The sequence below is a fragment of the Ranitomeya variabilis genome, chromosome 8, assembly GCF_051348905.1.
Source record: "Ranitomeya variabilis isolate aRanVar5 chromosome 8, aRanVar5.hap1, whole genome shotgun sequence".
In the NCBI taxonomy this organism is placed as follows: Eukaryota; Metazoa; Chordata; class Amphibia; order Anura; family Dendrobatidae; genus Ranitomeya; species Ranitomeya variabilis.
The window spans coordinates 195,379,477-195,607,795 of record NC_135239.1 but is presented as its reverse complement, the minus strand read 5'-3'; the positions used below and the strand labels follow the sequence as shown (position 1 = coordinate 195,607,795).

At 43.9% G+C, this 228,319-nt stretch overlaps 5 protein-coding genes across 12 annotated transcripts; 3 read left to right on the top strand and 2 right to left on the bottom strand.

Moving 5' to 3' along the window:
* The first annotated feature begins 4,250 nt into the window (after positions 1–4,250).
* PSMD6 (proteasome 26S subunit, non-ATPase 6) lies at positions 4,251–12,901 on the top strand. Its single transcript, XM_077275900.1, has 8 exons — positions 4,251–4,504; positions 6,835–7,040; positions 8,428–8,573; positions 8,649–8,868; positions 9,953–10,061; positions 10,184–10,352; positions 11,674–11,751; positions 12,612–12,901. Exons 1-8 carry the CDS (start codon positions 4,360–4,362, stop codon positions 12,706–12,708), a joined length of 1,170 nt encoding a protein of 389 aa, XP_077132015.1. The 5' UTR covers positions 4,251–4,359; the 3' UTR covers positions 12,709–12,901.
* Positions 12,902–21,246: 8,345 nt separating this feature from the next.
* On the bottom strand, positions 21,247–127,904 carry ATXN7 (ataxin 7). 5 transcript variants are annotated; one of them, XM_077275895.1, is made up of 13 exons: positions 127,885–127,904; positions 116,465–116,567; positions 78,818–79,009; positions 78,678–78,743; positions 53,140–53,244; positions 36,848–37,109; positions 35,049–35,314; positions 34,567–34,649; positions 33,111–33,379; positions 32,302–32,500; positions 32,092–32,213; positions 28,158–29,076; positions 21,247–22,220 (listed from the first exon to the last, which is right to left on the bottom strand). In XM_077275895.1, exons 3-13 carry the CDS (start codon positions 78,999–79,001, stop codon positions 22,203–22,205), a joined length of 2,493 nt encoding a protein of 830 aa, XP_077132010.1. In that variant the 5' UTR covers positions 79,002–79,009; positions 116,465–116,567; positions 127,885–127,904; the 3' UTR covers positions 21,247–22,202. The 5 variants fall into 5 exon arrangements, with proteins under 5 accessions (XP_077132010.1, XP_077132007.1, XP_077132009.1 ...); XM_077275892.1 differs by lacking the exon at positions 127,885–127,904 and adding an exon at positions 127,363–127,391; XM_077275894.1 differs by lacking the exon at positions 127,885–127,904 and adding an exon at positions 127,205–127,218.
* Positions 90,682–141,469, top strand: THOC7 (THO complex subunit 7). 2 transcript variants are annotated; one of them, XM_077275899.1, is made up of 8 exons: positions 90,682–90,702; positions 131,431–131,548; positions 131,763–131,890; positions 136,779–136,865; positions 137,571–137,628; positions 138,065–138,131; positions 138,633–138,702; positions 140,393–141,469. In XM_077275899.1, exons 3-8 carry the CDS (start codon positions 131,782–131,784, stop codon positions 140,449–140,451), a joined length of 450 nt encoding a protein of 149 aa, XP_077132014.1. In that variant the 5' UTR covers positions 90,682–90,702; positions 131,431–131,548; positions 131,763–131,781; the 3' UTR covers positions 140,452–141,469. The 2 variants fall into 2 exon arrangements, with proteins under 2 accessions (XP_077132014.1, XP_077132013.1); XM_077275898.1 differs by lacking the exon at positions 90,682–90,702 and adding an exon at positions 127,382–127,524.
* A 3,006-nt stretch (positions 141,470–144,475) lies between these two features.
* C8H3orf49 (chromosome 8 C3orf49 homolog) lies at positions 144,476–167,486 on the bottom strand. Of its 3 annotated transcripts, none has more exons than XM_077275889.1 (5): positions 166,579–167,486; positions 164,650–164,975; positions 161,815–161,945; positions 157,616–157,726; positions 144,476–145,053 (listed from the first exon to the last, which is right to left on the bottom strand). In XM_077275889.1, the coding sequence occupies exons 1-5, from the start codon at positions 166,689–166,691 to the stop codon at positions 144,856–144,858; spliced, it is 879 nt and encodes a 292-aa protein (XP_077132004.1). In that variant the 5' UTR covers positions 166,692–167,486; the 3' UTR covers positions 144,476–144,855. The 3 variants fall into 3 exon arrangements, with proteins under 3 accessions (XP_077132004.1, XP_077132005.1, XP_077132006.1); XM_077275890.1 differs by having other exon boundaries at positions 161,815–161,915; XM_077275891.1 differs by lacking the exon at positions 144,476–145,053 and adding an exon at positions 151,630–151,711.
* On the top strand, positions 164,700–216,833 carry LOC143787297 (cadherin-related family member 3-like). Its single transcript, XM_077275888.1, has 20 exons — positions 164,700–164,816; positions 168,466–174,192; positions 174,907–175,103; positions 176,701–176,866; positions 179,172–179,260; positions 182,544–182,644; positions 185,598–185,702; positions 185,953–186,143; positions 186,553–186,730; positions 195,263–195,425; positions 196,308–196,398; positions 198,999–199,097; positions 199,996–200,225; positions 204,661–204,832; positions 206,333–206,577; positions 207,919–208,112; positions 208,191–208,210; positions 208,398–208,429; positions 211,827–211,875; positions 213,272–216,833. The coding sequence occupies exons 2-20, from the start codon at positions 174,150–174,152 to the stop codon at positions 213,418–213,420; spliced, it is 2,514 nt and encodes an 837-aa protein (XP_077132003.1). The 5' UTR covers positions 164,700–164,816; positions 168,466–174,149; the 3' UTR covers positions 213,421–216,833.
* The last annotated feature ends 11,486 nt before the right edge of the window (positions 216,834–228,319 follow it).

Below are 228,319 nucleotides of genomic sequence, written 5' to 3'. Positions count from 1 at the left end.
GACTCCGCCCCATCATGGCGGTGCCCATCGGGTATTTCTTCTGGGCGTCTGTACAGGTAAGACGCCTGGTTATCTAAAGCGGTGACGCTAGCATTCTTTCTGGTGTACCCCCTTGTTCCTTGGCTCCCTATCTCCGTTCCCTTTCCTGCCTCTCAGCCATACCTGCCCTGTGTTTCAGTCCTGTCAGCTCCGTGTCTCAGCCGTACCTGCTCGGCGCCTCAGCCGTACATGCCCTGTATCCGTCGTGTCTGCTCCGTGTCTCTCCCGTACCTGCCCTGTGTCTCATTCGTGTCAGTCCCGTGTCTCAGCCATACCTGCTCGGCGCCTCAGCCGTACCTGCCCTGTGTCTCAGTCGTGTCTGCTCCGTGTCTCTCCCGTACCTGCCCTGTGTCTCAGTCGTGTCAGCTCCGTGTCTCTGCCGTGCCTGCTCTGTGTCTGTCATACCTGCCCTGTGTCTACTCGTGCCTACCTGTTCCATCTATCCCTACTAGTTATTACCTTTTTTGTTCCTCTCTTGCAGCATCGTGCCGCCGCCCTGTCTCTGGTCCTCCTGGTCCCATCTACCTCCCTTATTCCTCAGTTCCCGTTTGTTCTCTGTTCTCATTTACTGCCTCCATACCCCGGTCTCTTCCCTTTCTTTACTTGCCATTAGTCGCCCCTTTGGCTCCAGCCGTTGTGGTTCCATCCCCCTTGGGCCTGCCCCTAATACTCCCTTTATAGGGGGTGGTTCCATCAGGTCCGTTCGCCCTTGGGGGCTCTAGAGCTATAACCCAGAGGCCCACTTTCGGGTTCTTCCTTCGTGCCCTGATACCACCGAGAAGATAATCTATTTGTCCTGGGACATGTCTAGCTCTGCTACCTTTATATGGCAGGTTGCATTGTTGCATGACGCAACAATACAGCTTGCCATCCAGCAGAGACAGTGAGCTTGGTCAGTGCCTCGCTGTGAACTCCATTCACCTCACTGACCTTTCAGAAAGGTCATTGGAGTTTAGAGCCAATGAACTCAGTTCAACCCAATGACATCAGCACGAGTGCCGATAGAAATTTTCCCATGGCACTTTCCAGGAGTTAATTGGCTATGAACGCCGCTGAGCTTTCTAACATCACTGCGAGCGTGAGAAGTTTCAAACGCTTGCGGTGACATCAGTGAGGTGAAAGGAGTTCACCGTGAGGCGTTGAACAGAGGTAGCATGCACAGCTCAGTGTCTCTGCTGGATGGCAGGCTGTATGGTCACATCATGCAACAATGCAGCCTGCCATCTAGATGAAGCAGAGCTAGACCCGTTGTGGGACAATTGGATTATTATCTTCTCGGTGGACAGGTGAGGAAAATGGTTGTTTATTATTTTGATTATTTTACAGGAGACATTGGCTTCTATGGATTGGGCATTGAGGTGAGTATGCATGTTTTTGGTAAATTTTGATTCATTAAAAGAGTCTGCGTCATTTTAAATAAAGGACTTTATTCTGGGTATGTGTGTTTTATACAATATTACTATGGGGTTAGTAATAGGGGCATTATTATTATTGAGGCCTCTCCATTACTAACTTCTGGGATTGATGTCACCTGACAATACAAATGTGACATCAACCCACAACTATCACCCCACTTTCCACCGCACCAGGGCAAGTGGGAAGAGCGAGGCTAAGTGCCAGAATTGGTGCATTGTATGGTTGTGCTATTTCTAGGGTGGTGGAGAGCTGATGTTTATAGTCTGGGAGGGGCCAATATCCTCGGCCCCTTCCTAGGCTATTAATATCAGCGTGCAGCTATCTGCCTAGGCTTTGCTAGTTATTAATTAAAGGGGTACTCTATGTCATTTTGTTTGTGGAGTCACCCATTTTAATAACCAGAAAGGTTAAGTATACAGCTGTGAGCTGATATTAATAGCCTGGGAAGCTCCATGGGTTTTACCCCCTTCCCAGGCTATAAACATCTTCCCCCAGCTGACCGCTTTCCCTCCGCTGGGTAATAAAATGTTGTAGGACTCCAAGCCATTTTTTCTGAAAATAATTTAGTATGTAAAAAAATACATGTACAGTAAGCTACAAAAGAACTGTACTAATTATATGTGACTGACATCTTTATATCTATGTATTCTATCTGTACATATCTATTCAATCTAACCTGGCACTCTGTGATTTTACTGTACACAGCAGATGAATTGCTGGCTTTTCAAAGGACATCGGTGTGTAAAAATCGGACAGCACTTGCATGGTCCGAGTGCTGTACGATTTTTTTTTTTTTATCACCCCCATTGACCTGCATTGGCGAGTCTCGTCCGAGATAGGAGGATTTTTTCTCATCCTGATCTGAGCTGAGAAAAAAATTGCAGATGAGCGGGGAATCATAGATTACATTGGTCCGAGTGTAATCCGATTTTTTGTTGGATTGCACTCGTCCATTTTTCTCTCAGATGAGTATGATGAGCCCTGATCCAAACCCAATCACTAGGCATAACCCTATCTCTAAATGCCAGCAGATCAGTGGGGGTCCGGGTCCTAAGATCCCCCCACGATCATTCAAATGATGGCTGGGAAGTGTGCAGCTTAGGAAAGCCTACGATTTTCTATTGCCTCTGTGCTGCGCTCTGCGCACTCCTGCCTCTCGAGCTGCACACTTCTTAGGCACACCACTCAGCCTTCTTTTCAGTGACCAGTGGAAATTTCTGGATCCATTACCCCGTCGACTTACAGGTATTTAAAGTGCCTAATATATATATATATATATATACATATACAGGACTGGATAGATGGCAACAGAGGTGACAAAGCTCATGTCATTATACTGAGAGCTTTGACAGATTCCTATGCAGAGGGCAGCAGCAGATCACGAACTGATCTCAACTGCTGCACTCTGCATAGGCAGCTCTTAATGTGCTGCGCCAAGAACAAGTGCCATTTACCGGCACTGCTCCTTTGACAGTAGGGTGGATCAATGCAAAATTTTGTTTCTCCACAGACGTTGGTGCTCATATGCCACCCCCCGCCCTACACTACGGCACTGAGTGACCGTCTGCCCAGGAGTTTTGCAGAGGCCATAATGGCTCGACTGATGTCCCATGCAAAGGATAAGTGGCAACTTGCTGATTGACGGGTGCAACCACTGGGACCCCCATAAAAGTTCAGAAATTATTGTGTCGGAATGGAGCGATGGCTGAGAACGTGCGTCTCTACTCTGTTCATACTCTATGGGACTGATGGAAAAAGGCGAGCGCTGGACTCAGCCATTAGTAATAAACCTTCAAGAAACGGCTTTGACCCCAGCGACGAAAACGAAGGGTGACGATGAGTTGCCACAGCTGCCATCTTGGTAATTCTGTCACAGGAGACCATGTTTTTCTCTATCTCCTGAAATAACGGAAGTATTACAGTAGATCAGGTCCCCTAGGGTGACTAAAAAATGGAGGAAAATAAAAAAAAAATGTTTTAAATAAATATAAAAAATATATAAAAATTCATTTTCGTCCCTTTTTTCATCCTAAAATAAAGAAATGAAAAAATAGAAAAATAAGCAGTTTTGGTATCGCCAAGTCGGCAAATGTCTAACCCCTGATTTTATTTATTAATTAACCTGTATAATAATAATAATAAATCAGTTAAAAGTTAGAATTCTTGTTTTTCGGTCACTGCACTTCACACAAAAAATGGAAGAAAAAGGGGATGAAAATGACGTCATGTACCTGAAAATGATTACGGCTTTCCATGCAAAAAACAACCCTCATCATCCGGCTCCAAAGAGAGAAAAATGAACGAGGTTACAGAAAATAACGTCACAAACCAATTTTTTTTTACAATTTTTTGCAAGCCCCTAAAAATAATAAAAAGAGTGACACAAGTTTGTTCCCGGGTCATTTTTACTCCAAAATGAAAGCCGCAAAAGAACCTAAAACATAAAACGAATGGTGTTATTCAAATTGATGACTTGTATTGCATAGAAAAATAGACCTATGTTGACGGAAATAAAAAATAAATAAATAAATGAAATTATGTCTATGGAAGAAGAGGAGAAAAAAAGAAGCGCAAAAGAATAAGAATAATTAAAACAAAAACCCAGATGCCAGAAGTGTTGTTTATAATAGCATTGCAATACGCCCTGCTTCCACTAGATGGCACCCGTTCTGCACTTTATGTTGCAATACTCGCTATAGCCAGCAGGTGCCGCTGCTTCATAACTCAGGTGTTCCGCAATTGCCGCCCTCCTCCAGCAGATGACGTCGTCGTGTTTGCAGGGTGCAGTTTCCGGCCGCCAACACTAGAGGCCGCTGTGATTCCTCGCCGGGCCTCATTGTAAACGGCAGCTTCCGGCGGAAGTGGTGACTGAGCAGTTCCCGGTGCCCCGAAGAAGACGGAGAGATGCCGCTGGAGAATCTGGAAGAAGAGGGGCTGCCCAAAAACCCGGACCTACGTATCGCACAGCTGAAGTTTCTCCTCAGCCTCCCGGAAACCCGCAGCGATGTCCGGCTCCGTGCTGAGCTCATGGACTCCATTACCCACAATAGTAAGTGTTGGTTATCGACCCCCTATGGAACTACAACTCCCAGCATTCCCATTGCTCTGAACAGCAGTCCTATGCATGTCGGGGGCTTCTGGGAGTTGTAGTTCCCCCATACATTGTTCATTAGCTAAGCTTGTCATCTGCATGCTCCATATAGAGGGGTCCTCTTATAAGAAGACCCCCTCACATTAAATACTAACACCCCCCGAGTCGTGATGGTTCTGCCCATAATGGCTGGGGGTCATGTGACGGACGTCCGCAGTGATGGAGGTGCTCTGTGCTCTGATTGGCTGATGTGATCACATGACATGGGCGGTATGGCTGAGACAGGCACGACCGCCGATTGGAGACGTCTCTGCCCCCCGCCAGTCATAATGCCGGGGTCTTATGTGGCAGAGGGGCGTGGGGGTCTCTGCGGGGTCAGGGCCTGGATGTGACTTGTTACCTGCTTGTTACTTTATCTGTCAGCCCAATAGAGAACAGTTGGGGCGGCGCTCGGCACGTGCTCCATTCTAATGACTAAGTGCCCTTTTCTGTGGATTGTCAGGGCCCCGCAGATCACTTGAAGAGCCCCTTTTAAGTAGAGAGATAAATTACAGACATTAAATAGATAATTTAGGGCGTTTGTGAAATTGTGCAGAGTTATAGCTCTGAGGGGGAGGGGGGTGCAAAAAATTCACATCCAGGCTCTAAATTCCATCAATGTTTTGTCTTTATTATGTTCTTTTGTGGTGAAAATTACCCTGAAACCGGATGCTACAGATACGAACTGTACGATTATAGCAAACTTGCATAGATTATGTCTTTTAAAGAGAACCTGACCGCTAATACACGCTACCCCATCCACGGCTGCTGGGTACAATGTGTGCCGGGTAGGAGCTGTGCGGGGTACGTGCCGCTCTGAAATGCTGCAGTGTGTCAGAGTAAAACATGAGCTTGTTGTTGGGGGCTTCTCCCCTCCCCCACTGCCAGTGATTGACAGCCCCTTTTATCTGGGAGGGGCAGAATCTACCGGGGAGCCGCCTGTCCCACTAGTCTCCCCCGCCCGCTGCTTATAATGGACAGGTGTCTCCCTATACATACACGCAGGGAGAGACCTGTCAGTCATCAGCAGCGGGTGGGATGAAGCTACCGGGGAGCCGCCTTGTCCCTCTAGTCCCTGTGCAGCTTGTTCCCCCGGTGGCTTGTAAAGTGTGTGTTTCTCTGAAATGCTGCAGCGTGTCGGAGAAAACCCCACATGGCTGAAGTCATGCAGGAAAGTCTTGTACGCGCCGCCCGTGGATGGGAGCATGTATCCGCTGTCAGGTTCCTTTTAAAAATCAAAATCGATGCATGGGCGCTATTGCTGCAATCATTCTGACCCAGAGGATCTGGTTTCCCCACAAAAAGAACCCTGTAAAAAAAAAACACAAAAACCTTTGGCGGAGAAAGAACATAGACACCTGCCTGATCCAGAGATCAGGGCAGCAAGTACAAGCTCTATAGGGAGAGGTGTAAGCGCTGCACCGGACCTTTACTAAGTGAATTGCAAAGTTTCTGGTTCTCACAAGCTCTGTTATAATTGTAACGTTTTCCTATAAGACTAACCCTTTAAGGTCTTATTCACACATCACTATTTGGTCCGTATTTTGCGGAACAAGTGTAACAAACATTGTCCCCTGTGGTGTACTGGAGACCCTCCTGGTTTTGCCATAGAAATACCCATATGTGAACTAGGCCTAATACTGTTTCCTGCGGCCCAGACAGCGCATGTCCTCTCCTGTCTGATACTGTGCTGTAATATATCAGTGCTGATACTATAGTTTGTCTATGCCGGATACTATTGTTGTGATCTCAGCTGTGAGAACCCTTAGAGGGAACCTGCCATGGGGGTTTTATACCTCCTACTCATGGTTGTGCTTGTACAGGTGCCTTCATGCGGATTAAACCCTGATTTTAGAAATAACGTTTCGCCGTTTCGGAGACATCTGGTGTTGAAATCATATGCAAGTGCTTCAGGGTGGGATTTGTACTTTTGCACTGTGTCTAACGGGTCACTCTTGTGTCAGTGACCTGTCATCCATGGCCTGACAGGCAAAGCTGTCAGCTGGGGAATAGGGTGGACGCACTTGCGGCTCATTTGGATACGATTTCAACACCAGATGTCTCAAACATATTTCTAAACTCAGGGTCAGGATTTAGTCAGCATGAAAGCTTATGAGGAGTAGGAGGTATAAAATCCCCATGATGGCTTCCCTGTGCGTGCTATGTATATAGGCGGGAAGGTTACTATTCTGTGACAGCAAGCGGTGCTGGGAATACTTCTGACCTGTAGCCGATTCTCCTGTTTTCAGACATGGCTCCCTACTACGAGGGTCTGTGTAAGCAGCTGGATTGGCAGGTGGATACGGACCTATTAAACAAGATGAAGAAAGCAAATGAGGAGGAGCTGAAGAGGCTGGACGCCGAGCTGGAGGACGCCGAGAAGAACCTGGGCGAGAGCGAGATCCGAGACGCCATGATGGCACGGGCAGAATACATGTGCAGGATCGGGGATAAGGTAAGCTGGCCAATAAAGGGGCATTACGATCTCCGGATCACCTTCTGATCTTCGAGAGGGAAGGGGTCACAGCGCTGATTGGTTTTGGCAGCCCCGATTGCAGGGTGACCCCATTTAGTTATGCAGTAGCGCTTCTGTGAGGGGGACGCAGGTCTGCACCCCCTTCATTCTCGAGATTAATGTAGATCACACAGGTTGGTCCCCCAGCAAACATTAAGTAATGACACATCCTAGCAATATGCCATCACTGGCTAAAATGGGAATTTCGTGTTGTAAGGTGTGAGCATGTCAGGCCCGCCAGTGCGGGAGCCCCTCTTAAGGTACCGTCACACTGACCAACTTTCCAACGAGAACGACAACAATCCGTGACGTTGCAGCGTCCTGGATAGCGATCTCGTTGTGTGTGACACGCAGCAGCGATCAGGATCCTGCTGTGATATCGCTGGTCGGAGCTAGAAGTCCAGAACTTTATTTGGTCGTCAGATCGCCGTGTATCGTTGTGTTTGGCAGCAAAAGCAACGATACCAGCGATGTTTTACAATGGTATCCAGGGTAAACATCGGGTTACTAAGCGCAGGGCCGCGCTTAGTAACCCGATATTTACCCTGGTTACCATTGTAAAAGTTAAAAAAAAAAAAACAGTACATACTCACATTCTGATGTCTGTCACGTCCCCGGCCGGTGTCCACAGGGTTAAACTGCTTTCGGCAGGAGCGCTTGCTAATGCTGCGCTGCTGCCGAGAGCCTCCCTGCACTGACTGTCAGTGCCGGCCGTAAAGCAGAGCACAGCGGTGACGTCACCGCTGTTACTGCCGGCGCTCAGGGCGCTGACACATTCAGTGCAGGGAAGCTCTCGGCAGCAGCGCAGCATTACCAGCGCTCCTGCTGAAAGCAGTTTTAACCCTGTGGACGCCGGCGGGGGACATGAGACATCAGAATGTGAGTATGTAGTGTTTTTTTTTACTTTTTCAATGGTAACCAGGGTAAATATCGGGTTACTAAGCGCTGCCCTGCGCTTAGTAACCCGATGTTTACCCTGGTTACCCGGGTGCTGCAGGGGGACTTCGGCATCGTTGAAGACAGTTTCAACGATGCCGAAGTCGTTCCCCTGATCGTTGGTAACTGGAGAGAGCTGTCTGTGTGACAGCTCCCCAGCGACCACACAACGACTTACCAACGATCACGGCCAGGTCGCATCGCTGGTCATGATCGTTGGTAAGTCGTTTAGTGTAACGGTACCCTTACATCTTTGCCGCATAGCGGGGGTCACAAATGAGGGACCCTGATAACGGGAAACAATAGATATTGATCAATTGAACCTATTTCTACACTTTGATTTCTCCCATCCTGCTGTTTTCTCTAACGCTTCCAGTTTTGTGTTTGGCAGGAAGGGGCTCTGACCGCTTTTCGGAAGACCTATGATAAGACGGTGGCGCTCGGACATCGCCTGGACATAGTATTTTACCTCCTGAGGATCGGCTTATTTTATATGGACAATGATCTCATTACAAGAAACACAGAGAAGGCCCGAAGGTTGGTAAGGGGTTAAATGACCCAGTGTAATGATTCTCGCTTTGCTCCTCCTAACTCCTTAATGTTTCCTTCCAGTCTCATCGAGGAAGGTGGTGACTGGGACCGGAGGAATCGTCTGAAGGTCTATCAGGGACTGTACTGTGTGGCCATCCGAGACTTCAAGCAGGCGGCCGAGCTCTTCCTGGACACCGTCTCCACCTTCACCTCGTACGAGCTGATGGATTACAAGACCTTTGTTACCTACACCGTGTATGTCAGTATGATCGCCCTGGACCGACCAGACCTGAGAGAGAAGGTAAGTCGGCCGTAGTCATCGATGGTCTCGGCCTCGCACAAGGAGCTATTAATAAGTTCTTAGCCAATTGAGGAGGCACCAGCTGGTGACAAAAGACTGCAAAACAGAAAATACACACATTATTCCAAAGGTGTAGTGATTTTTATATAAATGAAGTCTTGTGCAACCAATATGGCTGGAAGGTGCGAGGGTTTGTCCTTTATCAGATGCCACTCACTTCTGCATCAGGAGGCGAGCAGTGTCCATGACGTTGCATCTGTAGATACCTACCAGGACACGTGCGTGATCAGCAGGCGTTATGGACGCTCCCCAGATGCAACATCATCATAGACGCTCATCTTCCTACGTGGAAGTGATCGGTGCCGCACAAAACCCCTTTAAGGCATGTATAGTGGATACCTAGTTGAGATTAGAAAGCCCCTTTAAACAAGGATTTTTCTTTAATGGGGCTGTCTGGTGAAAACAAGTTGTGAATAGTGATGAGCAGAAGTGCTCGTTACTGGAGTTTGCCGAGGGGGCTCGGGTACGCACAGAGTATCGTGGGGGGCTCAAGTGACAGGGTCAAGTCCCAGCGGCCGCATGTTTCACGGCTGTTGGGCAATCCCAGTTTTTTGTGGCTGTCTGTCGCCAGTTGTCGAGTAATCCCCCCGCATGTTTTGTGCATGTCTAACAATCACAAAACACGAGGCCGTGGAACATGTCACTCGAGCCCCCATGATGCTCGGTGCATACCCTAGCCACTAGTTGTGAGCTATCTGCTGGATAGGTGATCAGGTTCTGATCGGTGAGGGTCCGGGCGCTGGGACATGCACCAATCGGCCAAATAGGAAACTTTTATCCCCATTATAAAATGAACCAACAGGTTGGACATCAGACATCTGCGCCAATCATGGAGCTGCCCGTAAAAGCAAAGTGCAGCGTCCGGCAGCCCCGCAGGGAATTGATAGATGCTGTGTAATACTGTGGGGAGGGAGATGTGATCCTTGAAGCCCCCGTTAGTAGCAGCCATGTACATACAAAGTGGATAATCTGTAGGATTGAGCACATATTTTTTTGGTAACATATTTTACCTTTTTAATTCCAGGTCATAAAAGGTGCGGAGATCCTCGAAGTGTTGCACAGTTTGCCCACAGTCCGCCAGTATCTCTTCTCGTTGTACGAGTGCCGTTATTCTGTGTTTTTCCAGTCGCTGGGTAAGATAATCCAGAAGACGCGGCCACAATTTACAGGACACATTCTATATAAAACGTTATAATGGAACTCCATCACTTTCTGTCACATTCTTCTATAATGGCGTTTCCGTTCTTGCTCGCAGCTGCCGTGGAGCAGGAGCTGAAGAAGGACTGGCTTTTTGCCCCCCATTACAGATACTACGTCCGTGAGATGAGGATCCAGGCCTACAGCCAACTGCTGGAGTCTTACCGCTCGCTGACGCTGGGCTACATGGCTGAAGCCTTTGGTGTCGGAGTAGAATTCATAGACCAGTATGTGTCTCTTCTCGCCATTACCTTGTACACTGGGGTCGGGGGGGAATTTCTTGCAGACAGAAAATTGGTTCCATTCATCTAAGCACCTGGTTATCTGCAAGCTCCAGTCAGATAAGTGGGGCTATGTCTGCAGAAAATCTGCACTTGGGGGGGGGCGGTAATCTGAATTTTCCTGCACCGGCAGGTCTATGGCGTTTGTCTAATCAAGAGGTGACGACTGACCGCAGCGGTATCTGCAGCAGCGTTTGCACAGTATTCTTAATACCGTTTTACAGCGTTACCTCCTACAACAATAACCAGATTGTGTGATGGATATATTAAAGGGGGTGTCCAGTGAAAACAAGTTATTACATATCCACAACCGCTGGGACCTGAACTGATCGTCAAAATGAGGAGTTTCTATCCGTGTTCCAAAAATGGGGCAGCAGTTTAGATGTCTGATGCCGCTCCATTCATTCTCTGAGGGGGGGACGAGCACTCCGCTCCCTATAGGGAATAAATTGAGCTGCGGCTGAGCTTGCACACGGCTGCTCCATCGTCCTGCCGATCGGTGGTGGGCCCAGTGATCAGACCTCCCACGATCAATAAGTTATCACCCATCCCATGCATAGGTGATCATTTGGTTTTCATCTGACAACCCCTTTAAATCATTCAGTCTCATGCACTGACTACACCTAGTAGAACCATAAGGTTAGAGGTGACACTGATGAACTCCGGTTTCAGTGCTGCTCTTCCATTACTAAGCATCGCACTTCTATATCGGTGTTAGAATTTCACAGGCTCTTAGGATACATCATCGGTATCCCATCAGTTCGGGGCTGGATGTGAATGGTACAAAAAGAAAAAAAAAATCAATTTAAAAATGGCGCCTGCGCAGTAGCCGCTATCGGTGTATAGAGATTCGATAGCTGCCGGTGACACCATCTTTCTGGAGAAGAAAAAAATGTTTTCCTCCAAGATGGCGCCACCTGCACAGTAGCAGTTCTCCGACATCGTTGAGAGCTGCTACTGTGCAGGTGCGGTTGGCGCCATTTTCAGTTTTGTACTTGTGATTACTACGACACTAAACCTGACACAGCTGGCGCCTGCAGATTTTTTTTTTTTTTTTTTTTTTAGCAGTATGTTCTCTTAATCTTGTCCCGCTCTCTCGGCATTGAATGGTTGAGATGGGAACTACAGTTACTGCGATGCAATTAAGTTGCATTCCCATTAATTTTAGAGGCACTGACAAATGGCAGACACACTTCGGTGCTGGAATAATAATAATAATGAAGTTGCACATTGCGTTTGTAACCCTCTCCTTGGTTCTTCCCTTTAGGGAGCTTTCCAGGTTCATCGCAGCCGGGAGACTACACTGCAAGATAGACAAAGTGAATGGCATTGTGGAAACCAACAGGTATTGTGCGGGGGGAGGCTAGTGGCTGATAGTACTGCTCAGTGTGGCCCCCGGTTATGTACCGAGTGTTATACTGGGACAAGGCGCCCACATATTGTATAAGGAACGTAAGACGCCATATTGGATATTGGTCCAGCGGGTGATTCGGTGTAATGGTATATACGTTGTATATTAGCAAAGCTCCAAAGATGTTTCCGTCTCACAGTCCGTCCCATCAGTTTCCAGTTTCGGATCGACTTGCGTTTTATCAGAACCGATGTTATAAAGGGGGCTAGCTTACCTATCGAAATGGTGTCCCAAGTTTTTTTTCCCTTTGAGTTTGCTGTATGGATTAATGTTTTCATAGATGAACGTTTTGCAGATGTGGCGGTACCAAATGTTCTTTTTGGTATTTTCCATGGTGGTGATTATACTTAAGCCTTAACCTGTTATGGATATACTGCAGCGTAAAGCCAATTTAATAATCTGACGCTCGTCCCTCATAGGAGTACAAAGATGGCAGCGATGGTTATCAGAAAGGCCTTACACCTCAGATCTATAACACCTAAGTGATGCTATCAAATGGACAGTGGCATTTTAGTGGTTAAACGGCGATCGGCACGCACTCCAGTCGCTGCCGTTAGAGGCAGGTGCCCCCGTGTACGGCTGCGGGCTCAGCTCCTGCCATGATGAAGTTATGTCTGCAGAATCCCTTTCAGTGTGAATTTTTGCCAACGTTAGACTAAATGCGATATTATAAGTTTACACTTCTGATAATGCAGTCTTAATAAAGGAGTAAAGTTACTTTACCAGAAGCCATAAAAACCTCTAAAAGTCCCCCCAGTTCCCTGCCGCGTGTAACACGGTGTTGTGTCTTCCAGGCCGGACAGTAAGAACTGGCAGTACCAAGAAACGATAAAGAAAGGAGACTTGTTACTGAACAGGGTACAGAAGCTCTCCCGGGTCATTAACATGTGAAGACGCCGCACTCTTTTAACCGGGGTGAATGGATCAAGAGCTGAAGACCATTATGTCGTGTATAAATATCTCGCTTGCTAGTGTTTCAGTGACTGATGTAAACTTAGGGTTTTTACACTTTTACGTTATGTTAACAAATTCAATGAGTACAAAGAAACGAAAAAAAAAAAATAAAAAGAGAAAATCAGAAGAATATTGTCTTTGCTTTTATTTAGTGGCTTCTCCCACAAATCAAGTAGTTAAAGAAGTTTATTCACTGACACTTCTTTGTACCCGTAAACCACTGCAGATGGGCACTAACACATGCCGAACTTGATTTCTGCCTACAATTACCAAGATCCCCTGTGCATGACTTTTCACTTTTCTCCTGCTTTGTATCTTCACCGGTCAGTCTCCTTCCCCCTCTGGCAACCTTTCATTACAGAATGTACTAGTTAATGTCTCCTAATTTTTATTTATGCTTGTGTACATAACGCCGTATTTTTCAGCGCTTCACAGACTTTATAATCACTGCCCCCCCCCCCCCCCCCCCCCCCCCGGGGCTCACAATATAGATTCCCTGTTTGTCTTTGGAGTGTGGGTGAAAGCCAGAGAACCAGGAGGAAACCCACATAACCTCCTTGCAGATGGTGTCCGTGACCTCAGTGCTGCATGGTTACAGTGCTAACCAATGAGCCACCTTTACTATATTATAACTGTAAAGTCTCCTTCCACCTCTGGCAGCGCAGAAATATAGTAAGTTCCTCTGCCGATCATTGTACTGTGTGTCAGGAACATTGGAGTGTCAGTCCTCAGAAGCCATCTTCTCGTACTGCCAGGGCGGGTAGAAGAACTTTTTTTTTTTTTTAGACCACTGCTCAGGGAATTGGAGGATCAGTATACCAATAGGCGTGTGATTCTGGCAGTGAGGAGAGTGACTAAGGCTGTTTCCAGCAGCGCTCAGCTCAGTAGGTGGACATGTCCTGATCACCAGGTAGTGCCATACTAGAATTTCACTAGACCATTTTTTTTTCTTTAAGACTCGAATGTGTTTTTTTTTTTTTTTTTTTTTTAAGATCTGTACAATAGATACATCTGTGTCTCTGGTACGTGTGGTGACAGTTTTCACACGTACTACTGACACACGTAGACCAATGGGTCTGTGAACATATCCGTGTATTTTCACAGACCGTATGTCCGTGTGCCCCACACGTAGACATGTCCGTTTTTTTAGTCAAAACGTCCCGCACACGGAGAACACTCATTGATGTCATCTGTGTGACACTCGACACCGGGGAAGAAATGCTATAGTTAGCGCTGTTCCCCGGCGGCTGGTGCTGAAGACGGCTCTCATCATTTTCCCCTGCTGTGCCAGCAATCTGCGCGAGCAGAAGAGAATGAGGAGTTATATTAAAGTCAGAACGATGACAGCAGGTGGGGGCTTTTGCCACTATTACTCCCATCAACCTACACTTGCTGCCGCAAAGAACAGTGACAGCAGGAGCGGAGGATGGGGGTATTCATCAGCTGCCGCCTGCGATATAATGAAATAAATGAATGAAAAACCCGGTGTGGGTTCCCCCCTATTTTCTTTAACCAATCAGTCAAAACTCACACCCGGGGGCTGTGACCCTGAGCTGTCAGCTTCAGCAAGGTTGGTTATCAAGAATAGAGGGTCCTCACGCCTTTTTTTAAATTATTTAAATAATTAAAACGGCGCCGGGTCCCCCCATTTATTTGACAACCAGCCTTGCTAAAGCACACAGCTGGGGACTGGCATTCTCAGGCTGGTAAGGGGCCATTGATATAGCCTCAGCCTAAAAACAGCAGCCCGCAGCTGCCCAGAAAATGCACATCTATTAGAAGCGCCATTTCTGGCGCTTTGCCCGGCTCTTCCCACTTGCCCTGTAGCAGTGGCAAGTGGGGTTGATGTTACCTCTGTAATGACAGGTGACATCAAGCCCATGGCTTAGTAATTGAGAGGTATCTATAAGACACCAATCCATTACTAATCCTATATTTGTATGGTAAACAAAGACAAAGCCAGAATAAAAGTCCTTTAATTGAAAGAATGACACAGACTTTTATTAATCTCAGTTAAACCATAATTACGACCTCGCCTAATTCCACCAAAACAATATACCATACACGGTGGTGCAGTGGTTAGCACAGCAGCCTTGCAGCGCTGGAGTCCTGGGTTCAAGCCCCCACTAAGGACAACATCTGCAAAGAGTTTGTATGTTCTCTCCGTGTTTGTGTGGGTTTCCTCCGGGTACTCCGGTTTCCTCCTACATTCCAAAGACATACTGATAGGGAATTTAGATTGTGAGCCCCAACGGGGACAGCGACAATAATGTGTGCAACCTGTAAAGCGCTGCGGAATATGTTAGCGCTATAAAAAAATAAAGATTATTATATACCTGTCGGTCGTTCTGTCCCATGCCGTAATCCATGTCTAGGGGATAATTAGTTTTGAACCTGGATGGTGCCAAGATGCAACGGTCCCGGCTGAAAACCACTGGTGAATGAGCTGCTGTAAGCGCAGCATCAATGACCAGCGGTGACATCTTTGAGGTTCCCAACCAGTCTGAACTGCGGTGACCTCATCACTGAGTTTTTTTTCTACGGTCCTGAGGTCACCACAGTTCAGCCCAGCTGGGAACCTCGCTGATGTCACCACTGGTCAATGATGCTGCGCTCGCAGCAGCTCATTCACCAGTGGTTCTCAGCCTGGACGGTTGCATCTTCACACCGTCCAGGTTGAAAACTAATTATCCCCCCAGACATGGATTACGGCATGGGACAGAACGACCGATAAGTATGGTATATTGTTGTTTGTTTTAGCTTTGTTACAGGAGATCGAGGGCTTCAGTGGAATTAGGCGAGGTCGTAAGTATGGTTTAATCGAGATTAATAAAGGAGTCTGTCTCATTTTTTCAATTAAAGGACTTTATTCTGGCCACTTACCACCGCAAGTGGGAGGAGCCAGGCAAAGAGACAGAATTGGTGCATCTAATAGATGTGCCTTTTCTGGGCATCTGCAGGCTGCTGTTTTTAGGCTGGTGGGCCAGCCTGTGAGCTTTAGCAAGGCTGGTTGTAAAAAATGGGGGGGGGGGGGGGGGGGGAGAGAATGCCGTGTTTTTAAGTATTTATTTAAATAATTAGAAAAACAGCCTGTGGACCCCTCTATTCTTGATAACCAAATGTTGCGAAAGCTGACAGCTGAGGGTTGCTGTGAGTTTTGCCTTGTTGGTTAAAGAAGATAGGGGGAACCCACGCCGGGTTTTTCATTCATTCATTTATTTCGTTATCGCAGGTGAGGAATACCCCGATCATCCGTTCCTGCTGTCACTGTTAGCGGCAGCAGGTGTCGGATCATGGGAGTAAGAGTCCCAAAAGCCCCCACCTGCTGTCATCCTTCTGACTTTAATATAACTCCTCATTCTCTTCTGCTTGCGCAGATCTCTGGCAGAGCAGGGGAGAATGATGAGAGCCGTCTTCAGCATCCGCCACCGGGGAACAGCGCTTACTGTAGCACTTCTTCCCCGAAAGCCTTCTGTGTGGTACTGATGCGGCACACTGGTGCCACACGTGTGCTGCAAGTATTACGCACACAGATATCTCTGGCACTGGAAATATCAGGACGTGTGAAAGAGGCCTTAGGGTGATTGCACTTAGAGTTTTATCAATACAATATGACTGTTCAAACCAAACAGGTGCTCAGTGCACACTTGCTGTAGCTGAGCAGTTTGATGCTTCCCACTTGTTTTACCATCTTCCATGTTTGATAGCTCTGGTTTTACAGATGCCACAGGTAAGATGGGGAAAACAAGTAGGTGGGTAGGTGCTCCAAATCTGTGTGCTCGGTTTGTATAGTCATTTTATGTTGACTGATGCCTTTAAAAAAAAAAACAGCAAATCTTTAGGGCCATCTTAACCAGGATGGGGATCTGTGCAGTCCGGACTGCCAGCGGCAGTAATCACATCACCTGTCACTGGGCGGCCGCCATTCACCCAAATGTTCTTTTGGCCTCAGTCAGGCGGTATACATTTGTGCTGTGATGTGGAATCGCAGTAGACCATGCACTACCCATTAACGGGTAACACTAAGAAGCTGCATTTCCAATGACTTCCCACTAGCGGGGGACCCAAAGCTCTGGCAGCATTTTCTGCCACTAGCCCCCACTTACCCCTTGAACCATACGGTTGTTCCTCCTGTGATAAAGCAAGGCACAATCTTTTTTTTCTTATAAATAGTATAAATTATTTTATTTACATAAACTTGTTACAAAACAAAGAACTATAGATTTTTCTCTTAAATATCCAAAGTAATTTCTATCCCATGACATTGGTTTGTTCATGAACTATACAGCAGCCCGAAAGTCCAGCTGATCCGATGCTCTTGATTATGTGTACAGATGATCAAACTATTCACACATTATACAGAAAAGAAACCGAGAGAAAAGAGAGCGAGCCAAGATGATTTTCAAGAACTACATTCACATTGACAACCTGTAGTGCTTGTGTTCTCCTGTAAAGCAAACCTTGACGTACGTAACATTTTTCCTAATAGTTATTTTTGGGGATTTAAATCCTTAAAGTGGAATTGTCGCCGCTCCTGACATGTCCATTTTAGTAAATACTTGTATTCCCCATGAGAGAACAATTCTGGATCCTCGTTTATTGGAGCTCTGCATCGCACTGCTCCTTCGTAATTCCTCCTGGAAATGTATGAGTAAAATAACTGGGAGCCGCCATTGCTAAGAGGTGTGTCCCTGCAGAGTCTGACCGTCCGCTCTGATTGGGCGGTAGGAGAATGTTCAGTGCCACGCCTCCCAACTGGCACCGCCCCATTCATTTAGTCATAAGTTTATAGGAGGGGTAACTCCGAAACGGTAAAACGCAGAGGACTAAGAAAAGATGCTCCAGAATCGTAGTTTTATGGAGAATGCGAATAACTAAAATAGACATTTCAGATGAGACCTAAAGTCATTTTAAAGGGGTTGTATGAAATATCAAAAACAGTGCCACTTTAGTCTATACCCCTTTTGGGGTGTAGCAACAATGTTCTTTCCACTTTTTCTTTTTTCCCAGTCATACAACCACTTTACCATGAACCTATCACCTGTGTATTGGAGGCAGCCTTTTTTTATTTACCAAAGGGAACAAGCGTATTGTAAATGTTAGCTGCATTCTTCTCGAGACCACAAATGTCCACCACTTTAGGCTAGAATACCAGCCTACAACCCATGCCTCTACATTTCTTAAAGGGAATCTGTCACCAGGTATTGCTTCCCCATCTGAGAACGGCATGATGTAAGGACCAGAGATCCTCATTCCAGCGATGGATCACTTACTTTACTGGGTGCTGCAATTTTCATGAAAAACTTATCTGCAGTAGATCTATCAGCTCTCTAAATGCTGAGCTCTGTATAACCCCGCCCACACCACTGATTATGTCCAAAAAGCTGCCAATCAGTGGTGAGGGCGGGGTTGGACTACATGGCAGCAGGCCAAGTAGTCCTCTACTGATAATCACTGTTTTATCAGAAGGAGATTATCAAAACTATACGAAGTGATACATCTCTGGAATCAGGATCTCTGCCTCTACCACCTGCTGCTGTTAGATTACATAGCAAAAACCCTGGTGAACGATTTCCTTTAAGAAGCTGCTACACTTACCGGCATAGAGAGGCACAAGTTGCAGACCAGCAATAGGTCATCTTTTAAAAAAAGAACCAAAGGAATCTTGGCAACGGGAACTCGGAGGAAGACATGGTTAGATCACAACCTTCCGTTAGGAATGGCGACAGACTCGGGTTCCACGAGGTATCTGGCTTATTTCATCTAATTTTTGCCCATACAGAAATATTTTAGACTTTTTTTTTAACTTTCTTCAATCAATAATCTATCATATATTTTTTGTTAAATTCTAGAACATTAGCTAAGTTGGTCGCCAACCCAAGACATTAAATGTTGCAGATAGGACAACAACTCCATGACATTATTATTATTTTTTCACCCAGCGCCGGCGAATCATCACCTTTTGAAAAGCTAGGGTGTTTTAGATGCTGCCGTGAATCATTCACAATAATTTCATCCCTGTTATTACAAAATTTCAGAAACCACAATATTATTAAAAAAAAAAAAAAAGAAAAAATAGAAAAAAAAAATAAGCTCAGAAAACACAACTGAACATTCAAGTGTTAAGGAAAAAAGCTAAAAAATACAGCTTGGAAACTAGAACCAGGCACTTTCATTTTCTCAGTAGGTCTAGAAATCACACACAAGCACACGTGTGCTTTTTGTTTCTGCACACACACAGATATAGAAAAAAAAATTGTTTTTTTTTTTTTCAAAGAAAAAAATAAATAAATAAAAATTACTCATTAGCCCCTTAGCTACAGCAAGTGTTTAAATTTTGTTTCTTTTTTTCTTTAGACTCAGGCAACTAATATAAAGCAATGGCGTACAACTCGGCATTATTAATCCACTCCGTAGCCACCAAAGTAAAAGGATCCGGCCCCTCGCAAAAAAAAGAAAAATATATAAAAAAAATAAAATAAAAAATTGGAAGGAGAATCCCCTAGAATCGCACATCGTTAGAATATCGGCTTGGCAGTGAATCACTTCAAATCATAAAAGGTATTTTTTTTTCTTTTATTAACAAATAAATATTAGATGATCTCAAATTGTACCAAAAACTGGATCGAAGGGAAAAAAAAAAAGACCTGTGCAAAAATACATCTCATTTATGTACAATCATTATTTTTTTTTAACAAAATACGCTTTCTGAAATAGGGATACTTCAATTTTTTTTTTTACGTCTCATTCATTATAGAAGAAATTCCAAAATTAAGGATATAAAAAAGTAGGGTTTGTCGTTTGTTTTTTGTTTTTGTTTAAACGTAATTTTAGGTTTCTTTTTTCAGGTTAAAGAAACAAGTAGGAGTTTTAAATAATACCGATACAATACAATCGTATGGCCACTGGTGTATGCCGCTCCCCGACACATCAGATTGCCCTCTAACCGGCCCGATGCCTACGGATCTCGCTTGGCAGTTTAGCCCAAAAATTCTTGATTTCAGCAAAGGTGAAATTTAAAAATAAAATAAATTTTAAAAAAAACCTAAACTAAAATGTGGGAAAAAACTTACTTAAAAAGAAAAAATATATATATAGAAAGCTAAAATTTTTCCCTAAACTGCATCTACATAATGTACTCGAGCCATTATTATTTTTGGGCAACAGTATATTAAAAAAAATAAATAAATAAAAAAAAAAAAAAAATATATATATGTACCGACCATCATTCATGTGACCGCTGCAGCCACCGTTTCCATGTACTATCCAGCTGCAGCAGTCACAAGAATAAAGGACGGGACGTCATCACTTCTGGTACCAAGGTGTAAGCAAATGTTTATTTTATAATATTTTAAAAAAATTCCTTTAAAGGTCAAGGGGGAGGGGAAAAAAATATTGTGTGGCCTTAACCAATCGGATTACTGCTTTTTAATCAAAGTCTTAGAGAATCGCTGCACGTTTAATACTATACTACATAAACGAGACTGGAAACCGTCAACAAGTTGCTGTTGACGGATCTTTTATTTAGAAGGTCCTAAAGAGTGTAAAAAGATGGCTGAAGACCAGCAATCCCCCCCGGTAGCCTGGTAAATATCCAGGCATTATGTCATTTGTAGTGTCACACAAACAATATACGGTAGATGGCTTTTGGGCAAACATGGCTGTAAGAAGAGGGGTCAGTCCCGGTAATCACAACCACATTGATGATGGTTATAGAAATACCATCTTTTTTATACTAACAGGATCCGTCAACAGCAGCTTGTTATTAGGTTCCATGAGAGACATTTCTTTGATGCTTTCATATCTGAAAATGGCAAAAAAAGGATGTAAGATATTAGAATTCGAGAGAAATGATGACGTCCAAGTCAATAGGTGTCCCTAAATACTTATCCCCCGATGATGGGAATGAACACAATTTTATGTGACGTCCATTAAAAAAAAAATAAATATGGCTGCTTAAAGGGGTTTAATTTAAGTACATTATCTCATTAACCCTGGATTTGCTGAAATATAGCTGCCTATGCACTATCAATACCCACAGTAATCAAGGGGGTTGTCCATGTTTAGGGACATTTTTTTTTTTTACCCCTACATTAATATTTTGGGTTTAAAAAAAAAATCTTTTTTTTTTTTTAAATTAGGCTTAATTAAAACATGTGCACCGTTAGGCTTTTACAGGCTCTTATTCTACCTACACAGGCGGTCTGTGGTCATAAATCAGCTGAGAAGAGCTCCAGAGATGCAAGCTCTCTTATGGAGCTCACTGATGGAATCTTAGTTCACTCATTCTGCACCCAGCAACAGATGGCGCAGCACAGCGGCTGTAGAAAAAAATTAAACCGCAAATTTTTTTGTAACCCCAATCAATATATATATACATATATAATTTGTTGTTTTTTATAAGTGCAAGTAATTGGGGTTAAAAAAAAATTAGCAGTATATATATATATATATATATATATATATATATATATATATATATATATATATATATATATATTGTCCCCAAAGTCAGTACTATCATTCTAGGAATATTAGTCCGAGACCTGAGACTTTATGGCAACTTTGCCGCTGCAGTGTCGTGCAAGGGGCAAAACAAAAAATGTCTGCTAGGCAGCTGATGGGTGGAAGTGTGAACAGGGGGCATAACCATTGCTTCTAGCCATTTGGTAATCATTGTGAACCCCTTCCCCAAATATTTTTGCACTTCCGTTTTTTTTTTCTCCTACCTGTACAATCACAGCAAGGATTTTTTTTCTGTCTAAAAAATAAAAAAAAAAATTCATATAATTTCGACAAAATATTAAAACTCCTCAAAGCTTCTTAGTATGTGTAACCTGGAAAAAGTCCGGCCAGCCCGTTACATAAGTCTATTATTAATTTTTTTATATATATATTTTTTTATAATTGTGCTATTTTGGTAGTTTTTTTTTCTTTCTTTTTTATTCCACTGGAGCATTGCTGTAAGAGAATAAAGCCATATTCCTCTTCTGGGGGCTGAAGTGTCCGCGCTGATGGGCATCAGAAGGCATCGTTCCTCTCGGAAAGTTACGCTGAAGTTTCGCTCTCTTTTTTTTTCGTGCCTGGGCCGGAGGATGTAAAGCGCACGATCGGCGCAAAACAAAAAAATATAAAAAAAATAAAATAAAACTCTCACAGGTTTGTAGCAAGCGGCTCAGTCCACTAACACTGATAGAAGCGGCGATGGGACTGACTGCTACAGCCATGGCTTCGGGATGAGGGGGGGAGAATTCCTTGTCCAGCTGACGAATTCAGAAACACTCCGCACAACCTGAGGACCGCGGACAAAAAAAAAATAAAAAAAAAAAAAATCGGGGGTTGAGAAAACTCAAAGGCATCTTGGAGCCCACAGAGCCAGCTGGAGGTTTGTGATTGTTACCGTACTTGTCCAGTTCGTGTAATAACAACTGTCAGGGACGCGCCTTTGGCTGCAAAACAAAAAAAAAAAAAAAAAAAAGGGAGAAGAGATGAAGCAAATGTAATGTGAAATCTCCTGCGATGACCCCGCTGCCGCGCACAACCAGAAGCGGCCTGCGGGGTCCGCGCTCCCTGCGGAGGCCGGCGCTTGCAACTGCAATGACCCAAAACTAAAGATGGACATTTTCATGTGGCAGAAAAAAAAAAACAACAAAAAAACATGGATTCAGTCGGCTTTTAACAGACTCTGTGCTCAGCGAGCGCTTGTCACCCTGCAGACATCACCAGTGACTTATACTGAGAGCAAGAACATTCGGCTCCTCAATGCCAAAGAATAACAGCGCAATTCTGTCTAAACCAGTAGTCAGTGGGGTCCGCAGAGCGCCGGCAGCATCCGCCGTACAATACATCTTCTCACATCCTGCCGTCAGCTCAGACAATAATCTATTGGGTATCAACAGCCCCCCAACACGTTTGGTGGGCTGCACATTGTGCCTGGCATCCAGCTGAAAACAACCTGTGCTATACTCTCAGCCAATCAGAATGTTTGTCGAGTGTTCTCAGCAGTGCTGATTGGCTAAGGACAGGAGACTCAAGAATCTCTTTCCAAAGTCCTCTTCAGCTGGATGCCAGGCCGGTATACAGCATGTAAAACTGGTACTTGGCACCTTCTAGTTCAGCCCTTACTGTGCTTTATACACACAAAAAAAGTTATTTTTGGGTCATTCCGTGTCAAGTGATCCAAATCTGAATTTATTTATTTTTTTTACCCAATGTCTTTGGATTATTTTTTCTTTTATTTTGTGCTACTTTAGTAAATTATATATTAAAAAAAAAAGTTTTATATACATTTTTTTTTTCTATCTTCATTCATTTTTTTTTTTATAGATTTCTAAAGATATTTTGTTTTTAAGGAGTCAAATTTAAATGCACGGTTTTGAAAAAACAAAACAAAACAAAAACAATAGGTTATAAAATAAAAAAAAGGCATATGTGTGACTTGAGTTTCTCGTTGCATTTGGACAAGGTTTTAAGTTGAGCTCCTTGGGATCATATTTTTAAGTGTGATTTTCTAGATACAGTCTCATCCTAATCATATGTTTCATACTAAAGCAAGAGAAGCAATATTAAATATTTATATATACGTGTAGCAATGTTTTTTTTTTTAATTATTACGACACTAGACGTGTCCTTTTTCAAGTTTTAAGACCGAGCATAGTAGTTAAATCATGGAGTTCTAAAATAAAATACAATGAACTAGTCTGAACAATGAATAGTCTTTACATCGAGCTTCATGGACTTAAGGGTCATTGCTAGTGATGAGCGAGTGTGCTCGTTACTTGAGTTTTCCGATCATGCTCGGGTGTTCTCCTAGTATTTTGGGCATGCTCGTAGATTATGTTTGTGCCTCCGCAGCTGCATGATTTGCCGCTGCTACAGCCTGAATACATGTGGGGATTCCCTAACCAACAGGCAATCCCTGCATGTATTCAGGCTGTCTGGCAGCCGCAAATCATGCAGCTGCGGGAACTCAAACATAATCTACGAGCATGCCCAAAATACTAGGAGAACACCCGAGCATGATCGTAAAACTCGAGTAACGAGCACACTCGCTCATCACTAGACATTGCTGAATGAAAAAAATACTTGATTTTACTTCTGTTTCACTCAGTGGAGTGACAGTGTGGCGTTGCCTTGTCCCTTTAATGGGTTCTGCTTCCTCTAATCGATGTTTTAACAAACTCTCCCTCTCTTCTTCCTAGTACTGGTTTGTACAGTACATGAACTGGATGTTAGCAATACTTTTGGTTCTTCTTTGCCGCTCTCACTTTTAAAATACTACTTCACTTTTTTCAGCATCAACCCCTTAATTTCCAGGTTCTGCGTCTTGTAACCGATGTTTTAACAATCTTTCCCTCTCTTCTTCTTAGTACTGGTTTGTACAGTACATGAACTGGATGTTAGGAATACTTTTGCCTCTCTCGCTTTTAAAATAATACTTCACTTCGCTTAGTATTAACCCCTTAACTTCCCCCTTCAGGTATTTATTAATTTGCTCCTTTTTTTATTATTGCTATATTCCGCACCCCTCCTGGGACGTGTGCTTGTGGTGCAACCGTTTCTAGAATCTAATCTGGTTGTCTCCCTTACTGGGCAGATTGGGAGATGTGATCGGACGATGAGCTTTATAAATACCCAAATTTTCCTGCTCAAACTGCTTTCCACCAATCCAGTCCGCTGTTCGTCGTGTGACGAATCAGCCGAGCATTCCTCCCACTCTCCCAATATCTAAAAAAAAAACAAAAAAAAAAAACCATGAGTTTTTTTTATTTGGGAAAACTACACTTTTGGACCACAGGCTGAACAGATCTGAATGCAAGATTTTGGAATTGACACTGTTTATATAGTTTTTTTTTCCAAGTGTGATCCCATTGAGAGCCCACCTTGAATGTTGGTACAGATGTGTTTTTTGCTAATTTAATATCATATTGATTTTTCGGAAACGTGTTTTGAATTTTTTCGTTTGATTCCGCATTGGGTAAAGCATTAACAAAGATACTCTTGTGACACATCTGCTGAAAGCCTGTACTGTTCTGAGTTGAATGGCGTTTTTGCCCATTTCTCTATCTTGTTTCCTGCCTGAGTTATAAGGAGTAATGTAAAAACAAAAACTTAAAAATATACAGAATTTTTTCTTCTTCAGATTTTGAATCCAATTCTCCAAATAATTAAATATATAGTGGTAATATTCATTGGTTCACTTGACATGGAATGATTCCCTTCTATGCATTTCATAGGGGATAATTTGCTGACGGCTGAGGGGTCCCCCAATCCGGAATCCGAGATGCGGAGGGGCCCTGGAACATGGGAACCGAAATCTGTAGAGCCGAATCCTGAATGGAGCGGAGGAGCGCATGCTTGATCTTTGCGCCATTCATTATCTACGGGACTGCTGGAAATAGCGAGTACAGAGCTCTGCTTTCTCCGCCGGCCCCTCAGACAATGAATGGTGTGAAGGAGGAACATGCGCAGCCTCTGCAGAATCATTCAGGGTTCCTACCGGTCTGCACGTTATCTCCCACCCTATGCATAGGTGATAACAGCCATATACTTGCCGGTTTTTGCATCTGCAGCATGTCTATGTATTGTGGAAATCATTGCATTTTTGAAACACAAGCTGCAATTTTCTGCATGCCATATACCCCAATAAGTTATGGTTTTTTTTGCAAACCCCTCCCCATCTGCAAAGTGTGCTGGTAATGGACGCGGACACACCGGATGTCGATGCTCTTCTTCTATGGCACATTCATGCCACATGACTTCCCCCCCCCCCCCCCCCCCTAATGTGTTGCCAGGTAACATTTTCCGAATGTGCCACTCGTCTGATTTATTGACCCCCCCGCCTCAGGAGTCCCGCGTGCCGTGTAAATCCTATTCTTTCTCCAGCCCTTGTGCTAATTTAATCAGTCTTTGCTGACTAAAGTGATCAAACCGCGAGCAGATAACGCTGGAGCGCGGCAGATTATGCTGACTGGTACAAAGCGACGGACGTCACTGGTCCTCCCACCCGACGGAGGGAAATAATTGTCCGGATGATGTTCCAGAAACAAAATGTCACATACACCTCGTGCGATGCGAGTCAGAGCAGCTCGTCAGACGAGGAGAGGATGAAGTCAGACGTCACCGCCGGAGTGAAGCTCGCCAGCTCTCCAGAACGAGGGGGGTTAAATAGCTGCTCGGCTCATTGGGAAATATCTGTTACCATAGTGATAGCTGCTCCGCGCCCAACACCTCCCTCCCTTCCCCTGTCAGTTTGATGACTGTCTGTGCCATCAGCCATTCCTGCTAAAAGGGGCAGCGGGAGCCGCGGTGCATTTGCTGCCCCCCCCATTGTCTGTGTCGGCAGCGTTCCATTACTGCGATGCTGAGCAGCGTGCGGGGAAAAGGTTTTATTTATGGCCCATTGTATCGAAAAGGTGCAATTACTAAGACTGATTTAGCACATCCCGACATTCATGGTCCCGAGCACGGACTGTAGGGTCCGAAACGGCAGATGGTTTCCTAACCCGAACTTAGTCTCATAAGTATGGGCTGCCGTGTTTGGGTCAGGACAGTGCAGCCGGTCCGTACATCGTGGACTGTACTTTGATTGTGAATGTCAAATGTGCAAATCTGGTCTAACAAGGATGATTGTTAAATAAGGAGGACGAATGCGGAGGTTGTTGCCAGCAACAAACAAACCCGAGCAGATGCCACGCTTACGAGAACCACGACAATCTGTGATTTGAACTTGGCATTGTGAAGCTTTTTGGTACCGCTATGGGGGTCGAATCTACCCTCTATTGGCACGGGAACCTGACCGGTGTAATTACAGGAGCCTTATTATGATGGTGGCTGATTAATGTTCTCCCAATTTCATTTCTGTGAATGAAAATGGAAAAAGGGAGACGCTGAACCTGAATGAATTTGAAAAATGAAAAGGGAGAAGAAACTGAGTATAGACTCAATCATGAATGTAGACGTATCAGATTCTTGCCTTGTAACCTACAGAGAGGTTTCGGAGCTGTCAACTCTTTCATTTAATCACTGCTCCAAATGTCTGGCCCAGGCACCTTGGATAAACCACATTAAAGGCTATGTGCACCTTCACACAGAATTCTTTTTTGTAGGGTTTATTGGCTTCCTTAATGGAAAAGTTAAAAAAAACCCACTTGAGTCTTTATTAAAAATTTGATATAAATTCTGGAGCTGCAGAGATTCCGCAAGTCTTTTATGTAATCTAATTGATCTGCAAAACTGATACAAAGCCATCAGAGCTCCGGCCGTCTGTCTCGGCTCTCACTTCTACCAGTGTCAGGGAGGGGAGGAAGAGGAGATGCACATAAAGCACCACATTGTGGAGAGTGGCGAAAGTATGCAGTGTCAGGGAGGGCAGAGAAAACAGACTATAGATAAGGAGGAAAGCACATGAAGAGGAAACAAGTGCAGAATAGAAGCTGTGCTAATATATGACTAATGAAGACAGTAGCACCCTGGACATATCCAGCTTATATTACTGGGAGACACTCCCACAACAGAAAAATCTGAAACTTGGATTAGACTAAAACAAAGGCACGTGAAGGGGTCTGAAAATGAACAAAGATTGCGACAGAAACTCAGGGCGATTTAGTTAACTAAAAGGTAACCACTAACACATGAAAATGTATTTTTTCCATATCAGAGGTGTCCATAGCCTTTAACGCTCAGTGCCATATATTAGGGTATATATTGACAAGGGGTGGATACACTGGATTTTCTTTCTTTTATTGATTACCAATAAAATGGATGAGATTTTACTGCATCTTAAGCACACGCTGAATGAAAAATACTAGTCTGGGGTGCAGATTTCACATGTCCATTAATGCAGTAGACTTTTACTGTGCATTTCTCCCTTTGCAAATCGCAAGGTGAAATCCACAGCAAAATTTGTATGTATGATGACCCCATTATTGTACCAACTTTTCTGTGCACATTTCCTACAAATGTTAAGTTCTTCAGTTCTTTTGTACCAAGGTCTCGTCAGCGGTATCATTGTTATATCTATTTCTGGAAATTCTGAAAAACAAGCATATGGCCGCTATCACCAACCTCTCACAGATCCACCTCAGTGGTGGTCCGAATGATTGCTGAAGAGGACGGAACCGGGACTTTTCTGAGGGCCATTAATAGGTTTCGGTTAGTGTAAATGAATGAGCAGGCCCCCGATCCCAGCAAATCGTATTTTCAGGCCTGGTTAGCGGCGCCAACCACTGGAGATGGCGGCTGGTGCAACGTCAGATAGGGTGGTCCGATTCCCTCATTAGCCACACCACTCCTTTTTGGTGTTACTTTTCCAGTGGATGTTTGCAAAGATTGGCATAAAAAGAAACAAGCAAAAAAATAGTAAAAAACCAGCAGAGATTTCTTACCTGATGACGAAGCGAGTTATTGGTCAGCGTCGGCGTTCCTGAAATCCCACTGTTGTGTTTTGCGTGAATGTTGTTGACTGGCGGCAGTTTGGCAACCTTACCGGATTTGCTGTTATTATTGGTGATGCTGCTGGGACCAGCTGAAGACTTTCGCTTTTTCCCTGCAAACTTGTCCAGAGAAGCGCGAGAATGGGAAAAGGTGTTGTGCGAGTTCACAGCTTGGTCACCAGGTTGGTGAACGAACGGCCCGAGCGAAAGCGTGGAGTCACTGCTGTTCATCACTACGCTCATGCGCTTTATCGATTCCGCAGGGTTTCCCGTCGGAGGACCCCTCCCTGATTGGTCGTGTTTAAGACTCACAGATCGATTGTTCACAAAATTGAGGCCGACACTGTGCGGACTGCCGTGGGATAACGTCGTGCCGGGAGAGTGGTATGTTCCAGAGTTCACCACACAGTTTTTCCTAAAAGACTCGGTGGAATGGGAAGGGGGGTGCGCTAGCAGCTGGGGAGGGGAGTTATTTTTCCGTTTCTTTCCTGAGCCGCTGCTGCTGCAGTTCGTGCTGCTGGCGGGGGGTTCCTTAGGTTTCACAGCCTTGTTGGATTTTAATTTTTGAGGTTTGCTGGAGACTGGGCTAGGCGATGAGGAAAGCACTGGCGGTGTGGATGCTGAAGAAGACACTTGTCTGGATTGCATACTACTGGTGGGGTCTGCTGCAGTGTGAGTGCTTAGTGTCGTCCCCTGGGAAAGGACTTTGTCCACAGACGTACAGGGAGAGGTCACAGGGGTTGGGGGAGAGGTAACTGTGCTGGGCGAGAGGAAACCAGTGTTGTTCATACTCTGTAACATGGGCGCTGAATTTGTGCTGGTCCGGTGTGGAGCATGTGTGGAGGAACTGCTGGATGCTGGAGGAATTTTCCTGGCGAACAAAGAAGAATATAAGTGTCAGTGAGGACGGCTGAAACCAATATATGATCCCGCTCTATGAACTGCCGCCCAGTCCCTAAACTTTTGAACCGTCAATGAGAGTTGGTGCAAATGTCCCATTCCATAAGCTACAACAGTAATCTCTAGCCGCTACACGGGAGTCTCTTACCCGCCAGCATCCGCTGCTCTTCTGACCGTCGTTGCGGTGTGACGGAAATCTGAGCCCCCCCAAAAAACCATTGTGCAGCGGCTATAGATTGTCAGGGTGACAACAGGCAATTCTCCTTCCAGCGTGCAGCGGCTATAGATTACCAGGGCAATGACAGATAAGGCTACTTTCACACTTCCGTCTTATGGCGTATGTCGCAATGCGTCCTTTTGGAGAAAAAACGCATCCTGCAAAGTTGCCCGCAGGATGCGGTTTTTTCTCCATAGACTTGCATTAGCGACGCATGGCCACACGTCGCATCCGTCGTGCGACGGATGTGTCGTGTTTTGGCAGCCGCGACACACAAAAAAGTTCAATGTAACGTTTTTTTGTCTGTCGGTTCCACTTTTTCCGACCGCGCATGCGCTGCCCACGTTGTGATAAATTTAGCACAACGTCCGTCGGTACGTCCGGCCGACGGTTTGCAACAGCCCCGTACCGACGGAAGTGTGAAAGTAGCCCAAGAGGCAATTCTACAACCATCGTGCAGCGGCTATAGATTACCAGGGTGATGACAGATAAGAGGCGATTCTACAACCATCGCCCAGCGGCTATAGATTACCAGGGTGACGACAGATAAGAGGCGGTTCTCCAACCATCATGCAGGGACTGTAGATTACCAAGGTGACGACAGATAAGAGGCGGCCATCGCCCAGCGGCTATAGATTACCAGGGTGACGACAGGTAAGAGGCGATTCTCCAACCATCATGCAGGGACTGTAGATTACCAAGGTGACGACAGATAAGAGGCGGCCATCGCCCAGCGGCTATAGATTACCAGGGTGACGACAGGTAAGAGGCGGTTCTCCAACCATCATGCAGGGACTGTAGATTACCAAGGTGACGACAGATAAGAGGCGGCCATCGCCCAGCGGCTATAGATTACCAGGGTGACGACAGGTAAGAGGCGATTCTCCAACCATCATGCAGTGCAGGGACTATAGATTACCAGGGTGACGACAGCCATCGTGCAGCGGCTATAGATTACCAGGATGCCGACAGGTAAGTGACGGTTCTCCTGCCATCTTGCAGCGGCCACAGAGTACCCTTGTGGCCAATAGAACAGGATGTCCAAATCAAGCAACACCAGCTCTACCTTTAACCCCAGGCGGTTTTGTTTGTTTTTTTTCTCCATAACCTTTTTCTTCTTTTTTTTTCTATATCCAAATCTATATAACAGCCTATTTATTGCGAGACGACTTGTGGTTTTGAATTAAAGCCTAAATTATACCATATAATGTACTGAAAATTTTAAAAAAAAAATCGAAATGCGCTGAAATAAAAAAAAATTTGGCCATTGCATTTTGTCTTTATGGTCATAGAAGAGAACATCAATATTTTCTCCATATAAAAGCAGATTTTTTTTTATTTCATATCCAGATTGTAGGATTCAGACGCATTTCAACCTCATTATCATTCGTCATATTCTGTCCTTAATACCTTTTAAAACCATGAACCTCTGCTGCTATGCCAATAAATTACAACCATTCATTCATTTAGCTGCATGAATGCGGACTTATTTAAAAGGTGTCATCCAGGACTTTATTATTGCTAATTGTAGGGAGCCGGCTGTCAGTCAGCATAACATCAGTAGGATTACCTGTCGACAGCGTGGAAGGGGAAAAAGCGGCTGCGGTGACTGGAGGTCAAGGGATCAGCGCGGGAAAAGATCAGCGCAGGGCAGAACAGGACAGGCAGGTAGTTTACAACTTTCCGATCATCTGACCACCGGAACCCCCCACAACCCTAAGGACAGGGCCCTGCAGTCCCATCCTGAAAATGGTGGCAGTGCGCATGCATTACCCCCGCACCGTTCACTGATGGAAATAGCGGAGTGCAGCGCTGGGCAGCCACACAGACAATGAATGAATGGAGCAGGATTTGAGCATGCGCACCTACACTCCATTGCAGAGCCCCAATCTCGGGATCCCAAGGGGCCCCTAGTGACTAGCAAGTTATCACCTATCCCATGAATACAGGATATATGCATTTTTGGAGGGAACAACAAGGAATATGAGAACTTTCCTCAGAGGAGCATCACACTCCCCAAAATGTGAACCCCCCCAAAAAAAGCAACGGATTGTAATTATGTTTGTAACTTCAATATTATACTAATTTTTTATTTCTTTAATCTAGGTTATATTTGCACATCGCCCATTGTACTGTAACCTGGTAACGTGATTCTCCAGGACAGTAGGATTCCAAACTTATATAGTTTTTTTTTATTTTTAAAAGTTTAGAAATTTGTAAAAGAAAAAAAAAAAATTGGGCTATGTCACCAAATTTGATCATTTTTCCATTGATAAACCTTTATTAGGGCTTAATATTATGTGGTGAGCTGTCGTTTTTTTTGTAGTACCATTTTAGAGTATACACAATGTTTTGATGTTTTTTTTTTTATTGCTTTACGGCATGGATTAAATAATTTTATAATTTGATAGTTCAAGCGTTTACTGACGCGGCACTACACAATATGTTTATATCTGAATTTTGATTTTTCATTTTTATTTATCTTAGAATACTTGAACCTGTAACCTAAGGAAACGGATTGATCACTGGTTTTATTTTTTGCAATATCACAGCATTGTGTGCCTTTATATAGGGAAACCGATGGTCTCCTATGAAGCCCAGCTTTAGAACCAACATGGCAGCCATGCGGGACTTTAGCAGGCCCCCAAATCTGCCCTGACAACCCATCAGCATCCAGCAACCATATGGCAGGGAACGGTTGGTGAGCAGCGGAGGTTTTGGGTATATGAAAATTAATCCAGGACACCCCCCCTTTAAGGAACGACCTACCTCCACATCTGGGAGTTAAGATGTTTGTCCACCATGAAGTTAAGTGCACATCGGATGTGGTCCCACCGCTTGTCAAAAACGTAATATCCTCTCCCAATCTGTCTGCTACCAAACGAGCAAAACTGGGGAGACACAAAAAGGGACACTGTACGTCATTTGCCGGCATGACCCGCTTTACCCGGCGCAGCACGGCATTTCTGTATTACTTACAGCTGCTGGTCGAGGGTGATGGTCTGAATAATGACAGTCCAGTTTTTCGGCGGATTCTTCTTTCTCGTCCCCTTCCCCCTCGTCGCTGGACAAGCGGGAGGATGGCTCAGCTGCAGGTACTACTGGTTGTGGAGACTCGTGCACTGATGGGGAGCCATTGGGAGCGTTACCACTGTGCTGCGCCGGGTAACCTGATGGCCTGGAGAGACCGCCAGAATAACAGACAGATGAGACCGTTCACAAGTAACGACAGTATATCGGCAAAATTAGACGTCGCTATATTATTTCACTACTCTACATGCTTTTTTCTGCAATTTAAGCTCTTCTTGTTAAAAGTAAAAACAATATATAAAAATCTCGTAAAAATGCAAAAATACCTAACATCACATGTAATTGTGCACAGGTTATCATTATAAAGCCTTCTTGAGAAATTATTGTCCTCGATAGGTGCCAATTCTCAGCTACCATATGGCATGGAGAGCTCTGGGACCCTCACCGACCAGAATGGAGGAAGACCAGTGATTCTAGTCTGGCCGCTGAAATCTCAGGGAGGGCCAATCATGGGTAACATGCTGTCGCCCCTTCACAGTGGTACCGCAATTTGCGGCCACGTGTGGGCCCCATTTAAAGAATTACATTTCCTGGGGGTATGGAAAAAAATACAGTACGCAGAGCTCAACTTGGAGGGTCCTAAAGGATGGAGCTCTAGCGAATTGTGTTCATATGAAATTCAGACTACTAAGAAGCCCCCCAAAAAGTGTCAAAAGTATATGATTCTGAAAGAGGAGACAATGGAGTTTAGGCCGCACCTTGGAAGACTGGGGTTGTGAGGCTTAGCCTTGCTGGGTACCGAAGGCTTCACTTCAGGGGCAGAGAGTCCATGAGAATTTTGGTGCGTTTCCTGGGAAGATTTTGAAGGTGAGGGATGCGGTTCCCTGAGCGCAGGCGTCTGTTGCTGCTGCTGTTCAGCTTGACGTAGCAGTTCTTTTTCCCTGGTTTTACTTTTGTGCTCGGCTAATAACACATCAAAACCTTTCTTGCGCCCTTGTACTGCTCTCCTGTAGCCTAAGGAATGTGTCTGGTGGGAGAAGGAAAAGAAAAGATTAATACACACGTAGACAACATACACACATAGAAAACATACACACATACAAAACATACACAACAAACACTCACAGACCATATGCACACGCGCAGATACAGATGAAGACAACTTACACACACGCAGACAAAATCCGCTCGTAGACAACACCCGCACGTAGACAACACCCGCACGTAGACAACACCCGCACGTAGACAACACCCGCACGTAGACAACACCCGCACGTAGACACCCGCACGCAGACAACATCCGCACGTAGACAACACCCGCACGTAGACAACACCCGCACGTAGACAACACCCGCACGTAGACAACACCCGCACGTATATAACACATGCGCGTAGACAACATCCGCACGTAGACAACATCCGCACGTAGACAACATCCGCACGTAGACAACATCCGCACGTAGACAACATACACACATATACACTGTGTGGAACAGACAAACATGGAGGATGTTGGAACAATACAAAGTGCTCAACCGAGTATAGAAAAAGTTCTTTGTTGCCCCCAGAAAAGCCTCTTCAGAGGACGTCTATAATATTAAAACCAAATTGTAATTGGGAAACCATATTTTCCATAATCTAATGATAAATTACGTGTCCCCTGCTGCTGTGTCTTCACCCTGAGAGTTGTTCCCCCATGATCTGATATCTTCAGGAGTGCGCTGCTCCCCTGCCTCCTGGAAGAGGTGCGCTCCTGCTTGACTCACAGTCTAGACCAGCGGTATCACTGTGCGTTTTCTGATGCGGCTATACAAGGCAGTGTTGCCTCTACACCATCAAAAGTGGCACCGAAGATGTCCAGACTGGGCATTATTGGTGCACGCCAGCGACCCACAGCTACCCTTACAAGCTCTAATTGGAAAGTGCTTGTAGCTACTGCACATTTGGGGGTCGGTAAACAAAAGTAAAAATCCCTCTGTTCTAGCGAACATGCAAATTGCAAAGTTGCTAATTTTTTAAAAGAAAAGAACTTTCCAATTTTAGCCACTTAAGGTAATGAGGATAATAAATCTTTAATAACATCCTGCGTGAGTGACCATATACAAGCGGAAATATTCCCGGCCCGACTGCAGGTCCCATACATTTAGTCAGAGTATAAGACTCGCGATCAGAGAAAGTACAGCCATGTGCACGGGCGATGTGGGGCGCACTCACCTTGCATGTCAGAGATCTAGTGCACGGCTTCTTTGTCTCAACATCGACAACTCCACAGTGTATATCAGGGTCAAACTCTCGATCTGGGCAGGAAAAGACACAGGGTCAATAAGAATATCAACTACGCGGTATAAACCCAATGTAATAAGACCTAAGCAAAAAAATGTCAGAAAAACGGTTTACGCCTTTTGGATCAAGACAATTTGGGGTTTAGAGACCTGGATGGTTTTTTTTGTTTGTTTTTTTTTAAATTATTTTTAATTCATTTTTTTATTGCACAGACAACTGAACAAAGCTTTGCCGTTTCCAGGTCATCTTGCACCTTCTACTTACCATTAGGGGGCATGCAAGCATTATCATATTATTTTTATTAATTTAAGAATATGGGACAAAACAAATGGAAAAAATAAGAATAAAAAGTTTCATAATACTTAAAAAACACAACACAGATCCCCTTTCTCAGCCACCATGTGTATCTATACCTGACAATCTCTTGTGTAAGTGTTTCCTACAGTTCGTGTCCTCTTGCTTCTTTTCCACATTTGGAGGAGTCGAGAGAATTCCTTTACCATTTGGTATCTGTCCAGGGGAAGGCAAAGGTGGCTTTGGTATTGATTGCCAATTAAGGCCAGTCTTTACTGAGGAGCTGACAGAAGAGGAGCAGGTAGAGCCAGCAGCGGATTTGGAGAAGGCGCCGTCCGTCTTTGGGATTGTATGCATCTTCTCCACCTTAACAGAGGGCGTCATTCTGGGGTACAGAAAGTGCGGAGACTCGTATCAATACACAGATAGAAGTCGTATGATGAAAAACACTGCACACCAAAACAATGCAGGCCTGGGATTAATAATGCACGGGCATTTATGTGCGAAGGACAATACAAGTTAAAGGGGTTCTCCGGATAATATCCACTTGTTAAGCCTCATTCACATGTACCTTTTTTTTCACGGATAGGACTTGTATCTATGACAGCCTATGGGGCTGTGATTTTTTTTTTTTTGTGAACCAAGTGATCCATGCAAAATGACAAAGAAATGTCCGATATTGATCAGAGTGTCGGATCGAACTTGGCAATGAAAGGCTTTGGGTCAGTGGGGGAGAAAAATAAAACAGGTTGCACTCGGATGGAGTCTAAGTTGTCACTTTTTTCTTTTTCCACTTTTCTCATCAGTGAATAAACTCTGACGGAACTCAACGGAACTCTTCCGTCAAGAGTACCGCCAAGAGCACCGTCAACGGGTTCGTCAAGAGTTCCGTCAAGGGCACTGTCAAGAGTTCCGTCAAGGGCAATGTCAAGGGTTCCGTCAAGGGCAATGTCAAGGGTTCCGTCAAGGGCAATGTCAAGGGTTCCGTCAAGGGCAATGTCAAGGGTTCCGTCAAGGGCAATGTCAAGGGTTCCGTCAAGAGTATTGTCAAGAGCACCGTCAAGGGAACTGTCAAGAGTACCGTTAAGACCACCGTCAAGGGTTCCGTCAAGGGTACTGTCAAGAGCACCGTCAAGGGCACGGTCAAGAGAGCACGTTCAAGGGTTCCGTCAAGAGCACAGTCAAGAGCACCGTCAAGAGCACGGTCAAAAGCACCGTCAGTTCTTGACGGAACTGACCGTTTTTTTTCTCGTACGTAAAAAAAAAAAAAAAACACCAGATGTGCGAATAAGGCCTTAACCCTGGCCAAAAAGCTGATCACCAATTTTTCCTTGACGATCAACGGTGATCTGTTGGTAAACCTAGCAGTAAGTACTCAATTTCCCTGCAGCACCACCAGAGGGGAAATTAAGTATTACACAGTGTTTGTTCAAGTCAATGGTTTGCCTGTGGGACTCCGGACAGAATGAGTCCTCCAGAGGGAGAGACGCTCTCTGCAACCTTCTGCACTTCATTAAGGTTTCTCATCTTTTGGCCATCTTTTTTTTTTTATAACTCATAATAGAGAATAAAAAAACAGGGGTTTTCTAAACTGGAGAATCATCAAGGTGATTTCCAGAATTTTACATTGATGGCTTCTCCTTGCACGATCGGTGGAACTGACCCAGATTATTGCTGCTCTGCAGTACCAGGCTTCGTATTATGCTCATTAATAGGGTCAACGTGAAACCAATATGTATGGAAATGACAGAGATAGCAGAGTGCCACGCGTGGCTACCTTTGACAGGTGCGGCCATGCCACTCCATTAAAGGGAATGGGGACCCCAATTCTTGTAATCAGACATTACCTGCCTATATCCCACTTTTATTATTTAGGTCCATTCTGATCTGTACTGCCATTTTTTACGGAGCCACTTACATTTTGTCTAGTGATATCTTGCTTTGCACAGAATGCATCCACCTGTTGCTTCCACCTATCTGTAGCTTTTCTTTGTTTTCTTTGGGAGATTTGATCAGCTTGGAGTTGGAGGAGGCACTACCGCTTGCACTGCTGGACGTACGGGTGCTGCTGCCGCCGCCGCCCGCTCGGCTTTTTGTCGAAGGCAGGGAGGAGTGGAGGGAGTACAGGGAGGATGATGGAGGTGTTAGAGGGGCTTTGCTGGAGGACCCATGTCTTCTTTCTGGAATAAAGAAAGAAAAATGAAAAAAAAAATAATAATTAACCCCCCTGGGGTTGTAGCTTTGCTCCTATAAAACATTTACACCTTTGATTGGAACAAAAGCAAGTGGCCAATTCATCACAGTCGGAGATCTCCCTAGGCATAGGCCGTCTGCGATACAAGTTGCGCGCTCCGGCATGACTCAGGCACTTTATTACAAGCTGCCTTTTAATAGCAATGACAAGAATCCCTCTCTGGCTATTTAAAGAGCAGGTTTCGCTTTATAAGATGGTAAAGAGATAGAGAAAGCGAGGAGTGCGACAATGGGCTGCAGATGTGACCGTAGGGACTATTCTGGCAACCTGCCAGACAAGGGATTTGCAGAATCAATCAGTCCCGGTGATCATGGACCGACCAATTCTGCTCCGTACGTAGTCACCGGCACGCAATAACTACTGGTGGCCACAGTTATTGAGTCTACAATACGTATCATAGTCAACGATGGCCGGGAGAGCACACAGAAGGACGATGACTCTGCAAGATACGGTCTGTAGGGACCAAGTGGGCGCCAAAGCCATCTGTATGGGGCCTTTATGGCGTCACCTGGAGCCCGAGTTTTCTGTCGCCTAAAAGAAATGAAAACCATTGCCTGCTGTAGGGTGTAAAAAAAAACAAACAATATTTTCTTTACTCGGTCCACCACCGAGACTCCAATATTGGCTGCAGTGCTCATTGTCAAGTTGACAGCACTGCAGCCAATCACCGAACTCAATGGCTATACCCATGTAGACAGCACGACCCACCGAGAGTCACTGAGCTCACCGAATGGCTGCAGCGCTGTGTTTGTGACTCGGCACTGCAGTCAATCGGACACCGGGAGCAGTGGCCAAGACTCCGAGCTGGACCTTGAAAGGGTGAGTAAAGCCCGAATTGTGGGTGTTTTAAAAAAAACAAACAAAAAAACAATTGTGCGTTACTCACCCTCCCAGGGTCCAGCTGAGTCTCGACCACTGATCCCGATGTCTGATATTGGATGTCCTGTCCACAACACTGCAGCCAGTCAGTGAGCGGAGCGGCTCTTGGCGGGATATGGGACACCAGGAGCAGCGGTGGAGACTCAGTGCCGGACCCGGGAATGGCAAGTAAACAACAGTTTTGTTTTTTAGTAATAATAAATTGCGATTTTGTGAAAGGGGACAAACCCTTTAAGTGCTTTTGCGGATGGAATCAGACCTTAATTATGGGATGTTTACATGAAGAAAAAAAATGGAAAAAGTTATGGCCCCTAAAGAAAAAAAAAAATCACTTATAACTAAAATTGCACGCATTGCAAAATGATGGCAAGTGCAAAAAACCCCCCCCCAAAAAAAACTGCAATGCCACCACTTGTATGTGTAACGTTCCGGTGACCCATTACTTCTAGGGTGAGTTTATATGTAGCAGTCAATTTGCAGCAAGACCGCAGCATCATAAAAAAAAAAAAAAAAAAAAAGGATTGCGTTGTCTGTCAGCGATTAGACATTTGGCACCAATTCTGCACATAAGTGATAGACGCCAATTGTGGAATAATCCCAGCGCCAAAGAAACCGGCAGCGTAAATCTGTAGACGTGAAGCGGGCCGATCAGTCATGGAATTTAGGGTTTATCGGGCTCCATGAATCTTATATGAGCGAGAGCGTCAGACATTTAATAAAAATAGAAAGTGCGGTCACAAGGAAACCTGCTCCGTGTAGATAGCCAGACGTGGATTTGCATAATACATTCATTTACATCCTTACTGCCCTGCGAAGATCTGGTTACAGGCGCTGGGATCAGACATGGCAAAATCTATGTATGTGTCACACAGAGGAAGGGCTCACGCTACAAAACACAGAGGAATCGGAAATAATGTGAGAAAAAATAATAAATACTCATCATCCCCCCATAATCATTACTGCACCACTAGGCCCGAATGAAATATCATCCCCCATAATCATTACTGTATCACCAGGTCAAAAAGAAATATCATCCCCCATAATCATTACTGTATCACTAGGTCAAAAAGAAATATCATCTCCCATAATCATTACTGTATCACCAGGTCAAAATGAAGTATCATCCTCCATAATCATTACTGTATCACCAGGTCAAAAAGAAATATCATCTCCCATAATCATCACTGTATCACCAGGTCAAAATGAAATATCATCCCCCATAATCATTACTGTATCACCAGGTGAAAATGAAGTATCATCCTCCATAATCATTACTGTATCACCAGGTCAAAATGAAGTATCATCCCCCATAATCATTACTGTACCACCAGGTCAAAAAGAAATATCATCCCCCATAATCATTACTGTACCACCAGGTCAAAAAGAAATATCATCCCCCATAATCATTACTGTATAACTAGGTCAAAATGAAATATCATCCCCCATAATCATTACTGTATCACCAGGTCAAAATGAAATATCATCCCCCATAATCATTACTGTATAACTAGGTCAAAATGAAATATCATCCTCCATAATCATTACTGTATCACCAGGTCAAAATGAAATATCATCCTCCATAATCATTATTGTATCACTAGGTCAAAATGAAATATCCTCCATAATCATTACTGTATCACCAGGTCAAAATGAAGTATCATCCTCTATAATCATTACTGTATCACCAGGTCAAAATGAAATATCATCCTCCATAATCATTACTGTATCACCAGGTCAAAATGAAGTATCATCCTCCATAATCATTATTGTATCACTAGGTCAAAATGAAATATCCTCCATAATCATTACTGTATCACCAGGTCAAAATGAAGTATCATCCTCTATAATCATTACTGTATCACCAGGTCAAAATGAAATATCATCCCCCATAATCATAACTGTATCACCAGGTCAAAATGAAATATCATCCTCCATAATCATAACTGTATCACCAGGTCAAAATGAAATATCATCCCCCATAATCATTACTGTATCACCAGGTCAAAAAGAAATATCATCCCCATAATCATTACTGTATCACCAGGTCAAAAAGAAATATCATCCCCATAATCATTACTGTATCACCAGGTCAAAATGAAGTATCATCCTCCATAATCATTACTGTATCACCAGGTCAAAATGAAATATCATCCCCCATAATCATTACTGTATCACCAGGTCAAAATGAAATATCATCCCCCATAATCATTACTGTATCACCAGGTCAAAATGAAATATCATCCCCCATAATCATTACTGTATCACCAGGTCAAAATGAAGTATCATCCCCCATAATCATTACTGTATCACCAGGTCAAAATGAAGTATCATCCCCCATAATCATTACTGTATCACCAGGTCAAAATGAAGTATCATCCCCCATAATCATTACTGTATCACCAGGTGAAAATGAAATATCATCCCCCATAATCATTACTGTATCACTAGGTCAAAATGAAATATCATCCCCATAATCATTACTGTATCACCAGGTCAAAATGAAGTATCATCCCCCATAATCATTACTGTATCACCAGGTCAAAAATAAATATCATCCCCCATAATCATTACTGTATCACCAGGTCAAAATGAAGTATCATCCCCCATAATCATTACTGTATCACTAGGTCTTTATGAAGTATCATCCCCCATAATCATTACTGTATCACCAGGTCAAAAATAAATATCATCCCCCATAATCATTACTGTATCACCAGGTCAAAATGAAGTATCATCCCCCATAATCATTACTGTATCACCAGGTCAAAATGAAATATCATCCCCCATAATCATTACTGTATCACCAGGTCAAAATGAAGTATCATCCTCCATAATCATTACTGTATCACCAGGTCAAAATGAAATATCATCCCCCATAATCATTACTGCATCACCAGGTCAAAATGAAATATCATCCCCCATAGTCATTACTGTATCACCAGGTCAAAATGAAATATCATCCCCCATAATCATTACTGTATCACCAGGTCAAAATGAAATATCATCCCCCATAATCATTACTGTATCACCAGGTCAAAAAGAAATATCATCCCCCATAATCATTACTGTATCACCAGGTCAAAAAGAAATATCATCCCCCATAATCATTACTGTATCACTAGGCCCAACACAGACGTAACATATCAGACCTACAGCTGGGAAATAAACAGGCCAAGTTCACACGTTGCAGATTTGTTGCAGATTCCGCAGCACATACAAGTAAGTGGCTTCTTCTAAATCGCAGTCGTACATCGCGGGAAGAAGAAAATGAAGATGGTGCGGAGGATTTTCAGATCTGTGGCACGATCATTGTTACGCAGATTTTCACCGCGCTTTTCGTCCTATTCAATGCTTATGAATCTGTAACCAATTTTTCTGCAACGTGTGAACACAGACTCACAACTATTTTCTTTCTGATCCATTCGAGTAGAAGAATGGAAATAAAACATTCAATCTCACACTTCGATAACAAATGGCAGATGGAACGGACACGTCTTCCACCCAACAGTAAATATCGGGAACGGATCATGATGAACGCTCCGCTGTTGTGTTTCCGTTTTTTTTTGTTAAAGCAGAGCACACATCCAGAACAGTAGAAGAGATAATAGAACTAAAAACAACTTTGTTTTTTACTTATTAATTGTTTCTTGTTACTTTACATTTTCAATATTTAACTGGGATTTGTTACAAGTGTAAATCCAAGACAGCGAATCCTCCTTACATATATTAGTCTGCTTAAGAAACGCTACATAAAAGTGTTACAAGTCACAAAATAAATAAAAAAAATTAAGAAAAAAAATCACAACAACTTACGACATAAAAATCAAAAATTCTACAGCTGAACAAAAAAACACAACCCAAAAACAGAGATGCATTAGATTACCGCTAAAAGAAAGAACACGTGTGATAACTGAAGCACCCAACAAATTGGCACGATTAGTAACCAGTAGCGCTATCCGTGAAAACCACGGCTGAAGTCTTATGTGTGAACGGGGCTCGACAAACATTGCATATTTTTATTTATTTTATTTTATTTTATCAGCTGATGAAAATCTGACCCAGCACAGTGGATAAAGTCGTTTTTGTTTCCCCCCCCCCCCCCCCATGTATGGGGAAAAAAAAAGCAACAAAAAAACAGAAACAATAAAAAAATCATAATAATTATAATGGACCTTTAAAATGAGACCTGAATCCTAATCCATAAAACCAACATTTGCTTCTGGTCTGAACATTGTGGAACGGGCGCACGTAATGCTAAGTCTACCGTCTCTCCAGTGGCTGAATGCGAGCTATTATTCTATGTTATCAACCAATTCAGGCGTTAGATAAAATAAGAATTTTTCCGAATTAGTTCTGAACCTGCAGACACAAATACACGACTGATATTTTCACACTTAGGGGATGAAGCGAACATTACGGTATACCGCGGCCTGGTCATAAGATGTAACCCCGGGGTGCGCTGCCGGCTCCATTACCGATGGCTTCGGTAAAGTCGGCTCCTTAAGGCCGGGGGGCCGCTCCTCAAGCATCAGCATCGCCGCAGTTAATAGCAAACGCAAGTCTGCATCTGCTTTTGAACTTTGGCCAAGCCACTCAAATGACATTTCAGAATAGCTTATGTGGCCCCGCTCGCGAGCGGTTAATCCCTCGTTTGCCAGATTATCCACTTTGATCGACTCCCGCTCTGGGCAGATGACTTTAACACTGTGCATGTCGGAAAGGGGGGAGAAAAAAAAAAAAGGAGGAGGAGAAAGGAGAAATGGAGAAACGCAGAACAATGAGGAAATGAGACGCGAGAATTCTAAAGATGGAATGTGACACAGCGAAGGAAGAGAGCTTGATGACGGGAAGCGGCGGGGGGCATGTATCTCTACGTTTTGTCGCCCGCAGTTCCGTGTTGTGTTTGCGCAGAGCCGTACCCACCTTCTGCAAACTCCATGCAGTGCTGGGCTCGCAGCCAATTCCAGGCTTGAGTTTAAAAGCGACAGCGCAGAAGGAAAAAAAAACAAAAAACAACAAATAAAAAAAAAAACAACAACACCACGTTTCCACCCTCCCCACAGCCCAGTGCGGGAGTGATAACAGCTTCCCAGCGGCTCCCATTCACATATTTTGTCAGCGCTCTGCCGCCCCTCTCGCCTCCTGACAAGTCAGACCTTGCTGTCACGCTTTGGGGGTCTGCCCACACACTCCTGCCTGGTGGACTCCATGCTTTTGGATTTTTTGGTTTTTCCCCTCCTCTCTTTGCTTATGTAACATTTGCCAGTATTGTAAAGTGAAAAAAAAAAAAAACAGTCGCAGGTCCTGGCAGATAAAGGAAGAGAGAGAAAAAAAAAAAAGGAGGAGGAGGGGTATAGGAGGAGATGAAAAAACGAAAACAAGAGGCGTGCCTTCATCTTTCAAATGTAAAATGCGGAGCGGCGCAGCGTGCCAGGCTTTGTAAGTTGGGAAGAATAATGACGGGAAGCTTTAACCATCGCAGGAAACGATCCGCTCCTGGGAGGCAGAAAGCCATTGTGTCATCAATTCGCTGCCTGTCACATTTCTACTATGGGAAGCAGGAAATCACAACGGGAAAGTTTAAGAAACTAATTTTTTTTACTACAATAAATGATTAAAAAAAATAATGCTAATAATTATAAAACTTGGTAAAGAATACATAATAAAAAAAATGAAATGAAAAAAATCCCAACACTCTTGAGCAAAACAGAAAACCATTCCTGTTGGCTGTAGCTCCACCGGGTAGCGCCAGCAACAATCCCGCCCATACTATGCCACTCCATCTGCCGTGCGTCAGTGATATGAGGGACTGTCACCAGCGCTGGCCAGTAATTAATGCTGTGTTTCAGGAATGGACCTTCATCAGGTTTTTCCTCACTACTTAACCTGATGAAGGGGTTAATCCAATGAAACAAATAGTATGGCTGCCCCCGATGAAAAGTCAGCGAGCCAGTACAACGCTCATGTAGGAGCAACACGCTTCGGCCTCCTGAGCAGCGCACTTCTGAACAGTCTTTTGAGCAATAAGTCGGGGTCTCCGGATCCAAACCCTCACCGACCTGCAGAGCATTTCAGCTCCTACCACATGTTACAAGGGTAGCTACAGATTTATAATAGAACATGTACACAGGAGGAGAGGGATACGTATCGGTAAAGCCCACTGAGCACAGAGCTTGCAGCTCCACAAGCAGGTCATTCAAAGAAGGCAAGTCTTAAAAGAAGCAATGCAAAAACCAGCCACATTAAAAATAAAACACAAAAAAATAGCTACATTTATTTGGCTGATTTTTGTATTGCTTCTTTTAAGATTTGCCTTCTTTGAATGACCTGCTTGTGAAGCTGCAAGCTCTTAGCTCAGTGGGCTTTACCTGTAACCATACTGTGTATTCCCTCTCCTCTGTGTTGTACCTCCCTTTGCCTTGGTCACCTGCTTGTGGTGCTGCAAGCTATGAGCTCAATGGGCTTTACCTGTAAACATACTGTGTATTCCCTCTCCTCTGTGTTGTACCTCCCTTTGCCTTGGTCACCTGCTTGTGGTGCTGCAAGCTTTGAGCTCAGTGGGCTTTACCTGTAAACATACTGTGTATTCCCTCTCTTCTGTGTTGTACCTCTGCCTTGGTCACCTGCTTGTGGTGCTGCAAGCTTTGAGCTCAGTGGGCTTTACCTGTAAACATACTGTGTATTCCCTCTCCTCTGTGTTGTACCTCCCTTTGCCTTGGTCACCTGCTTGTGGTGCTGCAAGCTCTGAGCTCAGTGGGCTTTACCTGTAAACCTACTGTGTATTCCCCCTCCTCTGTGTTGTACCTTCCTTTGCCTTGGTCACCTGCTTGTGGTGCTGCAAGCTCTGAGCTCAGTGGGCTTTACCTGTAAACATACTGTGTATTCCCTCTCCTCTGTGTTGTACCTTCCTTTGCCTTGGTCACCTGCTTGTGGTGCTGCAAGCTCTGAGCTCAGTGGGCTTTACCTGTAAACATACTGTGTATTCCCTCTCCTCTGTGTTGTACCTTCCTTTGCCTTGGTCACCTGCTTGTGGTGCTGCAAGCTCTGAGCTCAGTGGGCTTTACCTGTAAACATACTGTGTATTCCCTCTCCTCTGTGTTGTACCTTCCTTTGCCTTGGTCACCTGCTTGTGGTGCTGCAAGCTCTGAGCTCAGTGGGCTTTACCTGTAAACATACGGTGTATTCCCTCTCCTCTGTGTTGTACCTTCTTTTGCCTTGCTCACCTGCTTGTGGTGCTGCAAGCTCTGAGCTCAGTGGGCTTTACCTGTAAACATACGGTGTATTCCCTCTCCTCTGTGTTGTACCTTCCTTTGCCTTGCTCACCTGCTTGTGGTGCTGCAAGCTCTGAGCTCAGTGGGCTTTACCTGTAAACATACTGTGTATTCCCTCTCCTCTGTGTTGTACCTTCCTTTGCCTTGGTCACCTGCTTGTGGTGCTGCAAGCTCTGAGCTCAGTGGGCTTTACCTGTAAACATACTGTGTATTCCCTCTCCTCTGTGTTGTACCTTCCTTTGCCTTGGTCACCTGCTTGTGGTGCTGCAAGCTCTGAGCTCAGTGGGCTTTACCTGTAAACATACGGTGTATTCCCTCTCCTCTGTGTTGTACCTTCCTTTGCCTTGCTCACCTGCTTGTGGTGCTGCAAGCTCTGAGCTCAGTGGGCTTTACCTGTAAACATACTGTGTATTCCCTCTCCTCTGTTGTACCTCCCTTTGCCTTGGTCACTTCCCTTTCCATTGTAAATGTGCACCTACACTTTTACTTGTTATTTTAACATTTGGTAAGTGCTGATATTCCCTGCAGATTTGTAGGGGGTAAAAGACTGGATCCTAAGAAACTCCTCAATTGTACAGGTTTCCATGACAAAAGTGAACCTGCTCTATATGTAAAATGCAAAGGCATTGTGGGTCTTTCAGAGAAACAATTAGACTATTACAGTGAAAAGCCAAACCTCAAAAGGGAAACGGTCAGCAGGTTTGTGCTATGTAATCTGAAAACAGCATAATGTAAGGGCAGAAACCCTGATGTGTCACATAGTTTACTGGACGCAGCAGTTGTGATAGAATCACACAGTTTTCTCTGCTGCACGTCTAGCAGAGCTTAGAATGCTGGGCTGTGTATAACCCCGCCCGCACACACCACTGATTGGCCGCTGTGTATATTGACAGAAAGCTGCCAATGACTTCTGGGGGTGTGGTTGGACTAGAAGACATGTGACACCTAGTCCTATAGTGAAAATCTCCTGGTGATAAAACACTGTATTGAAACAGCAAAACACAGCCCAGTAAGTGACATCACTGGAATCAGGGTCTCTTTCCCTACATTATTCTGTTCTCAGATTACATAACAAAACCTGCTGACAGATTCTCTTTAAAAATCGAGGCTCCCTCCCATTAGGTTGGTATTTCCTACTAGGGGTCTGTAAACGCCCGACGCGCTTTTATAGGTACTTTATTACAGCCATCTACAAAACAAAGTCATAATACGGCTATGGGCATGAGGCCTAAAAAGATGCCCATAAGTCTAATGGAAGTTGTCTGAACTCACAACTCTGTATTGTGTGCAGGGTGTCCCGACACTCCCTTCATGGCAGATGTCAAGAAAAGAAAAGGTCAAGGATAGAGATAAGCAACCTGACTCACGCTGCCCTGGTTCGGCGTTCAGTCCGCCCCTCTGTGGCAGCCGGTCTTCACCTCTGCACCTGAAATCCTGGGCTCCTCTATTGTTTCCTACACCCCTCGATGTTTTACGAAGGCCTAATCACTAGGTCTCGCGTGGGGTCATTCCATACGTATGATGTCTGAGGTCTAGTACCAGAGGCCCGGCCAAGGATGGAGAGCGCAGAAGTGGAGACCGGCTACCCTAGAAGACCGGACGCCGGACCAGGGAGCCAAGACTTAAATGACCCACAAATCGATGAAAGATTAATTTTTCGGAAAATTGCAGAAAACTTCCTTTTCTTGGAAACGTAATTTAACCAATTTGCTAATAATTTATACAAAGTGGAAATTTTTACCAAATCAAGTGTTTGATCGTGCGGAATTCTTGAGTGGTTCAGAGAGCGCTGATAAAGATGTCAGCTATTGTCCTCTCCTTATTGAGAACACAATAGGGAGAGGACAATAACTGCACTGAGCATGCTTATGTACAAGGATGGGAGGAAACGCTATTGTATGTACACTGGCGGCTCATTTGAACCTGTACATATTGGGGTCTTCTGAAAATCGCTTTCCGGCATCTGGATCAAGAACTATGTTACTTCTACCTGGTTCCTATAGGTAAGGCCGGGGTCACACTTGTGTGTGTAATGCGAGAAACTCGCGCATGTCTCTTGCATCAATACCCGGCACTGCCGCCGGCACTCGGGATCACAGCATGTATTTCTATGCAGCCGCACACTCCAGTCCCGCGTGCCGGCGGCAGTGCCGGGTATTGATGCGCGAGTTTCTCGCATTACACACACAAGTGTGACCCCCGGCCTAAGAAATATGCTCACACCGTAGCGGCTATAAATGCACCCCCCAAGGGTGTAACAATAAAAAGGCAGCGGAGCAGCTGTCAGCGGAGCGTAAGATACATGAGCCGGGGCCTCGGCTGTACGCGGCTCGTCTACTGTGCCAATATCTGTGCCCGCGGACACGTTCCTGCTGTGCTGGGACCTTACACATCAACACTTAGCATCACTGAATGGCAAATACTTCACCGTGCAGGGCTTCTCTAAGATGTTATACCACGTCCTATATGGGTATAATATGGAATACTGCCACGACCTCTGACACCAGGAAAGGACCCACTGCAGTCCCCAGCGGCAGACGACGAGCGGCCGCTGCCATCAGGTATATAGTGGTCCCATCAGATATTAGGCGTATAGATAGGAGTAAATAGGCAACGGTCACCTAAAGGAGTCTGCACTCAAAAAGTACTACTACTAACAAAGTGCTCATACAAGGCTGGGAAGACAGAGGGGAACCGGGGACACCACAAGAAGGGTCCTGATGGACGCGATGATTCATCCTCTGCACGTCACCGGGTCACACACAGCAGGCAGACGCACAGCTTTTCTATTTTTTTTTTTAACCCAAAGTAAATGTTTATGCAGCGATTATAGTGAGCGGCGCTGGCTCCACCTGCTGGTCAGGTTTGTCAGCACTACATGACCAGGACGGGATGACCTTCATCTACTCGTGTGTTTGGGATAAAGTTTAAGAAACAAACTTTGTAGGGTTTTTGAATAATTGTGGAGACAGAATTAAGATGCCCATAAGCACGTAGAGAGATACCCGTCTCCCCCGACTTCCCCCATAATCACAAGTGTTCGTGTCTTCAAAGAGAGAGGACACCGACTCTTCTGCCGGTGGCTTATCTCCCCGGAATACAACAGGATCTGGCAGAGAAATTGCAACTACCCAGTTCTATTCTCCCCCGACATCAGTCGGGAAACATCCCAGAGGCAACATAAACATCGGATGGACCCGCAAAAATTGGTGTGGTCGACAGGCTTAGTCTTGGTGTGTAGTCTCCTATACACATTAGATAACAGAGGGGGACAATATTTATTTCCTTGGTTTTTGTTTCCATTTTATTTGTTGTTTCTTTCCTTTATGGGAAAAATATAGACAAATTATAGTTATGCTATCAAATAACTAAAAACTGGCATGTGAGTATGTATTCACTTCTTTTGCTATGAAGACCCTAAAAATTTCTGTTGAAAGCAATTACCTTTATAAGTTCCATGCTTAGTGACAGGACGTTCCCAGTGTGCGACCTAAGTGTCCCGTGTCTGTCAGTATATACACTTTAACAACATTAAGAAGATCAAGGAGATCTCCAAACAACACCATGAAGACCAAGGAGATCTACAAACAACACCATGAAAACCAAGGAGATCTCCAAACAACCCCATGAAGACCAAGGAGATCTCCAAACAACCCCATGAAGACCAAGGAGATCTCCAAACACCACCATGAAGACCAAGGAGATCTACAAACAACACCATGAAGACCAAGGAGATCTACAAACAACACCATGAAGACCAAGGAGATCTCCAAACAACCCCATGAAGAGGGCCGCCCACCAAAACTCTCAGCCAGGGCAAGGAGGGTATTAAATCTAAGAGACAGTACAGAGACCAAAGGTAACCCTGAAGGAGCTGGAGAGTTCTCAAGCAGAGACTGGAGTATCTGTCCATATGACCACAAGAAGTAGTACACTCCATAGAGGTGTCCTTTACAGAAGAGTGGCCAGAAAAAATCCTTCACTTACACACAAAAACTGTAAGGCTCATTTTGAGTTTGCCAAAAGACAATGTGGGAGACTCCCCAAAGGTACGAAGGAAGGTGATCATCTGTGATCAGAGGAGACCAAAATTTAACTTTTTGGCCACCAAGGTAAACACTATGTCTAGCCCAAAACCAACAAAGCTCATCTCCAAGAAACACCATCCCCACAGTGAAAGATGGTGGTGGCAGCATCATGCTGTGGGGATGTTTTCGGCATAAGGGACACGGAAAATGGTCAGAGTCGAGGGGAAGATGGATGGTGTGAAATATAGGGATATTCTTGAGGGATATCCTTTCAGCCTGTCGATGATTTGAGACTGGGACAGAGGTTCACCTTCCAACAGGACAATGTCCCAAAGCATTCTGCTAAAGCAACATGCGAGTGGTTTAAGGGGAAACGTGTAAATGTTTTGGAGAGGCCTAGTCAAAGCCCAGACCTTAATCCAATTGACAATCTGTGATCAGACATAGTAATTGCCGCAAAAGGAGGCTCTACAAAGTACTGACTTTAGGGGGGTAAATAGTAATGCACACTAAAATTTTCAGTTATTTTGTGGTTTGCTTCACAAAAAAAAAAAAGAAAATCAAATCAAATGTTCCGAGTTGTATGCATGTTCTTTAAATGAACTGATACAAATGATCAAAACAATTGTGAAATTTCAGGTTGTGAGGTAGCCAAAACACGAAAAATGCCAAGGGGTGAGGTGGGATGAACACTTTTTCAGGCCACACTACACACAACACCTTAAAAGTGGTTGTCCACCTTTGGAGACATTTTTTCCTTTTACTTAAGTGCATGCATTTCCATGTATTTTGGGCCTAAAAATCAATTCTGCAATTAAAGCTTCATTAGAAAATCTGCACTAGTCGGCTTTTATATCCCTGCATATTTAACTTTGATGTGGTCTGTGGTCATAAATCAGGCGAGGGAAGCTCGGAAAAAACACACACACAGATAAGAGAGTTACATCTTACCATTCAATCTGAAGGAGTTCACTGATGGATTTTCAGTTAACTCATTCTCCAGCCAGCAATGGACAATACAGGACGGAGGCTATAGAAGGTATATGTTGCAAAATATTTAATATTATAATAATATAATAATATTTATGAAACCCAGTTGCAAAAAATGATTTTTAGTTTCAAATGCTCTACATTTAAGAAAAAAATTAATATTGTTCACAAAGGGTAATGTGGACAATCTGAACAAAAATGGGAGATTGGACAGATAATCTGAGCGTGGATGCTTGCAACATTTTTTCTTGATGGCTGGATTTATGCTCTATTTATCAGATGGGTTCTCGGCCTTGGGTTGAAGCATGTAGGCACTTCTGGGTCCAATATACAATCTTTTATTACTAAACTACAGACTTGGTGGTAGATGTAAAATATATATGAAAATATATATAAAATTTTCATTCTGTCACTGCTCTCAACCCTAGAGGTACTGTACAGTACCATGAGGCGGTGTCTACAACTCACAGGAAGTTGGTCGGGTAGTACAGCTCATCCAGGATGGCACATCAATGCGAGCTGTGGCAAGAAGGTTTGCTGTGTCTGTCACCACAGAGAATGGAGCAGATACCAGGAGACAGGCCAGTACATCAGGAGACGTCGAGGGGGCCGTAGGACAACAACCCAACAGCAGGACCACTCCCTCCTCCTTTGTGCAAGGAGGAACAGGAGGACCAGTGCCAGAGCCCTGCAAAATGACCTCCAGTAGGTCACTAACATCCATGTGTTGGCTCAAACTGTCAGAAACAGACTCCATGAGGGTGGTATGAGCCCGGACGTTCACAAGTGGATGTTGGTCTGTAAGCCCAACACCGTGCAGGGCGACTGGCATTTGCAAGAGAACACCAGGATTGGCAGATCCGACACTGGCGCCCTCTGCCTTTCACGGATGAGAGCAGGTTCACACTGAGCACCCGTGACAGAGTCTGGAGATGCCAACAACATCCTTCAGCATGACCGGTTTGGCAGTGGGTCAGTAATGGTGTGGGTTAGCATTTCTTTAGAGGGCCGCACAGCCCTCCATGTGGCCAGAGGTAGCCTGAGTACCATTAGGTACCGGGATGAGATCCTCAGACCCCTTGTGAGACCATATGCTGGTGCGGTTGGCCCTGGGTTCCTTCTAATGCAGGACAATGCCAGACCTCATGTGGCTGGAGTGTGTCAGCAGTTGCTGCAAGATGAAGGCATTGAAGCTACGGACTGGCCTGCCCGTTCCCCAGACCTGAATCCAACTGAGCACATTTGGGACATCATGTTTTGTTCCATCCACCAATGTCACGTTGCACCACAGACTGTCCAGGAGTTGGTGGATGCTTTAATCCAGGTCTGGGTGAAGATCCCTCAGGATAACATCGGCCGCATCATCAGAAGCATGCCCAGAAATTGTAGAGAGGTCATTCAGGCACGTGGAGGCCACACACACTATTGAGCATCATTTCCTTGTCTTGAGGCATTTCCACTGAAGTTGGATCAGCCTGTAAATTTAATTTTCCAGTTTGATTTTGAGCATCATTCTAAATCCAAACCTCCGTGGTATATTAATTGTGATTTACATTGATCATTTTTATGTTTTATTGTTCAATATTTCATTCAGTGAAATATAGGTGGAATGTTCGTGTTCTCTTTATTTTGTTGAGAAGTGTATATATATACATATTTTTTTTTTTTTTTTAACAGGGAAAACACTGAGGTTATGGCACAAATGGTGTAATCCCACAGTTTACAAAGACTCTCAAGTTCTACCATTCATCATTATACATTGATGCACATTTGGGCAGGGTTTATGTCACATGTTTTGGTCTCCGTGTAGGATGCAAGCTGGGAAAAGCATCCAGTCCAGTGCACGATGGAAGGCAAAAAGTGACCTTTGTGCCGGGCTAAAGTGCCGCAAGAAGGCAAAGATATAGAACAGTGTAGTAGACCACTCTAAACATTACAATGGTGCCCAGAAAAAAAAAAAAAATCAACATTCTACATAAATATATATATTTTTTTCATTATTATATATTTTTTTTTAGTTTATGCAACTTGAAACCCTTAACATGCCTCTGACGGAACGAATCTGGCGATCTGCGTATACAAGTGGCGCTACCGATAATCCAGTTGTGAATTGTAACTATTACGCATTGCTGGTAATTAAATTTGAAAGTGAAGTCAAAATCGCCATCAAAACCCGATAATTGAGGTTTTTTTGTGCTATTTATTGCCAATTCTGCAAGTCTAGTTAAAAATAATAAAGAAAAGAAAACCATTATTCACATCGAACATAAAAAAAAAAAAAGGAAAAAGAAAAAGAAAACTGGTGCAAATTTCTATCTAGATTTGCTACAGCAACATTTCTACAGCAAATTGGTCACGTCTGAATGTGCACAAAAAAACTAGCCAAGAAAAAAAGGGTTAGCAAAATGTCTGTTAGGAAAAAGATAGGTAGCTATACATTTCGGGAAAAAAAAAAAAGTAATTAAAGGGTTGTCCCGTGCCAATCACTTCTGCACGGGGAGGTGCTGCTAAATTTGCATTAAGGATCTACCCCTTCTTCGATCGCGCTGCCAGGGGTTTGGGCAGCATGAATCTACTGACAGATTCCCTTTAAATATTTGACAAAAGCAAAAAAAAAATAATATACCAAAACCAAAATTTCAGCTTGTGTTAAAATCCTCAAAGTGTGTTTTTTTTTCCCCGGTGAAGCCGTCAACGATGAGCTTTATAAATCATTAACGGGATGAACAAAATGTGCCATCTATAATCCTGATTTAACAGCGTTATTAAGTCATAGTTAAGCACTTACCATAATGTGATTGAAATGCTTGCGGCTTTATGACCTGATTACATTGGCTACATACGACCAGATAGAACTCATCGTAGGCCGGGCACAGTCCAAATATTGGCATGTCTGAAAAACACAGAAGACACTGGTTACATTACGGGATCCAGCGTACATCACCGCCGGACGCCATAGATGACGGCACTGTCCACTGTCCCATATAACAGCGGCTCGCCCTAAGGTGGACTGATGAGGGACACTTCCAGGAACATGTACAATTACGACAATCAACGTTACTAATTTTACGACCAGTGAAGAACATTTTACACATATAAGAATAATAATAAAAAAAAAAAAAAAAAAAACTACATTCTGATTCAGCCTTTTTGTTGAAAAGTTCCAATAAACACACACTGTCAATGTTTCGCCGTGGTCAGTAATTCTGATTGTCTATCGTGAACCAAGATCCATCTGCGGGAGATGATGAACATATTCACCCCCATGGCTTTATATAAGTATAAATGACATTTATGGCATCAAATAACAAAAAAATTGCCATGTGCGTATGAATTCACCCTTTTCGCTATGAAGCCCCTAAAAATATTTGGTGCACGCAATTACCTTCAAAATTCACATGCTTAGTGACGTGACCCTTAAGATAACAGAGCGGGTCAGACACTGTCAGTCGGCTAAAAGACAGGGAGACTCTCCAAATGTATAGAGTGGAGGAATGTATGTGGTGGTCAGAGGAGACCAAAATTGAACTTTTTTGGGCACCAAGGTAAATGCTATGTCTGGCGCCAAACCAACACAGCCCATCTCCTCCAAAACACCATCCCCACAGTGAAACATGGTGGTGACAGCATCATGCTTTGGAGATATTTTTCTGCACCAGGAACAGGGAAAATGGTCCAAGTCGAGGGGAAGACTGATGGTGCAAAATAAGGGGTAATATTCTTGAGCAAGTCTGTCAGTGATTTGAGACTGAGGTTCACCTTCCAACAGGACAATGTCCCAAAGCATACTGCTAAAGCAACACTCGAGTGGTTTAAGGGGAAACGCATAAATGTTTTGGAGTGGCTTAGTCAAAGTCCAGACCTTAACCCAATTGAGAATCTGTGGTCAGACTTGAAGATCGCTGTTCACCAGAGGGAACCATCTAACGTGAAGGAGATGGAGCAGTTTTTCCTTGAGGAATGGGCAAAAATCTGTGGCAAGATGTAGAAAGCGCAGAGACCTTTCGAAAATGACTTGCAGCTGTAATTGTAGCAAAAGGAGACTCTACAAAGTACTGACTTTAGGGGGCGTGAGTAATTATGCACATTGACGTTTTCAGTCATTTTTCCCTATTTGTCGCTTGCTCCACAATAAAAAGTAAACCAAATGTTCACAGTTGTCGGTATAGTCTTTACATGAACTGATGCAAACCCCCCCCCCAAAAAAAAACGTGAAATTCCAGGTTGTGATGTAGCAAAACACAAAAATGTGCATAGATGTATGGACTGATGATGATGAGCTCGTTCACAGGCTTGGGAAGGTTTTGGGTGCACCAGGTGGTGCCATAAAAGAAATGCTTTATGAAGTACACTCTCCCATCATAAGTGCACCTTGAAAACATATGCCCACAATAAGGGCTCCCTTATGGTGCAGGTGGACATCGTCACCTGTTACCACCTAAGGCCAGAGGATCTGATGTAAGTCCACCCCCCCCCATAATTTTAGGACCTGCTAGGAACCTTAGGAAACCGCCATGGCACTTTGTATCCGATGTGGTCTCCTTAAAAGCACGACAGGCTGTGGACCATAACGGATTGACCACGCGGTCTCTGAAGAAACCAGAGCATCTGGCTTTAGGGAATTTCTCATGGCAATTTCGGAAGGTGGCACAAATTACGTTCTCGAGATTTGGAGTAACCAGAACGATCGGACCCCCCACCATAGAGACAATTGTGGCACAGGTTAGGATAGTCATTGGTGACCCAACGCTAAGAAAACCATCTGGTCTCATACTGCTGGCGTTTGAGGATAGGGCTGCACAGCAACATGTGCCGTGTGCCACGGGAGATCGCAGTGTTGCATTGTAACATCGATATCCTACGGGGTAGCATGGCATTCTACCGGAGTTGCAAATGTTTCCAGCGGTGTGCGGTTTTCTGCCGCTCACTTGCCATGGACTTTAATACAAGTCGCATGTCTCCGCCAATTGCAAAAGCACGCGTCTCTATTCTCTTAGCTTTTACAGTGAAATCGCACTTGTGCTGCAGGAAGTGGTAGACAAGACGCACAAGTGTTTTTGGACGCGCGAGAACTGCTGTCACATCTAGCCATGTGTGCCTAACTCTTTCATTATGTGGTCACGCAGCTTTCCCGGACTCCTGGCAACAAATCTCTTTACTACGTGATGTGTCATCCAGCTTTCTAAGGCTCCAGAATGGAGAGATCCTGGACATGTAGCATACGTGTGTGGTTACCGTCAGGTAAGATCAGCCACTTCACTAGCGAATACTGAGCCGTGTTTGCCGAGACGCCCACTTTGACCTACATGTGCAACAGCTGCAAGTTTCACACACACTGTGGGCTCCATGAATGGGGGGCTGGGAAATTGCCGGCATTCCCACAGTCAGGGCGAGCACCGGTCCTCTCTAGAAGGACTTCCTACAAAGGGCAATGCTTTGTCAACACAAACAATGGCATCAATCTGCAGACATCGGGCGGGGGGCGCTGCACAAGAGTTTTACTGGCACGACCCCCAAACATGTGCTTCCTCCAAATCACGTAATCTGGAAAAAGAAATGCGACAAATCAGATTCCAAAACGATTGGTTAGAATCGGTGGATACGATTGATGGTTGCATGTGAATTGGATTTTGGAAACTTCCAGTTACATACTGAAGAAGAAGCAGAGCCTGTCACTTCGAAACGCGTGGAATAAAAACCACATGTTTGAGAACTTCTTCTGAATTGACGTCTTCAATAATTGGCAGCGAGGGGGGAGGTATCCACCAAATATTTAGGTCTTCAATTACATACATTGTGGTACTTCTGGCTTAAAAAATCCCCCCAAAAAGAAGGGTCCCTGGTTGGCAAAAAGCAGTGCCATGTGCACAGAGAAATGTGGCGGTGGATCACAATGGAGATCCAAAATGGTGAGCGGACATCCCCTTTTCTTTCTTTTAGGAACTACGTGGGAACTGGGTGGTAGTGCCAGAGCGACCATGACGCTGCGTTCAATCCCTACCGCAGGTGGTCGTAGCGATCAGACATTTATCACTTATATTGTGAACCATATCATCTGCGCGGAGACAAATCAAATCAGGGGTCCTGATGGTCGGAACCCACCAATCTAGAAGTTATCATTTATCCCCAACAATTACACCCTGCATCTCGGAGACATCCACAGGGGTCCTGATGGTCGGAACCCACCAATCTAGAAGTTATCATTTATCCCCAACAATTACACCCTGCATCTCTGAGACATCCGCAGGGGTCTGACTGCTAGGACCCTCACCGATCACACCGGTCACTAGAATGAACGGGTCTCATTTTTATCTGGTCTCCTTTAGAACCGCGCTCTATACAATTTATATTGGTGACAGATGATGCAACAGTTGCAGAAGATCATCAAGGCTTCGTGAAATGTGAAACATGGCCGTGCAGTGAGTCACCCGGCTTTAGCACTTCTTTACAATACACAATATACCCGAGTGACAAATGATTCTCTAAGGTTTATGACAATGCAGTCACCAGCTACAAATCTCTAAATATACAGCAAGCGATGAGAAGCAGCCAAGATAACTCTAAGAGCTGAACTATCAATTCTTTCGGATTATCAGATGGTCTCAGAAAAATACTGTAAAGAATAGAAAACCTTTAGATGTGGATGGGGAGGAAGGAGGGAGCATGCTCCTCTGTTGTGGTCTAAGTTGTAACCTTTCTCCCTGTGGAGAGTGAAATGTTGGTGTAAGGAGACTTATAGACCATGCAATGATTCCCTGGGAAATTAAATTTCCCAAAGGAGCACTGCTTGGCCTACAAGACTCCTTACACAGGCATGTCACTCTCCTCAAGGAGAGGAGAGAAGTTCCCAAAGGAGCATTGCACGACCTTTAAGTCTCATTACACCAGCATGTCACGCTCCTCAACGAAAATAATTTTCCAGAGGAGCATTGCGTGGCCTTTAAGACTCCTTACACAGACACGTCACTCTCCTCAAGGAGAGAAGTAATTTTCCAGAGGAGCATTACATGGCCTATAAGTCTCCTTACAGATGCATGACACTCTCCTGAAGAAGATAAGTTCTCAAATGAGAGGCCGTTTTCCCATGATGAGCTTTTGGTGATTTTTTTTTACGCTGCATATATTTAAAAAAAATAAAAATAAAATGCAAGTTACCTATTTTACTTAATGGGTGCAGAAAATCTGCAACATCAAAAACTCACCAAAAGCTCATCATGGGAATTTAGCCCTTAGTCTCTTTACGCCGGCATGTCACTCTCCACAAAGAGAGAAGATACCCCTTAGGCCTCTTTCACACTTCCGTCTTTCTTTTTCCGTCACAATCCATCGCTTTGTGAAAAAAAACCGGATCCAGCAAATGTTTCTCCTGGATCCGTCTTTTTCTCATAGACTTATATTAGCGATGGATTGTGATGGATGGCCACACGTTTCATCCATCGTGCACTGGATCCGTCGTAAAATCGCTGTCCGTCGAGAGGAGACAACGCACCGAGGAACATTTTTTCTGCACGTCGGAAAAATCGCTCAGCGATGGATCCTGCGCTGCCCGTCGTTGGCTATAATGGAAGCCTATGGGCACAGGATCCACCGCTGACTGTGAAAAGCGGGAATCCAGCGACGGGTTCCGTCTTTTCAAACTGAGCATGCGTGGAAGAATTTCCCGTTAGGGAAATTCTCTCTCGCTCCCTCTCTTTTTACTATTGATGCTGCAGCATCAATAGTAAAAAGATATACGGTAATGTTAAAAATAATTTAAAAAAAAAATTAAAAAATCGTGATATTCTTACCTTTCAGCGTCCCCCCCCCCCCCCCCGATGCTCGCGATGCCGCTGGCAGCTCCGATTCCCAGTGATGCATAGCGGAATAACTAGATGACGTAGCGGTCTCGCGAGACCACTACGTCATCACAGGTCATTGTCTCGCTATGCATCACTGGGAACGGAGCATCGCCAGCAACGGGCTGCACGGGACGCAGGAAGGTAAGAATATCACAATTTTTTTTAAATTAATTTTTATCATGGGTTGTGTTGTGTATGCGTTTTCGCAGCGAAAAGCCGAGGCGAAGACGCATACACAACGTATGCACATAGCCTTCTAGGATGCACTGGATCCGTCAAAAAAAACGGCTCCACTGCATCCGTTTTTTACAATCAGCACAGGATCCGTCTTTTCAACATTTTGACGGATCCCGTGCAGATTGTAAAAACGGAAGTGTGAAAGAGGCCTTAAGAGTTTAGTAAGAGGCCTCTCAAACAGCCAAATCAGATCTCTTGTTTTGCACTGAGGAGGGGCAAAAACCACGAAACACATGTCTGCAAATAGACTTTACGGTTTGGCTTTTATCCTGAATCATGCGGCAAGGCTCGTTAAAGGGTCGATATTGACATTTAGGTGGCATTACAATTCAAGCTCCTCTTTCGCTCTGTTGTGAAAACACTGCCGATTTTAGCACTTCGATGTGGGGCAGGGGAACTGTACACAGCGCAACATATATGTATGACAGCTGCAGTTTTTACTCTGGAATCACCACGGATTTGCAGCAGATTTTAGGCCACAAATATTCTGCAGAGTCTGAACTTACTCTTAAGAATGGAGCAAAAAGTAAAACAGACCACAAAATCCACAAGTATAACCGACTCTGCTCAGCCTTTTGGCCTGGTCAATACACGTGAAATTGCAGTTCTGAGCTGGAAGTATTCCTTATCTCATAAAGGATTGCAGGAGTGAAATTGGTGGCTAGGTTTACACCAAAATCCACCACAAAATCAACACCTACTAGCTGCTTAGTCACAGAAGAAAATGTTAATGGGGGTGGGGTGGGGGGTAGGAGGATGATGAGGGTGATGTCCTGTGGTTATGCAGATGAACATTCCAGGACAACACCAAACATTTGTGCAGACTCTTCTGACAACTTTTTGTTTCAATGTTTCCTTAAAAAGAGAAGTAGAAGGGCACCAATATTAAAGCTCTACATAGATTTGTTTTCATAGTGGCATTACAACCTCAAAGAAAACTCAACTATTTAAGTAAAAAATAATGCAAAGAACAGGTTCAAATTCATGGCTGTATTAGTTTGAGAGGGAGGGGTTAAAGCTCACACCACCATAGAAGACTCAGGATAAAAGACCAGATGGTCTGCAAAGCAGAGATTTCACATACTGTGCTCTAGAAGAAACAAATGTGAATATCTCTGCAACGGAGCGACGTTACGCAAAATGGAAACCAGTGCTAGAATCAGCGGAGCTCAGGCGGTTTTATAAGGTCTCCTTTAAACCCTTGCTTCCATGATTAAAGAGGACATGATACTTGCAATAAACATGTCATTTCTTTTTACCCTGTATGAAAGAGTCTGTTCTCCTGAATCTGGTGGCGTTTTTCTTTTCTCCTGTGTCTTTATATATACACACACATAAATATGGTCTAATAAGCCTAGTGGGCATGGTATTTAACCCCTTAACGACCGCCGATACGCCCGTTAAAAGTAACTTATTCCTCAGCGCCGCTTTTTAACGGTGCTGAAAAAAATAAGGGTATAACCCCCCCCCCCCCCCCGAGTGTCAGAAAATCTCAAGGGTCTTGGCTACTGGGGGTAGCTGAGGCCCTAGAGAACATGATTTGGATCATTTTTTACCATCCCCGGTGTTGCAATTGCTGTTGTTCACTGAATAATGGCAACCGCAAACAAAACAAAAAAAAAATCAGATTTCCCATTTATTTCTCTCTCTTCTGATATGATCTAGCATACCAGAGAACCCCGGGTTGGGGCTAGGGCTGTGTTAGTGTTGGAGTTAGAATTGGGGGCACAACAATTAAAAGTTTGAAAGTTGCAAAATTTTCAAAATTTTTGCCAAATTTCTGGGGTTTTTTTTTCAATAAATAAACGCAAGTATTAGCGAAGAAATTTTACCACTATCACGAAGTACAATATGTCACCAAAAACCAATCTCAGAATCATTGGGATCCATTGAAGCGTTCCAGAGCTATAACCTCCTAAAGTGACAGTGGTCAGAATTGTAAAAATTGGCTTGGTCACAGATAACCACAGAAGAGTTGAAGACCACACCAAGGTATCTAACAAGATTAGAGCTATATAAAAGGAAGAAGGGGCTGTATCTCAGGAATGAAGAGGAGCAGAAACAAAAGAAAAACAACGCCGGATTCAGGAGAACGGCAGCATTTACGCCTGGTAAAAAAAATAATGCATAATTAATGTAAAAGCATAGGTCCTATGTAAATCCAGCCTGCTTGGCCATTTTTGGAACTCTTATAGAAGTTAATGGAGAAAGACAACCCATTCATACTCTTCATCCATAGTGGTACTAGACAGGACCCCTTTACTCAGGATAAGTACCGGTCTTAGAAGTGGGCCTCTCATCCATTAGACATTTACAGCACATCCTTATGGGAGGGGAATACCCTTTTAAGCCCTCCCAACCAGGGCTGTGGAGTCGGAGCCCATTTTGGTGGAGTCGGAGTCAAGGAAATTGAGGAGTCGAAGGTTTGGCTGTGGAGTAGGAAGGAATTGGTGCTTGTTTTAAGAATACAAAAGAACCTTTCTGGAAATAGTGGACCTTCTACAGTCGCCGTTCTAAAAAAAAAAAAAAAAAAAAAAAAGGATTACTATAAAAGAGGACTGTCCCTAATCAACGGAAAGGATCCACAGCCGCAAGGCCACTATTAGGAAGTGTGAATGGGTCTGTGCACCACAGAGGCACTCAAGATCTATACCACTGACGGAAACAGTGGTCGGACCCCACAATATTGCCCTTTATATATATTGCACCACGGCATTTGCATTTATCCATAAAAGACCCTTAATCTAATTTTTTTTCTTTTATAGACGTTTAGGGCACAACTAGGAAAAAAACAACAAAAAAAACAAAGTACATTCAGCAACAAACACAAAATGATCTGCAAGGTCCGATGAACAGGAAACTGAACGTATTTGTTATTTGCAATGGGACTCATTGTGGTTATGATATCCAATCCCCCCGATGATTGGAGAAATAAAACTGCAGCAGGGACCCCCGAGCTGAAGACTTGACTGTGGTAAATAGGTCACTTGCACATGCCAAGTGCTTGTGGTTTAGCAATACAGGAACTTTATGAAGTCCTTTGGGTCTACGAGCCATTTTCTACTTTTTGCCTGTGGTCACACTGGATATCTCATCAATTAAACCTACATCCACACGAGGAGAACGTAATGTGTAGGAGATTTATTTTACAAAGAAAAATGGAACATAAGACATACGTTACAAAGAATATATACATACACACACACAAACACTTTACAACCAAAATGGTCCAGGACAACGTTTAGGTGAAGGTGTCTGCACATTAAAGGGGTAGTCTGGTGATAACTTATGGATCGGTGGGTGTCCAACCGCTGGGACTCACACCGATCAGTAAGTTATTACCTATTCCGTGGCTAACTAAGAAATGTATCCATCAAGCATGCGCTTCTCAACGCCTTGTTCTTGTCAGTCTACATCGTCGGTTGTCAAAACGCGCGTCGGGGTGGATGTGACTCAGGAAAGGGAGTCTCTTTACAACTGTAAGCCCCTAAACTACTTTGTTAATGAAATGGTGAGCTCTACAAGCAGACATTCACCTATATTTGGATATTTATTATATTGGTTTAATTATCTTTGTTATGTCCTGTATTACATCTACTGTATGTATGAATCTCCATACCTTTATAGCACTACATATATTTGATAGGGTCATTTGTATATCTTAATTGTCTTGCACTAGACCCTGTATGTGGTAACATTACTGTGCAGCAGCACTTTATTAACTATTGAGTTACTCAATTGTGGGACTACGATTTTTGCAATAGCACCTTATGCATATCCCTTTGTCCATATTACCTATACATCATACTTATATGGGACGTGTATTGGGCAATTCTCAATAAGGTCTGTGTGTATGGAGCTATCACTTTTGACTTCAATTACATTCCTTTTTTCCTGTGGACAATGGTCAAGGGGTGAGCGCCCCTTGTTTTTAGATTGATTTGGGATCTTCTTGTTGTCACCTGATTTAAATTAAATTAAATAGGATTATGGTTCACCTACTTTCATATACTGGGACTTTATGGTTGGTTCCCTTTGTCTCTTGCAATCTACAAGTAGCAGAAGATGGGAGCAGAGGGGGTAACACGGATTAGTGATCGCCCACCATCTTGTCATTGGCCAGGATAGATACCTAGTCTACAGCATGGTTTTTCGACATGGTTGCAGAAGCTCAGGTCCCCAATTGTCACTGGGGAGAAGACAGAAGTGTTTCATAACCGCTTCTGCCATCTCTTTTCCATGCTCGATGTGGAAATGCTTTTTAATTACATTAAGAAATAGACTTAGAAATGTTGCAGATGCTTGTCCGATCCAAATACATGTGGAAACATTCTGAAGACAAAAAGAAGCTTCCGCTCATCCAAAAATGAGGCGAATAGCTCAACCCCCTACGACAAGAGTTTTTTTTGTAAGTATCTATAACAAAAGAACATCTATGTAATTTAATGCCATAATTAGGAGGGGTCATTAATATAATAATCTAGGAAAATTCCTTTAAATCATACGGATAGTGAAAGATTGTCACGTGTTGTAACTTTGTAAAGTCTTGCTATTGAAAGCTCAGCCATTTCAGCTGCAAAATGTTCCTTCAACCTATAAGGTGACCTTGAAATTTACCATGCCCGATCAATCTTTCCCCGTGACGTCTGCTGTCCGGGAAGGGTCAGGACACCAGCAAAATCATAAAGTTCATCTGATGTCTTTCCAACGTGTATGGGCTCCTTAATTCTCGGACAGGCAGTTGTTCTCCTTCGGTCAGGTTCCAGATGAAGATGGAGCCTGGTCCCGGCCACGATCTACAAGCCTAAAGTCTCGCATTACACTAGAGACTTAATCCTGCTGTAATCACAGGACTTTTTTTTAGCTAGTAATTGTGAAGCAGGGAGAAAGTAAAGGGACTGCAGTAATTTCAGTATCTTCTATTCTTCTCTATATTAAACTGAATGCAGCCTGCAAGTGGATAAAGCTAAGAAAAACAACATAACGCGCTAATAGTTTAAAATTCTAGGTTAAAAACCCACTAGTCTGGTCAGTAAATCGGACCAGAACAGCGCATGTTGCGATTTTTTCCACGCATTTTAGAAGTGGCTGTCCAGTAGTGGAAAACCGCCGTAAAAAAAAGGTGGCCCTCAAGATAACTATAAATGTTGCATACGGTGGGAAAAAAGTCAACTACATCCAAAGTGTGAAATAAATGGTACAAAAATAAGAATATAAAAAAACTCACTGATTGAAGAGCATTTCATATATTCCTACATCCAACATTTGGATAAATACACACACACACACACACACACACACACACACACTAGACACACAAAGTTGTGTGAAAAAGTGTTTGCCCCTTCCTGATTTCCTATTATTTGGCATGTTTGTCACACGTAAAGTGTTTCAGACAGAACCAATGTAAATATTAGACAAAGATAACACAAGTAAACGCAAAATGCAGTTTTTAAAATCGAAGGTCTTTATTACTAAAGGGAAAAGAAATCCAAACCTACAAGCCCTGTGTGAATAAGTGATTACCCCCCCCAAAAAAAAAAGAAATATATATATAACCAAATAAAAACATAAATTAACTGGTTTATGACATCTTTGGAAAGTGGAATTCAAACTCCCTAGCCACGCACAGGCCTGATTACTGCCACACCTGTTCTCAATCAAGAAATCACTTAAATAGGACCTGCCAGAAAAAGTGACCAAAAGTTCCTCAAGAGCTAGACATGATGACGCGATCCAAAGAAATTCTGGAACAAATGAGACACAAAGTAATTGAGATCTTTCAGTCTGGGAAAGGATTTAAAACCAATTCTAAAGCTTTGGGACACCAGCAAACCGCAGTGAGAGCCATTATCCACAAATGGTGAAAACATGGAACAGAAGTGAACCTTCCCAGGAGTGGCTGGCTGACCAAAATTACCCCGAGAGTGCAGCGACAACTCACGCAAGAGGTCACAAAAGACCACACAAAAACATCCAAAGAACTGTAGGCCTCACTTGCCTCAGTTAAAGTCAGTGTTCATGACTCCACGATAAGAGACTGTGCAAAAATGGCCTGCATGTTCCAAGATGAAAATCACTGCAGAGCAATAAAAACATAAAGGTTCATCTCAGTTATGCCAGAAAACATCTTGATGATCCCCAAGACTTTTGGAAGAATACTCTGTGGACTGACGAGACAAAAGTTGAACTTTTTGGAAGGTGTATGTCCCATTACATCTGGCGTAGAAGTAACACATCATTTCAGAAAAGGAACGTCATACCAACAGTAAAATATGGTGATGGCAGTGTGATGGTCTGGGGCTGTTTTGCTGCTTCAGGACCTGGAAGACCTGCACTCTACCAAAAAATCCTGAAGGAGAATGTCGGGCCATCTGTTCGTGACCTCAAGCCGAAGCGCACTTGGGTTATGCAGTAGCACAATGATCCAAGTAACTCTCTTCTGATTGGTCTCCCTCTTTCCAAACTTTCTCCTGTCCAATCCATCTTGAATGCGGTAGCCAGAGTCATATTTCTGTCCAGCCGCTTCACCAATGCCTCCATCTTGTGCCAGTCATTACACTGGCTACCCATTCGCTACAGGGTCCAGTATAAACTCCTCTCTCACCCACAAAGCTCTCCACAGTTCTGCACTGCCTTATAGCTCCTCTCTCATCTCTGTCTATCGCCCTACACGTGCCCTCCGTTCTACAAACGACCTAAGGCTAACATCCCCCGTAATCCGAACCTCGCACCTCCGTCTCCAAGACTTCTCTCGTGCTGCGCCAGCTCTCTGGAATGCACTTCCCCAGATGATCAGACTGATACCTAGCCCCGACCTATTCAAGAGCGCTTTAAAAACCCATCTCTTCAAACAAGCCTACCACATCAACTACTCAGTAAACTAACTTTGCCCTGTTCCCTCCTTCCAAATATTACTCTGAATCTGCACCCTACTATTCATCTGTCTCCACAACCTCCATGCACACGATAACTGCACTTGATACTTGACTATTGCACTTAAACACACGGGCTGATGACCGGATCATGCAGCTTTGTATAAAAATCCCTATTTATTATAATTGCCAGACCTGAAATAACGAGCACTTTTCACCTATTGTGTCCCCCCATTTCCTTGTAGATTGTAAGCTTGTGAGCAGGGACCTCACTCCTAAGGTCACTGTTTAAATTGTCTTAACTCGTACCGAATTTATTGTTTGTACAGGTCCCCGCTTAATTGTAAAGCGCTGCGGAATATGTTGGTGCTATATAAATAAAAATTATTATTATTATCCAAAACACTCCAGCAAGTCCACCTCTGAATGGCTCAGGAAAAACAAAATTAAGACTTTGGAGTGGCCTAATCAAAGTCCTGACCTTAATCCAATTGAGATGCTGTGGCATGACCTTAAAAAGGTGGTTCATGCTCGGAAACCCTCCAATGTGACTGAATTACAACAATTCTGCAAAGATGAGTGGGCCAAAATTCCTCCAGAGCGTTGTAAAACACTCATTGCCAGTTATCGCAAATGCTTAATTGCAGTTGTTGCTGCTAAGGGCGTCCCAACCAGTTATAAGGTTAGGGGGCAATCACTTAACACATGCCCTGTAGGTTTGGATTTCTTTTTCCTTTAATAACGACCTTCATTTAAAAACTGCATTTTTTGGTTACTTGTATTATCTTTGTCTGGTATTGTATTAAATTTGTTTGGTGACCTGAGACATTTAAGTGTGACAAGCATGCAAAAGAATAGGAAATCAGGAAGGGGCAAATACTTTTTCACACAACTGTATATATAAGTATGTGAACATACGTGTGTGTGTGTACACACACACACACACACACACACACACACACGTGAAAATCCCAAATGGTCTCCTCAAAAAGTATCCGACTCCACTCTTAAGCATGCATTCACATGGTCTCTTTGGTGTCAGTTTGTAATATATGGTGCGAAAGTTCTTGGTATACAAGACAAACATATCTAAAGTTGATTAGGTGAAGAGTGACCCCAATGAAATTCCCTTTTTCAATGCACCTGGAAGAAGCCGTCTGACACCAACCCAGTGCACCTGGAAGAAGCCGTCTGACACCAACCCAGTGCACCTGGAAAAAGAAGTCTGACACCAACCCAGTACACCTGGAAGAAGCCATCTGACACCAACCCAGTACACCTGGAAGGAACCATCTGACACCAACCCAGTGCACCTGGAAGAAGCCGTCTGACACCAAACCAGTGCACTTGGAAGAAGCCGTCTGACACTCCCCAGTGCACCTGGAAGAAGCCGTCTGACACTCCCCACTGCACCTGGAAGAAGCCGTCTGACACTCCCCACTGCACCTGGAAGAAGCCGCCTGACACTCCCCAGTGCACCTGGAAGAAGCCGCCTGACACTCCCCAGTGCACCTGGAAGAAGCCGCCTGACACTCCCCAGTGCACCTGGAAGAAGCCGCCTGATACTCCCCAGTGCACCTGGAAGAAGCCGCCTGACACTCCCCAGTGCACCTGGAAGAAGCCGCCTGACACTCCCCAGTGCACCTGGAAGAAGCCGCCTGACACTCCCCAGTGCACCTGGAAGAAGCCGCCTGACACTCCCCACTGCACCTGGAAGAAGCCGCCTGACACTCCCCACTGCACCTGGAAGAAGCCGCCTGACACTCCCCAGTGCACCTGGAAGAAGCCGCCTGACACTCCCCAGTGCACCTGGAAGAAGCCGCCTGACACTCCCCACTGCACCTGGAAGAAGCCGCCTGACACTCCCCACTGCACCTGGAAGAAGCCGCCTGACACTCCCCACTGCACCTGGAAGAAGCCGCCTGACACTCCCCACTGCACCTGGAAGAAGCCGCCTGACACTCCCCACTGCACCTGGAAGAAGCCGCCTGACACTCCCCAGTGCACCTGGAAGAAGCTGTCTGGCACCAACCAGTGCACCTGGAAGAAGCCGTCTGGTACCAACCCAGTGCACCTGGAAGAAGCAGTCTGACACCAACCAGTGCACCTAAAAGAAGCCGTCTGGCACCAACCAGTGCACCTAAAAGAAGCCGTCTGACACAAACCCAGTGCACCTGGAAGAAACCGTCTGACACCTTCCCCAGAGCACTTGCAGCCTGATTTGCATACGACACTTCCACATTAGACTTTATCATAACTTGCACGACTTATTTCCACAAAAAAAGGGTAATATTTTAATTGGAGGACAATCGTAGACACAGGAAACTTCCATACATAAAACTGTTCCCTTTAAATGCACCCTTAATAATGATACTAATCCAGCAAGCAGCAATCTGTTCTCGCTGAAGGCAGGTACAGATGTACGCATGCAAATTATAACCGCGTAACCCCGGCCTAAGCTATTGACGGCATACGCGTGTTACACAGCGTTCAACGCGGAGGAAGAAGTGACAGAAATGTTCTCTCTAATACCCCAGCCGCGGCTGCTTAACACCGAGCCAATAATGATGTGCTTTAATATTGACACTAAAAAGGCCGTCTCTCATGGCAAGTCCCAGGAAAGTCGCCTTTAGATCCAGCCATCAGGCTGCGGAGCGATAATTGCATGAGACAGTGTCACAGACCACAGTGGAGCAATCCGAACGGAGACGGAAGAAAGACTTTGACAATATGCTGGGGGCTACGAGAGCAGATTCTACGGCTTATTGAAAAGGACCGAACTACGCATTAGCTCGGCTTATAATAAAGAAGCAATTAGCTGAAGATCTGGCCGGAGTGTGGCCTGATTTCTTGGCTTTGTACTGGCAGCCACAAAAGCCGCACGTTACTTGGGCGCAAAATGAAGATGAAGAATCGAAGTCCTGCTTCTCCACTTTGCTTTCCCTTTTTAAGCAGGGGTGTCCTTGTCGCCTGTCAGCTGCCATCGTATAACATTCGGATTTGTATTCCAAACACGGCGGCTAGTGCAAGTCAATGTCTCACTGGCCTCCAGCCACAAGACAGCACGCATTAATGTGAAAGAGCTCGGAGGAGTCTACAAGGCTTAGGAGTAAGAAAAAAAATAATTAGTAAACAGAACTTGGGTCCTTCACTTGTTTAAAAAAAAAAAAAGACTTTCTCGGAGGACTGGGTGCCGGCCAATAGAGCAGCTTATATGGTCATTGCCCTTTTAACAAACTTTGCAAATAAAAAAAATATAAGAAACTTTGTAATATATCTTATCTGATAAATATGCTTCATTATCCACTAATGAGCCACGTCTCCCCCCCCGCCCACTTCCTGAACTCATCATCCACTCTGGAAGAAAAAAAAAAAACAACAGCAAACAGCTAAAGTCAGCCTTGCTCAAGACAGGACAGGATAGATGGCCAGGGTCACTGAGAGATCAGATTAAAGCTGCCTTCTAAAGTCTATAAAGAAGGGTGGAGAAAGAAGAGGTATCGCTGCAGCTTTCTAGTAGATGCTTATCTCACCCCAGTGCTGGATTCACAGCTACGCTGCTCAGTAGTTCTATATTATTATTATTATTGTACATGTTTATAGCGCCATTTATTCCATGGCGCTTTACATGATGTACTCCATGCTGTTGCTGCTTTTGAACATGGCTACAAAGAGACAGGAGAGTAGGAATCCCTGGTGCTTAATTCACAGCTACACTGCTCAGGTTTTGAACATGGCTACAAAGAGTCAGGAGCAGGAATCCCTGGTGCTTGATTCATGGCTACACTGCTCAGTAGTTCTATATGATGTACTCCATGCTGTTGCTGCTTTTGAACATGGCTACAAAAAGGCAGGAGAGTAGGGATCCCTGGTGCCTAATCCACAGCTACAATGATCAGCAGTTCTGTATGATGTCCTCCATGCTATTGCTGCTTTTGAACATGGTTATAAAGAGACAGGAGAGCAAGAATCATTGGTGCTAGGTTCACAGCTACACTGCTCAGTAGTTCTATATGCTGCACTCCATGCTGTTGATGCTTTTGAACATGGCTATAGAGACAGGAGAGCAAGAATCCTTGGTGCTAGATTCACAGCTACACTGCTCAGTAGTTCTATGATATCCTCCATGCTGTTGCTGCTTTTAAGCAGGACTACAAAGGGACAGGAGAGCAGGAATCCCTCATTATTGTGCTGAGCTAGAAGACACCCACTAGCTCAGAGACAACCAAAACTTACAAGATCCAAGTCATATAATGGCCAGATTAAAGTGTTATTCCTCATGTAGACACCTCACAGCTTATTCTGAAGAACCACCTAAAATCACAGGTAGTCTCGGGTGCAGACATCCAACTTTTCCAGACTTCACTGTGTAATAAAAAGTTATGCAATCTTCCAAAACACTTTCTGTATCAGTTCCTTGAACTTTTCAATATCTCCACTTGCTACTATTCAGTATAAATCACACGTAGGATCTGTACGTTCTTTTGTAAGAGAATCTGCTGCAAAAATCTGGGAAGCGCAATTATCTTTAGTGATTAATTGCAATTTAGGAGCCTGAATTATGGACGTATATATGCACTAGAAAAAATGTTTTCAAACCTGCACCACAAATCTTCATGTCCCTGGGGCAACGTCCAACACAAACCCTAGTTATAATGTCCAGACAAAGCCGATATGGCATGTGTAAGTGCTCACAAGCCAAACGTTAGCGTAATGATGGTAATAACGGCAACATGGAATTGCCCTTCGGTGTCCACCGCGTGAATATATCCATTGTGCTGTAAGCGGCTTCCATAAAATAATTCCAATCACACCGTCGTTACAACTATGGCAGCACACATAAAAACGGATACGCTGTGAGAGAACGCGCTTATCGCTTCCGTAGCTTTAACTGGGAAATACTGATGCAAAATTCTGACCTATGATTAAGGTCTAGGATATCCATTAAATAAGTATGGCAAGCACCGAAGATAAAATCCAAACTTTATTCTACAAGTAAACACACAGCCGTGCACGGGCAAAAGACGTCCTCCACCGTGAGCACGATGGCGGTTTTACACATAACGTGACGCTTCTTCAAAAAAAAATATTCAAAAATGAGATGTGAAACGGCTCTCGTGCAGACAGTGGACAACACCTTTTGCCCATGAGGTTTTTGACGTGGATATTTCCAGGTTGAAGAGTTTTGCCTTATTTTACATGCATGGAGCGTTTTTTGCATTTTTTTTTTATTTATTCAGTGGTGAAAATGTGGAGCCACGACCCATTCCTGCGGCCATGACGGAGAGGATGTCCGTGGCTCTTGTTCTGATTAGCCAGTCTGGTGGAACGTCACCTGTGCGTCACGATGCCACGATAACGTCGGCTAACCAACAGAAGAGCTGTAGTCACCGTTCGGTAAGAGTCGGTACTCCATCTCCCATTCCATCGAACATGACAGCGTAAATTTTCACCAACTTTACTTTAAACGAGACCCTGAGGTCAGAATACACCACTGAGTATTTCCCCTGTAACTGCGACAGATATAGAAGCCCGAGTTACAGGGAAAAACAGCTCTGAAGATGTGATATACCCAACGCTGGGTCTAGCGATCACACAATTCCTGGGACTAACTGAGGCAGCTAGGCATCAGCCATTTTCTCTGGACACCCACTTTTCTCAGATCACAAGTCAACTGACCCCACAATCTTCCATTTAGACCAGCAGCATTTTTTATGGAAGTCTGTTGCACAGCACAGCACCTTGCAGGGGACAAATCCATTAATACCTTTAGTGTCCAAATGCCAGAAATTGTTCTTTATTCAAATATGACAATGATGGCCATGTCCCCTATAAGGTGCTACGCTTGATTTAAACAGTCATGTTGTGCGGACTCCTTTTTTTCCCCTCATGATGGGTGTTTCAGGACCACACCGCTCCCCTGCCTCCTGCTTGCACTCTTGATAACTGACAGTTTCGACCGCACCTCCGGCCCGAACTGTGCCTTCTCGCATGCTACAAGCAGATACAGACTCTGCAGCATTGGAGAAAAGAAGGGGGTGCTCAAGCTGGTTTCAAAGCAGTGCTTGCAAGCTCATTAGCAAAGAGCTTGTGAGTGCTGCACTCCATACCCACACTGCAGAGATTGCCAGTAATCTAGGCAACGAGCAGAAAACAACATTAAAAATCTTTCCAATTTTGAGAACGGAGAGGATTTTTAATAAGTAAATTGCAAAGTTGCTCTGGTTTACAAGCACCTTGCCATTGTACTCATTAAAGTTGATGAGAATTACCCCTTAAAGTAATCTGTTAACGTAACCTGATAAGCACAATGAAAACTTGGGTGAAAGTGTCACACTCAAAAGTGATACCGTGACAGAGGGGGAGGAAGTCCGCTCCCAGGACTGAAGCGAATAAACAAAGTGGTGTGGTTTCAGAGTCACCACAATGGCAGAAAACAGTTTCCTTCTAGACATGGTCACACCTCACCAGCCTGTGTACATAGTGGTCTTATATTCTTAGGGGTATACCCACCTTATACAGGTATATCTGACAGGAAGGGGGCTGCATGGCTAACACCCTCACTATTAAGACCAAGAAAAGACACAGCAACACGTCTGCGTGTTGCCATACAATCCCATGTACACAGCAGATTAGATTTTCAGCCTGGCCTCTTGTACCACTGGAGGTGCGGCCTGTACGGCCCTCCCCGCGCAGCATGTGCGGCCCTCCCCGCGCAGCATGTGCGGCCCTCCCCGCGCAGCATGTGCGGCCCTCCCCGCGCAGCATGTGCGGCCCTCCCCGCGCAGCATGTGCGGCCCTCCCCGCGCAGCATGTGCGGCCCTCCCCGCGCAGCATGTGCGGCCCTCCCCGCGCAGCATGTACGGCCCTCCCCGCGCAGCATGTACGGCCCTCCCCGCGCAGCATGTACGGCCCTCCCCGCGCAGCATGTACGGCCCTCCCCGCGCAGCATGTACGGCCCTCCCGGCGAAACATGTACAGCGAGCAGTTGATTGCTTAGGAAGATCAGAAGTGTTCTATTCAGCTGCAGGACTTTGAAACATGCTGCAAATCAGTGCTAGTAACTCGTGGAATCTCAGGGCAAGATCCCAAGTAGCAAAAACATGGTAAATCCACTGGATTTTACAGTCCCCGCATTGTGCATAAGATTTTAATTAACCTGCTGCGCAGCATATCCACAGCAAAAACTTACCGAGAGCCGTGGGTTTGAGATTTGCAGCAGGTCTTTGTATTATGGGGCAAAAAAAAAAACAGCGACAGGATGAGCTGCAGAATGACCTATACACTGCTAACGGTGAAACTTTGCAGCATAAATAGACATGCTTTGGAGTTAAAATATGTGCCACAGGCCAATTATAGCAGAGATTCTTCATCGATTTTTTTTTTCTGGCTTTCTGGATGAGATTTCGTAAAATCTCACCAACTTTGTTGATGCTGCAGATTTTCCAACTCATGTCATATGTATATCGTCACCATATATTTGAGGATTGGTGATGTTAATCCTGAACTGTGAGATGCACGGTTGTAGTGTTCCCTGGTGGAAAGCAATTTGATAAAAAGAGGGTGCAAGTTATCCATCCAAAGGTCTGAAAGATGTAGCTCTAACTTCTGGGACCCTCACCGATCTCCAGAATGAACGGAAAGGTGGTTGCACGTGCTCCCTGCCATGGAAGTGATGATCATCGTCAAGAACACTTGCTCAGTTGTTTCCAAACTCTCCAAAAGGAATGGAGAAAACGGCACACATGTAGTCTCCTCTCTATTCATTGTCCTCCTAGATGTATTGACCAACTCACCAGATGAGCCGGGAGTCGGGGGGCTACTAACGGGAACAGAGCCATTACAATGGCCAATCCAGACCATTAAAACACCATCAACTGGCGAAACACAAGATCATGGAACATCGATTTAACGTTGCGACGTCCTGTCGATAATAATTATCAACAGGACGTGGCGTTGAAAATGCGATATTTTGTGGGCACAGAATGATTACATAATGATAATTATTAAGCCAGCTTGCAAATCATTGTATCCTGCATATTAGCATTTTGTTCAGTCTTTTAGTTCGGGGTGACGTGTTTGGAACGCTCGTTTCTGGATTATTGGCTCATCTAATTGGGCCATCAGGCTGGGACAGGTACAGGTTTTCCTCTAGCACGTACTTTAATCAGAAAAATGAACTGGAAACTGATTGCACTTCAATATATATATATATATATATATATATATATATATATATATATATATATATATATATATATATATATATATATATATATATATATATATATATATATACATACATACATACATACATACATATATATACATATACATACACACAACTCATTTGAGGATCGCACTCGTGTTCCGTCGATTCATGTGTCATCAGTCCTAAAGAAATCAATCCTGATGAGTAATTCTGCAAAAACCCCGGGTGTAGAGCTGACTGCACACTAATTATGCCCTTACGTGCCAGCCAGTCTGTAGACTACATGGGTGGAAGACCTGCCGACATTGCCCATAAGATCAGCGGAGATGTGTACATTCTGCCCCGACAGCGGCACTGCCCGATTTCTTGACTTGGGGACACAATCTGTTAACGTCGATTGTACGAGGGAATAAGCAAGGTCCTGATCCTAAAACAAGACAGCTGTCTACCCCCCGTTTATTCTTCAACAGCAGCATCGGACTAAGGCCATGTATTAAAACCTAACACAGGAATGGCAGAAAGATGGCACATGAGGATATAGAAAAGATGATGCAAACGTTGCACCTGAACAGCGAGAGGCGAAAATCACCAAGCAGGTGTCTAACCACAGAGCAAACAGCTAAAAAGAGATGAAGTTCAGGTCAGGTCACGGAGGCAGGAGACGTCATCACAGCGCACCATGACCGTGTCATCTCCCAGACATCAAGCCCCTCCGGTGACACTTTCCTACAAGTTTCCGTCACTTCTTAGGCTACGTTCACATTTGCGTTGTGCGCCGCATGCGTCCTTTTTTTGATTGATTTTGGACGCAAAAATGCAACTTGCTGCGTCCTCTGCGCCCGGACGTGTGCGCCGCAGTGACGCATGCGGCGAAAAACGCAAGTGCGACGCATGTCCATGCGCCCCCATGTTAAATATAGGGGCGCATGATGCATGCGGCGACGCTGCGGCGCCCGACGCTGCGGCGCAGACCGCAAATGTGAACGTAGACTTACAAGGTTGCATAGAGGTGAAATAGCAATCGCTCATCAATGCGGACATTGCTTATCCGTCACATGGCCGCTGCTCCTTAAATCGGATCGGTCACACACTTCACTATGCAATCTGCATTCATCAGACTGATCTCAAACCTGATGAGGCTGGTGTGCTTACTTAAAAAAAATCCATGTCAGAAAGTCTTTATTTTATTGAGTCGCTGTACTCCTAAAATATTCATGGTTATACAGCCATTCTGACAGATTTTTCAAAGTATGTACACCAGCCTCATCAGGACTAAGAGATCTGTTTAATAAAATGTCCATTTTGTCATCTACATCGGCTGCTGACGTGCTGTCACTGAGGCAGTGATGGAGACTCAGCACTGGACCAAGATGGGCGAGGACCGGCTGTTCCTATTATTATTAGCACAGGCTCTGACGGCGTGCAGAATGCTAGAGAGAGGAGACCCCTTTAATACTGAGAGACTATCACGACTTCAGGCAGCATGACCACACCAGAGAAATAAGCAATGGCAGGATCCCTTTAATCACGGGATTGGAGAAGAGAGGACAGATTACTGGCCACTTTTTCCCCTTTTGTTACAACACAACAATGTAGCAACAAGGAGTTCTGCGGAGTCACATGTCTGCGGAATGGGCCCTGATTGGGCGAAATATTTCCACTGCTCAGTAATAAGATGAGGGGGCGTCTCAGAGGGGTTATCGCATTGGGCTATACTGGGGGAACGCAGGTGTAGTTTTGATATAGTGGAGGGGGGAGGCAGTTTTGATAATATATGGTGTGGGTCAGGCAGGTATAGCTACATGGGGGTCTGATAATATATAGAGGGGAGCACAGGTGAAGTTACTTCAGGGGGCACATGGGGACAGTTCCAATATAGGGAAATGCACGGGCAGTTCTAATATGGGGGGAGACGGACAGACACAGGGAAGGTCCTGATATCAGGGGACACCACTGCTATTGGGGGAACACAAGGGCAACATGGGCAGTTCTGATATTGGGGCAGTCAGGGGCAATACTGATATCGGGGGACACCCCTGATAATGGGGGAACACAAGGGTAGCTCTGATATTGGGGGGCACACAGGGGCAGTTCTGATATCAGGGCAGTCAGGGGCAATACTGATGTCAGGGGGCACAGAATGGCAATATTGATATTGGGGGGGGGAGCGCTGCTCCGATAGCAGGGGGCACATAGGGCTGCTCTAATACCAGGGGGCACACAGGGACTGTTCTAATACAGATGGAATGCAGTGCAGTCCCGATACCGTGGGTCACACCGGGCTTCTCCGATACCAGGCAGGGAGACTTGGGCTCTCCAATACCGGGGCGGGAATATGGCTCCTCTGATACCGGGATCACACAGGGTTTTTCTGATACCAAGGTGGGGGATGGGGGACACAGGGCTTCTCCAATAACGGGGATGGGGGTCACACAAGGCTTTAATGATACGAACGTGGAGGGGGGCACCCATGGCTCTGGGAGGCGCACACAGGGTTATTCCGATACTGGGGGAGGGGGGCACGGAGGGCTGCTCTGATACCAGGGGGCATGCAGAGACTCTTCTGATACCAGGGTTCTTCTGATAACGGGGCATTCCTGAAATGGGGGCACACAGGTCAGTCCTGATACTGGGGTGGGGGGTGGGCACACGGAGACTGTTCTGATACCGAGGCGCACATAAGGCAGTAGTAAAATCGGAGGGGGGGCACACAGTTCAGTCCTAAGGCTATGTGCACACGCTGTGGATTACTCTGCAGATTTTTCTGGACTGATTTTGGTAAATCCACAGGTAATCAGCACTGTGGATTTCCTGTGGTTTTTTTTTGCGGATTTCACCTGCGGTTTTACACATGCGGATTCCTATTATGGAGCAGGTGTAAACCGTTGCGGAATCTGAACAAAGAATTGACATGCTGCGGAATAAATAAACAACTCTGCGTTTCCGCGCGTTTTTTTCCGCAGGATGTGCACTGCGGATTTTGTTTTCCATAGGTTTACATGGTACTGTAAACTCAGCGAAACTGCTGCGAATCTGCAGCAAAATCCGCAACGTGTGCACATACCCTTACACCAGGGGGCACACGGGGAGTGTTATGATAACGATGCGCACAGAGAGCAGTCCCAATATTGAGGGGGAAGGGTGGCATACAGGGCTGTCCTGATACCGGGAGGGGGGCACACGATTACTGTTCTGATACTGGGGGAAACGCAGGGTCATCATGATACCGGGGGGGAACGTAGGGCCGTCCCGACACCGGGGGGGGGGGGGTTTGGGCACGCACGGCCGCTCCGATAAATGGGGGGGGGGGGGGGGGGGGGTGCACGCACGGCCGTCCCGATACCGGGGGGAAGGGCACGCACAGCCATCCTTATGCCGGGAGTCACATAGGGCCGTCCTCACACCGGGGGCACACAGGGCAGCCCTGATACCGGGGGGGGGGGGGGGGATGGGGGGTCGTGGACGACACACAGGGCCGACCTCATAACAGGGGGCACACAGGGCCGTCCTGATACCGGGTGGCACACAGGGCCGTCCTGATACCGGGTGGCACACAGGGCCGTCCTGATACCGGGTGGCACACAGGGCCGTCCTGATACCGGGTGGCACACAGGGCCGTCCTGATACCGGGTGGCACACAGGGCCGTCCTGATACCGGGTGGCACACAGGGCCGTCCTGATACCGGGTGGCACACAGGGCCGTCCTGATACCGGGTGGCACACAGGGCCGTCCTGATACCGGGTGGCACACAGGGCCGTCCTGATACCGGGTGGCACACAGGGCCGTCCTGATACCGGGTGGCACACAGGGCCGTCCTGATACCGGGTGGCACACAGGGCCGTCCTGATACCGGGTGGCACACAGGGCCGTCCTGATACCGGGTGGCACACAGGGCCGTCCTGATACCGGGTGGCACACAGGGCCGTCCTGATACCGGGTGGCACACAGGGCCGTCCTGATACCGGGTGGCACACAGGGCCGTCCTGATACCGGGTGGCACACAGGGCCGTCCTGATACCGGGTGGCACACAGGGCCGTCCTGATACCGGGTGGCACACAGGGCCGTCCTGATACCGGGTGGCACACAGGGCCGTCCTGATACCGGGTGGCACACAGGGCCGTCCTGATACCGGGTGGCACACAGGGCCGTCCTGATACCGGGTGGCACACAGGGCCGTCCTGATACCGGGTGGCACACAGGGCCGTCCTGATACCGGGTGGCACACAGGGCCGTCCTGATACCGGGTGGCACACAGGGCCGTCCTGATACCGGGTGGCACACAGGGCCGTCCTGATACCGGGTGGCACACAGGGCCGTCCTGATACCGGGTGGCACACAGGGCCGTCCTGATACCGGGTGGCACACAGGGCAGCCCTGATACTGGGGGGCACACAGGGCAGCCATGATACCGGGGGCACACAGAGCAGCTCTGATACCGGGGGGCACACAGGGCAGCCCTGATACCGGGGGGCACACAGGGCCGTCCTGATACCGGGGGGCACACAGGGCCGTCCTGATACCGGGTGGCAAAAATGGCCGTCCTGATACCGGGGGGCACACAGGGCAGCCCTGATACTGGGGGGCACACAGGGCAGCCCTGATACTGGGGGGCACACAGGGCAGCCCTGATACTGGGGGGCACACAGGGCAGCCCTGATACTGGGGGGCACACAGGGCAGCCCTGATACTGGGGGGCACACAGGGCAGCCCTGATACCGGGGGCACACAGGGCAGCCCTGATACCGGGGGCACACAGGGCAGCCCTGATACCGGGGGGCACACAGGGCCATCCCCATACTGGGGGCACACAGGGCAGCCCTGATATTGGGGGGCACGCAAGGCCGTCCTCATACTGGGGGGCACACAGGGCCGTCCTCATACCAGGGGCACACAGGGCAGCCTTGATACCGAGGGGCACACCGGGCCGTCCTCATACTGGGGGGCACACCGGGCCGTCCTCATACTGGGGGGCACACCGGGCCGTCCTCATACTGGGGGGCACACAGGGCCGTCCTCATACTGGGGGGCACACAGGGCCGTCCTCATACCGGGGGCACACAGGGCAGCCTTGATACCGGGGGGCACACAGGGCCGTCCTCATACTGGGGGGCACACCGGGCCGTCCTCATACTGGGGGCACACAGGTGCAGGCACACACTCACCCTCCTTGCTGAGTCTCATGGCTTCCCGTTTCTTGTCGCTGCTCTCCTTGTAACTTTCGGCCGGCTCTGTGGGGATGCAGCAGAGGAGCCGGTCAGTGTCAGGTCCCGTCCTCCCGTCCCCCCCGGTGCCCAGCACTCACCGTCGTGCAGCCTGGCGGCGTCCAGCCAGTGTAGCCAGGGCTGCCCCAGCATGGCTCCGGGACTGGGCAGGGCCGCCGCCGCCGTCGCGCTGTCCCCGTGCTGCTGCTGCTGCCGCCGTTGCTGCGGCCGGGCCCCCGCTCTGCGCTGCTCCCCTCTGACGTCATCCTCGGGCCGCTCCGACATTCTTTTTGCTACAATGTAAGAAGAAAGTGGTGAGTGACGGCGGCAGGAGGCGGCCCCGGTACCGGCGCTGGGGTCAGCCCTCCCTCCGGCAACAAAGGGTTAAACACGTGCAGTGTACGGCGCCACAGCCGCCGGCGGAGACATTAGCGACCCCCCGCCTCGATTACCGCTCAGTGCCGGCTGTTAGGTGAGGGTCCCGGCCCCCTGGGGGCCACAGCGCGTCATTCCGACCCCCAATATCCCCCGTGTGACCTGCCGGGGATTCCGGAGGCCAGAGCGGAATTACAGGTCTTCCTTCACCCGGCTCGTCCCTCCCAGCCCCCGCCCTCCTGACAGGAACTTCCCGCACACTGCCCGGAACATGTATATATAATGTGCGGGGTGTGAGGAGACGTGTGTACATGTGTATATACTATATATACTGCACGGAACATGTATATATAATGTGCGGGGTGTGAGGAGACGTGTGTACATGTGTATATACTATATATACACTGCACGGAACATGTATATGTAATGTGCGGGGTGTGAGGAGACGTGTGTACATGTGTATATACTATATATACAGCACGGAACATGTATATGTAATGTGCGGGGTGTGAGGAGACGTGTGTACATGTGTATATACTATATATACACTGCACGGAACATGTATATGTAATGTGCGGGGTGTGAGGAGACGTGTGTACATGTGTATATACTATATATACTGCACGGAACATGTATATATAATGTGCGGGGTGTGAGGAGACGTGTGTACATGTGTATATACTATATATACTGCCCGGAACATGTATATGTAATGTGCGGGGTGTGAGGAGACGTGTGTACATGTGTATATACTATATATACTGCACGGAACATGTATATATAATGTGCGGGGTGTGAGGAGACGTGTGTACATGTGTATATACTATATATACTGCCCGGAACATGTATATATAATGTGCGGGGTGTGAGGAGACGTGTGTACATGTGTATATACTATATATACTGCCCGGAACATGTATAATGTGCGGGGTGTGAGGAGACGTGTGTACATGTGTATATACTATATATACTGCCCGGAACATGTATATATAATGTGCGGGGTGTGAGGAGACGTGTGTACATGTGTATATACTATATATACTGCCCGGAACATGTATATGTAATGTGCGGGGTGTGAGGAGACGTGTGTACATGTGTATATACTATATATACTGCACGGAACATGTATATATAATGTGCGGGGTGTGAGGAGACGTGTGTACATGTGTATATACTATATATACTGCCCGGAACATGTATAATGTGCGGGGTGTGAGGAGACGTGTGTACATGTGTATATACTATATATACTGCCCGGAACATGTATATATAATGTGCGGGGTGTGAGGAGACGTGTGTACATGTGTATATACTATATATACTGCCCGGAACATGTATATGTAATGTGCGAGGTGTGAGGAGACGTGTGTACATGTGTGTATACTATATATACTGCACGGAACATGTATATATAATGTGCGAGGTGTGAGGAGACGTGTGTACATGTGTGTATACTATATATACTGCACGGAACATGTATATATAATGTGCGAGGTGTGAGGAGACGTGTGTACATGTGTATATACTATATATACAGCCCAGAACATGTATATATAATGTGCGGGGTGTGAGGAGACGTGCGTACATGTGTATATACTATATATACTGCACGGAACATGTATATATAATGTGCGGGGTGTGAGGAGACGTGTGTACATGTGTATATACTATATATACTGCCCGGAACATGTATATATAATGTGCGGGGTGTGAGGAGACGTGTGTGCATGTGTATATACTATATATACTGCCCGGAACATGTATATATAATGTGCGGGGTGTGAGGAGACGTGTGTACATGTGTATATACTATATATACTGCACGGAACATGTATATATAATGTGCGGGGTGTGAGGAGACGTGTGTACATGTGTATATACTATATATACTGCCCGGAACATGTATATATAATGTGCGGGGTGTGAGGAGACGTGTGTACATGTGTATATACTATATATACTGCCCGGAACATGTATATATAATGTGCGGGGTGTGAGGAGACGTGTGTACATGTGTGTATACTATATATACTGCCCGGAACATGTATATATAATGTGCGGGGTGTGAGGAGACGTGTGTACATGTGTGTATACTATATATACTGCCCGGAACATGTATATATAATGTGCGGGGTGTGAGGAGACGTGTGTACATGTGTATATACTATATATACTGCCCGGAACATGTATATATAATGTGCGGGGTGTGAGGAGACGTGTGTACATGTGTATATACTATATATACTGCCCGGAACATGTATATATAATGTGCGGGGTGTGAGGAGACGTGTGTGCATGTGTATATACTATATATACTGCACGGAACATGTATATATAATGTGCGGGGTGTGAGGAGACGTGTGTACATGTGTATATACTATATATACTGCCCGGAACATGTATATATAATGTGCGGGGTGTGAGGAGACGTGTGTACATGTGTATATACTATATATACTGCCCGGAACATGTATATATAATGTGCGGGGTGTGAGGAGACGTGTGTACATGTGTGTATACTATATATACTGCCCGGAACATGTATATATAATGTGCGGGGTGTGAGGAGACGTGTGTACATGTGTATATACTATATATACTGCACGGAACATGTATATATAATGTGCGGGGTGTGAGGAGACGTGTGTACATGTGTGTATACTATATATACTGCACGGAACATGTATATATAATGTGCGGGGTGTGAGGAGACGTGTGTACATGTGTATATACTATATATACTGCCCGGAACATGTATATATAATGTGCGGGGTGTGAGGAGACGTGTGTACATGTGTATATACTATATATACTGCCCGGAACATGTATATATAATGTGCGGGGTGTGAGGAGACGTGTGTACATGTGTATATACTATATATACTGCCCGGAACATGTATATATAATGTGCGGGGTGTGAGGAGACGTGTGTACATGTGTATATACTATATATACTGCCCGGAACATGTATATATAATGTGCGGGGTGTGAGGAGACGTGTGTACATGTGTATATACTATATATACTGCCCGGAACATGTATATATAATGTGCGGGGTGTGAGGAGACGTGTGTACATGTGTGTATACTATATATACTGCCCGGAACATGTATATATAATGTGCGGGGTGTGAGGAGACGTGTGTACATGTGTGTATACTATATATACTGCACGGAACATGTATATATAATGTGCGGGGTGTGAGGAGACGTGTGTACATGTGTGTATACTATATATACTGCACGGAACATGTATATATAATGTGCGGGGTGTGAGGAGACGTGTGTACATGTGTGTATACTATATATACTGCACGGAACATGTATATATAATGTGCGGGGTGTGAGAAGACGTGTGTACATGTGTATATACTATATATACTGCACGGAACATGTATATATAATGTGCGGGGTGTGAGGAGACGTGTGTACATGTGTATATACTATATATACTGCCCGGAACATGTATATATAATGTGCGGGGTGTGAGGAGACGTGTGTACATGTGTATATACTATATATACTGCCCGGAACATGTATATATAATGTGCGGGGTGTGAGGAGACGTGTGTACATGTGTATATACTATATATACTGCCCGGAACATGTATATATAATGTGCGGGGGTGTGAGGAGACGTGTGTACATGTGTATATACTATATATACTGCCCGGAACATGTATATATAATGTGCGGGGTGTGAGGAGACGTGTGTACATGTGTATATACTATATATACTGCCCGGAACATGTATATATAATGTGCGGGGTGTGAGGAGACGTGTGTACATGTGTGTATACTATATATACTGCACGGAACATGTATATATAATGTGCGGGGTGTGAGAAGACGTGTGTACATGTGTATATACTATATATACTGCACGGAACATGTATATATAATGTGCGGGGTGTGAGGAGACGTGTGTGCATGTGTATATACTATATATACTGCACGGAACATGTATATGTAATGTGCGGGGTGTGAGGAGACGTGTGTACATGTGTATATACTATATATACTGCACGGAACATGTATATATAATGTGCGGGGTGTGAGGAGACGTGTGTACATGTATATATACTATATATACTGCACGGAACATGTATATATAATGTGCGAGGTGTGAGGAGACGTGTGTACATGTGTATATACTATATATACTGCACGGAACATGTATATGTAATGTGCGGGGTGTGAGGAGACGTGTGTACATGTGTATATACTATATATACAGCACGGAACATGTATATATAATGTGCGGGGTGTGAGGAGACGTGTGTACATGTGTATATACTATATATACTGCACGGAACATGTATATATAATGTGCGGGGTGTGAGGAGACGTGTGTACATGTGTACATACTATATATACTGCACGGAACATGTATATGTAATGTGCGGGGTGTGAGGAGACGTGTGTACATGTGTATATACTATATATACTGCACGAAACATGTATATATAATGTGCGGGGTGTGAGGAGACGTGTGTACATGTGTATATACTATATATACTGCCCGGAATATGTATATATAATGTGCGGGGTGTGAGGAGACGTGTGTACATGTGTATATACTATATATACAGCCCGGAACATGTATATATAATGTGCGGGGTGTGAGGAGACGTGTGTACATGTGTATATACTATATATACTGCACGGAACATGTATATATAATGTGCGGGGTGTGAGGAGACGTGAGTACATGTGTATATACTATATATACAGCACGGAACATGTATATATAATGTGCGGGGTGTGAGGAGACTGTACATGTGTATATACTATATATACTGCACGGAACATGTATATATAATGTGCGGGGTGTGAGGAGACGTGTGTACATGTGTATATACTATATATACTGCACGGAACATGTATATATAATGTGCGGGGTGTGAGGAGACGTGAGTACATGTGTATATACTATATATACAGCACGGAACATGTATATATAATGTGCGGGGTGTGAGGAGACGTGTGTACATGTGTATATACTATATATACTGCACGGAACATGTATATATAATGTGCGGGGTGTGAGGAGACGTGTGTACATGTGTATATACTATATATACTGCACGGAACATGTATATGTAATGTGCGGGGTGTGAGGAGACGTGTGTACATGTGTATATACTATATATACTGCACGGAACATGTATATATAATGTGCGGGGTGTGAGGAGACGTGTGTACATGTGTATATACTATATATACTGCACGGAACATGTATATATAATGTGCGGGGTGTGAGGAGACGTGTGTACATGTGTATATACTATATATACTGCACGGAACATGTATATATAATGTGCGGGGTGTGAGGAGACGTGTGTTCATGTGTATATACTATATATATACTGCACGGAACATGTATATATAATGTGCGGGGTGTGAGGAGACGTCTGTACATGTGTATATACTATATACACTGCACGGAACATGTATATATAATGTGCGAGGTGTGAGGAGACGTGTGTACATGTGTATATACTATATATACTGCCCGGAACATGTATATATAATGTGCGGGGTGTGAGGAGACGTCTGTACATGTGTATATACTATATATACTGCCCGGAACATGTATATATAATGTGCGAGGTGTGAGGAGACGTGTGTACATGTGTATATACTGCACGGAACATGTATATATAATGTGCGGGGTGTGAGGAGACGTGTGTACATGTGTATATACTGCACGGAACATGTATATATAATGTGCGGGGTGTGAGGAGACGTGTGTACATGTGTATATACTATATATACTGCACGGAACATGTATATGTAATGTGCGGGGTGTGAGGAGACGTGTGTACATGTGTATATACTATATATACAGCACGGAACATGTATATATAATGTGCGGGGTGTGAGGAGACGTGTGTACATGTGTATATACTATATATACTGCACGGAACATGTATATATAATGTGCGGGGTGTGAGGAGACGTGTGTACATGTGTACATACTATATATACTGCACGGAACATGTATATGTAATGTGCGGGGTGTGAGGAGACGTGTGTACATGTGTATATACTATATATACTGCCCGGAATATGTATATATAATGTGCGGGGTGTGAGGAGACGTGTGTACATGTGTATATACTATATATACAGCCCGGAACATGTATATATAATGTGCGGGGTGTGAGGAGACGTGTGTACATGTGTATATACTATATATACAGCCCGGAACATGTATATATAATGTGCGGGGTGTGAGGAGACGTGAGTACATGTGTATATACTATATATACAGCACGGAACATGTATATATAATGTGCGGGGTGTGAGGAGACTGTACATGTGTATATACTATATATACTGCACGGAACATGTATATATAATGTGCGGGGTGTGAGGAGACGTGTGTACATGTGTATATACTATATATACTGCACGGAACATGTATATATAATGTGCGGGGTGTGAGGAGACGTGAGTACATGTGTATATACTATATATACAGCACGGAACATGTATATATAATGTGCGGGGTGTGAGGAGACGTGTGTACATGTGTATATACTATATATACTGCACGGAACATGTATATGTAATGTGCGGGGTGTGAGGAGACGTGTGTACATGTGTATATACTATATATACTGCACGGAACATGTATATGTAATGTGCGGGGTGTGAGGAGACGTGTGTACATGTGTATATACTATATATACTGCACGGAACATGTATATATAATGTGCGGGGTGTGAGGAGACGTGTGTACATGTGTATATACTATATATACTGCACGGAACATGTATATATAATGTGCGGGGTGTGAGGAGACGTGTGTTCATGTGTATATACTATATATATACTGCACGGAACATGTATATATAATGTGCGGGGTGTGAGGAGACGTCTGTACATGTGTATATACTATATACACTGCACGGAACATGTATATATAATGTGCGAGGTGTGAGGAGACGTGTGTACATGTGTATATACTATATATACTGCCCGGAACATGTATATATAATGTGCGGGGTGTGAGGAGACGTCTGTACATGTGTATATACTATATATACTGCCCGGAACATGTATATATAATGTGCGAGGTGTGAGGAGACGTGTGTACATGTGTATATACTGCACGGAACATGTATATATAATGTGCGGGGTGTGAGGAGACGTCTGTACATGTGTATATACTATATATACTGCACGGAACATGTATATATAATGTGCGGGGTGTGAGGAGACGTGTGTACATGTGTATATACTATATATACTGCACGGAACATGTATATACAATGTGCGAGGTGTGAGGAGACGTGTGTACATGTGTATATACTATATATACTGCACGGAACATGTATATATAATGTGCGGGGTGTGAGGAGACGGGTGTACATGTGTATATACTATATATACTGCACGGAACATGTATATATAATGTGCGGGGTGTGAGGAGACGTGTGTACATGTGTATATACTATATATACAGCCCGGAACATGTATATATAATGTGCGGGGTGTGAGGAGACGTGTGTACATGTGTATATACTATATATACTGCACGGAACATGTATATATAATGTGCGGGGTGTGAGGAGACGTGTGTACATGTGTGTATACTATATATACAGCCCGGAACATGTATATATAATGTGCGGGGTGTGAGGAGACGTGTGTACGTGTATATACACTATATATACAGCCCGGAACATGTATATGTAATGTGCGAGGTGTGAGGAGACGTGTGTACATGTGTATATACTATATATACAGCCCGGAACATGTATATATAATGTGCGGGGTGTGAGGAGACGTGTGTACATGTGTGTATACTATATATACTGCACGAAACATGTATATATAATGTGCGAGGTGTGAGGAGACGTGTGTACATGTGTGTATACTATATATACTGCACGGAACATGTATATATAATGTGCGGGGTGTGAGGAGACGTGTGTACATGTGTATATACTATATATACTGCACGAAACATGTATATATAATGTGCGGGGTGTGAGGAGACGGGTGTACATGTGTGTATACTATATATACTGCACGGAACATGTATATATAATGTGCGGGGTGTGAGGGGACGTGTGTACATGTGTATATACTATATATACTGCCCGGAACATGTATATATAATGTGTGAGGTGTGAGGAGACGTGTGTACATGTGTATATACTATATATACTGCACGGAACATGTATATATAATGTGCGGGGTGTGAGGAGACGTGTATACATGTGTATATACTATATATACTGCACGGAACATGTATATATAATGTGCGAGGAGACGTGTGTACATGTATATATACTATATATACTGCACGGAACATAAATATATAATGTGCGAGGTGTGAGGAGACGTGTGTACATGTGTATATACTATATATATACTGCCCGGAACATGTATATACAATGTGCGAGGTGTGAGGAGACGTGTGTACATGTGTATATACTATATATATACTGCCCGGAACATGTATATACAATGTGCGAGGTGCGAGGAGACGTGTGTACATGTATATATACTATATATACTGCACGGAACATGTATATATAATGTGCGAGGTGTGAGGAGACGTGTGTACATGTGTATATACTATATATATACTGCCCGGAACATGTATATACAATGTGCGAGGTGTGAGGAGACGTGTGTACATGTGTATATACTATATATATACTGCCCGGAACATGTATATACAATGTGCGAGGTGTGAGGAGACGTGTGTACATGTGTATATACTATATATACTGCCCGGAACATGTATATATAATGTGCGAGGTGTGAGGAGACATGTGTACATGTGTATATACTATATATACAGCCCAGAACATGTATATATAATGTGCGAGGTGTGAGGAGACGTGTGTACATGTGTGTATACTATATATACTGCACGGAACATGTATATATAATGTGCGGGGTGTGAGGAGACGTGTGTACATGTGTATATACTATATATACTGCACGGAACATGTATATATAATGTGCGAGGTGTGAGGAGACGTGTGTACATGTGTATATACTATATATACAGCCCGGAACATGTATATATAATGTGCGAGGTGTGAGGAAACGTGTGTACGTGTGTATATACTATATATACTGCACGGAACATGTATATATAATGTGCGGGGTGTGAGGAGACGTGTGTATGTGTATATACTATATATACAGCCCGGAACATGTATATATAATGTGCGAGGTGTGAGGAGACGTGTGTACATGTGTATATACTATATATACTGCCCGGAACATGTATATATAATGTGCGAGGTGTGAGGAGACGTGTGTACGTGTATATACACTATATATACTGCACGGAACATGTATATATAATGTGCGGGGTGTGAGGAGATGTGTGTACATGTGTATATACTATATATACAGCCCGGAACATGTATATATAATGTGCGGGGTGTGAGGAGACGGGTGTACATGTGTATATACTATATATACTGCACGGAACATGTATATATAATGTGCGGGGTGTGAGGAGACGTGTGTACATGTGTATATACTATATATACTGCACGGAACATGTATATATAATGTGCGAGGAGACGTGTGTACATGTGTATATACTATATACAGTGGGGCAAAAGAGTATTTAGTCAGTCAGCAATAGTGCAAGTTCCACCACTTAAAAAAATGAGAGGCGTCTGTAATTTACATCATAGGTAGACCTCAACTATGGGAGACAAACTCAGAAAAAAAAAATCCAGAAAATCACATTTTCTGTTTTTTTATCATTTTATTTGCATATTATGGTGGAAAATAAGTATTTGGTCAGAAACAAAATTTCATCTCAATACTTTGTAATATATCTTTTGTTGGCAATGACAGAGGTCAAACGTTTTCTGTAAGTCTTCACAAGGTTGCCACACACTGTTGTTGGTATGTTGGCCCATTCCTCCATGCAGATCTCCTCTAGAGCAGTGATGTTTTTGGCTTTTCGCTTGGCAACACGGACTTTCAACTCCCTCCAAAGGTTTTCTATAGGGTTGAGATCTGGAGACTGGCTAGGCCACTCCTGGACCTTGAAATGCTTCTTACGAAGCCACTCCTTCGTTGCCCTGGCGGTGTGCTTTGGATCATTGTCATGTTGAAAGACCCAGCCACGTTTCATCTTCAATGCCCTTGCTGATGGAAGGAGGTTTGCACTCAAAATCTCACGATACATGGCCCCATTCATTCTTTCATGTACCCGGATCAGTCGTCCTGGCCCCTTTGCAGAGAAACAGCCCCAAAGCATGATGTTTCCACCACCATGCTTTACAGTAGGTATGGTGTTTGATGGATGCAACTCAGTATTCTTTTTCCTCCAAACACGACAAGTTGTGTTTCTACCAAACAGTTCCAGTTTGGTTTCATCAGACCATAGGACATTCTCCCAAAACTCCTCTGGATCATCCAAATGCTCTCTAGCAAACTTCAGACGGGCCCGGACATGTACTGGCTTAAGCAGTGGGACACGTCTGGCACTGCAGGATCTGAGTCCATGGTGGCGTAGTGTGTTACTTATGGTAGGCCTTGTTACATTGGTCCCAGCTCTCTGCAGTTCATTCACTAGGTCCCCCCTCGTGGTTCTGGGATTTTTGCTCACCGTTCTTGTGATCATTCTGACCCCACGGGGTGGGATTTTGCGTGGAGCCCCAGATCGAGGGAGATTATCAGTGGTCTTGTATGTCTTCCATTTTCTAATTATTGCTCCCACTGTTGATTTCTTCACTCCAAGCTGGTTGGCTATTGCAGATTCAGTCTTCCCAGCCTGGTGCAGGGCTACAATTTTGTTTCTGGTGTCCTTTGACAGCTCTTTGGTCTTCACCATAGTGGAGTTTGGAGTCAGACTGTTTGAGGGTGTGCACAGGTGTCTTTGTATACTGATAACAAGTTTAAACAGGTGCCATTACTACAGGTAATGAGTGGAGGAAAGAGGAGACTCTTAAAGAAGAAGTTACAGGTCTGTGAGAGCCAGAAATCTTGATTGTTTGTTTCTGACCAAATACTTATTTTCCACCATAATATGCAAATTAAATGTTAAAAAAACAGACAATGTGATTTTCTGGATTTTTTTTTCTCAGTTTGTCTCCCATAGTTGAGGTCTACCTATGATGTAAATTACAGACGCCTCTCATCTTTTTAAGTGGTGGAACTTGCACTATTGCTGACTGACTAAATACTTTTTTGCCCCACTGTATGTATGTATGTATGTATGTATGTATGTATGTATGTATGTATATATATATATATATATATATATATATATATATACACACACACATACATATATACACACACACATACATGCATGCATATACACAGCACACGGTACATGTTTTTATTTGTCAACAGCACGAGTGAAAAAGACTTGGGTATACTAATAGATCACAGACTGCACATGAGTCAACAGTGTGGTGCAGCAGCAAAAAAGGCAAACACAGTTCTGGGATGTATTAAGAGAAGCATAGAGTCTAGATCACGTGAAGTAATTATCCTCCTCTACTCCTCCTTCCTCAGGCCTCACCTGGAATACTGTGTCCAGTTCTGGGCGCCACATTTTAAAAAAAGACAAAAAACTGGAGCAAGTTCAGAGAAGAGTTACCAAGATGGTGAGCAGACTGCAAAGTATGTCCTATGACGAACGGTTAAAGGATCTGGGAATGTTTAGCTTGCAAAAAAGACGACTTAGGCTTCTTTCACACTTGCGTCGTCTGCTGTACAGTAAAATGACGTGTCGACGTACGTTACGAAAATTGTGATAAACGTGTGTGACGCATCTAGTGTAATGACGGATGCATCGGTTGTGCTGTTGCCACAGGGGAGGGAGTGAGTGAGTGTGTGTGTGTGTGTGAGTGAGAGAGAGAGAGCGAGAGAGTGACTTTTTCCCGGATTTGAAAATCCTTCCGGGCATGCTCAGAGGGGAAAAACGTGATACGTTGCTGGCTTCCTGTGTGTGTAGGTCAGCGTTGGATCCTGCGTCCATAGGCTTCCATTATAGCCGACGACGGGCAGCGCAGGATGCGTCCCTGACCGATTTTCTGACGTGCAGAAAAAACGTTCCTCTGAACGTTTTCTCCGCACGACGGACCGCTATTTTACAATGGATCCAGTGCACGACAGATGAAACGGATGGCCATCCAACACAATCCGTCGCTAATACAAGTCTATGGGAAAATGCAAGATCCTGTAGATTTTGCAAAAACGACGGATTGTGATGGAAGCTGAAAAACGCAAGTGTGAAAGAGGCCTTAGGCTTCTTTCACATTTGCGTCGTTTGGAATCCGTCGCAATGCGTCGTTTTGGAGAAAAAAACAGATCCTGCAAATGTGCCCGCAGGATGTGTTTTTTGCCCATAGACTTCTATTGCCGACGGATCGCGACGTATGACTATACGTCGCGTCCGTCGTGCACTGGATGCGTCGTGTTTTGGCGGCACGAAAAAACGTTCAAGGGAACCTTTTTTTCGTACGTCGCATCTGCCATTTCCTACCGCGCATGCGCGGCCGGAACTCCGCCCCCTCCTCCCCGGACTTTAGAATGGGCAGCAGATGCATTGAAAAACTGCATCCGCTGCCCACATCGTGCCAAATTTTCACAACGTGCGTCGGTACGTCGTGCTGACGCTTAGCGACGGACCCGTACCAACGCAAGTGTGAAAGAAGCCTTAGGAGACTTAATAGCTGTCTACAAATATCTGAAGGGCTGTCAGTGTAGAGGGATCATCATTATTTTAACAGGAGAAGCAGTGAAATGAAACTGAAAGGGAGAAGATACAGATTAGATATTAGTAAAAACTTTTCGACAGTGAGGGGGATCAATGAGCGGGTAATTTCACAATGCTTCCTGGGAATGGAAGATGGCGGCCGGCGCCAGCGGCTCGGCGGAGCTTCGGTGGATCCCAAGCGTCGGTAACCGCTTCCTGGATCCAGGTGCCAACGGAAGGTGAGTATATAACTATTTTTTATTTTAATTCTTTTTTTTTTTTTAAACAGGGATATCATGCCCACATTGCTATATACGTGGGCTGCACAATATACAACGTGGGCTGCGCAATATACAACGTGGGCTGCGCAATGTACTGCGGAAGGTGAGTATATAACTATTTTTTATTTTAATTCTTTTTTTTTTTTTTAAACAGGGATATCATGCCCACATTGCTATATACGTGGGCTGCACAATATACAACGTGGGCTGCGCAATATACAACGTGGGCTACGCAATGTACTGCGTGGGCTGCGCAATGTACTACGTGGGCTGCGCAATGTACTACGTGGGCTGCGCAGTGTACTACGTGGGCTGTGCTATACACTACGCATACATATTCTAGAATACCCTATGCGTTGGAATCGGGCCACCATCTAATATATATATATATCTATATCTATCTATCTATATCTATATATCTATATATCTATATATATATATACACACACACACACACACACCTCACAGAACGTGTGTGTGTGTGTGTGTGTGTGTGTGTGTGTGTGTGTGTGTGTGTGTGTGTGTGTGTGTGTGTGTGTGTGTGTGTGTGTGTGTGTGTGTGTATATATATATGTATATATTCGTACAGCATAATGAATGAGGCATACGGAAATATCACAAATATACGCACACATAGCACGGAACATGTATGCGGATATATTCATTATACACACGCACGCACACACACGCACACACACACACAGGCTGTGGAGTTGGTAATCCAAACCTCCAACGCCTCAGTTTCCTCCTTAACTCCTGACTGACTCCACAGCACTGGTCACTACTGAGCATGTGCATGAAGTGCAGCACAGATTCATCTCAACACCTGAGATCCTTAGATCAGGAACAGAACAGACATTTATAGGACATTTCATAGCTTTCCCATATTACTATGAAAACATTTACAGCACATCCTGCACTGAACTACTGTACTCAATGTATTATATATTTTAGAAATCGGAGTCGCTCCATTTCATACAGACTCCACAGCCCTGATATACACATACACACAGAACATCTAATATATAATTGCCTAGAATACTACTTCCTGCAATTTGTGCCAACTTCCGTGGCTTTGTCCGGAGCTAATGTCCGGAGATAATGTCCGGAGCTAATGTCCGGAGATAAGTGACGTCACCAGTGTCCTACACCCAGGCAGAGCACAGGGGCCCCAGGCAGCATATGGGGCCCCAGGCAGAGCACAGTGGCCCCAGGCAGAGCACAGGGGCCCCAGGCAGCATATGGGGCCCCAGGCAGAGCACAGTGGTCCCAGGCAGAGCACAGGGGCCCCAGGCAGCCTATGGGGCCCCAGGCAGCCTATGGGGCCCCAGGCAGAGCACAGTGGCCCCAGGCAGAGCACAGGGGCCCCAGGCAGCATATGGGGCCCCAGGCAGAGCACAGGGGCCCCAGGCAGCATATGGGGCCCCAGGCAGAGCACAGGGGCCCCAGGCAGAGCACAGGGGCCCCAGGCAGAACATGGGGCCCCAGGCAGAGCACAGGGGCCCCAGGCAGAGCATATGGGGCCCCAGGCAGCATATGGGGCCCCAGGCAGAGCACAGGGGCCCCAGGCAGAGCACAGGGGCCCCAGGCAGCATATGGGGCCCCAGGCAGAGCACAGGGGCCCCAGGCAGCATATGGGGCCCCAGGCAGAGCACAGGGGCCCCAGGCAGAGCACAGGGGCCCCAGGCAGAGCACAGGGGCCCCAGGCAGAGCACAGGGGCCCCAGGCAGAGCACAGGGGCCCCAGGCAGCATATGGGGCCCCAGGCAGAGCACAGGGGCTCCAGGCAGCATATGGGGCCCCAGGCAGAGCACAGTGGCCCCAGGCAGCATATGGGGCCCCAGGCAGAGCACAGTGGTCCCAGGCAGAGCACAGGGGCCCCAGGCAGCTTATGGGGCCCCAGGCAGAGCACAGTGGCCTCAGGCAGAACATGGGGCCCCAGGCAGAGCACAGGGGCCCCAGGCAGCATATGGGGCCGCAGGCAGAGCACAGGGGCCCCAGGCAGCATATGGGGCCCCAGGCAGAGCACAGTGGCCCCAGGCAGAGCACAGGGGCCCCAGGCAGCATATGGGGCCCCAGGCAGAGCACAGTGGTCCCAGGCAGAGCACAGGGGCCCCAGGCAGCCTATGGGGCCCCAGGCAGAGCACAGTGGCCCCAGGCAGAACATGGGGCCCCAGGCAGAGCACAGGGGCCCCAGGCAGAGCACAGGGGCCCCAGGCAGAGCACAGGGGCCCCAGGCAGCATATGGGGCCCCAGGCAGAGCACAGTGGTCCCAGGTAGAGCACAGGGGCCCCAGGCAGCCTATGGGGCCCCAGGCAGAGCACAGGGGCCCCAGGCAGCATATGGGGCCCCAGGCAGAGCACAGGGGCCCCAGGCAGCATATGGGGCCCCAGGCAGAGCACAGTGGCCCCAGGCAGAGCACAGGGGCCCCAGGCAGAACATGGGGCCCCAGGCAGAGCACAGGGGCCCCTGGCAGAGCACAGGGGCCCCTGGCAGCACACAGGGGCCCCAGGCAGCATATGGGGCCCCAGGCAGAGCACAGCGATATTTTGGACCACTGTGCGGTGTTTCAGACCCCCTGTGTGATGTCTGGGGCCCTGTTCTTAAGTATATTAAAGATTAAAGTAACGTATATTAAAGTATATTATAGATCAAATTTGACACGTTTATGAGCACCATTGAGTGATATACTCAAGAATGACATAATTTTTCAACATTTTATGGTTTCAAACTGTAAACACTCAGAGTTTTTTTTACTTCAACCAGAAAACCTTAACGGTTCATAAAAAACTTGACTGTTCAGGATATGATAAAAGTCATAGTATTCTGAATCTTTAACTTATAAAGATACCTTTACATGGGGTGATTATTGGTTCCAGAGAGGCTTTCGGCCGATAATCGTACACATGGCTGGTGACAGGACAATACAATATAAACGTTCAAAGGTAAACACTGATAACATTAAAATCTAATATATAATTGCCTAGAATACTACTTCCGGCAATTTGTGCCAACTTCCGTGGCTTTGTCCGGAGATAATGTCCGGAGATAAGTGACGTCACCAGCGTCCTACACCCGCTCAGGGTGGACAAAGATATATGCCTTCGTGGTGCGCGGCACTTTTCTGATTGGTTGCCGCCTGCCGCGAGCGACCAATCACAAATGTGCCGTACTGTCAAGAATTGTCAAGAGCTGGTGAGTGCAGCCATTTTTTGTTCTTTCTTACTATTATTTATTAATTGTATTATTCTTACATTTGAATAAATAAAGTATATATGGATTCTAGACTCCCGATTCTTTAGAATCGGGCTGCCATCTAGTGTACGGTATATATATTTAACTGTTCGCAATAACAGTCATTTTGACCAGGGGCGCCCAAACTTTTACATGCCACTGTGTATGCATCTATGTATATAAACATAGATACATACACAGTTGCTTGTAAAAATTTGGGCGCCCCTGGTCAAAATGACTGTTATTGTGAACAGTTAAGCAAGTTGAAGATTAAATAATCTTTAAAAGACCTAAAGTTAAAGATGACACAATTCCTTTGTATTTTAGGCCAATATATATATTTTTTACATTTTAAAGGGAATCTGTCACCTACTTTTTTGGCTATAAGCTGCGGCCACTGATGGTGGTTTCTGTAATGCTGTAGATAAGGCCCCCCCCCCCCCCCCGTAACCTGAAAGATAAGAAAAACAAGTTAGATTATACTCACCCAGGGGCAGTCCCTCTGCGATCCGGTCCAATGGGCATCGTGGTCCGGGTCCAGCGCCTCCCTTCTTCATGCAATGACGTCCTGTTCTTTGCTTCCTGTAGCAGCTCCTGCGCAGGCGTACTTTATCTGCCCTGTTGAGGGCAGAGCAAAGTACTGCAGTGCGCAGGCGCTGGGCTTCTCGGACCTTTCCTGGCGTCTGCGCACAGCAGTACTTTGCTCTACCCTCAACAGGGCAGATAAAGTACGCCTGCGGGGGAACCGAGACAGGAAGCAAAGAATTGGAAGTCATCGTATGAAGATGGGAGGCACCGGACCCGGCCCGCGACGCCCATTGGACCGGACCGCCCCTGGGTGAGTAAAATCTAACTTGTTTTTCTTATCTTTCAGGTTACTTTGGGGGTTTATCTACAGCATTTCAGAATGCTCTAGGTAAGCCCCTGATGGCGTTGGCCGCAGCTTATAGCTGAAAAATGAGGTAACAGATTCCCTTTAAGAATTACAAAAAGGACCATGGGCCAATGCTAAAGTTTGAGCACCCTGCATGGTTAGTAGAACCCCCTTTTGAAAGTATCACAGCTTGTAAATTCTTTTTTTTTTTAGCCGACTAAGAGTCTTTCAATTCTTGTTTGAGGGATTTTCATCCATTCTTCCTTGCAAAATTCTTCCAGTTCTGTGAGATTCCTGGGTCGTCTTGCATGCACTGCTTTTTGAGGTCTAGCCACAGATTTTCAATGATGTTCAGATCAGGGGACTGAGAGGGCCATTGTAAAACCTTCAGCTTTCACCTTTTGAGATAGTTTCTGTGGATTTTGAAGTGTGTTTAGGATCTGTCATGGTTCCACCCCTCAGTGTGTCTGGGATGCCGTTACTGACAAGTCAGCAGTCCAATCTGCTACAGAGGTATGCTGAAGCTGTCAGTACTTTGATTAACAGCTCAGTCTTCCATTCTGGCCATGGGGCGTGCTGAGCTGTTAGTGTGTTGATTGACAGCTCAGCCATCCAATCTGAGAATGGGAGGCGCTAGCTGTCTCCAGGTGTTCATTGTCCCAGGTGATTGCCAGACTACTTAACTCGCCTGTTTCTCCCAGATCTCTGCCAGATATACATTCAGCTACTGTATGGTTTGTCTCTGTGTCTTGCATTCTGTATGTAGATCTTATGTTGCCTGACCTAGGACCTCGTTTTGACCATCCATCTGTTTAACCTCTTCTGCTCTGATTCGCTATCCTCCTGGTATTCTGACCTTGGAACGTTACCTGACTACATCTTTGTTTCTTCCTTCTGTTTATGTTGTACCTTTCTGGCTTCTGACCTTGAACTCCTTGACTATCCTGACTCACGGCTTGGTCGTAAGAAGTGATTCAACGTCACAGGATCATTATCCATTTGTAGAAGCCATCCTCTTTTCAACTTCAGCTTTTTACAGATTGTGTTATGTTTGCCTCAATAATTTGTTAAAATTTCATTGAATCCATTCTTCGCTCTACCCATGAAATGTTCCCTGTGCTATTGGCTGCAACACAACCCCAAAGCAAGATTGATCCACCCCCATGCTTAATGGTTCGTGAGATGTTCTTTCCCTGAAATTCTGTGCCCTTTTTTCTCCACCCAAACCTTTGATCATTGTGGCCAAAGAATTCTATTTTAACCTCATCGGTCCACAGGACTGGTTTCCAAAATACATCAGGCTTGTTTAGATATTCTTTTGAATACCTCCAACGCTGAATTTAATGGTGTGGATGCAGGAGAGGTTTTCTTCTGATGACTCGTCCATGAAGGCCATATGTGAGCAGGTGTCTCTGAACAGTAGAACAATGTACCACAACTCCAGAGTCTGCTAAATCTTTCTGAAGGTCTTTTGCGGTCAAGCGGGAGTTCTGTTTTTCCTCTCTAGCAGTCCTACTAGTAGCTTTCTCAGAAATTTAGCTTTTTCTTTGAGACGTTATCTTGACCTCCACTGTTCCTGGTAACTGCCATTTCTTAATTACATTTCGAACTGAGGAAAGGGTAACTTAAAAACGCTTTGCTATCTTCTTATAGCCTTCAGCTTTGTGGGGCTCCACCATTTTCACAGTGCTAGGCAGCTGCTTAGAAGAACCCATGGCTGCTGTTTTATGGGGAGGCTGGGTTTTTATACAGCTGGGAAATTTGCATCACCTGGCCTTTCGCAATGATGATAGTGAACAAGCCATAACCCGAACACGCTATTTAAGCCTATTTTTTTTTAATCATTTTTAAAATGTAAAAGATGAAAATATATATTTTTCTTATATAAAATACAAAGGAAATAGGTCATCTTTAAAGGGAACCTGTCACCAGTTTTTGAGCCTATGAAAAAATGGCACTACCTTTAACTGCTCCTGTGCTGCATCCCACAAACATCTCTATCAGCTTCCAACTCCCACTGTGTACCTCAAAAAATACTATATAATATGCTCCAGTGCTGTATGTAAATAAGGGTGGTCCAGTCCGAGGGTAGTCCTCGTTGCGACATCAGTCCCTCATCTTTGCTCCTAATCGTGTCCTCCTGCTTGGATGTGGACACGTCATCCACCTTGTGAACCAAGATATCGCGCCTGCGCAGTAGTCTCACAGGACCGCACAGGCGCACTCTCCTCTGCCATACTGTGAGGAGAGCATAAAACAGCAATGCAGTAATTTTGACCAAGGGTGCCCAAACTTTTACATGCCACTGTATATATCTATATAGTATACGCTCGTTTGGACTAAACTCCCGCTTCCAAAAAGAGGTTCTGAAGATCATCTAATAATGTATGTCCCTACTGTAAAAGGTCAGAAGTCATCTAGGAGTGGGGCTCCTGCAGACTGGGGATTCATCCACTCATAGAGCTTCTTGGTGACGTCTTATGTAGAGCAGAACAAGTTCTGAGATCAGCAGCACTGCCCACAGCTCACATGCACCAGGACAGATCACGTCTGCCTGTCACCCACCAGCTGCTGTTACGAAGCACGCACTCAGGCCGTTGCTTAGTAAGCACCCGACGTAGAGACTCTCTATTGAAGTATTACGGTGCAGAGCTGGAGCACTGAGCGTTATAATAGGCACTTACTGGTCCAGTGATATCATCAGTCTCCCTATGATGACTGTGATGCTGCAGAAATAGCCTCTATGCACACAGCAGCCTTAAATCAGCAGTCGTGGCTCCCAAGACCAGATCTGTGCAGCTCGGCCTCATCGGGTATATATAATCATAATCCACACGATAAGATACTATATCTGTCCTTTGAGGGTCCGGTAATGTAAAACTACTGTCAGCATTTCAAACAAGGGACGCAAAAAGTCATCGTAGCCATGCATGCCTAATGACAGGTCCTCTGCTAAAGAATATACGCCCTGCACACAAGTGCATGCATCCTGGTGATGCCCGAAACAGAAGGAATTCCCACCACCTGCTTTCCTCTAATACAGAAATCACTCCAGCAGATCAAAAGGACATTAGGAAATTGCTTATATATTAGTTCCCTCATATACAAGCAAAGGGTTTACCATCATCGAGCCATAGATAAAAGAGGAATGGACTCACCTCACCCTACATTACATGGAAAGCCCATGGACACCTCACCCTACATTACATGGAAAGCCCATGGACACCTCACCCTACATTACATGGGAAGCCCATGGACACCTCACCCTACATTACATCGGAAGCCCATGGACACCTCACCCTACATTACATGGAAAGCCCATGGACACCTCACCCTACATTACATGGAAAGCCATGGACACCTCACCCTACATTACATGGGAAGCCCATGGACACCTCACCCTACATTACATGGGAAGCCCATGGACACCTCACCCTACATTACATGGGAAGCCCATGGACACCTCACCCTACATTACATCGGAAGCCCATGGACACCTCACCCTACATTACATGGAAAGCCCATGGACACCTCACCCTACATTACATGGAAAGCCATGGACACCTCACCCTACATTACATGGGAAGCCCATGGACACCTCACCCTACATTACATGGAAAGCCATGGACACCTCACCCTACATTACATGGGAAGCCCATGGACACCTCACCCTACATTACATGGAAAGCCATGGACACCTCACCCTACATTACATGGGAAGCCCATGGACACCTCACCCTACATTACATGGAAAGCCCATGGACACCTCACCCTACATTACATGGAAAGCCCATGGACACCTCACCCTACATTATATGGAAAGCCCATAGATTCCTAACCCTACATTACATGGAAAGCCATGGACACCTTACCCTTCATTACAAGGAGCATCCATGGACACCACCCTACATTACATGGAAAGCCCAAGGACACCTCACCCTACATTACATGGAAGGCCATGGACACCTCGCCCCCAATATTACATGGAAAGCTCATAGATTCCTGAACCTACATTACATGGAAAGCCATGGACACTATACCCTACATTACATGGAAAGCCATGGACACCTCACCCTACCTTACATGGAAGGCCATGGACACCTTACCCTACATTACATGGAATGCTTAAGGACACCTCACCCGACATTACATGGAATGCTTATGGACACCTCACCCTACATTACATGGAATGCTTATGGACACCTCACCCTACATTACATGGAAGGCTTATGGACACCTCACCCTACATTACATGGGATGCTTATGGACACCTCACCCTACATTACATGGAAGGCTTATGGACACCTCACCCTACATTACATGGATTGCCCATGGACACCTCACCCTACATTACATGGAAAGCCCATGGACACCTCACCACACATTACATGGAAAGCCCATGGACACCTCACCCTGCATTACATTGAAAGCCCATGGACACCTCACCCTACATTACATGGAAAGCCCATGGGCACCTAACCATGCATTACATTGAAAGCCCATGGGCACCTAACCATGCATTACATGGAAAGCCCATGGACACCCCACCCTGCATTACATGGAAAGCCCATGGACACCTCACCCTACATTACATGGAAAGCCTATGGACACCTCACCCTACATTACATGGAAAGCCCATGGACACCTCACCCTACATTACATGGAAAGCCCATGGACACCCCACCCTGCATTACATGGAAAGCCCATGGACACCTCACCCTACATTACATGGAAAGCCTATGGACACCTCACCCTGCATTACATGGAAAGCCCATGGACACCTCACCCTACATTACATGGAAAGCCTATGGACACCTCACCCTGCATTACATGGAAAGCCCATGGACACCTCACCATACATTACATGGAAAGCCATGGACACATCATTGCATTGCATGGTAAGACATGGACTAGTCACCCTACTGTAGATACACAGGGTTAGTGGGTGCGCTCGTCCTCTGGCCCGGCTGTCTTCAGAAAGAGTGTATGGACCAGGGCTCATACCACTGAACGTCCGGTCTCTCTCCCTGTAAGTATAACACTACTCACACAACACAGGGTGAGGGTAAAACAGTGTGGAAATAATTTACTGAACCACCAACATACAGAACCGTCCCAGGAAATACCCAAGATGGTGCAAAATACAGAGTCTCACCCTTCTGCTGACTCACCAGGATTAGAGCCGTTTCCAGGGCCAAGTACCCCCACCAGTGGCTCCCTGCTTTTGGAGGGCCCCCACAGTGAGGAGGTAACGACAAGCTTAGTAAGATGACAGTCCATTGATGTATGAGGCCAGGTGACTTGATTGTCCCAAACTGGATTCTCTAAAAGTCTTTAAGGGCTCAGTGATGATCAATGAAGCAGCTCTGTATTTCTTCAGTTGGAGCCATCATGCCATGGATACTGTAATGTAGAGTCTCTCTGAACACAGGCAGATCCTCCTTTTTATAGGTCACAACTTTTGATTTAGGTATTCCACCACAGGCTTGGGGGGGAAGGTGGTAGGAGGCCATCCCTCACTGCAGGAGTGTGCAAACAACATGCATAGATTGTCCTTCATGTTGCAGAGCACCAATGGGTCATCAACATATCAACAAACATTCAAACAATGTGACTTTGATTCCCAAAGATAGTAGAACAATACTAGTACAATACAAAGACAGACACAACAGCTAATCAGTCCACAAATGGCAGCCATTGAACATTAATTCATTGACAATAAAAGGTAAACAGTAGTGATGAGAGAGTATACTCTTTACTCCAGATTTCCCGAGCATGCTCGGGAGGTCTCATAGTATTTCGGCGTGCTTGGAGATTGAAAGTATGTGCACACGTTCAGGTTTTTTTGCGTTTTTTTCACGTTAAAATCTCTATAAAAACTCATTAAAAATGCATACATTATGCATCCTATCATTTAGAATGCATTCTGCATGTTTTGTGCACATGGTGCGTTTTTTTCTGCTAAAAAAACGCATTGCATTTGCAGATTTTCCGCAATTCTATGCATTTGGAAAAAAACGCACAAAAAAAGCGTTTAAAATGCGGAAAAAAAAGCGCATGTGGTTTTCCGGCAGAAATGTCCAGTTTTTGTCAGGAAAAATTCTGCAAGAAATCCTGACATGTGCACATACCCTTAGTTTATGTTGCCAAAGCTGCATGATTTGCGACTGCTAGACAGCTTGAATACATGTGGGGAATGCCTGTTTGTTAGGGAATCCCCACATGTATTCAAGCTGTCTAGCAGTCGCATATCATGCAGCTGCGTCTACATAAACTAAATCTCCGCGCACATCAAAATACTCGGAGACCACCTGAGCATGCTCAGGAAATCTCGAGTAACGAGTATACTTGCTCATCACTAGTAAACAGTGATTCCCACATGAACTCTAACTCATGTCCCTGGGCCCAATGAAATAATATGTCTGGATAATTCAGATTAAATGCGATGTCGCCACACCTACATTACATGGAAGGCCATGGACACCTCACCCTACATTACATGGAAAGCCCATAGATTCCTGAACCTACATTACATGGAAAGCCATGGACACCTTACCCTTCATTATAAGGAGCATCCATGGACACCTTACCCCACCTTACCCTACAATTGCACAATTTATTTATTTATTTTTTTTAGCAAAGTTTGGAATTTTTTTTCACCACTTAAGGCCCCGTCACACTTAGCGACGCTGCAGCGATACAGACAACGATGCTGATCGCTGCAGCGTCGCTGTTTAGTCGCTGTGTGGTCGCTGGGGAGCTGTCACACAGACCGCTCTCCAGCGACCAACGATGCCGAGGTCCCCGGGTAACCAGGGTAAACATCGGGTTGCTAAGCGCAGGGCCGCGCTTAGTAACCCAATGTTTACCCTGGTTACCAGTGTAAAATGTAAAAAAACAAACAGTACATACTCACCTTCGCGTCCCCCGGCGTCCGCTTCCTGCAATGACTGAGCTCCGGCCCTAACAGCAGAGCGGTGACGTCACCGCTGTGATCTGCTTTCACTTTACGGCCGGCAGTCAGTCAGTGCGGGAAGCAGACGGCAAGGGACCTGACGGACACCGGAATGTGAGTATGTACTGTTTTTTTTTTTTTTACATTTACGATGGTAACCAGGGTAAACATCGGGTTACTAAGCGCGGCCCTGCGCTTAGTAACCCGATGTTTACCCTGGTTACCAGTGAAGACATCGCTGGATCGGTGTCACACACACCGATTCAGCGATGTCAGCGGGACCTCAACGACCAAAAAAAGGTCCAGGCCATTCCGACACGACCAGCGATCTCACAGCAGGGGCCGGGTCGCTGGTACGTGTCACACATAGCGAGATCGCTACTGAGGTCGCTGTTGCGTCACAAAACTTGTGACTCAGCAGCGATCTCGCTAGCGACCTCGCTTAGTGTGACGGGGGCTTTAGATAAAAAATAAGCTAGACATGTTTGGTGTCTATGAACCTGTAATGACCTGGAGAATCACAATGGTAGGTCAGTTTTAGCATTTAGTGAACCTAGCAAAAAAGCCAAACAAAAAACAAGTGTCGGATTGCACATTTTTTGCAATTTCACCACACTTGGAATTTTTTCCCCGTTTCCTAGTACACGACATGGTAAAACCAATGGGGTCGTTCAAATGTACAAATTGTCCCGCAAAAAAACAAGCCCTCACATGACCATATTGACGAAAAAAATAAAAAAAGTTATTGCTCTGGGAAGGAGGGGAGCGAAAAATGAACACGGAAAACCAAAAAAAGCTCCGGGGGGTTAAGGGGAAACTCCAGAAAGTCATCATCCACTAAGGGATCGTCCAGTCTCTCAGCTGGACAATTTTTGGATCATGTTGTGTACTAAGTCCTCGTTACCATTTATGCGGTGGTCCGATGGTTTTTTTTTTATTTTCTCCCCGGCACAGCGCTATATTTGCAATCATAGCGATTTTTTTTAAAAACTTTTTGATACATGAAAAAAAAATGAATAGTGCGGCAACAACTCCACACCAACGGGGCATTCCAGAGCTCTGTTCTTGGGATCAATAGGTGGTCCCATCCCAAAATCACAAATCCACATCCTGAACGCCTAATGGCCATTTATTAAAGTAACAGCACAAAAGTAATGGGCACTCCAGATGGCTTTGCTACACATAAAGTTGTGCATTGCTCTGCGGATGCAAATTGATGTCCCCGAGTAATAATATTTAGCCTGATCAGCAGCGACTAACGAGCGCGCCATTTACATAGAGTCCACGTAATATTAGCTGGTGACAGATTTGCAGCAGCCGTCGCTTCCCGGTTCGCTTAGATAACAGGGTCTATCAGCGCGCGGTCTCCGGATATACAATGCTGCACATGATAGGACGGATTTTAAACTGAATTAATCTCGTTTTTATGCAAATCCCCGGTTGCCAGGCAACATCATTACAACACAATGATGTACTCTACCCCGATTATACATGACGGTTGTACGAGGTGGTCTCCTAAAGTCACATCACACGTGCCAAATAACACCTAGATATTGATACATTAATATTCCCGCTGTTCTAATATTGTACTGGATGACGAGGGGTATTCTGCTAAGAATTTAAGTGCCACAATCCCGATGTGGCATCGATCTGGGCGCCCACTGCCACCCCGATACGGTCAATATTGATGCCAGCTTTGTACTCTTGTGAAGCCCAAGCAATAGCAGGATGCAATTTTCTATATAAAAATCTACAGTTATATTATAAATATAAAAATATATGTTTATATTTTTATTATAATGATATAATAAAAAGTATATTATAATATATAATATTTACAATAATTTATGGATACATTTTTATTAATATGCTATATTAAAAAGTATACCGTAATATCAGTATATCATAAAAGTAGATTATATATATTTATAATATACCTTTTAATATATCCTTATAATAAAAATAATAGATTTTTAATATATATATATATACACACACACAGTGGGTACGGAAAGTATTCTGACCTCTTGAAATTTTTTACTCTGATTAATTGCAACCATTTGGTAAATTCAAAACAGTCCATTTTTTATGAGTAATGTACACTCTGCACCCCATCTTGACTGAATAAAAACAGAAATGTAGAATTTTTTGCAAATTTATTAAAAAAGAAAAACTGAAATCTCACATGGTCATAAGTCTTCAGACCCTTTGCTCAGTATTGAGGAGAAGCACCTTTTGAGCTCGTACAGCCATGAGTCTTCTTGGGAATGATGCAACAAGTTTTTCACCCCTGGATTTGGGGATCCTCGGCCATTCTTCGTTGCAGATCCTCTCCAGTTCCGTTGGATGGTGAACGTTGGTGGACGCCATTTTCAGGTCTCTCCAGAGATGCTCAATTGGGTTTAGGTCAAGGCTCTGGCTGGGCCGGTCAGGAATGGTCACAGAGTTGTTCTGAAGCCACTCCTTTGTTATTTTAGCTGGGTGCTTGGGGTCATTGTCTTGTTGGAAGGTGAACCTTCGGCCAAGTCTGAGGTCCAGAGCACTCTGGAAGAGGTTTTCATCCAGGATATCTCTGTACTTGGCCGCATTCATGTTTCCTTCAATGACCAGTCATCCTGTCCCTGCAGCTGAAAAACACACCCATAGCATGATGCTGCCACCACCATGTTTCACGGTTGGGATTGTATTGGGCAGGTGATGAGAAGTGCCTGGTTTTCTCCACACATACCACTTAGAATTATCACCAAGTAGGTCTGTTTTCATCTCATCAGACCAGAGAATCTTATTTCTCATAGTCCTGGAGTCCTCCATGTGTTTTTTTTAGCAAACTTTATGCGGGCTTTCACTTGTCTTGCACTGAGGAGAGGCTACCCTCTGGCCACTCTGCCATAAAGGCCCGACTGGTGGAGGGCTGCAGTGATAGTTGACTTTGTGGAACTTTCTCCCATCTCCCTACTGCATCTCTGGAGCTCAGCCACAGGGATCTTAGGGCTCTTCTCCCATGATAGCTCACTTTGGCTCAGGTCTAAGAAGACAAATTTCAAAAAACTGACCGTCACATCCAAACATAGACTAACTGTGAACAGGTGCTGAACCTAGAGTCACCAACTCGTATACAGTCAAATAAATAAGGCAGCACACTGCGGCGCTAAAACATGCAAACATGAAAATTGAACTGCATTACTGCACTAGAAATATGAAAAAATGAGAGCGTTTATTCTCAGCGAGGAAAGGAAAGTCTAGGTCCTGGTATACGAGAGATGTCTTAATGTGGCTACCAGGTACACATAAATTGGCCAACTTATGCGCTAAACGCTCTAATTTTTTCATATTTCTAGTGCAGTTCAATTTTCATGTTTGCATGTTTTAGCGCCGCAGTGTGCTGCCTTATTTATTTGACTGTATACGAGTTGGTGACTCTGGGTTCAGCACCTGTTCACACAGTCTATGTTTGGATGTGAGGGTCAGTTTTTTTAAATTTGTATTCATTAGCCTTCTGACTGAGCACTCCGCCTCTTAGCCGCAGGTGTTTTAATCGCAACAGGTCCATTACCCCTCCACAGAGAGAGAGAAATTTAGTCTAAGAAGAGGTTTCACAGGTACCCATTCAGATGGAGACGTTTATTCTCAGTGAGGAAAGGAAAGTCTAGGACCTGGTATACGAGAGATGCCGTAAAGTGGCTACCAGGTACACATAAATTGGCCAACTTATGCGCTAAACGCGCTCATTTTTTCATATTTCTAGTGCAGTAATGCAGTTCAATTTTCATGTTTCATGTTTGCATGTTTTAGCGCCGCAGTGTGCTGCCTTATTTATTTGAAGGTCTAGGAAGACGTCTGGTGGTCCCAAACTTATTCCATTTAAGGATTATGGAGGCCACTGTGCTCTTAGGAACCTTGAGTACTGCAGAAATTCTGTTGTACCCTTGGCCAGATCTGTGCCTTGCCACAATTCTGTCTCTGAGCTCCTTGGCCAGTTCCTATGGCCTCATGATTCTCATTTGGTCTGACATGCACTGTGAGCTGTGAGGTCCTATATAGACAGGTGTGCGCCTTTCCAAATCAAGTCCTATCAGTTTAATTAAACACAGCTGGACTCCAATGAAGAAGGAGTAGAACCTTCTCATGGAGGATCACAAGGAAATGGACAGCATGTGACCTAAATATGAGTGTCTGAGCAAAGGGTCTGAATACTTATGACCATGTGATATTTCAGTTTTTGTTTTTTATCAAATTAGCAAAAATTTCTACATTTCTGCTTTTTTTTCAGTCAAGATGGGGTGAAGAGCGTACATTAATGAGAAAAAATGAACTTTTTTGAATTTACCAAATGGCTGCAATGAAACAAAGAATGAAAAATGTAAAGGGGTCTGAATACTTTCTGTACCCACTGTATAAATACACACACACACATATATTATATGACGCATTTGAATCACCAACTTTTCCTCAAAATAAAAAATAAAGATCAATAAAAAAAAAAATTTAGTACCGCCACATACAGAACTACCGTACTCCCCCAAAGAAATATAATAAAGAAATCAATAAAACATAGTACACAAAAAAAATGTACCGCTTAGTATGCGAAAAAAATACAAAAAAAACCCCCCAAGACCTCACTTCATTCCTTCAACGCAAAAATAAAATGTTATGGGTCTCAGAAACAAAAAGTTCAACATTTTTAACTATTAAGCCCTTCATGACCTTGGGATTTTCCATTTTTCCGTGTTCGTTTTTCGCTCCTCTCCTTCCCAGAGACATAACTTTTTTATTTTTCCGTCAATTTGGCCATGTGAGGGCTTATTTTTTGCGGGACGAGTTGTACTTTTGAACTACACCATTGGTTTTACCATGTCGTGTACTAGAAAATGGGAAAAAAATTCCAAGTGCGGTGAAATTGCAAAAAAAGTGCAGTCCCACACTTGTTTTTTGTTTGGCTTTTTTGCTAGGTTCACTAAATGCTAAAACTGACCTGCGATTATGATTCTCCAGGTCAGTACGAGTTCATAGACACCTAACATGACTAGGTTATACTTTATCTAAGTGGTGAAAAAAAATTCCAAACTTTGCTTAAAAAAAAAAAAATATATATATTGCACCATTTTCCGATACTCGTAGAGTCTCCATTTTTCATGATCTGGGGTCAGTTGAGGGCTTATTTTTTGCGTGCCGAGCTGGCGTTTTTAATGATACCATTTTGGTGCAGATATGTTCTTTTGAGCGCCCGTTATTGCATTTGCGATTCTGAACGCAGCGATACCAAATATGTGTAGGTTTGATTTTTTTTTTATTGATTTATTTTGATTGGGGCGAAAGGGGGGTGATTTAAACTTTTATATTTTTTTATTTTTTTTTCACTTTTTTTTTTTTTTACTTTTGCCATGCTTCAATAGCCTCCATGGGAGGCTAGAAGCTGGCACAACTCGATCAGCTCTGCTACATAGCAGTGATCATAAGATCGATCTCTGAACTCTGGTAGAGTCAAAGAAAACACTAAGGGCCACCACCTGTACCCTTAAGGTACCGGGCCTAAGACCTGCTCTAAAGCCAGATTGTAAGGGTATGTGTCCACGTTCAGGATTGCTTCAGGATTTGGTCAGGATTTTATGCAGGTAAAATCCTGACCAAATCTGCACCTGAGGTCACTGGCAGGTCACCTGCGTTTTTTCTGCAATGTAAGGACATGCTGCGTTCTTAAAAGACGCGCTGCATGTGAGTTTTCTCGGGTGTGCCGCATTCGTCTTTTACTGCATAGTGGAGACAGGATTTCATGAAATCCCCTCCACTATGCTGTAACATCTGGACGCTGCGTTTTTTATGCATGCTGCTCAACGGTGCGTCAAAAACGCAGCGTTTCCTGAACGTGGAAACATACCCTAAGAAGTCAAGGATTTTCGGAATATCAGGGTGGTCAGTATTAACTGTCGCCTCTCCACAATAGCTACAGAATTTTTTCCAAATGTTATTATAAATTGAAGAAGTTACTGGCTTCCTACTAGCTTGTAGTGTAGAAATAACTTCATCCGACAGACCCTTTGATCTTAGGACCTGGTGTTCAGGATCCAGGCTGATAACCAGAGGGTTTCTGGGCTCTGGTGCAGAATAGGCCCTTGACGGAGGTCTCTTCTTCGGGGAAGAAAAAAAAAAGGGTTCTTCGTCTGACATCTTTAGTAAGGGGAACCAACTCCTCTTTGGCCAGAAAGGCACTACAAGAATGACCTTGGCTTTGTCCTCAGGCCGCTGCTCCATGACTGTGAAAGGGTATCGATCCCGGCTGGGCCCTCTAGAGCAGTGTTTCTCAACTCCAGTCCTCAAGACCCACCAACAGGCCATGTTTTCAGGATTTCCATAGGTGATGGAGTTAATGCTGGAGCAGATGATGAAATTATCACCTGTGCAATACTAAGAGATCCTGAAAACTTGACCTGTTGGTGGGTTTTGAGGACAGTAGTTGAGAAACAGTGCTCTAGAGGGTTCAGTGAGTAAAAGGTTCTGACCTTTGTATTCTGTCTCACTGCGGAAAGGTCTACATCTGGTCTTCCCCAAAGCTGGCATAAGTCTCTGAATACCTCGTTGTTTAATTCCCATTCTGTTGATATTACTCTTTTCCTGCTTAAGAATTCTGAAACTTGGCTTCTGGCCCCTCCCAGGTGTACCGCCGAGATTGAGAGTACTGTCTTCTCTGCCCATCTGAGGATTCGATCTGCCAGCTGTTGTAGAGCTAAGTGTCTCGGACCACCTTGATGACGAAGGAAGGCTACTGCTGTTGTGTGGTCTGACAGTACTCCATTGTCCCTGGTAATATGTTTCCTGGACATGTCCTCCCCAGCCTTGCTGACTTGCGTCTGTGGTGACTACGACTTCAGGAGAATGAATCCAAACAACCCCCTTTCGAAGATTCCTGGGAACTGTCCACCAATGCAAGGAAGTTTTGACCCAAGGGAATAAGCACATCTCTTTGTCCAATGAACACTGTCTTCTATCCCAGGATGCAAGGGTTGCCTGTTGAAGTTGCCGAGAATGAAACTGGCTCCAGTTCACACAAGGGATGCAGGCCGTCATCAGCCCCAAGATCTTCATGGCATACCTGATGGAGACCCGTTTTTTGTAAACTGACGGATTTTGTTCACTATGCCGGACAATTTTTCCTCTGGTAGAAAGGACATTCTTACACTCGAGTCTAGCATGACTCCTAGAAATTTTATTCTCTATTTGGGTACTAGGTCGGATTTTGACCAATTTATGATCCACCCCAAACTCTGCAGTGTGGAGATTAAACACTGACAGTCGATCCTGAGCTGATCTACGGAATCTGCTACTACTAGAAAGTCGTCCAGGTAAGGGACAACCGTGATGTCCTGATTTCTCACATAGGCTACCACCTCTACCATAAGTTTCGTGAAAATTCTGGGGGCTGAGGCTAGGCCAAAAGGTAGGCAGCGAAACTGATTGCAGTGGAAAAAGAAGGCAGAATTTTCCACTGCAAACTGGAGGTATTTCTGGTGGCCTGGGTAAATAGGGACGTGGTAATATGCACTCTTTAGGTGTAGAGTACACATTACCACCCCTTTCCCTAAGAGGGGAATCGTGGACCTTATAGATTCCATTTTGAACCTCTTGTATTTTACCCATGTGTTTAGATGTCTGAGGTTTATAATTGTTCTTGATTCTCCGGAGGGTTTTGCTATAGAAAACAGACTTGAATAGAAACCCTTTCCTAATTCGTGGAGAGGTACCGGAGTAATTGCAGCTACCTCTAGGAGGTCCTGAATGTCTACCCACATGGGAGAGGTCGAAACAAGATGGGAACTGGATATCAGGAATCTTTCTGGTGGTAATGAGGTTAATTCTATTTTGTACCCCTGGGAGATCAGCTGCAGGACCCAAGGGCTTGTGGTAATTTGTTGCCAACCCCCCAGGAACCTGGTTAGGCGCCCCCCTACTCTCGTGGCGTCATTTTCTGTGATACCCCGAACCTGAACCCGAGAAGGTGGTCTCTTTAACTCTGGCTCTAGTATCCCCCCCTTGGGATAGCTCCATCTTCCCTGTTTCCCTTTCCCCCTGTCTGTAGTCTATTCTTTGACTATAACGGGGTCTACGAAATGGCTGAAATTGTTTGCGTTTCTCTTACAGAAACCCTTTCTTTTCATCAGAGCCCTACTCTAAAATATAATCAAGAACCGGCCCAAACACCCTTCCCCCTGAGAAAGGGATAGCACAAAGTTTATTTGTGGAATGCATATCCCCAGACCAGTTTTATTACTAGCCGTGAATCTCACCAATTCCACCGATGCGTCTGCTAGGAAATCGGTTGCCAGTTTTAGAAGGGTAGGGATTTTAGTATAGTTTCTCTAGGGGTTTTGGCTGATAATTGATCCGCTAGATCATCTACTCATAAATGAATAGACCTCCCCACTGATGTTGCTGCTAAATTTGCGCGTATAACAGCTGCCGAACTTTCCCAGGCTCTTTTTAAAGGGAACCTGTCACCTGAATTTGGCGGGACCGGTTTTGGGTCATATGGGCGGGGTTTTTGGGTGTTTGATTCACCCTTTCCTTACCCGCTGGCTGCATGCTGGCCGCAATATTGGACTGAAGTTCATTCTCTGTCCTCCGGAGTACACGCCTGCGCAAGGCGCAATATTGCCTTGCGCAGGCATGTACTCCGGAGGACAGAGAATGAACTTCAATCCAATATTGCGGCCAGCATGCAGCCAGCAGGTAAGGAAAGAGTGAATCAAACACCCAAAAACCCCGCCCATATGACCCAAAACCGGTCCCGCAAAATTCAGGTGACAGGTTCCCTTTAAGAGCCCATCCACCTTCTGATCCATAGGCTCCTTTAGATTAGAGGAGTCTTCAAAGGGAATGGCGATTCTTTTGGATACTCTAGCCAAAGGAATGTCTATTTTGGGAATGTCCTCCCAGTCCTTGACCTCCTCCGGGTCAAACGGTAGACGAAGCCTAAAGTCTTTGGGGATAGTCAGTCTCTTTTCTGCCTCTATCCATTCCTCCAAAATCATTGAACGAATATGGGGGTTCACAGGAAAGACTTTTGAGGTCTGAGTATGTAGCCCACCAAACATCTCATCCTGAACTGAGCAAGTTGTTGGGGGTTCCTCAATCTGCATGGTGCGTCTTACTGCCCCCAGTAGCTAGTCTGTGTCCACAGAAGAGAATAAGTATCTCTTCCCTCTTTCTGGAGGATTTCTATACTCATCATCCTCCAGATCGGACTCGGACAAAGCCCCTTCAGAAGAGGAGACCGAATCCCTCACTCTTTTCCTGGATTGGCCTTCAGACTGCATGGGTTGAGGACAAACAAGACCAGAAACGGACGCTTGCACCTCGTCTCTGATACTAGCCCTCATATTTGTCATAAGAGAAGCTTATTCTTCTCCCACAATTCGGCTGGTGCATGCTTCACATAGGGGTTTTTGCCACGAGTCATTTAGCCTTATGGTGCAAATAGGACACTTCCTATACTTTCCCGACTTCTTAACTTCCTTTTTGTCAGCAGAAGTAGGGGTCCCCTATAAAACAGAGGTGTCACTATTTTAAGTATCTGTACTTTAATGGAGATTAGGTAAAACCCCATTTCCTGGGTACTCACATGCCCCTAGCTTTCTGACTCAAGACTAGCGGTGTCCTCCATTTTGACAGGTCTGACACAAGGCGCTGTGCCCTAACCCCCCATTACCTTATATGCTGTCTTCTGCGTTGGAGCGATCTTGCCGCGCTCACCGACCTACCCGGGAAACACTCCTCCTCTATCCAGCACTGAGGAGTAGACGCTGCCCGGCCCGCCGCAGACCGCAACTCGAAGTGTAATTGCCGGATCGCAGCACTCGGTATTGTAGCGATGCCCCATGCTAATCTTCACTCCGACACCGCGTGATGAAGACATTATGCCTCACAGAGACGGCGCCGGTTCAGGGAACACCCAAGGCAACGTCATCGGTCGAGAGCCCCCTCCAGGAGGAAGTGACCTGTATCCCAGGAGCAGAGCTACACTGGGTAAGCTGAGGGACCCTCTGTCGAGTTTCAGCCTACGGAGGTCCAGAGGTGGGAAGGGAAAAAAGGGCCGAGTCCCCGATCCATACCCTCTGTGCGGAGCCTGTCGGAGACATCTCTCGCCGTTCCTATCCACAGTGGGATGGGAAAATACTGACAGGTGGTAGGGGGAGGGTCCTTTTAAATGCTCGTCTCGTGGCTTCCTGTCCCACTATGGATAAGAAGGACGTCCTCCATGGTGCTGTCAGGTGGTGACCTGGAAATAATGGTGTGATTGCATTTCCCCCCCCCCCCCTATTTTAACCCACTTAATTTTTTTCCTTTGTACGGCGGTGGAATGATAAAAAATGTTTTTTTTAAAATGATGTCTTCTGAAAAAAGTTAAGAAAAAGAAAAAGGGGAAATCCAAAGTGGTTAACGACTTTCTACATTTTGACAAAGTTTGTTACTGAAGTTGTTTTATGTTTTACTTTTTCTCCAACTAGTTTTACAGGATCCTTTATTGCTCCTTAAAAATAAACATAGAATAAAAAAAAAGGAAAAAACAATCAATTATTGAAATGTTTGGATTCTTTAATGGTGCAGTTTCCAATTACAAGGCAGGAGGGAATTGTTCCCGAAGAAAAACTTCTAGTAAATTTTTAACAAATTTGAAATAACTTTTGCCGAAATCATTGAGCAGCGAAAAAAATAGAAGTATTTTGTGATATATTATTACTATAATAATGCATTTCATATTTGCTAAAGGAAAATAACTGTTAGCATCCAAATCTAGCCTTAATTGTATTCCTACGGCTTAATGGGCCAATTGCTGCCCTGTCCATGCTGAGATGCACTTGTCGTGGGGGAACATATAGTGCAAATTATTAATCAGAGCCGGACGAAGACTCAAAAAAGCCATTTTATGGAACAACCTCAATGAGAAAAAGGCCTGCAACGCAATTTAAGAATTCTGACACGGTCACGATTCCTTTGATTGCCTCTACCTCCTTCTTAAATTGTGTGGTGTGGTCAACTGGACCTAGCCTTTCATTATAACCTTTCTGATCACTCCGGTTTAAAGTGGTCTCCAAGACCAGGACGAAGGGTCTGCAGAACTCTAATAAGGCTAACGAGGGCTGTAACTAATAGTCTTTCCTATAATGTGGTCTCTACTTTTGTTACCCACCCCAGGAATGGTGATAATTGCACGATCCTTTGATAGTCTGACCATCGGTATTCCCGGGAAAGAGGGTCGCACAATACTCCGGTGGTACATGTCAGGTTCAACAGCACAACTCTATGCATTTTCGGTGGCCAGGGGCGGGTTGATCAGTAGGGAAGCCAGGTGTTGGACTCCCCCCTATGTGCTGGATAATCCCATCCCGCCCCATGATGTACTATTACTATACAGATGTATATGACCTATATACGGAGCCAGTCAGCGGCCACAGCAGTCCGATCACCGGTGGTTGGTGACGTCTGTTTCTGACTCTGGCGGAAAGTGTCAGCGCTGAAGCAGAGTCCCGCCAGGTCTCACCTCTGGCAAATTTAATGATTTTACCGAGAACCATTGACAATCTATGAAAGTGGCAAGTAAGAGGTTCGGTGCAGCCGGGGTGTCCGTTTGGGCACCAAAACGCAATCGCGAGGAGTCTATGGCAGCCACAGTCCTGCTGACGACCCCTAGTCGCCACCATCTTGGTGCTCCTGTGAGCTTTAAAATTTTCTTATGTACTATAAAATACTGAAGTTACGGATCTTGGAAAATAGCGACACAAACACCAGAGTGTTTATTTTATTTATAAAGTTCATAATTTTTAAGTCACTAATATATAAAAAAAAAACAAAAAAAACCAAAACCTATACACGACGTAAAAACAAAAACGACAAATAAAAAAAAACAAACAAAAAAAAAGAAGAAAAGAATGAATTTGGACGTACTAAAAATTTGGTTCAGTTAAAAAAAAAAAAAAAAGAAGTTATCCATGACTTGCAGTGTGTGAACAGGAATCTAAGGGGTAATACTTCTCCTTGTGGAGCGTGACAAGCCAGGCCTGGCATATGGGTGTAAGGAGACTTATACACCACGCATGCTCCTGTAGGAAAAGACATGTGAATAGGAATGTGGCACATCTGGCTGGGTGCAAAGTGATCTTTCTGGTATCCGCCCTGAAGCTGTGCTCCTCCTTTCTGGATGTGAATTTTTTACCTGTATAACTGGAGACAGTCTGCGCTCTCAGGTTGGCAGGTTAGACTGCTCTGCTGGAGAACGGCCTGGGCATTACAAAGGTGTTTTGTTCTGTATCTCTCTGAAAAGTTGCGGGTGTCATCCGGACAACAGCAGCACAATGGCTGTACAGTTACACACACAAAACGACAATGAAAGAAAGAAATGCATCACTGCTGTCATGTGTGGCACATCGTGATGCTCGATACCCGACTATGATATATCACCAAGGAAATAAAATGGGCCGTCCAGTACAGCTCCACCCGCCGGGTACTGGCCGTTCTAGGTACTGCAGCTCAGGGCCTATTAAAGTGAACGTGATGTGGACTGCAGCACCCAGGAATGGCCACTACACAACGTACAGAGTTGTGCTGCTCCGCCGAGGTACACCGCCGAGTTACTGGGTCTCGGACCCTTAGCAATCCGATACCAATGACCTATCATTATCCAAGTCCTCAAAACCCCTTTAAGACGATAAATCCCTTTTTGTTCACCTTTTGGGGACAAATATATATTTTACTTAAATGAACGTGTCATGTCCAAATGCTCTATTTTCCTGCCGAGTCAGGGTTTATCCTGCAGGTAAATAGTATTACCTGTAAGGCTGCCTATGGGTAGGTGCAGACGATGTCTTTTTCAGGCAGATTGCACCTGGAAAGCGTTAAAAAAATAAATAAAATATCACAGTATAGCGAGCATTTACTGTATCCGATCCCTGCACCGCCCCAATGACTAGAAGCCAGCGGCTGCAGGGAGGATAACATTTCATTTTCTCCCTGCAGCTGCTGATCCAGTAAGGCAGCCTAAAATGATTCTAACTTTACGTACCTGCATATTATCCCCATATCTGCATGAAAGTAACTTTTTCGGGATGTGCCAGGTTCCCTTTAAGTCATGCCAGGGGGGCACTCGGCGATCAGGTCATTCCCGTGTACAATGTTGTTACCACGATTCACTACATAGTGCTATGCAAACTGCAATATGGGTGGGACACTGACTATGGTGCAAGTGTGAAGCCCACCACCACGCGACAGGTGAAGGCCTAGAGTTAGCATTTCACAAAAAAAGGGCATATTTGGGCCAAAATCTCGCTTTTACCTACCATTCAAGGATGCATTCCTATGGCAAGTTGGTGCGGTCAGTGATCGATTATAAATTTTGGATAATTTTTCTAATTCTCCAGTTCTGGTCTCTGAAGTCTGACCCTGCAGAGCGGAAAAGAAAGAGAATGACACTCTGATAAGAGACAGAAAACCCAAGTATTACAGTAATCATACAGAACATGGCTGCGTTAGTCTCAAGTACAACGACACGCCCATAATGCACTTACAGGCTAATCTACATATGACTTAAAAGCTTGATTTTAGGTCAGGAGACTGAGCTGGCCACTCCAGAACCTTCACTTCGTTCTGCTGTAGCCAATGACAGGCTGACTTGGCCTTGTGTTTTGGATCGTTATCATGTTGGAACGTGCAAGTACGTCCCATGCGCAGCCTCCGGGCTGATGAGTGCAAATTTGCCTCCAGTATTTGCTGATAACGTGCTGCATTCATCTTTCCTTCAACTTTGACCAAGTTTCCTGTGCCTTTGTAGTTCACGCATCCTCAAAACATCAGCGATCCACCTCCGTGCTTTACAGTAGGAATGGTGTTCCTTTCATCATAGGCCTTGTTGACCTCTCTCCAAATGTAACGTTTATGGTTGTGGCCAAAAAGTTCAATTTTGGTCTCATCATTCCAAATTACCTTGTTCCAGAAGTTTTGAGGCTTGTCTCTGTGCTGTATTGCGTATTGTAGGTGAGATACTTTGTGGCATTTGAGCAGTAATGGCTTTCTACTGGCAACTCAACCATGCAGCCCATTTTTCTTCAAGTGCCTCGTTATTGTGCTTAAACAGCCACACCGCTAGTTTTCAGAGAGTCCAGTATTTCAGGTGATATTGTGGGTTTTTCTTTGGATCCAGAACTATTTTCCTGGCAGTTGTGGACGACATTTTTGTTGCTCTACCTGACCGTGGTTTTGATGTTACAGAGCCCCTGATTTTCCATTTGTTAATCACAGTTTGAACCCTGCTGACTGGCATTATCAATTCGTTGGATATCTTTTAGCATCCCTTTCCTGTTTTATACAGTTCAACTAACTTTTCCCGTAGATCCGGTGATTATTCTTTTGCTTTCCCCATGACTCACAATCCAGAAACGTCAGTGGCTGGATGAAAGATGCAAGAGTCTGTCTGGGTCCCAGAAACTTAGGCCACGTTCACACATTGAGTATTTGGTCAGTATTTCACATCAGTATTTATAAGCCAAAACCGGGAGTGGGTGATAAATACAGAGGTGGTGACGTGCTTCTATTATACTTTTCCTCTGATTGTTCCACTCCTGGTCTTCGCTTACAAATACGGAGGTAAAATACTGACCAAATACTGCTAGTGTGAATGGGGCCTCACTCAGCTTTTATGTACACACACTGATTACAAGCTAACAGGTCACAGGTGAAGATGTTACCTTTAGGCCATGTGCACACGTTCAGGATTTTTCGCTATAAAAACGTGGTAAAAACGTGAACAAAACGCGAAAAAAACGCTAACAAATGCCTCCTATTATTTACAGGGTATTCCGCATTTTTTTGTGCAAATGTTGCATTTTTTTCCGTGAAAAAAATCGCATCGCGGAAAAAAAAGCAACATGTTCATTAAATTTGTGGAATTGCGGGGTTCCGCACACCTAGGAATGCATTGATCTGCTTATTTCCCGCACGGGGCTGTGCACACCATGCGGGAAGTAAGCAGATCATGTGTGGTTGGTACCCAGGGTGGAGGAGAGGAGACTCTCCTCCACGGACTGGGCACCATATAATTGTTAAAAAAAAAAAAAAAAGAATTAAAATAAAAAATAGTGATATACTCACCTTCGATGGCCCCGGAGGCATGCTGCCGCTTCCGTTCCTTTAGATGGTCTGTGTGAAGGACCTGCGATGACGTCGCGGTCTTGTGATTGGTCGCGTGACCGCTCACGCGACCAATCACAAGCCGCAACGCAATGGAAGGTCCTGCACACACACAGCATCTATAGGAATGGACGCCGCTGAGATCGGCTGTCTGCAGGTGAGTATAACCTTTTTTTTTATTTTTTTTATTATTTTTACACATTCTATCTTTTACTGTTGATGCTGCATAAGCAGCATCTATAGTAAAAAGTTGGTCACACTTGTCAAACAGTATGTTTGACAAGTGTGACCAACCTGTCAGTCAGTTTTCCAAGCGATGCTACAGATCGCTTGGAAAACTTTAGCATTCTGCAAGCTAATTACGCTTGCAAAATGCTAAAAAAAAAACGGGGAAAAAAACGCAAAAAAAAAAAAAAAAATGCGGATTTCTTGCAGAAAATTTCCGGTTTTCTTCAGGAAATTTCTGCAAGAAATCCTGACGTGTGCACATACCCTTAGTAGCCATTCACACCCATTTGTGTCAACTTCTGTGCAGGTTATCAGGCCAAAATCACCAGGGTATGTGAACTTTTGATCAGGGTCATTTGGATGTTTTGGGTTGTCATAATAATTTATAAAGAGAAAACACAGTAGTGTGACAGTAAATGGCTTCACCCAACCACTAACCATGAGTGGAGAAAAAGGTTGGTGTTATCATTCACATTCTCTGAAAAAAGGACAAGAAAGCAAAAATTCTGCAGGGGTATGTAAACTTTTGTGCACAACTGTAGATACACACTATATACCGTACATAGAAATACACACACACTATATACATACATACATACACTATATACAACGATACACACTGTATATAGACCCTCTACACACACTGTATACCATAGAGATACACAATATATACACACACACACACACACCTTGTACACTGTATATACACATGGATACACACTGTACTATACACATAGATATACAGACACACTATATACATAGAGATCTACTGGCTAACACGGTACAAAGATATATATATATTTCCTGTACATAGAGATACACCCTGTACAGTATATACTCACCCTGTACACACACTATATACATAGATACACACACTGTAATATATATTATATACACACACACACACACACCTTGTACACACACACACACTGTATAGATATAAACACTATATACATAGCTATACACACACACACACACACACACACACACACTATATACATACACACACTATATACATAGATACACACACTGTATACATAGATACACACACTGTATACATAGATACACACACTGTAATATATATTATATACACACACACACACACCTTGTACACACACACACACTGTATAGATATAAACACTATATACATAGCTATACACACACACACACACTATATACATACACACACTATATACATAGATACACACACTGTATACATAGAAACACACATTGTATACACACACACACACACACAACTATATACACACACTATATACATAGATACACACTATATACATAGAAACACACTGTATATACACACTATATACATAGAAACACACACTATATACACACACTTTATACATAGAAACACACACTGTATACACACACTATTTACAGAGATACACACTATATACATAGATACACAAAATATAGATACACACACTATATACATAGATACACAAAATATATAGATACACACACTATATACATAGATACACACAATATACAGAGAGACACACACTATATACAGAGATATACACACTGTATACACAGACTATATACATAGATAGAAACACACACTATATACAGATACACACACTATATACATAGATACACACTATATACACACTGTATACACAGATACACACACTGTATACACACACTATATACATAGATACACACTATATACATAGATACACACACTGTATACACAGACTATATACATAGATACACACACTGTATACACAGACTATATACATAGATACACACACTGTATACACACACTATATACATAGATACACACACTGTATACACACACTATATACATAGATACACACACTGTATACACACACTATATACATAGATACACACACTGTATACACACACTATATACATAGATACACACACTGTATACACACACTATATACATAGATACACACACTGTATACACACACTATATACATAGATACACACAATATACAGAGAGACACACACTATATACAGAGATATACACACTGTATACACAGACTATATACATAGATAGAAACACACACTATATACAGATACACACAAGATAGAAACACACACTATATACAGATACACACACTATATACATAGATACACACTATATACACACTGTATACACAGATACACACACTGTATACACACACTATATACATAGATACACACTATATACATAGATACACACACTGTATACACAGACTATATACATAGATACACACACTGTATACACAGACTATATACATAGATACACACACTGTATACACAGACTATATACATAGATACACACACTGTATACACACACTATATACATAGATACACACTATATACACACTGTATACACAGATACACACACTGTATACACACACTATATACATAGATACACACTATATACATAGATACACACACTGTATACACAGACTATATACATAGATACACACACTGTATACACAGACTATATACATAGATACACACACTGTATACACAGACTATATACATAGATACACACACTGTATACACACACTATATACATAGATACACACACTGTATACACACACTATATACATAGATACACACACTGTATACACACACTATATACATAGATACACACACTGTATACACACACTATATACATAGATACACACACTGTATACACACACTATATACATAGATACACACACTGTATACACACACTATATACATAGATACACACACTGTATACACACACTATATACATAGATACACACACTGTATACACACACTATATACATAGATACACACACTGTATACACACACTATATACATAGATACACACACTGTATACACACACTATATACATAGATACACACACTGTATACACACACTATATACATAGATACACACACTGGATACACACACTATATACATAGATACACACACTGTATACACACACTATATACATAGATACACACACTGTATACACACACTATATACATAGATACACACACTGGATACACACACTATATACATAGATACACACACTGGATACACACACTATATACATAGATACACACACTGGATACACACACTATATACATAGATACACACACTGGATACACACACTATATACATAGATACACACACTGGATACACACACTATATACATAGATACACACACTGGATACACACACTATATACATAGATACACACACTGGATACACACACTATATACATAGATACACACACTGGATACACACACTATATACATAGATACACACACTGGATACACACACTATATACATAGATACACACACTGGATACACACACTATATACATAGATACACACACTGGATACACACACTATATACATAGATACACACACTGGATACACACACTATATACATAGATACACACACTGGATACACACACTATATACATAGATACACACACTGGATACACACACTATATACATAGATACACACACTGGATACACACACTATATACATAGATACACACACTGGATACACACACTATATACATAGATACACACACTGGATACACACACTATATACATAGATACACACACTGGATACACACACTATATACATAGATACACACACTGGATACACACACTATATACATAGATACACACACTGGATACACACACTATATACATAGATACACACACTGGATACACACACTATATACATAGATACACACACTGGATACACACACTATATACATAGATACACACACTGGATACACACACTATATACATAGATACACACACTGGATACACACACTATATACATAGATACACACACTGGATACACACACTATATACATAGATACACACACTGGATACACACACTATATACATAGATACACACACTGGATACACACACTATATACATAGATACACACACTGGATACACACACTATATACATAGATACACACACTGGATACACACACTATATACATAGATACACACACTGGATACACACACTATATACATAGATACACACACTGGATACACACACTATATACATAGATACACACACTGGATACACACACTATATACATAGATACACACACTGGATACACACACTATATACATAGATACACACACTGGATACACACACTATATACATAGATACACACACTGGATACACACACTATATACATAGATACACACACTGGATACACACACTATATACATAGATACACACACTGGATACACACACTATATACATAGATACACACACTGGATACACACACTATATACATAGATACACACACTGGATACACACACTATATACATAGATACACACACTGGATACACACACTATATACATAGATACACACACTGGATACACACACTATATACATAGATACACACACTGGATACACACACTATATACATAGATACACACACTGGATACACACACTATATACATAGATACACACACTGGATACACACACTATATACATAGATACACACACTGGATACACACACTATATACATAGATACACACACTGGATACACACACTATATACATAGATACACACACTGGATACACACACTATATACATAGATACACACACTGGATACACACACTATATACATAGATACACACACTGGATACACACACTATATACATAGATACACACACTGGATACACACACTATATACATAGATACACACACTGGATACACACACTATATACATAGATACACACACTGGATACACACACTATATACATAGATACACACACTGGATACACACACTATATACATAGATACACACACTGGATACACACACTATATACATAGATACACACACTGGATACACACACTATATACATAGATACACACACTGGATACACACACTATATACATAGATACACACACTGGATACACACACTATATACATAGATACACACACTGGATACACACACTATATACATAGATACACACACTGGATACACACACTATATACATAGATACACACACTGGATACACACACTATATACATAGATACACACACTGGATACACACACTATATACATAGATACACACACTGGATACACACACTATATACATAGATACACACACTGGATACACACACTATATACATAGATACACACACTGGATACACACACTATATACATAGATACACACACTGGATACACACACTATATACATAGATACACACACTGGATACACACACTATATACATAGATACACACACTGGATACACACACTATATACATAGATACACACACTGGATACACACACTATATACATAGATACACACACTGGATACACACACTATATACATAGATACACACACTGGATACACACACTATATACATAGATACACACACTGGATACACACACTATATACATAGATACACACACTGGATACACACACTATATACATAGATACACACACTGGATACACACACTATATACATAGATACACACACTGGATACACACACTATATACATAGATACACACACTGGATACACACACTATATACATAGATACACACACTGGATACACACACTATATACATAGATACACACACTGGATACACACACTATATACATAGATACACACACTGGATACACACACTATATACATAGATACACACACTGGATACACACACTATATACATAGATACACACACTGGATACACACACTATATACATAGATACACACACTGGATACACACACTATATACATAGATACACACACTGGATACACACACTATATACATAGATACACACACTGGATACACACACTATATACATAGATACACACACTGGATACACACACTATATACATAGATACACACACTGGATACACACACTATATACATAGATACACACACTGGATACACACACTATATACATAGATACACACACTGGATACACACACTATATACATAGATACACACACTGGATACACACACTATATACATAGATACACACACTGGATACACACACTATATACATAGATACACACACTGGATACACACACTATATACATAGATACACACACTGGATACACACACTATATACATAGATACACACACTGGATACACACACTATATACATAGATACACACACTGGATACACACACTATATACATAGATACACACACTGTATACACACACTATATACATAGATACACACACTGTATACACACACTATATACATAGATACACACACTGTATACACACACTATATACATAGATACACACACTGTATACACACACTATATACATAGATACACACACTGTATACACACACTATATACATAGATACACACACTGTATACACACACTATATACATAGATACACACACTGTATACACACACTATATACATAGATACACACACTGTATACACACACTATATACATAGATACACACACTGTATACACACACTATATACATAGATACACACACTGTATACACACACTATATACATAGATACACACACTGTATACACACACTATATACATAGATACACACACTGTATACACACACTATATACATAGATACACACACTGTATACACACACTATATACATAGATACACACACTGTATACACACACTATATACATAGATACACACACTGTATACACACACTATATACATAGATACACACACTGTATACACACACTATATACATAGATACACACACTGTATACACACACTATATACATAGATACACACACTGTATACACACACTATATACATAGATACACACACTGTATACACACACTATATACATAGATACACACACTGTATACACACACTATATACATAGATACACACACTGTATACACACACTATATACATAGATACACACACTGTATACACACACTATATACATAGATACACACACTGTATACACACACTATATACATAGATACACACACTGTATACACACACTATATACATAGATACACACACTGTATACACACACTATATACATAGATACACACACTGTATACACACACTATATACATAGATACACACACTGTATACACACACTATATACATAGATACACACACTGTATACACACACTATATACATAGATACACACACTGTATACACACACTATATACATAGATACACACACTGTATACACACACTATATACATAGATACACACACTGTATACACACACTATATACATAGATACACACACTGTATACACACACTATATACATAGATACACACACTGTATACACACACTATATACATAGATACACACACTGTATACACACACTATATACATAGATACACACACTGTATACACACACTATATACATAGATACACACACTGTATACACACACTATATACATAGATACACACACTGTATACACACACTATATACATAGATACACACACTGTATACACACACTATATACATAGATACACACACTGTATACACACACTATATACATAGATACACACACTGTATACACACACTATATACATAGATACACACACTGTATACACACACTATATACATAGATACACACACTGTATACACACACTATATACATAGATACACACACTGTATACACACACTATATACATAGATACACACACTGTATACACACACTATATACATAGATACACACACTGTATACACACACTATATACATAGATACACACACTGTATACACACACTATATACATAGATACACACACTGTATACACACACTATATACATAGATACACACACTGTATACACACACTATATACATAGATACACACACTGTATACACACACTATATACATAGATACACACACTGTATACACACACTATATACATAGATACACACACTGTATACACACACTATATACATAGATACACACACTGTATACACACACTATATACATAGATACACACACTGTATACACACACTATATACATAGATACACACACACTGTATACACACACTATATACATAGATACACACACTGTATACACACACTATATACATAGATACACACACTGTATACACACACTATATACATAGATACACACACTGTATACACACACTATATACATAGATACACACACTGTATACACACACAGTATAAACAGATACACACTATATACATACACACACTGTATACACACAGTATAAACATAGATACACAGTATAAACATAGATACACACTGTATACACACACTATATACATAGAAACACACTATACACACACTATAAACATAGATACACAGTATATACAGAGATACACACTATATACATAGATACACACTGTATACATAGATACACACTTTGTATACACAGTATATACAGAGATACACACACAATATACATAGATACACACTATATACATAGATACACACTGTATACATAGATACACAGTATATACACAGATACACACACTGTATACACAGTATATACACACACTGTATACACACTATATACACAGATACACACACTGTATACACACTATATACACAGATACACACACACTATATACACACACACTGTATACACAGTATATACACAGATACACACACTGTATACATAGATACACACACTATATACACAGATACACACACTGTATACACAGTATATACACAGATACACACACTGTATATTCCTTACACAGACGCTGCCGCCTCTGCCCCTGTACACACAGGTCACACTATGGCTGCCGCCGTCCTGCTCTCGGTGTATGGAGGACACAGACACGACACTAGCAGGGTGCGGACCTGTGTGGCCCCGGGGCCCCCGCTCTGGACTCCCGGTTGTCCGGCACTCACCTGGGGGTCGGGGCCGCCTGTGCTCCAGAGGTTGGGGGCGGGGGAGCCTATAGGGCGCTGCGGGGCGGCGGGGCGGTGAACGCGGCCTCCATGCTGTTCCCCGGCTGCTGCATTGTGGGAGTCTGACCTCACTACTCGCCGACATGGGAGCCGTCACTGACGGTAAGTAGCGGCCCGCTCCTCCCTGCCCCCTCCCCCGGCACCGGGCCCTGCCGCCGCGGGTAGTAGCTGTATACCGGCAGCCTCAGGCTAGGCCGGAGAAGCAGCGGGCTCGCGTGGTGGAGTGGCCGGGATTCTAACGCTGCAGCCGGCAGGCCCAGGCCGCGGCCTGTACTAGGTGTGGATGGAGCGGGACTGCCGTGCTCTCTGCACTGTATCTGCTCTCCGCCCGCCACATATTGTGCGTCCTGTATGTGACTATAGACGCCATTCATCACATTGTGCGGTTTAGGCCTCAATGTTACAGGTTATAGCTCTGCTTTCTGCAGTGAATGGAAACTCGTTCATGGCGGATTTTTTCACCTGGTTTTAGATGTAAAAGACCTTGAAATGTCGCATAAATGGGAGTTTTGGTGCATTCAATCCTGTCCCCATGTCCCAGGAAGGAACGGGGTGTAATTTCATCTGTTCGCGGAGACTTGGAAGACGCCCTCCCTTACACGTTGGGAGACCTCCCTCCCCTCCCGTACATGTTGGGAGACCCCCGTACATGTCCGGAGACCCCCCCCCGTACATGTCGGGAGACACCCCCCCCTTTACATGTCAGGAGACACCCCCCCGTCCCCTCCCGTACATGTCGGGAGACCCCCCCGTCCCCTCCTGTACGTGTCGGTAGACCCCCCCGTCCCCTCCTGTACGTGTTGGGAGACCCCCCCCCCCCCGTCCCTTCCCGTACATGTCGGGAGGCCCCCCCCCGTCCCTTCCCGTACATGTCGGGAGACCCCCCATACATGTTAAGAGTCCCTCCCCCGAGTACATGTCGGCACCCCCCCGTCCCTTCCCGTACATGTCGGGACACCCCACATCTCCTCCCGTACATGTCGGGAGACCCCCCCCTCCCGTCCCGTACATGTCGGGAGACCCCCCCCCCCCCCCCGTCCCCTCCTGTACACGTCGGGAGACCCCCCCTCACCTCCCGTACACGTCAGGAGACCCCCCGTCCCCTCCCGTACACGTCGGGAGACCCCCCGTCCCCTCCCGTACACGTCGGGAGACCCCCCGTCCCCTCCCATACACGTCGGGAGACCCCCGTCACCTCCCGTACACGTCAGGAGACCTCCCGTACACGTCAGGAGACCCACCCGTCCCCTCCTGTACATGTCGGGAGACCCCCCTCACCTCCCGTACACGTCGAGACCCCCACCCAGGCAGACCGCACTGCAGGTGCACTGATCGGTGAGTATTGGATCGCCCGGTGCTCGTAGCCTGCTATTACTCTCAGCAGCATCAGACTTATTTTAATTCACTTATATGGCGTCATTAATTCCGCAGCACTTTACAGACTGTTTTACAGAGGACGATGTGCTGCCGAGGACGGTCATATTTTACGCAGCACAAAAGATAATAATGCCCTCACAGTGGCCCTCGTACATTATAATGCCCTCACAGTGCTCCTCGTACACGATAATGCCCTCACAGTGCTCCTCGTACATTAGAATGCCCTCACAGTGCTCCTCATAGATAATGCCCTCACAGTGGCCCTCGTACATTATAATGCCCTCACAGTGCTCCTCCTGCATGAAAATGCTCTCACAGTGCTCCTCGTACATTATAATGCCCTCACAGTGCTCCTCATACATGATAATGCCCTCACAGTGCTCCTCGTACATTATAATGCCCTCACAGTGCTCCTCATACATGATAATGCCCTCACAGTGCTCCTCGTACATGGTAATGCCCTCACAGTGCTCCTCATACATTATAATGCCCTCACAGTGCTCCTCGTACATTATAATGCCCTCACAGTGACCCTCGTACATTGTAATGCCCTCGTACATGATAATGCCCTCACAGTGCTCCTCGTACATTATAATGCCCTTGTACATGATAATGCCCTCACAGTGCTCCTCGTACATTATAATGCCCTCACAGTGGCCCTCGTACATTATAATGCCCTCACAGTGGCCCTCGTACATTATAATGCCCTCACAGTGGCCCTCGTACATGATAATGCCCTCACAGTGCCACTCGTACATTATAATGCCCTCAATGTCCTTGGTACATTGTAATCCCTTCACAGTGCTCCTCGTATATTATAATGCCCTCACAGTGCTCCTCGTACATGATAATGCCCTCACAGTGCTCCTCGTACATGATAATGCCCTCACAGTGCTCCTCGTACATGATAATGCCCTCACAGTGCTCCTCGTACATGATAATGCCCTCACAGTGCCCCATCTACGTTATAATGCCCTCGTACATGATAATGCCCTCACAGTGCTCCTCGTACATGATAATGCCCTCACAGTGCTCCTCGTACATTATAATGCCCTCGTACATGATAATGCCCTCATAGTGATTCTCGTACATTATAATGCCCTCACAATGGCCCTCGTACATTATAATGCCCTCACAGTGGCCCTCGTACATTATAATGCCCTCACAGTGCTCCTCATACATGATAATGCCCTCACAGTGCTCCTCGTACATGATAATGCCCTCATAGTGATTCTCGTACATTATAATACCCTCACAATGGCCCTCGTACATTATAATGCCCTCACAATGGCCCTCGTACATTATAATGCCCTCACAATGGCCCTCGTACATTATAATGCCCTCACAGTGGCCCTCGTACATTATAATGCCCTCACAGTGCTCCTCGCACGTTACGCTGCCCCCACTGTGCCCCTCGTACGTTACGCTCTCCCCACTGTGCCCCTCGCACATTACGCTCTCCCCACAGTGCCCCTCGCACGCTACGTTGCCCCGACAGTGCCCCTCGCACATTATTCTGCCCCCCACAGTGCCCCTTCTACGTTACGGTGCCCCTCGCACTTTACGCTGCCCCCCACTGTGCCCCTCGCACGTTATGCTGCCCCCCAGGGCATCTCGCACATGCTGCCCCCACAGTGCCCCTCACACGTTACGCTGCCCCCCACTGTGCCCCTCGTACATTACGCTGCCCCCACTGTGCCCCTCGTACATTACGCTGCCCCCACAGTTCTCAGCCATTGGGCTGGAAAATAAAAATACTCGCCTTGCACAGTTTCCTTCATGAACAGACCTGTGCTGTTTGCTGTGTGCTGTCTGAGGCTCAGCCCAGCCGGTGCCTTTTCGTGACACCATCGCACCCCTGCGCTGAGCCTGAGACTCCGCAGAGGGCACACAGGACAGATGATGGAGCAGAAGTCGGATTGTTTTCACCTGTACCTGTGTCCTAAGGATGCAGATACAGTTGAAGCCAGGACCTACTGCCAACCTTTAGGGTATGTGCACACGTAGAATGATCCTCTGCGGATTTTTCCGCAGCGGATTTGATAAATCTGCAGGGCAAAAGCGCTGCGTTTTTGCTGCAGATTTATTGCGGCTTTACTGCGGTTTTTGTGCAGATTCCACTGCGGTTTTACACCTGCGGTTTTCTATTGGAGCAGGTGTAAAACCGCTGCGGAATCCGCAGAAAGAAGTGACATGCTGCGGAATATAAACCGCTGCGTTTCCGCTCGTTTTTTTCCGCAGCATGGGCACAGCGTTTTCTGTTTCCCATAGGTTTACTTTGTACTGTAAACTCATGGGAAACTGCTGCGGATCCACAGCAAAATCCGCATCGTGTGCACATACCCTAAGGAACAGTGTGACAGCTTCCGAAGTCTGAGAATGTCCCTCCACATTCAGGACGGTAACGCATACCAGTGCGGGGTCCAGGGTGTGGGACACTCGGTCCCCGGACGCACATACACAGGCGCAGAGCACATGATGCCAGTCCTGGAGAAACCTATATGTAATGGATGGATGCACTAATTTCTAGTCCCTGGCAGTCAGGACTGTGAGGCGGTGTCCATATACATCATGTACACAAGGAGGGACTTGTAAGGATTTCTTTATTCATGGTGTGATTGTCTCTGGCAGATGAAGTTATCCGCAAGCGGCTTTTAATCGACGGTGACGGTGCTGGGGACGACCGAAGAATCAACCTACTGGTGAAAAGTTTTATAAAGTGGTGCAACTCTGGATCGCAGGAAGATGGGTGAGAAGTTTAGAAACTACTTGTTATGTTATCTCTGAAAATGAAAACATTTTGTATTTTATTGGAGGCATACACGGGGGCTGAGGGTTCCCATGGTATGATTGTGTACGGCGCTCCTGCAGGTTGGGATTCTGGAGTCCTGTATGTGCGGGTCTAGATCGGAGGACATTACGGCAATGGGGTCATACTCCTGTTATTCCGTCTCATCCCTCAGATACTCCCAGTACCAGCGCATGCTCAGCAGCCTGTCCCAGTGCTCCTTCTCCATGGGGAAAACTCTCCTGGTGCATGACATGAACCTCCGAGAAATGGAGAACTACGAGAAGATATACAGCGATATAGGTAAGAGGTAGCAGTTAACTAATGGCAGGCGGACTCTCTGCAGCCGTCACGTGGCATGCACCATTCTACGTTACTGGCCTACGGCTGATGCCTGTGGCATGGGGGGGTCACATGAATGAAGTAAGCAGTCAATATATTCCACCCTTTCCCAGCTTTTTACAAACCATCCTTTTAAACCTTCTACAACCCTATGCTGTGCGAAAAGGGTGTATGGAAAAGCCCTTCATACATTATGATGGCCCCACAGTGTCCCTCGTACATTATGATGGCCCCCACAGTCCCATTTGTTCATTACTATGACCCCATAGTCCTCCCTGCATTATGATGGCCCCCACAGTCCCACTTGTTCATTACAATGACCCCATAGTCCTCCTCCTACATTACTATGGCCCCCACAGTCCTCCTTGTACATTACAATGCCCCCACAGTGTCCCTCCTACATTATGATGGCCCCTACAGTCCCCCTTGTACATTACAAATAACCCACAGTGTCCCTCACACATGATGGCCCCCACAGTCCTCCTCCTACATTATGATGGCACCCACAGTCCTCCTTGTTCATTACAATGCCCCCATAGTCCTCCTCCTACATTATGGCCCCCACAGTACTCCTTGTTCATTACAATGCCCCCATAGTCCTCCTCCTACATTATGATGGCTCCCACAGTCCCCCTTGTACATTTCAATGCCCCCACAGTGTCCCTTGCACATTATGATGGCCCCCACAGTCCCCCTTGTACATTTCAATGCCCCCACAGTGTCCCTTGCACATTATGATTGCCCCCACAGTCCCCCTTGTACTTTACAGTGCTTCAGGCACAGAATACCGATGAGGATGGGTAGCAATTTCAGCTGAGGATCTATCAAAGACCCCCTTCACCATCATCATTGTACTTCCATGAAACCACCGACTTGGCTTCATAGGAGATGGTCATTTCTACAATATACTGCGATGCCGAATCATTTCAATATAGAGTTCTGGTAACCAAACAATTGCAGTTTTTTTAATATTATTATTTAACCCTTTTAGTAACTTAATTTTTTTTTTATTGCACTTTTGTTTTTCTTTTTGTTTCAAGAGACATAACTTTTTTTTTTTTTAATTTTCATCCATTTTGCCGGATTCATTTATTGCGGGTCGATTTTTAGTTTTACCATACTATGAAGTGAAAGACGAGGTTAAAAAATCCAAGTGAGGTGAAATGGTGAAAGAACACACACTGCAATTCCCCTTATTTTTTTTTTGGGGGGGGGGTTCTTTTTATGGCAGTCCTTGTGTTCTGAAAAAATGACCTGGCCTCCTGATTCTCCAGGTCATTGCCATACTTCTGTTTTGGTCTCCTGAGGGGCCTTGAACCTGTGATCATTTGTTTGCTCATGTTATATATTGCAGTACACAGCACAGGCGGCACTTCACGAAGGCCTGAAATGGCATATATGGGGACCTCCATGGCGTCCCATCGGTCCCCCATGATCTTACCGGTGGTGGTGGGAGCGAAGATCCATTGAGCAGTACCATTGGCATTTGAATACTGCAGTCGGTGAACAGAATTATTATTTTTTTCCCTCTATTTCACCCCACTTGGAATTTTTGTTCACATCTTCAGGACGTTTATACGATAAAATGATCGAAAAAATTACCGCACACTCAATACTGGTTGACAAACTTGCCAAGCTTCCATTCAGGACCGCACAGCAGGGCGTGGGATGCGCCGCTGACCCCACAAAAGACCCCCATCAGGTCCACCATGAAATGCACAGCCCTTCCTAAATAAGCTATCTGAGACAGCAGCCCTCATTGGCCTCATTTAAGGTTATGCTCTTTAAATCAGGGATCGCTTGGTCCTCGTCTACTACTGCCACCTTTATGCACACATACCAAAGGACTAGAGTAACCCCATGAATAAGACCCGGGAGGGTCGAAACGTCGGGTTTTGCTCTATCATTGTGGCAAACTTTCACTTTGTTTTTTCTTGAATAAAATTGGCATAAACCTTTTTTTGCATCATAACCAGTATTGAGTGTGCGGTAATTTTTTCTATGATAGACTTGACCGCGCGGTCAGTTTACCAGCACCTCACTATCCCACGAACTGAGTGCACACCATTTTCCCTATTTTATACGATAAAATGAACAGCGTCAGTCCAAAGTACAACTTGTCCCGCAATAAACCGACCCTCGTGTGGTTATGTAGAAGCAAAAAAAAGAAAATTATGGTCAGTGTCTCTGGTACGTGTGGTGACAGTTTCCACATACACAAGAGACACTGACACACGTAGACCCTTTCAAATCTATGGGTCTGCGCACATGTCAGTGTGCTTCCTCAGACCGTGTGTCCGTGTGCAAAGCGCGTTGACATGTCCGATTTTTGTCTGCAGCACGGTCCGCAATACGTCCCCCACACGTGCATTATAGAGGTTGCCTACTCCCCCTCCCCCAAAAAATAAATATGTGCGGCCTCCCCTATATTTACTTACCAGCAAAGGCTAAACAGTCAGCTGTGGACTTATAGTAATAGCCTGGGATGGGGCCATGGATATTGGCCCCCTCCCAGACTAAGAACATCAGCCCTCAGCCGCCCCAGAAATGGCACATCTCTTCCTCGCTCTTCCCACTTGCCCTGGTGCGGTGGCTAGAGGGGTAGTAGTTGTAGGGTTGATGTCAGCTGTTTTATGTTTGCTGACATCAGGCCCAGGGGTTAGTAATGAAGAGGTATCTATCAGACACCCCCATTACTAACCCCGTAGTCAAATTTAAAAAAGACGCATACACAGTAAAGTCCTTTAATTGAAATAAACACTCCCCTACCCTGTTACCCATTTATTAACCAAAAAATGAAATAAAAAATCAAAAGTAATCCTCACCTGTCTGCCGATAATCTATTAATGTCCCACGACGATCCGGATGGTTTATTGAGCAAAGACATCAGTAAATCGATCGCTCATCATGCCAGCCGGAACACACTTGACGACTGGGTTAGTAATGGGGGTTTCTGATGGATTACTAACCCCTGGGCTTGATGTCAGCAGACACTATGCAGCTGACATGAACCCCAAAACTATTACCCCACTTGCCACCATACCAGGAAAAGTCGGAAGAGCGAGGTTAAAGAAGTTGTCCACTACTTGGGCAACTTTTTCTCATCCTCCTTGCTTACATAATAAAGCCTGTACTCCCCTTGCGTGCCGGCGCCGTTCCGACAGTGTTGGCAATCGCTCTCCCCTGGGCTCTCGTGTGCTGTTGTGACATGTGACTCCGGCGCCCAGTCAGTGCTGTTATCACTGTCTTCACCTTTGGACAAATCCGGGCTGCAGCTGATCTGACTTCCTCTTCATGTTCGATTTGTCCAAAGGCGGGGACAGTGACTACAGCACTGATTGGGCACCAGTGTCAAATGTCACAAGACCACACGGTAGACCCAGGGAGAGCGACTGCCGACACCGCGGGAATGGCACTGGCACGGAAGGTGAGTATAGGCTTTATTATTTTATGGGGGCATTTTGATCAATAAGGAGTTGTACTAGTAGTGGAAACTCCTTTAAGCTCCACATCTAATGGATGTTCCATTTCTGGGGTGGCTGAGGACTGATGTTCTTAGTCTGGGAGGGGGCCAATATCCATGGCCTCTTTCCAGCCTATTAATATCAGCCCGCAGCTGTCTATTTAGCCTTTGCTGGTTATTAACATTAGGAAGGATCCCACGGCATTTTGTAGAAGAGTCTCCCCTTTTTAATAAACAGCAGGAAAGGCTACACAAACAACTATGAGCTGTTATTAATACACTGGGAAAATTTATGGCTATTGGCCCTTACTCAAAATATTAACATCAGTCCCCAGCTGTCTGCTTTCCCTCAGCTGGTTGGTAAAATTACGGGGAACCCCACACCAGTTTTTTTGTTTTATTTAATTGTTTAATTTGCGCGATACCCAGGCGGCGGTGCTGACTACAAGTTTCATCAGTGTCGCCTAGTCTCACTGATTGCAGGGAGACCAGCCGACAATGATGAGAGCTGCACTCAGCACCTGGGAACCGCGTGAACTGTACTGCTTTTCCCAGGCGCCAGTACGCGGCACACGGATAGCACCAGTACTGGAAATATCAGGGCGTGTGAAGGGGGCTTAGAAAGATTTGGTTCCATCCTCCGGCTGTAATGAAAGTGTCGGGTAGTTGTGAGGACTGAGACCGCGTTTACCAGCGAGATCAATGGTCTCTATTGTCATACATGTGCTCACAGCCGCCGCCTTGTGGTGGATGCTTCTCACTACATTATAGTTTGTGCAATAACCTTGTAACCAAAGCCTGTCCTGTAGATATTGTATGTAAATCATGTATTGTGTCTCAAGGACAATGCATTCTCCATTTATCTCTATTTAATCTAATTTATCTTCACTTCTGAGAACTTCCATATGGTGAATGAGATAGATAGAGAGTAAGGGTACCGTCACACAGTGCCATTTTCATCGCTACGACGGCACGATTCGTGACGTTCTAGCGATATCGTTACGATATCGTTGTGTCTGACACGCTACTGCGATCCGGATCCCCACTGAGAATCGTACGTCGTAGCAGATCGTTTGAAACTTTCTTTCGTCGTCTAGTGTCCCGCTGTGGCGGCATGATTGCATCGTGTGACACAGGTTGTATACGATGTGCGCACAGTAACCAATGGCTTCTACATCGCAAATACGTCATGAAATTATCGCTCCAGCGCCGTGTATTGCAACGTGTGACCGCAGTCTACGACGCTGGAGCGATAATCATACGACGCTGCAACGTCACGAATCGTGCCGTCGTAGCGATGAAAATGGCACTGTGTAACGGTACCCTTATATATTTCTATTTTAGATGTGATCCCTTGTTAACATTTTGCTCTTCTTCCACCTGCAGAGAGCAGCATCGCGGCTGCACATGAAAAGATAGCCGAGTGTAAGAAACAGATATTGCAAGCCAAACGTATTCGGAAAAATCGCCAAGGTAAGATAACGTGCTCAGAGGTCCAGTGTGGCTGGACAATAGGATCCTTCTGACATTTACCCTTCTATAAGCAGGGGGAAGTCAAGCTGTTTCTTTCTGTCTACATTCCTAGTCCAATTTTACCCAAAAGATAAGCACAACAAATTTTTATTACTATGTGTAACGGGCCGGATAACTCGGACAAGGATCTCAACGCAACGCGAGGACTGGCCGTCGGTTTCTTGACACGAATGTGGCAGCTGCATAGAAATACATGCGGTCAGACTGGGGTCAGGACAGTCCATCCGAGCATTGCATTGTGAACCTTGTGACTTTCCTAAGAATGCATTCTCAATAGTGTTGAGCAAACATGCTGGGATAAGGTGTTATCTGAGCATGCTCGGGTGCTATCTGAGTGTCTTTGACATTGTCGAAAAATATGTTCTAGTCCCTGTGCCTGCAAGTCTCGTGGCTTTTAGGCAATCCCTGCATGTGTTGCGACTGTCGAACAGCCGTGGGGACTCAAACATATTTTTTGAGCACACCGAAGACCCTCGATTAGCTATCATCACTACTGCTCATCTGATCCAAGAATGTGTGTTAACGTGTCTGTCTGGCCAGTAGATTTGTATATGTACCGCCATCCTTAGGTTTATGAGTGCTGTAATGCTACTTGAGATTTAGATATCTAAGTCCTAATGCTTTCCGATATGTGATTTATTGCAGAGTACGATGCATTGGCCAAAGTCATCCAGCATCACCCAGATCGACACGAGACGTTAAAGTATGTATTCAGCATCTATATACAACTTGCCTCTCCTGTCTTGGTAACGGAAAGGGTTTGTCCACTTTTGCAATTAGTATTGTTCCGCTTGATAAGTCTTATACCCTTTTCTGCCCGCAGCTTCTGCAGTCTTGTGTTAGTCCTCTGGACTTTTCTCCCTTGTCTTCAGAAAGGGAAAAAGCGACAAGAGTTAACACACGAGTTCAGAACACTTTACACAAAGGGGTTATAACAAGGGAAACACATGTCTCTGCATTGGTGCTGTATGCGCAAAATGGTAGAATTGTTATTTTTTTATTCTATATGCATTGCAGCGAAAACAATCTAGTTGCATACGTGCATGTACCCTTTAATTATGTTTAACTAATGGTTGGCATTTTTAAGTAGGCATTTTGATGCTTCTTAATAACAAAAAGACTTGTGCGTTACACTTTAGGCAGCTGGAAGCGTTGGACAAGGAGTTGAAGCAACTGTCTCACACCAAAGAGAGCGTGGAAGATAAGGTGAGATTTTGGACACTTAAAAGGATTGTTTTCCTTAGGACTTATTCACATGACCCTATAGCGGGTGTACTTTACAGCCAGTGTTACTGGCTGCTGGTCTCCTGACCAATCCAATTTTCTTATCATCTATCTATGTAATTCAAGCTACAGGCTGTGTACACATATATGACATACTGGTATATACACATGACATATTGTCACTTTTCCCCTCCACTGATGATGGATAATCCACACTTCTTTATTCAGCAGTGGGGCAAGGAGGTGCTGGATCCGGACAAGGGTCCGACCTGCTCTCTGTCCTCGATAGCTGATAAGAAATTCAGTCGGGGGCTTGATGGATTCAAAATTGTAACCAGTCTGAGACTGGTGTAGTCTGGAGAACTAAAATGTACTGAGCAGGAATAACTCCCCATATTTCCTATCTGCCTCCCAGGGGGACAATCAGATAGGAGTGTTATATTATAAGTGCAATGTACTGACATTTTCCCTCTTACTTTGTAGCTGGAGTTAAGGAGGAAACAGTTCCACGTTCTGCTCAGCACCATCCATGAGCTTCAACAGACGCTAGAAAGTAAGTATCCGCCAATGCAATGATCTATGAGGGTCTTCATGTACAGTGGTCTCTGCCACCCCATCAATATGACTGCGGGATGCCGGGGGGGGGTGGCTATGGGTCCTTGACTGTTCAAACCAAGCACAGTCGCTCGGTGCATGCCTGGCGTTGATTAACATTTCAGTGCACCTTCTCACCTACTTATATTGCTTCTATCTCCGACCCTTCTATGGATCCATAGAACCAGAGTTGTCAATCAAGGAATAAGGGGGTGGACAATAAAGGGAGAACAAGCCGGTGGGAAGATGCATTTAAATGATTGGCTCCGCCATGATGCACTGAGTGCCTGTGCTTGTTTTGAACAGTCATCCCGTGCCTACAGTCCCTTTAACAGTAGAGCCGCCAGTTCTGCAATCTTAACATACCTGTTAGGCCCTGCCAGGATTCATGGCTGCTTTATGCAGACGGACATATTACACCGCAGTACAGAATTTTGCACAGTGTCTTTACACCAGTGATCAAGCGTCTAGATGGGGTTAAAAAAAATTAATTTTCATTAAATATTGAACAATAAATTATATTAAAAAAAAATGCTGATGTATATCAAATTAATGAAAAATAATAAGAACAATTCCAGACTTTGCCATCTCGTCTGCTTCCAAATAAAAAAAAAGTTGTTTGCACGTAGCTCGTCCTGGAAAAAACAATAACTTTGACAGCTATAAAGTTGAGGTTAAGTTATGGGTTTGAAAATACGCCATCCCAAAATGTTTACAAAGTTGTTAAAATTAAAAAAGAGAAGTCTGGAGTGATGGAAAGATTTCCCTTTATAACCGCGCTGCCCTCTAGTAGTGCGATGTGTTTGACGTTGTCCCTTGATGACCCCTCATACCCAGGTGGTGATAAATGTTATTAATCTCCGTGGCCGATCTCCCAGGAGGCTGTCAGCCATATATCATCGTGAAACCGCACATAATACAGAACTGCTGAAAGTTGGATGCAATTTTTCTGAATGAGTAGAGGCAAATAAAATGGCATTCCCCCCCGCCTTGTGGTCTTCTGCTGTGAAGACTTTTCACATCCATCCACTTACTCTGCTGCTTGACGTTCGATCCTCAGGCCGATGACAATCCGAAATCTTCCATTTAAAAAGAAACTTTGCAAATTATCTTGATTTTAAAAATTGTTTCTGTGTCTGCAGCTCCTGGGCAAATCTACAAAATAAACCCCCTATTTAGTCTGATTCTGCAGCCATTCTACCGTTTATATGTTCCCCATAGGTTAGGAAGAAATAGAGACAGATTGAAGGGGGGGGGTATGACCATAGGCTCTGACTACGCTGGGTTTGTTTGTAGTCTGTAACCATGGAGATACAAAGTTTCACATAGGAGCTGTGTTCACAAAGCTGGGAAAACTTTAATTACGAGTTTTCTTTTAATTTTTTTTTGGTGGGGGGTGTGTTAAATCAAAGTGTTTGCTTTATTGCTATGATATAGTCAAAATCCAGGACCCCCGACCGATCCTAAGACCATGCTGTTTTGAGTGGTTGGAACTGCAGCATGGCTCCATGCAAGTGAATAGGACAATCTGCAGCTTCCTGCACAGGGATCGGTGGAGGGCCAGGTTGTCGGGTCTCTGTCACTAGTCATCACTCTAGTGTTTTTGATAGAAATCTTCATTCTTTTTATTTATTTTTTTTTACCCCCAGATGATGAGAAATTAGCCGAAGAAGCTCAAGATTCTCAAATGGCAACGAGTTCTCAGTAGTTACTGGATGAAGAGGAAAGGAGAGGACCTCACTCGTCTCGTAAAAGAACATGTCTGGTCCATCGTACACCATCAGTTTTTTTTTTTTATGTTACATTAAATCATTAAATAAGACTGAATAATTGATGTAGCAGATGACATTGAGTGCTGTGCGCATATATATATATATCTATGATGGCATCTGGTCTTACTCATCTGCTAATCAATAAGAGTCAGTCCTGAATTCATGGCTGACCGTCCCCTCGTAGACCACCAACCTATAGAATACGGATTAGAAGGCAGACGGCACAATTCTTCATTAATAAGACTTGCTCTTTAGTGATGAGCGAACGTGCTGGGATAAGGTGTTATCTGGGCATGCTCAGGTGCTAACTGAGTTTCTTTGGTGTGCTCAAAAAAGATGTTCGAGTCCCCGCGGCTGCATGTCTCGCAGCTGTTTGACATTCGCACACATAGAGAGATTACCTAACAAACAGACAATCCCTCCATGTGCTGTGGCTGTCGAACAGCCGCGAGACATGCAGCCGCTGGGACTAGAACATTTTTTTTCGAGCACGCTGAAGACACTCAGCACCCGAGCATGCTCAGATAACACCTTATCCCAGTAAGTTCACTCATCTCTACTGCTCTTTATTTAAAAAAAAAAAACTTAAAAAGAGTAAAAATACTTTCACCACGACATAGTCCTAATCTAATCTCAGAATTACGGGGGAAACAGTTACAATCTGTAAAATCGCCAGTCCGACATTCACCCGTTAGCGAGAAGCCAAATAAGACCGAGGAAACTTTTCAGGAATTCACCAATTGTTAGCTGGACAATTAACGTTTTCTATAGCAAAAAAATTTTTTTTGCAGATCATCAGTTATGTCATTTTGTAAAAAAATGTTTGGTTACTGCCAAGTTTGTACACTGCAGGGATGGCACATTTCATCATTCAGTCTGTAGGTTTTGTTTTGTTTTGTTTTTAAGTTTTGAATACTTTACAATTAAAGCTTTTTCATTAATGTGTTTTTCTGACATTTATATTGAGGAATATTTATTTTTTCAATTACCATATATTGGACGATAGGCCGTACCGTGCCATCAGATGCACCCCAGGTACAGATATCAGAAAATAGGAACAGCAGCCGTCCTGCTAAGACTGCCGTCACACTATCAGTATTTGGTCAGTATTTTACCTCAGTATTTGTAAGCCAAAACCAGGAGTGGAACAATTAGAGAAAAAGTATAATAGAAACATCTGCCCCACTTCTGCATTTATCACCCACTCCTGGTTTTGGCTTACAAATACTGATGTAAAATACTGACCAAATACTGCTAGTGTGACGGCAGCCTAAGACTTCCTTGGTGTTGTAAAAAAGTGGAGGGGTCAATATCAGTATTTTGGTTGCTGTAGTGCAGGGGTGCGCAATTAATTTTCCCAAGGGGCCACATGAGAGACCTTCAGTGTTGTGGAGGCCGAACCAATAGGCTGACATAAATTCTGCTCAATATTAGTTATATAATTATTTTATATTAATATTAATTACATGACTTAATATTGAGCAGAATTATGCTGACATCTCCCTATATACCATATGAACCCGCACACACACAGCCCGCCTATATACTGTATGAGCCCCCACATAGCCTCTTATATACGGCATGATACCCCTCATATACAGTATCAGCCCCCTAATATACATATAATTATCTCGGCACTCTGCCTCTGTCCACGATGCATTATATGACGTTATCGCCACTGCTGGCTCACACACTCATTGGTGGAAGATGGAGCCGGCGGCGACGTCCTTCACCCATATATTCACTGCTGTCTGCATCCAGAGGACAGACAGACGCACGCACAAGGGGAGGGCACCGTGCAGCCCGTGGGCCACTGTTTCAGCCCTTTGGCTGTCACGGTCCGCGGGCCGGACTAGAACTACCACAGGGCCAGATGTAGCTCACGGGCCGCACTTTGCTGATGTCTGCTCTAGGGTAGAATAGGGAGGTAATACATGTGCTGTTAGTGTTCCTCTGCAGCCTGTATATTATAAATATACTGTATAACTATATAGCTCTCACATTATGTACACTCTCTGCAGCATACACAACTCTGCTATATACATGCAAACAGACCGCTCAGCTGCATACACACAGACACGGGTTTTCCCCGTACACACAGGCACAGGCCTGCTACATACGCACAGACGCGGGCGTGCTACATACGCACAGACGCAGGCGTGCTACATACGCACAGACGCAGGCGTGCTACATACGCACAGACGCAGGCGTGCTACATACGCACAGACGCAGGCGTGCTACATACGCACAGACGCAGGCGTGCTACATACGCACAGACGCAGGCGTGCTACATACGCACAGACGCAGGCGTGCTACATACGCACAGACGCAGGCGTGCTACATACGCACAGACGCAGGCGTGCTACATACGCACAGACGCAGGCGTGCTACATACGCACAGACGCAGGCGTGCTACATACGCACAGACGCAGGCGTGCTACATACGCACAGACGCAGGCGTGCTACATACGCACAGACGCAGGCGTGCTACATACGCACAGACGCAGGCGTGCTACATACGCACAGACGCAGGCGTGCTACATACGCACAGACGCAGGCGTGCTACATACGCACAGACGCAGGCGTGCTACATACGCACAGACGCAGGCGTGGTACATACGCACAGACGCAGGCCTGGTACATACGCACAGACGCAGGCCTGGTACATACGCACAGACGCAGGCCTGGTACATACGCACAGACGCAGGCCTGGTACATACGCACAGACGCAGGCCTGGTACATACGCACAGACGCAGGCCTGGTACATACGCACAGACGCAGGCCTGGTACATACGCACAGACGCAGGCCTGGTACATACGCACAGACGCAGGCCTGGTACATACGCACAGACGCACGCCTGGTACATACGCACAGACGCACGCCTGGTACATACGCACAGACGCACGCCTGGTACATACGCACAGACGCACGCCTGGTACATACGCACAGACGCACGCCTGCGACATACGCACAGACGCACGCCTGCTACATACGCACAGACGCACGCCTGCTACATACGCACAGACACAGCCGCCCACAGATTCAGCTGTGCTTCATACGCATATACACCATTTATGGTTAAAAAGTATCTGTTGTATTAAAAAAATGCAGCAGTTATCCTCTTGTTTCAGTGGTAATTTAGAATATCTGAGCTTTATCGCACACATTATTAGTTCTGTATTCTGTCCATAAAGAGTAGTGGTAATAAATTATGGAGGAGCAAGATGATCCAGCTGTAATCTCTGGGAAATGTTGTACCCCAGTTGTGAGGAGAGACAGTGAGATTACCCACCTGATGAAGGCCTTAATCTAGAGTGGAAACGTAACCGTTTAATACAATGAATGGATTTTGTGTTGTACTGTTCTTCAGATCTTCTCCCTCTACGAGAGGATCAGGAGCCGCACCATCAGTCCTATTTTTTCCTCCTACTTCTGACATCCTAGAATCACTATTTTAGTTTCAGCCATAGAGAGCATGGTCTTCTTTAAAGGGGAATTACAAGATCGGGAAAAGAAATAGGTTTCCTGTTTTTTTTTTTCACTAAACAGAGCAGCATTCTTTAAGCATAGGTATTTTCTGATCTTGTACTTCAGCTTTATGAAAATGAATGAAGGTGAGATGCAATCTGCAGATGAGCATGGCGTCATTCCTAAAGAAAAAAAAAAATCTGTTCTCTAATCTTATTACTTATTACCTGCATAAATGAAAAAACACATTTCATATAAATGATACTTTAGTGGGAAGCTGTCGGAACGTTTTTATATGTGGGAAGTAGCTGTATGACTAGATTGGCTCTTGTCCCCCGATAGCAATGATACCTTTTTTGTAGAGATCCGATGTGCCAATCATGAGAAATCGACAGTAGAAGCAATATGCAAATCAGGCTGAAAGTGCACTGGGGAGTGGGCGTGTCAGTGCGGGTAGACTTCATTGACACACCCCAGTGCACTTCCAGCCTGATTTGCATATTGCTTTTACTGTTGATTTCTCATGATTGGCACATGGGATCGCTACAAAAAAGGCGCCATTTTTAGCGGAAGCCAAGCAGCTATACGTGCTGATGATAAAGATAACACCACAGCTGTTATTTCAGACACTGGAGCCGTTTATTTGACCTCCAATTGCGTTCCCTTCCACTTATTCATCGTAGTTCACATGAAATGGTATAAATAATGAGCCGCAGCGGGAGATTATTAGTTTTCTTTTTCGCTCCACTTTATTTGATGCTGTAATGGATCCTGTCACATAACCAAGTGACCGCAATCAAAATCCTCGTTATTATCACTGCCGGGAGAAGAGGATGAAACTTTCCATGTGACGTAGGAGATAATGATTCTCTAGTAACAGCAGCAGATACAAGGGAAACAAACGTTCTTAAATTTGTACTTTCTCGCGTTCTTTTTGGAGATTTTCTGAAACTGCTTAGAACATTGAAGTATTTCGTCCCCGAGAGATTCGCACTCGCGCAGCTCCTCGTGTCGCTGCGCCAGGAGTTTACTGGACTTGTCTGCAATCGTTTCGATCAGATCATCGACCTGGAATTGGAAATCAAGGATCAGATGCTGTGACGGTCAGGAAAATTCAACGGTTGCACCAATACAGACCGTTTTATATAAACAGTGCGCATAAATAGCTGAACTTTATCTAGGAATTGTATTATCTTGTAGTGATCTCCATTTAAAGGGTATCTCTGCTTTAACACTAAAACCCATAGAAAGGCCTGTTCTTGGTGTCCCTATCCCTCGCATCAAATTAACACTGCATTTCGTACAAAGAAACCTGTCTCATGTCCTGAGACTGTCCCAATTCTCATGCTCTGAGACTTGCCAGTTATATTTTCTGATTGGGTTGTTCCACTTCATCAGAATTCTGCCAGCACGATCAGTGCAGGAACTGCCTTACCTCAACTTCCCAGCAGCTACTAAGCCTGCCATTGTCTATACCTAACTTGTACTGAAAGCCAAACTCTATGCTATGCCTTTAGACACATGCTAGAGCAGTGAGACAAGAACTCGCTTCCTGTAGAAACATAGACCCGCCCCCACTTCCTGTAGAGAAACAAAACCCCACCTCCACTTCCTGTAGAGAGACAAAGACCCACCCCGCTTCCTGTAGAGACAAAGACCCGCCCCCACTTCCTGTAGAGAGACAAAGACCCGCCCCCGCTTCCTGTAGAGAGACAAAGACCCGCCCCCGCTTCCTGTAGAGAGACAAAGACCTGCCCCCGCTTCCTGTAGAGAAACAAAACCCCACCACTTCCTGTAGAGAGACAAAGACCCGCCCCCACTTCCTGGAGAGAGAGACAGAGACACGCGCCCAATAACTGTACAGAGATAAAACACTACCCCCACTTCCTGTAGCTCAAAGTCCTGCCTCTACTTGCTATACAGAGACGAAAACCCATCACCACTTACTGTAGCTAAATAAAGCCCCACCCCTGCTTACTGTAGACAGACAAAACCCCACCCCCGCTTACTGTACAGAGAAAAAGCCCGCCCATGCTTACTGTAGAGAGACAAAGCCCCGCCCCCCGCTTACTGTAATCCACCCCAATGCCTCCACTGCTCGATTACTCTGGATTACACATGACAACAGGCAGTGGACAGCAAGTTACAAAGAACTGACACAGTTCGGTGTCGATTCATCAGCTACGTTTTTATCACATCCTTTTTTCTGTCTGATCATTCTGGTTTGTTTTTTCGCTGCTGGACTTTGTGCCAAATTCATCGAAATAGCACGCAGTGTTTACTAAATTTGGAACAAATGGAAAGTTTATTTTTTTTCCCCCTCATTTCCTTCTTTGTGCCTTTTTAAAATGTCCAATGTTAGTCTGCAACTGCACAAAGAAAGATTAGATAAGTTTTGTTGTCCACTAGGTCACCAGAGTACCATTGCTCAAACGTTTTGCAACAAGTCGCACATAATTAGCAGAGAACATCTGGATAATGAAAACTACATCCATCCTCGTTAGTGCCCAAACCTAAAAAAATGACGAGGATTGAAAAAAAAAACTGGCATTAAAACTTGTGCAAAAGCCTTAAATGTGAATTTGATGCAAGCAGAAAAATGTCATTTTTCAGGGGTAAAGTAACATCCATTATATAAAAAGTGATTTGCAGATTGTTTTTCACATGATCTATCAAATTAGATCAAGCGAAGTGACCATTTCCTAAAGCTGGCTCTCTTTTATGCACGGGGTGAAGTTAATTGTCAATTTCGTGGTCTACACAGAAGGTAAATCACCAGCAGGGGATGCTAGGATTTCATTTTTGCATCCTACAGAAATCTGTGAATGCATCTTTGGACTGTGATTGCCCTCTTACAATTTAGAGGGTTATTTAAATTTTTTAGAAATTATCACCTATCTATAGAGTAGGTGCTAACTTGCTGGTCGGTGGAGGTTCGACAGCTGGGACCCTCAGCGATCACAGTAGTTATGGTTATATAGCAGTGTTACAAAAAAAAGAAGGATAAATCATCATCCATTGAACTCAGTGGCTGCCGTTCCACCCAGCGTCACTCATTTATGTTGTCGTTTTATGGGGTCTTAGGTGGAAGTCATAGCCAAACATCTCCGAAGGAATCATCAAAAACCCAGCTGACCTCCCAGACACGGCAGTTGGGTGCATCACGCCCTACATTTTGAGGATAACTGTACAGCTTGATATGTATTCTTGTGTCATTGTAGTGAAGTTCTGTTCATGGTCGGCAGGCAGCTCTTAACAGGGACTCCACGGACAGACTCGGCGCAGGTCACTTAGTTTAGAAGGTCCCAAGAGAACCCTGGCCTTCACCGTTTAACCCCTATACGCAGATCTGGACTTACGCACGTTACCCTCAGTTAGGTCCATGGAGATCTTGCTGGCCGGTAGAGCGAGCTGGCAAAGTGAATGGTTGTACAGCTGGATACAAGGAGGTAAAAGTCAAGGACAAAACTGAGAAACAGTCTAGTAGTCAACATATAAGTTGCGTCCAGGAACTAAAAAATGGAAAATTCAGGACACTAGGACTGAAACAAACATATGGGCAGTAACAAACTAGAACTGGCAGCAAGAAATAGCCTCTGGGAGTTTAAATAGGGAGTGGTTCCATCAAAGTCACAGAGTAGAGAGCTGATTACAACCAATAATCAGCATTCTGTAGTAAAACTACAAGTCTCAGCCAAATAGAACCCCAACTGCATCCCAAGCGCGGTGCTGCCTTGTGGTAGAAGTCGTAGTAGATGGTTCAGACAAGACGTAACAGTTGTGCATTTATATGTATTGTGCTTGGTTAAACACTAGGGATGAGCGAATGTCCCCAGTGAAACTTGGATATCACTCGAGTACATATGTGTCTGGTCGTGCTCGGCACTCAACAAGCAGTAGCTGGTGCTCGGATTTGAAGCCCAAATCCGCGCCCCACATATTTGGCCCCTGTCATGCAGACAATAAACATGAGGGTATTGCCTTCCAGTCACTGCAATGCAGTAGCCATCTTGGTGGTCGCATTACTGTGATTGGCTGGCCACATTACCTCATTAGAAGTTATGAAAGGACAGACTCCGCCACACTCGGCACATTGACGCCATTACATAGTTTAGGGACAGTTTTGATTGGAGGGAGAGAGCAGTTATCCAGGCCTGTGTGTCCACAGTTTAAGTAATCAGGGTCCTGTAGTGTTGATACCATTGCTGATGCTGAACCATCAAACTAACAGTCCCTCTAAGGGCTAATGTTGGGCTTTGTGGTTTGTATCAGATACATGCTGCATTTAGCCTAGTGACAGTTGAAGGAGCAGGGGGAGGGGCAGAATACAGCCTTTAGGCAGGGCTTAGGGCTTTTCTAAATGTAAAGCTGCTGCACGTGACCACATTCTTTTTTTGGGGGATGAAAAAATTGACTATATTTTCATCCATACAGTTTTACGTACTTTCTGTTACATTTTGGTGGTATGTAACACTCCAAAATAGTGTTCAAAAATGTTCTGGATTGAAATTGTCATCCATAGAGTATTATGTCATCTGTGTTACATTTCGGTAGTATATAACACTCCAAAAAAGTATTTCAAAATTTTTCTGGATTGAATTTGTCATCCATAAAGTCTTACATGCTTTGTGTTACATTTCGGTGGTATATAATACTCCAAAAAAGTGTAAAAAAATTGTTCTGGATTAAATTTGTAATCCAGTGAGTATTAACGTGCTTTGTGTTACATTTCGGTGGTATAAAACACTCCAAAAAAGTTAACAATTTTTTTTCTGGGTTCAATTAGTCATACATAGAGTTTAACGTGGTTATTGTTACATTACGGTGGTATATAAACCTCCAAAAATAGTTCAAATATTTTCTCCTGGAGGGCATTCTAAGGGATGCTATACTGGAGTATCTGAAGAGGAATAACTTCATGACCCAGTATCAGCACGGGTTTACTAGGGACCGTTCATGTCAGACTAATTTGATCAGCTTCTATGAAGAGGTAAGTTCCGGACTGGACCAAGGGAGCCCAGTGGATGTAGTGTATATGGACTTTTCAAAAGCTTTTGATACGGTGCCACATAAAAGGTTGTTACATAAAATGAGAATAATGGGGATAGGGGAAAATATGTGTAAGTGGGTTGAGAGCTGGCTCAGGGATAGGAAACAAAGGGTGGTTATTAATTGAGCACACTCGGACTGGGTCGCGGTTAGCAGTGGGGTACCACAGGGGTCAGTATTGGGCCCTCTTCTTTTTAACATTTATTAATGACCTTGTAGGGGGCATACAGAGCAGAATTTCAATATTTGCAGATGACACTAAACTCTGCAGGGTAATCAATACAGAGGAGGACAATTTTATATTACAGGATGATTTATGTAAACTAGAAGCTTGGGCTGATAAATGGCAAATGAGCTTTAATGGGGATAAATGTAAGGTCATGCACTTGGGTAGAAGTAATAAGATGTATAACTATGTGCTTAATTCTAAAACTATGGGCAAAACCGTCAATGAAAAAGACCTGGGTGTATGGGTGGATGACAAACTCATATTCAGTGGCCAGTGTCAGGCAGCTGCTACAAAGGCAAATAAAATAATGGGATGTATTAAAAGAGGCATAGATGCTCATGAGGAGAACATAATTTTACCTCTATACAAGTCACTAGTGCGACCACACTTAGAATACTGTGCACAGTTCTGGCCTCCGGTGTATAAGAAAGACATAGCTGAACTGGAGCGGGTGCAGAGAAGAGCGACCAAGGTTATTAGAGGACTGGGGGGTCTGCAATACCAAGATAGGTTATTACACTTGGGGCTATTTAGTTTGGAAAAACGAAGGCTAAGGGTACCGTCACACAGTACCATTTTGATCGCTACGACGGTACGATTCGTGACGTTCTAGCGATATCGTTACGATATCGCAGTGTCTGACACGCAGCAGCGATCAGGGACCCCGCTGAGAATCGTACGTCGTAGCAGATCGTATGAAACTTTCTTTCGTCGCTTGATCACCCGCTGACATCGCTGGATCGTTGTGTGTGACAGCGATCCAGCGATGTGTTCGCTTGTAACCAGGGTAAACATCGGGTAACTAAGTGCAGGGCCGCGCTTAGTAACCCGATGTTTACCGTGGTTACCAGCGTAAACGTAAAAAAAACAAACAGTACATACTTACATTCCGGTGTCTGTCCCCGGCGTCTCAGCTTCTCTCCACTGTGTGAGCGTCTGCCAGCCGGAAAGCGAGCACAGCGGTGACGTCTGACGTCACCGCTCTGCTTTCCGGCTATGGCGCTTACACAGTGGAGAGAAGCAGAACGCCGGGGACAGACACCGGAATGTAAGTATGTACTGTTTGTTTTTTTTACGTTTACGCTGGTAACCACGGTAAACATCGGGTTACTAAGCGCGGCCCTGCGCTTAGTTACCCGATGTTTACCCTGGTTACCGGGGACTTCGGCATCGCTCCAGCGCCGTGATTGCAACGTGTGACCGCAGTCTACGACGCTGGAGCGATAATCATACGATCGCTGCGACGTCACGGATCGTGCCGTCGTAGCGATTAAAATGGTACTGTGTGACGGTACCCTAAGGGGTGATCTTATGTTAATGTATAAATATATGAGGGGACAGTACAAAGACCTTTCTGATGATCTTTTTAATCATAGACCGGTGACAGGGACAAGGGGGCATCCTCTACGTCTGGAGGAAAAAAGGTTTAAGCATAATAACAGACGCGGATTCTTTACTGTAAGAGCAGTGAGACTATGGAACTCTCTGCCGTATGATGTTGTAATGAGTGAGTCATTGCTTCAATTTAAGAGGGGACTGGATGCCTTTCTGGAAAAGTATAATATTACAGGGTATATATATTAGATTCCTTGATAGGGCATTGATCCAGGGAACTAGTCTGATTGCAGTATGTGGGGTCGGGAAGGAATTTTTTTCCCCATTGTGGAGCTTACTCTTACCACATGGGGTTTTTTTGCCTTCCCCTGGATCAACATGTTAGGGCATGTTAGGTTAGGCTATGGGTTGAACTAGATGGACTTAAAGTCTTCCTTCAACCTTAATAACTATGTAACTATGTAACTATGAATTAGTAATCCATACAGTGTAACGTGCTTGGTAGACGACAAGGCGGTGGTATATAGCACTCAAAAACTGTTAAAAAAAAAAAATTCTCTGCATTGAATTAGTAATCCTTACAGTGTAACGTGCTTAGTGGCCGACAAGATGGCACAATGCCGTGAGACCCCTGAGGGAACAACTGGAGGAATATCAGAGCCAGACCAAACTGGTGTGACAGCAGAGGTGGCAGTAGCCTATGGTCCAGAACCGGATGCTTTCCCAGAACCACCAAGGCCCGAACCGAAGCCGCAGTCTTCACCGCTGGGGTTCTTGCAGAATGCGGACGGGAGAGCCAGGATCTAGCAACTGGTGTGGGGATTGCGGGGCCTAGGCTGGTCTGAAGAGAGGAGGTGAGCCAGGACCAGGGCTGGAGACATGCTAGTGGACCAGCCAACCATGTAAACATCATGGAGGCAGGTCACTGCGTACGAATGGCAGATGGAGATGGGGGTCCATAGAAGAGTTTGGGACCGATCATCACATCTTGTTCAACCAGCGGGCAGTAGAGACTGAACACTTGCCTTGAAGGCTGCAAGAGCTGACGGCTGGAACCAGGGTCACATTCCTCAAAATGGAGGGCCGACATCACTGGTATGCAGTGGGTGTGATCTGAGAAAGAAGGAAGCAGGATGAACCTTTCTTGCAAAATGAATGGGCCTGGGAGAGGCTCCCACTCCCGATAGATCGGACTGAACTTGGGGTTCCCCACCTCCTATGAGGGGTCACAAGATAGTGCAGGTGACACAGGGGGCTGTCTCCCATTTCTACATGTTAGAGCCTCAGGTACTACCCGAAGCAGCGCCACTTACAGCCCAAGCACCTGGGAATTGGGTTTCAGGAGGCATGTGGAGGCAGTCCCCCCAGCCTCCCGAGGAAGGAAAAGAAGAAGAGGACACCTGAAGAGGATTACTGTATTATGTCCTTATAATTTTCTCTTGGCTTTGCACTTTGTGCATAGGATTTATGAGTGTAGAAGTACATCAACGACACTTTCAAAATATTTAAATGAGGCCCACCAGTTGTTGCCTTCAAGGGATGCTGAATGACCCTCCTTATATTTTTTTCTGGCTTTGCTCTGTGTGCAAAGCCTTTATGAGTGAAGAAGTGTCACAACTACACTTTCATATTTTTTTTATGAGGCATTACATTTGATGCCTTCAAGGGTGTTTGGATGACCCTTATAACTTTTGTTTCTGGCTTTGCACTTTGTGGAGAGCTTTTATGAGTGTAGGAGTACCACAACTACACTGTATTCACAACATTTGAATGAAGTTCTACAGAGGGTGCCTTCAAGGGTGTATTGATGACTCTGCTTGTAATTTTTGGCAGGCTTTGCACTTAGTGCTTAGCTTTTATGGGTCTAGGAGTACCACTACAGGACAATTTGAACCTAATGTGAATGAGGCCCTCCTTCACGTCTAATACAGGGTGTATCTGAGTCCCTCTTCCATCTAATTTTGTCAACTCTTGCTTCCTTCATAAATTACACTGACATTTCCAATTGTTTAACCCCTTTCTGACATCGGACGTACTATCCCGTCGAGGTGGGGTGGGCCCCCATGACCACGGACGGGATAGTACGTCCAGCGCGATCGGCGGCGCTCACGGGGGGAGCGCGGCCGATCGCGGCTGGGTGTCAGCTGCCTATCGCAGCTGACATCCGGCACTATGTGCCAGGAGCGGTCACGGACCGCTCCCGGCACATTAACCCCCGGCACACCGCGATCAAACATGATCGCGATGTGCCGGCGGTGCAGGGAAGCATCGCGCAGGGAGGGGGCTCCCTGCGGGCTTCCCTGAGCCCCCCGCAGCAACGCAATGTGATCGCGTTGCTGCGAGGGTCTTACCTCCCTCCCTGCCTGCTCCAGACCCGGATCCAAGATGGCCGCGGATCCGGGTCCTGCAGGGAGGGAGGTGGCTTCACAGAAGCCTGCTCAGAGCAGGCACTGTGAAGCAGCCTGCACTTCTCTCAGATCGGTGATCTGTCAGAGTGCTATGCAAACTGGCAGATCACCGATCTGTATTGTCCCCCCCTGGGGCAAAGTAAAAAAGTAAAAAAAAAAAATTCCAAATGTGTAAAAAAAAAAAAAAAAAAATATTCCAAAATAATGAAAAAAAAAAAAAATATTATTCCCATAAATACATTTCTTTATCTAAATAACAAAAAAAAAACAATAAAAGTACACATATTTAGTATCGCCGCGTCCGTAACGACCCGACCTATAAAACTGGCCCACTAGTTAACCCCTTCAGTAAACACCGTAAGAAAAAAAAAAAAAAACGAGGCAAAAAACAATGCTTTATTATCATACCGCCGAACAAAAAGTGGAATAACACGCGATCAAAAAGACAGATATAAATAACCATGGTACCGCTGAAAGCTGAAAGCGTCATCTTGTCCCGCAAATAACGAGCCGCCATACAGCATGATCAGCAAAAAAATAAAAAAGTTATAGTCCTGAGAATAAAGCGATGCAAAAATAATTATTTTTTCCATAAAATAGTTTTTATCGTATAAAAGCGCCAAAACATAAAAAAATAATATAAATGAGGTATCGCTGTAATCGTACTGACCCGAAGAATAAAACTGCTTTATCAATTTTACCAAACGCGGAACAGTATAAACGCCTCTCCCAAAAGAAATTCATGAATAGCTGGTTTTTGGTCATTCTGCCTCACAAAAATCGGAATAAAAAGCGATCAAAAAATGTGACGTGCCCAAAAAGTTACCAATAAAAACGTCAACTCGTCCCGCAAAAAACAAGACCTCACATGACTCTGTGGACCAAAATATGGAAAATTTATAGCTCTCAAAATGTGGTAACGCAAAAAATATTTTTTGCAATAAAAAGCGTCTTTCAGTGTGTGACGGCTGCCAATCATAAAAATCCGCTAAAAAACTCGCTATAAAAGTAAATCAAACCCCCCTTCATCACCCCCTTAGTTAGGGAAAAATAAAAAAAATGTATTTATTTCCATTTTCCCATTAGGGTTAGGGTTAGGGCTAGGGTTGGGGCTAGGGTTAAGGCTACAGTTAGGGTTGGGGCTAAAGTTAGGGTTAGGGTTGGGGCTAAAGTTACGGTTAGGGTTTAGATTACATTTACGGTTGGGAATAGGGTTGGGATTAGGGTTAGGGGTGTGTCAGGGTTAGAGGTGTGGTTAGGGTTACTGTTGGGATTAGGGTTAGGGGTGTGTTTGGATTAGGGTTTCAGTTATAATTGGGGATTTCCACTGTTTCGGCACATCAGGGGCTCTCCAAACGCGACATCGCGTCCGATCTCAATTCCAGCCAATTCTGCGTTGAAAAAGTAAAACAGTGCTCCTTCCCTTCCGAGCTCTCCCGTGTGCCCAAACAGGGGTTTACCCCAACATATGGGGTATCAGCGTACTCAGGACAAATAGGACAACAACCTTTGGGGTCCAATTTCTCCTGTTACCCCTGGGAAAATACAAAACTGGGGGCTAAAAAATAATTTTTGTGGGAAAAAAAAGGATTTTTTATTTTCACGGCTCTGCGTTATAAACTGTAGTGAAACACTTGGGGGTTCAAAGTTCTTACAACACATCTAGATAAGTTCCTTGGGGGGGTCTAGTTTTCAAAATGGGGTCACTTGTGCGGGGCTTCTACTGTTTAGGTACATTAGGGGCTCTGCAAACGCAATGTGACGCCTGCAGACCATTCCATCTAAGTCTGCATTCCAAATGGCGCTCCTTCCCTTCCGAGCCCTCCCATGCATCCAAACGGTGGTTCCCCCCACATATGGGGTATCAGCGCACTCAGGACAAATTGGACAACAACTTTTGGGGTCCAATTTCTCCTGTTACCCTCGGGAAAATACAAAACTGGGGGCTGAAAAATAATTTTTGTGGGAAAAAATGTTTGTTTTATTTTTACGGCTCTGCATTATAAACTTCTGTGAAGCCCTTGGTGGGTCAAAGCACTCACCAACACATCTAGATAAGTTCCTTAGGGGGTCTACTTTCCAACATGGTGTCACTTGTGGGGGGTTTCTACTGTTTAGGTACATTAGGGGCTCTGCAAACGCAATGTGACGCCTGCAGACCATTCCATCTAAGTCTGCATTCCAAATGGCGCTCCTTCACTTCCGAGCCCTTCCATGCGTCCAAACGGTGGTTCCCCCCCACATATGGGGTATCAGCGCACTCAGGACAAATTGGACAACAAATTTTGGGGTCCAATTTCTCCTTCTACCCTCGGGAAAATACAAAACTGGGGGCTAAAAAAATAATTTTTGTGGGAAAAAATTTTTGTTTTATTTTTACGGCTCTGCATTATTAACTTCTGTGAAGTCCTTGGTGGGTCAAAGCGCTCAAAACACATCTAGATAAGTTCCTTAGGGGGTCTACTTTCCAAAATGGTGTCACTTGTGGGGGGTTTCAATGTTTAGGCACATCAGTGGCTCTCCAAACGCAACATGGCGTCCCATCTCAATTCCTGTCAATTTTGCATTGAAAAGTCAAACGGTGCTACTTCCCTTCCGAGCTCTCCCATGCGCCCAAACAGTGGTTTACCCCCACATATGGGGTATCAGCGTACTCAGGACAAATTGTACAACAACTTTTGGGGTCCAATTTCTTCTCTTACCCTTGGGAAAATATAAAATTGGGGGTGAAAAGATAATTTTTGTGAAAAAATATGATTTTTTATTTTTACGGTTCTGCATTATAAACTTCTGTGAAGCACTTGGTGGGTCAAAGTGCTCACCACACCTCTAGATAAGTTCCTTAGGGGGTCTACTTTCCAAAATGGTGTCAGTTGTGGGGGGTTTCAATGTTTACGCACATCAGGGGCTCTCCAAACGCAACATGACGTCCCATCTCAATTCCTGTCAATTTTGCATTGAAAAGTCAAACGGCGCTCCTTCCCTTCCGAGGTCTCCCATGCGCCCAAACAGTGGTTTATCCCCACATATGGGGTATCAGCGTACTCAGGACAAATTGTACAACAACTTTTGGGGTCCAATTTCTTCTCTTACCCTTGGGAAAATAAAAAATTGGGGGCGAAAATTAATTTTTGTGAAAAAATATGATTTTTTATTTTTACGGTTCTGCATTATAAACTTATGTGAAGCACTTGGTGGGTCAAAGTGCTCACCACACCTCTAGATAAGTTCCTTAGGGGGTCTACTTTCCAAAATGGTGTCACTTGTGGGGGGTTTCAATGTTTAGGCACATCAGGGGCTCCCCAAACGCAACATGGCGTCCCATCTCAATTCCAGTCAATTTTGCATTGAAAAGTCAAATGGCGCTCCTTCGCTTCCGAGCTCTGTCATGCGCCCAAACAGTGGTTTACCCCCACATATGGGGTATCGGCATACTCAGGACAAATTGTACAACAACTTTTGGGGTCCATTTTCTCCTGTTACCCTTGGTAAAATAAAACAAATTGGAGCTGAAGTAAATTTTTTGTGAAAAAAAGTTAAATGTTCATTTTTATTTAAACATTCCAAAAATTCCTGTGAAGCACCAGAAGGGTTAATAAACTTCTTGAATATGGTTTTGAGCACCTTGAGGGGTGCAGTTTTTAGAATGGTGTCACACTTGGGTATTTTCTATCATATAGACCCCTCAAAATGACTTCAAATGAGATGTGGTCCCTAAAAAAAAATGGTGTTGTAAAAATGAGAAATTGCTGGTCAACTTTTAACGACTATAACTCCGTAACAAAAAAAAATTTTGGTTCCAAAATTGTGCTGATGTAAAGTAGACATGTGGGAAATGTTACTTATTAAGTATTTTGTGTGACATATCTCTGTGATTTAAGGGCATAAAAATTCAAAGTTGGAAAATTGCAAAATTTTCAACATTTTCGCCAAATTTCCATTTTTTTTGCAAATAAACGCAGGTAATATCAAAGAAATTTTACCACTATCATGAAGTACAATATGTCACGAGAAAACAATGTCAGAATCGCCAAGATCCGTTGAAGCGTTCCAGAGTTATAACCTCATAAAGGGACAGTGGTAAGAATTGTAAAAATTGGCCCGGTCATTAACGTGCAAACCACCCTTGGGGGTGAAGGGGTTAATGAACATTAATAAAAAATAATAAAAAAAAATTTGGTTTAACTAAATTATTATTTTTTTAATTATTTTTTTTCCCTTTTATACAAGTCATTATACAGGAAAGAATATTTCTTAACATTTTTTTTTCCTGTAAACTCCAATTCCTTGTCGATTTTGAATGTTTTATTGTCAGTCCTTAAAGTGGAAGAAAAGTATGACGCCTTTTGTTCTCAGCCATGTGGGAGTCAGAGATGCTTTCAAGGGTCTTCCCCATGCTGTTCTCAATCAATTCAGCACTTTTTCCATCCATTTCAACATTTTCACTGCCCCCCAGACCTCTTTCTAGGGTCTGCTGGAAAAATGCTCGGATTTCTCATTGATTCCCATTATACTCGTTACTCGAAACAAGCATCCGAGCATTAGAAATTGCTCAGTTTGAGTAACGAGCATCCTAGCATTTTAGTGCTCGCTCATCTCTAGCAAGTACCTGCGTCTGCAGACTGCCGACCGTGTACTCGGACTGATGTTTCACCTTCTCTACTGCTTTCTTCTTCCTTTTAACCAGAGCAAATTGCCTTTTTTTTGATGAATAGGACCCCTAAAGAAAAACGTAATACAATTACATATCTAAAACATGTATGTGTGCAATGCATATGTGCACGAGCAGTCAGGCAGGCAACATACTCCTATATAAAAAAAATGTTTTGTGTTGGTTTATGATGGCAAGCAGTACCATCTGCAGTCTACAGGTGGCGCTACATCCCCATTACATGCTATAGCTCTTATTCTGGCGGGGTTTATCATTTGGAGCATTTTTTATACATTTTTCCCCCTGTTACAGTTTGTTTATAGGGAGCTTTTTGTCATAGATTTTTGGAGCAAATTCTGCTCTAGAACACACATGAAAAACATACTTTTTGAATAATCTTCCTATTTATATCAAATGGGCAATATGAGAAATATGCTTGTAGTGCACGTGGTGCCGTTTGTGCCCACATTTGTTTTAGTGTGGGGGAAAAAAAGCAATCTGGGTATGTGCACATTTTGTTTGCAGAGAATTTCGGAGCATAAACTGAGCAGAAACTTTCACGTTTTTGAGGAGTTTTGATTATTTTGAAGAGGATTTGGAGAGATTCATCTCAGTTTGTGCTACAAAATCTATGAAAAAAACCTCAATTTATTTAGATATTTTTTTTAAAAAAACAGCGTGTGGACCCCCTATTCTTGACAACCAGCCTTGCTGAAGTTGACAGCTGAGGGTTGCAGCCCCTAGCTGTGAGTTTTGTCCTTGCTGGTTATGGGAAATACTAGGGAACCCACACCAGATTATTTATTTATTTACAGGCAAGCGGCGGGTGATGAATACTCCCATCAGCAGCTCCTGCTCTCACTGATATTAGCAGCGGCAGGTATATGCTGATGGGAGTAAGGGTATGTGTCCACGTTCAGTTTTGCTTCAGGCTTTGGTCAGGATTTTATGCAGGTAAAATCCTGACCAAAAATGCACCTGAGGTCACTGGCAGGTCACCTGCGGTGTTCCTGCGTGTTTTGCTCATTGTAGCAACATGCTGCGTTCTGAAAAAACGCACCGCATGTGCGTTTTTGCGGGAAAAACGCATGCGTTTTTTAATGCACAGTGGAGACGGGATTTCATTAAATCCCCTCCACTATGCTGTAACACCTGGACGCTGCGTTTTTGACGCTGCGGCTCAACGCTGCGTCAAAAACGCAGCGTTTCCTGAACGTGGACACATACCCTAATAGTCCCATCAGCCGCCGCCTGCTCTCACTGGTATTAGCGGCAGCAGGTGTACACTGATGGGAGTAATAGTCCCATCAGCCGCCGCTGTTATCAGTTAATTATAACGTATCATTCTCCCCTGCTCGTGCTGATTGCCGGAAGAGCAGGGTAGAATGATGCAAACCATCTTCAGCACCCGGCGCCGGGGAACAGCGCTTACTGTACCGCTGCTTCTCAGGCGCCTGTACGTGTGGTACTGATATGGCACACGGGTTCCACACGTGTGCTGCAAGTATTAGGCCGGCGTCACACTTGGCGTAAGACAATACGCCACGTATTATACGTCCGTACTACGGCCGTAATACGGAGAAATGTTCCCAAAATATTGATCCGTAGTCAGGGTGTGTCAGCGTATTTTGCACATGGCATCCTCCGTATGTAATCCGTATGGCATCCATACTGCGAGATTTTCGCGCAGGCTTGCAAAACCGACATCTAATGGATTTATGTGCGCAAATGTTCGGGAAAACATATATACAGTATATATATATATATGTCATGGAGACACATATATATATATTCTGTATTTAGATTTAGTTCAGCGCGATATCTGTGAACAGCCGGTAATTCAATTGCCGGCTTTTCATTTCTCCTTCACAAACCCGACAGGATATGAGACATGGTTTACATACAGTAAACCATCTCATATCCCCCTTTTTTTTGCATATTGCACACTACTAATGTTAGTAGTGTGTATGTGCAAAATGTCAGCGTTGTAGCTGCTAAAATAAAGGGTTAAATGGCGGAAAAAATTGGCGTGGGCTCCCGCGCAATTTTCTCCGCCAGAGTGGTAAAGCCAGTGACTGAGGGCAGATATTAATAGCCAGGAGAGGGTCCATGGTTATTGGCCCCCCCGGCTACAAACGTCTGCCCCAGCCACCCCAGAAAAGGCACATCTGGAAGATGCGCCTATTCTGGCACTTGGCCACTCTCTTCCCACTCCCTGTAGCGGTGGGATATGGGGTAATGAAGGGTTAATGCCACCTTGCTATTGTAAGGTGACATTAAGCCAGATTAATAATGGAGAGGCATCAATGATGACACCTATCCATTATTAATCCAATTGTTTGAAAGGGTTAAAACACACACACACACATGATTTAAAAGTATTTTAATGAAATAAACACAGCGGTTGTTTTAATAATTTATTGCTCTCTCAATCCATTTGCAGACCCTCGCTTGGCAAAATAATAAACGCACAAGATACATACCTTCTGATGTCAGATCACGTCCCACGAAGTAATCCATCTGAAGGGGTTAACTAATATTACAGGCACGAGCTGCGATAAACCACTCGCTCGTGCCTGTAATCCCCGGGTGCTGAAAGGAAAGCAGAGTGATCTGTACTTACATTGAGTCGCGGTGATGCGCCCCTGCTGGATGTTCTCATGAACTGCAGCCTGGGAACTTTTCCCCACGCTCCAGGTCATATGAGGACATCCACCAGGGGGCGCATCACCGCAACTGAAGGAAATGTAGGTCAATGACCTACATTTCATTCATTCGCCGGGGAATTACAAGCACGGAGCACAGCTGCATTAGCAGGGCTCCTGCCTGTAAAATAATTAACCCCTTCAGATGGATTACTTCGTGGGACGTGACAGTTCAGCAGAAGGTATGTATCTTGTGCGTTTATTATTTTGCCAAGCGAGGGCCTGCAAATGGATTGAGAGAACAATAAATTATTACAACAACCGCTGTGTTTATTTCATTAAAATACTTTTAAATCATGTGTGTGTGTGTGTTTTAACCCTTTCAAACAATTGGATTAATAATGGATAGGTGTCATAATTGACGCCTCTCCATTATTAATCTGGCTTAATGTCACCTTACAATAGCAAGGTGGCATTAACCCTTCATTACCCCATATCCCACCGCTACAGGGAGTGGGAAGAGAGTGGCCAAGTGCCAGAATAGGCGCATCTTCCAGATGTGCCTTTTCTGGGGTGGCTGGGGGCAGATGTTTTTAGCCACGGGGGGGGGGGCCAATAACCATGGACCCTCTCCTGGCTATTAATATCTGCCCTCAGTCACTGGCTTTACCATTCTGGCGGAGAAAATTGCACGGGAGCCCACGCCAATTTTTTCCGCCATTTAACCCTTTATTTTAGCAGCTACAGCGCTGAAATTTTGCACATACACACTACTAACATTAGTAGTGTGGAATATGCAAAAAAAGAAGGGATATGAGATGGTTTACTGTATGTAATCATGTCTCATATCATGTCGGGTTTGTGCAGGAGAAATGAAAAGCCGGCAATTGAATTACCGACTTTTCACTAACACCGCTGCGTATTTCTCGCAAGTCACACTGCTGGTCCGTGTGGAATCAGTATTTTTCTCGCCCCCATAGACTTTCATTGGCGATTTTTTTGCGCAATACGCTGACAAACGCAGCATGCTGCGATTTTGTACGGCCGTAGAAAGCCGTATATTACGGATCCGTAATATACGGCTGATAGGAGCAGCCCCATTGAGAATAATTGTGCCGTATGTTATGCGAGTTTTACGGATGTAGTTTCTGCGCTCTTACGTCCGTAAAACTCGCCAGTGTGACGCCGGCCTTAGACACGCGGACACTGATATCTCCGGTACCATTTTTTTCTGGAGAAAAAATCCTCCTTAAAAAAAAAACAAAAAAAAACCAACTTATCTTATAGTTGTAAAATATGGCATTGTTTTGGGGGTACATTTTTATCCTAGGACTAGCTTTACAGTCAATCACAGTAGGAACACAGGGGAACATTCACTGCAGGAAATGATTTCCACCACAAATTAGCTTTGCCAGTTCCTATCGTCAGCAGGTTGTGTTGGAGAATATGGATGACTTCTCCTGATTATATCCTGGGGATGGACACCTGACAAGAATGAAATCAGAGCTGTACCTTCTGTAGACCTGCGGGCAGCGAGGTGACAGACACTCGCCTGGTGGATTTCTTGGAGCGCACTATCACTTTGTCCGTGGTGATCCGCTCCGTCTCTGCCTCTACAACATGAATATCCAGTTGAAGAATTGCTTTCAAAGAAAAATAACAAATAAATCTGAGTCTGTTAGTTTATGTCTCGTCTCAAGGTGAACTGTCAGCTCCATCATTAAAGGAGACACTAAGGCTGTTTTTTTTTTTGCGTTTTTTCGTCGGTTTTCCACTGCAAAAACGCTAAAAAAAAGCTTACATTAAGCATCCCATTATTGGAATGCAATCCGCAATTTTTGTGTCCATGCCGTGTTTTTTTCCGCAAAAAAAATGCATCGCGGAAAAAAACGCAGCATGTTCATTAATTTTGCAGAAAATCTCCGGATTTGCCACTATGTAATATAGTAGTGGGAAGCTCCAGAAAAATCCGCTAGAAAAACACGAAAAAATCCGAGAATTCGAGAGAGAAACGCGATAAAAACGCGAGCGGATTTCCTCCAGTTTTGATCTGTAAAATTCTGCGAACAATCCTGAACGTGGGCACATAGCCTAAGAGTAGATTCATTATTACTTTTTTTTTTGTTCAATTTTGATGTTTATCGCCTGTTTTTCATTTGCACCTTAGACTACGTTCCCACGGTATTTGGTGCGCTTTTGATGTCGCAGTTTTAGGTCAAATAAGTTACTTGCGGGTTTTTTTTCGAAATTACGCGGTGTAAAAAAATCGCCAAAATAATTATCTTGGAAATGTAGACTTCTTTTTATTTGGGGTTGTTTTATGTGTTCCATATACAAATAGATCAAAGAGAAAAAGAATCACTCACCATCTCTTAGCCGGTAAGGGCAGACAGCAGTAAAATTCAGACCGAGATTGGACCGTAATGCACGGACTGGCCGGCGGCTCTCCCCATCCAAGCGTGACAGCTTCATATATTTCTATGCAGCTGTCACACTCGGGACGGGAGAGCCGCCAGCCAGTCCGTGCATTATGGTCCAATCTCGATCTGATTTATATGGCACCCTTAAAGGGAACCTGTCACCTGAATTTGGCGGGCCTTTTTTTCGGTCCGATGGGCGGTGTTTTCGGGTCTTTTATTCATCCCTTCCTTTCCCGCTGGCCGCAATATTGTCTTGAAGTTGATTCGGTTTCCTCCGTAGAACACGCGTGGCGTGCGCAAGGCAATCTTGCCTTGCGCACACGCAGTATGCTTTGCCCAACTGCGGGCAAAGCCGAAAAGCATTAGTGTGCATGCGCCGGCGCACTATGTCCCGGAAGTATTTCGCTGTGTTCCGGGACATAGTGCGCCGGCGCATGTGCACTAATGCTTTTCGGTTAAATGAGTCCTTTATTGCTTAATGTAGAAGATATAAAAACTGGTTGCAGAGGAATACGGGTAGTGTGAGGACTACGGCCGTTTCGCGTTATTCCAACACTTCTTCCAGTCCTGGTGTGTGCTTCTTTTTCTCTTTTCTTTATTTGGATTTATTTTTGCACACGGTATCTCATGGTGGTAGCGCCACAACGTCTTCTTTTTTATGTGTTTGCCTGTGTATTTTTTTCTTTATGTTCATCAGTACGGGCAACAATTGTGGTTTTCAGATGTCTGTGGTCAATTCATCAATTGCAACTTTTTGAAAAATTTCTAATTTTTTTGCAGAAATGTACTCCAATCCCCCCTCTTTGGAGTGATTTTATGTATGTCTGTCTTTTTCCCTGCAAATTTTGCAACATTTTGGAGGACCGTGAGACTTTCTGCATGCAAAAGGTCCAAAAAAGGTTAAAATTTGGAGCAAAAAATATCATAAAACAAAAAATAAATAAAAGTGACTTAGGAAAAAACAAACACAAACAAGTGCAAGTCATTTATCATGAATTGGGCCTTAAGGTCACAGTCAGACGGCCGTGTAACACAGACGAGGATCGCATTGCAATGCTTGGACTGGATGGCGGCTCTCCCGACCCGAGTTTGACACGTATTTCTATACAGCTTTTATTGTTGTTTTTCGATCACCGCATCTCCATAAAAAGTGCAATGAAAACACTGCATGTACCCCACAATAGTATGAATATAAACAAGAGCTTGATGCGTGAAAAACAAGCCATCATACAGCTCCGTCAATGAAAAAAAAAAAATTACAGGTTTCAGTAAAATGGCGAAACGGAACAATTTTTTTTTCAGTTTTGAATTTTTTAACTACTAAAATATAAAGAAAAATCTTATAAGTTTGTTAATAATAATAATAATAATTTTACTGACTTCCAGGTAATTTTACTACAAAATAAACGTTTCAAAAACAAATGGCAGAATTGCATTTTTTTTAACCATTCCCACATTTTTCAGTTATTCAAAGCCACAACCCGTCTTGGAAAAAAATGTAAAAATAAAAAAGCCTCCATAATGATATATTGATAGAAAAATAAAAATAAAATTACGGCACTTCTAAAAAGAGAGAGAAAAACTAAAAAGCAAAAAAAAATTAAAAAAATTTCCCGCTCACAACTCGGCCAAAGTTGGATCATACAACGGGAAGATTTATTAAAGAAGGGTCAAAGTGAAAATTAAGCAAGTTCCTGTAGTAACAGGTTAAGTTACTGGTTTTAAGGGCACCTAAAAGCAAGAGCTGGAATCTGATTGGGCATAACATTCTATCGGCGTTTTCGGAAGTCTATGAGTTTTCCTGGAAGTGAGCAGGAATGTGATGGACAATACGTTCTGTGCACATAGTTTACATGTTTGTCCCTGCTAGACAGATGTAGCCGACACAGCCTAAATGACATTTGTACAAAATGATTGACCTTCTTACCAGCTCGTGAGATCCTCCTTCCTGACCCTTTGACTCTTTCCCGTGGGAGTGCGAGGTGTTGAATCATTTTAGGAAGATGATGCTGTTTGTGGGACATCTCCAGTGACTCATTCCCAGAAGATGCAGCCTGAAGGACGTTCACAGGCTTGGCTTCCTTTATTCTGGTGGTTAGTACTTTATCCATAAAAATTTTCATCTTTTGCCCCACACTTTTTTTCTTGTGTCCTCGGGTTATGGGGGATCCAGAATCGCTGTCACTTGATAGTTCTTCATTGGGGACAAGGACTTTTTGGTTTAGTAGGTTGGTTGAGACAGCTCCATGCCACCTGCATGAAGAGTATCATGAGTGATGGTTTCCAGGGCAGTATGCAGCCATACTGTTGTAATTAAGCAGGTATAAATGATACTTTAGAAATTAATTTCAGGAGGATTTGCTCAATTTGACTAGAGGATCAGATTCGGTCCAAATCAACACTGCGAAAAGACGTTTCTTATGCTTTGACCCCAAGGTTGATGCCATAGATTGGAAGTATCGGAGACCAACATGGAGGACACGGGAACGGCAGAGGTGGCATACGGACGGGTGATGTGATTTACCATCTTACCCCCTTTCCAATCCATCAAACTAAGACAGAAAATTGCTCACCGACTGGTTGCCATTTTGATGGATGTGTGTGAATCAAATGGCAAAAATTTCAGATCTGCCAGAATCCAAAATTTGGTTGAAATTTGAAACAAATATGATTTGTTGATTTACTAATCTCTACGTAAGATCTTCATATACTGAAAACAATATAAGAAAAATGTCTCAAATTGGGCCAGTAGTGCTAAGTGTAACCAAACCCATCGGTGCTGGAGGATATCTATAAGGCACAAAAGTACGCTTTCTGACCAGGGTTACATTTTGGTCATATGTAAAAAATTACCATAACAATTGGGTAATCTGTTGCCCAAAAGTTAAGCAGCTGGCAGCTGTCACGCGGTCACCCAATGCCTCCATTATTCTTCCCATTTGTCCAATTCAGTGCTGATTCCTTCAATGGCTTACATCCAATGTAAAAAATGTATGGGGGCCACAATGAGGAACATCATTAGGCTATGGAGCCACGATAGAGGACATTATTAGGATATGGGGCCACAATTGGGGATATTAAGGTATAGGGCTACAATGGGGGATATTATTAGGGTATGGGGCCATAATGGGGGACATTAAGGTATAGGGCTACAAGGTAGGACAGTATTAGAGTGGGGTGCTACAATGGGTGGCTTTAATAGGGTATGAGGCCACAATGGGGGACATTTTAAAATATGGATCCACAATGAGGGATGTTTCAAGGCATGGGGCCTCAATGGGAGACATTATTAAGCTATGAGGCCACAATGGGGGACATTATTAGGATGGAAGGCTACAATTTAGGGCTTTATTAGGGTATAGGACCATAATGGGGGATATATTTGAATGTTTTACTACAATGGGGGACATTATTAAGGTATGAGGCCACAGTGGGGACAATATTAGGATTTGGGGTGAAAATGGGGGACATTATAGGGTATGAACACAATGGATGACATTAGGGTATGGGGCCACAATGGGGGGCATTATCAGTGTTTAGGGTCGCAATGGGGGATATTATCAGGGTATGTGACCACAATGAAGGATATTATCAGAGTATGGGGCCACAATGGGGTTCATTATGAATGTATGAGGACATATTTGGGGACATTATTAGGGTTTGGAGCCACAATGGGGGGTCATTATTATGGTATGGGACTACAATGGGGGTCATTATTATGGTATGGGACTACAGTGGGGGACATTATTGGTCCGACAGCTATATAAGGTGTCTGTCCAGCCTAACTGTTGTTGCAACATACACACAATTGGACCTTTTTAGATGATCTTTGCCTGAGGTCAGCAGTGGCCATTACCTGATAATGCCTTTTCGTTTCGTCTGAGAAGAACCGCCCTTGTTTGTCTGGGATCCTCTGCCCCTCTTCTTGATAAGGGACTGAGACTCCGATGCCTTCGGCTTTGGTTCCATGACTATTTTGCCTTGAACTCTCAAACTGGTGGTCTGGTCATGTTCTATAGACTTGAATGATGTCCAAGGTCGAATGTTATTCCATTAACGTTCCCACTACTAATTCCAACGAGATTTCCAGCAAGTCACATCGGCTTATAAGCCAGACGTATCCTTCGTGTAGAAGAGGTAGAAGGAGTCAGAACTTTTCCCAGACTTTCTGAGGCTTTATTAGAGCATGAAACATTCATCGGAGGTTTGTGAAATTCCTCTTCCATCGCTCCTCTGTCCTTGAGAGCTGAATGTTGAAGAACTTGAAGCAAATATGTATCACGACGATGAGTACACAGGGATCTTCGATGAAGTGTAAAAGATGAGGCAGGAAAACAACCGAGGACGAAGTCTGTTATTTGTCTAAAGTCACTGATCAGAGAGCAGTCAACACTGTAGAAACTATAGGGCAGTGGTGTCCAACGCGTGGATTTTCAGCTGTTGTGAAACTAGAACTTCCACCATACCGGGACAGCCATGATTGTATGGACATGCTGGTTCAGATCACTTATGTTATGTGTAATGGAAGCAATAACTGCAGAAAACCTCTTTAAGTTCACCTTTTGGTTTCGGAAATCATTTTGAAATGTTCAGCTGATTTAAAGGGAATCTGTTAGTAGGATTTCGCCCCCCGGAACTAATTTTATATGCACATGTAGCTTTTTTTTTAAAAGACAATTCCAGCAATATATTCACATGACCAGTCCTTTCCTCCATTACTGAGAAATTTGAGTTTGAATTGATATGCAAATGAGGCTGAAGGACTATGGTAGATCTGAAGCATCTGTCACTCCAGCTCTATTCCTCTCCCAGCATCGCCTCCTCCTGCTGCCTGACTGACGTCTCTTTTGCCAGAAGTTACATGGCATACAGTCTGTCATTCAAAACAAGGAGGAGGTGGAGGAGGCGCTGGGCAGGGAATAGAGCTGGAGTGGCAGAGGCTTCAGATCTACTATAGTCCTTCAGCCTCATTTGCACATCAATTCAAACACGGATTTCTCAGAGCTACATGCATATATCAATATTTCTTTTTTTGGGAGGGGAATCATATTGATAGTCCCTTTAAAGGGATTTGACCTTAATTTTTACAGATTTTATATTGATGATCTTTAATTGGGAAATGTGTAATGCTTGATGTCACCTCTGGGGGTGCTGCAGGGAAACTGAACACTAGCTGTCAGGTTCCTCTTCGGATTGCAGTTGACCACCTAAATGTTGCCAGCAGTAGGATAATCTTCTTGCTGTATATTAGCATTAGAGATCCGTATCATGAGCTGTGCTGAATTATATAATGACATGTGCAAATATATATATAATATATATGAGATGCAATGCTAAACAAGTGCTGGTACAGTGCAGCCTTGTAATAAGGAATTCTGCCATGATGGTGGCTCCTCTGTCATCAGATGCAGTGATAACAGCAGAGGGCAGCAGAATCTTACAATCTACCTATGGCTGGTACCCTGAGCACAACCAGCTCTGCTACTTATTGCATCAGTACCATTATTTCTTATGCTGAAAAGTCCAGTTTTGCAAAATGCTGTGGAATATGCTTGCACCTTATAAAAGTATATAATGATAATTATAATTATGGAGACCATAACCAATCTGCTGGGTACATCTTAGTAGCCTTACATGGGGACTGTCCTTGTAAGGGCAGGAGCAATGCATGGGCACGGCAAGGGATAATAGAAATTTGCCCCCCTTTGCCTATATGGTCATCTTCCATACTTCTGTATTACAGCAACCTGCAGTGAAGCTCTACAACAATGGTGAGATCAAACTATTTCTTATTGAACACTGGTAATTTTTTTGCACTTGCACTTTATCACTGTGTGTTTTTATTTTGTATGAATTATCTAGTTTTATTAATTTATAACATCTCTTCTTGCTAGTCGGTCATATATTAATTAAGAGTGTTTACAAGTGGGTCATATAGACCATACTATTGCTGACTCTCCTTTGTGCTACCAGTAACGTGGAAGCCCCCTATATTTCCAATGACGGACCTGAGTGAGGACATGCTTTTTTTGTGGATTAAGTTGAAGCTTTTATTGGGAAAATTTTACACAACATTTGGGATCACAGTTATCCGGTGCTCTACGCTGAGCACTTACTTTGAGGTTTCCATTTAAATCTCTGAGTGACGTTTCAGATGATTCAGATGAAACCTCCGAGGGATCCATTCACTATAATGAGGCAGACTCCGTCTGGCCTCTGTTCAGCAGAGTCCTTCTTTTCAGAAGTGCGAAAAACTGTGGTCGACGGCACTTTTATGCAATTCTAAAAAGGAGGACACTGCCGGATCACAGGTAAGACGGCATCCACTGTGCCTCCATCTGCCTCACTATAGGGAATCTTCCGTCGATGGTTCCGTCTGAATCACGTATTTTAGAGCTTTACATGGACATCCCAGTGTAAGCGCATCGGTCAGATAAGCATCTCTGGTCTTCATCTGGCACCTAAAGTGGCGTAACTAGGACACTGGACCGCCTCCCCCCCCCCCCCCCCCATTCTGGCATATACAGTCATGGCCGAAAATATTGGCACACTTGAAATTGTTCCAGAAAATGAAGTATTTTTCCCAGAAAATTATTGCAATTACACTATTTGTTATAAATATGTTTATTTCCTTTGTGTGTATTGGAACAAAACAAAAAAGGAGAGAAAAGACAAATTGGACATAATTTCAAACAAACCCCCCAAAACTGGACGGACAAAATAGTGGGTAAACAACTTTGTCGGTGTCCTTTTCTGAAGTCGGCAACTGACACTGACTTAGGCGTGTAAGCGAAAGGGAGCACATGAAGTCACTGCCATGTTCCCCGCAATCACATGCACGCCAACATTAGCTGCTGGCCTCTGACCAGCACTATGCATTGCCGAGCACGGACCCGGGTCTGTAGGGTCTAAGGAAGCATATGTGGGGGCTGTCGGCATAGGAGGATCTAGAATTAGAGCTCGAGTTATTAGTGGAGGAGAAACTATCCAGTTTGTCTCCTAGCGGTACGGACTGGATAGAAACGAAAAGGGAGCAGAATGTTTAGAATCAAACAAAGTGTCACCTGAGAGTCACAGGATTTAAATGGTTACTGTAGTTTCATGAAGATTATCTCTACGTCATAGTTGATGTACTAAGAACCAATTTCGCAAATTATCTGATTTCAGAAAATGTCGCCTTAGCCCTGTAAAAATGCCCTAATGTGCTGATCACTAGGTGTCTGCCTCCACGGTAGCTTTCTGTCCACTCCTGGTTGTAAGGTGTCCTCAGTCCTCAGTAACAGAGAAGCAGAGATAGATCACCGGAATTGGAGCTGGGGCTTAGAATCTGCCAGCTGTGACCTGCTGTACACAGAGGAGACAGAGCTGTTTTTTTTTAATAAATATTGTGATGCGGAAAAAAACACCATTGTCAAAATATTTAAGAAAATATACTGTATATTTAACACAAAAGCTTGATTTTAAATAGTAAATTATTTTCTGATCATAGCTTCCCTTTAAGACTAACTGTCCATTCATCCAAAACCAGAGTAACAGCATGGATGTACTGCCCTTATCCCCCACAAATCTAACATGTCTTGTCCCAATGCTCAGACTCGGTAACTTGCCATCTACTTTTAAGTGGGGATTGTGCTAGCAATATAGCGGCTCATACTTTATTTTTCCTATTTTCCAGCATGTACTGCTTTTACCAATGGCTTGCATGCCCCAAATTGAAAGCCCACCTTACTGGTAAGCCTGTATGCAGTTTACAGACAGGAGAGTAGTAACATAGACAAAGACCCACCCTCACTTATTGTAAACAGACAAAGACTTGCCCCCATTTAGTGTAAACAGACAAATACCCACCCCTTATTTCTTTACAGTCAAAGACCCACCTCACTTAGTTTAGAGACAATGACCTGCCCCCACTTACTGGAAAGAGAAAATCACGACCCCACTTACTGTAGAGAGACAAAGACCCACCCCCACTTACGGTAGAGACAAAGATCTGCCAACACTTACTGTAGAGCCAAAGACCTGCCCCCACTTACTGTAGAGACAAAGACACCCCCCCACTTACTGTAGAGACAAAGATCTGCCAACACTTACTGTAGAGCCAAAGACCTGCCCCCACTTACTGTAGAGACAAAGACACACCCCCACTTACTGTAGAGACAAAGATCTGCCAACACTTACTGTAGAGCCAAAGACCTGCCCCCACTTACTGTAGAGACAAAGACACACCCCCACTTACTGTAGAGACAAAGATCTGCCAACACTTACTGTAGAGCCAAAGACACACCCCCACTTACTGTAGAGACAAAGAACTGTCCCCACTTACTGTAGAGACAAAGGCCTGCCTCCACTTACTGAAGATACAAAGACCCTCCCCCACTTACTGTAAAGAGACAAAGCACCACCCCACTTACTGTAAAGAGACTAAAACCCACCCCACTTACTGTAAAGAGTCTAAAAGCCACCCCACTTACTATGGAGACAAAGAGCCACCCACACTTAGTGTAAAGAGACAAAGACCCACCTCGCTAACTGTACAGCTAAAGACCCACCTCTCTTGCTGTACAGCCAAAGACTCGCCCCCACTTAATGGAGAGCCAAAGAACATCCCTCATTTACTTTAGAGCAAAATACCCACCCCCACTTACTGTAGAGATAAAGACCAACCTTCACTTACTGTAGAGACAAAGACTCACCCCCACTTACTGTAGGGACAAAGACCCACCTTCACTTTCTGTGGAGACAAAGACCCGCCCCCACTTACTGTAGAGACAAAGACCCCTCCCACTTATTGTAGAGAAAAAGACCCACCTCTATTTACTGTAACTTATCTTGGTATCTTTGCAGAGATGATTACACCTAACAACAGGCAGATTGTATCAAGTTACTTAGAAGGTAGACAGCCAGTGATCGCCATAGCATAATTTTTAAATAGAATGATTGAAAATATAAATAAATTGTGGTGAATATTCATTCCTAAGAAAACCTTTGTATTGTCATGAAAACTACAGGGAAAGATGATGCCATCAAACCCAAATAAAGAATCCAGGCTTTACCTGGCAGAGTCTGTGCTGTCCTCAGTTCCTGCATTGTCAGGTTACGGTTGTACACATATAAATAAATATAACCGCCAGATTCATTTGTACATTTTTATAGACAAGAATCTAACAGTTGAGTGTAATATATCCATGGGATGAGCTCTGAGCTATCGCTTGTAAATCACTCAATGAATAATAACCATGTGAAAAGACTACCCCACAGTAAATGTTTAACTCGTCTAAAGGTAGAAGATGTTATCAAAACTCTATTATGCACAACGCCACCACGTAAAACCTACAGGTGACGGATTATTCAGTGTTCTAGATTATTAGGTTTCAGAAGGACACACTGGGTTCCAATGCAGCCAAATATAAATATGGTACATTACTTACACTTGTCAACTGTCCTGAGATGTTTTTATGTAAACCCCACCCAAAAGTGAGCATTCTGGGGTTGGCCAGGGGTTCTCCGAAGAGGTGGTGAAGCTGAGGTCAGGATTTAAACCATCCCAGAAATGTTGTCAACAGTCTTTAAAATGAACCTGTCATCAAGTTTCCTTCTTCTAAAGTGGTGCTATCATGTTTTTTGCCATCAAACCAATATCCTAACAATCTGTCCTTACATTGCCTCCAAAAATGATCTATGAATATTGTTTTTGCTACTTGCTAACGAGCGCTAAGTGGCCCAATGAGTGCGTAAAGACCTTGACGCCTGGTAACGCAGTCCTTCTGATGACAGGTCCCCTTTATTTGCAGCACAGTATGTTCAATAACAGAACTTTTTAGAAATCCATCATCTACCAGGATTAGTCTCCTGAAACAAGCCCATTTTTATTTGGGTTTTTGGACTTTTTTTCTCTTGGGACCGTCCTCTTTGAAATATCATAGAGAGCAGCCCAGTAGGGTCCAGCCGCTGATACATTTCTTGGACGGGCACTAATTTGATTGACACCATTTAATGCCACATGCACTGCAGGCGAAAGAGAATTCGGAATGCTGGGAGGTGAAGAGGATGGACCTGCATGGCGTATCATTTATTGATTTTTGAGGGAAATAGAGGTCCTCATATAGGCATCATGGACAGTCCAACATTGCCTAGAGACCTACAGGCATCTTCATTTAGGGTCCTGTCTGTCATTGTGCAGAATCGATGGCAAATAGGTATTGTGCTGTTGGGGGGAGGCGAGAGGGACCTTAAAAGTAGGAACTGGTTGAGCATATACCTAGAGTTGTGTACAATCTCTGAGACATGGTCAGGTTCCTCAGACCTCAGTGTAACATAGGGGCCCCTTACGTTACAAAAGTGTCCCCTTGATCCAGTCTTCAGATCTTTGGGCACCACTAGCAATATGCCAACCGATTTATAAAGTCACACCAACGTACTTTTTTAGAAGAAGTGGTTTTATGGAATGAACATGTAAGTGACACTTAGCATTTGACGCAGCAGAAAGTTGGTGAGAACATCAAGAGAATAGGTAATACGTTGCCGATCTCTGGAGTTCCGACTGCTGGAACCTCCACTAATCCACTGTTTGAATGGAGCAATCGAGTATCTATACCACTGCTCCTTTCATTATTTATGAGACGTAGATGACAGCTGAGTACAGCGTTTGCCAACCTACATCAGTCCCTTAAAATTTGAATTGTTCATTGCCAACCATGTCTCCATTCATATGGGGGCTCCATAGCTCCATTCTTCAATGGTCAGAACACCAGTGATTGGCAACTTATGACCTAACTGGTGGATAGGTAATACATTGTTACGATCAATTCCTTTAAGCGACTTTGAGTTGCAACCACCAATTTCAGGGTGTTCCCCCAAGATTAATAAATGAGCGTGTAGTTTTGAACCCTCAACCCTGTTTTGGGTTCTAAATCCTCATCTTCATCACGTCATCCTGTGGCACGGGACACTGCCATGTGCATAAATCGATCAGTGGAAAATCCTTTGGAATCCATTGTCTTAACCAAACGTGTTTAGGATCTGAGTGGGATTAACTTTCGATCTTCACGAGAGTGGAACATTGTCTTCTTGGCCAGTTCCTCCTTACTCCATCTCTATGTAGCAGGTGCTATTCTTGCATGTATAGACTAGCCTGGTAATAATAATGTGGTTTCATGTGTTGTAACTATCTCTTTGTATCACGGATGGCAATGTTTGTTGCGTTCGGCTTGATCTCCTCTGAATTCTCCGATCATGGAAGTAATGTTGTATCTAGATAAACACTTTTGGTAATACTAAGTGCTCCGCTGGTCGTTGCTTGTGTCTGTGCCCAAAGCACACCTTTGTGAGGTATAATGTTTCTCTGGAAGGAGTGCCCTGCTCGGTATAAGAAATCATCAAGTGGCAGTATTGTAAGGTCACACAGGTCTGCTCTTCATCATTAGCAAGATGAGCGTGCGACTGCTGCCGTTATTGTTCAGCATTTTTCAAGGTTAGTATAAATGACTTCGATATTTCTGCTTGTGCCTAGATCAGGGGCTTTGGCATAGCTGTGCTTTAGTTATAGGGGGTGCAGACATAGTCATATCTATGCTGTGCCACCTTGGGGGGTTTCCTAAGGCCCTTCCGAAGTACTAGATAACGCTAGTTTTGGAATGTCAGAAAAAGTCAACTGTTGACCCTTGGATTTCTGCCACAGAATTGCCATTTAAAGAAAAAACTTTCAACAGGTTTTTGCTATGTAACATGAAAGCATAATAATGTACTGGTAGTGACCCTGATTCCAATGATGTGTCACTTACTGGTCTACCTGGAGTAATTTTGATAAAATCACTGTTTTATCTGCTGCAGATCCAGCAGTGCTTTAAATGCTGATTTCTTCATAACTCCACCCCATACCACTGATTGGTCACTTTCTGTGTAAAGTGTACATAGACAGAAAGCTGCCAATCAGTGCTGGGGGCAGGGTTACACAGAGCAGGAGGACTTGGAGGCACCAGACAACTAATCCTGTAGTGATAATCTCCTGGTGATAAAACACTGTTTTTATGGAAGGAAAAATAATACACAGTCCTATAAGATGGAGATGGTCTCATCATCTACTGTACATCAGATTACAGAGCAAAAACCTGCTGAGATATACAAATATATATATTTTTATTATTATTATATACTGTCTTCTGTCATTTGCTTTCCTCTTCATCAGTGATTTATTCTGCTCCAACATTAAATTTGCCAAACAACGTGACCATTCCGGAAAACGCCCCTCGAAGCACGCTGGTGGCCAAGATCACGGCGACCGCTCTACAATACGATTCGATAGTCGGAGCACCTTTTATAGTGAACTCAAATCCGGTGACACACCCATTCACCATTATTCGGAAAGCTGTGAATTACTGGGAGGTAAGAAAAGCTACTGATTCCGGTCAGCGCTCTTATAATAGTTTAATCACCTTTCCGGTGAGTTTCCGTTTTTTTTTTCATCTCCGCAGTTTATTTAGCGGCATCGGATCATTTTTCTATGTAGATTCAGATTAACTGGAATTTATTTCCCATGTCGATGTCGCTGTGATAATAACTATTGACATTTTTCAGGGAAGATGATGAACAGGTTGCAGATTGAAGGGATTTGGGGGCAAGCTGTTCCCTTGTAAAGGACACATCACATTACTTGGCCTTCGTGAAAACAATATATTTCCTGTATATATAGTATAGTCTTAATGTTTTATCTAATCTATCACAGTTGAAACCAAAAATTGATTATGTATTATTGGATAGATGAACCTAAAGTAGATATTTTATTTACCCAGACGTATGCAAAGTTTTAGCTCCAAAGCGTTGAGTCTCTTGAACTAAAAAAGTCGATAGGTGCTACTGCGCAGGCACAGGCATCACTTTCTTGGAGAAGCAAGATGGTGCTGCCGGCGCCAGAAGGTTTTTTTTTTCAGTATATATAAGCAGGAGATGTGCTGTCGATAACGTGTATGGGGACAGAATCAGTGTCAGACTGAAGAACATTGGGCCCACCGGACGATTTGATTCTGAGGGCCCACCTTTCTCCTCCAGTGAAGAGCCCCTTAGCAACTTCAAGGTTTGCACTATGATCTCTCATGAAGGAGAAGCCAGGGCCCACTGGAGGATTCTCAGGTTCTCTGGTGGGCCAGTCCATCCCTGGACAGAGTGATCTATCGGTGATCGTTCTAACCCCATCGTTCTTCGTCAGCCTGTCGATTCTCAGGTTCTCTGGTGGGCCAGTCCATCCCTGGACAGAGTGATCTATCGGTGATCGTTCTAACCCCATCGTTCTTCGTCAGCCTGTCGATTCTCAGGTTCTCTGGTGGGCCAGTCCATCCCTGGACAGAGTGATCTATCGGTGATCGTTCTAACCCCATCGTTCTTCGTCAGCCTGTCGATTCTCAGGTTCTCTGGTGGGCCAGTCCATCCTTGGACAGAGTGATCTATCGGTGATCGTTCTAACCCCATCGTTCTTCGTCAGCCTGTCTAAGGAGTAGATTGTTGTACATGGAAAAAGGAAATGGGATCTCAAGAAATTCATGATTGAATTCAGGGTTTGGAGAGTCTTGCTGATGCCCCAGAATGTGATGACATGATTATATTTAAATAATGTTTTTTTTTGTTGTTTAAGAATAAATATGGGACAAAATAAGACATCCCCTGAAAATAAGCCCTAACCCACCTTTTTTGACCATGTCTTATTACCAGACATTTCTTGAAACATAAGGCTTAGATGATGAAATTCCACCAGTCTGATCCTTCTCCTCTCTGACATCATCTGTTGGAGGAGAGTCGGAGCCCCCCATAGACACCTGATGGTCGGACGGTCCCTCAACATTTGGCTGACTTTAGAAAACAACCTCCTTCTCCCGTTATCTCCACTTTCAGATCACACAAGGATTTGGATTGACACACGTGACATATTTTTCCTTTACTTTATTGTGGATAATTATTTCTGCTTCTCCTTGTCCATTCTTCTGACCAGCTAATAACAACCAGTACTCCCAAGCTGGACTTTGAAGCCGTCCCTCTATACACCCTTCAAATCCTTGTTGAGGACAGTAAAGGGACCACAGCCACTCAGTCCATTGTCATTGAGATATCCAAGGTCAACAAACCCCCGGTGTTCACCGGAACTTTGGCCGAAAAAGGTAAATTGCACCCGATACATAAGATGTGATTAATCACTCATGATAAAAAAAAAGGATAGTAACTGACAACCAGTTAGCATTGAAGTCAATACTCATCTTTTATCATCAGGGTTATCTGCTTTGATTATTATATTTGTTTGTTGTGGTCAGAACTGTATTTTTCTTCAGAGACCTCCAAATTTATGACATAAGCAAAGGGTGACATGATAATATGCAGGGGGAGCTTACTGTATACTGATTTACTATTAAGTTTATGAACTGTATGCAGTGAGCTCGTAGTCTCCCTCTAGTGGTGGCTGCTGGCGGAAATAATTCTGTCTGTACTTGGTATTTAGAGCTGTGGATCATGTAGCAGAATAGTAAATGCATCTGTGGCTGATGATAGTCTACTATACATAAAATAGTTTAAGGTAAATGCTTTATAAGTTGTGGTCAACGTTTTAAGTGAACTACATCTATATAAGACGTGAAACAAAAAACGAATATACCCTTTAAAGTGACACTCATCAAAAGTTTATTTGAGTAAGGGCAGTTTATTGAGTTTGTGAAACACTGACGAAGACATGGCCAAATCACTGGGTCTTCTGAGCTGAGCTAAATGCCCCATTTATTCTCATGGCACAGTTTTCTTAGGTCAAGAGACTGGACACTTGGGCTGGGTCTCCTCGTCTGAGCATGGGCTCGGCCTGAGGGCTATAGCTTGTAGTGATGAACGAACATCACCAGCATGCTCAAAAAATATGTTCGAGACCCAGTGCCTGCATGTCTCACAGCTTTTCGACAGCCGCAACACATGCAGGGATGTCGAATGGCCACGAAACATGCAGATGCGGGGACTCGGACATATTTTTCGAGCATGACGAAGACACTTGGTTAGCACCCGACCATGCTCGGATTCGCTCATCACTGTTAGCTAGGCATTTCTTCCCCTTGGGGAAAATGGTTCATTTGAGCACTCTCTCTTTGTACCCAAATATCTTAGCCCAAGGGCGCAGTCAGATGTGCATATAAATCGGACTGAGATGGGATTGCAACGCAAAGACTGGCCGGCGGCTTTCACGACCCAAGCTTCATATATTTCTATGCAGCTGTAAGTCTTGGGTTGGGAGAGCTATGGCGAGTCCGAGTACTGTGCTCCATTCTCGGTCCGAATTATACCGCCGTTTAACTGTGCCCCAAGGGAGGTGGTTTGTTGAGCACCTCTTCTCTCCACTGCAAGCACCTGGAGTAAATGTCCCAGTTGCCCCCTTCTAGCTCTACCCCTCCTGAGGACATCGCTGCCCACTACAGTTTCCATAATGGGTGATATCAACTGCCGGACTGGGCCGGTGGTGGAACCTCTTGACTCTTCAGATTGGCAGGTATTAGGGAATTGAAGCAATGTGGTTCAGAGTCTCCACTCAAGGTCAAAGTTGGACTTTTAGCATTTGCTGGAATGCAACTTTAAAAAGGATCATGTCAATATTTGTATTCATAAAAATCTGCTTTGTCCTATTTCTCTATTATTCCACCTGGAAATGTATAAATTGCCAGCCTGGTGTCACCATTTCAGTAGTCAAAAGGTTGTGTCCCTACACGGTCTATCACCATCGGCATGAACGGTGTCACAGTGTACAGGCATCCAAGGGGTAACGTTTCTCTTTGCGGAGATTGACATGTCAAGATGAGGAGACTTTAAAGCCACAATACTCAACTGGGAAATATGTAAATTGTCTCTTCAGAGAGGAAGAGGACTAGAAGTCTAGTGACACCTATAGGAAGTAACAATCCTAAAAGTCAATATCGACTCTTTACCGAGCCTTGTCACATGACTTAGGATAAAGGCCAAAAACAAAATCTTAATTTGCAGACACTGTTTTGGGATACTGCCCCTCGTCAGTGCAAAGTGTGAGATCTGACAAAGTGACATTTTGGCTTTTATCCTAAGTCATGTGACAAGGCTCGTTAGAGAGTCGACATTGACTGTTAGGATTGCTACTTCCTATAGGTGGCGCTAGAGTTCTAGAACTTTTCCTCTCTGAAGAGACAATTTGTAGTGCACAGGGAAACACCTCAATGACATGTCCAGGAAGAACATGTCCAGGAAGAACAGCAGAGGCACAATGCAGAGTTAACCTAAAAAAATGCCCTAGGATTGTTATTTCTTGGGAAAAATACAAGAATTTATTAAAACAGAGACGTCCTTAGAGATTATGGGATGGCTTACCTTCCTTTGTGGATCCATTATGCATAAATCATTGGATGTTTTGTGTTAGAAACAATGAAGATAACTTCCCAAATTATAAGCCAGTCGTTCCTCTTACAGATGCCGAGCTTTATATTCCTGAAAATACTCCTGTTTCCACTGTCATTTACAAAGTGGCGGCCAAGGACCCGGATAAAGATGTTCTGCAGGTGACAATCAAGCAGCTTATATTGATGTTTAATAATCCGAAATGCTCTGATACATCTGATCGCCGATGTTTAACTATTTACATGTCACTGTCACTATCCCTATCGGGGGCATTTAAATGGCACGATTGGGATCGTACGGTGCTGCTGTATTGTCCTGGTGGCCATCTATGTTTTCCTGTGAAAACCAGCCTTTCTTTTTTTTTTTTTTTTTTTTAAGTTTTTAAAAAAACGAAACAAAACAAAAACGCGAACCACCTTCTTTTTCTAGTTTAAAAATCGAGAAATAAAAAAAAAAAATAAAAAAAACTTTTATTTGGCATCTGTAAAATACTGATCTATCAAAATATAAAATGAATAAACTTGTAAGATGTAAACAATGAGAAGAAAAGTAAAACACCAAAATTGCAATATTTTGGTTTCCACATCTCTTTGAAGAAATGCTAAAAAAAGCAATGAAAACATTGTATGTACACTAAAATGAGATTAATAAAAATGACAATTCACTACATAGAAAATCACATAAAAATGTTATTGATCTTAGAAAATGGCAACACAAACCAAATAGTTTCTTTATCTTTTTACATTTTTCCAACATTTTTTTCCCTACTTATATGAACTCTAAGCAAATTTTGGTATCGCCATAATCGTCGACCTGGAAATCATGTTACTAGGTCAATTTTTTCCTACAATGACTATCATAATAACGAAATACTTCAAAAAACAATAGCTGTGAAATTGTGGTGGTTTTTTTTTCAACACTTTACCACATTTGATTTTTTTTTCCCTTTTTCACAATAAATTATACAGTATGTTAAAATGAACGGTTTCATTCAAAAGAACAGTTTGTCCCAAAAGCCCTAATTTGGGTAAGTCAATGAAATATTATCTATCTATCTATTATCTATCTATCTATCTATCTATCTATCTATCTATCTATCTATCTATCTATCTATCTATCTATCTATCTATCATCTATCTATCTATCATCTATCTATCTATTATCTATTTATCTACTATCTATTATATATAATCTATCTATCTATCTATCTATTATCCATATATCTATCTATCTATCTATCTATCTATCTATCTATCTATCTATCCATCTATTATTTATCTATTATCCATATATCTATTATCTATCTATTATCCATATATCTATTATCTATGTATTATCCATATATCTATTATATATCTATCCATCATCTATCCATCTATTATCTATCTATCTATTATCTATCTATCTATCTATATATCTATCTATCCATTATTTATCTATTATCTATCTATCCATTATTTATCTATTATCCATATATCTATTATCTATCCATCATCTATCTATCTATCTATCTATCTATCTATCTATCTATCTATCTATCTATCTATCTATCTATCTATCTATCGTCAGCTGTCATCAGTCTTTGTGGGGGGATCTCTCCTGTTTTGGGGAACTCCTGGACAATAACACAATGACCCAAAGCGGCTGCAAACCATCATCATGCGGTTTGGCCTTTAAATGGCCGGATTCTGTACAATGTGGCCACCGGGCAGAAGTTGGCACCGTCCACATTCCTGTTCATTGGCCTTTGTCTCCTGGTTCAGGGCTTGCAGTATGTGTGGTGTTACCAGGAGACCTGCAGTTACGTCGCTCCTCCGCAGGTTCGCGGTGACTTAATTGTCGACTTATTGCTAATCCATTAGGTAAATATAATCTCTCATTGTGAGCAATTCATGGGGAAATCTCATAAGTAATTATGCATGACAACCAAAGTAACCCCATACATACCAGCCAGGTGGAGTTGAACCTTCTTCACCCTTTAAGGACCCAGATCATTTTTGTTTTTTTGCGCCGTAGATTTTTTTGTTTTATTTTTCCTTTGACGTAACCATATGGTTGTATAGTGTGAGATGAGTCGTAGGTTTGAATCACGCCATTCACAAAAATGAGAAAAAAATCCAACTAGGGTGAAATGATGAAAAAATTATATATATGTGCTATGTACCTCAGTGGTCCGCTCCGTAGACCCCGCAGACACCTTTCGGAAAACTTTCTGCTACAGGTGCGGTAGTTGTTACCTACCCTCCCCGCATCCTGCCATCTCTCAGCTTCTGCTCTGGTCTCTGCTATTCGTCTGCAGCGCTGACATCACACAAACAGCACTGCCGCCAATCACTGTTCTCAGCAACTCTGACCGTGTAGATGGAGCTCACTGATTGGCTACAAGACATCAGCGCTGCAGTTAAACGCCAGAGGCGCGGACAGCGGCGGACAGGGTTAAAAATACACTTTTTTTTTCTACTGCCGCAGGTTATAGCAGAAAGTTTTCTGAAAGTAGACTACCCCTTTAATAACGCCATTTATTTCAGTCGTTACTATTAACGATATTTATTTAGAAACGTATTGTTCACGTTAATGAAAAACAATCTGTATTAATGCAAAAGACCTGTAGAAAGTCATGCTCGTGCTGCTGTCATCCCCCCCAAGCAAGGTTCCACTAGTGATGCATGTGTCTAGGAACTGTTCCATGAATTGTAGACATCCCTATTATATTTTTTCTTATGTTTTTGCTATGTAATCTGACAGCAGCATGGTGTAGGGGCAGATATCCTGATTCCAGCAATGTCTCATTTACTGGGCTGCTTGCTGTAGTTTTAATAAAATCCCTGTTTTCTCTTCTGCAGATCTAGCGGTGCTCTGAATGTTGAGCTATAACCCCGCCCCCCACACCATTGATTGGCAGCTTTCTGAGTACACTGTGCATAGACAGAAAGCTGCCAATCAGTGGTGAGGGCGTGGTTATGAATATTGAGGACTACATGGCAGCAGGTTTGCTAGTCCTTTAGTGATAATCTCCTGCTGATAAAACTGTGATTTTATCAAAATACATCAAGTGACACATCGCTGGAATCAGGGTCTCTGTCTCTACATTATGCTGCTCTCAGATCAGGTGACAAAAACTGGATGACAGATTCCCATTAAGCCATCCAAATATTGGTTGGGGAACTGGAATGCAGCCCCTTGTAGTGAATGTGGTTGCATCGCGACTCCTTGCACAGCGGGTGGATGGGAGCTTTGCAGCGGCCGGACAAACTATGCCGGAGCAGCAGCGCTCTACTAGCGCTACTGACAGTTCATGCTCAGGATCAGGGAAGTCATAGAAGTTTTTACCAAACACCATTATAACATGGATTCTAGGTTCTAATGTCTGACTGTCGTGTTCTACATAAACCATTGTTCACATTGTGCATCAGGCTTTAATGTCACTTTTCGCTCTGTCACCAGTACTCTCTCACAGTATCTTCCGGAAATGCAGAATTTCAGATTGACCATACGGGAACCATTATCACCACTGAGCTGTTTGATTATGAGAGCAATATAAAAAGGTAAATGTTGAGGGATGTTTTATTCCCCCCAATCTGTCACAAAACAGGAGGAGGAGCGCTCCGACCGTTACACTCCAGATATTGACGGGCTGATGAGTCCGGGGACCTCCTGACTCTCCCCCAGCAGATGATGTCGGGGGACAAATGGATCGGGCACCTTGGATTTTCAACAGTCGAGCCTTTTGTTCTCCGTCTCATATAATGCTTGGTTGAGCCAATAATTCCTGTGTATGGGGAAGTTGGGGGAGATACTTGTCGACTGGACACTTTTTCATGATAAGTACAGGGGGCATTAGAGATACTGAAAGGAGAACATCAGCAAGTAAGTAAAGGGGTGGTTGAGAATTTTTTTTTAACTCTAAAAACTGTGGCAACCTGGCTCTGGCTCGGAGTGGTCACCAACTGCTCCTGCTGGCGATTCAGCTGCTCCATGTCAACAGAACAACTCTTCTTCTTCTGCGCTGCTCTGTTGATGGGGCGTGACTGTGTATGTCATGTTGATTGACAGCCGGCTCCCCGCAGTTAGGCAGCAGGGAGCCGTCTGTAAATCAGCATTACTTAGGCATTCACATCCCGTCAGCAGAACAGAGCAAAAGAGAAGACACTGATCTGTCAACATGATGTCAGCAGAAGCAGCTGAATCGCTGACAGGAGCGGTCAGTAACCGATCTGTGGAAGCAGAGAACGGCGCCGGGCACAACAGGCAAGTAAGTAGCAAGTAACTGACTGTTAGCTCTCAGTCCCATAGTAACTAAATTAAATAGTCCTTGATAACGCCTTTAAAGGGAACCTGTCAAGTTGTAAATGTAGTCCGATCTGGTATGGAGAAGAGAAAATGACATATAGGTTTCTTAGAAAAGATCCTGTATAAGGCTATGTTCACACGTGGCGGTTTTGCTGCTTTTTTATGCAAATTAAAAGCTGCATTTTACAGTACCAGCAAAAGCTATGAGATTTCAGAAATCTCATTAATTTTTTTTAAATTTATTTTACTCACTTATATAGCGTAATTAATTACACAGCGCTTTACGTACATCATCATCGCTGTCACCAATGGGGCTCACAATCTAAATTCCCTATCAGTATGGCTGTGGAGTGTGGGAGGAAACCGGAGAACCCGGAGGAAACCCACGGGAACACGGGGAGAACATACAAACTCCTTGCAGATGTTGTCTTTGATGGGATTTGAATCCAGGACCTCAGTGCTGCAAAGCAACAGTGCTAACCACTGAGCCACCATACAGTGCCATCATGCAGTACTAACCACTGAACCACCATGCTGCCCACATTGTTTTTTTTCCTGACTGAATTGGAAAATGCATAAAAATGCAGGTATCAGGTTTTGCTGCTTTTCAGGAACAACAGGCACTAAACTATATCGGCATGCACAAGAGACAAATGTTACTGAAAAGTGCAGCAAAACCCGCTCTTTGTAAACAGCTTCTTTACTGCAAAGAGAGCAGGTTTTGCCTGCAGACATAAAAAAAAGAAAACGTAACAAAAGCGCAACATGTGAACATAGCCTGACTTGTAGTTTTTTTTTCTTTTTTTAAATCCCTGGTGTCTATATATGAGTCCAGTGGGCGGTCTTATTCAGTGATTGACAGCTATCTCTACATGTACAGTCATATGGAGGACACCTGGGATCTCAACAAACACATATATATATATATATATATATATATATATATATATATATATATATATATATATATATATGATCAGCTCCCCCGGCTCTATAACGTTCTTCCTACAATTCAGACACCATTTTCAACATGACAGGGTCCCTTTAATTCCTATTATAGGGGAGATGAAGGATCACGTAGTGCCTATTAAAATCAATATATTGTCCATAGAGGAGACTAATGTGCTGCCTCCTCCAAAGCAAGAGGGATGCTGTTTATAGCCACTACTCATTATAGCTAATTTGACATCATATTATGTCAAAGCATCTAGAGAATGCGGAATTGTCACCTATTATAGAGCGTATACACATCTTCGAGGAATAGTGTCCTCTTATTTGGGACTCCCCTACCCTCTCTATTAGCTAAAGCAGAAAATTGCTGTCAGCATCTCTTTCGCTGGCAGTCAGATCTTACAAAGTCAGCCAGTTATTCGAATGAGCGGCATGTAATGCTTGCATTTCTCCAGTAGTGGCCGCTGCAGAGTAAATGTATGGCCAGTCACAGTTTAATTAGGTGATCAGCTGCTTCAGAAACTGAACCTTCCACCAATCAACTGATTGCCGAGCTGACTGATCCAATTTTTGGTTTGGACAACACTATAAATTAAGGGATTGCTATATGAGCAGTACTCCTAATATCTTTTTTTTATCAGAAAGCAGATAATACATGAAACATGCACAGATGCTGCATTAGAGTACGGGTATATGGTATCGTATTCTCTCAGATATAGAGGACCTGTCACTTACCATAAATATGCAGTTTTTTAACCTGGTGTAAATGCCGCTGTTCTCCTGAATCCGGCAATGTTTTTCTTTTGTTCCTGCACCTCACCATTGGTGAGATACAGCCTTCTTTTACCTGTATACAACTCTAGTTTTTTTAGCCAATCGGGTGGTCATCTAACAGATAGAGGAGTTGAAGACCACGCCCACTTTGCTTAAAAGTCTAGAATTATGTACAGGGAAGAGGGGGCTGTATCTCAGCAACGGAGAGGCGCAGAAACAAAATAAAAACATCGCCGGATTCAGGAGAACAGCGGCATTTACACCAGGTAAAAATAATACATATTTATGACAAGTGACAGGTCCCTTTTAAGGCCAGAACTCTATGATGACTGCTACTTGCGATCCATGATTGGACCATAATGTAAGTGAATGTGGTCGTGTTGCAAGCAGTGAGTTCCCGACATTACAAAACAAGATACAATGTAACACAATAATAATCTTTGTCTCCATAAATATTATGTATTACTATTTCTTTCCATACAGCTATACGATCACAGTTACCATAAGTGACGGTTCTCTGTCAAACTCTGCAAAAATAATGGTCCATATCACAAATGTGAATGACAACGACCCTGCGCTTACTTGTGTGTAAGTATGCATTGTATTGTTCATTATGTTGGGCTGCAGTAGAGGCGCACGGCAATGCAAAATCGGTAACCAGGCCCCCATCTGCCATGAGCCACTTATATTACCGCTATCTCCCTATGTCGCAGAGACCTAGGACCCTGACCCTCTTTTGCACCCCGGTCCAGGACTGTCTGCTTCCTCTGCACCCCCTATAGCTTCACCCCTGAGATTAGTGATGGAGTCATAGCTGTTTAGTATTGTCTTTTATTAGCTTTTACAGTATCACAGCCGCTGGCACTACCACCCAGACCCAGACCTCCGGGAACACGGTGACCATGCAGCTCAATGAGGAGCTTCCAGCAGGAAGGACGGTGAGCACCTGCACGGGCTCTGACGCCGACCAGATGAACGACCTCGTTTTCCTCCTGAACCCCGGAAATCCTTATTTCTCTATTAGCAAAGGTGAATTCTATTATTAAAAGAAACAAAATCCAGCAACTTAATTAATGTGTCACTGTTTCCAAAACCTATATTCATTATGTAAAGTTTAGAAAATGAGATCCACTTTTTTTCTTCCCAGAAACAGTCCCCAGTCTTTAGCTTGGGCAGTATCGGAAAGTGCAGCTACAATATCGGCAGACCCCATTAACAAAAAGGCCCATGTGGCTGGGAAAAAAAAATCACTATCCTATAACATTTCTAATCACTGCTAAGTGCTAAAACCTTTTCATTTAGAATTTCCTGTTATTTGCAAATTGATCTGGTATTACGTGATCACGCACTCATTATAATGAGGAGTGACTGCGGGTGCACTTAATATCTCCAAAATAATTGGCAATGTGTGACATCTAGAAATATTTCTATTTAACAGAGACGGGAACGGTGGTGATTACTTCCAGGATGGACAGCGAGGCCTCCGGGTTTGTTAGTGTGCAGTCCTACACCGTGACAGTGTGTGACAGAGACAATAAGTGCGCCTCCATCCTAGCGACTGCAAATATTCTCCCTATAAATGACAACCCCCCATTCTGCGATTTTTATATGTACAGGTGATTAGCCATCTATCTATTATCCATCTATCTATTTCCAATCTATTATCTATCTATTATCTATCTATTATCTATTATTTATCTATCTATTATCTCTCAATTTTCTTTCTATAATCTATCATCTTTCTATTAACTATCTATCTATCTATCTATCTATTATCTATCTATCATCTATCTATCTATTATCTATTATCTATCTATTATCTATTATCTATCTATTATCTATCTATCTATCTATCTATCATCTATTATCTATCTATTATCTATCTATCTCTCTATTATCTATCTATCTATTATCTATCTATCTATTATCTATCTATCATCTATCTATTATCTATCTATCATCTATCTATTATCTATCTATATATCATCTATTATCTATCTATTATCTATCTATTCTCTATCTATCTATTATCTATCTATTATCTCTCAATTTTCTTTTATCTATCTATCTATCTATCTATCTATCTATCACCAATCTATCCAGGTTTCAAATTCCACCAAGAACAGCATCTGCAAGGAGTTTGTATGTTCTCCCCGTGTTCCCGTGGGTTTCCTCTAGGGTCTCCGGTTTCCTCCCGCATGCCACAGCCATACTGATAGGGAATTTAGATTATGAGCCTCAATGGGGACATTCATGATGATGTCTGTAAAGCGCTGTGGAATATGATGGCGCTGTTAAGTCCTTCTCAGTCCCTGGCTTACTAGAGGTAGGGATCCGAGTGAAATGACACGCAGCACAAAAGGTTGTGTGTTCATAGACAGGGATAGCCCTGGAGCACGTCTGACTCACTGGGCTCTACCCCCTCCTTTTTATAGCAAAAAGTTAAACATTTTACAGACATGCGCACAAGCGCTCATATTTCACATCCTTTTACAAAAACAGTCTATACTAGAGATAAGGTTCAGCTTCTGGTATGTAGGTAAAAGGTTACAATACAAAAGAAGGAATGCGTCCATAAAAGGAAATGTCAACTTTGCTTAAGTTTCTTGAAATAAGCCAGATGTCTCAGGAGAAAGACACAATGGATTCTTTCAGTCTGATCTCCACAATTCCCCCCTTTGACATATTCTTTTATTTTTATTACCATAGGGCCAAAGACAAAGCCTTTATTTTTGGTATTACACATGTACATGCTTGTATTCAATAAGAGAATCAAATCTAGTATTAATTCTTCCGTTTAACTCTCGCAACCTTTTCTTTGTTTTGCAATAAGTTTGTTCATTCTTTTTTCTTTATACGGCAGTATATACTAAAACATTTATGAAACAACAAAAAGTTAATACGGTAATAATAATTAGAATCACTAGAAGATAACATAAGAAAAGAAAAAAAAAAAAAATTATACTCTTGCATCTATTACACAAAGTTTATCTGTGCATACTGAGATACCCTTGAGCACAATCTGGAATAGTACGTATATGACTACAATAATCATAACTATATGTATTATGCTCTGCATAATCCCAGCAACCCACCCACCGATTCCTCTGAACCAGTTGGCTGGGTTAAGAAAAGAAAAGGTATCTGACCACCAGCTATCCTTATTCTGGTCATTATCTTTGTCATACTGATCTCTGAGTCGTTGTACGTCCTTTAATTTAAATGTCATACTCATCAGATTCATTACAAACCAGGTTCCCCGGTTTGCTTGTACAATCGCTTGCATTACCTTGAGGGAACAACTCAGAATGTTCCCAATTTCTATTGTGTATGTATCTTTCCAATACTACAGGTTTGAAGGCATCAGAGGAAGGGACGGTTGTACTGAAACTGAGCTGTAGATTTTCAGTGGGGACCTGTCCTAGATCAGTTAATCCAGTCTTATTCCTAGGTACCCATTTTCCTCCCTTGAATGCTAAATATTGTAGATGTGTATTACTCCCTGAGAGATTACCCTGCCACCAAGGAAATTCTACCCATCTCACAATTGGTATGGCGATTGTAGTATTCCACAGCCTAGCATTACCAGTTTGGTTATTGGCCAGTTTGTCTGAACAATTAGGCCAAGCGAATATTTCTTCTGCTGATACGGGAACTGCTAGAAAAGGTATACTTGTGGCTGATACCGGTGAATGGGTACAGATCCAACAATCTGTCAGGGTTTGTGTATTGTTTAACAAGTCATGCACTAATTTTCTATGATGTTGTACGAATCTATTGTTCAAAGGGGTTAGAGAATTTAGTCTTTCCCATGCCTTTGTCGTGGTTAATACTATTAACATCAATATCATGAGTTTATACTGCTTTTTTTGCAATGGCTTGCATGTATCCATGATGCCTTTCCTTCAAGCTTGACTGATGTAGGTGTTGTCAACAGGACTTGGAAGGGTCCGTCAAACCTTGGTTCTAGAGCCTTTCTGGTGTGTCTTTTTACATAGACTTGATCACCTGGTTCCAACTTGTGACTTCCTTCAATGTTGTCAGGATCTGGAAGGGAAGCAAAAACTTGTGCATGCACCTTAGTTAATTGTTTCTGAAGATTTTGTACATAAGAAGTCAATGACTCAATATTTAACACAAGTTGCTGTGGAAAATAACATCCTAAATTGGCAGTCCTACCAAACAAAATTTCATATGGAGACAGTTTAGTCTTACCCCTTGGGGTATTGCGTATTGAGTAAAGGGCCAGTGGAAGGCATTCTGTCCAAGGCTTTCCTGTTTCAGCCATGGCTTTCTGTATTTTTAATTTTAAAGTTCCATTCATGCGTTCCACCTTACCAGAACTTTGAGGATGATACGGAGTGTGTAACTGACTTTCAACACCCAACATTTTCAGTACATTTTGAAATATTTCTCCAGTGAAATGAGTACCCCTATATGACTCGATCACTTCAGGGAGACCGTAACGGGGTATCAGTTCGGCAACTAGCTTTACAGCAGTGTTTTTAGCTGAAGCCTTCCGAACTGGATAGGCCTCTGGCCACCCTGAGAACATGTCCACACACACCAACACATACTCATACCCATTACTTTTTGGCAGCTGGATAAAGTCTATTTGTAATCGCTGAAACGGATAGAGAGGTCGGACGTGGTGCTTCATAGGGGTCTTTGTTGTCTGTCCGGGATTATGTGCCAGGCATATAGCGCATGCAGCACAATAGTCTCTTGCATAGTTGCCAAAACCTGGAGCCAACCAGACTTGCTTTGCCAGTAGTGTCATTGCATTTGCAGACACATGAGTAGGGTGGTGCAGTCCACCAACTACAATCGGGTACCAGGCTCTAGGCAGACATATTAGTCCATCTTTCTTCCAAATTCCTGCTTGTTCTTCTGCCCCTTCCTTTTTCCATCTATCCCTCTCCTCTTCTCCTGCATCTTCCTGTGCTTGTCTCAGTCTATCTTCAGTATTTTCTGTGAGGTTTACAGTATGAACCTGTCGTAAGGGTTTGACTGCCGCTGCTTTGGCTGCTTTATCAGCCCTATCATTTCCCCTAGATTCCCTAGTGTCGAGTCTCACATGTGCAGCTACCTTAATTACTGCTACTTCTTTTGTTTCTTGTGCAGCCTCTAAGATCTGTTTGATCAAAGAAGCATGTTTTACAGGTTGTCCTGATGCTGTCATGTAACCTCTAGCTCTCCAGATTACTCCAAAATCAAACACAATACCATGTGCATACCTAGAATCAGTGTATATATTAGCTGTCTGATTCTCAGCTATTTTTAGCGCTTCAATCAATGCTGTTAGTTCTGCTTCTTGTGCAGACTGTTTTGGTGGAAGTGGTTCTGCTTTGAGAGTTTCAGATTCTGACACAACTGCATACCCTGTATGAAAGTTACCTGTGTCATCTGCAAACCTACTACCATCTATAAACAGCTCTAAATCTGGATTTTGAAGTGGTGTTTCAGATACATTGGGTAAGCCTGCTGTTTCTTGTAAAATGAGCTCTGTACAATCATGTGTGTCTGTAGGGAAAAAATTTGCGTGTGAATCAGTGTCCTTATTCCCCCCTTCAGACTCGAGAGGTAGCAGTGTAGCTAAATTAAGAGTCTGAAGCCTTGCAAATGTGATAGTAGAGGGGAGCAGCAAAGAACACTGTAGCCGCAAATGTCTGGCCATGGAAATGTGTTTTGGTTGGACCTGGTTTAATATCCCATAAACATCATGTGTAGTTTGAACTGTGAGTGGATGCTCTAGGACAATTTCTGATGCTTTGTCCAACAATAGCGAGACAGCAACAACTACACGTACACAGGTTGGCGCTGCTCTAGCTACGGGATCTAACCTTGCTGAAAAATATGCAATTGGTCTTTGTTTCCCTGCATGCTTCTGGGTAAGAACTCCTGTAGCATGGGAATCAACTTCTGCAGCCATAAGCTGAAATGGTTTGGTGTAGTCTGGTAGCCCTAACGCTGGAGCTGAAACAAGGGCATCTTTTAATTGTTGGAATGAAATCTGACCTTCTTTTGTCAACAAATAAGGTTCACTTTTTACACAGTCATACAGTGGTTGCATTAGTTGACAGGCATGTATAATCCATTGTCTACAATGAGACACTATTCCTAAAAATGCTCGTAGCTGTTTATGATTTCTAGGCTCATTCATCTGTCTTATTGCTTCAGTTCTTTGAGGTGTAAGATGCTTTTTACCTTGAGAAATGCAATGACCTAGAAAGACCACTTTGATCTGACAAACTTGTAGCTTTTGTCTATTCACTTTACACCCTTCTTTTTCTAGAAAACATAGTAAACTCACAGTGGACCTTTCTGCAGTTTCTAGATCTGGGCAGCAAAGTAGTAGGTCATCCACATACTGTAAAATTACTACCTGTGGTTCGGGTTCAAACCTCTGGAGGACTGTTTGTAGGGCATTTGAATAAAGAGTAGGGGAGTGTATCATTCCCTGTGGAAGGCGTGTCCACGCCAACTGTTTGCCCTTAAATGTAAATGCAAACAAATGCCAACTGTCTTGGTGTAAAGGAACCGAGAAAAATGCATTTGAAAGATCTATTACAGTAAACACTTGAGAACTGGCTGGTATCTGTGATAGTAACGTATGAGGATTGGGTACAACTGGGGTGATTGGATCTAGAACTTTGTTTATTTCTCTTAGATCATGTACCATACGATATTTGGGCATAGAACCCTTATCAAGAGTTCTCTTCTTGACTGGATACAGAGGAGTGTTAGCAGGTGATTGTATCTCTACCAAAACTCCTTTCTCTCTATATCCCTCTATCTGTTTTGTAATTGCTAATTCCTGCTGGGCACTCACAGGGTATTGTCTGAGCTGTGGGAGAACAGTTCCTGGTTGCACAGATAATTTTACAGAAGAAATATGCAATAATCCCACATCAGTGTCACCCTGTGCCCACAGTGTTTCTGGGATCATTGAGAGATCTAGATCTGTGGTGTACTCTTTTTCTTCAGTATAATCCTCAAAAGCCTGAATTCTGACATATTGTTCTAATGTTTCTGCATCATCAGGGATAGTCAGCATAACTGTGCCATCTTCCCTAAAATTGATGTTAGCTTCTAATTTCTTTAGGACATCAGTTCCTAACAGACATGTTGGGGCACCTCTGGCATACAAAAATCTGGATGCAAAACATTTAGGTCCTAATGAGACCTCTAGGGGCACAGTATATGGCAGTGTTCGAATTACCCCATCATAACCCTCAGCAAAAGTTGTTTGTTCTGAAATATCTTCCGGATTCGGAAGAAAATCTTGATTCAAAATTGAGGAAGTTGCACCTGTATCTATCAAAAATGGAATCTCTCTCCCCCCCACATTCACCTGTATCATAGGTCTTCTAGCTGGTAGGGAAGTTTGTAACACATCGAGTCAATCTGAATCTGGTATGGGACCATCTATGATGGTAGATTTCTGCTGGTTGTCCGTTTGGGGAGGGTTATTTCTGGGAACAAATTTGCCTGACTTTATATCTGCCAACTTCTTCCTGCACTCTCTTTGGAAATGACCTGGCTTTTTACAGTAGTGGCAAGGAAAATTGTGTCTCACTCTTCCTCCTGTATTAGCTTGTGCTATTCTAACAGGCTTACGATTCTCTCTCATATCCATGGCTATTCCTAAACATCGTTGTTTCACAATATTTGGTTGTTCAATTGTTCTCCAATCTGGAGTAGAGGATTTAAATTTTTCTCTGATTTTCGGATCTAGCCCCTCTATTAATTGTTTTGTAAAAAGTCTCCTTACTGAAGCATCAGTCAAATCCAATCCTTCATCCCTAAAGCTATTTTCTAGTTCTTGACTATATTCTTCAATACTTTGCCCAAATTTCTGCATAATCACACCCGTAGATCCCCTTTCCCTCTGTTTTCCTCTCATGAAAATTATTAATGCCTCTGTGAACTGGGTACCTGATGCTTCTGTCTGTAAGGCACCCCCTTCTGCCACTGGTCTATTGGGCTGTAGGTGTGTCAATAATTCCTGAAAAAGTCCGGGGGACATTTTCATTCTACATAATTCTTCCCCGTCCGCCCAGACCCCAGCATGAGTCTGCATGATTTGTTGTATATACTGCGCAAATCGGATAGGATATTGAGTGGGATCAGGCGCATTATGCAGGAGGGACATACCCTCAGCAGGGGACCAAGGAAAGTATTGTCTGGTCTGATGATATCTGGTGTTCATTACCCCGTCAGCACCAGGTTCCCTAAAGGGTCTTGGTACTACCCTAACAGGGGCAAGTACAGCGCCATATCTAGGTGTACCACAGGCTAGGCAATCATTTCTCCAATCTGGATTTTGTTGTCCACAGTGTGAACATTCCCATCCTCCTACCCCACCAAGATTGGGATACAAGGCTGGAAATTGTTTTCCTCCTTCTGCTCTTCCAGATGGTACAAATGATTGGGCTTTTGGATCTAGGTAAGGTGGCGGGATTATGTCACAACTTTTTCCCTTCCCCATGATCCATTTGGAAGTGTCTGGATCGTACTTCCAATTCTCCTCTTTAGCTGTTTTTGAGACCTCTATCATACAATGTATGATTTCTTCCCACCCATTGTCTTTGATAATTCCACCTCGTTCTTTACTCAGTTTTTCCCATTCTGTACTGAACATAAGTGCTTCTGAAATTCCCAATTTTTCTCTTACCCTCCTAATCTGCCTTCTGACTATCTTTCCACATCTTTCCTGTATGATATCTGCTGCTTCCACTTGTCCTAAGACGGTTTTTGTCTGTTTATTTCCCATTTTTCTTTTCAATATTAGCTATGACTACCCTAGGTGACGTTTGGACAACCACTTCCTCTGTTGGTGGCGTCTCGTTGCCTTCTCTCCTAAGGAGCTAAAATATTGAAGGGCTGATCTGCTCCGTTCTTTCTAATGTGCAGAATAAACTTGATTCCTACAATGCACGCAAACAGGATCAGCAACACCAAACAGATCACAAAACTCTCAGTCTCAGATATCATACTTGTCCCAGGCTCATGAAACCGCGTCCTGGGCTCATTCTATCAAACCTTATCCAGAAATGAAGGAGGTTAAGCACTTAATTGAGAGTCAAGCATGGGCGGAGGTCTCCCAGAAGGACGCAACCACATGACCCAGTTAGGCTGACTTCCGTGTATAAGGCTTATACCCCAACTATTTCGGCTTATTTTTCTACGCACTTTTGCTCTTCTTTCACAACATGCCACAACCTTCACACTGTTCACACACTGCCAGGGACAGGACTCATAAATCTATACAATATGGTAACCCGAGTTTTATAGGTATCTACTCACTACTAGACTAACCCAGCGTGACACGGCTCATAGAGATCTTTCGGATAATACAGGGCAGATAAAAGAGAACTAATAATGTCTCTTACCTGGCCAGGTTTTTCAGTTCATTTGCCGTCCATTATCCCAGATCTCCGTTGTCCGTATCCGCAGGTAAATCTCGAGCAAATACTCTCACCTCAGGTCCCTGTTCGGTGCGCCAAAGTAATGTTAAGTCCTTCTCAGTCCCTGGCTTACTAGAGGTAGGGATCCGAGTGAAATGACACGCAGCACAAAAGGTTGTGTGTTCATAGACAGGGATAGCCCTGGAGCACGTCTGACTCACTGGGCTCTACCCCCTCCTTTTTATAGCAAAAAGTTAAACATTTTACAGACATGCGCACAAGCGCTCATATTTCACATCCTTTTACAAAAACAGTCTATACTAGAGATAAGGTTCAGCTTCTGGTATGTAGGTAAAAGGTTACAATACAAAAGAAGGAATGCGTCCATAAAAGGAAATGTCAACTTTGCTTAAGTTTCTTGAAATAAGCCAGATGTCTCAGGAGAAAGACACAATGGATTCTTTCAGTCTGATCTCCACAGCGCTATATAGGCAAACATAATAAATAATAATTATCTGTCCATCTGCATGTCAATTTATCCATCCCTCTCATGTCTTTTATTCCTACAATGAACATGACGCTAAGGTCCACTAAAAGTCCGAGCGTTCACGTGTGTGCTGCTATCTCCCCTGAAAATTAAGGATCTTCATTATTGCTTCTTCCTTGTCTGCCTTCATATCCTGCCTGATGGAGGTAACTCGTTATTTTTTGCACCACTCATTTCTTTCTCCTTTTTAGCTTTGTAGAACCGGAGCCCATTACTAAAGACACCACAGTGGCAATTCTCAATTGTCATGACCCAGATGTCCCTCCAAATCCCCTCTTATATAAGCCCCATTCTGGTCCGCTGGGTGTGGATAAATTATTCCAGCAGGCGGCAAACAATTCTCCAATTATACAAGTAGGTGCATTTTATAACCAATTCGTATTGAATAAAAGTGGACTTTTTATTTTCTGTAGTTTTTATGACACATTTCCATAGACCCCACTAGAGACCTATATGTGAACAGACGAGGATTCCCTCAACTTTTCACTAATGTGATGAGCGGTTCCAAAAAGTGTCTCTAGGGGGGTCTTGTCCTGTCCTGCACTACACAGCAAAACCATTGACCTCAATAAGCACTGGGTAATACTTAGTTTTCCTCTATGGTTGTGCTGCATGGAACTTAAGTGACCAATATTGTTTCGACAAAATTTGCATTAATTAATAGCACCAGCAAATATAACAATTTTTGTGTTTCTGTTTCCTCTTATGAGCCACTTCTCTCTCTACTACCTGCGTCTTAAACTCATCATTTACTCTGAAGTCCTGCTAAAATCCGTCTTTCTCAAGATTAGACAGGCAACTAGATCAGAGTGATCAAATTGCAGCTGCTTATTAAAGTCTATGGAGTAGGGAGGAGCAAAGTGAGAGAGAGGCACACACAGATGGTACTGTTGCTTTTTTGTGTTTTATCTCACTGTGGAGCTAGACTCACAGCTACACTGCTCAGTACTGCTGTATAATGTCCTACATGCCACTGCATGTGTTACATAGAGACAGGAGAGCAGGAATCCCTAATATCTGTGTGTGTAGTGTAAGGGAGACATCATGGCAGCTCATCTCCACCCACTAGCTCAGAGACAACTGAAAATTATAGATAGAGCCTGCAGAGGGTTTAACTGATGAAAATGCAGCATAAAAGTCATATAAGGGCCAGAAATCGCAAGTCTGTGTATTTTGTGTATAAATTCTATTTGTTCAGTTACTTTTCTCGTCTTTGTTTTCCCATTATATTACTAGATAAGCCGTAATATTGTGTATGACACAGATCCAGTCAGCACCTATGAGATGATGTTATCAGTATCAGACTCGCCAGACGCACCACACACTGGTAAATAATATATAGATACATATATGTTTTCAGGATCTCTGCTCGGGGTCCCTAAATAGGAACCTTCTTTACACCAGAGATGTTTTAGAAGCAGGGAAAATCCACTAGTATGAAATTCACAGTGAATTTCATGCAAAGTCTTTGTGTATTTGCTGTGGATCCACCACTCATATCACCCTCTCATTGAAAAGTGTGAAATCTGTTGTGAAAATCTTCTGCAGATTTAATACGTGTGGATGTGATTTGCTGCAATTAGAGATCTTGAAATGGAATAATTCATGTAGAAAGTATATTGGAAACTTGGAAAACTTTCCTCCCTGCCTATGAACCACCTTTATTTCCCGAAACTTTGACTAATCCTTTGAAAGTAGCATGGACCATGACTGCATACAGATCAGAGAACTCTAGATCCAGGGGCCAGTGTGAAAAACTCAGCTTCAATAGAGCATCACGAGCAGTGATCATACCCACTATACTAGTAATGGTCCATGGGCCCCGATACCCACTATACTAGTAATGGTCCATGGGCCCCGATACCCACTATACTAGTAATGGTCCATGGGCCCCGATACCCACTATACTAGTAATGGTCCATGGGCCCCGATACCCACTATACTAGTAATGGTCCATGGGCCCCGATACCCACTATACTAGTAATGGTCCATGGGTCGCGTAATGGTATTTACAAGATCTAAAACCCCTGCTGCCTCCATACCTATGAGGGTAAAGCTGTTTCTCATTACTGGGTATGTGGTGTATACCGGAGAATTCTGCTGTTTGGTCAATGTTGGTTGTTCTGCAGAGAATAACACTTGTTGCAGATGTTTTTCACATTCATGTTTTCTGTGATACCGAATATCTTCAAGGAAGAATCAATATCTGCAAGTTCTGTCTGATGCTCTGCTAAGGGATACTTCACATTGCTTTGATGGCTACCTTTGATTCTGTCAACTGTTGCTACAGAACAGAAGTATCTATCTATCTATCTATTATCTGTATATTATCTATCTATCTATCTATCTATCTATCTATCTATCTATCTATCTATTATCTATTATCTATCTATTGTCTATCTATCTATTAGTTATCTATTATCTATCTATTATCTCTCTATTTTCTTTCTATCATTTATCTATCTATCTATCTATCTATCTATCTATCTATCTATCTATCTATCTATCTATCTATCTATCACCTATCTATCCGGGTTTCAAATTCCACCTGGCACATTCATTCACAGTAATATAAGAAATACATGTCGGCCATTTTATATTTCCCACCTCACCCATTGTTTGCCCAGTAGCAGCTCCTTGGTGATAACAGCTGGCTATTGGAGTGAGAGAAGCTGGACTTTATAGTTGTCTTTGTGACTTTACCCCCTTCAAAAGAATTTTCTCCTCGAAAATGAGTTCTGAGAAAAAACATTTAAAATGTAGCTGTGGGCGTTAGCTGTGAGCGAAGCTCTTGTGTCCAGCTCACCGTCACGTTACATGAAAGTGGGGGTCCTGGCTGGGTGTGTGGACTTGTGCTGTGAGGGCACTATGCCCGTGCAGGCCGCATGTAACTGACGGTGTGGGCTTCCCAGGACCAGATGTTCCACTGTTCAATGAGGGAGCAAAGTTCTAAAATAAACTCATTATTATACGGTAACTTAGCAAGGGTTATATACAAGGGATAGCAGGCACAAAGTCTCATCGACCTTTACTTTACAGTATGAAGCATTATTTCACGCAGTATCCGTCTTCTGTAGTCTACTCCATGGCTTCTAAGGCACACTGTTTCTCCCTACTTCGCCATAACCCAGCTTTAACACTACAGTCCTAGTTCACAAGTCTCCTCTACTTGCTCAGCAGGTCCGCACCTTATTTCTTCTCTACTGGCACCCTGGAGGTAAAACTCGGGACCCTTCACTAGTCCCCATCTCTCAGTCCTGCTAAGGCCCATTATCTAATATGTTACAAGCTTGAGTTCTCATGGCTAGGCGTCCTCTCCCTGAACACATCTCTGGATGTCTACTCTGTCTTGTCAGTCACTTTTCTTCAGGAGCACACTATCCCTTGCCTTTGGTCTCCTCCCACTCAGGGTCACCCTTAATGCAGCTCTGCTCATATCGCACTTAAAACTCTATCTCCCCTAATTAAAAAGAAACAGTCCCTTTCCCTAACACCAACCCCTCCCCCTGTGGGCTAGTCCCAAATATTAACTCCTAACTGACCCTATTGTCAACTATCTACACCATATACTACCTATAGTATAACACTATACCTTACACTGTGACATCCTACATTATACTTTACCTATAACACCACTAAACACTTGCATATTATGCCTTGCATTACTATACATTACACAGGAACATATTACATTTCACATGGCATGTTACATCACGATATTCACAAAGACGCAGGACACTGTTCACATTACAATATAACACATAGCGCGATAGGTGTCTTTAGTGGTAGGAAGACGGTAGCACAGTCCACCACCAATACACAGGCAATGAGGAGCCCATAGCATCTATATATCGTCTAGTTCCGGAAGCTCAGGATAGGTTTTTGTGTTTCCTCCTGAATATATTAAATAATTCTTATTTATTTCAGTGACGGCCACAATAATCGTGTCTGTGACTCCTGTCAACAATTTTGATCCAGTATTTGATTCGGCAACGTACACCTTCACTGTGCGGGAAACATCTGAAGGTAGGAAGTCCGTCCTAGAAGAAAAAACTGTCTTTATACTCCATAGCAACCAATCACAGCACAGCTTTCATTTGATCAAAGCTGTTTTAAAAATGAAAGCTGAGCTCTGAATGGTTGCTATGGGCAGTTTGAGGCCTGTGAATGTGATTTCTCCACCACTTTCTCCAACTTTTTATAAATGCATTTTTATATAATTTGTGACTTTGTTATTCACAATTTGTGTCCAAAACCTGTAGTAAATTGGTTATTAAACGTGGTCTGTTGTATCTAAAAATCATTTGTTGTCATTGTCATAGTAACACATTGTTTGAGAGTCATCCCAATTTGTGAGCAGATGACTCCACTAGAAATCAATATCCTGCTCCACGTCCATAGTCACAGAACGATTTTTGTTAGCATGACTTCACAAAAACCTGAGTAAAAGGCATAAATGCTAACAGGATCAATCTTGTTGGGACAGCCTTGAAAAATAAAAGACAAAATGGTGGGACTTTGTCAAAAATGCTACCAAAAAATAGGAGTTTTTTCATTTAAAGGTGCAACTGGGCCTTAAATACCTCGATTTTTCCCTTAAAGGGATATTCCCATCTCCAAGATCCTATCCCAATATGTAGTAGGTGTAATAATAATAATAATAATAATACTACTACTATCAAATACCTCCAATTAGAAATGTAGTATAGTTCTTCTGTTTCAATATGCCGCTTACCCCATGTGCAGGGCATTGTAGTAGCTTAGGTATCCATGGTTACGACCACTAACAGCTAACTATCACTATATGAGTGGTCGTAACCATGGATACCTAAGCTACTGCAATGCCCTGCACATGGGGTAAGAGACATTCCCAAGTGAAGTGAAAACTTCCTGAACTAAGCCTATGCTATTTTGCTATTCAAAGCTGGGACCATCGTGGGTCAAGTGATGGCTACAGACAAGGATCTCCCGAGCTGCATAACATATAAAATAAGAGAAGGCAACAATGACGTTGTCAATAGATTCTGGATTAACCCGACATCGGGAATCATAGAACTCGTGACTCAACTGGATTTTGAAGCGAAAAAGAAGCACACGTTGATTATTGAGGCCACGGACTGTGACGCCGACAAGCCTCGGACTGCTCTTACAACAGTAAGTCCAGCCATATTGTATTACTATGTGATTTACATAATAAATTTGGGATCATATATGCAGATTTATTCCCAAATTGACCCATACCGGGTCTCACATTAAAGCCAGCAACATATGAGACAGCTCACCGTACCTATATGGATATGATCCCTATGATCTCGGGAATAAAGGTAAAAGGTTGAATTTCCTGAGAAATCCAAAGGGAAGAAAAGTCGGCACTCCGTTCTCCTAAAAGCATTTCTTTATTGAAGATCCATGTGCAAATACAACATTGAAATGTGCATCAAATCATCCGACGAGTTTCGGAATAAAATCCCTTAGAATACTTTCACATTGCATTCAGTCACCCGTTTGGTGGCCCCATCGGGAGTGTACACGTACTGGAGGCGAACAATGAGACCGTCAATCTCCAATAGGCATATACTCTCGAAAATGATGCACGGCAGAGCTCACGTTCGCTTTGCCGGCACCATTATGGTCTATGACCCCATCGGCGCATACATCCAAACTCTGTTTTGTGGGGGGTTGGGACATAAGCCCCTAAGGGGCCACCGAACGGGTGACCGAATGCAACGTGAAAGATGTATTCATATCCAAACCCTGGGAAGTAGGAGGAGAGAGCAGGGACTGTGATTTTCTGGAAAGTGGGACCTATCGTTTAACAAGAAACTAGAGTACACCCATGGATTTGCTGTCCTTATCCCCCACAACAAGTGGAAACTGCTTTTAGTGCATATACCAATCTAATATATCCAGGATCTGTCCCAGTGCTCATGCTTTGTAACTTGACATCCACTCCCTTTAAATGGACATTCTGTATTCATCAGTGTTTTACCAGCACTATAGGAGCACATATCGTCTATTCCCCTCTTCCCAGCATGCGTTGCTTCTGCCAAAGGCTTGCCTGCCTTGCAATGAAAGCCTGCCTCTGTTATGTATGTGAGTCGCCCGCCAGGGCAATGGGGATACTCGGTACCGGGTCCGTTCACACTTAAACGGGATGTCACGGTGGCTGCGACCCGGTTCGTGGCCCTGGGACTCAATTAAAATTGATTTTAAGGGATGAATACAATCAGTGTTTGTGATGCCACCTGTGGTTCTTGGTCAGTGGGGAACAACGCTGCTTAAAGGGGTCCTCTGGGGTGATGTTGTGGCAGCAAGATGGTGACGCTTCCCACAGGTGAAGTAGGGTCCCCAGGGCTCCCGAGGTATATGGCAGAGATGATCTGTTGCCGTAAATAACGGAAGACTCAGGGTTGCAGTCTTTACCTGGTTTACTGGTTGTAGCAGGCCACAGTCCAGGGTAACGGCAACAGGTGCAGAAGGAGTTCAGGCAGCCCGGAAACAAGTGGAAATCCATTTGGCAGGTCAGGTTGGGAGCCTTCCACTATGCGCTGCTTTTCTGGTCCCTTGCTCCCTGTAGTTTGCTGGCAAGGTACCCCTTTCTCTCTCCTGTCCTGGGACAGTACCTGCACGGTAGGCAGCTTGAGCTGATCTCTTGGGGGTCTCAGACACGGTGACTCCAGGCTCTAACTGCTGCTGTACCTCAGGTGTTGTACGGGCAGTTTACGTATAGTCCTATGCCCTCCGGTTCTGCTGTGGACCTTGCAGTTATCCACAACCTCGGGCTCCCGGTGCCCGGTTTCTGCACTCTGGCTCACAGGAGGCCCAATCGCAGCCTCCTTCTGTCTCTGTTCACTCTCAGACTATCTCAGGCTGACTGCCTAACTCCTCCTCCAGACCAGGATGCATATCTCAGGGAAGCTCCCCTTAAACCGGGTTTTGAGCTCCCCCTCCTGGCCTATAGTCAGAATGTGTTGTGTGTGGGATAACTTACCAAAGGGATCCCTCTTGTCTCCAGGCATAAGACTGCCCTCCCCAAGAGGAAGGCAGCACTACTGTGGTACCCGAACTCCTGGGGTGCTACATATGCATTATGCATTATAATCCACAGGAAAGGAGGAGCAGAGAGACAAAGTCCTGCCTGAAAAGATACGAAGACCCATCCCTTCTTTTTGTCTCTGCTGCTTGAGATGGATTGCACTTCACAGCAGTCAGTGGATAGTAAATTATACAGAAATGATACATCTAGTGGCTGGCACCTTGGACTGATTCTTCAGGGACAGGACAACTTACTGTAAGTTTTAGATAAAGCCATTCTATTCATCCCTTTATCTAGCCAATAATATCAAGTTATCCGAAAGTTCAGGGAATCTAAGTTCTCCTTCAATGGGAAGCTGTAACATCCATGTCGGTACCTGCATTCTCTGTTTACACTTTCGTTGCAGTAGACATGAGATGACAACACAACAGTTCTGTTTAATTCTCTGTGACTTGTGGTGCCATCCAGACAGGGAGATTTAGGGTTAATTCCTGTCTATTAGCCAAGAGAAAGCAATAAAGATCTGTACATAACCTGGTACATCCATGCATTACACAGGCAATAATTGATTAAAAAATGCAATTCCCAATTTCACCTGTGGGAGTGCTGCAGGAAAATCTAACACTTGTCAGGTTTCTCAGATCACATGATTTTTTGGGGGTCCCAGCATTGTGTTACCTTTTTAAGATGACTCTTTTCACAAATAATCCCAGTAGTGAGCATGCTCCTTTAATTTTTAACAGTGTTAAAAGAAAATAAATATTTTTGGGCACAAGGTCAGTATTTGCAGACCATCGTTATACATGTCCTACAAATTAGATGGGACGGGTACAAGGTCAAAGACTTCATAATGCAGACGTTTGGAGTTTCTCAGTGTCCCCTTGTTATCTGACACATCGCTACCACCAGCATTTGCTATTACACATTATTCTCGCCATTAATATGGCATTTTCTTGCCGTTGCTATGACGATGACTCCACGGTAGTAATTGCAGTTTGAATTTCAATTTATAGATCTCCCGTGTTGGCAGTAAGTTATTTTTCATCTTTTAGTTCAGCGCTGAGCGCTGCCTCATGAATCAATAGGCTGAATCCTTCTGCAGCTCGGGAGGATGTTGCACGGCCATGTGTAGGAGCCATATTTAATGTTGTTGAGCTGTAAAAATGATTTCTTGTCAGTCACTAAGGATATGCACTGGAAGAACAGAGCACATTGTAATTGAGTCCAACACTTTTTTTTTCTGGTAAAGTTCTTAATACATTTTCATAGCTCTCAAAGCACCGTTTTCCTAATGATGGAAATAATTGATTTTATCTGTCTACCTGCAGCTACCACTAGGGGGAGCTTAGGAGCTTCTTGCATACTGTTTTCTCATTATGACATGTGCAAGCTCCTAAGCTTCCTCTAGTGGCACAATTGTAGGCAAACCTCATTTATAATTTTTATCTATGTTAATGCAAGGAATTTTTGAATTCAGAAAATTAATGCTTTAACAGTTATAAAGGTATCAAAGAGGTTTTATAGAAAAAAAATATTTAAAGCTTTAAACAGTGAAGTTTATAATTTATTAAAAAGATATTTCCAGGACTTTTTGGAAAAGCAAAAAATGTGCCTAAGCACTAACAGGCAAATAGTTGATACCTGCCTGTTGTGCCCTGCTCTGTTTTCCCCAGCACAGAACGGTCACAGACCGCTCCTGCCGGTGATTCAGCTGCATCTGCTGACGTCATGTCAACAGAACAGGGGCTTCTTTTCCGCTCTGCTCTATTTACAGGGCAGGATTTCGACATCATTCTGATTGACAGCCACTATCTAACTGTGTCAATCAGAATGACGTCCTGCTCCGTCGACAGAGCAAGGCAGAAAAAAAGCCTCCGCTCTGTTGACATGACGTCAGCAGAGGCAGCTGAATTGCCGGCAAGAGCGGTCTGTGACCGCTCTGTGCCGGGGAAGAACAAAGCCGGGCACAACAGGCAGGAAAGTAGTAACTACCTGCCTGTTAGTGCTTGGACACATTTTTGTTTTTCAGAAAGATCTAGATATACCCTTTAATATAGTGGTGGTAGGCAGTGGCGTAACTTGAACCTTATGGGCCTCAATGCAAAAGCTCCAACAGGGCCCCCAATTATTGCAAAGTTTTAATATTATCGGTCTTTTGATATAAGCCAAAGGGACCTTTTGGGCTCCTTAGACTCGAGGGCCCATGTGCGATTGCAACCCCTACACCTATTATAGTTATGTCCCTAGTAGTAGGCTAGGTGCCGTGATCATCCACTTTACCTCTGGTCCTGTGCCTAACATGAGAAACAGTATGAAAAGAAGTCAGACTACCTATTTCAATTTCTAAGCCAGCCCCCTTCTCTGTCTCTGCATAAGCTTTAATAAAATAAGGGGCTGGCTTAACAATTGAAATAAAAGATTAGACAGCCCCCTTCACACACCGATCTGGTAACTTGCAGAAAGCATGTGTGACCCAGGATGAAGTGGCCTCCAGAGAATCCAGGCACCTGCTCCTTCCAAATGTATTGACACTTTACTTATCATTTCGGCAAGGTCACCGTTGATGTAACAGAAGAAAATGATGAGGCTCCGGTGTGTAGACCATCCAGGTACACCGCCACCATCTATGACAACATCACCGCAGGGATAAACATCAACAACTTCCGTCTCAACTGCAATGATCGGGACTCGGAGAATACAGACATGCGATTTGAAATAGCTTCAGGTGGGACATGTATTTTCTTATGCATGCCTTTAATTTATGGTTTCCCCAATTTGCTTGGGAATGGGGTGGGAAGACTAACCTTCTAATGGAATATGGTGTACTATCGGCACTGCTCCATGACAAAAAACATGCAAATTATTTGTATGTACGTATAAATGAAAAAAAGCTATAATGCTAGTTCCACCTCTTGGAAGTAGTTACCCTGAAAGTCAATGTCCAACCTTGCCACATGATCAAGGGTTACTAGCCAGTTCAGATAGCCATCTGCAGACAACTGTTTTGGTTGAACTTGTCCTCCATCGTTGTAGATCAGGATTTGGCTGGATTAATGGGATCCCCATTGCAAGGACCAGCTGAATTAGTTCCACCCAAAGATGAGTTAAAGGCATTTTATGTAGCCAGTAAAACCCTGCTCTGTGCTGATGAGGGGCAAAAAGCCTGAAACAGTTGTCGACTGTTGTCATGTTGCATGGCTTGTTAAAGTGGCAGTATGATCTTTTCAGATATACCTAATTAATATAAACAAAATATACAATATTCCCTATTTCCGGGGGAAAAAAAGTGAGTTGGCAAATCTCACAGGGTGCGCAATAGCCCCCTGAATCCTTCTAGAAAAAAGTGTATCCAGAAGGTGTCATTTGTGTCACACCATTAGAAAAAGCCCCCGGGATCCAAATGGATATTCAGGGTGTGAAACAGGCCTGCAAAGGCAAATGCTTTTGGTGGCGTATCACATTGTGCCATTGCCAGGGCCGGCGTTAGGGGCAGGCAGACTAGGCAAATGCCTAGGGCCCCCACTTCCTCAAGGGGCCCCATCCATCCAATGGCGTACTGTCAGGGGCATTGGATCAAAGATAACTACCCCATATCTCCCCTCCAGTGTCCATACGTTCACACGTTCCTGTCTGCTTAGCTCCTCTCCCGGCCAGGACAGTTTCCTGCTCCCTGCTCCTGTTTTTGTCCTCTGCACATGGAGGTCAGCACACACTTTGGCCTGAATTCCGTCATCTGTCATCGTTCATGGGTGGCAAGTTTTGGTAATGATACTGGTGTTACTTCTACTCTCGTATAATTACGCCCCTGGTGTCACTATAAAGTTCTGGTAGAGTCCAGTATTTTTGGACATCCAGTTGTGTAGATGATGGGAGGATATGGTCGTACATGTTGCTTACGGCACGGTACCAATTTAAAGGGATGCCAATAAGCCACTGTTGCCTGACCAGTGTGTTTAGTTACAGGACTACCAAAACTTTGCTTCAGAATAAAAACGTATTTTACTTGGCACAAATGGATTTTTCGGAACAAATGACGCTTACGGCTTATACCACCTTTTTGATTTTATAAAAGACGCATGACATTTTCTGTAAATGGACATAATAACCGTGCATCATTTATCACCGACGAGCTCGTATAGATCTGTTATTCTGCAAAATATCACTAATTACGGGAAGAACGGACATTATCTTAGTGCAAATTACTCTGATTTTTTTTTTTCCCCAGGAAACATTAATAATCACTTTGCTTTCGATCCCACTCACGGCTCTCATAATCCGAAACTGATCGTGAAAACCCCTTTTGATTTTAACAATGGCGCTGACAGGCAGCAGAGTTACAGCCTAGTGGTCCACATCATTGATGACAATGTCAAGAATGGCCTCGCTGAACAGCCAAGGACGGGGACAACCATGATAATGGTAAATGTGGTGCGGACAAATACGCCACCTCCACCTACGACTGACTACTACGTAAGTGCTAGAGGAGACCCCATATTACTTACTTATTGACCATATACAATGGGTGTAAGACCACCTAATATGCATTGGAGGAATCGTGCTGTACGGCAATCACGGGTAAAGGTAGGGTCAGATGGACGAGGATCACAACGCAATGCTCGGACTGACCGTCAGCTCTACCGGCCCAAGCATGGCAGCATGTATTTCTGTGAAGCTGTCACACCCGGACAGGAGAGTCGACGACCAGTCCAAGCATGGCATTGCAATCCTCGTCCGAGTTACATGGCCGTCTGACTCTTCCCTAAGATCCATATTCATGGTTTCAGGTTTTCCCCAGTGATCTCAAGTTCTACTGGCAGCTGCTCAATCCCTTTTCCCTATTAGCACACCCAAGCATACAGTACATGTCGGATTTGGTGCTGTCCACTTCAGAGGACAATATTTTTACTTAAATGCCTGTATTTGGGGCTAAAAATCACTTTTTCAATTGGGTTTCATTATAAATTTTGCACCGTTTGGCTTTTACAGGCTTTGTTTCCTGCACATTCAACTTTGATGTGGTCTGCCTCCCCCGGCACCAGTCCGGTTTCAGCCACCGGGTGGCGCTGGTTCAGTATACATATCAGCGGCTGTAACGTGCCCCCCCACACTGACTGGCAGACCAGTGTCGGTCAGGGTCGGGGGCGCTGTTACTGCCACCACCATGAATGATACCAGAACGCTGCTCATTTCTCCCCGCTTAGCGCTTGGCTAAGTGCAGCTCCGGGCAGGTTAATAAAACTATTAACCTGCAGATTAACCCTATATCTGTAGGTTAATAGCAATTTTTTTTTTCTGGTGACAGGTTCCCTTTAAAATCTTTCGATCAGACTCACTGATGGATTCTCAGTTAACTCATTCTGTAGCCAGTACAGCACAAAGGATATAGGAGTCACATTTATTAATGAAAATCAATCGGCAAAAATAACTTTTAGCCCCAATTACATGTAGATAATTAAAAAAAATTAAAAAAAATGACCTCAAATGTGGGGAACCCAGGGTTTGTTCTGGGCTGTGATTGGGCCAATTGTCATCACTAATTTTCCTACATGAAAAAAAGTTTCTCCACCTTCCCCTTTTTAAAAGTCTGTGAAAAATGGACAGCACAGGGATGACATCCATGTTCTGTCCGATTTTTTTCATGGACCCATAGACTTTACCTTGTTAGATCCGACACCCAGATCAATAGATTATATATATAATATTTGTAGACCCAAAAAAAGGAACATTTATAAATATAAACTTTTATTATATAGGAAGTTATTACACATTACTTATATTTGTTTCACTTTTTATTTTTATTATTTTGTTTAGAAAAGAAAAGGACTAACCATAGTATACGAGGATGTTAACACTTATAACCCCTCCGCCTGGTATGTGCCCTTTCTCCTTACCCTCATGGCGCTGTTCCTTACCGCTCTTCTGGCGTGGGCATGTCACCTGCTGTGGAAATACGGCAAAATAAAGGAGTTCTGCCAAAAGGCAAGAAACAAGGTTTCCAAAAAGAGGTGAGAGCGACCATGTGTGTCCTATGCATCCCCGGTAAGGGGACGGACTACTAACTTCTCTGTGTTTATCCCCGGCAGGGTCAGGACTTACAAAGCAGGTGAGTGTCTCTCAAGATACATGTAAGGTCCAAAAGTCCCGAATATGAAGGACAGTCCTGGAAAACCCAAAAAGTGGGTGGTCTTAGATATTTTGGAGGTATTTTGGGCTTTAATGTTGTGTTTTTTTGGCTTTGCTATTATATGAAAACAGTTTTGATACTTTTTTCTTTCTTTTATAACAATTAGGAACAAAAAAAGAAAAGGTGGAAATTATAACGGTGAGTTGCACTTTATATTCTTGTGGATTTTATATTACTCATATTGTTTTGTCATGTCTTACAGCCAGGGCCGGACTGGGACTAAAATTCAGCCCTGGCATTTGAAGTCACACAGGCCCACTTGTCGCATGGTGACTGTATAATATCTTTGTACACTTGTAGTTTACAAGAAGTGAGGGGAGTGTAACACGACTATATAACATATAATTACAGCTGTATCCAGCATTACAGCTCAGTCCCCATAGAATGTAATACAGCCAGCCCCCATAGAATGTAATACAGCACAGCCCCCATAGACTATAATACAGCACAGCCCCCATAGAATGTAATACAGCACAGCCCCCATAGAATGTAATGCAGCACAGCCCCCATAGAATGTAATGCAGCCAGCCCCATAGAATTAAATGCAGCACAGCCCCATAGAATGTAATATAGCACAGCCCCATAGAATATAATGCAGCACAGCCCCATAGAATATAATGCAGCACAGCCCCATAGAATATAATGCAGCACAGCCCCATAGAATATAATGCAGCACAGCCCCATACAATATAATGCAGCACAGCCACCATACAATGTAATGCAGCCAGCCCCATAGAATATAATGCAGCACAGGCCCATAGAATGGAATGCAGCCAGCCCCATAGAATGTAATGCAGCACAGCCCCCATAGAATCTAATGCAGCCAGCCCCATAGAATTAAATGCAGCACAGCCCCATAGAATGTAATACAGCACAGCCCCATAGAATATAATGCAGCACAGCCCCATAGAATATAATGCAGCACAGCCCCATAGAATATAATGCAGCACAGCCCCATACAATATAATGCAGCACAGCCACCATACAATGTAATACAGCACAGCCCCATAGAATATAATGCAGCACAGCCCCATACAATATAATGCAGCACAGCCACCATACAATGTAATGCAGCCAGCCCCATAGAATATAATGCAGCACAGGCCCATAGAATGGAATGCAGCCAGCCCCATAGAATATAATGCAGCACAGGCTCTTGGAATGGAATGCAGCCAGCCCCCATAGAATGTAATGCAGGCAGGCAGCCCCCATAGAATGTAATGCAGGCAGGCAGCCCCCATAGAATGTAATGCAGGCAGGCAGCCCCCATAGAAAGTAATGCAGGCAGGCAGCCCCCATAGAAAGTAATGCAGGCAGGCAGCCCCCATAGAAAGTAATGCAGGCAGGCAGCCCCCCATAGAAAGTAATGCAGGCAGGCAGCCCCCATAGAAAGTAATGCAGGCAGGCAGCCCCCATAGAAAGTAATGCAGGCAGGCAGCCCCCATATAAAGTAATGCAGGCAGGCAGCCCCCATAGAAAGTAATGCAGGCAGGCAGCCCCCATAGAAAGTAATACAGGCAGGCAGCCCCCATAGAAAGTAATGCAGGCAGGCAGCCCCCATAGAATGTAATGCAGGCAGGCAGCCCCCATAGAATGTAATGCAGGCAGGCAGCCCCCATAGAAAGTAATGCAGGCAGGCAGCCCCCATAGAAAGTAATGCAGGCAGGCAGCCCCCATAGAAAGTAATGCAGGCAGGCAGCCCCCATAGAAAGTAATGCAGGCAGGCAGCCCCCATAGAAAGTAATGCAGGCAGGCAGCCCCCATAGAAAGTAATGCAGGCAGGCAGCCCCCATAGAATGTAATGCAGGCAGGCAGCCCCCATAGAAAGTAATGCAGGCAGGCAGCCCCCATAGAAAGTAATGCAGGCAGGCAGCCCCCCATAGAAAGTAATGCAGGCAGGCAGCCCCCATAGAAAGTAATGCAGGCAGGCAGCCCCCATAGAATGTAATGCAGGCAGGCAGCCCCCATAGAAAGTAATGCAGGCAGGCAGCCCCCATAGAATGTAATGCAGGCAGGCAGCCCCCATAGAATGTAATGCAGGCAGGCAGCCCCCCCCCCCAAAAGCTCCACAATCCAGTCATCACTCATTGATAAAAAAAACAAACAAACACACTACTCACCTCTCTCCTCGTGTCCCGCGCTGCTCCTGGCTCCGGCCTCAGCAGTCGCAGTCTGCCCGCCCGGTCACACAGCAGGTGCGCGATGATATGACGTCATCGCGCACCCGCAGTGTCAGCGGCAGGCACAGCGGGGAATGATGGGAGAGGGGGCGTCAGCGGACGCTCTCTCCTCCATCATTGCATTCAACTGTACCGGCGTCTATGATGCCGGTATAGTTGAATGCGGGGCCGGGAGTGCGCCGACAGCGGGGGGAGTGTGCCGACAGCGGCACATTCGAGCGGCCCACTACTGCCATCGGCCCTTCTGGCATTTGCCAGAACTGCCCTATGGCCAGTCCGGCCCTGCTTACAGCTATTCGACAGTCGCAATTGGCTGCCCCTCAGTTAGCACCCGAGCATGCTCAGATAACGCCTTATCCAAGCATGCTCGCTCATCTCCACCTCTTATATATATTTGCTTACAGGGCTGTTAAAAGGTATTTTAATGCCCTAAGCTGATTAAAAACTAACTAGCTAATAAAGAAACTTGTAAAAGATGCAAACACAGGCAAAATAAATACCGTCACTTTCATTAAAATAGATACAGAGCTAAACAAAAATTAGAACCAAAGCTAAACCATAAAAATAAAACAAACCGTAGGCACGACCATAAAGTTTCTGCAGACCTCGCATGACATTCCAAAACTAATAAAGACCCAAGGAGACCCTAAAACTAACACAGAGGTCCAAATAAAATCAGACCACAAATTAATACTGACTCCTGCAAAATGAATTCAGACCCTACAATAAATACAGACTCCAGAACAAACCCCAATTTAACACAGACCCACAAAATTTAATCAGACCCCATACCGGGTCGTAAAATGAATATAGATCCTAGATACGATGACCCAATCAATCAGATCTCAGACTACATCCCAAGCTTATACAGATGTTAAAATTAATTGATTAATTGATTAATTTGGAATCTGGTCAGGGGTATTTGTACATTTGCACATATACCCCTGACCAGATTCCAAATTAATCAGATCCCAGATAATATAATAATCAATATAAACCCTAGACCACACCCTGAATTATTATAGCTCCCACAATCAAATCAGAACCTAAAGTGCAGACTTTTGAGTTCTCACATCGTGCTGTTAGAATTCTCCATGGTTGGTGGTAAGAGTGCTCTGTCCTGTGACTGACGTATGTGATATGTATACTTACGGCCACATTCCGACTAGACGTGCTCTGTCACTCACTTCTAGTTGGAATGTGGCTGATAAAGAGCTGTTGTTGTCATCCATTCATTTACTATCCTGCCATGTAACTCATGTTATGCCCATTAGATACACACCATTTATAGCACAACTACCGAATAAAAAACTATATTCTATTTATTTGCTTGAGAAATGATTTTCTACTTTTAGGAAACAACAACCTTAGAAGCCATCTTTGATGGGGAGGCCGTGGATCCAGGTGAATTGCATTTTTGAGCTGACCGTTAAGAGTTTTAAGTAGAGATAAGTGACTCGATCCGCAGCAGCCTAGTCCAGTGACCATGTCAGTAGTCCATGGACGCCAGATGGGAGCCCCCTAAACCTCCCTCCACCTGCACCTCTTCTGATTAGTAGGCACCAGCAGGTAGGAAAGGGTTCGCCGGGTTCCTGTCCTGTGGCTGCTGAACTAGGGTCCTGCAAATTTATTCACTCATCTCTAGTTGTAAGGGATTAGAAAAACATCACAGGTTTCTTTTAAAAACAGCGCCACTTCTCTATGAAGGTTGTGTGTGGTACTGCAATCAAGCCCAATTCACTACAATAGAGTTGACCTGCAATAACAGATACAATTCTTGTGGCACTGGATGAAACCAGCCATGTTTTTCATTTAAAGGAACACTAAATGCAGAAAATTCACACAAAATTACAAAATGAACCGATATCCCACCAATTCCTCCCCTAATCATTTCAATTTCTTTGCCTTATATTACAATTAAAAGATAGAAATATATTATTACATCTTCTCTGTATGTCTCAGGAGCTTAGCCATGTTCCCCTCCCTTTCCTTACTATTCTGTGTGTGGGTGTAAAACAAATGGCTGCAGCAGGAGCCTCCCCCCACTGCTCTGACTGTAGTACAAAAAGAGGATTCAGAGATCCTCCAAAAGTTAAAAAAAAAAAACTGACTGTAGTAAGAAAACAGATTTTTAAACCACACTTCTTGGCTTGTATTAAAGGAACACCTTCACCAGGTTTTTTGCTATTCTGAGAACACCATGATTTTGGGTCTGAGACCCTGATTCCAATGGTGTATCATTTGCTTGTCTGCATACTGTCATTTTGATACAACCACAATTTTCTCTGCTGCAGATCCAGCAAAACTCAGAATGAGGGCCCTGCATAACCCCGCCCACACCACCGATTGGCTGCTTTCTGTGTACAAGCTGCCAATCAGTGGTGGGTTCGTGGCTGGACTAGGGGGACCTAGTCCTGTAGTGATAATCTCTTTCTGATAAAACTCTGTGTTTATTGAAACATCAACATACAGCCTAGCAAGTGACACATTCCTGGAACCAGGGTGTCTGCCCCTCCTACATCATGTTGCTCTCAGATTCAATAGCAAAAACCTACTGACAGATTCCCTTTAACTTTACTTTTAAAATACAGGTTTTTTTCTAATATTATTAAACTATTATTAATTTTTTTTTTTTGCTCATTAAATGAATGGGGAGGTTTCATGCAACAATGACTCGATTAACCATAACTCTCTAAAAGTGTCCCAGAAAACCTGAGAAAGTTAAAAAAAAAAATTATTGTTCACCACATAGGCAAATTCATGCTCTGATATAAGTATTAAATCTCTTCTATTGTATCAGTCACAGGGAACATGTATGAATATAACACCAAGTCCGGAGCAAGAAGATGGAAGTCTGCATCAGCCAATGAAGAGAAGATAAAACTTTCTGATATTTCCACTGTCTCTGAATCCCTTCTTCCGCTTGTGCCTGCTATTAAGAATGCATAAGGAAAAACATTTACTTTAAAGATTAGTCCTATGTAATAATTACCGTATTGAACCTGGATTCTACTTTGTCAAGTCTTGAGATTTTTGCATTACACTTACTCTATATAATTTTCCTCTAAAGTGATAAAATAACCTTTAAAAAATGTTAACATTTATAAAATGGAACCTATTTAGTTGCTGTGAAGTTCTTAGAATATATTCAACATCTTCACTATTGGTGTAAGGGGTAATAATGCATAGCAGCCTAAATACACACCCCAGAGAATCCTTGGTAATGACTGTACAAATTTGTATCAAATAAAAAGGCCCATATCTCAGGAACCGTATAGCGTGTTACAAATAACAAAAGATTGAATACTCAGTGGAGCAGCGGGAATAAAAAAAAGAGCAAAAACTGGACACTTTTGATCTGTTGACAGGTTCTCTTTATAGGTGGAGAGCTACTACTTGAACCAGAGGCATGCTAAAGTGACTAGAGGAGAAGGCCCATACAGGTGCAGTTTTATTGCTTTCATAAAACTCCAAGGCATTCAAAGCCCAAAACTGCTACTCTGCAGCTTTAACACACAAACTGCTCAGCTTTCCTAGCTGACCCATGCAGTCTCCATAATTAGAGAGACCCTGGCATGCCTCTTTCCCAGCTACAGTTCACATTTTGGCTGGTCACTCATCAGACGCAGGCATGCCTCTTTCCCAGCTACAGCTCACGTTTTAGCTGGTCACTCATCAGACACAGGCATACCTCTTTCCCAGCTACAGCTCACATTTTAGCTGGTCTCTCATCAGATGCAGGCATGCCTCTTTCCCAGCTACAGCTCACATTTTAGCTGGTCACTCATCAGACACAGGCATACCTCTTTCCCAGCTACAGCTCACATTTTAGCTGGTCTCTCATCAGACGCAGGCATGCCTCTTTCCCAGCTACACCTCACATTTTAGCTGGTTTCTCATCAGATGCAGGCATGCCTCTTTCCCAGCTACAGCTCACATTTTGGCTGGTCACTCATCAGACGCAGGCATGCCTCTTTCCCAGCTACACCTCACATTTTAGCTGGTTTCTCATCAGACGCAGGCATGCCTCTTTCCCTGCTACAGCTCACATTTTGGCTGGTCACTCATCAGACGCAGACATGCCTCTTTCCCAGCTACAGCTCACATTTTAGCTGGTTTCTCATCAGACGCAGGCATGCCTCTTTCCCAGCTACAGCTCACATTTTGGCTGGTCACTCATCAGACGCAGGAATGCCTGTTTCCCGGCTACAGCTCACATTTTAGCTGGTCTCTCCTCAGATGCAGGCATGCATCTTTCCCAGCTACAGCTCACATTTTGGCTGGTCACTCATCAGACGCAGGCATGCCTCTTTCCCAGCTACAGCTCACATTTTAGCTGGGTTCTCCTCAGACGCAGGCATGCCTCTTTCCCAGCTATAGCTCACATTTTGGCTGGTCACTCATCAGACGTAGGCATGCCTCTTTCCCAGCTACAGCTCACATTTTGGCTGGTCACTCATCAGACGCAGGCATGCCTCTTTCCCAGCTACAGCTCACATTTTAGCTGGGTTCTCCTCAGACGCAGGCATGCCTCTTTCCCAGCTATAGCTCACATTTTGGCTGGTCACTCATCAGACGTAGGCATGCCTCTTTCCCAGCTACAGCTCACATTTTGGCTGGTCACTCAACAGACGCAGGAATGCCTGTTTCCCAGCTACAGCTCATATTTTAGCTGGTTTCTCCTCAGATGCAGGCATGCCTCTTTCCCAGCTACAGCTCACATTTTGGCTGGTCACTCATCAGATGCAAGAATGCCTGTTTCCTAGCTACAGCTCACATTTTAGCTGGTTTCCCCTCAGACACAGGCATGCATCTTTCCCAGCTACAGCCCACATTTTGGCTGGTCACTCATCAGACGCAGGCACGTCTCTTCCCCAGCTACAGCTCACATTTTGGCTGGTCATTCATCAGACGCAGGCACGCCTCTTTCCCAGCTACAGCTCACATTTTAGCTGGTTTCTCATCAGACGCAGGCATGCCTCTTTCCCAACTAAAGCTCACATTTTGGCTGGTCACTCATCAGACGCAGGAGTGCCTGTTTCCCCAGCTACAGCTCACATTTTGGCTGGTCACTCACCAGCAGCACATTTGGCTAGCAGACTGACCCACCAAGGTGAGCACACAACCTGGTTCATAGTTAAAGCCAGCCAGGTGCATCTAATTAAAACCTGCAGTGCTAGGATTTAACATAGTCCTACCTGACTTTGCTACAGTGTACACATTGGCATGTGATGCAACACCAATAGGAGACTTTCACCCAGGTGAAAAATTGCCAGGCATTATTCCTGATCTCCACAGATAGATAATCCCAGCAAATATATCATATGTATCTTACCAACAAGAAACACAGGGCTGTGTGGTGTGAGGATATACTACTACTTCAATGGATTTGCCAATATTGCACCTTAACACTTCTTCCTCACTGTGCTATCCCATATTGTTCACTTCGGCAGACACTTCACACCTTTTTTTTTCTATATTCATTTTCTTTGCCATATTAAAATATATTTGGATTTCAGATCAGAACTTTCCACTCTGCTTACACCAGGGACATGGATGTGCTGGTGTAAATAATTCACAGGTCTCTAGAAGAGGTTAATAATATATTCACCTTCCTGGCATTACTTTTCCTTTGATATCCATCCAATATGATCAAATGAGAAAAAATATAGAATTACTAGTGCATAATTCAACGTGTAATCATGTTGATTCCGGGTTGCTAATGATACCGTACAAAATGTCTCATTGAAACTTTAAGGACTTGGCCTTTTTTTTCAAGATTGTTTTTCATCAATGTACTCCATGATCCAACTTCTTATCAGCATATGATAATTGTATGTGGGCTTGTTCTTTTGGGAAAAATATGTATTTTTATTGAAATATTGTAGGGTACATATAATATACTAGATGGTGGCCTGATTCTAACGCATCGGGTATTCTAGAATATGTATGTCCACGTAGTATATTGCCCAGCCACGTAGCATATTGCCCAGCCACGTAGTATATTGCCGAGGTACATTGTATATTGCCCAGTGACGTAGTATATTGCCCAGTTACATTGTATATTGCCCAGTGACATAGTATACAGCACAGAGCCACATAGTATATTGCCCAGCGACGTAGTATATTGACCAGCCCAGCTGGCCTCGACCAATCAGCAAGGCGGGATTTCCGAGACAGACAGACAATTAGACCCTTAGACAACACAATGGCGGCACTTGACAGCAGTGGAGGACAATACCCGTCGCTGATTGGTCGAGGCCGGCTGGCCTCGACCAATCAGAGACTGTGCCCGTCGCTGATTGGCGACGTGGGATTTCCAGGACAGACAGACAATTAAACCCTTAGACAATTATATATATAGATTGTTTAATTTTATGGGAGGAAGAAGGTGTTAGAAAAAACAACATTTTTTTCACCATGAGGAATAAATGGCATAATGACAATTTCAATAAAAACTATAGATATTAAAAAAATGCTTTACGCTGTCACATTTAGCTTGTATTTTTTTTTAAAGATGAGTTGTAATATTTTATCTGTACTAATTGTTAAAGGCTCACCTAGTGAGGTGGATTCTGTGAGCCTTTCAGGAATAGATTAGGGTAAGCAGCACGGATCGGAGGCGATAATGCGGCGGAGTGGGACTTGCTAGATAGCATGTGGATCAGCATGGATCAGGAGAGCAGACAAATAGGCAGAGCATAAAATACCAGATGAAGCAGAGCCAGATGTGAGGACACAAATGGAACAGCAAATGCACAGACAATCCAAAACCACCAGCAGGCAAATGGTAAAAAGCAGGATAGCAGTAGTGTAATGGCAACAGGTAGTTACTTGTAGAGGTTTGATTGTACATAGAAGAAAGCGATTAATCAGTTTATGCAAATAGGAACTTGTAGAAAAAAAATGGTTAACTGCAGAATAATGGTCAAGAATTGGCAAACTGGCTTGTGGAGAAGCGATTCGCACAAAGATAACATTCATTAATTGGGATGCAAGAAATATCGTCTCTCCTCGTTGAGAGTGACATGTTAAGCATGCCGAGATGAGGAGACTTAAAGCCGCAATGCTCCTCTGGGAAATATGTAAATTGTCTCTTCAGAGAGGAAGAGGACTAGAACTCTAGTGCCACCTATTGGAAGTAGCAATCCTAACAGTCAATGTCGACCCTTTAACGAGCCTTGCCACATGACTTAGGATAAAAGCCAAACCAGAATCTCAATTTGCAGACACTGTGTGCCACCTTTGTACATGGGTTGTGTCTGTTATTGCTGTTCAGCCCCATTATATCATACAGAGCTGGCACTGTTATGTTGTGTTGCTGTCTGACCTAAGTCATCATCTGCAATCTGCATGGGGTTTATCTTTCTTGCCTGGGTTCCTTCCAAGTTTTTCTGTTTTTTCTGGTTTCCTTCCACATTCTAAAATTTACACAGATAGGCAGTGGTCTAGCGAGGGGGTCAGGGTGGCACATGGTTGTTTGCCCCAGATGCCTTAGTCTATTGGAGCTCACCCTTCCTGCTCTGTCACCACTGTCAGTGACTGCAAGTGCAGCTCCTTCTTGGGACAGTGCAGTGAGCGCTCGCCCAGTGCTGCTTATCTAGAGTACAGCTGTGGAAATAAGTTAGTCGTAGGCTGCTGAGATTTTCATAGGCAGCAACTGATATGAGAAAGCTAAATGTAATGAAGGGAGCCTTGTCATCTAGGCCGAGTGCAGCAGCTAATAACAAACCCAACTTGACTACTGCACTCTGCTTATGCAGCAACCAAGATGACAGAAGATGACCAGCTAATAAAGGAAAACCATATTCCAATACCGTCTTCATTCATTATTAAGAGCTGCTTTTATGTTAAGCATTAAAAAAAATAGGGTTAATGCTAGATATTGGATTAGTGTTAGCATAAGGTTAGGTTTTCACCTAGGGTTAGGGTTAAGAATAGGGTTAGGTTTGCAGCTAGGGTTAGGTTTAGGGTTTGCAATAGAGTTAAGTTTTCAGCTAGGGTTTAGGAATAGGTTTAGGTTTACAGCTAGGGTTAGGTTTAGGGTTAGGAATAGGGTTAGGTTTACAGCTAGGGTTAGGAAAAAGGTTAGGTTTACAGCTAGGGTTAGGAATAGGGTTAGGTTTACAGCTAGGGTTATGAATAGGGTTAGGTTTACAACTAGGGTTAGGTTTAGGTTTAGGAATAGAATTAAGTTTAAAGCTAGGGTTAGAAATAGGGTTAGGTTTACAACTAGGGTTAGGTTTAGGGTTAGGAATAAGGTTAGGTTTACAGCTAGGGTTAGGTTTAGGGTTAGGAATAGGGTTAGGTTTACAGCTAGGGTTAGGAATAGGGTTAGGTTTACTGTAGGGTTAGGGTTAGGAATAGGGTTAGGTTTACAGCTAGGGTTAAGTTTAGGGTTAGGAATAGGGATAGGGCTAGGGTTATAAAACTGTTACATAAAAAATGAAATAAAAACATAAAAAGCAAGCAAAAATATAACAACATATAACAGCAGAGCTGCATAATATGTGGGTGCTATAGAAAATAAACAAATGCCCCCCTGTTGTTGATATGCAGAACTATCATCAGTAATATTCACAGCTAAATCTTTTACATCCAATACATTATTTTTAGGGGCCGTTATATTGGATGGAGATGCAATGAATATTTCCGACATTGCCGGCACGGCGGTAAGCTCCATTAATCTTAAACTATTGAAGTTTTCTTCTTCCAATTGCTTTATATCACAACGCAGCCATTTGTTTGGAAATGTTTCTTCCGTGCTCCAGACAGCCTGTGTAGACATAAAATATTAGCGACTCCATTATAACGAGTCGTAGCTACGAGAAATTACCCCAATTTATCAACATTTTTGTAGAAGTTCTTATGTCTGCTCTCCAAGAAGCTTTTGTTAATCAGTTGCCATTCGGCTATAGATACTAGATGTCTTCACGTCGCTAATGGTTTCTCATTGGGTAACTTTCCATTATCATAGGATACATCTATTTTGCGTTTTTATAAAGTAGAGTTCAAGTTACTGTTTAAAAAAAAAAATCTTGAAAAAAGTTATTTCTCTCTCAAATGACAGGTTTCAAAGAACAATAGGTTGAAGTTATGGTAAAAATGGAGACATAGGAGTAGGCAAATGGGCTATGGGGGTCAAAGCCTTTCTAATAAGGGTTGTCCAGCTAAAGAAAAATGCAGTTAAATGTATTTAGATAAGAAAATTATGTGACTTACTGATATTCTGTAGGTCTGAAAGGTGCTCAATCTTCTGCCACCAGCTTCAATATTGGGTACTGACTGGTCTTCTGGTTTGTGTCCAACACAGGTAATTTCCTGTGCCAGAATTTCAATAGCTAGGTCATTTTCCTTCATTTTCAGAGAAGGAGGCTGGTTTTGTTATTAAAATGAGCAGTCAGTTAGCCCTCCTTCACACACAGCTCAAATTCTGTGACAACAGTGGGGCGCAAAACCAAAGAGGACCTTCTGGGACCAGAGTTTAAAGCTGAAGATCAGCCATCTTTTGAGCACTCTAATCCAATAGTTATAAGGATAAAGTATATTTCACAGAAGAACTTTGCATGGCTCATAAGTATCCTTACACTGGCATGTCACTCTTCACAAGGAGAAACATTCCCCCTTAGACCTCCACTCAGTGGCCTCTCATCCTGCAAAATCAGATCTCTTGATTTGCACTGAGTAGGGGCAACACCCCGAAACATGTGTCTGCAAATAGCATATCTGGTTTGGCTTCTTATCCTACATGATTTGGCAGGGTTCGTTAAAGGGTTGATAATGACTTTTTAGGATTTTTGCATCCGATAGATTGTACCAGAGATCAAATCCTCTTCCATCTGAAGAGGCTGTTTTCAAGGACAAAGTTTGGCACCCTATAGTATTGTTTTGTAATGTCTGCGTGCTCTTTGGCACCATGCCAGTATTGTTTGGACACAGCTTACACCGAGGTGTACAGGGTGGGCCATTTATATGTATACACCTGGGTGGGCCATTTATAAAGTTGGATCCAAAATGGCTGACTTCAGAATTGGCTGCCATGGTCACCACCCATCTTGAAAAGTTTTCCCCCTCCCTTATACTAATGTGCCACAAGCAGGAAGTTGATATCACCAACCATTCCCATTTTATTTAGGTGTATCCACATACATGGCCCACCTGTGTCTATCCATATAAATGGCCCACTCTGTACTTTTACATGGTATGTTTCTGTAAGCCATTGTGGTAGTGCTGCCAGAGGAGGATAGTGACCTGTGAGATTTGTGTGGATCCAGGAGGTTATTGTACACTTGTGCAAATGGTGCAGTAGTACTTACAGAACACATTCAGCTGGGATTCTTCTGCTTGTCCAAGTCAGCACTGTCAAGGTGAGGGCCTTGAGTGCAGAATGCAACTGATGTAGAGAGCAGTCACAAATATCAGCTCCAAAGCGAGCCTCACTGGAACAAGAGATGAATGGCTCCCTGTATTAAAGCAATCCTACCTGTAACTTTCCAAAAAATCTCCAATACTTTTCAGAATGTTTGTTTTATTTATACCCTTCATGAATATAGGTAATCCGTGCATAAATGTCATAGCCAGTGTGTGCTTGGTTCACACTGCAGACGGGCACTGTGACATCCCCTATGCGAGGCGTCCAGTAAATAGTTACTACGTGGTGCTCTCGATGAACTCTTTGACTCTACTCTATGAAATGTATTCATAGATCAAGGAATTATATAACTTTTTTAGATACATTGATTAACTTTACATTACTAGAGAGGGATCAAGGTTTTGTTTCTTTTGGCACCACTCTTTCCAAGAAATGTAAGAAGCGTGTGATTGGTCAAGAAGTAATGCTGCGCTGCCTGCATCCTTGACTACAATCTATGGGGCCTCCTGAAATAGCGCTTTTTAAGATATTCAAGACGACTTTATTCATTGCCTTTGTCTCTTCTCAGTACTAAATCTGGGATAAATTGAGATCCATTTAACTTTTGCTCTAAACATCATGAGCTATTTCTGGGGTCACTTAAGTCAAGTCATAGTAATTGCTTCGCGAATCATCCGCTCGCCTCTTATTATTCCATAAAATAATACAATGAATGTAATCACTCGCTGGGAACATTCGTCTGTGACAAGGAATGTACCCATACAGTGATCCGTATGAAGCCGAGTCCTCTTTACTCATCTGCTCACAACACAAAGCTGAATGTCTCTCAATGAGCTAATTTACAAGAGCGCTGTTATATATTTTTTTTTAGAAAGCCGAGGATGTTGGAATTTTGGGGTTTGAGGTGGAGGCCGATGTGGTGACACAGTCTATTATTATTTTTGGGGGGCATGTCTGATTATAATGTATCTTTATTTTTTTCATTATTGATTTAATTTTCTCTGCATTACATTGCACCAAATCTCTATAGATCTAACTTGCACAACTGCATTATGATTAACGTTGTGTATATATATATATATATATATATATATATTTATTTATATATATATGTATATACTGTATACTGTAATACTGTATATGCCTATACATGCCTGTTATTACTCCTTGGTAGTATTCTGCCATTTGGTGTCTACCCCTGATATTGTAATCTTGTTTCCATTATTTTGTGTCTCTCATCTGCCTCCCCTTGCTTTCATTGTTCCTTGTTTTCGCTATTAATTTTTAAGTATTATTTTTATTGTGTAGTTGTGTATCTCAAGAAAATATTCATTGTGTATCTATACATTTCTCAGATTGTTTTTATTAAATTGAAGTAACAGTTATATAATATATTACATTGGATGATGCCCTTTAAAATGAGTATTCTAGGAGTCCAGCTGTATCTCTACAGAACGATTTCTACAGTCATGTCAACATGGATTTTTTTTAAGTAAGCACATCAGCCTCATCAGGTATATATATATATATATACAGTACAGACCAAAAGTTTGGACACACCTTCTCATTTAAAGATTTTTCTGTATTTTCATGACTATGAAAATTGTACATTCACACTGAAGGCATCAAAACTATGAATTAACACATGTGGAATTATATACTTAACAAAAAAGTGTGAAACAACTGAAAATATGTCTTATATTCTAGGTTCTTCAAAGTAGCCACCTTTTGCTTTGATGACTGCTTTGCACACTCTTGGCATTCTCTTGATGAGCTTCAAGAGGTAGTCACCGGAAATGGTCTTCCAACAATCTTGAAGGAGTTCCCAGAGAAGCTTATGCTTATGCTGGTTGAAGCGTTCATACGATGCTCTACATGGGTTTAGGACCTATGTGTGATACACGCTGTGCAGCATATGTTTGCCATGGCAGATGTGCTGCCGAGGATGGAGTTGCATTCCTCCATGTTCATGGTTAAATAGCCCTTAGGATTTTCTGCTTTGCAGCTTTCTGGCATTACCGTCTGGTCCTCCACTATGTACGCAGTGCTAAGTTCTGCTCAACCTCAGGGTTTTATCTAATTAAAATCCAAACTTAAATCTGTGTATTAAAACGAGATCTCAAATAAGCAGAAAACACAAATGGTGGATGAAGGCTGTCAGATCAGACGTAATGGTACATAATGGTATGAGTAAGTACATTATACTGCGCCTAGGGACCCAACGCGTCAACAGTAAGATCTGATTTGTATTGTTATTCATGCATGTTTGGGATTAAAAAGATGTTCTCAGCTTTATATGTTGAAATGACTTGTAGGATCCATTGTGCTAGTAGTTGACTAAATAATATTCTCTTCTTTAGCGCAGGTTTTGTATGTCAGGTACAGCAGTGTTCATTCTGCAGTTTGGCTGATGAGCTTCTGTGCTGAGATACTGTGCTGAGATAGTTGTTGTAGTGCGGAAAATGGCATATTAGGGCTTGTTGTTCCAAAAAATTCTGTAGGTAATTTCTGTAGGTAAAAGCGTTGACGAAGCGAAATGCTTGAAATTTCACAGAGTATTATAAAGGCAATGAAAATATGTCAATTCAGCACTTTCCGATGGAGAAAAATGATCGAGGGTAATGGATTTCTCCACTTGATGTAAAAGGATTGGGGATCATGGTTTTTCGAGAGGGTGAAAAAGGATTTAAGTAAATGCAAACAAAAAAAACCCTTCAAAACGAATCTGTGATATTGACAATGTTCCCCAATCTGTGGCAGAATAATATAGAGCAAGCAATGCTGACAATGGTGACAAACAGTATTATGGGGAAATGTTCAACATAACATATATATATATGTTATTAATTTTAGTCTCTGCTTTTTCTGGTCTCTTCAGTCAAGTGGGTGGTTCTATTCAGTGACTGATAGTCTCTCTGACTAGACAAAGAAAACACAAGTAAACGCAAAATGCAGCTTTTAAATGAAGGTCTTTATTATTAAGGGAGAAAGAAATCCAAACCTACAGGGACCTGTGATAAAAAGTGATTGCCCCCCTTTTAAAACATAAATTAACTGTGGTTTATCACACCTTTGGAAAGCTGAGTTCACATTCCCTAGTCACATGCAGGTCTGATCACTGCCACACCTGTTCTCAATCAAGAGATTACTTAAATAGGACCTGCCTGACAAAATGAAGTTGACCAAAAGAATAAAGTAACTGAGATCTATCAGTCTGGAAAAGGTTATAAAGCCATTTCTAAAGCTTTGGTACTCCAGCGAACCAGAGTGAGAGCCATTATCCACAAATGGTGAAAACATGGAGCAGTGGTGACCCCTCCCAGGAGTGGCCGGTTGATCAAAATTACCCAAGAGTGCAGCAACGACCCATGCAAGAGGTCACAAAAGACTACACAACATCCAGAGAACTGTAGGCCTCACTTGCCTCAGTTAATGTCAGTGTTCATGACTCCACCATAAGAAAGCTGGTATAGATGTGCCCAATCCTAGGTCCTTTTCTGGTATATATGTCCCCTGTTCTGCCTCTACATAAAAAAACACTCTTCTCACCTTCCTCTGATCTCACGACGTGCTGTGTCCTCTTCTGTAGCCAGCGCAGAGGTTGGCAGCTTACTTTGGCGTGCCTGCTATCGAGATGCATGACGTCACTGCCATGCGACGCCAATCAATACCTATATGAGGCCAATAATTAAATGGGATCCATGCAACGCCAATGCCTGGCATGTCAATGTCAGCTTCTAGCCTCTGACAGGCCAGTGCTGTGTATGGCAGGTCAGGTAGCTGGAGGGTCCCTGTGTGGCAATACACTTCAGCTGGGTGTGCATCGGACACACATCCAGCTGAAGTAGGTGCTGACATCGGCGGGTCCCCTCCAGCGCAGGCCCAGTTGTGGTTGTGAAGCGATGGCCGGGGGACCACCACGGTGCAGGAAGACTACTGTATACAAAATGAGGTGCAAACAACAAAGGGTAGATTTATTGGGAGGCAAGAAATTAAGTGGATGAGGAAGATGCAAACAGGGGTAGTTGTAGCGCCCCCACTGCCGCAGGGCCGAGGGGTACCCGTACCGGGCCTCTGAGTCTCTGCTCTGGGGTTGTCACGGTGGCTAGACCCGGTCCGTGACCCTGCTGAGGGGCGCACAATGATAGGTGGTGGTAGGGTGCGGATCTTATGGTGCGGTGTAGTGCCGGTCGCGGTCAATAACGAGGACACCAGGTTGCAGTCTCTTTACCTCTTTACTGAAGGCTTCTGAGTCCTCAGTCCGGAATACGGTTAACCGGGCTGCGCAAGCCTGGCCGGTCCGATGGCACCTCCAGAGTTCCCTTTGCAGGTGGAAATCTGTGCCTACCTTCCTGCGCTTGTGTGTTGTGGTCCTCCCCTGCTGTGCTTACGGGATAGTCCCCACAACTGTTGTGTCTGTTTCTCGTGTTCCCTCACAACTCGATTCTGATGTTCTCCCTCTACGTCCCCCTGATCTTACGGTTAGGACGCACCCATATGACGGGGAGGCTCGGAGCTTTTCCGGGACTCCAGCGTCGCCCCACTCCTGTTGTTACCCCCCTGTGTCTTCCTGGGACTGGGTGAGACAGCCCGCCTGTAACTGACTGTCCTGCCGTAGGTTTGAAGTTTGGCTTGGAGCTCTATACTTCCTCGGCGTTCCGGCCACCGGTTATGCGCCTCAATAGGATGTTGCCTCGTCTTACAGCACGACTCCTACTGGTATTCTCCTTGTTGTGTTGATCTCGTTTCTCACTCAGCACAATAAACCTCGCTTCTTGTCCTTTCTTGGGGTACCGCCGCTATATCGTGCAGGCGCGGTCCCGTAACGTTCTCTCTGGTTGCTAGGCCTCTGTCAGGATCCCACCCCTGACAGGGACCCCTCTCAATCTTCCCCTACAACACCCTCTGCCACAAGGTGTTGCCTGGTTCCAACCCAGTCAGCTTTCTCCTCTAACTTCCTGCCTAACCCCCAGTTTTACCAGATTGTGAGGAGTGGCCTAATGAATAGAACCCTTAGCTCCCCCTGGAGGCCAGACTGTGAAATGTATTGGTGTCTGTGATACCTGGTCAGATGAACTCCTTCAGTGCCATCAGACGTACCATAGCCCCCCTTAGCGGCGGAGCAACAGTACTGCAACGACCAGGACTCTGGGGCGCTGCATATGCAATGGCAAAAGATAATTTACAAGAGTTATATTCTATATAAAGGAACCAGCAATTTGCATGAATCATATATAAACTCTCTAGCAAATATAATAGATACAAAGGACCAGAGTTATTTTATAAAAAATGATTATTTATTGAATACAAATAATAAAAAAAAGGCTACAAATGGAATAGCTCCAAATAATGTCAAAGCAAAATAACAAGAAAAATATATTTGTAAATATATTGACATGGACAAATACTACTGTATTGTGTGATCCCAAAAAAGGTGCGAACAAAACGCACAAGCGGTCACAGACCCAGACTTATTGGAGCAGCTGTCAATCCTATACTAATAAGGTGTCCGTCTTAGCAAAGTGGAAAGTAACCTCCATGTACTGTATAAAGTGAGGGAAGGAATTATCCTTAACCATTAAGAACAGACCTGAAGGTTTAACCAACCACATAAATATTAAGAAAACTTACTGCTCCAAACAAGTTAATAGATATAAAAGGTTAATTACCCATAATGTCTGATATGTAGTCCGGGACCAGACCGCTTTCCCCGACGCGCGTTTCGCGAGAATGACTCTCGCTTCCTCAAGGGGGCGTGGTCTCGAGTATCTCAGTGTCCGCATTAAATGCAAAGCCGTTCCGGTCACCTGACCAGTAAACGGCCTATTGCATATCCTGCCTTTGCACCTGCGCGAACGCTACCCCGACCCCAGACTGTGAAATGTATTGGTGTCTGTGATACCTGGTCAGATGAACTCCTTCAGTGCCATCAGACGTACCATAGCCCCCCTTAGCGGCGGAGCAACAGTACTGCAACGACCAGGACTCTGGGGCGCTGCATATGCAATGGCAAAAGATAATTTACAAGAGTTATATTCTTTAGCTTGTCCATAAAATAGCACGGTGCTCCAACTGTTACAGACTCAATATATGTTACACAAGTAAATGCAAACAATAAACAAAGAATTATGCTACTCTACATATAACCTCCCTGGCCTTTACTAAGCAGGCCACACGGCTGCCGTGTTCTGACTATCGAAGCCTACACGAGGCCCTGACATGTGCACAACACAGGAACAAACTCACGGTGATGTTGGGGACTCAGATCCAGTCCCGAGGGGGCCCCAGCAGTCTAGTATGGTGGTGCGCATGGCTCTCTGCCAGCTCCGTGAAATGTGGTCTTCTCCTTGCTTCGGGGGTCCTGGAGGTGCTCCTGTAAACTGTAAATCCCTTTCTCTGTATCTTCGTGGCTCCTCGAACTTACACAGGACAGCCACCCTCGCTGCACCTGGAAAAGTCTGTCAAATCTCACAAGTCCACTCCGTTACAGGCTGGGGGTCCTCTCTTGCAGCTATATCAGGACTCAGTTCTCCTCTCTTGCAGCTATCAGCACAAAGTTCTCTCTGCAGCAGCCTCAGCTCACACACACAGTTCAGGCTCCACCCCTGCCATCTGCACAGTCCAGTCAATTCATACAGTCTATTGCAGAACATTCCAGCACGCCAGACAAGGGGGTGCAGTCTCTTAAAGTAACAGCGTGTTCCTTACTGTTCATAACAGCACCACCCTCCTACAGTTGCACCCTCTGTGGCCCTGATTGTTACGCCTCTAGCAGTGTGCCAGACCACCCTGCAAGGGATCTAAAGAACCACCATATTGACAAGTGATAGAAAACTTGAGAGAACTTCCAAACCAAATGTTATATTAAATAGGGAACCTAATTTAAAGAGGTTTTCCAGGATGAGTCAAAATTAATTTAACATTACTAAAAGGTATAAAATAATGAAAGAAGCATTACTTATCTGCCAGTTACTTGGCCTATCCAGCATTGCTACATCGGTGCTCTGTGCTGCTCCTTGTTTACTACCCTGTAGTGGTCACATGCAGACTAGCCATCTGACTTCTACAGCCTAGCTTCAGCATAGTACAGTGATTGGCTGCAGCAGTCACATGGGTAATGGGACATTACTTCAGCACAGTACCTTGAGTGTCGGGAAAATTATCGGGTAAGTAATGCTTCTTTTATCATTGTATACCATTATAGGGTATGTCCACTACCAGGATAACTTTCTTATTTAAATTAAATTAATGGTCCTAATAAAATACTAATGCCTATACTCACCTCCCGTGCTGGCGCCGTTCCCGTGGTGTCAGCACTCGCTCCACCCAGGGCTGTGATATGGTGTTCTGTCACATGACGCCGGCGCCCAATCAGTGTGCGCATCACTGTCTCTGCCTTCAAACAAACTGAACATGAAGAGGATGCTAGGGCTGCAGCTGAACCCCAGGAGGGGTTGCCCTAGTAGTGGACAACTC

Excerpts from the sequence above, each read along its gene's own strand:
- PSMD6 (XM_077275900.1), top strand. The coding sequence starts at position 4,360 with ATGCCGCTGGAGAATCTGGAAGAAGAGGGGCTGCCCAAAAACCCGGAC. Across the intron at positions 8,574-8,648 it reads AACACAGAGAAGGCCCGAAG|TCTCATCGAGGAAGGTGGTG; the intron begins GTTGGTAAGGGG and ends GTTTCCTTCCAG. Across the intron at positions 8,869-9,952 it reads GACCAGACCTGAGAGAGAAG|GTCATAAAAGGTGCGGAGAT; the intron begins GTAAGTCGGCCG and ends TTTTAATTCCAG.
- ATXN7 (XM_077275895.1), bottom strand. The coding sequence starts at position 79,001 with ATGTCGGAGCGGCCCGAGGATGACGTCAGAGGGGAGCAGCGCAGAGCG. Across the intron at positions 78,744-78,817 it reads CGCCGCCAGGCTGCACGACG|AGCCGGCCGAAAGTTACAAG; the intron begins GTGAGTGCTGGG and ends GCATCCCCACAG. Across the intron at positions 34,650-35,048 it reads CTTACACAAGAGATTGTCAG|ATCGAGAGTTTGACCCTGAT; the intron begins GTATAGATACAC and ends TTTCCTGCCCAG.
- THOC7 (XM_077275898.1), top strand. Across the intron at positions 137,629-138,064 it reads GATCGACACGAGACGTTAAA|GCAGCTGGAAGCGTTGGACA; the intron begins GTATGTATTCAG and ends GTTACACTTTAG. Across the intron at positions 138,703-140,392 it reads GCTTCAACAGACGCTAGAAA|ATGATGAGAAATTAGCCGAA; the intron begins GTAAGTATCCGC and ends TTTTACCCCCAG.
- C8H3orf49 (XM_077275889.1), bottom strand. The coding sequence starts at position 166,691 with ATGGAACCAAAGCCGAAGGCATCGGAGTCTCAGTCCCTTATCAAGAAG. Across the intron at positions 164,976-166,578 it reads AAACGAAAAGGCATTATCAG|GTGGCATGGAGCTGTCTCAA; the intron begins GTAATGGCCACT and ends CTCTTCATGCAG. Across the intron at positions 161,946-164,649 it reads AAGGAGGATCTCACGAGCTG|CAATTCTTCAACTGGATATT; the intron begins GTAAGAAGGTCA and ends TTTCTTTGAAAG.
- LOC143787297 (XM_077275888.1), top strand. The coding sequence starts at position 174,150 with ATGAGCGTGCGACTGCTGCCGTTATTGTTCAGCATTTTTCAAG. Across the intron at positions 175,104-176,700 it reads AAGCTGTGAATTACTGGGAG|CTAATAACAACCAGTACTCC; the intron begins GTAAGAAAAGCT and ends TCTTCTGACCAG. Across the intron at positions 186,144-186,552 it reads TTATTTCTCTATTAGCAAAG|AGACGGGAACGGTGGTGATT; the intron begins GTGAATTCTATT and ends TCTATTTAACAG.